Here is a 241,386-nt window from a genome sequence, read left to right as displayed (position 1 = left end):
TTTCCTGGTTATTGAACTTCCCAAGCGTGCTCTGGCATCTGATGTAGCACATCTTTGCCTTCCATCCACTTAACCTAATATCATCATACATTATGTACTGCTCTGACAGTGCCTTGATGGTTCATGTCAGATTGAGAGAGAGGGAAGGAAAAGTAGAATTCTTAGTTGAATGCAGCTCATAGAAAGGTTTCATTCATTTTCCTAGAACAGAGGTCTGTGTTTTTTCCCACATGATTTGTGCATATGTGGGACTACTTTCACTCAGTGCATTTGTTGCACACTAAAAGCCCAAAGGTAAATTGCTCCAGAAGCTGCTAATGGTCTCTCAGTTGTAGTTTCAGTGCACTGATGTGTGGGTGTGGTCCTTTTGTTGATGCCAGTTTGATCTCTGCTTGAACTGAAATGTGCTTCATCCACTTGTGACTCGTTGTTTGAAGTTCAGGGCCTTTTATATTAACAAAGCACCTCCGATCAAAATGCAGACCTGCAGCAGCAGCAGCAGCAGTTTCCTTTTCCTGTCTTATATCTTATATAATGAGTCACTCAATCTGCGGCCGCCTGAGTTTTATGTTTTTGTGTGTTTTTGTGCCACAGGCAGTGTGTGCAGCTGCCTCAGCTACGAGGTGTTTGGGCAGATGGGTGACCAGACCACACCAAAGAAACTGATCTAAAAGAAACTAAGTCCCATGTATAAAAGCCTTGTAGATTATCAGTCTATCCTAATTCTGTTAAGGATTTCTACCAGAGAGGAGTGCTGAGCCACACCCTTGTGTAACAACATTATGGAGCAATCTGAAATGGATGGGCAGGATGTGAGGGGGATTTAGTAGCTTTTTCAGCTCTATAGTGATAAAATGATGGATGGATGTTCTAAAAAGAAGGAGCCTGAAATGGTTTACTGACATACCAATATGTGCAAATATGTTTTAAACTTGTTTTTAAATAATACAATTGATACAATTCAAACTGCATAGTAAAATGAGTTTGAGCTGCGGGATTAGTGAAACTTTAGGGAGAGTTTGGGTTTCGCCCCCTCGCTCTGGCTCAGGGCCTCTCGCGGGCTGGAAAGGCTGACAGGCTGCTGATGAAACAGCTGCCAGAGTCCTGTAAAGAGCAGGGATGGAGAGGCAGAGCTTCGATTTGACTCACACACTCTTCATGAGGCACATTGAGAATGTGAGCGCTGACGAGTCAGTGGTTGATGATTTCTGGTAAACCTTCATTCCTCCCTTCACTCATTTCTTTTTGCCCCAAGGTTTTTCTTTTAAATGTCTCCATTCTTCCTCTCTGAGTTTTCCTTTTTTTGGGGGGAGAAAACAAAAGTTAATGTCAGATGTCTCGACCCATTCACTCTTTCTCTCTCTGTGAGTTGCAATAGTCTTTGTATGTCTTCTCCCTTTTCATTGATTTCTATTGTGGAGCTTGCAGCTGCAGCTCAACATTTAAAAAAAAAGCTCGCAGCTATTGTGGGCTTGTACCATAGGGAAGTGGACACTAATGCAGAAAATGAACATTTTAGAGAAACTTTCTTCATTCTGAAACAATCTGTTTTATTCAGGCAAACCCCGAACTATCTGAATTTTAGGAAACAGAAACCCCTTTGTGTGTGTGTGTGTGTGTGTGTGTGTGTGTGTGTGTGTGTGTGTGTGTGTGTGTGTGTGTGTGTGTGTGTGTGGTGTGTGTGTGTGTGTGTGTGTGTGTGTTTGTGGAGAGAAGAAAGAATATTAGCCTACTCATGCAACCTGGTGTCTCAAATTTCATTTTAAGCACAGAGAGTAAACATGGGGGTGGAAGAAAAGGGGCAAGGAGTGTATGTGGAGAGTGTCAGTGCTCTATTGGAGCTACAGCTCCTGAACTTTTCATGCCTACAACCCCAAATAGAGATTCTTGGGAATCCCTCTTTGATGATATTGCATTTCTCTTCCGGCTAATTTTGTCAGCTGGTACAGATTGAGAGAGAATCACACACGTGACCTATACAGCATGCAACAGCGGAAACACTGAAACCCGGGGGCGGATCTAGAGAAACACCCATTATTATTCATAGGGTAAGACTTTAAGAGGTGGCAGGAATATATGCTAATTTAATCACAAACAATCACACATATTATTATGTGATATTATATTTTTATTCAAAACATTACATTGCACATCAGTAAAGCAGTGATTAGAAATATCTAGAGGTGGCATTAAAAATCAATAAATTAAAAACTGCAGGCATTTTTAAGGGATGGCAGCTGCCACCCCTCTAGATCTACCCCCGCTGAAACCTCACTGCACAGATAAAAAAAAGTCCACAAATTAAAATACTCCTGATCTTGTATGGTCATAGCAGCCAAGCAAAAACAATAAACTTTAACATAGTTACAAAGTAGGTGGAAAAAATAATGCAGCAAATACAAGCAGCCCCCCCCCCCCAAAAAAAACAAAAAAACCAAAACTACACTAACTATAAAACGCAAGGGCAATAAAATAATATTAAAAGTAGATGAAAATATAAAATGGCAAAAGCACATAATGCATAATGCCACACCCACATTTGAGATGTGCTCGTTGTTGAATATGACCGGTAGAACTGCAGGATCACATGCACGCAGACTAGTTAAACTGTTGTACTGTTATGTTGTCTTCTGGAGACTGACACAGAAAAAGGTTAAAGGGTCAAATCAGCTCCGGCTCTGACATTAAAAATGTATATGTTACAAAGTGAGGGGGGGTAGGAGTATGGAAGGAAAGGGCATAGAGGGTCAAACAACCGGATGTCTCTGCCTTTGCTGCTTCAAAGATTTATGTTTTAATTTTCTTTTAAACTTTTTTGTTTATCCCACTGGAATTAATAAACAAGCTACAATAAGCAAATATTATTATTATTATTATTATTATTATTATATAAAAACAATTAAATGAAGGTGCTCCTCTCTCTTTCCTCTCAACCCCTCCTCAGTTTGCGACCCCCCCCCCGACCTTCCTCCTCCTCGCGCCACAGAACAAGAGCTCGAGCTCTGGTTTGAATTTGACGTCACTACTGCTTTGCATAACCACCGGTCTCGCGCGTTTGATTGGACCGCTCGCGGGATTTAATCTGCATTTTCTTTTATGACCACCACGTTTCTCCGTCACTCCCCCCCCGCCCCCCCGCCCGCCCTCGGTCCATCTTTCATGAAGCCTGCCGCCGCCAGCCGCCGCTCAAACGTGGAGGGGAAGGACGCAGAGAGAGACGCTCGCAGCTGACTGCGCGGCTCCATTGTTAAGTGCTGTGAGATTTACGGCTCCGTCGACATATCGAGTTCATTTATTTCTTTTATATTTGACCTCAGTGCTGGACCGCGAGGGAGGACCGTTGGTTTCTCCAGGAGGCTTCCAGAACGGAGTCGGCGGTTGGAAGGTAACGTCTCCAGCGCGAGCGACATTATTTAACTTATGCTGCATCACCTTCTCGTTTCTTTGTATTATTTTTATTACCGTAAAGTACTGAAAAATGCTGCATCACGAAGGGAAGCTCGCCCTCTTTTTTATTTATTTATTTATTTTGTTCGTGTCTTTTTAAAAACGAGCCAAACGTGATTTTGTTTTGAAGCCGTCTGTTTGTGTCTGGATGTGATGATGAAGTGTGAGCGCTAGCATGGTACGAGACGATGGGGCGGTGGTTTTTAACGTTGTGTGTGTTGTTGTTGTTTTTTTTACTCTCACAACGCCGTGTATTTGGGTGTACAGTGCTACGAGACTCAGCTGGCACGGTCTTCGGTTGTATCAGGTTCAATTTATTGACTGGCCTCATGTGTTTCTCTCGGCATGCTGCCCCAGCGTACACCGCTATTGTTCTGTGAGGCTAAAGTGGGCCTTTCGCTAAACCTGGGAGAATTCAGCCTGTTTGTTCCCAGAGACAAATGCTATTATTAAAGCTCCACTTGAGGCTTGAAAAAACACACAGAAACTCCCCAAAACAATGGCTCCAAAAGTGAGGTCCTGGGACCACCTAGGGTCCATTGACAGGGGCCCTGAACAACACGAGGCACAGTGTAATGATATTAAGACACTGGTGGAAGGGGGGAATAAAATACACAAGTGTCTTGATTTGTGTTTGTATGAACTTCTGCTGATCTAATCTGGGTTTTCAGTTCATTTGGGGTCATGAGGATGTGTTGTCTTTTATCATTTGATATTTCTGCAGCATGTCATACATCACTGATATATTGTTGGATAATGAAGAAGCTAGCTTTGCACCTTGAATTATTTACCTCCACACCCACGTCCTTCAATGCCTTCTCAGTTGTTTCTCGCCCTAGATAACCAAGCATCATCTCTGTTTTCATATTTGCATCTCTGCACATGGAGTGATCTCATTCTTGACTTGGCACATCGACATGAGAAAAAGGAGGAGCACAGTGAGCTCAGAGGCAGACTATCGGCCGGCATCGTCTGCAGATCTCAGTGATAGAGGGATGCTGTTTTGGCTCAGAGTCTACATTACATAATCAGTTTGTTTAAGCCGTGTGGGTGTGGTGGGCAGGGTTCGGGCGTGGGAGCAGTGACACTCTCCTTGGCTTCAAAACGGTATTTGACATGCAGACACTCACTGCTGCCAAAGAGTGTGAGCTGTTACTGGGGAGTTTATTGTCACCGGGGTGTGAAACCAAGTGTGAATGACACACTTGCATGGTTGTTCTCTCCCTCACACCTTTCCTGTGCTTTTGGCTGAGCTCCAAGAGCGTATTGCAGGGTCACTGATGATGCAGTCTTGTTTAGCCTGAATTGAATTTGAAGGACTCACCTGTGTGTATTGTGTCCCTCTGTATCCCACAATCCAGCATGCACTTGTCAATAGTCTTAAAGTCTATAACTTGTATTTTTATTTTGTACACATCTAGCCTCTGAACTTTGGGCACAGCCTGTGTTTTGATTCTGCGCAGCCACATCCACTGTCCACACCTCTGTTTCCCTTTCCTCTTCCTGTAGGCCAAAGCAAACCAGAAGAGGAGCTTAAAATGGTTCTCTTGTTTCAGTGCATCCAATAACCTTGGGAGGGCTCAAGGGATTGGTTAAGGTGGAGGAATCTGCAAGCTTTATTCAAAGAAAGTGGTCATACGTATAGTACAGAAAATAAATTCCATGTCACACATCTTAAAGTTGAATATATTTAGTTTAATGTTTAATCAAGAGGTTTAATAATGAGATTGTGTTTACTAAATCAAAAAAATTTATTCATTTTGTTTCATCTGTTGGTGCAGCGTTGCTACAAGTTCAAGTTCATTGTATGTTGCCTCTTTCAGCTTTGGTATGTACTTCAAAATGCCTACTTTTATGACCCAGGCAGGTCTGTGGCGCCTAATGGTGTGGCTGCAGTTGTTGTTGTATATTTTAGGCATGGTGGTCTAAAAGAAATGCGGATGGTTGAAATTGTAACATTTGCAGTAGTGTGACTGTTTAAAATGGATACCACACACTGAGAAACTAATCAGACCTGCTGTGTGACAGAGTGAGTAAAATACCTGTTCTGTGTCTTCACTGAAATACCTTCGATTCCCTGAATACTTTCTGCTCCATTACTCAAAAGCTTCCTTTTTTAAGCTGATCTGTGTCAGATTTCAGCAACCTTAGCCAGCCAAAAGTTTATTTCCATCTGAGGCATGTGAACAAAAGCAAGTCATCTACTGTCTGTAGTGTCAGCTTCTCCCTGTCAAATGGTGTGATATACTGTTGGATTAATGCATCTTAGGGCTGATGATTTGTGCTATTTATTCAGCTTAGCGTTGGCTCATGTGCATCAGTGCAACAGCTGTGAGAGGTTATGATGGTTGTGGATGTCGTGGGTCAAGGGTTCAAATCTTTCTCCCCCACGATCCCACAGTGTGAGAACAGAATGTACGTACCAAATAACTCTCTGCCGTATCGACAGGCATCAGTCTTTTTGGTATTTTTATGGTCATTATAATGCAGATTTTAAAGCTAAACTCACATCTGAGAAGCAATAAAACAAATTTCTTTAAATTGTTTCAGCTCTAGTTTGGTTTTGTGAATCTCTGTCTAGCAGATATAGTGCTGAATTTTTTTATCTACAAGGGCTATCATTTGTACCACAAGGACGTTGGCACTTTTTAGCCTGTCCCTTGTATAAGAACTCGTTCGACAATCTGGACAGCTGACTGGAAAGAACAAGCACTGTACAGGGCAGGGCATTTGCATCTTCTTGGAAGTCAGCTGCTTTTACAGCCTGCAACCAGTGTCAGTCTCAGTCCCACACCCATAGAAATTAAATCCCTGCCTGCTTTCCTGCATCTGTTTAGGATGACATCTGGGGTTAAACTATATTTTATCATTCACCCTTAAAGTTTGTTGTGTATCTCCTGTGTTGCTCTTGGCTGTTCAGCTATGGGATGGTACGACAGTAGTGCTGTAACTCTCATCTCTGTGGTTTGGAGGCTGGCACTCTCCTGCCCATTAGGATAAAGTGGTGGACGCTGGCGCTGCATTTTTTTAGGCACTCAGTCTGTCTAGGACTGTGAAGCTGGGCTCAGTGCACTGTAATTATTGAAAGAGTAATTCAGCACTTTCATAGTCTGTAAGTTCACTTTGGTAGCCTTGAATCCCCTCCCCAAAGACAGATCTTGCTGGGTTGTGCGTGTTTTCAGTGGTAGACGTTGTGCACATTGTAAAAGAATTGCTGCTATATTTGCATTATACCTGTGTATGTAGCTAAACTAGTACATTTGATTAGACATTTGATATTGGATGATTATGATGCTGTCTTCACGTGTCCCTCTTTCCCATGTGTAGCAGCTGCCTCTGCTGAGGTAATGCTGTATATTTTGATCTATTTAGTTATCGATCCAAGGCTGTCTGAGGTGAATCAAAGTGCAGCTGCTATAAGGGTGTGTGTATGTTTGTGTTGAGCAGGCTGGGCATATCCTGTTATCATCCTTTGCTCTGCTTCTTTTTATGTGCATGAGAAAGTCAGTCCTGCGTGCTCTGTAATTGGTTTGTGTGTATGTTTCACACCGTTCAGGGGTGTGGCTGTGGGTTTGGATGGTTGTCAGTGAAGCAGGCAGGGGAGGTGTGGGATCACTGTCCATCTGGCCTCAGCTCACCCTGCCCAGTCAGAGGCCTGTAACTGATCTGGCCCTTGGGCTCTCAGCACTGTATTGACTATCTGCCTGCGTATCGCCGGTTGGCTAGTGTTCAGGAGAGTAGTCGATGGCTGGCTTTAAAATGACAAAACTGATGTCATCTGTCTTCTCTACAGCCAACCATCCTTCATTGAATTGCTTAATCTGTCTCTTTATGTTCAATTCCAATTACTAAAAATAATGAAAAGATGTGAATAAGAGGTAGTGTTTCTATTTTTCTCATGCAGGCACAGTCTTCTCCCGCCCCCTCCTTCCAATTTCACAAGCTATTTGTCAGTGGAAAGCAAGAAGAAATATGGAAAAAGTGGGAGATGACATGGGACAAAGGTCCCTGGGAGGGCACTGGTATTAGTGTTCTACGCCAGTATGCCTGGTCTAAATCTATTTTATAGCCATGGCTTCATTCTTCAACTCCATCCCTGCCTTTGTTTTCCATCCACGTCTAGCAATCCTTCTGCAGCCTTTTTTTTAAATTTATTTTTTTTTAACTAATTTCTCCTCTTATAAGTGATGTTAAACAGTTTTGACATTAATTAACTTTTGTGAACAAAACTATTAGCCATAGCATTGTTGGTATAAATTAAACATTTAACTGCCTTCACTGATCTAAAAGTGAGAGCAAGTGAGCAAAAGCAAGCATGACCTGAATCTGATGAATTATTTTTGTATTTACAGTATGTAATGTATGTAAGGGACTACAGCAGCAGATATAAGAGGAAAGTAAAGATAACCTGTGACAGACCGGCAGTCCTTTTTAAAGAATGTGAATCCAGTGCATCCATATGATATTAAAGGTCTACTGTATGAAAGAGCCATCATCCATTCCCTCTTTCACCCTGCAGCCTATTCAGTATCCCTGGGTACTTTTGGGTGAAGTTACCCATGCCAGCTGCTACTCCGTCCCGTTGCAGTAGTTAATCTACTGACAACCCACCCCCACTCCCTTCGGCATCATGTCTGTGGGGGTTACATGTTGCACAGTGCAGACAATGGGACTTGTCTGCCCACCCTCCCCCCTCATAGGACCCTAATGTTATACTCAGTTGCATGCAAACAATTAAGATGATCATGGTTGTTGTTGTTGTTGTTGTTTTTAACCAGATCTGATTACATGCACACAAATACAGTCTCAACACACTCAAACCTTCCCTTCCCAGTTGATGCTCCCACTCGAACGGACTCACCCCACTGTCTGCCTGTCCCGCTGGCAGCAAGGCCTGACTAGTGTTTTTTCCTTTTTTTTGAAAATCCTGCCAGGTTTTGAGCAGATTGTAACCCATTTCCCTGCAGTTTTTTAGACCTCTTTGCTGCCAGTAGCCGCTAGTCCATCCTGTCTGCCACTCCCTTAAAGGCTAACTGGCTTAGTCCACTTAACTTGCAGCCACGTTTAACCACCTGCTTCTAATGGCCTTATTGAGTAGCTTACAGTCACTTAACACATGTTAGTGTCCCGTATGAAATTGATTAGAATTAGCTTGCATGCTTAACGTCAAGACCAACCCCCTCCGTGATGAAAGTGATTTGTCTCAACAATCTTCTCAACAAAAGCTGCATGTTTAGTAAAACATGTTTAAATGCATTAATGGGGTAAATACTAAGGCTGCACAATATGGTAAAACAATCATATTGGGATTATTTGTGACAGATACTATGCCTGCGATATGATTCATGATTGACATTTTAGCAATCGCGATTTTTTTGGAAGATTTTTAGTGCAGGCAATCTCTGCAGCACTACAGTCATTATAATGCACACATTTTACATTTATCAACAAATTGCAGCTTCTTGCAATTTGGGTATTGCACTTGGCCATACTGAGATTTTGATTATATTGCAATTAATTGTGCAGCCCTAGTAAATATTTTTTTGCTCTCCGAAAAACAAAACGCACATCATCGATGGGATCTTGCAGACATGGACTTTTTTTTGTAGATTGTCAAACTGAAGATAATCAGTGTGACACAATGTTATTTAATGATACACATGCCTGTTTGATAGTGGTTTCTGGGCATATGGCTGTATCATTCATTCATTCATTCATTCATATCATTTTATAATATATAAAACAATATAATTCCTAATGTTGGGCTAGTAGATGGATCAGATCATATTTGTCCTAGGTTTCACTTTGATAAATTACTGCACAATAATGTAGGCGTTCATGACAAAGAGGTACGTTAGAAAGCTATTTGTAGAAAAGTTTATTCAGGACAAGAATTTGTCAATATGAATGCAGTCTTGGATGAAATACGGTGACGTAGGGCTTGTCAACACCTGCACAGTGTTGTTATTTGGACAGATGAAGAGAAGCCAGTCAGTTGGAAAAATCATTGAGGGTTGATAAGGTTCTTTGTCTACAGATAACGAGGTGCATGGAGTGCCATTCATCTTCTTGATAGTTTTCTGCAAGGGGCGAGGAGCCTCTGTAAGTAGACCTTTCACACACAGACACTTTTATATAAGAGCTCCACACACAGACATCAACAGAGACTGGCTGAAGGTGCCAATGAACAGCTTCAGTGGTGGTAAAGACCTGGTGGTGAGGCATTAAAAATGTTTTATAGAAAATTATACTACTAAGCTATAGGATGGTAATATATCAATAGTTTGTTTGTGGCTACACCAGCCATAGCTGCTCAAATTGTTTTATTGTATAATACAATATTGATATTTCTAATATAACATTTATTTTAGTATTTGACAAATGTTTTTGTATGTATAAAAAGCAGCCTTATGGAGTCATAACCCCTCCCCTCCATGAGGTGGTTCATTAGATGGGGGAAGGAAAGTGTTAAGCAGTGCAGTGGCTTGACTGCCATTAATGCGTCATCCACTATACAGGATGTGGACAACAGAAGTCGGAAACTGATAATTCATGTTTGATGCTTCCTTTTCTTTGGCATAATGCAGCCTAAACACATTATTACTGTTCTATCAAAACAAAGGCAAATAATCTGCAACATCAATTGAAAACAGGTGATAGTTGTGTGTTTCAGTAGATGTTTTTATTTTCATAATGCCAAGAGTTTTCTCATTCCTATTGTGTCTAGTATTTTGGCCAGTTGTTGTTCTTTATGGGGCTTTTCACCTTGTTTAATTTTTTTATTCCTTTTAGTTTGACAGATCTGTGTTGAATGGGTCAAACACCATAAAAGATGTATGCTAGGTCACTTGTAATGCAGATGCAAGGTGTAGTAAGCTCTTTTGTGAAATTATTTGAAAATATCATGATTGTTTAAGATGCTCTAAGGAACCAGGGCTTGTAGAAGCCTGCCCCTACCTTACTGTCCCTCCAAGAACATAAGCTTAAATTTGGGAAGAGCTGTTGTGTGAGCTTTACTAGATAAATGGGGTGTGTGCCTAGTCTGTAGTTTTGTTTTAGTGCAACATTGTTTGGGGACTGAGAAATAATTCTAGTTTCTCCTTACTCCCTCCTTCCTGAGTGTCCCACAAGGAATGGTGTTGTCTTGCTTGTGTGAGGTGGAGTAATTTTGAGTAAAAAGTTCTGGACAGCTGAAAACTGCACTGTTATGTTTTAAACACTTGTTGAAAAGAAGAGATTGTCCCTGATGTGGGATACCACACATGTTGGAGATGGTCTGATCACATCACTCCAGAGGCAGTATTCAAAACCAGACCAAGAAATCCATTCTGAATTGATTAATCCTCTTGGATGAGTTATAAAAACATCTTCCTTACCAAGTGGCAGGTTCATTTGCCCTTTGTCTTATTACTTCCAGACAATCTATGACCTGGACCACAGAGAATTTTTATAGATTAAAGGACTTTCCATTTGAATATGTCTGTACTCTTCATAGCCAGTGGGACACTGCCAAAAGTCAATAATCCAATGACTGTCTTGACCAGACATGGCTAGTTGCTGACAAGCTATATCATCCTTCATTGACCTGATATTTATTGGTTGTTTCTAACCTGGTGCAAGCTGTTTGTTGTTGACTAAGTTTGAGAAATGTAAAGAAAAACCAACATTAAGTTGCAGGGCCAGAGAGGGCCATCTGGTCTTGTAGTGAGGAGAGCAGATTTTAATCCCATTTGAGTAAAATCGGTGCAATAAAGTGAATGATTTTTGTAGCGATGCCCACTGAATGTGATGAGTATAGAGCACAAAGAACTGTCTTGTTTTAGTGTTTTCTGCTTTTAAAAATGCAATCCTCCTGTCCTCTAGGCTACTTTGAACTTGCAGGAGTGTGTACCTCCATTGTACAGCACAAGCCTGATTTCATTAATCCTTACTCAGGGTTCGTAGAAAGAAAGTTTGGAAAAGGCTTAATTTTACCTTTTTTATTATGTAACATTATGATTCCTTACTCAGATTGATCATGATTATCTAATGCTCTCGCAGGTGTCAAAACATACAACTAATATTAAAAGCTGGTAAAATGGAGTGACATTGATTGACATTGGTACGAAGGAATTATGTAAGCTGTAACATAATGTGATGATAAAGACTTGAAGAGTCTTCAGTTGTTTGGTTTAGATACCATGAAAATGCTTGAAACAAGTGTTTGAATTTTACTCTTTAAATGAATGCTGCTAACTGGATCTCTGGATCTCTAACTGGTGACTTCCAGTCACCAGTTAGTTTTGTGATACTGATCTAAGCTGGTGAACAAAGTCACTTATTCAAGAGAGGAAGAGGATAGGAACTAGAGGTGGGCGATATATATCGTTTGCGATAATATCGTCATTGTTGTTTTGACGATGTGCAAATTTCCATTATCGAGTATTTAAATTACTTCGACAAAAACAATGAAACGCCCGCGGAAACTCCTCACATCCATTAATACACGGTGCAGCAGCGCTCTCTACAGCATGGCAGGATTCAGTCACACCACTAGTGGGCCTACGTGATCACATGGCGTGATCACGTGACCTCTCGCTAGCATCCTCCTTGCAACAGTTTAGCAGCGCGTTGTGATGGTAGAGAGAAAATGCAAGCACCTCCAGTCCCTGAAGCTACCGGTACTTCAGATGATTTAGTGCCGAGACGTGGGTCCTATGGGCTTCAGCGTTCAGAGCACTAAGCGCCTTCAGCGGTAAAAAGATGTCAGCGGAGACGGGTTTTTTTTAGCGCAGCGCTCAGAGCGCTTCAAGTTGAAATCTGTTCAACTTTTAACACCGCTGGGCGCTCGGAAAATGAGTTTTTGAGCGCTCTCAGCGCTGTAAATGCGTTTGGTGGACACAAGTTCAGCTCAGACAATTCTAATCACATTTTAAAGGATATCGACTGATTATCGTTATCGCCAAAATCCCAAAAAATATTGAGATATTATTTTTTGCCCATATCGCCCACCCCTAATAGGAACATTGACCCTTTTCTTGGCCTTGTTTGACGCATAAACAAACACGGTGAGGAGGGTATTTCACAGAGTGAGAGAGAGCTGCAGTCTCTTGTGTGCAGAGATAGAGGCAACTATTCAGCAAAGTGCTCCGTAGAGCTGTATTTTCACAAACCTTTGGCACCTATGCACTCCGCCTCTCCTGTCAGCATGCTCTGAGACATATTTGTGTGTCCCAACAGCAGATAGAATTTCTCCTCTTTCTCTCTCCCTCTTTTGTAGACACATGCAGAGTGTGTGTGAACTTAACGCTCACTAGGTGATAGAGCAGAAACAGCACTACAACCTTGTATGGTCAGATGGAGCACATCTGAAAACAGCTGCCCATTTCTCTGAGTCAATTCACCTAACTACTTTTTAAGATTGTTTTCAGTTTCATCGGTCATTGAAGAGCAGTTCTGTACATTTTGCAGGTTTTTGTAGTGGTTGTAGTAGTGGGGATTGGAGTGAAAGTGGGCAGTTTTCCCTGCATCTGGTCTGTTCCTTTTTTAGGCCGAAGCTTGAGCTCAGTGTTAGGAAAACCCCCTTCCTTTCCCAAACAGGATTAAACCTCTTGTTTTGCTCGTCATTCCACTGCATACACTGACCACCCTCTTCCTCTTAGCTTTTTCATACTTGTCTCTCGGTAGTATGAACACACATACACAATACTGCCTGTGTTTCTTCCTGTGTACATGCCTGTCCCTCAGACTCACAGAGGAAAGTTAATGAACAAACAGAAGCACAGACTTCATATCTCATTTGTAAACATTGTCTTACTCCACTCTACTTGCACTGTCTGCTGAACACTCCCAGACCTGAAACCAGGGTCAAGTTCACCAGGCCAACTTTAGTTTGTGTTTAAATATCTAAAGGTGTGGTTCTAGGAAGACTATAGAGATGAATCAACTGTGCCTGTGGAATTGAAAGAATGCAGGAAGTGGTGGACTGCTAAATTCCAGCTTTCACTTTTCTTCTCTTTTTTTGTCTGCATGCGTGTAAATTCGTGTAAATTTGTGCAAATTACATTCATACACACTTTCATCCTACACACTTCTTTGCTCACTCACACACAGCTCTATCAGATGCATGTACATACTTCACACACATTCATTGGACACTCTGTGACCCTTTCACTCCCTATTCTGTCTCTCTCTCTCTCTCACACACACACACACACACACACACACACACACACACACACACACACACACACACACACACACACACACACACACACACACACACACACAGCCAGCTGTCACTGTGTAGTCCTGAGGAGTGTTGAGGAAGTCAGCAGAGCTGGAATGTTGATGGGTCGGATGTGCTCTTGATACCACTGCTGCTTTAGGCATTCACTTTCTACCATGAATCATCTTGGAGCAGATGCAGCATTGACATGAATCTTAAAGTAGAAACTCAACATCAGGCTACTGAAGTCACTAGTTTAATATGCTAACTAAGCCTGCAATCTGAGATTAAGTTTATCAGTTAAGTAGAATAAACCCATCAATCATTTGGTTTATTAATGTCACAATTGTTAATTATAAAAAAGTCACTGTCACCATATCTCAGAGCCTTAAGTAATGTCTCCTAATATCTTTTGTCTGACCAACAGTCTGAAACCAAACGATATTCAGTTAACTATATAATTAAGACAAGACAAAGAAAAGCTGTAAATCCAAGACATTTGAGAAGCTAGAAGAACAGATTATTTCTTATCTTGCTTGAATAATGACTAAAAGGACTGATCAATTAGAAAAATAGTTGGTGATCATTTTTCTGCTCTTATACAGATGGCACATGAGGGAAAATTAGACCTTGTGTAAATGTTTGCCTTTACTCACAGATCAGACTCGCAATGAATCAGTTTCACTCCTAATGTGCATTGTCTCTTTGCCATTTTATAATTGCTGGCAGCAGTCTGGGGTAAATCTACAGATGACAATAAGCCCCAGCATCAGTATCAACAGCCCCCCTCCACCACCTCCTCCAGCAGTCTGCACAATGCATTCCAAACCCCTGCCATGCTCTCAACACAGCTAAATCCCTCTCTGCTTGTATTAGACACAGTATTAAAAGTGACCCATTTCGTCAGGCACCACTTCTGATGTCTGCACATGTAGAGTGAGAGACTGTCTTGAGGCAGTTTAATTATATCTGTCGTACCCCATCTCTCAGAGGTCACGAATACGATTTAATGACACGCAAAGCCATATTTCTTTATTAGAAGAAGTGGATAAATACCACTGAGGCCACTGAGTTCTTTCTCTGTCTAGACAGACTCCCTCTCACAATCTTACAAAGTGACGGTTGCATTTACACACACACACACACACACACACACACACACACACACACACACACACACTTCTCCCATTTGGGCTAAACCTGTATTGCTGCAGCCTCTGTCGTGATCATCACAATACTTGCTACACATTGAAATTGTCACCAAAGGTATTGAGCTAGTTGTGATATTTAGAAGGCATCCTGAATGTGGTTTTAGATCTTCAGTGAAGTAGGATTTGTTATGCAAATGTGGAATGGCAGACAATAGAGGTTTTCTTGTACTTCATAAAAATGCATGAGGCTGTTCATCTTGACCTGGCGGACCATTTCAATAATTCTGCTGTTGTGTATATGTATTGTTGTGCAGTCATTTTTCTCAACACAAAATGTGGCGCTATTGACTTAACCACTTGAAGAATGCCCAAACTGTGTATAGCGTATTCTAATACGAAAACAGACACCAGCACTGCAGAGCAGTCGCGCTGTAATTTAGTAAAACATTACTTATCTGTGCTGTGCGTGTGTGGATGGGATTTTAATGATCCATTCGCTTCCTCTCTGTGCTGCGTCACATAGTGTCAGCTGGTTACAGATGATGCCTTTACGTGGCCAGAAGGGGGTTATCACATGAGGAATGTGATTTACTCTGCTATCTGTTAAGCTCCTGGCATTAGTGGCTGGACTGGCAAAACTATGGCAGGGCATGCAGGTCACAGTGCCAGTCCAGCTCCTTGTCTCCACTGCTCTTCTCGTTTGGATCAGCTCCTTCCTGTCTGAGGAGAGCCACCACCTTTTCTCAAAGAGCTAGTTTGACCTGATGTAATTAATACTTTCGTATGCAAACATGCCAACCCATTATTAAACTCAAGATGAATCTGTGAGAAGCCACCTGGCTAACCACTTCTCTAGACATCAGTGGTGTGAGAGAGAGAGAGAGAGAGAGAGAGAAAAAGACAGTTTTGTACTTAATTTTACAATTATAGATTTTTGTTGTATGGTTTGCAATTTGCTAATGGCTTAAAAACCTTGCCTTTCATATAAATGGAGTGGTGATGATGAATTGTATTTGCATATCACTGTCCCAAAGGCTCTAGTCTACACATTGGCTAGTTGAGCCTTACTTTAAGGTGTGATATTTTCCAAAAAGAAGGGACAATCCAAACATTGTATTGGTAGGCAGCTTACGCTCAACTACATGACCTTCCTTTCTGTGTAAGATCTGTAACCACAGAGACCAGAGGAGAACAAGAATGAGTAGAGAACGCAGCAGGAGAGAACTTTTGTAAGGCAACCACTGGGTCCAGCTTGTAACTTTTCCACGGCTGAACCAAAGGGTAGGGCTTAATAATTTTATAGAAGAGATAAGGGGGGTTTCAGTCGCTGTGTATACAGGTGTGGGTGTTAATGTTGTATGAGTCTTGTGTTTGGTGTAGTCAATGGTCAGCCTAAAACTGGAAAAACAAGTTATTCCCTATTGACAGCAAGTGGTTCATTTATTTATGCATTTGTCATTTTGATTGATGAAGCATTGTTGTTGCTCAGCTAACCTACAGTACATTGCTGCCAAAGAGCTAAGACTTAAAGAGACTTAACGTTTTTGATTCTGGCACAAAAAGTGAATGCAGTATCGTGTTACCTCAGATGTTAATGTGTAACTGGCAAGGAAACAAATGTTTCCTGACCTTTGGACAAGAACGAGTGCTGCTTCTCTGAAAGACTTAATTCTGTTGGAAATTTGTCAGTTGGAGTCAAATAGAGATGATTATCCACCCTAAAGGCAAAAGCTTGTAGTACTTGATTATTATTCTGCACTGTAAGGCTATATAAAGCCTCTGTAGTCTCGTGTCTGTGGAAACTTTTGCTCATTGGAACTTTTTTCCTAGATGGTTTTAGTAATCTGGCTTTAATGGTTTGCATATCATAAATCATCTATGACCATGAACACTTTTTTTATTATGTTTTTTTTTTAGGTGGGAGGTGCCAGTTCACCCCCATGGCACTGATATGGTGCCCTTGAAAAGTCCCCACTGTGGGAATAATAAAGTAAATCTTTTTGTTTGCACAGAAAGTGCAGTTTGCTCTTTTCTGAATTGCTAGCATAGTTTGTTCATTAATATTATTACTCCTGCCTTTCTTACCTTGTTCTAAATCTAACCTGTCAACTTATCTTTGTGTACCATTCCTCGTGTTCCTTAAACTCTTTTTTTAAATAAATCTTTTACTCTCCCTTTTGTTTCATTACTTTATCATATTCTTATATAGTTCTTGCTCTTTAGCCATCTCAACTTTTTTTTCATTTCCTCTTCAATCCATCTCTTGCACAGCCTGTTTCGTGGGCCATACAGAGCTTCTACTGGCTTGACCATATGTGTAACAATTTACTGGAAGCAGATCTATTAGCAGTGGCCGGGGGGGTGACCAAGGAGTACAGAAGAACAAGTGGCTGTAGAAAAAGGAGAGGAGTAATTGGGAAGGGGGTGGGGAGAAGCTTCTGTGGTCTGAAGGGGTGATGGGGGGGCGGGGTTGAATAAACCCACAACAGATCCGGGAAGAGCTCTGTCCATCCAGAGCAAGAGACTTGACTGAGTTCAAGACTTATATTAGACTCTATTCACATACATCCTCCACATCTTGCCCTTCTGCTTCTTTTTCTCTAAATTAATATAAAGTGTAAGAAGTTTTCCACTAGTGCTGTCAATAAAGGAATCTCCCAGCACAGAAATCTGTTAAGTGATCATAGAATGACAATTACCATCTGTATCTGCTTAACGGCGAGGAAGACAATGGCCAACAAATGGGCCGTTTGGAGCTTGTTTTCCACCTCCTCCCTCTCCTCCTCCTCTGTGGCCTGTGTGTCATGTCAAGAGATTGTGAAGCCTCTCTTGGCTTTCAGCACTCCAAACCACAGCCTTTTCCTTTTCAGTTTCAAGATGCTGGAAGCCATTTGGGGCATAGTCACAAGTCATTAGTTTTTTATATTTCTGCCCCATAAACTGTGCAGTTAAACCAATCCATGGTTCCTTTTTATTGTGGTATTTTATTACTGATTCCTAGGTTTATTTTGGTGCTGCAGGCCTTATGTTGCATTATCATTGTTAGATGGGCAGTCTGTGGAGGAGAGTAAACAGTTTTGAGAAAAGATTTGTTGGCATCTCCCACTGCTCACTTCCTCTTTTTCAGGCTCCCCCAAATTCCTTGTAGGCCCCTTACCATAAATGGCATTTCCTTTGGCTGACAGTGACATTTGTTTTCCATGACTTTGAGTAGTGCAGCATGTTGCAATCCTGCATCTAAGAGGAGGTGTGCAGTTAAATTATCGACATGCTTGTGACCCTTGTTTTGTTGTGCCTCTGCAGGACATTAAAGTGTGAGAGGAACTGGCCGTTGAAAAAAGTGTGAGCCCCTGAACCTTGAAAGCAACAGCAGTAACGCCAGCGTCCACACCTGAGGAGGAGGGAATGAAACCGGATGGGGTTACCATGGAAACCACGGAGCCCACTGAAGCTGCAGCAGTAGCAGAGCCCTCCTCATCACAGGAAGACACATTGGAGCAGGCCCCGTCGCAACCAGAGGAAGCTGCAAAGGATGCAGCACCCAGAGCTGCTCCTAAGGCCAATAGCAAGCCAGTAGCAGCAGACCCCAAAACCAAACCAAAAGCTACTGCAACTAAAACGCAGCCTACAGCTGCATCTGGAGGAGCCTCTGGATCCAACTCACGGCCAGGTACTGGCTCTCACCGCACGCTGAATGACGTTAAATCCTCTAACAATGCTTCTGCAGCTGCAGTCAAGAAAACGGCAACAACAAAATCAGCAGCGGGGGCCGTACCTAAAAGACCAATGGGTGTAGCAGCAGCAGTTTCTTCCACGGTTAAGAACCAAACTAGAGTGCCTGACAAGAAGCATATTGGAGCGGCCAGGACTACCTCTGTTGCTACTGCCACAGTTACAAATGGTACCAAACCAACAACAGTGAATGGCACTGCTAAGAAAAGACCAGGGGCTGAGACTGTTAATGTAGCTAGACCCAAAACTACAGGTAAGTCTGAATGAGATAAGTAAAACTGAATTGAATTTGAATATTTTCACAACATGGTTTCATTCCTACTTTTTAAAAACTTTTTTTTCTGTGCTGTCTAATTTTCTTCAATTCTTTTTAAGCTACTACCAGCAGACCAACAGCACCCACTGCCCCAAAACCCAGCACTTGGACCACAACAAAAGCTGGTGCTGCTGCCGTTTCAAAGACCACCAGGTATGCTTGCCTATCACAAACGCAGGGGATTAAATAATATAAACAGTCGATGATACTGTGTCCATAGAGCACTCAAACACAGACTTTTGAAGTTCTGGTTGGGAACCCCCTTTTATCTTACTGAAAGAAAAAAAAAAAACACCCTCTTTTTCTCAGTTTTGCATCATCTGTCATTCACACACATGCTCTCCCGCTCTGAGATCTGAACTTTGTAACCACCCTTAAAAACTAGATGAGAGAGTGACTTTGTTTATCTTGATGCCCTGAAAGAGAGCAGTGGAGAACGATGGCCATTGTGGTCTTTGGGTCGTTATTGAGTCAGATTTCACTTGAAGAGTGTGAGTCATGTTAGCAGAAATAACCTGAGACAGAGGGGCCTTAACAGAGGCAGTGATACTGAAGAACTACCGCTTTGTCCCAAACGGACCTCCTGGCAGAAACCAGCCCCACCCCCCGGGGCAGAGAGCTATTGAGTCAGATCATAATCCCTCTCATACTGAGCTGGTGGTTTGGATAGAGAGTGCGCTAGATGACTAAACTTGCTGAAAGAGCTGCTCTCCGATGATCATTTTGGATGTAAAATTTCATAGCTTGACCTGTTATTTACTACCTTTTCACCTGAAAGAAATTCTAAATATACTAGCTTTTATAATCTGGTGACAAACATAATTATCAGCTGGTAGCCATAGCATTAAGCACAAACTTGCTGAATTTGAAGTTGATTAATGTGATAGGCATTTGTATAAATGAAGTGATCTGTCTCTAAAGTTTATAGAGTCGTATCAATACACCAATCCAACATCTTTCCACGGGATGTAGTGCTCTGTTCTTACAGGCCTGTTTAGATCCTCTTTCCACTTGTCTTCCGTCTTAATGATCTCTTATTAAATAAAGAAATAATGCGCTGCGTCATTCTGTGTTAAGAAGCCGCACAAGGTCATTTCATTCTTTCTTTACTATAAGAAAAAAAGCCTATTTGTGAGTAAGCAATGCCTATTTTTATACTTCAACTCTTTCTATCATTGATAGAATTGTCATATTTTACAGGAGACAATGCTAGGACTGAAAAGAATAGATATTCACATTATTGTTTATTTTTGTTAATCTACAAAAAGTCAGGCATTGTACATTTTTTATTTAGGAATTTTCTATCAGGTTTCTTGAATCCAAGTTGACAGAATATATTTTTGAACAACAGGTTTGACAACAGGTTTTTGATGTTCTACAGTATAGTGTGTGACTGTATTTGACTGTACATGGAGAAGCTTGTCCTCTGAATTAATCAGATCTAACATTTCAAGTGTTTGTGTCTGATTTACAGTAGCACATCATCCTTATGTGACTGTCTTGTTCCCTAGAACGTGACATCAGACACTCGTCTCTCAGGCTTGAGACACCGAGAGAACTGCAGCAGGTCTCTGCCCATGTCACAGATAATGCATGTTGCATTTCGTGCCACCTTCGTGTGATGGCAAAGTCAGTGGCATGTCGAATCCTTTGTGTAGCGGTAGTGGTGTGCTTTTCAGTCAGTGTTGGTGTTCGTGCAGGCTCTCTGGCAGAGTCAGACATTAGCACCAAGAGACCTTCTTTCAGCTCAAGCGGTGACTTGCATTATTCATGGCACTGGGAATGATGGCACTAGCAATCTATAGCAACACATCCAACAGAATTTAGTGGTGTTAAAGCTTATGGCAAACTACCCTGTGAGATTATTTAGCTGCAAACAATGGCCGAGTAGTCTCTACCTTGTAATTTTGCAGTCACTTTCCTGTAATTCCAGCCCTGCCATATTGTTTTTTTCATATTACTAAGACAACAGAAGTCATTGTTGTTCACACTGCCACACACAAAAACACAGCAACCCCTTTTTATTTTTTTAAGTAAAGCATCTGCAGGTAAATCTTTCATGTAGACCTTAAACAGCACAGACAATAAGGACACTGTATGCAACATGCCACTGAAAGTGTAGAAGCACACACTGCCAATGGCCAGTAAGACCAGCCCCTCTCATGAAATATTAATGTTGATCGGCCCAAAGGGAAGAATGAAAACATTGGGTTTAAAAAAAAAAAAAAAAGTTTTACTTTTACCGGAGCTTCATGTTTGAAGGGCAAAAAAGATTTGGTGATTGCTTTCAGCGATAAGGTCTCGTAAACAGGATTTGTGCTTAGGGAAGGTGGGAATAAGATTTGATTGAAGGATATGATTGCAAAGGCTGGATCTGATCTGAATATTATTGTTGTCTACAGTAATGTGGTAGGATCTATTCAGCTGCATGTTATTTCTGTGTTATAATATGTAACTAAAACTCATGCGTGAGTAGACCCACAGTCCATCTGAATGACAGGAGGATGTCTCTGTCTCAGTGGTCAATGAGAAGCCTTTATAACTAGAGTATAAGCCAAATGTTTTAAAATCTGGCACCTGCTTTGCTTTGCTGTCCTCCAATGATGGGTTATGGTGTCCTTGCTCTGACTGAGCAATCAGTCTTTGTCCGCCCCACCCCCTCTTTCAATCTCTTCTCTTCCCCCTCGTCCCTTTTTTTTTTTTTTTTTTTTGCCGTCTGTGCATGTACAGTGCTGGGCATTTGGCCAGGATCTCCTAAAGCCCTCCTTACAGACCATCTTCCATCTAGTTGTCCCCATATTTCTAACTCATTCATCATTTAGCTGCATTACAGAGACCGTAAATTTCAGAGAGTAGTTGTGTAACATGAGAGAGACAGTGCTTATGCCTTCATGGTGCTGAACAATCTGTAAGATGATTAATATTCAAAAGGGTCACCGTTGGGACAGAATTGCTGGTGGATAGTACTTTCTCTCTCATTCTCTTTATTCATAAACTGAATGGCCTGTACTGGAAAATGTTATCAAAATTACAGCAAAACCATTGCAACACACTTTATTCTCACTTATCTTTTTTGTCTGTTTCTGTCCATGTCTCTTCTGTGTTGTGCCATTGGAGATAAAACTGTAATTTCTTCCTGACAGTCTTGGCAGGCGGCAGGATTACTGTCCTAACAGAAAAGGCCCATGGCATCTATCACAGTGACAGTGGGTGCCTAGGACCTAAGAGCCAACACTGTCTGTCATGCTATTGCTAGGCTACAACATTTCATCTAAACTCTCCGCTGACCTGATTCAGGCCTCTACTCTATTGTCAAGGAGATAACTGTAGGCCCACACAAACCCTAGGAATGTGTGCTCCTCTCGAGAAGCAGTAAAGCAGCTGGTTTTGGACAGCCTACAAGCCAAACAAGGTATTGTTAGGGTGCTCCATTTCCATTTGTTGTCTTGGAGGGGGGCCCTTGAAGTGATGAGGGGGGAAAAGCACGAGGGCAGAAGAATGTGTACTTGGAATGCATTTTATTTGTAGGATGAACTTGCTGTAACAGGGATAAAGTGTACCTCTGGGCCAAGCCCTCTCCTTTTTTCTTTGGATTGATTAAAACAGAATAATTTAATCCACAGCAGCGAGTATGCCAAGGGAGTCTAGCCTCCCAGTTGTGTTTTTTTAGAAGGGAACAAGAGGGAGTCTTGGATGAATGGATGGAGTGGGTGTGGCTCCAACAAACCCCCCTGGCTCATGTTTACTCTTTGGTTTTTGGCCAAACAGATGTTTCAGCTGCTCAGTATGTTAATACCATGGGTGTGTTTTTTGCATCTGTCATAAACATTTGTGAATATTGACTGTAGAGGAAGCCATAAAGTGTGTCAGTGACTTGTCCCTATTCTGACCTTTGCCGTTAAGACCTCGCGTTTGGTCATTAAAATCCTTTTAGATGGCTGTGGAGTGCCTCTCATCCTCCCTCTGGACTGTGATTTGTATTGATTTCAACCCTCTGTTGGCAGGAAATCTAATCCATACTAACACACCAACAACAGAACCACCAGCCACCACCCACAGACAGTGTGTGGAGTACAGGCATTAGTTGGGTCTATCTGTTCCTCTCTGTGCCGTCCCTCTGGATCAAACCATTAGGAGTTATGACTCATAAAACAACGTAGGGTGCAGTTGGGGGTTGTATTGTGCCTCTGACCTCCCCTTGCCCCTTTTTATTCCCTCTCCTTAACTCTTTTTATTTCTCTCTCTCTAATTTCATCCCTCAGACTCATCATTTTTCCCTTTTTAGAGAAAGTAATTCATTCAATTTTGTCTGCCTTGAGTCTTGCTATAATTGAGTGGACCTGTCAATTCACATTTTGCTTGCATGCAGGATTAGATATGAAAACTGCCTCAATTAATGCATCCATTTCCTACCTTTGCCCCCATTCCACTATTGTTTTTCTGTTTTAAAAGTTCCTGTCCTGTGTATCTGTTTATTCTTCTGTTGTTCATTACCCAACATTGGCTCAGGGCAGATTTCATCTCAGTGTCTGACACACTTTCCAGTTTTTGGGCTGCAATTCACATTGTAACCCAAATCATCTGTCTGATAGCATCCCATTACAATATTCCCTACGAGTTCATGTCTGTGCAGTTGCTGTCTGATCTAGGGGAAACAAATGGTCATTGTAATGGTTATTGTAATGTGGGAGCGGCATCTGTGTGCAGGCATGCTACTATGCTGGAAGCCATCAATGTCGATGCATGTCCACATCATCTACCAACAAAGACACACAAAGTTCAAAAGAATACATAATGGAGGTTGTTGTAATTGGTTGTTGGATCACACAGTTCCTTTAGACAATTACATTTGATTATGCAGCTTTTGTTGTTGTGAAACTTGATCTGTTTTATTAGAAACAGATTTTAAACGCATTATTTACATTGCTGAGGTTTTGCATTGTTTTTGCACACCAGGGTTCAAGTGTTGAAAAGATGGCTAGTACTGTCTGCAACTGACGAGTCGTTCATTTAACCGATTGGACTTTTTGTTTTGTAGGTTAGCCAATATAGAAGTGTAGTGTAGTTGCAGCACAGGCAAATGTATTGTGTGGAGATTTCAGAGCCAAGTATAGCACAGCACAAGCAACATTCAGATTTTTATGTAGGTTACTGCTCCTCATATCCCTGTACTTTCAAGTCTGATGCACAAATATCACTGTACATTTCAGTCACCTCAATGCAAGTCACTTTGACTGATTGTCAAATGTAATCTTATAACAGGGTGTTGGCACATGGATATACTTAATATTTGCCTGCTTTAGTTGAGCTGCTCAGAGCAGGACTGTTTTTAGGAAAAGGCTTGCCTATTTGGCCTTCATGTCTCTCAGTAAGGCCATGAAATGCATAACTAAATATCCCAAATTAATCTTGTAGGGATAGTGCAGACAGAGTTGCTCTGGTGCTTTACTTGCATATTTCCACTCACTATGTGTTTATTCTCTTTTTAGTAAAGCAAAAGGGAGAATGTGGCCACATGATTTTCTTTTTTTTGACATGAAGGTAGGTTCAAATATGCTAAGTGAACCAATGTAATGTGAAGTTTCTGTAGCTGTAGTAGGTTGTAGTCCAGTATGCTTATGCTTAGGGGAGAGCACATGGTGAATCTATTGCTTGTCTAGGAGCGTAGCCTAATGGAAGAGCCTCTTCTCTTATACAGATAGGAGTTTTGGCTTGTTGCAGTTAGAGTGATGGAGTGGATTAGTGAAGTGTCACATAAGAACTCTTCCAGACTGAGAAGTAGACCAGGAGCTTAATACAGGATTGATTTTAAGCCGATGTTTTCTTCCCTCCTCCACTTCCTGTATGTGTTCTTAGCTATTATCTCCCCCTCTCCCTTTCTTCCTCTTTTTAACAATATTATTTCACTGTTACTGTTCATTGCCTCAGTTCCCATCTCCTTTACGTCTGCAATATGTTTTTTTTGTCATTCTTATTCTATTCAAGCTTTCCATTCCCCATCTATATTTTATTTTCTTCTGCCATCCTCCTCATTACACGCGGTTCCCGCCTCTTTGAATTGATTGGAGAATGAAGGAGGCATTACACTGTGGCAATAGATGGATGGATGTTGCTGTGTTAATGGGTTTACATTAGAACAGGGAATTCATTTTTGCATGTAGAGGGGGATTTTTGCCAACAAAGGGAGTGGACCACAAATATTAAGCTACTACAGCTTTTTTTTGTTTTAAATTTTTTTTTATTCTTAGGTATTTGTGTGTCACCTGAACATGTCTTTCTTTTACTGCCTCCAGACCTGCTACAGGTCCCTCAGCGTCTCGACCTGCAGCCACCACATCCAGGCCCACCACAGCTACAACCAAGCCCTCCATCACTGCAACTGCCAAACCTGCTGCTTCTAGAGTTACCACAGCATCCTCTTCTGGCAGGACCACAGCAGCACAGCCTCCCAAAACTGCTGCTGCTAAGAAAGGTTAGAAGTTGACCCTTGTCCTGAGGATGAGGAGATTCTCTTCTGGAGCATAACTGACGGCTTTGGTTTGAGATTTTGAAACTCGGTCTAAAATGTCTATCATGAAATGGCATGAAATTGTTGACTTTTGCCCCAGCAATATCTGTTATGTGTCAAAACATTTGTTTATGAACAATTTCAGATTTTAGCTGTGGCTAAGTTCATTGGAAACGCAAATCAGTATTAAATGTGATGTGATAGAATTATTTTGAATTGACAGTCTAAAATAAAAATGCTCTGCCAACATGGGTTTATCACAATTTATTTTTTTTACTGATAATCGTATTGGGTAAATTGATTGATGTTTTTCTCTTTTCACCAGATGTCAGTCGACCAGCTTCTGCTGCAGTTGCTAAGAAACCTACAACAACTACAACATCCACTGCTTCCAGAAAACCAGAACCCTCTAAACCCACAGCCACCGTAAAGCTCAGCTCTGCCTCCAAATGGTCAACAACAACGAAGGCAGCAGACCCCAAGGTGTCACAGGCAAAAACTCAACCACTTGCGAAATCTACTCCTACAAAGAAACCTCTGGCTGCTGTTCGGTTCCCTGCCCTTAACAAACCACCCCTTGGCCGAACCCCACCTGCCTCTCCAGCCAACAAACATGCAAACAGCGCCACATCTCTGGCAAAACGTGGCACCAAACCCACTCAGGCTGTCTCACCTTTCACTGCAGCAAAGAAGACGGGGGTTACAAATACTACCATACCTGCTTTAGGAGCACAGAGTGCTGCTGGTGCAGCGATAGCAGCGGTAGCAGCAGCGACTGTGCTAGCAGAAAGACAAACGGAAGCTACAGTGTCCTTACCGCAAGAATCATCTGTTGCGGCCTCTGCACCAGAGGAGTTCCCTCCCCCAATCTTGGCCCAGGATACCACTCCGGAGGTGGTACCTCAAACGACTGCTCAAAGCCATGCAGCTGCTTCCCCTCCTCCACAAAGCCCTGTCAGGACAGCCTTAGCACAAACATCTCCATCCCAGGAGCAGTTAGAAAGCAACACTCCCTTACTAACAGCACAGGAGCAGACACCTGCCATAGCTGAGCCTACATTACCAACAGTGGCCTCGACTCCAGACCTCTCTGAGGAGCCTGTTTACCTGTTGACTAACCAAACCCCCTCCACATCTAAAGCCCTCCAGGCATCAGCAAATGGTATTCCTCAGATGATTCCTCCAACCAATCTAAATGACGAGGAGGACGAAGAGGAGAGGGAGGGAAGTCAGCTGGTTTCTGTGTCTGAAATGAGTGGAACCACACAGCCCACGGAGGAGTCTCGTCCTGGATCGGCTGGACCAGTTGGAGGGTCTGCTTGGAGGGCTGGTGGCGCCTTGCTCTCTGAGCTGGACTCCGAGGATGTAAGCGGCAGCCAGCAGGGTGCGTCTGAATTGAGTGCCCCTGGTGTCTTGGAGGGCACAGAGAGCATGGATGATCTAGGAGACGGCAGTCTCAAAGGAGCCATTGATATGGAAGGAGCCTCAGCAGGTTCACCTGACTTTGAGAAGGTTCCTGAGATACCCGTTAATGACTTTGATGAGGATGAAGATGACGACTATGACGATGATCGGGTGTGTGACATGGATGTGGGCTCAGAGCGGGCAGATGAACCGCAGAGACCCAGGCATGACAATGATGTGGATGACGATGAGGAGGATGAAGATGTTGAGATGGCTAGTGAGGGGGTTACAGAGAGCGGACTGGAAAGCTATGGTAATGCAGATGAGGATGATTTTGCTGAGGATGAAAGGCTGGACAACCTGAACAGAGTGGCCCAGCCACCACCTCCCCCTATGTTGCCCTCTGCCCCTGCGGCTCAGTGGGACCAACCAAACCCCTTTGCTGATCCCTGGGAAGAACCTCTTCAGCCACAGCAGGTTCTTGAGCACGTCTCCCAGCCTGAACAGGGGGCAGGAGCAGCTGCTGCAAGCCCTTTGGCAGAGCCCTGGCAAGCAGATTCAGAGACACCAACTCAGACCCCAGCCCAAGCCTGGCTAGAACTAGGCTCTGGTCTTTTTGCTCTTGAAAACCAAGAAGTTCCCCATCATTCCTCTAACAAAGATGAGCCACAAAATCCAGAGGCCCAAATGTACATGAACCAGTCCAGCCCAGCTCCAATGCAGACCCTGGCCCCAGCTCCCCTCTCTGCCCCAGGAATGTCTCTGTCAAGCACCCTGAGCAGTGAGACCAGCACACCTGAGGAACTTGGGGACTACAATAGAGATGGAAAGTTCCAGCCTCAAGATGCGCAGGCGTCTGTGCTTTCCCCACAGCCTGATCTGGATGACCCGGACCTGGGCATCCACTTGGAGAGAGAAGATGGGGAGGGAGAAGAGGAAGCTGAGGCAGAGACCCTGCCTGCTGATGAAGTCTTGGGAGGCCCTGCAACTGCCCCCACTTCAAACCCCTCTTCATGCTCCGGAACAGAAGATGAGGCCAGCGACACAGAGGGAGAAGCTCAGTTGGATGATTCCTTGGAGAGTCCATTGGTCAGCCACATAACCTTTGACAGCCAGCCTCCAGCTCAGCGCTGCCTGTCCACTGTAGAAGAGGGAGAGGAGGCTGAGATGGAGGGTTGTGCAGGTGAAGACACTACCCCACCTTCTGCTACATCATTGGCGTCTTACGGCTTTGATACCATGACCACAGCTTCAAACTCCAATGCCCAGTCCACAGGGGAGAGCTGCGTCAAGAGCCCTGGCATCTTCTCTCTGGAGGAGCTGCCTGAGGAGGCCAAGGAGCTCTGTCTGATCCCACAGCCTCACACCCAGCCGTACCTCGCAGAGCATCAGTACATCGAGTGTGGGAAGCAGGAAGCGGAGTCTGCTGAGCATGTCAGGGGGAAAGTGCCGGGGCCAGAGGAAGCCCTGGATCCTTCATCAACTCCTAGCACTTTGCAGCAACCAGAGGAAAACCCAGATGACATCCAGCCTCCGTACTATTCTGCTATCTGTGAAAAGACTGAGAACTCTTTTACAGGTAATGTATAGTTCATAATCTCCTTAACAGCCCAAGTAATGTCCCCTAACTCCCTCTGGCCCTGTTCCAGCCTATCCACAATATCTCACTGTTGTAGTTCTTGTCGTCAGTGTTTGTCCTGAAATCTCTGGGGGTGGATGTAATCAAAGTTAAACTTTAAAAAAAACAAAACAACAGAGAGCACTAGAAAAAAAGAAAAGAAAAAGAGGACAGCAGTGGCACCTCCCTCTGATATAACTTTTCCATGATGAATATATGGCTTAAATTCCTGTATGTGCAATAGCTACTACTATTTACTGCTAATATGTGTGAGCGTGTCTGGGTTTTGGTTTCTGTTTTATTTAACACAGAATTATGTGGGTACCCTGAACTGGCATGGATTTGACTTGTCTGTTTACAGCTCTTAAAGAGGGAAAACAAGAAAATAAAGCATAACAAAAGAAATGTGGAATGAACTGTTTAACATGTTTTCATGTGTATTTATCCCAATACTTTTTACTGACAATTAGTTTTGATTGTATATTCCTGTTTGATTTTCGCTGTCCTACCTTATGATACAGGCAATCTTTCTTATCCCTGATCACTCCTCATCTGTTCTTGCACTTTAAATTGTAATCCAGCTTTTTTCTTGTGTTTATCCATCTTTTGGAGTAATGAACCTTAAAACTTTAAATAAAGATTAGATTTTTACCATGATGTACTCTCTCACTGTATAGTTTTATTGAAATGGGCTCTTGGGAGTGGAGTGTTAGGCATACTTATCTATGGATTTGTGCGCGAGACAAATCTAACACGTTAATTTCAGGTGTCAAAAGCTTCTTTTTTTTTTTTTACCAGTGGCTCATTATATTGCAGACACTTCCACTCAGTCAACCATGTAGCCTACAGCTTATCATTGCTTTAATCTTGCCATACACTCACACAGACACTCACTTGGCCTTTACTTTGAAAACTGGACACAATAAACTGGAGATTGTGCCCTACCTCAACGACTTCACGGGTCTGAGCAACCACATAACTGGAACAAATCTGCCATGAGTTGATCATCCACACCACCAGGATCCATCCATGGATCAAACTTTGCCATCTGAAGCAGCAGAGAAGTTGGACATCTCATCGTCGAACCTGAAGAACCGTCCGGCTCATTCTGCTGCTACTTTATTTCCCTCCAGTCCACTGTGGGTGTGTTGCTGTTTTAGCTCTTTTCTACTGGCTTTTTTAAGCATTCTTGCTGCACTGTTTTATAGTATTAATGTTAACTTATGCTTATGCATGTCACTGTTGCACAATGACTTGACTTTCATTACTTTACTTTTGGATTGGTGTGTTCAGGGTCAGCCAGATAGCTTGGCTCTAGGACTTGATGTACTTAGGTTGGAATAATGTCTAGCCTTCTAAAGCCAAGCTATTTTAGTTTTCTTGTGATGCTGGATGTCTATAAATGCATGGAGAGCTTTTGCATGTATCATTGGTTGACTAACTTTAAACTTCATTCACGGGTGATGACTGTTTAAGCTCGCAATAGGTTTTTTCTGTGGTTATCACCATAGTTGATAGTGATTGCATATACAGGAAGTTGGCTGCTTTTTTGCACAAAAAACCCTTTCTTTTCTGGGTGTCATTTATTTAAAAAGAAAATGTACAGGAAAAAAAAAAAACCCACGTTGAATATGCACATTTGCTCTCTGCACAAATTGCCCCTACCCTTGCCCCAGCCACCACCCCCAGTCACCTTACTTTGGGTCACTATTCTGGTGTGTCTGTTTTTTTTTTTTTGTTGTTGTTGTTTTTACACAAATGCTGTGTCTCCACCCCTCTGAATACTTAGCAGGCTGTATCTGTCACTGCTGCACTGCTTTCAAACAATGTCCCACTGTCACTTGTTCAAAGTATACAAATACAAATAATTGCTGGTCAGTTAGGCCACTGGCAGACATTTGGGCTTGGCTTCACAATGCTTTTACTATTCCTTCAAGTATGAGCCTCTGAAGGCCGCCCCCTTCCCTCTACACCCTTTTGCTTGTACTCACACTGCACTGCTGTCACTGTCCTGCTGCCTGTGACCTGTTTTATAACACCACGCTACTGTAATCTTCCTTCCCACTTCCTCTCACACACAGGCTTCACTGCACTACCGCACCCTCACCGCCGCGATCACACAGCATACCCCAGAACCTACTGTGACATCGTCAAACCTCACAGCGCCGCGGTCACCTCGCCGAAGCTGACCTGTGCCGACCTCCCACCCAGGAACCTTGGGCAGCAGTCGCTGAGCCCCCAGCTCCGCAGGTTGGAGCAACACCAGAGACAGCTGCTGGAGCTGCAGCAGCGCAGGGAGCAACAGAGCCGACCGCTGGAGGAGGCGGAGCAGGAGCGGAAGAGGAGGGAGGAAGAGGAGCAGAGGAAGAAGAAAGATGAGGCTGAAGAAGAAATAAAGAGGAATAAAGAGGAGGTGGAGAAGAACATGCGAGAGCAGGCGGAGATGACAAAGCAGAAAGAGGAGGAAAAATTGAGGAAAGAGGAGGAGCTCCAGCAGAGGAGAGACCTTGAAGTGCAACTGCAGCAGCAGCAGGAGGAGCTGAAGCAAAGACAGCAAATCATGCAGTGGCAACAAGAGCTGCAACAGTCTAATAAAGGTCAGACGGTCCTGCTGTCACCTTCCTCTGGCCTCTGCACCATCTATGAAGCTCTAGAGAACAGTGATGAAGAGGAGGCTGAAGATGAAGAGGGAATAAAGCAGCACACTACTAAAGAGGAGCCTAGTCCAGAGACGTCAAATGAAGAAATAGACGAGGACTGTGAAAGGGGGACATCCGATGAAGACAAACTTGGAGATTCGTCGCCATCCACAGAGACCCTTCCTCCTCTCCCAGACTCCCCTCAGACACTGAGCAACCCCTCCCAGGATGGAGACAGCTCCTCCCCTTGCCCTCCTGAGTCTCCAGAGCGACCTCCACCCCTGGACCTGGACTGGGGGAAGAAAGTGGACATTGTCCAGCAGCTGATCAATCAGACCCTGCTGCTCAACAGAGATGGCTGCTCCTCCCTTCTGCTGCTGCCAGGGGGTGCAGGAGGCACACTGAGCCCCCTGGAGAGCAGCCTGTGGCCCAGCCTCCTGCCTCCACTCACCCCTCCTTCTGCCACAGTCACCTCTGTTAGCAGTTTCTCCCCAGAGGCCACTGGGAACTCCCCACAGGGAGAGTGGACAGTGGTAGAGCTGGAGACGCATCACTGAAGGTGTGTGTGTGGGTGTGTGTGGGCGTGTGTGTGTGGGGGCGTGTGGGGGTGTGTGTGGGTGTGGATGTGGGTGTGTCACTTAAAATGCAACATCTGCAGTACTGTTAAACACTAACATACAGGGAAGATAACACAAATGCTGTCTACTTACACACACACATACTTATGGGAATTCAAGAATGGGTACACAACAAACAGGGGGATGTACACATGCAGAGCAGCACATACACACAATTAAGCATATTAATATTGACTTCTTGAACAGTATGAACTGTTTGAAGTAAATGCTTGGGCAGGGTGATGTGGGGAAAAAAAATGCAATACCAAGTAGAAATTCTTCAACATTGATCTAAATCACAGTATCTATAAGGAAGATGAACTAAAGTCCATCACATTATACTAAATGGTAAAAAAAAAAAAAAAAGTTATTTTAAACTGTCATTCACAAGTATTTCAGAAGAACAACCTGAGAGAAATTGGTAATTGCTTTGTAGTATTAAATTGACTGTTAGTTCACAACATGTTTAAAAAAAAAACCATGATGGTATCACAGAGATATACAATAAATGATACTGGTATACTGCCCAGCCCTGGAGGTAGACCCATACACAATCAGTGGTTTCCAACTAACAAGGGGTCACCAGATGATTAGCAAGATAGATGAGCATAAAATCCTATTTTTGCTAAACAATATTTTTATTTCTTCAGGATTTACTCTTTGCTTATTTTTCTTTTTTAAAACTACTGAAAAAAATTGCCTATTATGGATTTAAAAAGTATTAAAATGCATCAATCTGAGAGGGAGTAATTGATGTGGTCTGAACTTAGACAGATTCAACCTGTGACAATGAGGCACAAATCTAGAGCTCTGTTTTAAGGGGTCATTAGATGAAAGTTTGGGGACCACTGCATAGATTTACTTAAGAACGACAGGGATCTCTAACTGTACTGTAAAAACGAGCACAACACAGATACACAATGCTTGGCGGTGCTACAGCTCCATTGTTGGCTGTTTCTCAAGCACGCATGCTGTTTATTAACGGATAATGGTAAAAAAGCAAATCTTGCCCTGAATTAAGACTCTCAGGTTGTGCTTACTCCCAGGATGGATACCACCCTAATTAAGATTCGTGCTTACTGTGAAGTTTGTGAAACAAATCGAATTTGTACGTACACTAAGAGCAGGGCTGGGATTTTAGAAGTACTGAGGTTGAAGTTCTCCCCTTGGCCTTTATTCAGTTAACTGTCAAATTTTCTGCAACCACAGTACTTTGAGTACCAAACTAAATATATCAATAGTGGCAAGTCATATTCTTAGGCTTGTTTAATTATTTTTCAATCTGATATTTCCTCATTTAAAACACTTAGGCTCTCGAGGGGGTTTTAACAGATACGTGAGTAGTTTAATGTATTTTGTTAGAAAATGTCAGTATGTTCATGGACCAAGCCCTGGGTTTTAATTTATTTTCTATTAGCTTTAAAGTACTGAAATGGAAGTATACTGAGTGTATAGTAAACACACTGATATCAGCCTGTAAAGTTTTTAATTGTAAAATGTAAACTACCTCCAGGTTGCTTTAACTCCCAAATTCACAAAATCAAATAAGGACACAACCTCTGTGTCCTCAATGGTAGCTGTGACACTGCCTAAGAGTCTCTACTCAGGGCCACAAAGTCTCCGGTGCTGCCAGTGAAGAACCTGGGTCTCATCTCCACCTCAGAAATTCAAGTAGACGAGCGCAACATAACCCCACAGTGAAACTCTGCACCTCTCTCACCTCACACTCGCTATCCTACACCACTGCAAACAAACATCACACTGACGATAATATTACACTTCAATCCTTTAAACTCACACAACCAGCACCATGTGGTTACTGACAGTCAGTAGCAGGGATGCATCATGGGATTCTAATAGGGTTGAACCCGGATATTTTTCTTTATGCCAAATCTGTGCCATGGGTGGCCATGTCCACACACACAAACACACCGACGGTGCCAAATGGCCATTATCAATTTAAATTGACTTTGTGTTCCTCACCTGTAGCCCCTTTAATTGAAGCCATAACTCTGCATACATGTTTACACATACACTGATCAGCCATAACATTATGAGCACTGACAGGTGAAGTGAATAACACTGATTATCTGGTCATCATGGCTCCTGTCAGTGGGTGGGATATATCAGGCAGCAAGTGAACATTTTGTCCTCAAAGCTGACATGTTACAAGCAGGAAGATTGAGCAGCGTGAGGATTTGAGCGACTTTGACAAGGGCCAAATTGTGATGGTTAGATGACTGGGTCAGAGCATCTCCAAACCTGCAGCTCTTGTGGGGTGTTCCCGGTCTGCAGTGGTCAGTACCTATCAAAGTGGTCCAAGGAAGGAAAAGTGGTGAACCAGAGACAGGGTCATGGAAGGCCAAGGCTCATTGATGCACGTGAGGAGTGAAGGCTGGCCCGTGTGGTCCGAGCCGACAGACGAGCTACTGTAGCTCAAACTGCTGAAACAATTCATGCTGGTTCTGATAGAAAGGGGTCAGAACACAGTTTGTTGGGGCTGCGTAGCTGCAGACCTGTCAGGGTGCCCAGGTGGTCATAATGTTATGGCTGATCGGTGTATTTCCTTATTACGTTGTAGTAAAATGAGAACACTGAAGATGTCTTGCTACTGAATAATCCCAGATTTCTGAGATTGCACTTAATCAAAGTCTTAAATTCTTTAATTTTGTAATAATTCTAATATGTTGATTGAGGCCTTGACACTGGCTGGTTAAGTCCTGGGTGTCGTCCTCTTTGGTATAATTTATTTGCAAACTGAGCTCAAAGAGCTCATGTATTGATTTAGAAACGAGGCGGATCATCAAATTTTTTGACAACCTGAGCGTTAGCTCAAGCATCATTACATGATCTCAGTCTGGTCAATACAACAGGTAAACATTTCCTTTAAAACACTGGAGTCAGGGACTAATGAGGTTTTAGTTATGTGCTTATAATTGTGTTGTTAGTGATCAAATGAAATACTGCTGAAGGGCAACATCACTGCTTTGTTACCCCACAGGTATAGTCTTCCTTGTGTTTCATGCTCCCATTTTATTTCACTACAGACAGATGATAGCTGGTTACTATACAAGGCCCTCTACACTGGTCCAGTACACAGATTTAAAAGACGACTAACTGGGTTTTAACCGATACTGCTGTGAAGGTCAGGAGTCACTTTATAGTGTGATAAGAAGAGGAGGATAATGAAAAGGGAGGGATTGCTGGGAGGGTTCAATATCAGGTTATTCTGAGTATTAATGATTATTGTTGAAACTGTGATGAGCTGTGGTACGAAAGTGTGTCTCTCTGGTTGTAAATGTTCATACCTGTGCTGTATGTGTTTGTCAGTCGGTGTTTAAGGCAGTCAGCTTCACTGTACACTAAGTAGTAGACAGTTTCTTCCTTTGTAAATGTAACTGAAGGACACAGAAATGCTAACAGAATTTGACATTCATTTGCACTCTTGTCCATTTGAATACGTTTTGTATTTAGTCAGATTTACTACCCTGCTCGCGTCAAATAGCATAAAGGCTAACTTTAGTTTAATCCAGTCCATCCAGTGCTTTAAAATTAACTGACTTTTACCGTTAATTTCCCTTTACCATCACCGACTAGTTGGTCTGCTCTCTTATCGAAGCCTATGTGTAGCAGCTGAAAAGCAAGAATGTGTTTATGCTTATGTACGGTTGCGTTCTCGTACCTCCAGGCAGGACACGCATTACGCTCACTGCATTTTTGACAAAGCTGGACTTTTTAAAATGTGCCCTCTCAAACGTGTCTGTGTAGTGTTTTTGTAAGCATTTATGTGTATATTGTTCAAAAAGACTGCTCACTGTAACGAAGGGAAACTCCACTTTACTTTTGTACTTTAGAGGTTTAGAAGTATAGTTGCCCTTTAAGAGTCATATTATAGATTTTTATTGAATAGACAATGAAGGATGATGGTTGTAAATGGAGGATTTTATTTTTTGTTTAAGTAAATTGCCGCCTTCTTATGCTTCATGTCCAGTCCTCAGAACCGTTGAGCTGAATGGTTATGAGGTCAAAATGAACACAGATATCTTAATTATAGTTCATTAGACTCAAAGTTGGTAAGTCTCACGTTTTGGGTTAATTTATTAAAAATGAGGTGAGGCCTGTGCGAGCTAATTTAAATGGCTCAATGAACCTGTTGAAATGAAGTAAATGGGCGCTCACACTTGTTGAGCCCAAATCATGGCAGCTTGTCTTAAAATGTTAAGTTTGTTTGGATTTTCTGAAAGACAGAAATCTGTGATTGTGTGTAATTATTTTAATGCTGTTTCATGTAAATAAAATGTGTTTCTTAATAACTCTTCTGGAAGTCTTTTACAACACAACCAAATTCTCTTTTAAAAAAAGTGGAAACCTAAAATATTTACAAACTTTAAAATCTTTTAAAACTTACAACATTAACACACTGAACAGATTAAAGTGATAGAATAATGAGCGTAAAACAGACTGCTCACAGCAGATAACCTGACTGAGGCAATACAACTTTCTGAAACAAACATTGGTCACAGCCTGTAATGAAAACACAAACGTCTTCATCTTTAAATGTGGATTAAAAAAAAGCATCAACTCACTCTGGCTAAAAGCGCCAGATTTTACGGTCGTGCTTGTGATTCCAGCTCGGGCGTTTCTGCTCCGACGTCCGTAAGAAATCAGACGTTCAACCTTTAAAATCTCACGTAAACTCAACACTGAATAACTAGCTGAAGGATTTATCTGCACCATCCTCTGAGAATTGGCTGTTTATCCTTCCAACAGTAAAGAACGGTGTATCCCAGAGACGGATGTCACACACGTACTCGCTCACAGCTCAACGTCGCTCTCTCGCCTGCTGTGACAGCAGCAGCTGCAGCAGGAGGTCTGTAGCGCTGCAGCTCGACGGCTCACTGCTGCCCAGTAACAACAGCCTTTGATAGCTGGCCTGAGGAACCTCGCACATGATCCTGAAACAAACAAGAGCACAAGCAACTGTTGCTCTAATTATCAGTTTGATTTTACACTTTTTAGTCTAACACCCCCACCCCCACCCCCCAAGATACCACACTGAGCATGGGAACATCTCTTTACGTAAAAGTATCTACGGAGGAATGAATGAACAAATGTAAATCAGTATACCAGTCATTGATGTCCTCTGTGTCGGGGTCAGGGTTCACCTGCACCCACTGACCAATGGACCACATCCTCCCAGTGTTACCTTGGGGGCTATCCACGCCGGCCTCTGCATGCGTGTTGGGAACGTCCTCGCAGCACAGGAAGTAACTGAATGGGACGTTGGGATTTTGGTAATAATATATTTATTTCCTGTTTCATTTACTATCAAAACTATAGAAACAGACTCATCACCCAGACTCACTACTCTGTGTTGCCGACTGTTTCTGCCTCCCTCTCCTCACTCTCTCCACCCTGCTCTTCATCCGTCTGCTGCTGCTCGTCTCGGAGTCTGTCCACGTTCCAGCGCATGCGTTTGTGCTGGCCGGTGTCGACCCGGGCCAGGTACGCCGTCGGCTTACAGTAGAGGAACGTGGTCAGCCTCAGTCGACCGAGCTGACTCTGGCCAATGCAGAAGTGAGACACACTGGGGCACGCACACGGGAGAGAGGGAGAGAATAAGAAAATGGATTCACAGGATTCAGCTGGTAAAAATAAGCAGAAAACAATACCAGCATAACAATCTAAAATACCAATATAAATAGTAGAATCCACATTTGTAGGGAGATACATTTACGCTGCCAACAATATCAAGCGATCTGTCAGAGTGGAGAGAAGGGAATGTACCATATTGATTTAATTTATTGTATTTATAATGTGGGAACTGCAAAGCCTCCAAATGATTACAGGCGTGTGCAACTACATTTGGCCTCCAGATGTCTCTTTCAGATATTTCGTAACTTAAAAAAAAGCATTACTGGATATAAAATGTGGCTGTATATATAAAGGGATGAAGGATATCTTTACAAACTATAGAAGACTAAAGCACTTAAATGATCACTAAGTTTAGACAATTTTACTTAAGAGCATGTTGTCCTGTACTGTACTGTACTGTCTCGCCTATGAAGCATGTTTCCTCTTATACAACCTTCCCTGACATAATAAAGGTTTAGTAGAGACTGAAATTAGTAAACACAACTACTTAGAGAACATTCACTTGGCAAAAATCTACACCAACAAACTGGTGTGAAGTTAATCCTCCAGAAAAAGAGCAATGGTTTGTTATTGTTTAAGAAATGAATTCAGTGGAAAAGTTGATCCAAGTTTTGAGAATAAAATGAAAGAAATGAGAAAACATGGATCATTTAAATGAAACCAAATGCAGGAAACCCATCAAAATTAAATTAATGAATGTATATTTGTATGTCTGATTACCTCATGAAGACTTTTTGTTCTGTTTGTGCCAATGTGACATGTTTTTTTCCAGAAAGAAACAAAAAGTAAATACTAAAAGGAATTCAGTATCAGTAGAAATGTGTGTTGTTCTCGTGCGTGTGTGTGTACCTGTTAGGCTCCGTCTCGTCCAAACACAGGAGATTGTAGTTGGCACAGGTCAACACCAGCTGCTCCAACCGGTCACACAGCTGCTGAGAAAAGTCCAGCAGCTGCACGCGCTACACACACACACACAGAGCAGAAGTTTAGACTAAACTTGGAGCCCTTCAGCAACAGATATAATATGCCCACTTTAGCAGACGGTTTGTTCCAACAACTGGAACTACAGCATAGTAACAGTCACAACTAGTATTTCCTGTAGTTTGAGTTCAAGGAAGACAACAAATCCAGATATCTGTCAATCTGAACATTTTCTGTTAACCAAATCCACTTGGCTAATAAAAATACATACAATAATCACAATAAAAGAGCAACATGCAAAATACATCAGGAATACCTGATGACCTAATTTTAAACAGTATTAAAATGTTTTAGGTTGGAATTTCAGATGAAATGGCAATGGTTTCAAATGAACCAAAATCACTTGAATATTATTAGAAATAATAAAAGTTTAAAATCACAACCTGTGAATGATATATTTAAACTCATTCAACATCCTCGTGACACAAAAGCTGCTCACTACGGCGCTCTTTACCCTCGTGTAGATGTCAAAGGGCAGGCCGGAGTGCTGGGTCACGGTGCTCCTAGCTATCGATTCCAGATGGTTAAAGAAAGGCTGACAGGTGTACAGGAAACTGGGCACTGTGGTGGTAAGAGCCTCTCTTTCTACATGCCCTCTGTTAAAAAAAACACACACAAACAGAATCATGAACTACCAGAAATACCCAGGTAGCAGTAGTCCATAATGACCAGCCAGTACCCTACCCGTTGACGAGGTAGTCCTGTAAGTCATCTGCTTTCCTCATGAGGAACTGGAGCAGCAGCTGCATGGACTGGAGGCTGCCCTCCATCCCTCTGACCTCCACATAGCTGCAGGCCTCACAGTCACAGCTGCAGGCCGCATGGTCGCCACAGGGAGGCGCCAGAGCAACATCAGCCAACAGCGTCAGCGGCTCCTCCACCTCTGGAGCACACATTAAATGCCCTTTACAGTAACAGGAAGAATATACACACATATATATATATACACACACACATTCAATTAACTCACTGACAGTGAATGAGTGGTAAAACTGAGAGACATTAAGTTAGACATCCACAGTGTTTAACCTCTTCGTCCGTCGCTCTGCAGCCTCTCCGTGCAGTCGGACTCGGTCTCAGCTCTCTCGTCCCGCCGGTGTCCTGATGGAGAGTCTGTGGAGAGCTGGACTTCAACCTGAACTTCAGTATCATCGGTCATGCTTCCTGCTCGTACATCAAACTGGTATTTCTCAGGAAACCTGCTGAAAATAAGAAACGCTCCGTGAGCAGACTGCGATAACGACTGTTAGCTTTGTTTACCGTTAACCTTTCGTTTGCCACCGTTGATGCTAGCAACACAACGAACTTTTATTAGTAAACAGACGACCAGCGATAACGACTGCATACTGCTCGACTACTTGGGGTTAAATCACAAGATAATGAACGCCGTTTGTTTATTATAACGTTTTAATAACTAATGAGCTCACCTTCGCGTTAGCTACGTAGCTAGCAGTTACGACGACCGTTACCTCGCTCTGTTCCTCCGGTTGAACCTCGCAGGGGTCAAAGGTCAAAGGTCATTAAAAGCTTGTTTATTATTTGTAAGGTTTGCTTGCTTTGCGGTGTACAGTGCAAAAAATATAAAAACTGGAACTGAGTTAAGTAATCAGGATGCGAAAAAAAGGGGTAATCAGATTACAGTTACATTTGGTAAAAAAAATGGGATTATTTAGCAGGATTACATTTTTAAAAATAAACTGAGCAGAGGATACATTTTTCATTTTTTCTGTTTCTATTTTCTTTTTAAAGGTTATATTGTTCTGCTGTCCTGTGAAATCAATACTTCTTACTGACGTTTCCTTTCTCTTGTTTTTACACACATGTTAAGGTAATCCAGAAGTAGGCTAATGGAAAGTAATCAAATTACGTTACTTAACTGTTGTGATACTCGGATTAGGTTACTGACTATACGTTAACATGTAATTAGTAACTGTGTCGGATTACATTTTTAAAGTTACCCTCCCAACCCTGGAGCCATAGCTCAACATCCATAATTAACTCTACTCACATTATTGTACATTGAACATCTTTTGGTTTTGCAGTGTCGGTTTCACTAAACAAACTATTTGGAAATACGCTACCACAAATCAGTTCACTGATGCAAATGCATTTATCTTCTGGTATCCAAGTTAGAGTTTTAGTTATCCATATAAACTAATCTAATATTTGTTTTGTGAAGATCTGTTAAATGAGTTTATTCAACTGCAGGATATCTGATTTTATGTGTTTTTCTTTCAGTTTTGCCAGCCTAACACAATGATAACATGTTAATGTAATCACATGTAGTAAAAATATTAAAGATATGACAGCCTCAGTCATTTGAACATAGCCACTGTGGACCTTTAAATAGCCCTGTGATTTGAATAACATGTATAACAAACCGCATATTACTTTTTAATAACAATACAGACATTTCCTCTTTGACATGTGTGATGTAATACAATTATTATCAACTGTTCAGTCAGCTTGTTTTAAAGTAGGCTAACCAGTAAACACATTCTTTGCAACTTATCTTTAACATCCAGAAAAAAAAACACTGTTCATAAAGTCTTTGCTGAAGTACGCACAAAACAGATGTCTTCTTCCTGTGACTTCCCCTATATCCTCTACACACAGAAAGTTTGTGTAACATGTCTTATCCTTTCCCGTCCATTAACTTTAATTTAAAAACTACATCACAGTCCTACCAGGTCAACAGGACGAACAGGATATTGTTTGAAAATTGGTTCAATTCAGAACTTAGGAATCAGGAATAGGTCACCCTATCATGAATCATTACTACCTTCTCAACACATTTGTGATGTTCTCACAGTGTCATCTTCTTTCCTACTCACAGCAAGTTGAATCATACTAAGTGCTGACAGTGGGTGACTCAGTATTTTCCTTTTTTATTTTTAGTTGTGACAGCGCACATTTTCATGTCACATACATATCAGATATGTGTGTATCCTGGAGCGTTGGGATCACTTTCTGTTCCGGCTTCCTTCCTATCTTTCTGCTGGCTTATTTTCATTATGGAAATCAGTTATGCAAATATGATCCTGTTCAACTTCTCTATCAAATCTACTGAAGACGCCCACTCACACATCACCTAACCCTATTATGAGTTTCTCTCACATACACGCATATGTAATAATACATGATTACCATTTCTGTTGAATGAGATCCACTTTAGCTCTGGAGACAAGAATACCCTGTGCAGCAGACTTGAATATGAGACTTGAGTTAGATTTAACCCTTTCAACACCAATTTCACTTGTTTACTCTCTGCTTTGTACTTGGATTTTATACAATGAGGCAAAACGACCACAGTACAGGAAATATTATATTACATGTTCATATTCAGTTAACTTTGTACAGTAGAAACTGTCTGTGAGAGTAAAGGATCACACCAAGTAAGACGCAATTTGGACTTAACTTCAGGAGACTTGGCTCACTTTAGACTTGACTACAGAAATACTTGATCATACTTAAGACTTGAGAGAAAAACTAGAGACTAGCTGAGACTTGACTTGGTCCTGCGCCATAAAACAGTTCTGATATATCTTTATTGCTTAAAAGCTCATAATAAGAGTACAGTATTCATCTGTGGTTGGAGTTTTGATGTGTATGAAAAACTTTATTTCTAGATAAGGAAAAATCATTAACTGTTGTAATCATGATTGTATCTTTAGTCCCCTTAACACATCTAACTAACAGCTGCAGCACCAAGACCTCTGAAAGTGTCTCTGTGTGTGTATGTCTTAGCTTTTGATTCAGCCTAAAACAGGAAGTAAGATAAGAACAAGAAAAAAGAGCAGATTGATAAGTTGACTTTCTTTTTCCTATAAATGACTGAAACACTAATAGATGCTTCTGGCCAAGAGCAGCCATTTAAGGTTTTAGTGATTTTGTTTCCAGGGTCCCAACTTGTGAAATGTCTCAACAACTACTGGATGAATTGCCATGAAATTGGGCTCAGACATTTATATCCCCTTCAGGATGAATTGTAATAACTTTCCTTAAAGGACCTGTGTGTGGTATTTAGCAGCATCTAGTGGTTAAGTTACAGACTGCAGCCATTTGAATACAGCTCAGCCTTCCAAACGTGTAGGAGACACTACAGTGGCCGCAAAACTCACGGAAAACACAAAACACCCTATCAAGAGTCGCTGTTTGGTTTGTCCGTTCTGGGCTACTGTAGAAACATCTGTATATAAAAACATCTCATTGTAAGGTGAGGAAAACAGAGCGATTCCTATATTCAGGTGATTATACACTAATTAAAACATACCTATGAACATTATATTCCATTTCTGGACCTTTGACTCTGGTTTATGACCAAATATCCTCCAAATTAAGGCCATTCTCATAAACCTCAGCTGTACTGGAGCATGCAAACACACTGAAACTCAGATGATAAACATGATGTGAGAGAATGCTGATGTTAAACAGATTAAGATTCTATATACAAAATAAAAACCAGTAATAATATAAACTAGAATGATATAATACCTATTTTTGATGAGTTTTACTGTACTATTAGATACAGGACTTGAACCTACACATTCAACAGTTGGCTCATAACAAGTTACAGTCGACGACGTTAGCCGGTGCAGGTCACATGGTACATCCGGGCGCGCCCCCGCCGCCCAGCCCCGGACCAATGATCGCCCGGGCGGCACTGCTGGAGCGTCGGGAGCGCGCAGCAAGGTCTGGTGGTACAAGTGGTGCGTGCTCCTCTCCCCTCAGTTACCCGCGGTTTGAATGTGATGAGACGTTGGGCCCCTAGCGACGGACGGTTTGTGTGTCGTTTGCGGGTTTTTTATGACTTCCGCCAGCGGTGAGGGTTTATTTTTTTGTTTATTTTTTTAGTGGGCAGGTTTAGCTTTCTATTGTCCCTCCATTTGGCTGTATGAAGGACTGACAGGCGGCATGTGATAACAGACAAGAGACTGAGGCGTGTTCGTGTTTCACGGATGTTCCCCGGGAAAAGAAGACAGCGGAGAGGGGGCTAGCTTTAATTTTTTGTTTTGTTTTGTTTGTTGTTGTCTGTGGATGTGACTTCATCACCGCCCGGGTTCATGACGGAGGAGGGCTGCTGGGGGATTTTATGGGGAGCTCTTGCTAGCTGTTGAATGGCAAGCACCCAAAGAATAAGATGAACAATGCCTCTGCGGGTTAATAGTTGTGTCTGGATGCTCTTGAGCGAGTGACCGTCTGTTTGCTAAAGGTGCAGACTGTGGTTTTATGTCCGTGAAGTGAGAGCTAAACGCTGGGTTAACACACTGAAGAGGACGGGGAGGCTCAATCCAGGCGCGGCCAGGCAAGCCAACAATGCGGATTACCTCTGGACTGTTTGCCTTTGTGTCAATACAGACTGTATAAAGTTGAGATAAGACAAATAGCCGGTCCTTTTTGCGATTATCATTTAATTTTACTGTCTTGGAGAGGACGTGAGGTTCAGATCCTCACATGTGCACAGGTTGTCTGTGAAAACTGCAAACTGACTGAAAACAGAGCAACAGGGACAACGATGGCGAACGACTCCATACAAGTAAGTTGATGAAGTTGGATGTCCTGCAACCTGCTTGTCTCATTTAAATTGTCTTTATTGACCTGTGACCCCGAGCAGGATCGTAGGTGGTCCTCTAACTATTCCTCCAGTGGTTCCCAACTTTTTTTTATTGACTCCTTTTTTAAATGAATCAGTATCTACTTGTGAACCCTCATCATAGGACAAAGACTTTGTTTCTGTCTCAAATTTGACTTCAAAGATTTTTATAGGCTGCAAAGGTAAAAATATTCAGTATTTTCTAAGCAAAAACAGTGACCCCTCAGATTTATCTTTGGTTCCAACCCCAAAGTTAGAAAAAAAGGTTTGTATATGACTATAAAACTAAATTACGTTAGTATTAGTATTGTGGTCAAGTAACACCAGTAGGGAGATTCAAACAACTTAAGAAAGATAGAGAGAGAGAGAGAGAGAGAGAGAGAGAGAGAGAGACTTTATTAATCCCTGAAGGGAAATTGGGTCATCATAGCAGCCAGGTACATTTAAACACAATAAAATACAATAGAATAAGCTACAACAATAGAATAAAATTCTTAGGTAGAAAGATAAATAGGTAGGTAAGGTGCAAAGAAGTTGTAGTTGCAAAGGGAAGCACCATCATAAGATGCATTAACAGGGCTAATTGTTAATGCATCATGTGGACTAGTGTGTGTGTGTGTGTGTGTGTGTGTGTGTGTGTGTGTGTGTGTGGGTGTGGGGGGAAATATTCCTGATTTTCTGGGGGGCTCCCAAGAGGCGTCTCATGGATCTTTGGCGGTCCCGGGACCCCACTGTTAGGAACCACCAACCACTCAGTTGAATTGGAAATGGATAGTTTGTCTCTTGTTAATAATGTATGCTGGGACACTTTCTGGTTTTGGAGAGGTTTGTGTGCAGTGAGCTCTAGCAGGGCTCTGTCCTTTGGTGTTTTACTGTATTGCTTTTGCCATAATGCCTCTTGGTCTAACTGCCTTTTAAAGTGGTGTGTGTGTGTGTGTGTGTGTGTGTGTGTGTGTGTGTGTGTGTGTGTGTGTGTGTGTGTGTGTGTGTGTGTGTGTGGTGTTGTTGTTTGTAGATACAGAGAGTAAAGGCAGGTGCACGCAGGCACAATACTGGTGTTTGAAACAACACACATTACACACACCACCCCTAGCTCCCATTAGGCATTACTCCCTCAAGACACCATCAGCAAGCAGGAACACTACTTACTTTACAATGTACTGACTATTGCATGTAGGCAAAAGGTTAGCTGATCTTTGGTTTACTTTGCTCCAAAGAAACAGTACAGCTTGTGTCGGGGAATGAGGAGGCAGATGAGCATTGTGAAATTCATACCACTGAACTTGCCGAGCCATTGTTCCAGTAGAGCCTGACACACTTTGACATTTAAGTCTAAAGCTTGGAGCTGTGCACAGTTTAGAAATACAGGTGCTGTCATGCAGGTGATGCAGGTGTGTGTGTATGTGTGTGTGTGTGTGTGTGTGTGTGTGTGTGTTTTACATGTTTGTTCTGCAATCATGAATTCTTGTTTGCACTTCAGGAACTCTGATGTCACTCAACTGAGAATGAAGAGCAGGCAGTGAAACAGGAGACAAGTTAGCCCTATTATTACCCCTATTATAAGAAGTAGCCGAGTGAGGAACAGGTGCACGTGAAAATGCAGTAGTTGAACAATGATGGAATCAATTTTAAGCAGACTTTGAACATGCTAGTTAAAATGATTGCAATGATAGGTGGCTAAAAAAAACTTCACGTTCCTCTTATTGTGTGTGTGCAAGAGTTCCTGACGTCATAAAATGCTGACCAAACACTTAACGGTCCTAGTTTGACCACTTCTCTTCCATCAACCAGTTCATCCATATTTGTCCATTTTCTTTTCATTGCATTATAATTGAGCAGTTGATGTCCATTTCTGTTTTGATACAGCCACACAGGGTGTTTGCCTGGTGTTATAATTTGTAGTCTACCTGTTGCTCAGACTGCTGTCCACTGTTTACTGAGCTGTTCAGTGTGTGCACGTTTCTGATTCTCAAGACCAAAAAAATATTTTTTATTGTTGCTGGAATTCCGTCATCTTATGTGGTTTAAGTGTTTGTCCTCAGGTCCGTTCACAGCTTTAGTTCAGTATCAAATTTTTTCAAGCAAAAATGCCAAACAGTTAGTCAATTACCTATGAAAATAATCAGCAGATTAATCAGTAATTTAAATGCATAAAGGCATCATAACATTTATCTTTGATGTGTCTCTACACACGCACGCACAGTTTAATTTATCTGTTTTTTTTCCCTTCAGGAAGTCGTGAACTCGAGCACGTGTGGGTAGTAAAATGGGCCACAGTCAGTGTTTAATTATGTTGCTTAAGTGAGGCATGTTATCTGACTGCTTTTGAAAGCTTTCAGCTCGGTTAGTTGGCCTCTTCCTCTTCGTTCCTAAACAGATGCAAAAGTGCCTTTACACTCTTTGTGTCACAAATCAACCGGGGTTGGAAAATCTGTGACGAACAGATGCAGCTACATTTGGCCATGCCTGTCAGTTTGCCTGCTCCAATGACTAGCTTGGGAGATACGTCATTGATTGAAAGTTGTTGACCATGTTAATGTGCCTACAGCATGATGTCAGCTGATATTTGCTGCAGCCCAGAATCAGACAAACAGCAGAACCAAGCAGCTTGAAACCATTTCTGACATTTCATTTGATGTGTAAAGTTCCCCTTTAAGTCCACGAGGCCTTGTGAGGCTTATGGACAGTAGAGAAGAAGAGTCAAAGAAAGACGGAAAGATGGAGATGGATGGAGATTATGGTTTCCCTTTGATCTTTGACATAGGGGTGAAAGGAGAAGGGGTGCTTTCAGTGGCTGCTGGGTGGACAACACTGGAATCCGTTATCCCCCTCTTCGTCCACAGAACCTTTCGTACTAGTCCAGAAACAAGAGAAAAGAAATAGTCGTCTCACCACCACCAGGTTTTCATTAGTTATCTTTAAAGCATGAGCCGAAGTTTGCTATACTCTGAGTTAACATGACGCTGTGACACTTATGGGTTCAGTGTTTTCCTCTATGTTTCCTCGCTGTTAAATTTCTGCCGCCACGGTATCAGAAATGGGGCAGACGCACAATGTCGTCAGGGTTGCCTTTTAAATGATCCTGCCGACATAATGCACCCCCGTTGGCTGCCCCTCACATTGCAATTTAACAACAAGTAGAACTATTCAGAGGTTATTGGGGCTGTCCAGTTTAACTCCACATACTGTTGTGTTGATGTAGCTTATTGTCAAACGTTTGCTTTCTTTGAGGTCGACTATTAAACTTTAACAGCTCCACTAAAAACGTCACCGCGGTGGGTCCGTTTTAATTGGACAACGTTCAACTTGTCAGCTCAACGTCCTGATATCAAACATCTGGAAACATTGAAACGGTAAATATATTTGTTTGTGTCGCAGCGAAGTGTCAGTTCTGTTTCATATGTAAAAAGTTTGCGTTGTTCGGACAGGCCTGCCCCCACTGCTAAAAAAAATCCTAGAGGAAACACTGGGGTTGTTTTGTTCCGGCCTGGGAATCAGTTTTAAGGTGTTAAACCTTGCCTTGAGACCCAGTGACATCACTTGAGGCAGTTTATCATATTTCGTGGAGCTCCATCTGCAGCCACAAAAGGCTTATTAGTACGACTTTCTTCACATGTGCTGCAGTACTCCTCAAGACCTGTAAACACACTTTGATGTGTAAAGTTCCCCTTTAAGCTTCCATTATCGTAGAGGCAGGCAGTGGAGCTCGACACTCTTCCCATGGCATGCCATTTGTTTGCCCCCACAGGAAGACGATATTAAACAGCCCCAATAGAAGTCTGAACCCAACTGCGTCACACTTCCTCATAAAGGTTAGAGGGGAGACAAGAATGGAAAAGAAGGGGGGTTGTCACTTTTCTATACAGTATACTGAGGGGTCTGTGGCGGTTTTTGCTTGTGTGGCATGTTTAGCTCAGTGTGTGTTCACTGGAAAAGCCCAGACAAGTGAGACACACTCCAGTGGTTTCACAAAATGTACTTATGCGCAAATGTTCATGTTGGCAAACACATACTCACAAACACACAGATGTAACAACTGACACACACACACATACAAGAGTCAGACACTCCAGGGAATGCATAGGAGTACCTCCCATAAGACTTACCATGACGTAAGGAGACAGCTATGTGCACAAAGTAGGCTTTTCTCAGCGCTGCCCTGTGGCCATGTAGGCAGACAGAATCCACAATAATGCATCAAGGAACAGTAGAGCAACTGGAGAGAGGGCTAATATTCTCACTCATTTTTAGTCATGTCAGTTTAATAAAACAATGTGGTCTAACAGGACTGTGTACTCCCTTCCATGTGATGCAGTCTCTCACATGAATAATGCTATATTTACACTTGTAACACATGATCCTAACCTCATTGGCTGTGCTGACTGAGTGCTTTATGCTGTCTCACCCTGAGGGAAATTATGGCATTTCTAGGACTGTGTATAATGGTTTCCTAAAGCTACTGAACATATAGAGGAACCAAGGAGAATCTTATCTGTACCTGCTACTCGCTAAAGCTATTGAAACAGATTTGAGGCTGAGTAATAGGCATGCTCTCACTTCTGTCTACCATTATTGAAGGCAACATGATTTTTTCTTTCAAAATATGTTCCTCATGTGATGATGACCAAAAAAAGGCTCTGTACATAGCCTCTGCTGTTGGAGCAATCAATGTTACATCTAAGTGTTGGACACAGATAGGCTTCTGTCCTCTGATAGACTCTATTCAGTGTCTCCATATGGTGTCCACATTACAGACGCTCATCTATGTCCCAGTCACACAGTCAGTCAGTCGCCATCTTCCAGTTGCAGTGCTAATATGTAGACCTACTGTGTACAGTGTTGGTGTCATGGATTAGTTTGTTTCAAGTACAAGTTTATATTTTCTTTCAACTCATTTAAAAAAAACTTGAACTGAACTATAGTTTCTTAAAGACTAGGGTGTAAAGATTCTCACAGGGTAACATAATGGGGTTTTTTTGTGTTTGTTTTTCAGAAATCTGTGTACCTGAAGTCACTTTACATGCCCCTATACAAATAGTTGTATTTATTAGGGTTTACTGTCAAACCTGTGGCAAACTGCACCATACATAGTTGGAGATGCACCATATACTTTTAACACCACCCAACTAAACTCAATACTCCAGGATAAAAGGAAGCGAGATGGCTTACTCCTTAGCTATTTCTATCATCAGCTCATGTATTTCATTATTTCTCCCAGTCAAGCGAGTTAGTAGATTTACTAACCTGATGTGGCATATTTCCTGCCCCGGGCGATTGGGCAGTCTACATTGCAGACAAGTGCTGCTGTATCTGTTCACAATGTGACAGAGTGAACGGTGTCACTCAGAATTGACACTGTTCACATTATCACATTGTTTTCACATCTTTTGAGTCATCATCATTGGAATTGTTTTGCCAACCACAAATATTATTTACTTTAGGAGGAAGTATATAATTATGGTTTATCTTTGCTTTCATTCTCTCATTAGTGAAATGCAGTTGTGCAGCCCATTGTTACCTGTTATTTGATTTGTACTGTCTTGATTTTAATCATATCACATACTATGCCCAATCTTTTGCACTGTGACTTTGGCATTTTGAAAAGCAGTGCTGTAGCTGGAGCATTGCTGCCCTGATGAGAGCAGTTCCGATGTGGGTAAGGCTTTGCTTGGGCAAGAGGGTGGAGGGTGGAGGATTCAGGGAAGGGGAGGTCTAAAGGGCATTATGCTGATGATGAGGCTCTACAGCCACAGCAGTACAATAGGTTGTATTGTCTGACACCAGCAGCCCAGATCACATTCAGTTCACTGTGAGTTCATTTTCCTCATCCTGGCTGGAGCATGTTTGTGACCACACCCTCACTAACTAACCAACCCACCCAGCGCCCACCCTCAGGCTGGGTAGTAAAGCCCCATATATCAATCGTGGTTAATGGTGTTTGGATTGGAAACTGAAAGACCATGTGTTTTTTTATTTGGCCCCAGCAGCTGTTCTAAGTTGACGTTTCATGCATTTTGCTCTGTTTCTTTATCTCTCATTCACATCTCGCCTTCCCTCTGTGCAAACAGCCCATAATTCTCATGACCTCATAGCGATGTACCCCTGCATTCCAGCTTCAGATGGACCCCTCCTTCTCCCTAGACACACACACACACACACACACACACACACACACACACACACACACACACACACACACACACACACACACACGCAGGCCAGCTACACTGAGCTCACACACTGTCATGACATCACCTCGGCCAGTGAACCCCACCAGCTTTCTGTGAGCACTGGGAGGGCTGGAAAAAGCAGGAGTGGTCAGGAGGATGTACAGGATCAAGTAGGTCAGGATGGGTCACTCAGCCAAAACGTGAATGTAACAGACGCTTTACTGCTCTGTCTTTTTTCCATCCCATGAGGCCGATAGATTACAGATGCTGAAAGTTGTCCTCATGTCTGCGTCAGTCCAAATTTGGGGCCGCTCCCATATTTTAGTCTTTGAAGTTTTATTATATAACAGCAGTAATTCCTCACTTTCCCTCTCACATGGGCCTATGGCTTGTCAACACCAGCAGCCTTGCGCTCTGACATACCTTGACCCTTGACCCCTGCTCATTATGGCAGGGCCCCTGGGCCACATATATTGATCCCAGCCCCATCGCTCAGCACTGCCGTGTGCTGTTTAAACAGCTACTCAGCTGGAGGATTGTTGCATAAATTGGCAGCTTAAAATCAGTGTTGAAAAATGTAGAAAGAGTGATTTCGAAGTGTAGTTATAGTGTTCCTTTCTTCAACCAGAAAATTAGACAAATAGGATGAGGAGTTTATTAAAGGGATAGCTGCTTCTAACGATAGCTTAAGACTGTGCTGTTGGAAGTTGAGGTTAGTCTAACAAATGTTGTGCTCTACCAGTGAAGCTCCCAACTTGACCAGCAAATAAACAAAATTGTTTAGTCTGCTTCAAAATACTGTGCGTGTTAAACCCAACACACATGCTTTCAGTTCTTGCATTAAAAGGTCAAAGATGTTTTTTTAGTAGAAATAAATCAACAGAGCATATTATGTTGTAATCTCTGGGAGGGGTTTTCACTTTGGGGAAATGTTCTCTTCCCCTAATAGGACAAGATATTTTAGGACATGTAAACTGATGCAACATTAAAGCAATGGTGATGAAGTTTACTGGAGAAATAAAAAGAAAACAGCCTGTTTTAATTTACTATTAAGTATGTACATTTACATCTGTATTTCATTGCTTTGCATTGGTGTTTGCGCAGGGGGGGTAGGGTGGGTCATCTCCCACCCTTCCACCCCTTAAGTGTACAATTTTCTTTTGCACACATTATGGGGATTGAAGCGTGGTGATTTCCCCCACTGCAGGGGGTCAGCTGGTAAACAGTCCATGAACAAAGCAATATCGGCCAACTTAATGGGATAAACTAGGCATGGTTCCCTAGAGCTCACTGCAACGAGAAAGCACCAGTACTGATTTGTAGAAGCCTCATTAGGCAGTCAGACGAATAGTTTAATAGGGAACTTAAAGGTTGGCTCATCCAAATTATTTCATCTAACCACGTTAAGGATAATTTGACCCACAAATTTGACGCCAGTGCACTACTGGTTTATCCTGCACGTGGTTGTTCATCGTAATTACTTACTTACCATCTGAGTTAACTGGTAATAAACCATAATTTCAGGGTTGTTGTATCCTCAAAACACAACTTTACAGCCTTTAGGCCCTGACAGTAAGAGTTGCCTGTGGGGAAAAAGGATTATATTTGAATTTTAATGTTTAAGTTTTTTCCCTTAGAGGGTATGAGGATCGTTGCTAAAATAAGTTTTAAATAATATCTGACCCTACATTCCCAGGTCAAACCAACCTCACTGTTGGGTTTACCACAGAAAGCCCCCGTAGACTGGGCTGTTTTAGCAGGATTTCACATAAACGTGACGGACTGATGGTGGAATTTCCCGATGCCATATTGTGGGCTCCAAAGAATTTTCTGTCAGCTTTAGAAATTTTCGATCCTAACCATGTATTGTGGCTTGTGTTAGGGTGTGGCAACCTTAACTCGTTATGACAGAAAGTGACAACAAATGGACGCAAAAGGTGAAAACGAGCAGCAAAAATGACAATCGAAAAAGAAAGTTAAAACTTGAATATGACAGATAACGAGAGTCGTATGTGTCAGCATTATGTTGCATCACACACAATCCCTAATGAAATAAATACATCAGATAATCGATGTCTCACAATCTGCAGTGTGCTTATGTTAGGCTTGTTAAGCCAGTAAGTATAGAGCGAGGCCAGGTTTGGCAGACTGGTTGCCAGTTTTATGTTTTTAATGTTAAGAATTAATTAATAGTGGTCCCGTGCAATTATACCCAGAATTTTAGTGACCGCGTTAGTCAGTTACGGATATAAACCAAAAATGGACACGAACATGCAAGGGTTTATATTACAGTGGGTGTCTGCATACACAGACTTGGTTACACGTGACAAAATTTAAGCCAGGATAATCGTAGCAGTATCATGGATTTAAAAAGTGTACATTTGTTCTTACATTTAAATGGTGTTTATTGTAATATAACATTAGGAAGTATTTAACAATAACATTTAGCTAATTTTAGCGATTATTACTCTGGCTCTAGTCCACCTGCTTCTCTGCCATGTCACCTTTTTTTTTTTTTTAAGGTTCATCTGTCCTTTTTCATCTCTAAATGGTCATTGAAGTTTTTACATATGTTATCTGGTTTGAATCTATCCGTATGGGCTCTGTCTTGTGGGCAATTTTATGTGATGCAGCTGAATCCTGAAACCTTGCTATTTGCAGCAGACGATTGTAAATCTGTGAGACCGTATCGCTCTCATTCACATTCAAACAGAAGACTTTACACCGGCATACAGGGGAAGGCTATTAACATGAAAAGTGGTTGCCAGTAGGGGCAACCACCAAGGGAGGTGGTTACAATGGTCCAAATGTAGTTACCAGGGGCAACTGGGCAATTTCTCCTGTCAGCTCAGCAGTCCTTGTCCGTTGCTGTTGCCAGATGATTGGCAGTTCTTCGCTGCGTGATCTTTACAGCGCCTTCACAGTGATGATGTGTTGGAAGGAGTACATTTACTCCAACACTTGCTAGATGTTGTAGTGCAGTAGTATATGAGTGTTGTCAGATGCAGCCTCTATATTAAGAACATTTCATGAGTCATATTTCAGTGCAATAGTGTAGTTTTTCTTACGTCCACTGCTGTGTCAGAGACCTCTCTCCATGTTCTGGCCTGTGTAGTGAGTGTACTGAGCCTGACCAAACTCCCTCTGATGAATGATTCTGGACCCCACAACACTCATGAGTGTAAAGTGATCTACCATGTTGCCCTTCTGTTATCTTGCCTCCCCCCTTCTCTCTCTCTTTTACCCTCTCCAACTATCTCTCCCTCCCTCTTGTCCAGGCTACGCACCAGCTGCTCTCCTCCTTCTCCTCCTCCTCCTCCTCCTGCCCTCTCTCTTGTTTTCCTGTTACGGTATGGTCGGACCTCAAGAGCTGTCTTCCACTGGGGATAATTAGAAGGAAAAGACTTTAGCTTTTAAGTGATGCTGCTGTTAACTCGCCTACAGATAGACAACACACTTACAGGCTAAACACAGTTGCCTTTACTAAATAAGTGATTACTGTCTGCATCATGCCATTGGTGTCATGCACAATCATCGTCTGTTCATTGCATATTGCTGGAGACTGTTATGATATATCCGATATATCTTTAAAGAGCTGTAGTCTCCCAACATGTACAAAATGTTTTCTGTTATCATCTACATATATGAACTACAGTAGATTACTCTGCATGTGTGTATTTCATATTTGTTTTGATTGAGTAAACAGGCAAACATAGCCAAATACACAAACATTTGCCAGCATTACATACAGTCTTTGTCAAAACCAATATCTGTGGGGTTTGTGTGTTGTTTTTTTGGTGCGTCATACACAGAGGGTGTGACTTGTAAGATATAAATAGGCTGTGGGAGTTATTAAAGTCTCCCCACAAACAATCCCTCTCATTAGAATGGGTTGGAGATCGAGTTACACTGATAACATTTGGCCCAACGGGAGGTCTCCCGGCTCTGGCTGAAAACTCAGTCCTGGTTGGATGGTTAGGGAGCTGGGTGGAGTCGCAGTCAAAATACTTCAAAATATACAAGATGCTTAATTAGTTACAATTTGTATTGCGTCATTATTAAACTGGATATTTTTAACTTCTCTTACCAGAATGAAGAATGAAGATATGGACCAAGCCAAGAATAAAAGAAAATTAGATCAGTTAAAGAATGGAAATGTATGGCGTCTGTCTGCATCACTCCATCTTTTACTGTTGTAAAAACATTGTTTGAAACTGAGAGTGTACACACACTTATCTGTGACAGGCTACATTTGAATATGGCAGTATATCTACTATATACAGTCCATCAGTCAGACAGAATCACAGATACAGACACAAGATTAGCTTTTCTGAAAACTCTGTAGACCTTTTAAAGGGAAACTTCACTGATTGTACACGTCAGAGTGTGTTTACAGGTCTTTTGGGAGTGCTACTGCATATGTGTAAGAGCTGTGTAAAGCCTTTTGTGACTCTACAGAGAGTTGTGTGAAGACTCAGGGTGTGGAGTTAGAAAGAAGTGAGGTTACCAGACCTCTGCAGCCCACTGCTAATCTCTGCTTGATGTTAGCTGCTCGAGGCTACATTAGTGGCTAGCATAACAAACCCGAATCTCCATCTGAACTGAACTGACCTGAGGCTTCAGGTTTTGCTGAATTGATTGGAAAAAGCTTTACAGTATATAACTCTTTCACATAATAGTATTAGCAATAGTAGTACTCCTAAATACCTGTAAACAAACGTTGATATTTTGTAAGGAAGAAACAGTTAAGTGTCTTGTCAAAGTCAATTCCTATTTGCAGACCTTTTCAGGTTGAGGCCGTTCTGCAAATACAAATTCAGTCAGGCTCCTTTGAACCGTGCCTGTTTGCAGATTCAACAAAGTGCTACATTATGGTTGCCTCGTGCGCACTCCCACTGGCTTGCAGTGTAAATAAATGAATGAGCTGTAGCAAGAACACACAAACTTGAAAGTGACAGCTATTCTTCTGTCTTTGTATTTTGCCTTCTTCTTGAGTTTACCACTGCCTTCAGTTCACGTCTGGTCTGTGAGTTGTCTTTTTTGCAGCCACATCTCCCAGAGCACAGATCACTTCAGTTATTTAACACTCGGTATGACATCTGGCTTTGCCTTCATTCAGCTCCGGCTTATTCAAATGTCAGCAAGCCTGAATGCAGAGGGACTGTGGGACAAATAGATAGCTGAGGGAAAGGAGGAGACAGGTGTTTCCTGGTGTAACCTGGGAGCTCTGCTGTCATAGAAACAGCTGGTAGGAGGATGAAGTCATAGTTTTGCTACCCAGTGATTTAACTGGGTAATTTACCCCCCCCACACACACACACACACAACTGGCCTTTTCAAGCAAGATGATTTATTATTATCTATTTGGAGTCAGTGGGGCATTGGTATTCTTGTTCAAAACGTGAAAAGGGACAGCGACAGAGTGTTCTCCTAACTCCATTTACATATTACCACTTTTTTTTGGGTAGGCTTTAATGAGAGTGGACTCTCGGAGGACAATTAACTAAGCGTAGGCTGTCAAATTATATTTGGCTATGTAATTAGAGATTGGATTGAAATGCTTTTTCCCTTCCCACTTGATTAAACTGTTTCTTACATTAAGCTGTGGTTATTCAATCAGCCCAGACCTTTCCATTATCCCCGAAATACTTTACATAACCTGTTATAAACCCAAACCTCCTCTACTTTCAATTTGGTTAGATGGCTCTACTTCGCGTTATCAGCTAACACACCCATTTTCCACAGAATATGTTTGTTTTATGTTTTCATCACACTGTGTCTAGTAGTGTTGCTCTTATCCACTATAACTCCTATAACTCTGCTTGAGCCTGCTTTTAACAATATTAAACATGGAAATGTTGACAGATTTAACCGATTAAACTAAAATTATGCAACAAGTTAATCTTAAAATGAAAACAGCTGTTTGGTCGTTGTACCCAAAACTGCTCTTGCACAACCCGAGATGACAGATGTTCATTTAAGTTACCTGGTAAATTTGACAGATTAAGGAAAAAGTCTAATTCAGATAATACTGTTCTCATGCCAACTGGGACATTACCAGATCATTTAGTTGGAGGCTATCTGCTTTGCCATTTAAAACCTTATTATAACTAATCAATTTTATTAGCCACATTTATCTGAGGGCTAAAAAATGAGAAATTCTTGCGATGGAAACTCACATTTTCCTTTTTGAATTCTGACTCAGTGTTGGTGGTGTTTTTATATGTACTGTCAGCAGTATCCCTCCAACTGAGACCACATAATCACTGTTGGTGAGCTGAACTTGTTTCTGCTGGTCCTATAAACACACACACACACACACACACACACACACACACACACACACACACACACACACACACACACACACACATAGAGCCATAGACCTGCTGCACTGGTCTCTGCTGCTGCCACACCTGAGCCCAACTGCCATAACCGTTAATGCTGTGACACACACACAGGCAATAAAGCCCCAAGGTGCTGCATTATGCAAGTCCATGCTCCGCCTTTCTTTGTTAGTTTCAGTCTCCCCTGGGTGCTCTCAAAACACAAATATGATGTACTCGTAGCCAGTTTCTGTCTCCCTACCCACATGCTCACACACTTTGTTATACACAGTGGCAAACACACACTGTAACTTGTAACTGTAGCAGGCGTGACTTGTTCGCAGTCGGATGTTAGTCATGGCTCAGCTGAACCAACTAACACACAGACAACCCAGTTTAAACTCACTCTTCTTCACAGCTGTAAAGTCTTTGTTTTTCTAATAATCTTCTATAAATTAAAGAAAATACTTTTTGTTTTCTAGGATGAATCTTTTTGCTTTTAGTCTCCAACTTGTAAAATGGCTACAAGATTTGAAATTTGAGGACTGTTTGCCAGTCATACAGTAATATTTACTGCTGATATTATGTGATACTTCACTGTCCACTGTTTCCATTCAACTATTTTTGATTGAAGATCTGATGAGGTACATTCACAGCCGTTTGCTAAAGTTTCTGTGTGGTGACTGTGTTGTAACGTTAGCTAAGCTAGCGCCTCAGAGAGGCTAATTCTCTGGTGTCTGTGGGGAGTGTCGAGCTACGGCTACGTAGCAGGGGACAGTCAGGAGAGGTTTTATAGGAGCGGGCGGAGAACGGGGTTTGGTTGGTGATGAAAGCTGCCACCAAATATGTCTCCAGATCAGCAAATGGCAAAATTTATTTCAATAAACCTGGTTTCAACCGGTAAAGAAGAATTAAAAAATGTCAAGATTTGGACCTGAATCGAACCCTACTAAAAACCAATATAACCCCTGAAAAAAGTGGTTTAGTTTCCCTTTAAAGATATATCTCAAATCCTGGGCAAATAGTGCTAATTAGCAAATTTTAGCATGCTGACATACTCAACTAACATAGTGAACATGACACATGCTAAACATCATGTTGTCATTGTAAGCAGGTTAGCATTTAGCTCGAAGCACTGCTCTGCATAAGTACACATTCTCACAGATCTGTTAACAGGGCTGAAGATTCTTAACTAATCGATCAAAACCATTGGCTTCCTGCCAGGCCCAGACACTCATCGCTCCACTGATAACATACAGAACATTGTGGACAGTTTAGAAGGAGGAAATCTTACACAGGCAGCATGTGACACCATACAAGAAACCTTCTGCTGCCCACAGGAACTGCTGCAAGCACGAAACCCCCTGCTCCATCCTCTGAAGATATACATCAGATGATGTATATCAGGACAGTTTGTCACATTATTTTGCTTCGCTTACTCAGTGTTTGTTAGCAAGTGGTGTTGGACCCTGTTCGTGTGCGTGTGTGTGTCTCCATCCATCAAACAGCTTAACTTAATTGTGTTGTTTAAACACGTTTGAACAATTTGAACTGCTTAATTTAAAAAAAAAGACAAATATCCACCCAAATTACCAAAATCATTAACATGCATGCCAGAATTTTAGCCAGACATGGGAGTTGCATTCAGTTATTATTTTAGAGATTTTAATCCCTTTATTCATTTCCTGCCTCTGCTGTTGTGCCATTGTAACGTGTGTATACTGGATACACTGAGCTTCAGCTTCACGTCCAGCTAAATATCAAACACAAATGCCTCGTACATACTGCTCTTTCACTGATCTGTGAACCCCTGGCCTCCCTCTTTTCCGCCTCCTTCTTTTCCGCCTCATTCCTCCTCTCAGGCCTTCCTTTCTCGTTCCCTCCATAGCTATCACACTCACTCCTGCTTTTCAGTGTGATTTGCTTTTTTTGCCTTAGAGCTGCAGGATGCCTGGAGGCTTAAGTTAAAAGTGGGTTTTTAAAGAGACTATATTGTGATTGTGATAATTTATTGCATGTTATTCATTCTGAATATGATTCAAGTCTCCAAATGGGCTCAAAAACGTATCGGGGTGCCAGAAAAGAAAATTCCAGCACTTTATGAATCGGAAATTGATTCAGATTTTGGTGAAGTTGATTCAATGTGCAGGATGTATTGTGTGTGTTGGTCTGGTTTACAGCAATACGATTCTGCCAAATATGCTCTCAATGAACTCTTGTGTCTCTCATCCTCCTCCTTCCCCCCCATGTGTCTGATGTCTGTGTGTTTGGCAGTGAGTCTGGCCTCCCAGCATGCTCTCACATGCTCTTTTATCCATCAGCCGCCTCCGGCGCTGTTGGTCGACCACCCTCCCTTTTTCCTCCACCTGCTTCTTTATCACTTTTTGGCTGACCATCTCTCTCTCTCTCTCCCCCCCTCTCTCCCTCCTGCCTCTTGCTCTCTCTCACCTCCTTCAGTCTGTCTCTCTGCTCAGAGGCTTTCTTGGCCTTTGTCTGTCTCGTGGGGAAGGGTGGTGTCTGTCTCTCTTCTCCTTCCCTGCAGTCTCACCCCTCCCTCTGAAAGAAAGAGATGAAAAGGAGGAGGGTCAGCAAGGGAACGGAGGCACCATGAAACTGAATGAGCAAAATCCCCCCCCACACACACAAACACACACACCTCAAAGGCAGTTTTAGTATTGTCAGTGGAAGGAGCACAGAGAGTTCAGTGTAAAGGAACTGAGTTTTGTATTTAGCCTCGTTCTAATATGATCATTCTGCAGTACAGTCGCCTTGACCTAAATTATCCTGACGTGCAATATTATCTCTATACTAATTCAATGCTAAAACTGAGTTAAAACAGTGCAATTCATACAATAATTTAGCGACGTGTAAACGGCAAAAGCGTATAACACTTGTAGGATGAAGTGTTTTTCATTTATATGAATACCTAATTATATCAGTTAGTTTCCCATGCCCTTTATCAGTAAGTCATCAACACATTCATTTGTCTTCTGTTTATTACAGAAAATAAACCATTTCTCACAGAAGATACTATAATTGTGTAATATCATCATCTATCGTTCATGCTGCCCAAAGGACGAATTACAATAACTTTGATCACTTTTTACCATCAGGTTAAATTTTAATTTCTGAGTATTTGTAACTAATGACATTCCCATCAGCCTCAGCTGTACTGTGTTTAGTGCTGATTAGTAAATGCTATCAGGCTAAACTAAGATGGTGAATGTGGTAAATATCACTAAACATCATCATCCTAGCATTATCATTGTGAGCATGTTAGCTCGCTCACATTAGCATTTAGCTGCTGTCAGCTGTATCTTTTTACACTTTCTACACATAGTATATGAATGGATTCTGTCCACAGAAACGCAAGAGAGCTTTTTAATCTCAAACGGATACAGAGGTGTTGAGTTAAAAACATTTTTTATGTCAGTGATATATTCTATAGATATAGACATTGAAGCTGTAGTGAAAGGTGTATGTTGCTGGTATAATGTTGATATGACTCTGAACAGGTCATTTTCACTGTCTGTTTTTGCGGGGAACCGTGTGCGGCTCACAGAAAAAGTAGGCGAGACCTCGACTCTCTAGTGAAGAGTTGCTGCTGCAGCTGCCCATGCGAACAGTATGGCTGCTCAGACCTGTTAACATGGTCGCTGAAAGAAAAAGTGAAGACGTTCCACCACACGCAGACGCAGGCAGTGTGGACTGGGCCTTAGTCTTGAAACTAAAACATGGGAATCTCTGAAGATATTTGGTTTTCACCCGGCCATGCTCCTGTTATAAATAGTTTCAGTCTCATTCATGTGGTATTCCAACATAATACAAATCAGTGGAGATTGATTAGGTGGAGACACGCTGTAGGGAGTGCAGTGAAACAAGTTTTAGCCCAGTGAGTTTAGTGCCTCTCTTCATCTCTACCTTTCCCTTCATATCTCCCTCCCTCCCTCCCTCCCTCCCTCCCTCCCTCCCTCCAACCAGGGTTTCCTGCCAGGTTGGATGTTGTCACCACTCAGGCGTCTCAGGAATGCCTCCAGATGTTTTCTTTATATGACTCAGCGACACACACACACACACACACACACACACACACACACACACACACACACACAGAGTCTCTTGGACACATTTCCTTTCTTGTGCGCATAAGCAGCGTGAAGAAGACATTGTTTTGACTTCAGGTGGAAGTTTGTATCCAACCTTTGCACTCAAATCCCTTTGCAGTGAATAGATCCAGGAACGGCTCATGACTCCATATATTTTCATGCTTCTCATAAGGAGTGCCAAACCCAAACTGACATCAGATCTACCCTTCAGCAAATCAGCCATGCAGACCCATTTCTATCTCTTACTTTAGAGTTAACACAGGAGTAAATTACAGTGCTATCAGTGTCATTCGTGCTGCTCTGCAGGGCTGTCTTTCCATGAAGCTCATGTACGCAGATACCCCAGACCTGTCAGAGCAATTACCCAGACTTCTCTGTTCGGGCTGCTTTCACACACATAGACACTTATCTGGTCTAATAATACACATACAGTGCATGCAAACTTCTCACAGAAACAAGTAGAGCCCCCGAGAGCTTGGTAATCACATGCTGGATTATGCATCTCTAACTTGCGCTTTATCTTTTTCATCTTGACTAACATTTATTGTCTTCATTGGCATCAACATCTGCGTAACATTTTGTCATTGAGCCCAGCCTCTGTTATTGAACCACTAAACCGTAAATGCTGCAAGACTACTGATCATCACTGTCTTTATCTGCACACTGCAGCCTGTATCAGCAGAGGCTGCTGTGGTGCTGGGAACACTGGCAGTTTCAGTTCCTGATCTGTAGATATAAATACACTTCTGTTTTTAATTTAGTTTTAAACTGACATTGTAGGCCAGACTGTTGTAATTGTTCCTGTCATATACCAGAAACATTTGTAACAATTTTTGACTATTTCATTCTCGGAAATGTTCAGAAACTCTAAATGAGACATAACAGAAAGAGTTAACCTGAAAACCAACTCATACCCACTTTGAAGACACTCAAATCGTTCACAATTTTTTTCTATCTGTGAGGTTATTGTATAGTTTAAGACCCTTTAAAAACAATGAACTCTTAATCATTGAGTGCACTTATTGTTATGTTCATAAGTGAAGGTGTGAATTTGGCATGTTTGTTGTCCTTTTTGCTGCTTCCCTGTGTTCATCTGTAACAACGCAGTGTGAAAGCTCGTATTACTAGCTCGTATTACTACTTCAACATAATTTGCTTAGATAACACACGCAGCTTTGTGCACACATACACAAACTAAACTACATAATGAGGATTATCACAGTTTGGCTGCAGTTATGATTGGACAGTGTAATTAAACTATGATTGCAACATAATCTAACTTTAGTTTAGTCTAACTAGTGTTTTCCTGCAACCTGACTAAGGCTGCAACTATTGATTAGGGCTGCATGATATGGTGAAAACATCATATTGCGATTAGTTGGACAGACATTACAATATTAGTGCGTGAATGTTCGTTTTTGCATCACAAATTTAATTTTCACCGAAAAAACGCACTTCATTATAATGCTGTGCTGTTTCGTCACACCGTTTATCAAAACATTGCAGCGTCTTCCATTTTCATATTGTCCATACTGTGATTCCGATAATAGTTTGATTGATTGTGCAGCCGTACTAATGATTGCATTCAACTGCAGATTAGTATTGTTATTATTAGATTACTAATCAATTAATTCGTTTTTATGTTTTGTCTATAATATGTCAAATAAACCAGAATGATTTCCCAAATCTTCTTCAGATGTGTTGTTTTGTCCTACCAACAGTCCAAAAACCAAAGATATTAAGTTCACTATCATATACAACAAAGTAAAACAGCAAACATTAAAAAGAAAGAAATATTGAATCGTTCATCAAAACATTTGCTGGTTAATTTTCGGTCGATCTATTAATTGACTAATTGTTGCAGCTCTAAATTTGTCTGATTAGTTGTTTTCTTTTTTTTAAATGAAAATTAGTGGCTACATTTCTGATAGTATCTAAAACATAATGCAATCTTAAAAAGTGCTAATCTGATGTGATTTGCATATAAATTGTCTTGTTGAGTAAACTCCACACTATCAGTCCAGTGTTAGATGAGAGCACTCGATTGATTTCTCACATTTAAATCTCACGACTGTGTGGGTTTGTAGTTTTAATGATTGCAGATATGAATACCTTCACCTGTTCTTTGTGCTCCTCTGTTTTCACCAAACCTGTTTCATCTTTCTAACACACAACATCAATGTTTGACTCTTCTGTGATGTTCTGGTGTATGTTAAGAACCAGGGTTATTAGAAGCAGGGGGTTTCTGAGAAAGAGCCTGCATACTCACTCAGTCTTCCCTGAATAAATAGATCTTAAAAAATGTAGCTGCTTCATAAATGCTAAATATTCCACTTGAGGCCCAATTGGATTCAGTTCAAACTATCACTGGAAAGGTTGCATTTGTGGTCTCTCTACTCAGCAGAATCAAAGCAGTTTTTGTTAGCTCCTCCCACAGCATGAAGGCCTTTTTATGTGAGTTGGCCTGAGGATGATTGACAGCTGTTGGAAATCCTCAGTGACTCAGCAGGGCAGGGATTGGAGAATGATTGATAGGCGTCTGCTCCACTCACTATACTTGTCTGTAACAGATAGTGATTGACAGATGGCCAGCTGAGCTGAGGGTCCTCCCCCTGCTGGTGTGAATGCCTCCCAGTGTTTATTCTGTAGAGAATAGAGCAGTGGAGAAGCTGTTTGTTCCTTTCCGTTGCTTCCTTTTATCTCTCTGTTCCAGGAAAGGTTCAGTGGTTATGGATATGGAGCCACTTCACCCTGGACAGACTGTTTACATTCCCACCTGGGGATGTTTGTCATTTAAACATCTTCCTCTGTCTACTGCGGTCTCTTTATGATTGATCCAGCCGTTGCTTGTGCTCTCTAAACATTTACAGGCTCCCTGGGTTTAAGCCAGTTTACATTCAGATGACTTCTTACCTGTAGTTGTGTAGAGCTAAAACTAATACTTTTACTATTGATTAAAATGTCTTCTCAGAGGCTTTCAGAGGCAATATATAAATTACAAATGCCCCATGTCCCAGAGCCCATGGTGATCTCTTTAAATGTCTTGTTTTGGCTAACCAGAAGCCCAAAATATATAATATATCACACATTTTTCTTTAAAGAATATCGAAATGATTAACTGATTATGAATATAGTTGTGTTTCAGTCTTCTAATCAACTCACCTACTTGTGTTTCTGTTTCATAGTCTATTTCTGTGTCATATGTATCTGTTACAGAGCCAGGCCAATATAGTGGCCAGTATTTTTGCATCCAGTATTGATATTTATGTTGGTGGGTAAGTACAAAGAAATTGCAGCACAGAAATTAAGCTATGTTTTGAGATAGAGCATGAGTCCACTCTTAAACTTGGAAACACAACTTGAAAACTCAGGAAAAAGCTAGCATGTTTAGTAAGTTGTAAAGTAGACTCTAGTTTGTGCAGGCGTTGGTCAACTGACATAAATTAATAGAGAAGTAATTGTTCCAGTTTGTTAGTAGAGATCCAGTGAATGGGTACTTCTACTCCTTCTAGTTTTAGGGAAACTAAATAGACTGGCTTCTGTCCACCAGACCAGACCAAGGTCCCAGTAGACAGTAGAATAGTATAGATATAGATAGTACAGTGTTTTTAATGGATGCCATCTCATGTTTCCCAACCATAATTTCCACAATAATATCTGATCAGTGTGCATACTTGAAGACGAATCAGCATCTTGGGGCAGCTCATTTGATTGCTGTAGATGAAAAGTTTTTTGTTTTGTTTTACGAGGCCCAGGTGAGTTTGGGATCATTCAAAACTTGTGTGTGCCTGACCTAAGATAATCAGTAACCTAGGATTTTTGTGCTTTAGAGCAGAATGTATAGTCCTGTCCCCCCCTGGTCTGACTGATTGATTGCAGTCAAACTGTCGTCTGAAACACACAGGCAGCAGATTCCAAACTATTTAATCTTATTTTACCAGAACATTTACGCTGATGTTGAAAAAATCCGATAAATATTTCCTCTAAAATATTAATATCTGTAGTGGCTTTGTTTGTGAGTGAGCAATAATCAAAATCAAGAACTCCGCCCAAGATTTGCATAACCAAGCAGCAGCTTCCTGACACATGAGGCTGAAAACATGTCAGGAGAGAGAGGGAAAGAGGTTTTGAAACAAACCCTCCACATTTTCTCTTGAAGCACATCAAACTAAATAAATGATTTGGACACAAGTGTGTGTGTTAACACTTCAGCCCCGTTTTCATTTGTTATAAGAATTCATAAGTGGTGTGTAAGATGGATGTGTTTGGCAATCATGTTTGTCCTGTCACTATAAAGTTGGATGCAGCTCAAAGAGTACAGTTTCCTCCACAACTGCCAAACTGTCAGGTTCATACAGACCTGAACTGAAGAGGTGAAGTGGCCAATAGGTGGGGAAAACAATGGCTGTCCGGTTGAGCCAAGTTTATGTATCAAGATCCAGCTGCCATAACAGAAGAAGGGATATTCTTAAATTCAGTCCAAAAGCACCTCGTGTTTTTCTGTGTAAGGGTGGAGGTGGCGAGGCTAAAGGTTAAAGTTGGAGGTTAATGTGGAAACCGAAAAAAAAGAGATACACTAGTGGTTCTGCTTTAAAACAAGAGGAAGGCGGGGAGAAGGAGGAGGCCAAGACGAGTGGAGAACAACTGGGGATTTTTAGTCGAGATGAAGATGGAGAGTGTTGGATATGAAGGCAAAGGAAGTAGAGAGTGAAGAAAGGAGGACAGAGGGAGAAGGGAGAAGGGAGGAGGGAGGTGATGTAGGAAGGTCTGGAGGTGGTAAACATGGTCCTGCCCTAATTCTCATGACTGTGTTTGTGTATGTGGGTGTGTTTGGGGAGGGTCAGGGCACCTTGTCCCAGTTTTAGCCATCTCTGCCATGTCTTTCTTCTATTGTATCCTTTTATATTTCTGCCTCCTCCTGCTTCTGATAACGTATCCTGTGTAGTGTCGAAACAATTAGATGATTAAATGTCTCCCTGTTCTTCTTCCCTGCCCTTTTTTTGGTGCATTGCCTGTTTTCTTGGTGCGTTACCACCAACAACTGTCACTCACACACAGAATAGGGTGATTTTAGAAAAACTCTGCCTCTTGTTTGTGGTGCTTTATGTGAAAAGCAACAGCTGAAAAGAGACTGGAGAAATACATGAAAATTGCTGTTTATTACTCTAAATGTATAGAAGATTCAGTCAGTAACCACTTTTATTTTGCGCTACACTTGGCTGGCTCAGTTGGTGCACATTGTAGTTGCAGTGTGGTTGCTGATTCATTGTTGTTCTCTGCCCCATTTCTATCTCCTTCCTTCTTTCTCTGCTTATTTGCCTGTTCTGTCTGCTTCAACCCTGTGACCCTCTCGGCTGTGCCTCATCCGTCTCTCTCCTCCCTCTCTTCCTGTCCCCATGCTGCTCTCTCTTTGTTTGCCTCGTCTGTCTTTCCCTCTCTTTCAGCCCCTCGCTAACCACTTCTCTCTGTCTTTTTCGTGAGCGTGACTAGACAAACTGGCCTTTCCTCTTGCCAATGTGTATTTTTTTTCCCACTCGCCGTTGCAGATGGTCCACTGGCTGATGATTGTCCACTTGTATTTGAGTATTATGGTGCTACTAGCAACAGACTTGTACTGTACCCGGAAAAATAATGTGTTCTTGAAAATGTTTTGATTACTTTTCATCTAGGGTCATTGGATTTTCCCAGCGCATAAAGGCCTGTGTTAAACCAACATTTCCTTTGAAGGAAACCGTAAATGTTTGGTTTTATTTCTCTCTTCCTCCTTGTCCACTCTATTCCCGTTCCCTCTACCTGCTTCTCTGCCACACAGTCAGTCAGTTTGACAAGGAAAAGAAAGGGAATTTCCCTGCAGGTTCATCTTTTCAGCAGAATAATACAAAGTGTCCCATGTGGCAGTGGAAGACCCCCTATAGGAAATGATGTGCAAGTTACTGTAAGTCCATTACAGAAACCGTGTGTGTGTGTGTGTGTGTGTGTGTGTGTGTGTGTGTGTGTGTGTGTGTGTGTGTGTGTGTGTGTGTGTGTGTGTGTGTGTGTGTGTGTGTGTGTGTGTGTGTGTGTGTGTGTGTGTGTGTGTGTGTGTGTGTGTGTGTGTGTGTGTGTGTGTGTGTGTGTGTGTGTGTGTGTGTGTGTGTGTGTGAAAACTACATGCAGCTTCTAACATGACATACAGTCAGTGTGTGCATGTGTTTTCCTAAGCACCAATATGGCCTTTTATTGCCTCTGCCAGTGCTGCTAGGAAGGAACTTGTAAAAAAAGATCACACCATATATTTAGTCAGCATGTCGAGCCTATGTGTGTATCTGTTTTTGACTTGCGTATTTTAATGATATGTTGAAGTTAAAGGGGAACTCCACCAATTTTACACATGGAAGTCTGAATACAGGTCTTGGGGAGAACTCCTGCTTATGAGGAAAAAAAATGTAAAGCCTTTTGTGGCTCCAGAGGGAGTGGCTGCGTTAGCCGCTACTAGCATCCAAAGTAACTGTCCTTGGCACCTTTCAGGTAGTGTAGGTTAGGGGAGAATGCATGTAGGTAATTTTAAGTAAGTTATAGCATGTACTGCTGTTACCATATGCTTGGGTCTAAAACAGCAACATAATTCATCATCTCATTTGTTACTGGAAGTAATTCATTTGCATGACTCTTTGCTGTAAAAAGAAATGCTACTAGAAGCATTTTTTTCTTCTTCCTCTATTATTAGCTGTGAGTTTTAACACGGCCAGAGCTCATCTGTCCTTCCTTCTTTCATTGTAGAACAACTACATGCAGTCACAGTTACAATGGCATTTTCACCTAGTGTCATACTCAACAGCACACACCAAAGTTGACTGGACTGACTGTACTGTAGCCATAAGAGTACACAGATCACACCCTCTACAATCACACAGGCTTCAGTCAGAAATGGGCTGAGCTCTGTGGCCTTCCTCCCCGAGAGACATGTCCTCATGTTTCACTGGAAAGTGAGAGGTAGGGGTGTGTGTTCATTAAAAGTGAGTATCTGTCCTCCTATTTTTGTCCATGTCATGTACACTTACACGACCACGCCTCACCATGACCTCTGCGTGGACACTATCTCTGTACTGAGCGGTCATTATCACTCAGTAGGAAAACTCCAGGCATTGTCCTCACAGTGGAGGACATGCTAATGCACACGCACACACACACACACACACACACACACACACACACACACACACACACACACAAAAACTGCACTTTAACCCATGTTCTGTCTTGTCCTTCTTCGTCCAGCCCTAGGCTCCCCTACACTGCTCACACAGTCTGATTGAATTAGCCTCGCTTGGCGCCGTTATCTATTGAATTAACTCGTCGTTACTTCCCTGGACACCGCTGCTGAATGTTCCTCCCTGGGCTAGTTCACTAACAAGCTGCATAGGATGAGTCATTTATGCCCGTTAGCTGTCGCCATCTTTGTAGTGTTACACTGGGTCAACAACTGAGGGATGAAGTTGAACGTTGTGTTGTATCAGCTGTAACTGCTGTGCTCAGTTCATTGACGAGAGTCAAGAAGAAGTGATGCCTGTTTCTTTGTATGACGTGACGATTCATCTGCTGTAGCTAAATGCATATGTGTGTCAGAACACATTCTATCAACATCTGCTGCTGTTAACACTAACACTGTGTCTGAAGTGACAGGAGTTCCCACATGTTCCCACCAACTCAACAAATGACACATCCTGAAGGGTGGTGGACTGAACCGACTGTGACTGGACAACCAGCTGCTTTGTTTGGACCAGAGAGGACCTGATGTTACAGCTTCAGAGTCTGTGTCAGGGATGATTGTAATTACTGATACATTTCTCTGTAAAAGTATGGTTTATCTTAAAAGCTAGGTGGAAGGTTTTGTAGAGGTAATAGTGCATTAAAGTACTGTTGCCACATAGCCCTATCAAAGCTTCAATGGATTTTAAAAAATATATTAAATGTGCTTTTATATCAAGGTTATGACTTAGGAACTGGGTATAATTCAAAAACATAGTGACAGCATCATTGTAACGAACTAAAAGGACTTTTTCTGTCACTGTGTTGAACCTACTGAACTGTACTGTCAATCTGTTTTTCTGTTTAAATTTGCAAAAGACTACATAGTCACAGTGTCCCTGACAATCTGAATATATTCTAACTAGAGGAGAGGAAGGGTATATTCATGGGAATGTAGCATATAGCTTTTAATCAAAGATAGCACCTAAATATTACCACAAGATTAAATGTCTACAGCCGTCTTTGTGGCTCTGAGGCTGTGTGTGAGCAATGCTTCGAGATAAATCCTAATGTCACCATGCTCACAATAACAATGCCAACATGCTGTTGCTAGGCAAGTGTAGTGTTTACCATGTTTGTTGTGTTAGTGTGGAAGCATGCTAACATTTGCTAATGACCAATAAACAGCTCAGGCTGATGAGAATATCATTATGATTTGAGGTTTATGACTAAATACCTGCAGAACTAAAGTAAATAACTAAAATGGAATTTAAATTTTGGTGGCGACAGAAGAATAATCAGGGGATCACCAAAGTCAGGAGGATTAATCCTCTTAAAAACATGAATATCTGCAAAAAATGTCATGGCAAATGAATCCCTTCAATAGTTGTCAGGACATTTCATTCAAAGTAATCGGCCAACAGTCAGACATTGAGAGCCATAATGCTAATAAGTTACCCAAATGATCATAAGCCGCCCAACCTGAGTTTTACCTGCCCAGTCAAATAAATAGTCACACAGTCTGGCAACACTGAACACCTGACATAGCCTGTACATTTAAGAATAGTAAAGAAAGTATCTTATTGGTAAATACTCTTTATCTTGTGGGGCATTACCTTTGGATCTCTGCTTAAAGTCAGAATGGTGATATGGATAAGAGGGTGTCAGTGGAGAGCAAGAACTCAAACAACCTCCTTTTCATTTGTGTTACAAAATCAGTTTACTATCTGACACTCAATCACTTGGCAGCAAGGCTACAGCTCAGCAGACACACAACAATCCACAGTTATACTGAAACACTCCAACCCCTTTTAACCAGCAGCGGTTACTCCCACTGCAAGCGGTGCTGTAAGCGTAAGCAAACATTTCATCAGCGTTTCTTAGAGTGGCAGGCGTGGATCACATGTACACTTTACACAGGGAGGTGGAGATGGTGGATGGAGACAGGGAGGATTAACTGTCGTATTAAAGAGAAATCTTGGTCGCAGTAAGCCTTCTCCTCCTCTTCATCTGGCTGTTGCTCTTGTATATGGATCGAGAGGGGGGTCACAGCCTCCGGGCATCTAAGACCAAAAAACAAGCAGTCAATCACATTGACAACCACCATGAAAGGTTCATCTTTGAGTCTCATACAGACAAGAGACTCTGCTGAAGCTCTTCTTCAAAGATTCTCAAAGATATTGAGGGTTGTGCCTCACAATGATGGCTGAAGGTATAAACTTTGTGAGTATTGTGAGATGTGACGGTACCATTTTTTCCTTCCAGATATCAATTCTGGTAGCTGAACTTTGGTTGATCCTTTTTTTAACAAGCGTATACAACTGTGCCTGTATGATTGCTATCATTGTGATATGGTCTGACTCAGGTTAAAGCCTTTGTCAAGATAGGACGGGTCATTACTTCTCTATCCTAGGGAGAAATATGGGACATTGCTGGGAAGTAGCAGGGTCCTGTTTCGGGGGGTAATACATTATCCTCTGTGGTCTCGGATCGGAGGAATATCGGAACAACTCTAATTGTTATCATTATTTGTTGGTATCCTTTTAGAGTATGTCAGCATTTTGAATATTTTCAGCCAGCAGTAGATCTGTAAAGAAACATTTCGAGGCAATAAGTAATGAGGATGAAGGCCTCAGTTACATACAATATTTGATTAATATTTGGAATTAATTTTGGTTTACAAATTTGATTCTAAATGAAAGTCATGAGTTTAATAAAAATAAAATAAACATAAATATCTTATGTCTTTTATTAATAGAATGAACAATTTGATGATAACACATCATTGTCCAAAGTGACTTTTCCCAACATGCATCATGAGCTCTTCCACCAGAGTCACTACCTCCCCAGGTACCAGCCATACGTCCTAGAAAATTCATAGCACTTTTTCCATATCAGGTTATTTGAAAGGCTAGCAGACTTGTGAGACAGTAAATTGACTGTTTTCAGCTGCAATTTCAATTCAATTGAATTTTATTTGTATAGCGCCAAATCAAAAAAAAGTTATCTCGGGACACTGGTCTAGACCGTACTCCTTAAAATTATTTACTGAGACCCGACAGTTCCCACCAGGAGCAAGCAGTTGAACTACAACACACATGCTAAATTAAATGCATTATGTATCAGGTTTCGTCACAGCTAGTAAAGAATGATTATCCATAATTCGTTGTAAAGCTTTATTATAGAGTAATATCTGCCATAGACTTACAGTATCGGTGCCTGTTTATAGTCAGTAAATTGTGCAAGTCTGCTAACTCTAAATTCACAGAACCTGTTTTCAGATTACAGGAAGTAAAACTCCTCGTCTTTGGCTGGTGTCACCTTCCTTTTCTTATCTAGGTATAACAGATCTACTGAGGAGTGCAAAGAGATGAGTCAGCTTCATGTGGAAAGACTAACAAACCACAAAATGACCACAAAATTAAAATTGTGCACTCAAATTCCCCTGCTATGACAAAAAACCCCATATACGTTACCACTAAACCGGACTATTTTTAAGTGTGCAGATGGTTTGTTTGTGTTGTGATCTGATGATTTTAAGATCTTGTGAGTTCAGCTACCTTGCAAGGTTAGACTATTTTCCCAGAGCTCAAAACCTGTCAGTGGTCACACTGTCAAAACTATTCTGCATCCTTTTCTTTGCAATAACCCAGTTTCCCAGGCATAAAAGTTTGACTGTCAAAGCAATCTTCAGAAATTCAATCCCACCCCTAATAAACACTGTTTAGAAAGTGAAGTTAAAAAATAGACAGCAGCAGATTAATTCATTAATCTCACATACCTTAAAACCCAGATTGCCACCAATATTTGATGTGTGACGTGCAATGCCCCTGTGAGATTACTGTTACTGTGCAGTGTAAAAGCCAAATTCTCCTTTGCTAGTTTAGAGGATATTGTTGGAGGCTAGCTTTAGGGCGCTAACTCCACGCACTGCTGCTTACATGGAGATGTTATCATAATTTCAGATGAGGCTCTGACCTTATCTCGTATTTCTACAGGGGAAGGGGAATCACCAGTAGGGGGTTTGTAGATGTGGAACCCAAAGGAAATAAGAGGTCAAGCAGGCAGCAGAAAAGTGTCCCAATCTTACTCCCTGGCCTTGATCCAATACTTAGAAAACGCATCCTTCCCTGGTTTTCCACCCTCAAGATTAAATCACCGATCCAAGTGAGAGCAAAAACGAAAAAAAAAGCTGTTACGAATTACTTCAAGCCAGATTTGATTAGCACATAAGCAGCTGAGGAAGAGTTGACATCATAAAGGTTTACTGCCACAGATCCAGGAGTGAATTACAAAAACTTTGAGAAGGCGCGTGTGTTCTTGATGTATAGAGTCTCTGTCCCTCTTTTCTCTGTCTCGCTCTCCACTGACAGCAGCAAAATCGCAGAGGAAACAGGAAAGGCCTGAGCAGCTTGGTGTCGGGACGGATATCCTCTTTTGGAGGCGTTCCCCCTCCCTCCCTCACTTAACTCTCCCTCTCTTTATCTCTTTTTATCGTTTATTTTCGCCCCAAACCCATTTTGCTCTCGGTGTGGCATTAACTGTTTGGCTGAGCTCGGGAGTGTACCGAAGATTTCTGTTCCTCGTGTTTCTTTGGGTCATCACATCTGAGCGAACTATGTGTTGGCATGGTGATGAGGAGGATGAGGACAGCTCAGAGGTGAAGCGTTGTTGGCTTGTTTGTTTGATTTGTGTGTTCTTGTGATAGTGGCTGTGATTTCTAGTGATTGACGCTCGCTCTCCTGCTGTGTTCCTGATTGTGTGTTTGGCTTGTTGAGTCTCCAGATCTCACTCTGTTGTAGCTCTGCTAGAAGTGATTTTTGAAAAAGACACAGGAAATGAGTGGAAACTTAAGCAGGAGTGGAGCTCAGTTGTTTACTGGTGTTAAAAAGCGTACTAATGTTTGTGGCATTTCTCACCCAGTAGAGAAGGACGGGTTCATGAGAAAAGGCTGAAAGAGGACAATGGCTAGCACAGGTCATGGGACAGATTTGTAGTTCACTTTGATGTTTGTGTATAGTGTAGATTTTTAGCCAATTTGGCAGGCAGATTATCCTGAAAATGGCATTTCTAATGGAAGTGTAGTAACCCTAAAGCTCTTCTTGTAAGCAGGTTGGACATCGGAGAGTTGTTTTGAAATATTATAAACAATGGCTGAAACAAGATTTTTGTCATTCCTTACTGCTCCCCCTTCATCTCTTTCCCATCCTCCGGCTTCCTTTTCTAGCATTTTCATTTTTACTCAACTTTGCCGTTTTTTTCCCCCTCTACCCACCCACTATCATCTCTCCTTATCTATCTCTTTCCTCCCATTACTGCCTTATCCAGCTCATCATCTCTTCCTCTTCTGTCTACCTCACTCTCAACGCCTCCTCTCTCCAGGCTGACTGTGTTGTAAATTAAGCATTGTATTGTCATGACAAAGATTTTATTTTATTTTATTCACAACCACATTGCCTTACTTGTTTTTGTTTTTTTTCTTTCCGACCCTCCCTCTCCGTTCATCTGTCCAGAGTGACCCAGATGGGCTGTCGGTTCTGGAGCAGCTCGGTCTGGACCAGAACTCGGATTTCTCCGACTCCAGTGTGCAGCAGCTTCTGGACGAGCAGCGTGAAAGGATCCGCAGAGAGATTCGTAAGGAGCTGAAAATCAAGGAGGGAGCTGAGAACCTACGCAGGGCGACGACTGACAAGAGAAACGCTCAGCAGGTAAGCTACCAGTTCTCCTTAGATCCTTTTAAAAGCCTTCATCCACCAAAACTCCTCAGCTGTTTTGCTTGTCATTTTTTATTTTTTGTGGAATAAAACCTTTAATCAGGTTTCCAGCTGGTAAATGATTGGAAAACTTACACTTGTATATGCTGATTATGAGAAAGCATCTTCCATTGATGAGGTCATGGAAGCGCTCTGACTTTTAAGTTGAAAAGTATGAATTTTACTTCGCCACCACCCCAGGAAACCAGTTTAATGACTGCTGTCTGGAACAGTGACTGGTGATTCAGTCACATACCAGTTCACCGGAACTGGGTAGATTTGCTGGTATGTTAAGTTCTTATCCTGCTGGGACTTTCTGAAGGATCTGGCACTTTTTTAAAGCCTCATGTGACCAACGTCTTGACCTTTATTTACTCAGTAGTAGGCTCACTGAGCACACATTTCCACATTGTGAAGCAGGGCAGGAATGCCACACACGCTCACACATTTACTTCCTGGAGCTTCCCAGTACAGCTGCTTGGCACCAGTTGTTGGAAGTGAGCAGCAATACTCGAGTTTATGGTGTACTAGTTTTTGGTGGGATGAATGTTGATTTATTTTCCAGAAAAGGAACATGAGTGACAGCTCACTTTGCAACTCACATTTTTCCTGTTAACATGGGCACAACTGCATCTCTATAAAATGTGTTCAATTTACTTTAATTTTGTAAAGGAATTATTGTCGCTAAGAAGAATTTACTGAACACTTCCTGCAATCTGGAAAGTGAAATTTTAAGATGGAAGCAACAGCTCACTGAACATTGAAGGAGCATGACTAGAGATCATTATATTGGCAGTTCTGTTTTATTTAGTCTGACTGGTATGGTATGAGACTGCTTGCCTGCATTACGTCGGCATCATGTGCATCATCAAGATTAAGGACGGAAGTCCATATCAAAATAGCACACATTATAACTGATTTACTGTTATATAAAGTACAATATTGAGCATTAAATGTTGTGTAGAACTGGTTTAACTTATTCCCATGACATTCTTGTGTGTGTCGATGTCCATATGTTGTCCAAGTTTTATAATTTACTGCTGTTTTCACACAAAACCTACTGTATTTGTTCTTGTTTACAGGTGGACAGCCAGTTGCGGTCTTCTAACCGTAGACTGGACAATCTACATGCTCAGTTGCAAGAACTGGACGCTCACATTGTGGTGAAGGGAGGAGAGGAGAATAAAGGTATGCATGCGAAAAACCATCACCCCTGTTGTTCTACCTTGACCTTTGCTTCCTTTAGCCACGTTTCCATGGGAGCTTTCCCCAGGGACTCGGAACCTTTGGAGGACTAGGGTCTAAATTAAGTTCAGGGTACATTATTTTACCCCCCTGCATCAACATGGATGGACTCATCAACATGGATTTACTCATCAACATGGATTTACAGAAGAAAGCATACAACAGATGGACGTATGACATTGTTTGTTGTTGTATAGTCATGCACAAAAATGACGTGTAATAACAGCTGTCGTTCATAATTCAGCGGACTAATTAGCTGAACCTTCGCGGGTCTTTAGACTGGATGGAAACACAAACAACAAGGAACCTTTTAGCTCCTTGAAAAGTAGTCCCTGATGTAACCAAGAATGGACTTAATTTAACTACTGCAAAGTTTATCATTATATCATATTCTTATTCACAGTGACCGAACAAGCTATTATTTGAAAGCCAGTTTTAGTATGTCAACAACAAATCTCCTGATGCATTGATTTCAACAATGAATGTGTTCAGGTATTTTGGTGTTTTCAGATACAGATTTGTAGATAAATTACACTTACACTCTCTGCTTGAGTATGGAGTTTATATAATGTTTGAAATCATGGCAGATATAAAGCATACACACATTTCACTGTATACATTATAAACTTCCTTTATGGTGAATTTAATTCCTTTCTAACACATTCTTGTTAAATGACGTCTGAGTGGTGGAAAAAATATTTCCTGCTGATTTGTCCTTTCCTGCTGTATCTGAGTGGGACACGGTTTGGGGAAGCCAAAGTCTGTTGCCAGCTGGTAAATGCTGTGGTGGATCTCTAATCATTTGGACAACAGTGTCATCAGAAATGTTCCCATAATCCAGGATATCAACCCCATACATGCTGCTGCAGAAATTCAACAATATTACTTGACATTAAATTTCCCATAGAGTATTTTTACTTTAGGCCACACCATGTGAATCCCCGTCTTGTTCCTTTTTATATCCTCTCCAACCTTTTCCTTCTCTCCACAGATGAGTGTCCTCAGTCTCCTGGGGCAGAGAGTCGGACGTCAGCCCACAAGGAACGTATTGCTGCCCTGGAGAGACAGCTCAACATCGAACTCAAAGTCAAACAGGGAGTTGAAAACATGATCCCTGTCTACTCCAATGGATCCACAAAGGTACAAGACTTTAATCCACACACACACACACACACACACACACACACACACACACACACACACACTCACACTCACACACTCACACTCACACACACACACACACACACACACACTCTCACACACACACACTCACACGGCTCAACAGTACAATGTTGAGTGGTTAGATTGACAGCACACATACATTCAGATAATGTGATCCTCAACTATTCCTGAACACCAACAAAAATTCAGAAGTGTATAAATACAGTCAAACATTCACATAATAAACACAAGGGCGTTGTAGAAAGGATTTTGTAGGGTATGGTACACATTATACCCCTCCCCCAGCTGCTTTATAACTGACAGCGTGTGTCTGTATGCACCTTCATAATCCTTGCAATCTGCTGACTCAGATGATGATCTCCAAATGTGTAGGACCTGAGACACGCATTCCCTTATATACACACACCTCATCACTTGATTACTTTAAACCCCCTCCCCCCTTTTTTATGTTGCAGGTTTCACCTTGCCAGTCGACCTTGCTCTCATACCTCCACTTCCTTCTCTGTTTCATTGCTTAAACATCGTAAAATACAAATCTATCATCAATCAACATAAAGGAAAAAAAGATTAAGGATTCCTCTTTGTTGCTCCACTGGTATTGTGATATGTATCTTCCTGCTTCCTGTGTTGTGATTTGCTCCTTGCCTTGTCTCTGCACCAATCAGGATAAGAAGATGCTGCAGACGGCCCAGCAGATGCTGCAGGACAGTAAGACCAAAATTGACATAATCCGCATGCAAATCCGCAAGGCTGTGCAGGCCACCGAGCACAATGATGACACTCAGGGTAAGTCTGATTGGCTGGCTAATGAGTGAATATAAAGTACTTATGTTATAATGTGGACTCAGCAATGCTACACACTTCATGGTCATCGTGGTTGTGAACAAACAACTTCCATGTTCTAATAGGTTTTTGCTCAGAAATCAAAATGCTTTCCTAACCTTGGTGGCTGGTAAATTTTGGAAATGATAACATTTAAGTGTTTACATTATTTGGTCTAATGTCCAATATTTTGTTGCACTGTGAAAAGTTAGAGCTCTCTAGGTCGCTCTAAAAGTAGTGTCAGATGCAGTTAGCCAAAGTAAACATCTCATAACATAGAAAAAAAGCCCTGTACACTGTCTAAATACTAAATACTATATACACTATATATTGAACATAAAACCATGCAATGGACATAAAATGACATGTATCTACAAAAAATGCACGTTAATAATTTCGACCAACATGCTGTAATTATTCCTAGCTTGAGCATTTTTAGTTCACCTGTCAGAGGAAAGTGCTTCATGACAGTGGTCATCTGGCACTGGCATCTTTTTTCATCTCTCTGTCTTCATGAGATCTGCAGTCTTGCTTTCTATTTCTCTGCATGTTATACAGTCTGCCCCGAGCAGCAGCTGCAGACAGCAGACGCACAGTAGCACAAACAGATCAATAAAAAGCTGGCTCACTGTTTTCACATCTCTCCGCCTTAGTTTTGTGGGGAAGAAGATGAAGAGGACGGAGAGGATTGATACTCAGTGGAGTGTGTGTGTGTGTGTGTGTGTGTGTGTGTGTGTGTGTGTGTGTGTGTGTGTGTGTGTGTGTGTGTGTGTGTGTGTGTGTGTGTGTGTGTGTGTGTGTGTGTGTGTGTGTGTGTGTGTGTGTGTGTGTGTGTGTGTGTGTGTGTGTGTGTGTAATTATTTGTGAGTCTATGATACAAAGCCTATGAAATGGCCCACCTGGCACATTACCACAATCAAATTCACACAGATGCACAAAAAAAAAACCCCTCCAACAAAAGCACCGGCAGATGAAAAGTCTCTTTAACACACACACACACACAACCAATATTAATGTGCTGTGTGTAGAAGCAGAACAAAATCATTGTCTGGGCAGATGATTGCATGTATTAAATGTGCAGTAGTCGGGTAATGCTCTTCAAGATAAAAACGACAAACTTTCTCTTCTTTGTGACGCACACTCACTATTATTATATGTTGTAGCAGAGAGATCAATGCCATTTCAGGGCAGGTGAATGAGTCTCTGTAGGGCGGAGAGTGCTGTGGACCGTTGTTGCTCCTCTGCTGGGAAAACAGCCTGATTGATTACAGTCATGAGAGGTAGATGGTTTGGTAAAATGCAGCAGGGGAGCAGGGAGAGAGCAGTGGGAGGGGGTAGAAGTTAAAAAAACAAAAAACAACCAGATTATGAAGATGGTGTATTCCCTGTGGAGCCATCTATTCCCTTCTGCTTATGTCGGACTGAGGCAGCTGATGGCCATTAAGAAAGTGGGTGTCTTTTAAGGCAAAGAAGTTAATGGCCATTTGGAAGGATTATTTAAGGGCCTTTTAAGGGCTGCACTTACTCTCTCTGTGTCCTCAATATGGAAAACCTACTGGAGTTTTATTGATGTTAAGTTCCTTCCACTGCTGTACTGTGATAAAAATAGTGTTATAGATCTTAATGACCAGCAGCAGTGTTTTTACTTCACATATTTTACCCATCAAAGTGTGCTTACAGGTTGTAGGGAGTCCTACTGCATATGTGAAAAAAAGGTTGTAGTAAGACAGTATCTGATATGCCGATATTTTCCAGCTCATTTTGGCCTATTGCCTTTTTTTTTCAACTTAATTGCAGAGAACATGAAGTCTCTCCTGTGTTGGAACATATTAACATATTATTATGGCTACTCTTATTGTGATGGCCCACAAGCAGATGTGGCAAGCAGCTCTCCCTGAGACAATCCTGACAACAACTGGGGAAGATGTGACCTATTTCACAGGCGGTGGGCTGGGTGGTTGTGGCCATATTATTTGGCTATGTTTAAAGACTGCAGCAGAAGAGGCTGCTGACAGGTTTGCCGTAATGATCTAGATGACAGCTGTTTAAGATGGGCAATTAAATTTGGAGTGCGGAAGGAAAGACCGACGCTGAGCAATCATTGAAAAGAGCAACTTTGCTATCCGTTTCAGAAACTTTAAAAAGACCTCCACACCACAGACATGTTTGCGCCTCTTTTATGCTCACAGACATCATCTTAGCCTCACGCACCCCAAGTCTGGGTGACACAGCATCAGCATTCAGCCTAGTTAACGGTATAATTCAAGCGTCATATTATCAGTCATATTGGAAGAAATTGCTGATTTTTGATTTTTAAGTCTTTATCGGCCGATTACGATGACATACTGCTAAATCTGGAGTTCTCTTTACCTAACTGAACCAGTACACAATATTACCAATATTATGCCTTTCTACACTTTCTAGAAGGTTAATTGCCTGCAATGGTAACCTCAGTATCTTATTAACTTCAACATTGTCTTCTTTTGTCCTGGTGTCCCTCAAAGTCACTGGATCTTTCTTGGTTATTCTGTCTCTCTCCTTTAAAACACACACACACACACACACACACACACACACACACACACACACACACACACACACACACACACACACACACACAACACACACAGGGGTTGTGTGTATAGTGTACACAGACAGTCTCCAGGCACCACACCCGGTGGAGAGGTCATCTAGAAGGGTCTGGGCTCCAGGCAGAACACCTTATTAGGAGATAAAAGCATCCACATCCATTTCCACCCCTAGCTCCCTCTTTTCCTTTCTTTCTCCTCCTGTCTCATGCAGTGTTTAATGACTTATAAGTAATAAAAATCATTTTTAATCACTCCTCTGTGTCCTTTTGTCCTTCCTTTCCTCTAACCTGGCATTTGAAAGTCAAATGCCCCCCCTTTGAATGCTGTTTATCCTATTGTCCTTTTCCTTATCTCACGCCTCCTCTCCTCTTCCATTATCTGTGCGCTCCTTTGTTCATCCTTGTCCTTCATTGCACACTGTGAGAGGCTGCTACTGAGCCATTAAGCTCAGCACTTAGCTGCAATTTTGCTTCACGGGTGCTACTCTGAGGTTGACCCCATGTCTGTTTTTGTAAGTGAACGAACTTGAGTATGTTTTCACCTTTTGACTGATAGCTAGATTAAAGCAGAAAATGAGGTGCAACACTACCGCTAGAAGGTCTTTCCATTTAAGGGGTGAAATAAGCAGTTGTCAGCGTTTTATCAGTGGCATTGGTAGCATTTTGAAGCGGCCTTGACTGGAAACATTAAAGTACACCTAGACGTGAAAGTTATGTCAAATAATAAAATTGTTCAGTTTCAGCTCTTTTTGTTGTCTGTATATGATTTGTCTTAAAGTTGTTCATGCAATTCTTGCACAGACCTCTCCTCCCAAAGCATGTTGTTATGATTTATTATAAGTTTTTCCATTAGCAAGAGGTTCATGTTATAATATTATTATTCCATCATAAATTTTCCATTCCAGTCATCTATCTGATTAGCGGTAGCAACAGGGAATATTGGACAACAAGCTGTTAGTAATATAAAGTCCTATGAAATCTTATTTAAGTATTTGAGATATCACTTGTTTGTTTTCTCTGTAGCTTAACAATCTTGTAACTTAATGCCAGTATAATAAATTTAAATCTTAATAAAACAAATTGATCACAAAACGGAAAACATTGGACAAGAGAGGGTTTTGTTGGCTCTGTTTACTTTTAAAGATGGGAATGAGAAAGCCATTTGGAAATAATGCTGTGTACTGGGGAACACTCAGAGACTGCTTACCACCCTGCAGGCACTGCTGATGTTTTCTTTGTCTGGCTCTTGTGTAATGCATGACATGCATTAAGGCATTAACCTAACTTAGTATGCCCAGGGGAGTTCCCTATAATGCACTGTTGCCAAAACAAAAGACTGAAGTGTCAACTTGTACCTGCCGAGCTCAAACTACAGAATATAACTGAAGTAAAGGGTGCAGGTGTTATTAAAGCAGCATCCTTTGGTATTTCAGCCTCAGTTGCTTTGTGTAAAATGTGATTTGTCCATCCCAATGCTGCAGGTAACCAGGACCTCTGCGGGATGGAGCTACGTATTGAAGAGCTGAGGCATCACTACAGAGTAGAACATGCTGTTGCTGAGGGGGCCAAAAATGTGCTCCGGCTCCTGGGGGCCAGCAAGGTCCAGGACAAGAAAGCTCTTTCTGAGGTTAGAGTGGACACACACATTAACACACAGTTTTTACAGCATCATGACATCATAAGTTGTCTGAATGTGATAAGCTTTCTCTTAATGGATCCTACATACACAGAAGATACAACTGTAAAAATGTAAGGTCACAAAGCAATTTTCTCCCAAGTCAGATCCACAGAGCAGCTTCAATTACTCAACATATCTCGGGTGCTGTTGGGAGGGTTTTTCATCAGTACTAGTGACTCACTGGTTCCTTCATCATGTGTTGAGATTCTTAAACTCACATAACTCTCATATCAACTTTATATAGTTGTGTTTCAGCCATTTTTTAGCAAAATATTCAAAACTGATTCAAATGTAAAGGATTAAAAGCAAATATGCTGTATATTGTGGCCGTTTCTGTTGTTACTGTGAAAATGTGACTCATGTGAGGGATGGATTGTCCACCTAACACCTAACAATAAAAGCTGTCACCCAGTGGATGTGTAAATGTGCGTTCTGTGTCGATGTAGGCGCAGTCTCGTCTGAGCGAGGCGTCTCAGCGGTTGGACCTACTGAGAGACTCTCTGGACCAGCGTCTGGCAGAGCTGCCAGAGGACCATCCCAAGGCCAGCGTCATCAAAGAGGAGCTGGTCCTGGCCTCCTCCCCTGCCTTTAGCTCTCGCCATGGCGCCCCCTACCTCCACAACCAATACAGCACCCTCAACAAACCATCACCTCTCACTGGTATGTAATACCAAACAAAGCAATTCAGGCCAAAGTTAAACCTTTTGCAAGGAGTTTTTAACTGGTTATGAAACCATCTCAGTTTAATACTGGTGCCTCTATATAGTAACATCCAAACTGCACATTGGTAAGATGAATCTACACAACAGACACAATAACATATTTTTCACAAAATGTAAAGCGAGAGTTCCACGGTTTAGATGAGCACAAGAGCTTATAGTAAAACATTTAAGACACTGTGGAAACTACTGTCACTGCACCCTCTAGTTAGTGTCTGTGTGGAGCCATCTGATTAATTGAGGTAGGAGGATGAGGTTTTCTCTCTGGCTGTTTGAAATGAGACCATTTGAATAAACACAGAGACCTTTCCATTAACAAAAGTAAAATTAATTTGTTCTACACAGTGGTTTATTCATACAGTGAGTTTGCATAACATTTCTTTCGTAGCGTTGGTATTGAACACACTGTTAATAAATTGTAGTGACGAACACTGAAGTAGTCAACACATCATTTCAATATATCAAATTTTAAAAATCCTACTATTTTGGGTCTTTATTGTAGCAATGAGGTTTTTCTGTGTTGAAGTGTGTTCTGCACCCACATTTACCCCTTTGATTGATTCTGTTCATCTATTCACACACGTGTGCATGTACAAAGACACTTAATCTTAACTGAGGCCGACACGTTCATGTTGCAGACAGAGGAAGTGAGACCAAGGACTTTTGGAGACCTTTTACAAGTGTTATTCCTGAATATGTGTATATTAAATTAAATATATATAGAATAGGAATTATAATGGCTTTTGGCCAATGATGCTGTTTATGTCCAACCAATTATGGCTGCTTGTGGAAGAGGGCATTAGGCGTTTGCAAGTGAACATAATCTTTGTAAATCAGAAACTGCATATATATTTTTGTGCTCAGTGTTTTTATGTCTTTTAGATTTATTTATCTGGCCTCTCTTCAGGTACCTTGCAGGTGCAGCTCTTTGGCTGCGTGGGGTTGTTGGAGGTGGTCCCAGGTCGCAATAAAGGAACAGCTGTCATGCTGCCCTGCTACAGCCCCGGAGACACCAGGTCCTTCATGAGGGGCAGCAAAGGACTGTACGGACGGAGCGGCTCAGTCAGTGGGAAGACGCCTAGCAAGACCGACGAGCTGTCCTGTAAGTTAAGTGTGAGTGTGTGTGTGGGGGGGTGGTTCTAATGCTTTATAAATAAACAAAAACTTAATATTGTGCTCGTTTATCTGCTTCATTCGGTTTAAGATGATTTATATGTTGTTGTTTTTTCAGTACAAATAGTTTTTGTCACTCATTGTCACTATCAGTGAGCAATATAACAGACCTCTATGAAGTAACTTCCTGTCAGTGTCACTTTAGGTTGGTGTGGTTAGGTACTGTAAGTCAGTGCTCACACACAGTGGCACAGCAACATCAGCACATTTAGCTGAATTGCCTCAAAACCCTGAGTAGGCAGCTCACAACCAGCTTTTTTTTAGGTCTTGCACTTTCGGAAGTGTCTCCAAGGAAATTAATGACAATCATTAATCAATACGTAAATTGTATTATTGTAGCATGAGCGTATAGCAGCTTTCATTTCTGTAGTGGTCAGGGATAAAGTGCCAGGTACTATATAGGAAAGTCACCTATGGAGGACATATAATTTGCTGATGTGTGCATATGTGTGTGTGTGTGTGTGTGTGTGTGTGTGTGTGTGTGTGTGTGTGTGTGTGCAGCTGAGGTGAGTACCGTGCTGAAGCTGGATAACACAGTGGTGGGTCAGACAGCTTGGAGGACTGTGGGAGAACAGGCTTGGGACCAGACCTTCACTGTTGAGCTGGAAAGGGTCAGTACATAAACACACACAAAAACACACCACAGAGCACATTTAAGTATCTTTTTAGGGAAATAAAAATGCTTTTCTCTGTTTGACCACCATTGTGTGTCTGTGTGTCTGTGTGTCTGTGTGTCTGTGTGTCTGTGTGTGTGTGTGTGTGTGTGTGTGTGTGTGTGTGTGTGTGTGTGTGTGTTTTAGTCGAGGGAGATGGAGATTGCTGTTTACTGGAAAGACTACCGCTCGTTGTGCGCTTTGAAGTATGTGAAGCTGGAGGAGTTCCTGGACAACCAGAAACACAGAGTTCAGCTGGAGATGGAGCCTCAGGGCCTGTTGCTGGCGGAGGTACAGACACATACACACAGACACACACACACACACACAAACCTTGATGTAATCTTGACACACGCAGTAACAAAATATGGGAAAAGGGACAGCGACACACAAAGGTTGAATCACAGATGTCACACATGACACCCATCTATACAAGTGCTATAAATACACACAAAGATATTCAAATATGCATGTACACCTGCCCACACACACACACACACACACACACACACACACAAAAACTGTCACTCGCACCTGTGCTGAAAAACACTGCTTTGATATATCATACTTGAAAGGTTCAATCGTCTGAGTGTGATGTCTGAAAATAAAATGTGTGTGTGTAGTTTCATTTGTTATGTGTGTTTTCCAGGTGACCTTCTTCAACCCGGTCATTGAGAGAGTTCCTCGCCTCCAGAGGCAGAAGAAGGTCTTTTCTAAGCAGCAAGGTGAGGAAGAGACAGAGCAGAGAGGAAACACAGAAAAATATGCAGATCTCGGAAATGATAGTTTTTCTACTCTGCAGTCTTAGCAATGTTTACATAGATGACCTTTGTGAAAAGAACGCACAGCAGATGTGCTGAAACTGGCTTTATCTTAATGAGAAAACGAACAAGAAGAAACACTACTGTTTATAATTTAGGCCACAGCACCATCTAGTGGTGAATACATGATCTTGTTTCTTCATGACGATGACAACTTTATTTATGCAGCACTTATCTCAACAAAGAGGGAAAGTACTTTAACAAGATGTAATACAGAGATATTAAACTGGGTAGAGAAGAAGAAATTAGGCCGATGATTATGTAAGTTTTGGAATATAATTTAATTTCAAGAGTGTATTCCAGACAGTGAAGATCAGGAAATGATTTTAACTATAATTTACATGCCTACATTTTTATTGTGTGTTGGGTTTTTTACCATAACAATCTGGAAAAACAGTGAAACACATGAAGGGACACAGATGTTTGTTTAAAGACGGAGTTCTTAATTAGTGGGAAAGTCAGGAATATTTTAAAATCAATGCAGATTTCATGGTGATCTACTCTACGAGACACATTAGAGACTCTAGATGTGTGTGCGTTTGTGTTTTTAAAGGCAAGGCATTCCTTCGCGCTCGTCAGATGAACGTGGATATCGGGACGTGGGTGAGGCTGCTTCGAAACGCCATACCCACCGTCAACAATTCAGGAACCTACAGTCCCAATGCACACAGCCTAACACTCAACTCCGGGTGAGACACACACGCAACATACACACTCAGACACAGCAAGCACAAATAAACAGTGCAGATGCACACACTCAGCATCTACGTGTGGCGTTTGATAGCGGTCATTCAGACTTAGCTATCAAACTCAGCGGCATTCCTTGAACCTTTTTCCTTGTGTTTCCTGGCAAAATGTAAAGCATGTGATGCTTTATCAGCCCCATCAGTCTAACAGCCCTTTTGTGTTTGTCTCTGTTCGTTTGTCTGCCCTGCATCACTGTGTTGGTCTGTTTGTTTGTGTCTGTGTGGATTTTTCAGGGAGGTCTCAGTGGAGAAGTTGAGTCTGGACAGTGACTCTCCAATAAGAGGCGATTACAAGAGAGAAATGGACACACACACCCCGGTGAGACAGACGGAAAGAGAGGAAGCCCGGGAAATGGGGGAGGTGTGTGTGTGGTTTGGTCTACTGTAGTAAATACAGTCTGTTAGCTGTGGGAGGAAGGGAATCACTCTATTTAAACTTACTACAAGGAGTTTTTAACTGGATAGGAAAGAGTTTAAATTTCATACTGATGCCTCTATATGACCTTCAGAAGCAGACTAGACCATCCGAGAGAAGATTGGCTATTTTATAATGTCTACCAACAGGTCGGATTCTGTCTGATTCCCTTTGAAATCAATAAAACGAGGCGGTGGAAACAGTATCGCTTTTGTCCACAGGGGCCGCCAGAATCAACATATTGAAATAATTATATTATTGATTATTTAACATGAAATTAAAACCCCAAGGAAACTGTCAAACAACAATTGACATTTTGTCACTTTGATCAGTGACTCATGTAATAATCCAGAATCCAGGCCGTAATAAATACAATTAAGGTCAAGCTTGGATTATATTTAGAAGCAAGATTTTTGCCAACAAGAGCGAACAAAAAATGAGATGTCATCTGAGAACATTGTAAAAATGAAGAAGAAAGAAATCCTAAGATGTGCTCCAAACAGCTCCTGTATTTGGCTGTTTCATAATGACACGTTCACCAGATGTCAGAGTTATTACCAATTTTCATCCAGTTTTAAATTTTGTTCATGTCAACATCTATGTTGTCTGGGAATTTTCTGAATCCAAAAGCTCACACTGAAAAGGGAGCCTTGATCGATCATTATACAGTACTGTAGATATCATTAATATAGTTATAGATATAGAAAGCAGGTGATTTGTAAACGGATTGTTCTTGAGCACTTCAGTGTCTATATCAGGTTAAGAATCCAGAGCAGGGACAAAATGTGAATTGAAAGGCTGTTTGTGTATCACGTCCAAACTGTTGTCATGAAATTGTGTCTCCTGTCTTCCATCGTGTGTCTCTCTGTGTCTCTTCCTTGTGTCTCTTTCCTGGCATGTCCCCTGTCAGGACCGACTGCCAGTCATCGAGCCCTTCTCCCCCCCAGACCTCACCCCTGAGTGCCCTATCCGAACCCCGTCTGTTAGCAGGTACACACACACGCACAGAAACACTGCATTGTATTTTATTTGATACAACTATCATAACTCTGTCCTTTTAGCTGGGTTTGGGTGCTGGTATCCTTCATTCATGCTGGTTTACGGTCACACTATGTTCACAGGAACAAAGTATTCAGTTTTTCGCCCTTATTTAGAAAAAGACATCACGTAGTTTACATGGCTAATGAAAATCAATATTCCACTAATAGTCCCCTGTACATTAAGCTGTGCATACTCCGATTAAGGTAACTGTTCATGACATACTGTACATCCTTCAGAGGAATTTCCCTCTCTCCTTAAATGACAGTCCTGTTGCTTCCGTGGTAAATGTAGAACAACTGGAGCCGCTTGAGCCACATTGCTTCTTTGCGTCAAAAGATTTTCCAACGGTTTCTACTGGTGGCAAACACAGCCTCACTCTTTCATTTGTTCATTCATATCCAAAATGTCTAGATAATGATAATAAAGTCTTTCGTAATGTTTAAAAGAAGACATGTTTCTCCTTCTGTCCAGACATGTGGGCTTTTCTTTTGTTTCGTAAACGGACAAGAGGTGATTAAAAAACCCCAACTGAGACATTGATGCGCTGCATAGAATGTTCTTGAGTAATATCGGCATATCTCGCGTCTTAATCGGAAAATGGGACATTCTGAATAAACTCAAGAAATATGCTGTTAACATGACCCCTATCAAAATCTGAATATTGTCATATTAGGACTAATAGTGGAAAATTAGTGTGCATGTAAATGTAGTCATTGTCATGGCTTACTGGGACACTTGTGTAGAACAGAGCCATTGTTGATGTTATTAGTAACACCTGTGCTTTACTTACTATGACAAGTCAACATGTCGGCTGTGAAAAAGGAACTACTAATTTGCATGAGAATGTTACTCTACCCACGCTCATTTTAAATGTTCCTGCTGACTGTGTGTTTCCGTCTCTCCAGTAAGCAGAGGAAAGGTCCTCTGTCACTCCAGGACTTCAGGCTGATCGCTGTGTTGGGCAGGGGACACTTTGGAAAGGTAAAGTTTGGCAAATGGTCCGCTTTACTTTCTGTTTTTGAATTTTTAACTTGACATGAAGCTTTCCAATATGCATACGTATTGAGAAAGAGAAACATTGGCAGGAGCTAATAGAAAACCCTTTCATACATATTGACTATGTTCATTCAAAAAAGCACTTACTGAAAAGCTCTAAACAACACTAATGTCAACAAGAAAAGGGAATTCAACTTTCAGGTTTAAATCAGGCTTTTCAGTCCTTTTTGTGATATCTTGAACACTTTCATTTCTCTTCCTCATTAAACTGATAAACATGCATATCTAGAAGGCCTCCGTTCTTCTGTTGTGTGCATTTTTAAGAGTGATACAAACTGAGCTGTTGCTGCATGTGTATGTCTGCAGGTGTTGTTATCAGAATACAGGAAGACAGGCACGATGTACGCCATCAAAGCCCTGAAGAAAGGAGACATCATAGCTCGAGATGAGGTGGAAAGGTGTGTGTTGATGTTTATTACTCTGAGTATTTCTGTGTTTGTGTGATTGGTTGCTGTTTTTTAGTCTGGATCTTTGAGCTCCAATAATATATGCTGTATACAATCTGTGCTGCTGCTGTGCCTTGAATCACCATGATTACAGTTCATCTGTGGGATGATTGTGGGTGTCTCATTGAACAAAAATAAACACTATATAACTGTGTAAATGTCTCTTGTTTTTCCCTCCAATGTTTTTTTTTTCTCCTACCCTCGACCCTCTCCACCTCCTCCTTCACATCCCTACACTTCCTGTTATATATCCACCTTTTTCTCTCCTTCCTCCTGCAGTCTAATGTGCGAGAAGCGCATCTTTGAGGTCGTGAACTTGTCGCACCATCCCTTCTTGGTCAATCTGTTTGCATGCTTCCAGACTCCAGAGCATGTGTGTTTTGTTATGGAGTACACAGCAGGAGGCGACCTGATGATGCACATCCACACAGACGTCTTCACAGAGCCTCGAGCTGTGTACGTAACATTTGTATATGTGTGTGATTGAGAAAGAGAAAATGTATTCTATTATTTGTTTGTGTGATAAGTGAGTCTGTATACACAGAAGGATGTAAGTTGTCGCTCAGGAGCAACAGAGCCGAGAGGAGAGTGAGGGGGATTTCAGTCAGGCTCAGGCTCAACATGCTCACACAGTCCAGATAAGAGGTCTGATCAGCTGTGTGGGTTTACAGTGGGTGTGAATGGCCTTCAGGGATTTAAAGTCTGGCTTTTAAACCTTTTTTTAAAATCTAATTTCCATGAAATCCAGTGCATTCAACAGATTGAATTATTGGTTAATTCATTCATATTTTTGGCTAACAGGACCAAAACCAAAAGCCTACAACTGGCATTAAAGATATATATTCACTATAGTATGGTAGTCGCATTAGTAGTGTGTCCATTTTTGTTCTCATTCATTCAGTTGTGTACTAATTACAAGGTTTATATAATGTCCTTTCATTGCAGGTCACTAATAATGTTTGTTTGGTTTGAATTCAGGTTTTATGCAGCCTGCGTAGTTCTTGGACTTCAGTTCCTCCATGACCATAAGATTGTGTACAGGTGAGTGAAACCAACATAAATCTGATTACTTGATGATGTAAAAAGACATCTATGTGTGTCCTTAAGAAGGAACAGACAACATCTATCCATTCACATCTGTGAAAAGCTTTAACAACTCCACTAAACGCTGATTATCTGAAGAAAATTCCAATTGCACAAAGAAGTCGAAAGAGGTTTCAACACTTTAGGTGAACTCTTTTTTTTTTTAGCCATGCTAGCAGCAGAGCTCTAGAGATGGCAATGTCAGTCTGTAGGTCGACCCACCACTTTAAGATGGATTGCCACGGTCCCCAGAGAATGAGTCTTACTCACTTTGCTGCCTTGACTTTTCCTCAGGCTCACGATGAGGTGGATAATTGTGGTTTGGATTGAAATATCTTGAAAACTGTTGGATGGATCGCCATAAAATTCATACCTTCAAAAGGAAGAAATGTAATAACTTTGGTGATCCCTTAACTTTTCATTAAGTGATTGAGTTTAGTAAATGTTAGCATGCTCACACACTAAACTCATAGAAGAGAATAGCAGAACATAATACTTGCTTGACATCAGCATTTTAGCATTGCAAGGTTATTATAGTTAATTAAAACTGAACTTAGAAACTAAACACTAGATGTGAAAAAAACATTTTAGTTAACTAAAATAGAAATCAAAACTAGACTAGAATAGTTCAAGCTAACTGAAACGATGTTTACTTACAAAACAAACTAAAATAAACAGGAAATGTCTTTTAGTTTAAGTCAATTTGGTCAAATTTGTTTGTTGTTTATTGAGACTGAGATGTCTACATGAATGAGAGTCTGTGTTTTTATTGGATTATCTGTTCTGAACACATGTTTTATTATAATAAAAACACTGACACTAATAAAAGCTAAACTACAACCAAACATTTTGTACAAACCCACTCTGGAAATGAACTGAAAACAAAAATTACGAGCAGAATGAAAACTAATGAAAAATACAAAGCTATAATAACTCTGTAGCATCCTGATGTTAGCACCTCTGTACAGTCTCTCAGAAACACTGTAAAGAGACACTTGTTCTCACCCACACCTTTTTACCCTCCCTTTATTCCAGAGACCTCAAGCTTGACAACCTGCTGCTAGACACAGATGGTTATGTGAAGATCGCTGACTTTGGACTGTGTAAAGAAGGTGGATATTGATACTAACAGATGAGCACATTGTATTATGTGACTCCTGTCTGCTTGCTGCACTCATTTTCCTAAAGAGTTTCAGCCACAATTTCATCTTTCTGCCTTCGTCTGTAGGAATGGGCTTTGGGGACCGGACCAGCACGTTCTGTGGGACTCCAGAGTTTTTGGCCCCAGAGGTCCTAACGGATACATCCTACACCAGGGCAGTAGACTGGTGGGGACTGGGGGTCCTCATCTATGAAATGTTGGTGGGAGAGGTGAGAACTATTATACACTCACATTTAGCTCTTATGCGGTCTATGAAGTATATGTGAACACACATTATAACCTTGTTTGTTTAATATCACGTTTGTCTGATCTGTGCTTTCACAGCAGAGCTTGGTGTAGAGCAGGGATACTCAACTTGGTTTGCCAATTAGGCCAGGAGCCAGTTAATAAATAAAGATGTGTCAGATAAAATGAACAAACCATTAGGATTGTTGATGTGGCAGAATAAGACTACCTCAGAGCTTTTCCTCTCGTACTACCAGGAGGGAACGCTGCACAGAAGCATGTTTTGACTCGTGATGACACCTGATATCAGCAACCTTGCTTACAGCTATTGTCATTTGGCAAATTAAACACTGGTTTAGGACTGATATGAGGGTATGAGTTTCACTGAATTGTCTGTTTTCATTGTCAGCCTTTTGATGTTGGCAAAGATGACTGAGGACAGCAAGGAGACATATACAGTGGCAGCATCCCTGTGCATATGGACGTTCCACAGAAGAAGTGTCACTGCTTCTGTGCACTGCACAAATCACTGATTGGCTAATGTGCAACTTTGCAAGGAACAGACAGAGAGAGACACATTATTGAACATTTACCAGTTGGTATAAACAAACAAAAACCTTCCCAGTGCAAATCAATTTATTTTCATTGTGTATTAGAAAATGGACAGAGGGCCCAGCACCATATTGCATGCCACATTTGGCTATCACTGTCATAGAGGATAAATTTGATCAATTCCAGGTCTTGAAAGGTTTTCTATTTTTCTAAATTAGTAGATTCAACAAGAGGTTAAATTGATAAAGGATGGTTTGACTCTGGGGTCTCAAATGTTACTCTGTACTGTAAACGCTCCATTAACAGATCAAATGACACCATACTCAACACTAGCAAAAGTATATGATTTCATATTGATAAATGGTTATGAAAATGTGACCTTAACATTAAATATATTACAAGTGTGCTGAATTTCTGCAGTCTTTGATACGTTATTTATATTCCTAGAGAGATAATTGGATGTTCAAAATCACAAACATGCTCACTGCGATTACCACATTGATTTGTGGATGTCAAATCTCTGACATTGTATTGAATTAAATGTCTTTTGCCTGTGTGTAGTCTCCATTCCCAGGCGACGATGAAGAGGAGGTGTTTGACAGCATTGTGAATGACGAAGTCCGCTATCCACGCTTCTTGTCCACCGAGGCTATTGGCATCATGAGAAGGGTAAAAAATAGACACACACACACACACACACACACACACACACACACACACACATAAAGACTCAAAGACACTCTTTCTCCTTCTCTGGCTGACTTTAGCACCCATGAACAATATGTGAGAGATGCTGCACATACATATGAAACACTTATTACTCACCAACATAGATGACAAACTGACACTTACTCACAATCTCAGAAGTCACACGTTGATGTTTGACCATCATTTCCTTATTCTCGTGTGTCATTATGAGCAGCTTTTGAGGAGGAACCCGGAGAGAAGACTGGGCTCTGGTGAAAAGGATGCAGAGGAGGTGAAGAAACAGCCATTTTTCAGAGTAAGTACACATGCTGTATTTTTGATGTGGGTGGGAGCAATCACGACTATTCAAACTGATCACTGACCAAATAACACAGAATAAATCCATATTGTAGCAGCAGGAAATTTTCAGTTTGATCAGGATGTCGCTCAGAAGGTGGAGCCTGTCATCCATCCATCCTGTTCACGTGTCCTCGGGCAACACTGAACCTTGTTAAAGTGGAATATCCCGTGGAAACACGATTTTACTTGTCCTTCTTGAAGGAGATATATGTAGAACTAAGAAAGATCGGCAGATTCTGAATTCATCTTTTTAACTATTTCGTGTCTCTTTTTTCTCTGTCTCCCTCCAGAACGTGGACTGGGAGGCGTTGCTGCAAAGGAAGGTGCCCCCTCCATTCATCCCCTCCATCGGCGGCAAGGAAGACGTCAGCAACTTCGACGAGGAGTTCACCACTGAAGCTGCGGCGCTCACGCCTCCACGAGAGCCTCGCGTGCTCTCCCGCAAAGACCAGGACAGCTTCCGGGACTTTGACTACGTCTCTGACCTATGCTAGTGGGCTGGTTAGCTCACAGACCTCGAGGAATGTCCGATTTTTGAAGGCTTCGCGACAGTTTTGTCAGAGCGGACCGACTGTCAGCTGACTGTTTGTCTGCCGTTAATTACACTGTGAATGAATGCGGAGAGACCGGAGGCAGACGGTCTGTGTTTTGTGTGTCTGTAGGGTTTTAAAGATGGAGGACTGAGGGAAAAAAAAGCCAGGACAGTTGGCTCATGGGGTCACATATTTTATCACAAACGAAGGACAAACGAAGCCCCCCCCCCTCTCCAATCATTGTACAACACACCAGTGACTTGTGTATCGTTGCAAACATTAGCCTTTAAAATGCCTCCTCCCATCCTCTTAATGTGTCAGTGTAGTCACCTGTGCAGCTGAGGAGGAGCTTCTCTTCGTACTGTTGACTGTTTGGAGGCGTTGCTTAATGGCCTCTCATACCAATGCCTTACATTTGTACTTGTATTTGATCCACAGAAAAGCATGTAGTTTTTATTTTGTGGCCCTTTGTATACAGCAGTAGGAAGAGAGACCTGATGTACTGCAGAAAAATACTCTCAAGAAAAAAAAAAAAAAGGGGTTTGAGAGTAGAAATAGTGAAGTTCAGAGTGAATTTGTACTCATAGCTTTCCCAGCAGTTGTATAATGGCGACCTTCAGTCATGCTGGCCAATGCTAGGTGAGTAATGAGTTAACTACGGGGTAAAGAACCACTGTCTTACTTTTCTTTGGACTTTTACCAACTACGTTTTAAAATTTGTGCTGCTTGGATTTTAATTTCTGCGACAAATGTTACAAATTAGTCATATTTTATGACATTTTATGACTCCTCAATGCATTCTTAAATACCCAGCACATACTGTGTTTTTTTAATTGGATATTTGGGTATTGATATGAACAGATGTAGCAGACACAGAATCACAACCACCAGCATAAAAGCTACGTGGTAAGCAGGTTATTTCATTTTTTTAAATTGAAAAAAAAAACATAAAAAACACTAAGACTTGATGTGTAAGTAACACAGTGTCCATTATGAGTTTGAGACACATTCATCCAGTTATCTAAATGCTACCAGAGTTTTGTGTACATGAAGTAAGTCATTTCCCACCAAGACAATTATATCTGATTTTAAACACACACTGGCTGTAACAGCTGTTTTAAAGTCTTTTTAAAGAACTTAAGCCAACAGTTTTTAAAGACGTTATGTACTTTATGGTCATTGCAGGGTTTGGTTTCCATCACAGTGATTACATCATACATGTTTTCGTCGAAAACCAGTTGACATCTTAGTGAATTTGGGAAATCTGGATGGCGGCACAAGCACAACAAACCTCATTAGCCACTTTTCCACAGCAGAGCCAATCAGAGCTTTCTGACCCCAGCTAAGAAGTTCTCTTGGCAATATGTTTCTAAATGAACAATATCATTGGAGGGAAACAGAAAGATAAATGTTGGAAATTATGAGCCAGTGGTATAAACTTCTGTAACACTTTAGCATTTCTGAGTACAGGAGAGGTTTGTTGTGAAGTTGTATGTATGATGGTGTGGATCTTATCTTGTGTATGACAATACAAAACAATGTGAGAGTATGAGATGACTTATTTTATAAAGAAAACCTGGAGTAAATAAAAGTGTCTGCGTACTGTTGTCATGGGACTATGCGTTACAGATACCAGGAAGACAAGTTTATATATAATATAAGACAATAATATGTCGGTAAGAAATCCATACACATAGTTGATGAGTATAAGTGTGAACATCAGCTTGATGAATGATCAGGTTTAGGATCTAAATTGGTCACTGACCTGTTTTTGATTTAATCTTTGGTTTTATAATTCAATATCTTTAATCAACTTTCAGTGTAATCGTGTCGTGATTATACAATCATATTGTATCTTCTCTTTACAAACTGACGATTGTGATTATAATAATTTAACAATTATTGGTTGTTTTAAATGTAGATTAGTATGTTGATTATGTTTTAGATCAAGCGATAAATCGTTCAGTCTGTAAAAATGTAAATTATATATATTAATATTGTATAAGGCCCAAACATTATACATTTAAAATGTATCAAAAATAAAAATGATATAAAACAGCAAACAAACATCAAATTCTCAGATTGAAAAGGGTCCAGTGATGACTTCAATGATTCATCAAAATTGTTGCTGATTAATTTTATATTAATTAATCTTTCAGCTCTGTAATAATGTAATACATTACTGTGGAACACATTTATGTTGAAGATCAGCTTGACTAATATGATCATTGATATCATCGGAAAACACAAGAGTGGATCACTACAGTGATCATGTGGGATCAGTACATTGAAACATCTCCAATGTATTGATACTACGTAACACTAACATGCATTATCTTCAGGTTGGGATAAATACAACACAAACCACTGCTTCAGTGATCAGATTTAAGCCACTTAAAGTTATACTTCTATAAATGTTACACATACAAATAATACTTGAAATTAATAAATTCACATCAAAATACAAGATGTGTTTTTATATGTAAAATGCTCAAATATCCATCTATTGTTCAAGTATCATCCAATCAGTGTTTCTGATTAATTTGACTGAGTGAGATAAAAGGATTTTATGTGACGTCTATCTAACCCACTCAGCTACCAGACGCCTTTGATTACAAGTTTTTAATTGGAGTTTAATGAGAGGCTGCAGCTAACAATTATTTGCATTAGGTCTTCATCTATGCATTTTTTAGTTTATAAAATGTTAGAGAATATTTAAAAAAATAACCATCACATGTTCCCAGAGCACATGGTGATGATTTTGTCCGATAATAAATACTAAACCCAAAAAGGCCTTTTTCACAGCAGACATGGTGACTTGTCATAGTAGGAGAAACACTGGTGTTACTTGTTTATTTGTCTTTTTTTATCAAGAAGTTTCACTTCCACAATATCACCAAGAAAAACAATAGAAACCTGAAGGACAAGATAATAGTTATAATAGTAATTTAGACATTAGCCTTTATTAGCATTATATGAACAATGAATAAAACACGTGAAAATAGGAGAAAAATGTCCCCCACAAACCATAAAAGTGTAATTTCAAGTAGCTTGTATTGTCCTACCAACAGTCTGAAATGTATAAGATATTCAGTTTACTATATAAACAGACAGTTCTCACATTTGGGAGCTGGAGTCAGAGAATATTTATTATTAATTTCTTATGAATAAATAGTTGCAGTTTAATTTTACGTCAGTCGACTACAATATTGACTAATCGTCCAGTTTGCTAAGGGCAGTGCAGCCGTGCTTTGGTGTGAAACAATCTCAGTTTAAGGTCTACTTACTCACATCCTCCGGAGCTTTCAACTGTAACACAGAGCTTCGTCAGCAAATAGGTTTCGCTCTATTGTCATTGAGCTGTTTAAACATCCACAGGTCCATTAAAACTGATCCTGGTCCACTACACAACCTATACAAGTGTGAGGTAGAAACTCAAAGCCACCTGTACACAAACACTGACAATTAACTTTATAGTGAAGTGGGAAGAAAACATAAGAAAGGAACAAAGTGTGCATATTAATGAATTATTTAATTAATTACATTAATGAGGTGGAAGGGGTTGATGCCTTTAGATGCTTTTAATCTGGAAATTATACTTTTTTTTGACAAAACAAACAAAAAACAAACATAATCAGACACACATATTTATTCCAAGCAGACTAGAGTTACTGTAGTTTTGTATTGTTTTATTGTTTTTTATTTTTATTATAATTTTTGTTTTCATGTTCAGTTTTAGTTAGTTTACTTTGGGTTTGCTCGTTTCAGTTTTTTATTATTTTTAAAATGTTAAGTTTTAGTTTTTTTTAGTTTATTTTTTTTAATAATAATTTAGGAGGCATTTGTCAGGGGCAAGATTAAGGAAGTTGAGAATAGGTACTGACTCACAGTCATGTACATCCCAGTGTCAGTAAACATATCTCCTCATGCTTGAGGAAAGACTACAACTAAAGACATATTTCTATTTATTTTAGTTCGTTTTGTATATATACAATATCGATTCAGTTATATAAGTCTAGTTTTTATTTCAGTTAACTAAAATAGCTTCACAACTATTAACTATTATATACACAACTATTTTGTTTAGTTAACTATAATAACCTTGATATATGTCCACCTTTAAAGACAGCCTGGCTCCTTAATAACCTCACCTGTATAACCTGGATCAATGACTATGAACCATTATTGACTGTTAATGTATGACTCTGTAATACTGTGTGTGTGTGTGTGTGTGTGTGTGTGTGTGTGTGTGTGTGTGTGTGTGTGTGTGTGTGTGTGTGTGTGTGTGTGTGTGTGTGTGTGTGTGTGTGTGTGTGTGTGTTGGTCCTGCCTGTCTGCCTGCCAGAGAGGGGAGTCGAGAGCTCTGCTGGGAACTACATGGTGCTCAATTTTTCAAGATGTCGTCGCTGGAACAGAGGCTGTCGCGAATCGAGGAGAAACTAAAGCAGGAAAATGAAGAAGCTCGCCGGAGAATCGACCTCAACATCGACATGAGTCCGCAGCGATCACGTCCGAGGCCGAGTGAGTGTCCACCGGGGAGCACCGGGGAGTCGGTAACGGCCAGAATAGCCGGGGGAAAGATCGGAGAGGCGGAGGGGCGGGAGGGAAGGAGCGGGGGTGTTTGTGCTGCTCCTAGCTACTACATGCTAACAGGCTAGCTACATAAACAAACACCGACTCAGCTCGGTCGGTTGATTTTACCGTCAAATCGCTTACTCAACAAGTGGGACGATTTCCACAGTGAGGAAAGCGAAATGTTTTAAAGACTGAAGCGCTGTCATTGAATATCTCGCTGGCAGTCACGTCCCTGAAATCTGCTCTGAGTCCGTCCTGTCAAACAGGCTAGGCTAGCGGGCTAGCTAGTCTGAGTGATAGTCGGTGGCAGGCCCCAGCGTCAACCCCGAAAACATTTCATGTAGTTTCTCAGTCTGACTGTGAGATATAAAGACGGTGCCGTGTGTTCACAGCTAATATGTGGACTTAATTTAACTGTAAAGCGGCGTGTTTTGCGTGTGACTCTTGCGCCAAAGTCAGTTTCCTCCGGCCGTTGTGACCCTTTGACGGAACGGACGTTAACCTGAGCGAAGCTACCAACGGTCGCTAACGCTCCGCAGACGTTAGCGACCGTTGGTTGTGGCGCTGCGAGGTGAACACAACCGAGCTGATACTTGACATTTAAAGGTGAATATTTCAGTGTGCTGCAGACTCAATGAGTGGGAAATGTTGGGCCCTTGAACCCGTCTGGACGGGGGAGGGAGGGCTCTTTAGTATGAGAGTCTGCAACATGTCTGTGCTGACATGTTAACACTGAAATAAACAATGTGCCGGAGGCAGAGAGCTCTTCATTATCTTACCAATGTGCCATATAGTCCGTTTTTGAAACTGGCAGCCAGCAATGGAAGAAACCCTGTTCACTCACTGACAGGATACAAAGATCATTCTTCCCTACAGATCATCACTTCTGGTTCATTAATGTCAGGTTTGAGTGACCACCAAAGCTGCTATTTTCTCCCCTTTTCTGTTCTTTTCAAAATGTTTTGGTTTTTTTTAAAGCTGTGTGTAAGGACGAGAGTGTGAATTAGTTAAAGGAAACGCTGCTGTTTATTCTGTATTTTTCATATTGTCAACAAATGAATGCTAGTAGTATTGACTGTGGGTAAAGCCTGATGTGATTATTCCTCTGTGACATAGACCAAAATCCACTAATGCTACAATCCGATACTGACCTGGTTAAGTTGATCGGCCGTGACATAACCGATCATTTTATACTGGTTCTTTCTCAGTGTTGTTATAAAAGTCAGTGTTCTCCATCATCGTGAAGACACAGCGGGCCACCAAATCAATTTTTAGTTGACCTGTAATCCCTCACTTTTAGTTACCTTATGTAAAATGATCCGCTCAGTGAGTTATAGATATTTTAAATGAGGGAAAAGGTGACCACTGGTATCGGGTTGGTACTCTGTATCAGCAGATACTTTGAGTTGAGGTACTGGAAGAGAAAAAAGTTGGTTCATCTCTATTAAAAACACACAGATGAGCCGCACTATATTACATGTTGCTCCATTACAATGAACTTGGGCACTGTAGTTTACTTTGAGCTGATGTACACCATCTCTCTACCACAAATACTCATTAAAGCACCAAATGAATCTGCAGTTATAAATAGTCTTTAAGAAATATGCACTCCTGTTTGGGTAACGGTTGCTAAAAACCACAGTGCCGACTGAGTTTCCTTTGTAAAAAAAAAACCAAAAATAATATATTTGTTAGCCATTTTTTAAAAGATTTTTACCTTCAGTAGGAACCAATGGGCCACAGACAAGGTGGGGACGTAGGAAAGTATTCAAAGACGGACCAGCACATTGTTGATTTTGGTCTTACTGTAGGATTTATTGTCAATAAGAAAAAGAAAGAATAACGGCAGCCTTGTCCTCTCATATACAACTCTTTAGTGCATGTGTGAAGAGAACAAGTGAATTATAAAAGTCAGAAACTCTGTGTTTTTTTCCCTTGTTTGTTTTTATATATTGTTTGTTGGAACGTGTGTGCGTGTGTGTGTGTGTGTGTGTGTGTGTGTGTGTGTGTGTGCGTGCGTGTGTGTGTGTGACCGTGTCAGTAGAACAGTGCAGTAATGTGTGTGTGTGTGTGTGTGTGTATATTTTCTTTCCTCTGTTTAGTCATCGTGATCCAGCTCAGTCCTGCTCCAGCCCCTTCCCAGCGTGCAGGTATCATTCAATCCATCGCTCTCTCTGCCACTGCACATCTCTTCCCACCCCCAACACCTGTGTCCCCCATTTCACCTCCCAACTCCTCCCACCTTATCTTTATCTTTCTTATTTATTAAACCTATCAGACAGGCAGTTCCCTACATTCTCACGAGTTAAGTTTCCTTTGTTTTGCCTCTGCCAGTATAGCCGCAATATTACTACTTGACTTACTCACGTTTGTCTTTTTAACACTTTTTATGCACGTTTCTTTAATCCAGTTAAATTTAAAGTCTAAAACGGACAGACTGTGGGAAAGGATTTATTATTTACTGTTACATTAACTCCCTCCAGCAAATATAGTGGAAGATATTATGTGTTTCAGCCAGACTGACTAGATTTAAGGAACATATAAGAAGATATGGATTAACCATAACTTTCAACATGCCAGCATATAAACTATAAATCATTTCCTCCCTGCACACGCATACTGTACTTTCTCTCGTATTCGCACAAATCATTTCTTACTCTGTATCTCACACCAGTGCCTGTTAAGTTTTGTTAAACTTTTGCCCCTCTTCTGAGGGGCAAAAGTTTAATCCACCTAATCCAGTTCTGATATTTTAGCCCAGCAGTTATTTACACCTCCCCTCAAATTGCATCCTCTCTCCATCTTTCCATCCCTACTCCTCTCTCTGTCTGTTGTGTGTCAGTGCCAGTGGCAGGGCAGTGTTGGTGTGTGCTGATGTTCACAGTGTATGAATGTATATGTGTGTGTGGACGTGTGTCAGATGATTAACCTTTGTTTTGCTGGAGGCAGAGTATCACGGTGCATGTGGCTTTTTCTGCACGACACAATGTTTTTGGGTTGTGTTTTGTTTGACACGGTCTCTAATCCAGCATCCCCACTGGTCCGTCTGCAGGAGTGCTGTGAACACTCTGGCTTCTCTTTCTCTCTCTGTTTTCTTTGTATGGCGATTGAAGACTTGCCTTCCTGTCTGAGTCTGACTGTCTGACTTCCAGCTTAGTCTGTGCTATGCAGTTTTGGCCGAATTTCTCTCTCTCTCTCTCTCTCTCTCTCTCTCTCTCTCTCTCTCTCTCTCTCTCTCTCTCTCTCTCTCTCTCACATCGGACTGTTTGATGTTGTTTGCTGTTATTCATCGTTTGGCATCCCCTCCCTCCTCCTCCTTCCTTTTGCAGCAGCACTGTGTGAGCAGGAGGCGGTGCAGCAGTGCCTGCGATTATCTGTACGTCTCCCCCTCTCCCCGCTCTGTCTGCACATCTATCCTCTCATCCGTCCATCTGGAGCCAGCCGAACTATGGAGATGCAATCCGTGCCAAAGACTGCCTGAGTTTTCCTTCCTCTCCATACTAACCCCTCCTCCCCTACACTAACTTATTCTCCCCTTGCAGGCCAATCCCTCCACAGGTGACTCATGGATACAAACACCTGCTGGCGCTCTCAGAAGAGCTGCCAGCCTGCTACTACAAAAATAATGAGAATAAAAATAACAGCTGCACGGTCCTCGAAATGTTTTGCAAACTGGTGTTTGAACGCTTTGAAAAATGTCGCTGATGAGAAATTGATAATAAGTCTGAAGCCAAACTTGTCTGACTATTTCATTGCATGTTTGTGAGGCTGTCAATGCTAATACTACTTTAGATTGTTCTCTTGAAATTAGTCTGTGTTTGCTTGCACATACTCTTGATATTACAAGGTCAGCGTTCTCTTAAAACTTCCTTAAATGCATGATTTACACCTATGTTTATATACGGGGCTAGAAGCATGTTGCATCTTCTGTTTGGATTTTGGATTTCAGTGCCAGTCAGTTGTGAACAGAATTCAGGCTGCGTGGCTTTGTGTGGGTAATACTGGCTTTAATGTCAAACTGAGTGTTTATTTTCATTGCCCCGGCCATCAGTTCTGTCAGTTATGACAACATCTCTGAGATCTGGGAACATGTTTACATCGATAAAAAGATGTCCAATGGGGCAACAAATAGAAGTAGTTAAATAATTATACGGGTAGTAAAATGTGCCCAGGGTAGCCAAAATTATCTAGAAGAGAAAACAAAGGTGAACAGTAAAATTATTGTCTATTGTTAATGTCCATTACATGTCCTAGATTGAGTTCCTGGTTCTACTTTGACCTACTATGGCTGCCGTAGTTGTGCACACTGACAGTTTCCCTGTACAATGAGAGATTAATAACAACATGTACATTAGCAACACTCACATTTTTAAAACCTTTATGATGGACTGACTGCTCCTGTTTCCCTGTTGGTCGTATTTTTGTAATGTTGCTGCGTTCTGAGATCTCAGCAGTCACTTTAGTGAGTACAATGATTCCATAACACAGAAAACAAATGGCTGGAGGTAAAAAAAATAAAATCTAATTGTTAATAAACCACATTTTTCCTTTAAAAACGAACTGTGGACTTGCTGTACCTCCCAAGGTGTGGGCTAACCCTGTGCTGTGTCTCCCTGCCTGAGAATGGTTTTGCTTTTGCTCTGAGATAACTGTCCTGTTTATTTTAACATTAGGTAAAACATCAGCGAAACAAAAACAAAGCTGTAACTTTGCCAAAATAAAAACACTGTGTCTAGGTAGTAGGGCTGTCAGAAAGAACTCTTGGACCTCGCCAAGGCCAACTTCTCTCGTTGTCTCATTGGAAATAATTTTCACTTGGTACTACACGTGATATGATAGATCACATTCTTTGATTAAGTCATTATGTAAAGACATCGGCTGTAAACCACTAAAATAATGGAGTCATTGAATGCATGAGTAATCGTAGCCATCTTACACCTCCTGGCATGCTGGCCTCTGGTGCAATACGTACTGTACCATTCGCTCTGTTCTCCTGTCTGTGTCTAATATGTCATGCCCCCCCCACACACTACAGCACTCCAGCTGCCGCTGGCCAACGATGGTGGCAGCCGTTCATCGTCTTCAGAGAGCTCGCCTCAGCACCACCCCTACCCTAGCCGCCCGCGACACATGCTCACCCTGCCCACACCTCCATACGGCCTACAGAAGAGCCTAGAGAAGTATGTGGACACATGCTGATGTTCATCTGAGCAATGATTAATGACAAACTGTATTTAAAGTAATCTAAAAACAGCAAAAGCTTGTCACATGAACATGCACATGAGCACAGCAACACAGACCCACTGGGGGAGAGAGCAGAATGAAGGGGCATTTAAAGAAGAGCAGGTTATGTTACATGTAATGGATCCACACGCAGAGTGTGTGGGTGTGAGAGATGCACAGAAACATGCACAGCATCCATTTGTGAGTCAGAAGTCTCACTCTCATCTCGGTATGGGCTTTTCATACTGAGCACATATTTCATATTGCATTTGCGCTCCCTGACATTGTGTGTTTTGTCCCCACAGTGCAGAGATTGACCAGAAATTGCAGGAGATCATGAAACAGACAGGTTATCTGAAGATCGACGGTCAGGTGAGATATGCACACAGAGACGCACATTGAGTCTGTCTAATCTGGAAATGTTACTCTCCTACATGCCAGAAACCCCATAACTGAAAGCCAGAGTGATATTACGGCAGAAATTAGGTATTTGAAAGCTCCTACTAACACATATTATATTGCAGCCACAGTATGATCTGTTACTCCTCTGTGCCATTGACCTCTGTTGTTCAAAACATTTGCACTATTTACTCCCCTGAGTAACATTTACTACAAATCCTCATCAAAAAGATTTACAGCTTCAGTTTGAACTGAGGGTGTCACATACAGGGAGGAAAATAAGAATGTCTTGAGAGACAGACTTGTTAGCAATAAGAAAATATAAAATAAGCCAGACATCTTAATTTAGTTTCTTAACACTAGCAGATACTTTTAACACCTGTTTGTTCTCCTCAATATTCAGATATCTATTTCACTGCTATGAAAAAGCAGCCAGGTTGGTGTAGTGATTATGGAGACCATTGTTAAACCAGGTGAAGGTTACAGTAAAACCCACTGAAAGCAAACATCCACACACCACTGAAGTGTTCCTTGAGCGGAGCAGACAATCTTTCAAGTAAACAGCAGCCATCTCTCTTTCAGTAAACACATTATTATGATGTGTGTTATTCTTGTTTGCTAAGATAAAATGAGATTGACTATTGACTATGGTTGGCCATGTTGTTTGTTTTATTCCTCCCTCCCTCCTCCAGCCTCCGGGTCTAGTATCATAGTCAGTGCCAGTCAGGGTTTGAAGATGGTTGAGAAAATGATTTGACTCAGTGCCGCACTCCAGATTGTTTTTACTTCCTCTCATTAGCCCACAGGGGTCGTTACATCACGCACGACGAGATGTTACTCACAGCCTCTCAGTCACCAATGATTTAATTTTAACGAAGCATGCAACGTGCCTCTTCCCACTGTGTGCTGATGTTCTCAGACATGGCCAATGGGGGAGCAGCTTAAAACATTTGTTAGTAAATGGTCCAGAGGGATTTACTGCTGCTTTACGATGCAGAAAGTCAGAACCGGCCTCTCTCATCTATTTTCAGCTTGAAGAGTTTACATAGAAACAACATTTAGTCAACATTTTGAGCAGTAAAAATATCTTGAACATGATCTAAAGCCTTTTTCTGTCTGTGTTTGTGCCCAATGTACGCCCACAGCGGTATCCAGCAGAAGTGACGGACCTGATCAGTGAGGGAGAGATCGGCAGCGGGACCTGCGGACAAGTTTTCAAAGTGCGATTCAAGAAGACCGGCCATGTCATCGCTGTCAAAGTAAGACCCTCCTGCACTCAGGTGGTCACTGTCTACACAACACATTTATCAGTACTTCCTTTCCTCAGGAATGTAGCTTGATAAAAGATGCATCCCACTTTTATAACAGTGTTTACAGGACATTTATTTAATTTACCCCTACTTTTTTATGTTTTGTCTTTGTTTGATTCTGCTCATGTCAGTCACTAATGAAAGTCAAACAGAACAAAGTGTCGACCCCTTTTCCGTGAAATCAAAACATTTAACTTTCCTAGGTTTAATAGGACCCAAATGTTTTATTCCCATGCTTGAGTTTATTGTGTATTGTTTGTAGAATCTACATTACCATCACCTATTGCAAATGCTAGTCTTTGGAAAGAAATGTAGACATTTACAGTAAGGAAATAATAACATATGAAATGCATCAAAAATTCAATTCAATTCAATTTTATTTGTATAGCGCCAATTCATAACAGAAGTTATCTCAGGACACTTTTCAAATAGAGCAGGTCTAGACCGAACTCTTTATAACATTATTTACAGAGACCCAACAGTACCACCATGAGAAAGCACTTGGCGATGGCGGCAAGGAAAAACTGCCTGTTAAGATTTAACATGATTAATAATACAGTTAGTTCAAAACAGGACTCAATTGGTACATGACCCAGAAAGACGTAAGAGACCCTAAAGGGCCCCAAATTATTAAAATGCTTTAGACCACATTACCTAAATTATATTTCACTTACAATGTGAAGCTCTCTCTATTAGAAATGTGTTTATGGGGTTGGTAACAGCTTCCAATCAGAAGAGGCTCTGTATAGAGCAGTGTATTTCAGATAACTTGTTTTAGGTTTGGTAAAACATAATAGACACACTTGATTCTAAGCATTCCTTGTAAGCTTCTGTTGTTTGTGGCTGTACATCTGTGCAAGACATAATAAGGTTCACCTAAAACGTTTCCTGATAAACAACAGCACACTAAGACGGAATTTTGTGTTACCCAGGATCATTTTGAATGCAATGTGTCTCCTTAATATGAGTGTTGTGTAGTTATTTATACTCCAAATTGATCATATGTGTGTGATTATGCTGCTAATGCTGTGCTGTTGAATGACTCAGGTACATCTCATCCTTTTTGTCAAGTGAAACCCTTTTAGGGAGCAAATTGCAATGTGTGGGTTGTTGATGTCTTGGCTTGTTAAAATACAACATTTCCCTGCAGGGGCCATGAAGACATTTAGCAAACTCTGAAATATCAGTCAATAGGATCAAAATACAGCTTGATGCTCAGCCCGGCTCAGCTCTATGATTTTCTGTTGTGCTTTAATTTTGACTAGTTAACCAACACTAAGGCAGTAATAACCCCACATAACAACCCTCCTATTTAAGAGATGACTTAATTGTAGCCGTCCGAACTGTTTAACAATTAGGGAGTCAATCAGCTCACCAGCAGAGTCTTTGTTTTGTGATTTCCTAATGGCTTGTTTCTAAACACCCAGCATGGTTTGTGTTTCATACATTCAAATGCAGGCAATAGTCTTAAATATTCTTTTTTTTGTGTGTGTGTCTGTGTTACCAGCAAATGCGTCGTACAGGAAACAAGGATGAGAACAAGAGGATCCTGATGGACCTGGATGTGGTGCTGAAGAGTCACGACTGCCCTTACATCATCCAGTGCTATGGCGCCATAGTTACCAATGTGGGTTTCCCCCTAAATACATTACTGTGTGTATTTTTAACAGGACAGTAGTAATCGGAGCATTTCTACTGCTAAATTCAGTCCATCTGAACACCTCAATAAACTTCCCAAGTTCCCTTTTGTACCTCTTGAACTGATAGCTGGATGTGTATGTTTGTTTGTATACGTACGCAGACGGATGTTTTCATTGCCATGGAGCTGATGGGAACATGTGCTGAGAAGCTGAAGAAGAGAATCCAGGGCCCCATCCCGGAGCGAATCCTTGGAAAGATGACAGTGGCGGTAAGTGGAAGAAACACTCACATGGGAAAGTGTAACACTGCTCTCATGATTTTTTTTGTACGTATAGTCTTACTCTGTGTGTGTGTGTGTGTGTCTGCTCCAGATAGTGAAGGCGTTGCTGTACCTGAAAGAGAAACATGGTGTCATCCACCGGGACGTCAAACCCTCCAACATCCTCCTGGACGATAAAGGTCAGATCAAACTGTGTGACTTCGGCATCAGCGGACGCCTCGTCGACTCCAAGGCAAAGACCCGCAGTGCTGGCTGTGCTGCCTACATGGCGGTGAGTGAAAACCCACACACTCAAAGTTACCACATCCTGTCTGTGAGTCATCTATAGACAAACATTCAGTTTAACATATTTGTGTTTGTAGCTATACAAATATATTTTCATATTCAATCAATACAAGGAATAAATGGATACAAACAGATGCTGTCAGGAATTCCAGTTTCCACATGATACACACACTGTTTCCCTAAACAGAGCGTTGCCTTGTTTTTGTTTCTTGCAGCCTGAGAGAATAGACCCTCCAGATCCCACCAAACCTGACTATGACATCCGAGCAGATGTGTGGAGCCTTGGCATCTCTCTGGTAAACCTGCTTTCATTTTATTACCATAAAAGCAGTGCACTTGCTCTTGTTCTCAAAGTGGGTGCTGGGTCACAAGATCAGGACTGGTAAAGGGTGCCATGGCTTAAAAAAACTCTGGTAACTACTGTTTTCATTTCCATCAGTATCATGTGGATGTTTGCTATAAGACTATAGTACTATAAGATAAAGAAGGAGCAGCTGAGCATTTGGTGTGTGATATTTGTAAGTAAGTTGTTATATGTTATAAGTCTTGTGGGCATAAGCACAGTGTAAACAGTCTCAGTGTCAGCTCTGATGCACTGGAGGAGACAACCGGAGCTTGCTCTCTAATGTGGGGCCAGGGATGTTTTACCTTATCTGAATTTCCTGCTGTAGCTTCATCCATTGTTCTACAGCTGTGAACACAAACATGAGTGGTAACCTGACCTGTAGAGCCTCAGGAAGTAGAATAGGAACTAAACTACCTGTTTCCACCACATCTGAAGAACAGTGAACATTAGTCAAATAGTCCAATAAGTTTACTGACAAAACCCTGCATACATCCAGTTGTTTTGTGTTCTTTATTGTGACGTGTTTGTTGTTGATGACAGTGGATGTTAACGGGTCCTTGTGTCTTCTAGGTGGAGCTGGCCACGGGACAGTTTCCCTACAAGAACTGCAAGACAGACTTTGAAGTTCTGACCAAAGTGCTGCAGGAAGATCCTCCTCTGCTGCCTCTCAGCATGGGCTTCTCCCTCGACTTCCAGTCCTTCGTCAAAGACTGGTGAGTACAGATTTCTGAAAAACTGTTTTTTAAATGAATATAAAATAAGATTCAGACCTTCTGAAGGGGGTTTTAGCTGACTTCTGGCATGACGCCAGCGCTGCTCTCTGTCGGCATTCCCTCCCAAACATCCTCCTCCCAGCTGTCCAAAGGTCCTGTCTGTGCTACCAGTGTAAACGCCAATGCTCCTTGGTGCTGTGAGCATAGGCTGAAGCAGCAAGGCTAAGCTAACCAGCTAACAGCAGCTTACATTTTGCAAGTTACTTTACTGTCAATCAGGAAACTCTAAAAGTCACAGAAAGTTGAGGCGGAGAAGCCAGAGGACATCAGAGGGAGAGAAAACGTTTCCCCCACAAAATATGATCCAGTTTCACCAAAATCAGTCATTACTGGCGTAAAGCACACTTGTCCCGACCCGGAGGCAAAAATAATATAGTGCGAGAACATGCGTACGGGGCACAGAGTGGGAATGACAGCGGCACCATTCACCCAATTACAACTCAGTGTACTAAAATGATTTTGAAGCTGTTATTTTAAGGTAGAGAAGTTACACAATGTGGCTTTAAAATGTATCTTTTAAAATTCACTCAGTTGCAGCTTCACTTAATGTGTGTGTCCTTCCACAGCCTCACAAAGGATCACAGAAAAAGGCCGAAATACCACACACTGCTGGTAAGACACCAGTTGTAATATAAAAATATATATATATTTTGTTGTGATTTACCAGAATTACCCAACAGTCAAAGGTAACTAAACTGTCTCACTCTTGGTGCCTCTTTGTCTCCCTCGTCCAGGAGCATAGTTTCATACTGCGTTACGAGGTGCTGGAGGTGGACGTGGCCGGTTGGTTCCAGACGGTGATGGATCGCACCGAGTCACCTCGCAGCAGCCAGTGTTACAGCCATCAGCACCAGCTCCACTCCCTCTTCAGTAGGTAGCCTAGCCCAGCCCGGCGTTAGCTTAGCCAGACGCTAGTCTAGCCTAGCTTTAGCTTTGCCAACCCCAGACTTAGTCTGTCCTAGTCTAGCCCAGCGTTAGCAGTTAAGCCTAGCGTTAGACCCAGCCCGCCTGTCCATCTGTTCACCGGAGCACCTGAAGAGCCCACAGAGGAGGAGGACGACTCTGGATGGACTGATGGATGGAGAGATGGACTGATAGATGGATGGATGACACAGGTGGTTCTGTTTATTAGTGTGTTGAATCTGGACAGGCAGACGTGGGAAGGAGGGAAGAGAAAAAGGTGCACACTGTAGTTAGCTTTCTTTGTTTACACACTGTCCTTTCTCATCACACTATCATATCATGTCACATCACAGTGTGTATAACAGCCACACACAAACACACATACAAACTGTGTGCGTGTCTCGTATGTGTTTCTGTATTTCCTCCACTTTTCATTAGTTTTTCACCTACATGTCTGTCTCCAGCATTGATCCAAGCCATTGGATTAGTCAACAGAGTAGTCACTACACACTGGAACAAAGCATCTGCTACATTAGCAAACCTGAATCTCTCTTGTACATAAACGTTATGGAGGACATAACAATGTCCGGTGCAATTATGATTCTTCAGGTGTTTCTACTATCACACATTCTCAGGCTGTATCTGTGTGTGTGTTTGTGTGTGTATCTATCTGTGTGTATCTGTGTGTGTGTGTGTGTGTGTTTGTGTGTGTATCTGTGTGTGTGCGTGTGTGTGTGTGTGCGAGCGCGTGTATGGATCAATATCAAGACACAGTCACTGTTCTTTTTTTTAAAGTGAGATTATATTTCCTAGTCATTTAATCACCTTCGCACTACAGCTGTAACACACAGAGAAGAATGAATTAATTTGTTGGCTGTGCTTCATTTTTAACATAAGGATAGTCATTCTTATTAACTTTGATATAAAATATGTTTAGAGCACCCATCGTTGTATTTAGCAGCTACATAATTGGAAAAAAACACAAAAAGAATTACAAAAAAATTAGCGTTGCATTCTAGCTTTGTAGAAGAGAAGACATTTATGGTTTTTGTGTATTCAGAATGACTTTTAGGTGAACTAAAGGAGCGTTACAAGAGATGGAGGGATGTTAAAAGATTAGTTTGAAAGGAGGAGTGTCCGACTTTGTAGATGTGTGTGAGAGAAAAGCAAAGAAAGTAGAAGAAGAGGGGAGCTGATGATCATTTGGAAGATTGAATAGCTGTTACTAGTGTGAGAAACGAGAGAGTTTGGAGGTTTTTTTCATTGAGAAGGCAAAGAACAGGAGTTTATCGTGTACAAAGAATATAAATGGGGTAGATCTTATTACCTGTGGAGCATTTCTTTACTCCTCCTTTACTCTCTGTTTTTCTACCTCTTCCTCTCTGTCCACCTCTCTATCTGCCTCTGCTGTTTAGTGTGATGTAGTGCTCCACAGTGTTACCAGACCAAAGGCTGCGCATATTTTAAAGTAAATATTTATTCTTTCAATATTCACATTATTGATCAATCCCCTAATTATTTTCAATTAATTATCAAATGTAAAATTTCCAGACTGCAAAGGTTAGGGATATAATTGATTTTGTTCTGGACACACAGTCCAAAGCCTAATGATTCTCTATTTAATATCAAAACTCAGATTAATTAGGTAAAAATCTGGAAGGACAAAGCTGCCATTCTCTAGAAATACAATCTGAAACAACGTTTTGTTTCTTTTTAAAGTGTTTATGTGGCCCCACTGGGGAGAAAACAACCTGTCCAATGGCCCCAGGTAGCCTGACTTTGAGACCCCCTGAATTAGAGGATTGTTGAGATAAAACTCAGTGTGTCAGTCCGGCCAATGTGTTTAAAATTGACATGTATAGATGTACTTAATGAGCGCAGGTCTACAGAGACTGACTGTCTAGAGTCCCACTGCCTCCCCTCATGCAGGGCCACAGCCACAGCCTGCTAGATGTGCAGACTCCCACGCCCCGTCACGCACCAAACCAAATCACTGCTAGACACAGAGAACCGAGGACTGGCAACGATAGAGAGGAAACCGTTAAGTGTCAGAGAGACAGAGATGTGTAGGAATGTTTTCAAGATGGCAGGAGAGATGAGTGAAAATGAAACGACAGGAAAACGATAGAGCGGAGGATGGAGTGAGGTGAGAAGGAAGACAGGGAGTGTTGAGAAAGTGGGATGGGAAGTTGAAGAAAAGTCAGAGACAAACTGGATGACAGGAAGTAATTGTGGAGAATAAAGGAGAAAAGAAACAGAAAGGAAACAGGACTGCCGAGCTCTGAGGCTAGCTGGTTATTGTAAAAAGCTTTCAAGGTGTTACACCAACCTACCAATTATGATTTTAGCGAGTGACTTAGCATGTTGTGTTTATGATGTTTACTGTTCTGTTCAAACAATGTTATTTATTTACATTGCTACTGCTGCTACTTTGTTTTTTTTATTGCTTTAGATGCTGCTGTCACTTCTTTTCCCCAAAGGACAAATACTTTATTCTTTTTCTTTTAAGCCAAATAAGTGAAATAATGCAATTTCAACACGTTACCAAATACAGATGAGCAAGTCTGATGAGGGCAAAAGCAAGTGAGAGAGGGTGAGATGGATTAGGAGAGCGAGTGCAGGGAGAGATCGGCTTCACAAAAAGTACTAACTCACACAAAATAAACACACCTCACCTCAAATGTAGCTCTATGGAAGTAGTTCATCATTTATATCCCGTCACACTAAACTCTGTACAGTGTAGATATGATTAGAGGTAATGTCTGTCTGTCCAGATGCTTTTTGTCACATCCATCCTTTACTCTGTCCATCCGTCCCCTCCATCTGTCCACAGGTCACCTGCAAGCTTGACAACCTTGACAGTTCACACCAAAGGTGTCCACAACTCAACAAAAAATACAAAAGAGCGTTGTTATTGTTATGACTATTGTTATTGACATTATAATTGATTACTCTCAGCTATGATATATATGAAATCTCTCTATAGGTAGTGGGGGGAGGGGGCGCTGTAGTATAGCAGTGCTGTGTGTGTGTGTCATATACTTTACAGGGGGAGACTGTTAAACTAACACAAGGCGAGGGCCGAGCAATAAAACCAGCCGACTCATGCTCGTACTCAGTGAATCAATTCTCTGTGGGCCTGTATCAAGAAGTAAATCCAACTTAGTCCGGCTCTCTGTGGGCTGTCTGGCTTTCGCTGAGCCACTGGACAATAGCGATCCTGGAAAACTGGTATCACACAGCTGGTTATCAACCGGCTTCCAATCCAGCTACAAGTGTGTTCACATAAAAGAGTTCTTAATCACAAGCCAATGAAATGTTGGCTGTTGTAATGTACATTTTTAATTAAAAATACATTTCCCATCATTGGCTGATCATGTTTCAGCCCCGATAATTATAGTGAATCCCGAACTGTAATGTCTTATTACTTATCAGCCAGCACATACATATATTGGTCTAGCTCCACTATATCCCCCATGAAAATAATAAACATAGATCATTAGAGCTATTTTTTTTTTCAAACTGAGGGAAGCTCCCTCCAGTACCACAGAAGACTGTTTTTAATTGTAATTGTAGGAGTGTTACTCCTCCTCGTGATGAGTAAACTAAACTCTGATTCTGATTGGTCAGTAGGTGGCCTGTTGGTTCAGATCAGATCCTCTGAAGGTAACCTGCTCCGTTAGCCCTGCACCATTGGTTACCATGGTGATCTGCCCCGGTTAAAAGTGCGCCAGTTTTGTGATACCAGAAGACCTGAGTGAAGCCCAAAAATCGTCATGACTCCCAGTGATACAGGCCCCCCGGGCAGATGTGATGGTGAGCCAGCACAACTCCGTTAGTTAGTTCAGCCTTTTGTCGGGTTTTAATCTGGGGACCAGGGTGTGACCTGGAACTGATTTAGCTTCCAACAGCAAACAGGGACTCTTGACAGGATTTGGGGCTGATCATGACAGACCTGCTCAGTGTCCCTGTTGTATATAGACCTGAATCTGGTGCTTAGTATCCATCCGCTGTACTGCACTGCCAGCCCAGCCTGAGGTGCACTTATTGGTGCAGTGCAAAAACACTCACTACAACGTTCACTGTTCAAACTGTTTGTGTAACTCGTGTCCAAAAAACGCCAAGCTGGACCCAGTCTCCCACTGTCGAGCTTCTCTGTCATTAAGCTGATGTGTATTTTACACACCCACACACTCGCTCGTCCGTGCTCTTTGCATGCATTTTCATCCAGACACCTGATTGGGTGACAGCGCCACGCTACACCTTCTGTGAAACCAATCAGATCATGACTGTCGAGTATGATTACTAATCCACGCACACACCCCCAAATGTATAAAGTTAACTCATTCTACACAGCAATGCTTGCTACTGCCAATAGTGGCTTCATGTGTATATATAAGCTTGTCAGGTGCGAGGCCAGGGGTGTATAAAAACAGCTAGTTCATAGCGTGTATACCTGCGCTGTGCCTTGACACCGAGGGGGAGTGAGTGTGAGTGTGTGGGTGTGTCTGAGTGTGTGGGTGTATGTGTGTGTCGTAAACCCATCTGTAAGTAAACCAAATATCATTTTCACTATGCAGTCATTCAAACCATGTCAGCTTGCTTCAATGGGAAAAAAAAGCCTCCTGTACATACACAGATTTATGGATAAACTGGAGTTAGCGACAGTGTGTGTTTTTTCTTTTTCATGCCCCCCCCCCCCGTGTGATTAATGTCACCGCCTTCAGCTAGTTCACAGAGAACAGAGAGAGCAAGAGATATGTTTTGAATGAGCTGACAAATATTTAAGGATTGTACTGGGGTTGGGGAGGGACGGGGGTTAGACTTGGGGTTTGTAGTTTATGGGGAGATCAATGCTGTAAAGTATATCAATTGCATGTTATTGTCACCGTTGTAAACTGCCATTGTTTTGTTTTTTGTTTGTTTTTTTCTTCCAAGACAACGGTTGGTTGGGGCGGGGATGCACAAAACTTTATCCTTATTTATGATTTTTACACATGTAGTCTGTATTTTGTTTTTGCAAAAATGTTGAATTATTGTGTACTTAGGAAAAGACACACTTCTTTTGCCTTTTTTTTTTTTTGTTTTGTTTTTTTTCTCTGTCAACTTTTGCAATATACTTTCTCACTCTGGACCCGTCACTAGTCGTCGAGGAGGAGGAGCTGTATCTTTATTAGCAGACAGTATTTGTTAGAGAAAAAAACGTCTCAACGTCCTGTTTTCCCCTCATTCACGTGCTGTGTGTGTCTTTCTTTTCAGTTAGCTGTGCGAGCGGAGAGTGTGTGTGATGTTTATTTGTCTACCAAAAGTCTTTATTGATGGTGATTATTATTAGCTTTTATTTTTGTCTATTGTTTTTTTTTATTATGATTACTATGATTACTGTTTTTATTATTATTATTATTATTATTATTATTATTATCATTCAGGGCAAAGATGACACCAAATTGAACAAAGAAATAAATGGGTGATCCCAGACAGCGCTGAGAGCTGGACAGTGTTGTCCGTCTTTCTAAAGGTTTCTTTTACTGGCGAGGTGGAGCAATCGTTTGTTTGTTTTCCTCACCGTTACGCTGTAGTGTCTGTCCACCTTATTTAAAGCGCCACATAAAGACAACCTCTGAACCGAGAGTTTAATAGTATTTTTTATATTATTATTATCTGTTGTTTTCCTTTGATCAGATATCATGATCGATTTATTTCTTGTTACCCCAGTTTGGGTCATAAAGTGTGTGCTGTTATTTAATTTTTTCCCCCTCATCCCTGCCCACTGCTTTTGGATTTATTTTTTATTCAGTTTTATTTTATGATTTTTTTTATTATTCTTTCTGGTTTGTCTGATGCTGTAGTAGTGAGCTGATTGGTCAAATACCAGAGCTTTTCTTTTCTTTTTCTAATGCTGAGACTGTCGTGACTGATGTTGCACTTGTGATGGGTTTTATTTTGTTTTTGTTTTGTTTTGTGTTGCAGATTGTTGTGCAGAGAGGAGAATATTGGGTGTTTTCCTTATTTTCTTTTAAGTCACAGCTGTTATTTTATCAATCATAGATCTGTGACACAGAGCAAGAAAAATGATTCTACAGTGTATTTTTTTCACTGATATTTATTTATTGGTCATTTGTATGTTTTTCTTGGTTTGTTCTTATTTGTATTGCTTTTTTGCGGAGGGCAAACAGGACTCAAGGTAGAGGAGTAGTCTCTCATTGGCATTTTACATTTGTGTACAGAAAGCAAAATATTATATTCAACCATCACACTAACGTACAGTCTATAAAGTAACTAGTTACAGTTAAAAATAGAAACCTACAGCACAGTAAGGTGCAATGTTTCTGGCTTTACTGTGACTGTCCGACTTACTGACATCCATTATTTTGTTTACTGTTTACCCTCTCAGAAGGCCCCAACAAACAAACTGCTCATGGGTTAAAGCTGAGTAGCCACAGCATGGTGTATTTGAACTCTAGTGCTTTGCTAATAACTCACAGTTAAAGCTTGTATTGTTTGAAACTTGGATGGTTTTTATCAGTAAGTACTGAATGTCAGCTACAAAGCAGACTAGATGTTTTTGTTTTTAAGGTTTAGGTATTTCAACTGATGATAACTACTATGATAGTGGACTGATTGGCTTGTTATTAACCTGCACTCCCTGTTAGCGAGGTGGGACACGCCTGCTTTGAAATATCATTGAGGTTTGTTGCTTGGTTTTTCAGAATCCAGTTCTAAGTCTAGATTGCATGACTTATCTAGTTTGCCGGGTGGGGGGAGGATTGACTTCAGTCACTGCTGTTGCAGTTCAGAGGCTTCCTGTATGTACGACGCCATGGATTTATTGTCTTGACAGTTGTATCAATCGACACAGCTTTACTGCCTGTTTCTTTATTTTATTTTTTGTGTTTGTTTGTTTTTGTTTTGTTTTTGGCTGTATTTTATCCCCCCCTCCCCCCTCCCCCTCCCCCGAGTCTCATTTCAAACAGAATAAATGCCATTATATTGTGAATACCTCAGGATTTTTTTGGAGAAAAAAAATAATAAAACACTTAAAAATCAAATAAATAAATAAATAAAAACTCATTAAAAAAAGGAAGCGTCATGGTGGCATGTTTTCTTTTCCAGCAGTGTGTTGGGTTTAAAAAAAACAAAGATTTCAAATAGCTGACACTCATTCACACACACACACACACACACACACACACACACACACACACAGCCAGTTGACCTCCATGACAAATTTAACCTCCTCCACTTCTTTTAAACACACCTCCAAGTGTTTAATTCAGGCTCTGAAACCCAAACAGATATTTGAGGAGCTCAACCAGAGCCTCAGAAGACAACTACAGGCCCAGTTGTACTCCTCTGAGCTTCATGTGCCCCTCATTTCAAACTATATTCACTTTTCTCAAGTTTAATTTCATATTTTTGTTTTCCACACATACAAATGGTTGGCGGACATGTTCTGAATGTGCACACGCTTCAGCTAGTAATTGCCAGGTTTGTCCACAGCGGGGTGCACTCTTCATCAGTGTAAGCCGAGGGTTGAACCACACGAGGAAGCAGAGTGTGTGAGAAATGACAAATCCCTCCATAACAACCCGTTTTAAATCTGACATTTCCAAACTTCTGTTTAAAATAATCCTGGAGGTATTTGAGCGGGGCAGCAGGTGATCGGTGGAGTTAGTGAGTGAGGTTGTGTTTGAGTGTAATTCACTGACCTTCTGCCTCTCTCATTTATCTAAAATATCTCTTAATGACACTGTTGTTAAATCTGTCCTCGTTCCACCAAACACGGGCAGGCTTATGTGCTCAAACATGTCAGAATAAACTTCCATGCAGACCTCCTCTGACAACAGTCCCAGTTGCACTTTCCCCCACAGTGAAATTCACCACAATTACCTGCATGACATGACATGACTGGACATGACTCTGCTTTTGCTCTTTACTTGAAATCTTACACAACAACAGATGATGCATATTTTAATCCTGTTAACTAACTTGAAACACTTCTTTTCTGGTTTGGGGAGTGTCATTGTATCTACATTGTTGGCATGTGTATTATGCAGAAAAAAATAAATGTATAATTATGATCATCGTACACGGAGGCCATTATGAGGTGTGTGTGAGACAGTTTCCCTGTCCTGAAGCGAGCGGCAGGAAGCTGAGTTATATGTGCAGTGGTGTAACAACAGACTGTGCCCTGTGGCTGTAAAAATGAGCTAACCGTATGACAGCTGGGTAAAAAAAAACACAATCGGACACTCCACCACCCTCGAAGGCAAAATTTGTTTTCACAGTATGCACATTAAAACACCACAATACAAAACACACACAGGTTACAGCTGAAATATAAACAATAATGTGTAAAATAGCTGGTATAGTATAAATAGTCTTCTGAGTTGACTGTTCAGCTGAGGTTAATTTAGTATCATTTTTATAGAATCAAAGAGGCAGATAAACTGTCATATTCAGTATATTGTATGTGTACTGGTACTTATGCAAAGATAAAGGAGAGATAGTTGTACCAAACGTGGTTGAACAGAAGCCAAGTTAAGCTTTATAGAGATTTTGTATGTAAAGCAGGATGGACGGAGGCTGAAAAATGAACTGTTAACAGAAAGCTTCACATTTTTATCTATAACTCACATGCTCATATGTACATTGAACAGTTGACACATTGACAGTGTACAGAGGGACAGAAAGATCTCTCTATAAAGCAGTTTCAGTGAGTGATGCGATGTGATGAGTCCTCATTCTGTTCAGTGTTTCCTTATTAAGTATCTTTGTGGCAGAGGAACAGAAACACAAAGTGGGAATTTAATACTAAATAGACTGTAACTTTGGAAAATACCTGCTTGATTTGTCTTAACTTTTCACATTATTTTTTAATGTCTTTAACGAGGGAACGTCTTGCAGCAAGTTCATACAGTAAGAACAGTTAAAGTGACTGAGATGCTTTCAACGTGAAGCTATTCTTTGAGGGTTGTGTCTAATAAGCTTGTTTGTTACCAACATGTCACCTGATCTGATACCTTTGATACAATAAAACCACATCAGAACAAGGATTCAATAAATCTAAAGTATTGTGTATTATAGCTTTATGTGTATTGCCTGCAGTGTACATCAGTCATACAACAAAGTGTATGTACACAGTTTATAATCCTCACAGTGTGTGTGTCCTCGCTCTCTTTCATTCATGCTGTGACATGCTGCCCCTACGTTTCTATCAGCTCATCTTTGATGTGTGACAGATTTGAAAACAACAGGAGGACCTGGGCTCGGGGTAATGACCGGGTTTTTGAAAAGAAACTTTACACCGCAGCAAAAAAACCATACACCACGCCTCCTCCCTCCACCTCTCTTCTCTGAGGCCTTCTCTTTTTCTGGAAATCTTTGTCTTTCTCTGTCTCCTCTCTCTGACCATATATGGTAGGAAATTAAACCAAAAGCTCATTGGTGGATGGGAGACAAAGTGCAGGTAGACACTTCCTCTTGTTTGGGATGTGTTGTGGTTGATACACTAAGACTGTTTCTCTTTTTTAAAAATTCATTTAAAGTTTTTGTTGTTAAGTAAAGAGTTAGATAAGTTAGACTTTAAGACATCATGTGGGAGACAATTACTGCACTCTATTTACACACACACACATTAATCTGTTACTAAACCCATTAACTAATCAATATATGAACACACTGTAGGACTGTGTGGGAGTCACACATATTGGTTTATATTACTTTAATCTCTCCACAGACAGTTATGTGTTTTGTGTCATATTTCCACCTTGGACACATCAGCAGTGCCACACCCCTGCTCCTGTTGCAGGTACCAACTAGGCTCTGCATTCCTACACACACACACACACACACACACACACACACACACACACACACATACATTATCTGACTATGCTCCTCTAATACAACACTTTACTCCCTCTGTATATGAGTCATTGTAAGTGAAGGTGAAGTTTGTCCTCTTGAGCTGATAAATTCTGATTAATCAATAATAGACCAGTTGTTTCACTTTTAATAATTCATGTAATTTGTTATACTATGTATTATTATTATTGACAGTCTGTATGTTGCTTTAATTGGCTTCCTCACCATCACTGTTAAGGTAATGTAATATTAAGCCTGGTCTTGGCTACATAATGACCCCTGCTGCCTTCAGTACACAACAAGATACATCTGATAAAGAGATGAGATTATTTCCTGTTTAATACTCAAAATGTCAACAGTTTCTCTATTGCAGAAATGAATCTTAATCCACATAAATTAATAGAAACACTTATCACAAATGTTGTTATGCTCTGTCTTGTGACCATTTGACTTTTACAGGAGCGTGTGAGCTTATAAAACAACTACTGGTGTCTTAAGGGACTTATGTTTGATTCAGGTACGCCTCCAGGGACAGGGACTGTTTTTTACGTGGAGCTCTTGAACGCAGCATCGAGCGCGGGGGAGGGGAGGGGAGGGGCGGGGCGTTTGACTTACCTGCGAAAACTAAAACTGGGCGGATTAAAGGTGCAGACCGTCCATCCCCGCAGAGCCACGCAGCTGGCCCGCATGACAGAGCAGAGAGACGAGGCTGAAGATCCGAGACGAGGCTTTTTTTTTTATTTCCTCTTCCTCAGCAGGTTGTGAACGAAGTGCCGTCGAGCAGGACCTCGCTGCTGTACACCGACACGAGAAGACGAACCGAGCTCACCTACAGTGCCTGCAGCTGAAAACCAGGTGTGTTTCTCATTTGTTTTTATACAGGTAGAGTTAGAGCTGAGTGGTTGTTAACTGTGTCTACGGCAGGTGGGAGAGGAAAAAAGAGTTGAGTGAGGAGAAAAGACAGTTTTAAGTTGAGTAGAAATCAATGTGAGTTGCTCAAGATCAGCACCTGGCCAGGTGTTCTTGTCAGAGGAGCCCTTTAAACCCGCGCATGCTCATTTATCGCCGGATTGTCTCTGAATATTGATTTATTTGAGTGGATTAAAGGATTTTTGCTGAGTAAAGATTGACCGATGATTATGACAGCTTAGCCCACTAAGTCACTTCTCTTTGTGGTGACGAACAACTCCCAGTATAACCAGTGACACCGAGCGACCAGTATAACATGGATATAAAGAATAAAGATTACTTTAAACAGGTGGGTAATAAATGTAGCACTTTTGCTGTGCTTGTAACTAAATGCTGTACAGAGGAAACAATAAAAACCAAGCAAGGTGGATAAATGAAAAGATAAATTTGAGTTGAGTTTACCTGTATGGACGGGTTGCATGTTTGTTTTATTTACCACAAAATGATAATAATGCACAGTGACAACAACAGCAGAACAGAGCAAGAAAAACGGGCCCCTCCTGTGGTATGATCCATGTTTCACGGTTTAGACTTTAGTTTGTGTCTATTATATTTACTTAGTTTGCATCCTGCAGTGTGATTTGTCCTGTTGTTTGTCAGGTGGTTTGCATGAGATGATCTCTCTCTCTCTTTCTTTCATAATTCTAACTGCACACACCCTGCTGCTGGTGTGTGTGTGTGTGTGTGTGTGTGTGTGTGTGTGTGTGTGTGTGTGTGTGTGTGTGTGTGTGTGTGTGTGTGTGTGTGTGTGTCTACCCTCAGGATATAAAATTGACATGCAGTCACAAAAGAGGATTTTGCTTTGTGACAATGAATGAGTAGTTATTATGTCTGACATGAATCTTGTTGATTGTTTCAGCTTTGTTTCCTCTCATGACTTGTGAAATAGTTTGCTGATCAGAATCTAGTCTTCCTCTTTTTGTTCAACCCGGAAATGAAACATTTCTGCCGCATGCTGGGGAACCTCCCATCACCACTTTATGCATGAAGTGAAGTACAAACATCTTTTTTTATGCCTTTGTTTCAACCTGTAACATCTACAGAGAAGCTACGTACCCATCCTGCTCCACGCCAACCGCTGAGCAAGAAATTAAACATCTTCTCATTCACTGAACTCATACTTTGACTAATCCCCAACGTCAGTGCCACAACGCTGTCCATCTCTTATCAGTCCCTCTCCCCGTCAGCCTCACCTCAGCAGCCTGGGTTGCAGGTGGCAGGGCTCGTGCCCTCTGTGTTAGGTAAAGGATAAAGCAGGGGATTGACTGGCAGCCAAGAACAGGAGATGCTGTTGGGAAAAAAAGTTCATGATAAGACGGAAGAAGAACACAGGAGACACGGATTGAACAGGTCCATGCAGACAATAGGAATTCATCTGCAAATCCCTCAAACTTTGTGAGGTTAACAAAGGGGAGGGGCTTTACATACTGCTTTCCAAACTTTACATGCTGGTTCTTCACCCTGACCTCAGCAGAGGTTTTGGGATGTGTTGATTTGGATTCTAATGACGAGAAACGGTACAGCAGAGAGAGATGTGAAGATTGAAGTAGTTAATCTGCTCCTTTTGAACCACAGAGTGTCAAAATGAGCAGAGGCCGAGTTTTTGCAACTTCCTGAGGAAGTTAGCCCAGGGATGGCTTTAACAGTGAAGCCACACATGTGAATGTCACACTTTTTTTTTTTCAGTGTAGGCTTCTTGTTTAATGTTTCTGTGGTTTGAGTATTCATGATGCATTCACGTCCTTCTATCTACTTACTGTAAATACGCGATGCTCTCAGTGGTCTCTGACCTCTGGGAATGCTGCAGTTTGCAGGATTTTCGCACTACATGATCAAACCAGAAGTAATGTCACTGCGTTCCTCTTCCTCCCCCACTGATCTTCAAGAGTCTGAGCACTTAATGAACTTAAGAGGGACACAGATGACACCTTGTGCACTGATCCCTTTATCCCTCACTCTGTAAACACACACAACACAACACTATCTGTCTTTGTCTCCACACACACACACACACACACACACACACACACACACACACACACACACTGATCCTCGTCCTGAACTTCTGCTGTACAAACATTTATATGAGTTATGTGAATTCTCAGGTCTTCTCTTAATCATTTCCTGGGGTTCTTCCCTGTTGTTGTTCTTTGTACCGACTATAAAACTCAACAATATAACTCGTATATGAATCCACTAAGGTGTTGGCATTATTGCTCCTATTTGGATTATGCAGAAATATTTATCCTGATAAGTTCTCTTACCTGTTGCTTGTAATATTACGAGGCTCCAGATCTTTAAATGCCATATTATTTTACTTTCATTCTCTTTAATTATCTATTTTACTGCATCAGTTTTTTTCGGCCATATACACCCAGTGGGTTTTTAATAAGTCACTCAGTTGTTCCCAAACTGGGTGTGGCAGGATAGATTATATTTATCCTACTAACCTATGACCTTTCTCTAATCTCGGTTTCTTTATTGTCAAACACTGCATAGCCAATCAATCGTTACTCATCTCAGTTTATTTTATTAGTTTATTGAGTCAACTGCTGTGCTAGAACCACTGTCTAATTCTCGATAGAGATTGGTGAAGAAGTTTCTATTGAATGGAATAACTTACTGTCGCATATTAAATACCATAAACAGACCTTGCAAAAAAATGACAAATCAAGCTGCTCATGCAGTTAATATTTACTTTAATATTCATGTCATATTTTTCATGTTTCTGTGCATGATTTCGATTAAACACAATTACTTTTAGGAATCTTGAAAACAAGATGACACTTCTGAAGGGAAGTTTCCTACAAACGGTGAATTAGTTCAAAATAGTGTTGGGGGCAGAATCCACATGATGAATTTGATCTTTTTTGAAGTTATTCTCTCTTTTTTTCTTTTCTTTTTTTTTCTGATGAAGCTTTGAGTCTTTCTCCTGGGTGTGGTCGGGGAATAATGACATTTCTCTCTCTGCCCAGACTTGCTCCCGACATTCCTTCCTGCCTCTCTGCCTGCAAAGCATCCCTGCACCAACCAGCACTTTAACATAACTCTAGAGGCTTTAAATGCACAAAGCCAGTCTCACTGTCCCGAAGCACAATGATATGTAATAGCTGCACATGAATTACCTGTGGCGGAAATTGCGACTTTAAAGAGAGCTGTGGATAATGAAGAGTGGGAGAAAGAGTCGGGAATTTGTAGAATTCTGTGTAATGAGCTGGTGAAGAAGGAATGTGAGTCAGACAGGGAATATAGGATGGAGCCGCACTGTAGAGCTCAGAGGAAAAGTGACTAATGGTTTGTCTGAATGTGTTGAGCCCGAGGTCATGAATACTCTTGACAAGGGGTAAAATGAAACAAATGACGCTGTGGGATTTTTCCTCTGATCATAAAGTGACATGTGGATTGTTAACGCTCCAGTTTTTACCTGTTCTCTCACCTTTTCTCCACATTGAAGAGCACAGTTTATAGGTCATAGAGTAAAGAGGTGAAATATGAAAACGACAGCTGTTGTGGTCGTAATGTCGAACTTGTGCCGTATCTTCTGTTAACATCTGACTGTGCATTCAATTTCACCACCTCGACGAGATCGCTCACCCCTCAGTTCATTATTTGTGTGAAAAGTTTCAGCCACATGTCGAAGCTACAAACTTATTCTACAAACTCAACACACACTTAATATTGCACCTGATGAGTCACAGTTTTAGTCGCATGACAAGCAGTAATAACAGAGACTGTAGTCACATTTCAGGACACGCAGACTTTACTAATTGTGTCTTATATTGAAAGGTGTTCTGTATGTAAATGGAGGGTCCAATGCAACACCAGCACATCTTAATTGAGGGCAGAAATAACTGCAGATATGTTTGCCTTCATTCGACTGCAAGAGTCGAGAAATGACAGGAAATGAAGAAAGAGAGGACGTATGACATGGCAACAAAGCCGGACTCAAAGCGTTGCAGCGTCAGTGTCGAGTTTTATCTGTGGCTTTATTTTCGTGGGTGTTTGTTTCCTGCGTTTTGGTAATCAGTGTTGGTTGATTGTAACTTCCATGTTTTATGGATTATGTACAAAAAAAATGCAGAATGGTAGAAAATGTTATTAGAACTGTTATGACTGTGGTACAGTGTAAAGGAGATGTTTCTGTTCTCTGTGTATAATTTTTAATGTGGGATCTGAAGCCAGGTACACTGTGAAATATCAATTATAATATTATTTTTGATTTGTTGCCTCCAATGGACTCGGACTAGTCAAAATTGGTTCATAATTGGTTAAAATTCTGTCTTGCTCTCTTTCTAAAGCTACCATGACGGACGCAGACATGTTCCTTTATGGGGACCGCAGCGGGGTGAACAACCCTCTGGCCCAGGCCGACTGGGCCACCAAGAAGCTGGTGTGGGTCCCCTCTGAGAAGCTGGGCTTCGAGGCCGGCTCTGTGAAGGAGGAGCATGGAGACGAGTGTGTGGTGGAGCTGACAGACTCTGGCAAGAAGGTGAAAGTCAAGAATGTGTTTTTAACAGGCAACTAAATAAAATGTTTCCAATATCTGCGTCTTGTTCTGGAAGCTCGTCTGACAGGTGTGTTTCTGTAAATCTCAGGTGAAGGTAAACAAGGATGACATTCAGAAGATGAACCCACCCAAGTTCAACAAGGTGGAGGACATGGCAGAGCTCACCTGCCTGAACGAGGCCTCTGTGCTGCACAACCTCAAGGAGAGATACTACTCCGGACTCATCTATGTGAGTTTGATACAGATTTCGCTTCATGTTTTTATTTAAATTTATTGTGTGCACTCTTAATATGCATTAAAACACCTCTCTGTAACTGTCCTCTGTCTTACTCAGACGTACTCTGGTCTCTTCTGTGTGGTGGTCAACCCATACAAGTATCTGCCCATCTACACTGAGGACATAGTGAACATGTACAAGGGCAAGAAGAGACATGAGATGCCCCCTCACATCTACGCCATCACAGATACGGCCTACAGGAGCATGATGCAGGGTACCACAGTTTTATATCTGTACAGTGTGTTCAGGGCTGCTACTAATAATAATCAATTCATAAATGAATAATTTTAACCAAAACATATCACAAATTACATTGTGATATAACGTGATATGTAGTTGGCGATTCATTTTCAGGTCATTTCAGACCTCCACAGCTTACACACACACACACACACACACACACGCACACACACACACACACACAGTTAAACAGTCACATGTCGTATTATTCTCACTTTTCGCCGCCTGTGTTTTTCTGTTGTGTCAACTTGTTGGTTTTTTTTCCTGATCAACATTTTTCCTCTTTCTCTTCCCCTCAGATCGCGAGGACCAGGCCATCCTCTGCACGTACGTAACCCTGCTCTCTCTACTAACTTGTAGGTTTAGAACAGTGTGCAGTTTTTAGTGGTTAGTCTTTTTCTATCGGTTGTAGGATCAAGCTTAAACATTGTTGTCCCTTCTGGAAAAGAACAATTGAGCGACATTTTTATTGACAGTCAGTCTCACCTGCAGCTTTATTTAGTTTCTGTTCTGGAGCTTTTGATCACATCACATGATCTCTGTCAGCAGATAGTTTGCCAGGTTGTCTTGGAATCCAGTGTTTTTTGAGCTCTTGCAGATTTCCATCCATCCATGTTTGGTAAAGAAATGAAGTTCAAAGTTCGTTCTTGAATTTGGAAACTTTTTTTCTTGTTTTATATTTCTGCAGGCAATGGAAAAAAAAGGCAAACTAAATGTTTTGTTGTTGCTTTTAATGGCCCTACCAGTATTTGCCCCTATCATGTTGTTCAGCAACTGTAATGTTTGTACGTACTGTGTCTTTTTCTTCAGTGGCGAATCAGGAGCCGGGAAAACCGAGAATACCAAGAAAGTCATCCAATATCTTGCTCATGTCGCCTCGTCTTTCAAGTCCAAGAAGGATCAGGTCAGTAAAAACATTATTGTTTTGGTTTTTTTGGTCCTTTTTTATGTCATGTCCTTTCCTCTTTTTCTCCTGATGGTTCGTCTGAAGATTTGTAAAGACCTCGCTGGAAACCCCCCTTTGTATCACCACTGTTTTTTAAAATTTTAATTAATCTGTATAATGTAGTCTAGCTGAACGAGTGGTGCGACTGCTGCACATTCCTCTTTCAGGCCCCGACGTGCCTGCCTCACCTCTCCACGCTGACTTAAAGTGAAGCAGAACACAGATGTGTGTGTACTCGTATTCTGTGTAGATTGTCTCACAAGACTTTACATGAAATGCTTAACAAAAAATTTCTTCATTCATCATCAGGTGACACCTGATTTCCTCTGCAGTTGTAATTTGTGTACGGAAGTTTGTATCGAATGTGTTTCAACTCTGTCCTTTTTCACCTTCTGTCCAGGGCAGTGCAGTTTTATCACATGTGAGTTGATCTCTCCGACTCCATACGCATGGTGTCTGTTTATTTACTGTTCTACTAACAAATGTTTCATTGTCTGGGCTTTCAAGGGAATGCAATAAACATTTAGCTATTTAAGTATAACCTGTGGCTTCTTAAGGAATAGTTCTGGGAAATATGTTTATTAATTTTCTTGCAGAGAGTTGGACAAGAAGATTGATATCATCCATATGTCTGCATCTTAAATATGAAGCTGGTTAACATAGCATAAAGACTGGAAATGGGAAAACAGTCTGGCTCTGTCTAAACTAAATCTACCTAACATATTATGTCTCATTTGTTTTAATCTCTACATAGACAAAAAAAGTGTAAGAAACAGACACATTTTTACACAGAACCACAGATATTATGCTTCGCTAACTGGCTTTAGCTTCATGTTTAGCATACACACGTGAAAGTGGCATCAGGCTCATCAAACCCTCAGCAAGAAAGCAAGTTGGCGGATTTCCAAAAATATCAAACTATCTTTTAAAAATAAGAAACTAAGCAAGAAGCTTCAAAAGATTTACTCCTCATAAGTTTGAATAGTTTAAAATCCAAAAACAAGTTTTTCTATTTAAAATAAAGAGTCTGGTATTTGTTCTGAGGATAAAGAAATATGCCAACAATTATTTCCCATGAGTGACACAGCAGAGCGGTTGAGTGGTAACCTTATCTGAGACTGCTGAAACACACCTTGGTTTTTGTGCCTATAGTTTTAAAGCTGTATCAGATGACCGTATCACAGTCCACCTAGCAGCTATTTTTTCCCCCCAATCTGGTCAGTCTTGATTTTGTCATTGTTATGTGTAGTATGTAGCTTGTTTGGGGTGTCACAGTACACTCCTGCATTTCCGTCGGGGGATCTTGGCTAACTGGCCTGTGTGCTTTTGTGTTCTCTTGTTTGTGCCGGCATGGACAGGAATGGTTTTACAGGGTTTATGTGCTTGACTGCGCCTGCTGTGCTCTGGGAGTGTGTGTGTGTGTCTGTGTGTGTCTGTGTGTGTCTGTGTGTGTCTGTGTGTGTCTGTGTGTGTCTGTGTGTATGTGTGTCTGTGTGTCTGTCTCTGTCTGTCTGTCTGTGTAGGTTTTAGTATTTGTGTGTGGTTGATTGGGCAATGATAACGTGCCCTGAGGTAATTCTTTGAATATCCAGCTTTTTGTACATAAGATGAACAAGTTATTGCACATAGCTTATGTTTGTGTTCACTAATAAAAGATCTGCAGCGCTGCAAGAAAATGCATGTTTCACTGACTTGACTAATATCCAGCTTAGAGTCATGAGTTATCGGAGTCTATAGTTTGCTCTGAAACTGTCCTCTCTCTCCCAGGGGGAACTGGAGAAACAGCTGCTGCAAGCAAACCCCATCCTGGAGGCCTTCGGCAATGCAAAGACTGTCAAGAATGACAACTCCTCGAGATTTGTAAGAATTACTTGAAGCGCCTAACATTCATGTCTAATAAGAACAAATTAAAATAAATGTGAAATGCACATCTCAAAGTATGAGTTAAACACCCTTCGAACCAGTAAGAAGAGCACAGAAAAAACAGAAATCATCTTTCAATCATCTTTTAATATGAAAAATTCTAACTTTATGTAAAACATAAGTTTTAATGCTCCATTAAATTATTTGATTTGTTTTCTCTTGTAGGGAAAATTCATCAGGATCAACTTTGACGTCAACGGATACATCGTCGGAGCCAACATTGAAACTTGCATCCTTTTTTAAAAATATGATACTTGCTTATGTAAAAAAGTGTTAAAGGCTGGATTAACCTGCCAGGTTGTCCCGGGTCACAAATCGGCTTCCCCGAAACAATTCTGGCAAAAGTGACACAAACCAATCAGAATTGGCATGCTGTAATGCTCCGCTGCCTCAGGTTTGCTGTCAGTTAGTTTGTGATAATTTGACTCAACAAACTTGTTTAGAGATAAGTACAATATTAACTGAGTAAAGTATTAAAACGGTCTATAAGACAGAGCTAGAAGGTTGGGTAAAAATGCATGTGTATGTGCAACCTTGGGCTCATGTTTCAGTGTTTAGTTGTCCTGTAGTGGTACAATTAATCACACAAACCCCTGAGGGCCTTCTGGTTATCCAGCCTTGCTTCTGTACTACTTTCTAAAGATGCTGTTGCGTCGCTGCATTTGCTTTTGCATTTGTTTGTCCTTGACTGAAATGTTACCAGATCTGCTGGAGAAGTCTCGGGCTGTCCGACAAGCTAAAGACGAGAGGAGCTTCCATGTCTTCTACTACATGCTGTCAGGAGCAGGGGACAAGCTGCACTGTGAGACATTTTATTACTACACTGTGTGAATGAAAGTAAAAAAATAAATAGGGAGGATATTTATAAAGTAACATGTGAAGTAGCAACAAGTAGAACCCTCTCAGCTCAACGTGTCTGTGAATTGGTCAGTTCTCCATAAATAACCTTGTCCTCTTTTTCACCATCTAGCTGAGTTGTGTCTGGAGGATTACAGCAAGTACCGTTTCATGTCCAATGGAAACGTGACGATTCCTGGCCAGCAGGACAAGGACTTGTTCACTGAGACCATGGAAGCCTTTCAGATCATGGGCATCCCAGAAGATGAAAGAATTGGTACCTATCATCTTACTTTTTGATTTACTTATAGAGCTGTGACAAATAAGTTATTTTAAGTAACAATTACAGGTTCCTGGGGCCTCATGTACTAACGTTACGTACGCACAAAATTCGTGCATACGCCATTTTTCACGTTCATGTTCGGATGTGCTAAAAGTGAAATGAACGTTAGAATGTGTGGTCCTCCACGGCAGCTTCATTGCTGGTGTACGTACATATTTTTTGCTTGTGTCTGTTGTCATTGTCATTGGCGACACTCACAGGCGATGCATTGAAATTGCATAGCCGAAATTAACAATTACTCTCGGGACAGTTGCACTGCATGCGAAAGTCATTATTATTTACAATCAATCAAGCAATTTTAAATAATTTGCAGATTATTTGTGTTAAGGGGTTATTTACTGCAGCGCACAGTCCTCTACTGTGTATGGAGGAAGTAGAACACACTCGAATTATCTTTAGCCTCTTGGTATATTTATTTAACAGTTAACAATAAAGTGCGGACCGATGTGCCGCCGTCTCATCAGCATGGCTCACACACAACAACAACTAGCGCTCACTGGGAGTGTGGTGACGTCACGTCTTGTACGTACCGTAACCCTTTCACAATACAGCAGTACAGTATATCAGTCTACCGTAATACAGGGACTCCACCACCTGTGGCCTGAAGGCTCTGGCGATGGGCAGATATGTCTTCATATCTGACCACTTCTTTTTCAACTCCGCTGCGGTGCGGTTCTTGAATATGTTAGCATATTCAAATCGGTGTATTTGAGGGAGGGGACAGGGTGGAGCGTTGTGCTTGTGCATATGCGCTCAATTTCACGTTTATTGCGATGTACAAAGACAATGTGCGTGGGATTCTGCGTACGCACGTTTTGATACATCTGAATTTTTTTGTGCGTACAGAACTTTCACTCTTTCAGTGTACGCCACATTCTAGTAGGAAATCCATGCAAGTCTTAGTACATGAGGCCCCTTGAGTTTCTGACCTCTAGTAGCACTTTGGGGCTGTCTTTAAAATAAAGCATATTCCCTTTACAATCATGACTAAGAAAAGCGTCAAATCCTCACGTTTAGGAAGATGGAATTAGCAAATGAAAACATCAAAAAATTTCCATCATGGACTGATTGATTAATCAACTAATTTTTGCAAACCACTTGAGTGATATTCCTGAATGTAAAACAGCATGAGAGGCTGTCCTTCACCTTTTATTATGGAGCTTAGGAATATCTTTATTATACACAATTAGTTTTAACAGAGTAAGATTATCAAAAGTAAAATATGGTGGCACATATTTATAAAGCATGGGATCATTTCCTCTGCAGCACACAGTGACCTCTTCTGTTTGTCTGTCAGGTCTGTTGAAGGTGGTGTCGGCTGTGCTGCAGTTGGGGAACATGAGCTTCAAGAAGGAGCGTCACTCTGACCAGGCCTCCATGCCTGATGACACAGGTACACACATTTACACATAATCATCATCTTCACCACTCCGTTTGCTCAAAGCTTCCCAATTTATCCAAAATCCACCTTTACAACCTCCAACATGATCCTCATATTTCACCCCCAGCTGCCCAGAAAGTGTGTCACCTGCTGAGCATCAATGTGACCGACTTCACACGAGCCATCCTGTCTCCCAGAATAAAGGTCTGCATCACAATCAATACATGAAAGCTCATTGACATTCAATTATATTAAATTACATAGTTTATAATGTAAATGTTACTCAGAAATGTCTCTGTGTCCACACACCAGCTCCCTTTTCCCACTTTGGTTTGGACCTGGTGTTTTTTTAATCCCAAATAAATTGACATTTGAGTATTTCTTTTTGCAGGTTGGCAGGGACTATGTCCAGAAGGCCCAGACCCAGGAGCAGGCTGAGTTTGCTGTTGAGGCTCTGGCCAAAGCCTCTTATGAGAGGATGTTCCGCTGGCTGGTGTTGAGGATCAATAAGGCCCTGGACAAGACCAAGAGACAGGGAGCCTCCTTCATTGGCATCCTTGATATCGCTGGATTTGAGATCTTTGAGGTGAGGTGTTCTGGGCTCGACAGATTTACGGTTATGCATTGTAATTCTAGTTCTGTGATCAGATGGAGCGCTACGATTGGTCTCTGTTGGGTCTCTGTTGTCTCAGGCGGTCTGTGTGTCTGTGTCAACAACACAGGAGTCGTTTGATGCTGCATCTTATAGAGAGGTGTCAGTCCATTCAGATTAAAAGAGGCAGGTTTGAATCACAGAAAACTCAGTGGGGCCGCATCTGAAGAGCAGGTCCAGTAATGCAATAATAACAATAAGTTAAAAAGCCCAGTGTATACTGTGCTGGTAGGGTCTTTAACAGTGTCCCTGTACTGTAAGACTCTGGAGGAACACAGCAGGTAAAACCTGATTAACAGGCAGGGTGTCGACCATGACGCCCAAGTCTGCAGTCCCATCGCCCTCCAGACGTGGAAGGGGCGTTTCAGGAAAACTTGCTGTTGCTGGTCATGGTTCTCTTATTGAGAGGATCATTAAAAGTGTAGTGACAGCAATTTGCTGATATGAACTGTTTCTATAGTTTTACAACAGGGAGGGGATGTGAGGGAGTATCCATTAGAAAAACATGAACAAAACAAAACATGATTATCAGTGCACAGACACAGAAAAACCTTGGCAATCAGAAACTTTGTCGATGGTTCAAACAGAAAGCAATGACACGTAATTTGCGCAAATTTGACTGTTTGTGCTTATTTGCCCCAAACAGTCAAGCTGTATGCTAGCTAGCAGTGGACCATGTCTGTGTGTCTTTGTACATCACTCACTCTGGTTCTTACTGTAATTTTCCTCCACATGTTCTCTTGTTTCTGTATGTTAATATTAAAATGTAATGAGCAGAAACAAGTACATTATTGTAATAAAAAAATGATTAAACATTTACTCAAATATATTTTAAAGATGTATTGATTTTCTGGCAGTTGAGTAATTGTTTCTTTTCATTCTCTCCTACAGCTGAACTCGTTTGAGCAGCTGTGTATCAACTACACCAACGAGAAGCTGCAGCAGCTCTTCAACCACACCATGTTCATCCTGGAGCAGGAGGAGTACCAGAGGGAGGGAATCGAGTGGAGCTTCATCGATTTCGGCCTTGACCTGCAGCCCTGCATCGACCTCATTGAGAAACCTGTAAGTTGTGTCCCAGCTATTATTCCTCCTCAAGAACAGGATCTGTCTCAGCCACGTTACGAGCTTCCTGCAGAAGTCACTGCCTCTAACTGCAGATGGATAGATTAGTCCGGATTCCTTTGAACTTGACTGATGTGTGTTTGTCCTGTTTGTTTTTCCCACTGTTCATTACAGGCCGGTCCACCAGGTATCTTGGCTCTGCTGGATGAAGAGTGCTGGTTCCCAAAAGCCACAGACAAGAGCTTTGTGGAGAAGGTGGTTCAGGAGCAAGGAACTCACCCCAAGTTCCAGAAACCAAAGAAACTCAAGGACGACGTTGATTTCTGCATTATGCACTATGCTGGAAAGGTCACTGACGCTAACTTTGTTTGTGTTGTTGAATGAATTTTTAATAATGTATTTATTTGGATTTGAGCCTATTGAACATGTGTATTTGGACAGCATTTCTCTGCTCATTTAGAGGCTTTGTATAGATTTTTTCCTTGGGCAAAGTCCTAATTTTTCATCTTGACAATATAAGTCAGTTAATATAGAAGTTCCTGATGTTCCTGAGTGAACTTGTTGTCCTGGCCTGCAGACATCTAAAGTCAATGAATGATGAATGATTACAACAGTGGTAAAATAAGTACAATTATTATACCAGGTATTATCATCAAAGTTTACTTTAAAGTATCTAAAGTACCTCCTAAAGCAGAATGCACTTGAGAGTGAGTGTTAAAGTGGATTATAACATGCGTACTATGGGTTTTTACAGTTCGGTACTTTGTTCTGTTAGAATCTGATTTTATTAATTGATCATATACTTTTATTCAAACAATCTTTATTTGCAATTTCACTTGTAATTATATGTCATATTAATGTACTGGTGTAAAAATTATCCTTTTAAATTTAGTGTAGAAGAGGCATTTTTAGCATAAAACAGAACTACTCAAGTACAAGTAGCTGAAAATTGTACTTAATTACTAGATGGCTGCAAGGTAACAACATAGTCCTCAAACACAAACTTCTTTACCAATTACTCAGCTTATACTCGTGATTTGAAACTGTCCTCTGGTGCAGGTTGACTACAAAGCAGACGCGTGGCTGATGAAAAACATGGATCCTCTGAACGAGTGTGTGGCCACTTTGCTCAACCAGTCTACAGACAAATTTACTGCTGACCTGTGGAGAGACAGTAAGTCCTGCAACTGATTCCAAAATATCAACTTGCATTTGCATCTATGCACTTGTCTACCAAGTGTTTGTTTACATTTGTCACCTTAAAATAACCCTCAATTAATACTAGTAAACTGTTGATACAGAAATATACGAATAGTAGAAAAAATTTGGAAGCACAAGACCTCCCGGTGTTTGTCAAAAGAGCTGCAGTCAGCTGAAGCAGGATTATTTGAATTTGTTATACAAACATGTTATGAGAAACAATGATAGATTTAATTTCCGTATCATAAAACACACTTTTATTGTTTCACAGTGGACCGTATTGTTGGCCTGGATAAGGTGGCAGGGATGTCGGACTCCATGCACGGTGCGTTCAAAACCCGTAAGGGCATGTTCCGCACTGTGGGTCAGCTGTACAAGGAGCAGCTGGGTAACCTCATGGCCACACTCAGGAACACCAACCCGAACTTCGTCCGCTGCATCATCCCCAACCACGAGAAGAAGGTACAGGACGACTCTGTTGCTTATTGCATGAGTGTTGTGTCGTGGTGCAAGTGAAGGAACATTAAATATACTGAACTACTAATGTGCACTGACACAAATGTAACTAAAACCAAGAAGACAAGAATGAGAGATCTGAGACATGGAAATAAAAGTGCTTCACTTGACGTGTGGGGATGCACCAGTAAAAGAACCACTACTCATTTGAGTCCTGACACATGTATTAGACAAGTTTATTGCACATCCTGGTGTCACAAATGTGTGATTCAACTCAACAAAAAAACATGAACACACAAACAGCTCTTTGATGGTGCTTTATGTATCTTTCTTCTTCAGGCAGGTAAACTCGAGTCTCACTTGGTTCTGGACCAGCTGAGGTGTAATGGAGTCCTAGAGGGGATTCGCATATGCAGACAGGGCTTCCCCAACCGCATCGTCTTCCAGGAGTTCAGACAGAGGTAACGAACAATAATACTTAAATACATAAAGACCAATAACCCATTAGTCATTTTCCCCTTTCTAAAGTAATAATCCTCCCACCTTAGCATTTTCAGACAAAACACAACTGACACACATTTATATTTTAGTCCTAAAAAGAAAGATAATTCACAGAAAGACTGCAGATGTAAGACATCTACAGCAGTGAATGTGCCCATAAGTCATAAAGTAAAACAATGAACATGTTTTAATTCTAAAGAGTCCAACTACTTGAATAATTTGCTTGTCTGTCTCTCAGGTATGAAATCCTCACTCCAAATGCCATCCCAAAGGGCTTTATGGACGGCAAACAAGCCTGTGTGCTCATGGTAAGAACAATAGATCAGTTTCATCAGAAGAAGGCTCATTATTCTCATTTTCAAGCTTCAGGACTTGCCACTGAGTCACTTCTGTCTTCCTCATGTCAGATCAAAGCCCTGGAGCTGGACCCGAACCTGTACCGCATCGGACAAAGTAAAGTGTTCTTCAGAGCCGGAGTCCTGGCCCACCTGGAGGAGGAGAGAGACATGAAGATCACTGATGTGATCATCAGCTTCCAGGCCTGGTGCAGAGGATATGTGGCCCGCAAGTATGAAGGATTAACTCAATCCATAACATCAGAAACAAGAATATACTTCTAGACAAAATGGCAAATATGTTATTTATGTTTTGAACTCTAGAGCCTTTGCTAAGAGACAGCAGCAGCTGACAGCCATGAAAGTTATCCAGAGGAACTGTGCCGCTTACCTCAAACTCAGGAACTGGCAGTGGTGGAGGCTTTTCACCAAGGTAAGAGACTAATGAAGGCTGTTACAGTTGCTTTTATCAGTCGACCCAGTAATAGTACAGCAGTAGTTAAACCATGCTAGTGTCATGGTTACTATCAGAATATAATAATATGACGATATGATTGGTGTTGAACAAGTTCAACAAGAAGAAAGATAACTGTTATGAATCACTTGCTCAGCAGACTTTAAATCAAGTTATGAATTATTTTTGCAATATTTACAGTCAGAGATGAAGCTGAGCAATGATTTCTGTCAGTAATCAAACCCCAGACTACCTGTGTGGCAGCTAAATTGTGCTGCCTGTCTGATGTACAATAAACAAGCAAAGCACGTTGACACAAACATTCTTATATTTATAAGATTTTATTTATATTATATTCTTATATTTCATAAAGAATAAAAATAAATCTCCTTTTAAAAACTAAAAGAACAGGACACTAATAAGCTACTCATTTATGTATATAGGGTAATATTTTAAATTAACTAATTTCTACCATCTGAATTTGGAGTTTTCTCCATTTTATTCTGGTGCCAGCAGGAGTGTGTGTGTGTGTGTGTGTGTGTGTGTGTGTGTGTGTGTGTGTGTGTGTGTGTGTGTGTGTGTGTGTGTGTGTGTGTGTGTGTGTGTGTGTGTGTGTGTGTGTGTGTGTGTGTGTGTGTGTGTGTGTGTGTGTGTGTGTGTGTGTGTGTGTGTGTGTGTGTGTGTGTGTGTGTGTGTGTGTGTGTGTGTGTGTGTGTGTGTGTGTGTGTGTGTGTGTGTACTTTTTTAAAGTCTTCTTTCCTGATTCCATTTAAAAGTACAACATCAGCATGTGTTACTAATAACGTTGTTTTTTCTTTTTTTTCTTCTAGGTGAAGCCTCTGCTGCAAGTGACTCGGCAGGAGGAGGAGATGCTAGCCAAAGAAGATGAGCTGGTCAAGGTGAAGGAGAGACAAATGCAGGCTGAGGAGGAGCTCAAAGAATATGAGTCCAAGCAGCAACAGGTAGGAGTCTCCATAACACTGCAGTAAACTATGGGTCAGTCTTGCTTTAAATCTCTGTATTTGTAGATCTGCTACAGGTTTCCTGTAAAAGCATGTAGAATTGATTCATTAAAACATTACTAATTAGGTCAAGTCTTCTAACTTCTGAATGGTGCCACTCTCACTGTGACTTTGACTCCCCTCTGCTAGCTGAATGCTGAGAAGTTGGCTCTTCAAGAGCAGCTGCAGGCAGAGACGGAGCTGTGTGCGGAAGCTGAGGAGATGAGATCTCGTCTGGCCACCAGGAAGCAGGAACTGGAGGAGATCCTGCATGACCTAGAGTCTCGCCTGGAGGAGGAGGAGGAGAGGGTTACCCAGATGCATACAGAGAGAAAAAAGATGCAGCAGAACATCACGGTCAGTACAGTGCAGGGTAATACAGAATGTGACGTGATGAAAAACTGTAATTAAAAATGCATTGCGAATTGTTTGTGTTCATCCAGGACCTGGAGCAGCAGCTGGATGAGGAGGAAGCAGCCAGACAGAAGCTGCAGATGGAGAAGGTCACCACAGACGCCAAGCTGAAGAAGCTGGAGGAGGACGTCATGGTGCTGGACGACCAGAACAACAAGCTCAACAAGGTCTCATACAACATGCTTATTTAACTTTTATAGTACAGGTTAATAAACAGTCCAACCAATATTCCAGTGAAGTTGTATGGAAGGAAAGTGCACAGTAAATAAAACGGCAATTACATCTGGGACAACGAGTCATTTTATGTCTTGTTTTTAAACCCCAGGAGAAGAAACAGCTGGAGGAGAGGATCTCCGAGTTCACCACCAACTTGACCGAAGAGGAAGAGAAGTCCAAAAGTTTGCAGAAACTCAAGAATAAACACGAAGCCATGATCACAGATTTGGAGGGCAAGTTATATTTTTTGTTTGCATTCCACGCCAAAAAACAATATTAAATTAAGAGCACAAATGAAGTCATTCATGTGCACGAATTAGTTCTTCAAATTTGGGTTTCTTCTCACATGTAGATCGCCTAAGAAAAGAGGAGAAAGTGCGTCAGGAGCTGGAAAAGAACCGTCGTAAACTTGAGGGAGACTCCACTGAGCTCCATGACCAGATTGCAGACCTGCAGGCCCAGATCGCTGAACTCCGAGCTCAGTTGGCTAAGAAGGAGGAGGAACTCCACGCTGCACTGGCCAGGTTAAAAAAGAAATTTTAATTGAAAATATTAAAAATTTTAAGTAATTTGATTTAATTGGTCGTCTCATCTTTCCTCTTCATCTTACCTCCAGGATCGAGGAGGAAGCTGCTGCCAAGAACTCGGCCCAGAAGAAGATCAGGGAGCTGGAGGCTCAGATCTCCGAACTGCAGGAGGATCTGGAGCTGGAGAGGCAGGCACGCTCCAAGGCTGAGAAACACCGCAGGGACCTGGGAGAGGAGCTGGAGGCCCTCAAAACTGAGCTAGAGGACACTTTGGACTCCACTGCAGCACAGCAGGAGCTGAGGTAGTCAAGCTTATGTAATTTTCCTGCCAGAAGCGTGGGTTGTTTTTTTTGAAATTTTAAATCTCAGATGTTTTACTTACCGGATCAGAGGACTATAAATGTCTGTAGCAAAGGATGGTAATCCATTCAATAGTTGTTGAGATACTCACACCAAAGTGTTAAATGGACAGATTGACCCAAGTCTTCATGTGGAAGACTCTGAGGGCAACACGATTGTGGAAACATAACAAAAACTACATATTTCTCTTCAAACATTTCGTTCTTTGTACTTCCTCTTTCTGTCTTTCCAGGACCAAGCGTGAGACGGAGGTCACCCAGCTGAAGAAGACCCTGGAGGAGGAGGCCAAGATCCATGAGCAGCAGATGGCCGACATGAGACAAAAACACAATCAGGCCTTCGAGGAGCTCAATGAACAGCTGGAACAGGCCAAAAGGGTAACAAATGGGGTGGTCATAAGAGAAAGATGCCAATGCTTAACAAACATTTGAATAACACCAGTAACATGTGTGGCACTCTTGCAGAACAAGGTGTCCGTGGAGAAAGCAAAGCAGGCCCTGGACAGCGAGTGGAACGAGCTGCAGATCGAGATGAAGACTCTGACACAAGGGAAGAGCGAGTCCGAACACCGTCGCAAGAAGGCCGAAACACAGCTTCAAGAACTACAGGTCAAATTTGGAGAAAGTGAACGACAGAGGCAGGAGGCGGCTGAAAAGATTACCAAGATGCAGGTAAAGTGCGGAATGGTCTCTTCACAGGGAAAGGAGGAACGTTTGTGATGGTGTTTCTGTGAGGATGGATGGATGGAGTGGCTGATGCAGATTTCATGATGATGATGATTAATTTTCTTTCTCTCTGGTGTCTAGTCGGAGCTAGAAAACGTAAACAACCTCCTGAGTCAAGCAGAGGGCAAGAACATCAAATCGAGCAAAGACCTTTCTTCTATAGAGTCTCAGTTGCAGGACACACAGGTACAAACACAAATGCATACATGATTTTTACTACTATTGCTACTTGTCTGTCTTCTGTGTAAAGGATAATGCCTGACAAGGTGTCCATTATCAGGAATAAAGGTTCTGGCTGAAACAAGTATTAAATTAATCAGTTGTTTTGATAATTAATTGTAATTTTTTTAAAACAAATATGACGGTGTCAGGATTTGGTGCTTTTCTCTATTTTCTAACACTGTAAATAGAAAATAATATAAAAGATATTCAGACATTTTATCGACCAAATGATTAATTGAGAAAGCAATCTGCGACTCAATAAAGAAAACCTCTTTTTGCCTCCCCCATCTCTGCATCTATGTACTCTTCGATGCTTTTTTTAATTGATAAAGGACATATAGAACATATAGTAGATGCAGTGTGACTCACATAATATTCCGGTGTTTTGCTTAATTATGATCACTTTTGAACCTTTTCTTCACAATTAATACTCAATCCAGTGACACTGCAAACAGGAACGGCCAATCGCTAACTCTTTTCGTTTTAATGGTGCAAATGTATTAAATCACTAACAAATACAGTCAAAATAGAAACAATAAATAGAGAGAAAACTGAGCAAAAAAGCTGAGAAAGGGTTTAAAGAATGTTTTTTCTCAAGAAGTTTTTTTCCGTTTTCCTAACTCCAGGAGTTGCTCCAAGAAGAGACTCGTCAGAAGCTTTCAATCTCAACCCGCCTGAGGCAGATGGAAGACGAGCAGAACAGCCTGCGGGAGATGCTGGAGGAAGAGGAAGAGAGCAAGAAGAATGTGGAGAAGCAGGTCTCCACTCTGCAGGCCCAGGTCGGTCCACAGTGTCACGCTCTCTCTGTGCACAGATTGCACACATCAGCTGTTCTCAGATCTGTACGATTCAAGAGAGTTGATTTTAGAAGGTTCTTAGATCAGTAATAATAACTTTGTGTTGTATTTATAGCCATGCTAGTGATATGACTCTATGTATGCCAGTGTCAGTCAGTAGGTCTGTCCACCATTTTGGTCCAGACTGAAATATCTGGACAACTATTGCCACAAAATATTTCTACAGATAAAAAGATCCCCAGAGGTTCAATTCTAATGACTTTCACTTATTCTGTGAACTATCTCAACATTTACATATGTTTCCAGACTATGAAACCCACTGACTTTGGTGATCTCCTCACCTTTACATCTAGTGCCATCATGAGGTTGCCCTTTTTTTGTTTTTTCTTGAAATGTCTCAAAAACTATTAGATGGAAATTTGGTTCAGACATTCAAGCACCTCTCAGAATAAATTGGAATAATTTTGTCGATCCTTTGAGTTTTCATCTAATGTCATCATCAGGTCAAAACTAGAATTTGTCCAAATACCTGCAAAACTAATGACCTCTCTGTCAGCCTCAGCTGTAACTAATTAGCCACTGGGCCTGCTTATATTTTTCCTTTCATGTCTTCAGCTGGCAGACATGAAGAAGAAGCTGGAACAGGAGGCCTTGTCCCTGGAGGGGGCAGAGGAGGGCCGGAAGCGATACCAGCGGGAGTTGGACAGCATGACGCAGCAACTGGAGGAGAAGACCTCAGCCTACGACAAACTAGACAAAACAAAAACCCGTTTACAGCAGGAGCTGGATGACCTCGTAGTGGACCAGGACCACCTGAGGCAGATTGTCTACAACCTGGAGAAGAAGCAGAAGAAGTTTGACCAGGTATCAAAGACACAGGGCAAAGACAAACCGTGTACTAAAGGGCTAAATGGACAACTGTCTAGGATGTGTCAAATAAAAAGGTGCAAAGAAGGAAAAGAGAGAAAATCACAAATAAGACTCAATCTTTATATTTCATATTTGATTAATATTTAAAAATGACTATTTATTAACCTCTCAAACATTCTTGCGCTGTTTCTGTGATGTCACTTTCATTCAGCTGTATTCAGTTTGAGTTAGTTTTTAACTGCCTTTCGTCTTCTCTCTGTTCCCTAGATGCTGGCTGAGGAGAAAACTATTTCTACTCAGTATGCAGAGGAGCGCGACAAGGCTGAGGCTGAGGCCAGGGACAAGGAAACGCGAGCACTGACACTGGCTCGTGAGCTGGAGACCATGACAGACATGAAAGATGAGTTGGACCGGGCCAATAAGCTGCTCAAAGCTGAGATGGAAGACTTGGTCTCCTCCAAGGATGATGTCGGCAAGAGTGTAAGGGAAAACTCAACAAACTACAATTAGATGAACTGGATTAGATTGATTTTGCTCCACCCTGTCCACCCTGAAACCTTTTTGTTATGTTATATTGATAAAATAAAGGTTGCATCATTGCTCTCGGCAAAAGTTAAATTAGAGTACATTGTTGGCATCTTTGGCCCAAAAATACTAAATGTGTAACAATGCCACCTCCTCGTGCACAGGTTCATGAACTGGAGAGGTCGAAACGTGCCATGGAGCAACAGATGGAGGAGATGAGAGTTCAGCTGGAGGAGCTGGAGGATGAGCTGCAGGCCACGGAGGACGCCAAACTGCGTCTGGAGGTCAACATGCAGGCCATGAAGGCCCAATTTGACCGAGACCTGCAAGCCAGAGACGAGCAGGGAGAGGAGAAGAGGAAACAGCTGGTTAAACAGGTACCATTCACAAACCACTGTATGGCTATAGAGAAAATAAAACGTTCACGTACCATTGCTGAAGAAAATGCTGAATCGTGGTTTGACTGACTAAATATCCTTTTTACTCTCAGGTGCGTGAGATGGAGGTCGAGCTGGAGGATGAACGCAGGCAGCGTACTCAGGCCCTCTCATCCAAGAAGAAACTGGAGATGGACCTGGTTGAGCTCGAACTCCAGATCGATACTGCCAACAAGGGCCGTGATGAAGCCCTCAAACAGTTGAAAAAACTCCAGGTAAAATAGACACAAGTGCACACAAGCAAAAAGTATTGCCCAAGTGGTCCACAATGTTGGGTGTCTAACTTCAGCACTGCTGCCTGCATGTGTACTCTCCAGGCCCAAATGAAAGATCTGATGAGAGAGCTGGATGACCTGCGTTTGTCCAGAGACGAAGCCGTCAATGCAGCCAAGGAGACAGAGAAGAAGCTCAAGGCCATGGAGGCAGATGCCCTGCACTTCCAGGAGGTATGAAAGTAATAATGAAAATAAGAACTTAAAACTACGAAACAGGACTGGATGTGGGGAAAGTTCTTACAGTTATAGACTCAACTAGATATTATAGAAGAGGAGTATTACATGGGATATTAAAGGATGGCAATTATGCATTAATATCTAACAAAAAACCTCTGTACAATCATCAAGCAGTTCATAATTTGAATGTTTTTAGCCATGTGACCTAATTGGATGAAACTATATATTGTGTAATATAATGTTTACATTGGAAAACTTGATTAACTCAAATTACCACATTGTTTACAGGTAACCATAAAAAAGGCCATCTCCTGTGCCTGATCATTCTGTGCATGTGAACTGTCCCAGCAACCAAGTCTTGACATACCCATTTCTTCTGATTTCTCCAGGATCTGGCCAATGCAGAGAGACTCAAGAGACAGGTTCAGACCGAGAGAGATGAGCTCCAGGATGAGCTTAACAGCAACAACACCAAGAAGTATGAAACGAACAACGACATACTTTTTAAGATCGTATTTTAGTAAATAAACTTAAGATGCACCGACAAACGTATCTAAATATGTCCCTCATACTGTAGTTCCACAAGATAAAGAGGACAGCAGCGTATAGAGTGTGTACTTGTTTCCCAGCTTATGCATTTAGAGACAAACTTGTAGGTTTCATTCATTCATCTATTAATTGTCACTCCTCTTCCTCACTTGTTGTTGCCAGTTCTCTGCTGACAGATGAGAAGAGGAGGCTGGAGGCTCGTATCACCCAGCTGGAGGAGGAGCTGGAGGAAGAGCAGCTGAACACTGAGATGGTCAACGATCGTCTGAAGAGAACCACACTGCAGGTAAGGACACAGTGTCTCAGATATGTTTCAGACACACTATAAATCATAGCAGCTGATCATTTTGTTTGCAAGTAGGTGAAAACATTTTGTGATCAGTGGAATGGAGGGAACATGTTTACACTTCTGGCATCAGTAATAAAACTTTATTTGGAATAAACAGAAGAACACTGTAGTTACAGAAAACAAAAAAAAAAAAACATTTTATCAGGATAAAATCCTCAGAAAGGACTTGAATTATTCTCAGGGGAAAAAACAACACATCACTAAGTACCAAAGCTCCTAGGATGACAGAGATTACTACATTACTTTAACTCAATGCCTCTCTGTTGTGTTTCTTACTTTAGACTGAGCAGTTGACCACAGAGTTGTCTGCAGAGCGGAGCTCCTCCCAGCGGCTGGAGGGGACTCGCTCCCAGCTGGATCGCCAGAACAAGGAGCTGAAATTGAAGCTGCAGGAGCTCGAGGGAACCATCAAGTCCAAGTATAAATTCTCAATCACCACCATGGAGGCCAAGATCGCTCAGCTGGAAGAGCAGCTCGATATCGAGTCAAAGTGAGTTCCAGTGCAATGGACACTTTGATAACTATTGTGGTCTGCTGGTAAACTAGTCAGAACTAATTCAGATGGTGAAAACTAGTCATGACCTCCATCTTCTTTGATAGGAGCTGCAGCTCTAAATCCTAAGTTTCAGTAATTTGTCTGTGTACACCTGATTTAGTAAAGAACGATGGATACTGAGTTGATCAATAAAGAAAACTTGATATATATTTTTAAATAATCATACATTTTCTTCTATTTATACTTTTCTATACTTTTGGAGTCTAGAGATGGTGTATTAATTCCTCATTGCCTTTCTACTCTTTTCAGGGAGCGTCAGCAGGCCTCCAGGCTGGCCAGGCGGACAGAGAAGAAGCTGAAAGAGGTGATGTTACAAGTCGATGACGAGAGGCGCAACACAGAGCAATACAAAGACCAGGTAAGCTTCATCGCCAATCTCCTTCTACTTTTAACTTCCACATTATTAAAGTAAAAAAAGAGGCGTCTCGTTGTGTAGTTTGATGCTGAATATTGTAGTTTTTGGGACCTGTTCTGGTGCTCTCCACACTAAGCAAACCCTCTCTCTGCAGGTGGAGAAGACAAACAGCCGAATGCGTCAGCTGAAGCGTCAGCTTGAGGAGGCAGAAGAGGAGGTGACACGAGCCAACGCCTACCGCAGGAAGCTGCAGAGGGAGCTGGACGATGCCACTGAGTCAGCAGACATTATGAACCGTGAAGTCAGCACCCTGAAGAGCAAGCTCAGGTAGAGGCTTCTAACGCTCATTTATACTTCCTCTTAATGCATAATGGTTTTCATCTCACTTGAGAGTGAAGCATTTAACACTTTAAAGGATAACTAAATACATTTTACATTATTATTCAGCCTGTGGCTCTTGAGGAGCTCTGTGAGTGTAGTGCTCACAAGTTGTTAAATGGGAAGTGTAGGATCCGTGGAGTTTGAACTGTTCCACGGAATAAATGTCAGGATATCTTGATTAATGCTGTTTTGACCCCCCAGCTAGTGTTTTTTTTATTTTTTTATTTGACTATACACTCAATTCTAGTCTTTAAAATATTCGCTTTATGGCTAATTTTTTCTGCTTGTGTTCAGTATTTGTGCAGCACCTGACTGTGCTTGAACCATTAATTGTTTGTTTTTTGTTTAAAGGCGTGACTTGCCCTTCAATCTGCGGCGTAACACGAATCGCTCTGGTCTGGACAGCGACGAGGACGTGGACGTGCAAACCGAAGTGTCTGAGCCTGCAGCTGAGTGAACGGAGGAGAGCCAGGAGGGAAATAATATAACGGCCACAGTCAAAATGCAGATATAGTTTAAAACGTTAGCCATGCAAGCTATTAAGTAAGGCTCCGTCTGAGAGGATCTAGCTTCGTATTCCCCTTGACAAACATCTTATAGCCTTACTGTTACTTTCCATTTAATGCATTTATATTTGGCCAAATAATCATATTCATGTCAGTGAATGGTGTTTTTCTACAAAAGCTTTACACATACTTTTCTTGGTCTATTTTTCTACTTAATGGGTATATTTTATCATAAAATATTCCTCTAACAAGCAGTTTCATTTTATTTGTGCTTGAGGTTCATGTGCTGTTACTGTACCTGTTTAGGGGAAAATACTGTACATTTTAATGCTTGTTTTGCACACAAATGTGGGTCTTTTTGGGAGATGTGATGCAGTTTCCAGACTGTGGTTCACATTTGCTAGTATCAGTATGACTCTGTGTGTCTCTACTGTATGCTTTTCCTCTCACTGTGTTATCCTTCTATATTATTACCTGAACCAATTTTGCACAATGCCAACACAAATGAAACAGACACGAGAGTGGAAACTGTCCAGTTCATCAGTGACAGTCAATGTTGGTGAAAGTGTTGATACAGATTTTGTACCATCATCTATGATAACTTGGTTGACGTATGTATTCTCACTGGTTTTACACTGTATTAACTGTCGGTGGTGGGTCATTATGTAGTAGCTCTCACTGGTCTATGTATTGTGCTTTGCTTTGCACAGCAGAGCAGGTTTCTATTGGCACATTAGCCTCTGAATGTTTTGAGTTCAAACCTGCATGTTTTAGATTGAATATGATACCCTAACTCTGTATTATCAAAGTAATTACACGTTATGTTGATGCCAATATGTAAAGGCCTTAATGCCTTAATGCATTAAATTGACAAACTATCAAATGCTTCTGACTTCATCTCTTTTGAATTAACTCATTTGGGTAAGTTGTTAAAGGGTTTATATTGTCGACCATAGTTATCATTCCTCCTGTTCATATGGCTCTGAAAATAACCCTTAAAGCACTGTTTAATGCAATCCTGCACAACATGAACCTTTCAGTCTACATCTGAGGCTGCACATTCAACTGCTGCCATTCGTTTGAGTCTAAAGCTCTCCAAAGGTGTTTGTGAATGAAACTTAGATCTATGTACACTGGTGGACTTGAAGCAAGAGGGGGATCCCTAGAAGGGCATCCACCTCCTTTTGGATGCAGAAAATTCAATTCAATTTTATTTGTATAGCGCCAATTCATAACAGAAGTTATCTCAGGACACTTTTCAAATAGAGCAGGTCTAGACCGAACTCTTTAAAACATTAATTACAGAGACCCAACAGTACCACCATGAGCAAGCACTTCGGCGACAAGGGCAAGGAAAATGTGATGCAGTGTCATACAGGCTGCCCTGCATGCTAGAAAATTAGTTTGAGTTTATCTAAATGGTTAATAGCTAGTTTAACAACTTTTGGGTATCATCCTTTGAGGATTTTAGTGGTTTCACTTAAACCTTATTAAAAAGTCCAGTGTGTAACATTTAGGAGTATCTATTGGCAGAACCTGAATATAATATTCATAGATAATGTTTTTGTTAGTGCATAGTCACCTAAATATAGGTATTGTGTTTCCATTACCTTGAATGAGTCATTTTTATAACCTGAAAATAAGAATAGTTTGTTACCTTATAATGAGCGGTTTATATCTACAGATGGAGCAGATCTCGCTCTAAAGAGTCCGCCATGTTTATACAGGAGCCCAAAATGGACAAACTAAACACTGGCTCTATATAGGGCCTTTCACGTTCTCATGGCCGCGTTTCTCTAAATGATTGCAATCTGCAGCTCTGCCGCTAGATGCCACTAAATCCTACACACCGCTCCTTTACGCTGACTCAAACTCAAAAAAGGAAGAAACAGAAATTAAATCACTTTCTCCAACATGAGCTGTCAGGATTTAGATATATTAAGATTATATCAATAAAAATAAAACTGAGCACATTTAGTCTTCCTGGTTTTTGAGGTCAAGTATCATAAACTATAATATAATCAATACTATATAAAATAATAGAGTGATGAGAGGAAGAGGGTCTTTAGTCTGCAGTGAGGTGGCTCTTAAAAGAGCCGTTGTGTTTTGTGGAGCAGCAGCAGACAGTTTAAGCTCTCTCTCCGCGGATACGACGGGCCAGCTGGATGTCTTTGGGCATGATGGTGACCCTCTTGGCGTGGATGGCGCACAGGTTGGTGTCCTCAAACAGGCCGACCAGGTAAGCCTCACTGGCCTCCTGCAGAGCCATGACAGCGGAGCTCTGGAAGCGCAGGTCGGTCTTGAAGTCCTGAGCGATTTCTCGGACCAGGCGCTGGAAGGGCAGCTTGCGGATCAGCAGCTCGGTGGATTTCTGGTACCGACGGATCTCTCTCAGAGCCACGGTACCGGGCCTGTAACGGTGAGGCTTCTTCACGCCGCCGGTGGCCGGGGCGCTCTTACGGGCAGCCTTGGTAGCCAGCTGCTTCCTGGGGGCTTTGCCTCCGGTGGATTTACGAGCGGTCTGCTTGGTTCTCGCCATCGTTTCTTCTTGTGGTTGTTGTTGTTGTTGAGTAGATATTTGTTTAGTTACAGTCTTACTGTCTATAATAGTCTGGTATATGATCATAGCAGATGTTGTTTTCCACAGTTTAAAACAAGCGATGCTCATTATAAGCTGTAATAGTTCAATGTGGTCAGATGGTTTATTGTTTCTGTTAATGGTTACAAACATCACAGACTTCCAACAGGGATCATAGTTTAGTCCAAACTCCTTCAATCTGTGGCTGACTTCCTGAGCTCTGTAACAATCCTTTAAAAGATGCTGTTGTGTCTCATCATCATTGTAGTTCATCATTGGACATTTCTTTGTTGTTACATAACAACTCCAAGACACAACAGCTCTAATATTTTGTTTCATACAATCACTATACAAGAAAAATCCTCAAATATAAAAGAGTGAAAAATATAAATTAGCTGACTGGCTCTCCTCAGATATTTGTTTTCTATAATACATTATGATACATTTTACCTTTTATATGTCTTCATCAGTGTTGACAGACAGCCTCAAATCAGGTTACATTGTAACAATAGAAAACCTCCTAACATCTGGAGATAATAACAACAGTAACAATAATAACCAGGACCTTGCTCTTTAAGGTGAGTGTTGGTGGCTCTTAAAAGAGCCTTTAGTCGGACACAATCAGACTGCTGACAGCTCACTTCTTCTTGGGTGCTGCCTTCTTGGCTTTGGGCTTTGCAGCCTTCTTTGCGGGGGCTTTCTTGGCTGCAGGAGCTTTCTTCACCACCTTCTTGGGGCTCTTGGTGGCCTTCTTGGGGCTCTTGGCCACGGCTTTCTTGGCTGCCGCCGCCGCCGCGGGTTTCTTGGCCTTCTTCGGGGACTTCTTAGCGGCTGCGGGCTTCTTGGCGGCCGCTGCTTTGGGCTTTTTGGCCGCTGCTGCTTTGCCTTTCTTGGCTCCTGCTCCTGCTGCTGCTGCGGGCTTCTTGGCTTTAGGAGCGGAGGCTTTCTTGACTACTGCTGCTGCTGCCGGCTTCTTCTTCTTGGCTGCGGGCTCGGCCGTCTTCTTGCTCATCTTGAAGGATCCGGAGGCCCCGGTCCCCTTGGTCTGGACCAGAGTCCCTTTGGCCACCAGGCCCTTGATGGCGGTCTTGACGCGGGCCTTGTTCTTCTCCACATCGTAGCCTCCGGCAGCCAGAGCCTTCTTGAGGGCGGCCGCAGACACGCCGCTGCGCTCCTTGGATGCGGCCACAGTTTTCAGGATGAGCTCGCTGACGCTGGGGCCGGCCTTCTTCGGTTTGGAAACCTTCTTCTTGGCTGCTTTAGCCGGGGCGGCGGCGGCGGCGGGAGCTGGAGCTACTTCTGCCATTGTCAACTTAATGTTGTCTTCCTGCTCGGCGCGATACGACAGTGACACTGAGTGTTGGAGAGTCCGGAGCAGGAGGCTGCCCTTAAACACACCATGAGGACCGTGGAGACTCAACCCGGCCCCTGCCTCCTGATGCCGGCTCACTTGTGTTTTCTCCTCATCGATAAAACGCTCCAAACTCAATGTGGGACAAGTGCTGGAGGCTGACGGTGAAGGGAGCCGATAGCGGACTTGTGTCTCTTCATATTCAGCTCTTGTAGAGCTCTGATGCTCTCTGCATTTTCTTTGGGGAGCCTCCAAACCTCACATATTCACCGTCCTGAGCGGCGCTGCTCGGCGGCTTTTAACACTCATTTCTCTCCGGAAATCATTTCAAATGCATCGCAGCTCCGTCAAAACACGTTTTCCAGTCGCTCCACATGTTTGTTCACACACTCAAAGTAAAAACAATCGTCTGCTGATGATCACTTTGGGATAAAATCAACTTATTCTGCTCGCAGCAAACACACACTGATGATGGCTGAGACTCACGGTCACACACTTCACATCAGAGCTGATCATCGTGGCTGAGTTTCACTGATCAATATATTACTGTTAAATATGACAAAACACTATCACACACAGGGGCGTAGCAAGCTTTTCAAAAGTGCGGGGATGGATGTGGTTTGTTCATTAACAATAAAAACGATGAATACCATGACAGAAGGGTACAAAAAGTATAAAATACAAGATATTAAAAGCTTCCCATTTAAATGAGTGATACTAGAAAAGTATCACTAGATACTAGTATAAACTAGAAAAAACACACTCGGTATAAAATGATAAACACATCTGCAAACTAACAGGAAATAAAAATGGGCTTAAAAAAATTGGAACAAACATGACTAATAAAATAAAAATTGTATCTGAAAATGAATTCCTAGTTGGGTTTGAACAACTTTCTCAATTATTTCACATAGATATTTAACACAGCTTGTTGATTTAATTAAATATTGTCTTATATTTTATTATCATCATTGACAACTTCGGGCTTCCATATGTCCAAATGTGACTGACAGTAATGGAAAATAAGTCAAAACCCTGTTGTGAAAATACACAACAGTAGACTTGCTAAAGAATCAGAATCAGAAATACTTTAATAATCCCAGGGGGAAATTATTTTTGTTACAAACTCCAGATACACAAACAACATATATTAAGAACAATATATATGTGTATATATATATATATATATATATGTGTGTGTGTGTGCAACCAACAACAACAACAACAACCAACTGATCAATGAACATATGATCAACTACCTCTCATTTAAAAGAACCAAAAGTGCTCTTTCTCCCCTCCTTACAGGAGACAAACTGTTCAGCAAGCTTTTTTCTGTTTACCTTGTCCAGCTTGTCTTTATGTACATGGCACACAGCAACACTGTTGAGGCGGGTTTGGGTCATGGTGCTGCGTAGCCATGTTTTCAGCCTCCGGAGGCTGCTGATGACACAGGCTCAACTAGGAGGAGTCGGGCAACTGTTTCGACTTGGTCAAAGAGACCACGAACCTCTGGGGTCATCCCTTGAAGAACAGCAATAATTTCAGTACTAGACTGGAAGCTGTAGTTAATTCTGAACAATGCAAGCTCAACTTTGAGGATGTCTGGGTTGATTTCTGGGTACTGTTGGACAACACCTTGTATCATTCCAGTTAAGAGAACGAGTTCCAGGTGCCTTAATATTTGCATTCCCTCCTGCTCAAATCTTTCTCTAAACTGCATGTCAACAACATCCAGACCTTTGTAGAATTCAGTCCTGTAGTAGTCAGAAGGGGACACGTACATGTGCAGGAGCACTACCTGTGAAGCACTGAGGTGGGATACGGACACGAGGAGAGGCAATAGGAGTGAGATGGAGTGTCTCACACATCCTTGTTGCTTTCGTGTAAAGAGCCTGAAAACTTTCTGTGTTTCTCTTTTTGCTGAAACTTTCCTTAACACAGTCAACAGCTGAAAGCATACTATCCAGGGTCTGTGTTCTGCTCTGGAGGGACATAATCAAAACCTCCAACTCCCCTGTGACCTCCAAAGCACACACAAGACCAAGGACAACAATTCCCTGCTGAAATGTCTCATACAGCCCTTGTGCCTTACTAGCCGCATCAGACTGACTCACTGCCATCTCAGCCAAAGCCTTGATTATGCACTGGTACTGGTTTAGCACAGTGCGGGTGGCACTCGTGCGGACCGTCCACCTTGTTGGACACAAAGGTCTTATAGTTTGACATGGACCCTCACCCTCTTCAGACCTTGCAATTCCCTTAAATATGTCCTTCAGTTTCCCTGACTGCCCAAACAACACTCCTAACTCATTGACCCAATCCAGAGAATTCCGGATAAATATTGAGGCAGTACAGGACCTCTGTGTAATTAGGTTAACACAGTGGGCAACACAATGAACACAGGGAGCCATAGGTTGTGTTTTTCTTACAATGGCCTGTGCTCCATTGTATTTGCCAGCCATATTTGCGGCCCCATCATGTGCTTGGCCACGCAACCCAGTGATAGGCAAGTTTAGGTGCTACAAAACATCCATGACTACTTTTGCTAGGTTTTCTCCTGTTGTCAAAGAAACCTCATGAAGACCAATAAATTCTTCACGAGGGACTAAATCCTTGTCAACATATCTCAAACACACTGCCTCTTGCTCTTTTCCAGACACGTCTCGTGTCCCTTCCATCATCACAGAGTACTGCAGGTGTGGAAGTGATCTGATGTTTTTAACTATTTCACGTAAGATCACGCTGCTGAATAAAGTCAGGATTTCATTTTGAACCATAGCTGAAGTATATACATCCTTTCTACCACCTGTCAACCACTTGGTTAGAGAGGGGTCATCCTCTGATTTGTACGTCAGAACCTGTTCAAAATTTCCCTCACCACATTCATGGCCCCTAAAAGGTAAGCCCTGCCTAGCCAACATCTGCACAGCACCAGTGATTTTGAGAAGACATCCCCTTCCTCTTGCTGTTTCACACTCACACTAGATAGCTGAACCTGTACTGATCGATCTTCATAGATGTGCGTTGTCATGGCTGTCTTATGACTATCAGATCTCTCATGCACAGTAAATCGCTCAAGGGCTTTTTTCCAATTTTTAAACCCAGATGAAATTAATGCTGAATCAGCATTCTTGGCAAGAGGTGATGTCTCAGAGTTAAAGGCTTTGGAGCAGTAAAAGCACAATTCACCCTCAACACCAGGACTCACATGGAGCCATGGGAATTTCTGGTACCACTGAGTTAGAAAACTCAGAGTATATTTGGACAAGGACTGTTTAGCAATTAATTTTGGATCTGGTTGATTGGGCTTATTGAACTGATGGTGAGTAACGGCCACGTCTGAGTTCTCTGCTCCTCTCTCTACCATTTCATCTTCATCCTTATCCTCTCTGACCTCTCCCTCGCTCTGTTCTTCTGGTCTGCCTGCTCCGTGTCAGCCTGCTTGTCTGCTTCGTGTCTGTGAACTACTACTGATGTTCCACCAGTCTGAAGTGGCCAGTGTCCTCTTCTTTGCTGTTGTTTGTTGGGGAGGAGGCATCGGGACAAGGGGTGCCGAGCTGAGCAAGCTGGTGAGGAAGGCCAGCTGAGTGGTTGGGATGTAGCTGGACAGTGTGGAGGCAGTGACTGAGAGAAGGATGAGAGGGAAGCTGAAAGCCATCATGGACAGCCCCTCTCATCCTCTCTACACTGAGCTGAGGCAGGAGCACTTTCAGCCACAGACTGACTGACAGACTTTAATTTTAGTCAAGCTGCTCATATATTTGCACACCATTCCTACTTGAATATTGCATTGTGTATATAGTTTCATTTACAGTCTTATTTTTTCTATTATAGTTTGTAATTGTATTTTGTGATATCTTCCACTTTTTTACTCTCTTTTGCACTACATTGCCCTATGCTGCTGTGTCAATCTTGAATTTCTCCTAAGGAGGATTAATAAAGGAACATCTTATCTTATCTTATCTTTCCCTGTGTCTGAGCTCCTCCCAGCATGCGAGGTTAGGACATTAGTTAGGCTACTTATAACATACTGCACAGCTGGATCACCTGTCAAACTGATACAAATGTCGACAGAACCTCATACTGAATAACAATTTCAAACCTTACTGTGTTCATTAGCAGTATTATTACTGTTGTGGATCATTGAGTATTCATTTTAAATTGGGGTATGTGTACAGATCTGTGTTTTTTGTTATGATTACTTCCATTATTTTTATCTGCACAATGATACACCACAGAGCAGCATAAGAGAAAAAAATTAATAAAAAACAAACAGTTTCTTTGTGTAATGCCCCAACACTTTGAGATTAAATTATGCAGTAAATTGTATTTATCACACACAATGTGACGGCGCATTATATCTCACCATGTATCTGTCTTCTATTATATGATGTGTAGATCCCCATACAGACACTACAGAGTAAATGCTGTGAGAATGACATTTTGTTTTAAATATTATCAATTAGGTTTTCAACCTAAGGAATTGGAAGATCCTTCATGATGTCGGAGGGGAAACAATTTCCAGGTCACAGGAACAGCACTCAATGAGCGTGCACAGGTAGGAAGGTAGACGGGCTGAATGAAATGATTGGCTGAGCTTATTACCTGCAACAGTCCCAGATACCAGACTTCTGTTTCAAAGGCTTTAATTTAATGATTGTTGTTGGGATGCAAACAAAAATGCTTCTGAAACACATTGCCTACTCTAGCTTTCACACACAGCATATAAATGAGTAATCACACATTTAATTTAATAAGTCATGAACAATAAAGTTTGATATCTGTGAGTCAGTTGAGTCTGTTGATCACTCTGGTTTTGATTTCATACACAACACTAATGTAAATGTTTTCCCCAATTCATTTCAATTACAAGATGAAGATAGATAAAAAAAAATACTATGGGGAGAAAACAAAGACACAAAGAAACGAGTATGACCAAAATCTACATTAATGTCTACTAATTTATCTGCAGTCACATCAGGATTTTTCTTGAAACTGTACTTTAGTACAATTTTAAAGGTACTTTGGCTTTTGCAGAGTTCTTAGGGTGCCCAGACTTTTCATGACAAAATTATTTTTGTTCAGTGTATGAAAGAAAATGTAACTATGTATGAATGTGTGCCCTGAGAGGCTGTGGTGTTTACATCAGAATCAGAATCACTTTATTGGCCAGATTTCTGCACATATACAAGTAATTTGACTCCGGTTTTACGTTGCTCTCAATGTACAAACGCAGAATAAACATAAATAAACAGAACAACAAGTTCAACAAAATAAACATAGACTTATATGTACAAATATAAACAAACAAAAAACAATTACATTTGTATACAATAGTGCAAAGGATTCTGAAATAAATATTTTATGTGCAGGTTTCTTTAAGTACATGAGGTATGTGGGCATGGCAGAATATACAGTACAAAAATGGAAAAATAAATAATAAATAGTTTCCAGATTCAGTGGATATTAGAGTCCTAGGGTTATTATACAGGGTTATTAACTGTTGGTCAGTGTGATGTCATGTAGGTCGAAACTGTTCCTGTGTCTGTTTGTTTTGATGTACAGCGCTCTGTAGCGCCTACCAGAGGGGAGGAGTTGGAACAGTACTTTGATATCCTTCAACCTCCAATTAATCCTCTGGACAAGTTCAGGATCTGGTACAGAGTTTAAAGTTTGCTTAAATACAGTTCAGATCCCAAACTTAAAATCTCTTTGGGTCCCTACAGCGGCCATATAATCTACACTGGCCACAAGTTCTTCATATGCCAGGCTGTAGAGATCAGGTAATTGAAGTGCTGGCCCTGTGGAAACCTGGGCCACAAAGCCAAATACTGTGAGGGTGAGAGTGAGCGATCCCTTTGTGGTCAGAAAGGCCACACTTAGTGTCCATTATCTTTATCCAACAAGTCCAACAAGGTTAATCCTCCCATGATCCAGTCAGACACAGTTCAGGTTCACCCTCCTGTAACCTGTCACCATGGTCCTGCTCCTCTTCCTGCCCCTGCTCAGTATACAAATAAAATTAAATTTAATTAAAATCCGATTGGGGGAATTACTGAAAAGCTAAATTAAAGATTTCTTCAGATTTAAATGTTTAGAAATTAAATCAGATGAAAGATAAAAGAATAAAATTATATAATTATTTATTATTATTAGTAGTAGTAGTAATTATATACCTATACATACATTTCTATTCTGTATATTGTGTTAAATATTGTAATATAAGTATTATCTCTATTCTTTTCTATATGTGAGTACAATAATAATAATAATAATAACTGTAACAAAATTTCCGCCCTGGGATCAATAAAGTTCTGATTCTAATTCTGAAATTATTATCATCATTATAAGTTATTATTCTTCCTCATTATTAAGGCTGTAATAATAATAATTATTATTATTATTATTAGGACATTGCTGAAAGAGAATTTCTGTACAAAAGCAAACAATATAGTGGTTTTGTCTCTATAGAGCGTGGTGATTATCTGAAAAAAACAAAACACAAATCAATCTACAGCCATCAGCAGAAATACTCTCTGGGTAGGAAACCTTTTAATGTGGAGGAAAAGAGGCAAAACAACACATAGCCCTTACTACATATAAAAAAAACTTCCCTCTCACCCTCTTGGGGTGGTATCTGTGTCATCCTCAAGCTCGGGTCCTCTACCAGAGGCCTGGGAGTTTGAGGGTTCTCCGCAGTATCTTAGCTGTTCCTCGGACTGCGTTCTTCTGGACTGAGGCTTCTGATGTTGTTCCTGGGATCTGTTGGAGCCACTCCCCCAGTTTGGGGGTCACTGCCCCCAGTGCTCCTACTACCACGGGGATCACGCTCGCCTTGACCTTCCACATCTGCTCCAGCTGTTCTTTCAACCCTTGGTACTTTTCAACCTTTTCGTGTTCCTTCTTTCTGATGTTGGCGTCTGCTGGTATGGCCACATCTATCACCACCGCTTTCTTCTGCTCCTTGTCTACCACCACTATGTCTGGTTGGTTAGCCAGGACCTGTTTGTCTGTCTGGAAGATGAAGTCCCACAGCACCTTGGCCCTGTTGTTCTCAGCCACCTTCTGTGGTGCGGCCCATTGGGATTTGGGTACTTCTATTCCATACTGGGTACAGATGTTCCTGTACACTATTCCAGCCACTTGGTTGTGTCTCTCAATGTACGCTGAACCGGCTAGCATCTTACACCCTGCTATGATGTGCTGGACTGTCTCAGGGGCATCTTTTGCATAGTCTGCACCTTGGGTCAGATCTACTCTTGTAGACTCTTGTATCTAGGGCCTGTTCTTGTGCTGCCATGATCAGTGCCTCTGTGCTGTCCACGAGTCCAGCCTTTTCCAGCCATTGGTAGGTCTTCTCGATATCAGCCACTTCTTCAATTTGGCGGTGGTACATGCCATGTAGGGGCATGTCTCTCCAGGTTGTCTGCTCCTCTTCCTCTGCACTCTTATCGGGTTTCTGTTGCCTGAGACATTCACTTAGCAGTTCATCCTTGGTGGCCATTTTACTGATGTACTCTTGGATTTTTGATGTTTCATCCTGGATAGTGGCCTTGATGCTCACTAGTCCTCGGCCTCCCTCTTTCCACTTAGCTTTAGTAAGCAGACATTTCCACTAACAACCAAACAAACAGTGTGTAAACTGTGTTTGGGGAACAACCAGAGAAGTAACAAAAAGAGTTTTACAAGAGTAAAGAATTTGGGGGGTTAGGGGTTGTAGATCTAAGTATCCGTTTAACAATTGTTTTTTGTTAAAAATGTCCCTGCCGCCATTTCCAGAGGAGCTCCCTGGGTTGCAGACCTCTCTGAGTGGGAAAAGAGACGAGAGCAAGATAAGGCCTTTATTATACATTTTGTGTCAGAACAGAAGCATCTCCAAATAAATTGGTGTCATCTTACTAGTAAAAGTATATTTAAAAATAACAATTTTGTTGGAGGGTTTATTGAATATAGCTGATGGAGAAGGTACAGAGGTTACAAACAAAAACAGAGAGGTCCGTTGTCTTATCTCTGTTAGCAGACGTCCTGTGAGAGCTGTAGTCTCATGGAGCTGCTTTATTAAAACTAATAAATGTCCCATGATTCATTGTAGTGAAGATGAGACACAGCAGCTCCTCCTGATGGAGACAGGAAGCTTCTCCCACATCTCCTCACTACAATATTTTAGGTCTCGATTTAAACATTTAAAAAAAGGTTTTGACTCTATTTCCAGAGAGTATCTCTGGACTCACACAACAGCTGTTTATCTATAACATGTGGATAGCATAACAGCGTTCACAGTCCTGATAGGCATTGTGGCCTTCAGTGCATTTCACAAATGGAGACTCACAGATGAAAAAACATTGATGTTGAATTTAAACATGGTCCCTTTGTGCACAATGCCTCTTACCTAAACGAACTCCTCTACATAGTCCTGCTGATGTTAAAAAATGTCTCTGACTGGACATCAATATTTATAACATCATGAATTATGTTTAATCAGGAGTTTTATACTTTTTTCTGCCCTTCAGGAATCAAATCACCACTTATAGAGAATAAATTCATTAGTAAACAATCACAGTCTACCATAGTTTCTCCTACATGCTTGAAGGCAAATATAATTCAGATAGTAAACCAACACTGTTAGTTCAGCATGAGGCCAGAGGACAAAGTTTTATGCCTGCAGTAAAAATACAATGCAGTTTGTTTTTGAATGTCTGTGTAACTTTAATAATAATAATAATAATAATAATCACATGAATAATGCTGCTGGAGATATTTTGATTAAGTACAAGTATTTTAATCTGAACTGATGTTACTATGAGATTATTGAACAAAGTCCAAATCCTCAATTTCAACATCAGCAGTCAACAAATGTGTGATAATAGTGTTTTAACAATAATATATTGATCAGTGAAACTCAGCCACGATGATCAGCTCTGATGTGAAGTGTGTGACCGTGAGTCTCAGCCATCATCAGTGTGTGTTTGCTGCGAGCAGAATAAGTTGATTTTATCCCAAAGTGATCATCAGCAGACGATTGTTTTTACTTTGAGTGTGTGAACAAACATGTGGAGCGACTGGAAAACGTGTTTTGACGGAGCTGCGATGCATTTGAAATGATTTCCGGAGAGAAATGAGTGTTAAAAGCCGCCGAGCAGCGCCGCTCAGGACGGTGAATATGTGAGGTTTGGAGGCTCCCCAAAGAAAATGCAGAGAGCATCAGAGCTCTACAAGAGCTGAATATGAAGAGACACAAGTCCGCTATCGGCTCCCTTCACCGTCAGCCTCCAGCACTTGTCCCACATTGAGTTTGGAGCGTTTTATCGATGAGGAGAAAACACAAGTGAGCCGGCATCAGGAGGCAGGGGCCGGGTTGAGTCTCCACGGTCCTCATGGTGTGTTTAAGGGCAGCCTCCTGCTCCGGACTCTCCAACACTCAGTGTCACTGTCGTATCGCGCCGAGCAGGAAGACAACATTAAGTTGACAATGGCAGAAGTAGCTCCAGCTCCCGCCGCCGCCGCCGCCGCCCCGGCTAAAGCAGCCAAGAAGAAGGTTTCCAAACCGAAGAAGGCCGGCCCCAGCGTCAGCGAGCTCATCCTGAAAACTGTGGCCGCATCCAAGGAGCGCAGCGGCGTGTCTGCGGCCGCCCTCAAGAAGGCTCTGGCTGCCGGAGGCTACGATGTGGAGAAGAACAAGGCCCGCGTCAAGACCGCCATCAAGGGCCTGGTGGCCAAAGGGACTCTGGTCCAGACCAAGGGGACCGGGGCCTCCGGATCCTTCAAGATGAGCAAGAAGACGGCCGAGCCCGCAGCCAAGAAGAAGAAGCCGGCAGCAGCAGCAGTAGTCAAGAAAGCCTCCGCTCCTAAAGCCAAGAAGCCCGCAGCAGCAGCAGGAGCAGGAGCCAAGAAAGGCAAAGCAGCAGCGGCCAAAAAGCCCAAAGCAGCGGCCGCCAAGAAGCCCGCAGCCGCTAAGAAGTCCCCGAAGAAGGCCAAGAAACCCGCGGCGGCGGCGGCAGCCAAGAAAGCCGTGGCCAAGAGCCCCAAGAAGGCCACCAAGAGCCCCAAGAAGGTGGTGAAGAAAGCTCCTGCAGCCAAGAAAGCCCCCGCAAAGAAGGCTGCAAAGCCCAAAGCCAAGAAGGCAGCACCCAAGAAGAAGTGAGCTGTCAGCAGTCTGATTGTGTCCGACTAAAGGCTCTTTTAAGAGCCACCCACACTCCCCTTAAAGAGCAAGGTCCTGGTTATTATTGTTACTGTTGTTATTATCTCCAGATGTTAGGAGGTTTTCTATTATTGTTACAATGTAACCTGATCTGAGGCTGTCTGTCAACACTGATGAAGACATATAAAAGGTAAAATGTATCGTAATGTATTATAGAAAACAAATATCTGAGGAGAGCCAGTCAGCTAATTTATATTTTTCACTCTTTTATATTTGAGGATTTTTCTTGTATAGTGATTGTATGAAACAAAATATTAGAGCTGTTGTGTCTTGGAGTTGTTATGTAACAACAAAGAAATGTCCAATGATGAACTACAATGATGATGAGACACAACAGCATCTTTTAAAGGATTGTTACAGAGCTCAGGAAGTCAGCCACAGATTGAAAGAGTTTGGACTAAACTATGATCCCTGTTGGAAGTCTGTGATGTTTGTAACCATTAACAGAAACAAAAACCATCTGACCACATTGAACTATTACAGCTTATAATGAGCATTGCTTGTTTTAAACTGTGGAAAACAACATCTGCTATGATCATATACCAGACTATTATAGACAGTAAGACTGTAACTAAACAAATATCTACTCAACTCTGGAGAAGGAAACCCCTGGACAAAAGTCAGAGCCTCCCATGGAACAATCTGGATTTATAATACAGAACTTTATAGACATTAAAACTCCCTCAGACTCTCTGAATGTACGCACTTTATAAATGTTCACTGATGCATTTTAGGGTTAAAATGTTTATGTAGCCTAATATGTGTAATGAGTCAAATTTAATAAAGTTGATAAACAAGAAAATATTAGAATGTATTTGTTTTATATAGGTTATTATTTTAACACATCTGATGTTTAACTTTGTTACATTGAAACAGAAGTTTTCTATTGTTGTTACACTGTAACCTGATCTGGATATTTCTGGCCTAATATTATATTATACAGGTCATCTGTCAACACTGGATAGTAAAGACTAATGTCAGAACAAGTAAATAAAATATAGGGGAAAAAATAAATATCTAACATGACTCAATTAAATAGTTTTGTTGTTTTATGAGGATTTATTGTATATTGATTGTTGTAGGAAACAATATCGGAATATAAAAGAAAACAAATCTTCACTTTCTCTCTTCACAAGAGTCTAAAAAAATAAATCAACTAGTTAATTAATGAGTGTAATCAGAGCCATTAGAAACGTTGCTGTTTGAGGAGAGTTTGTGGCTCTTAAAAGAGCCTTTATGTGTGTTTTCCAGCGGGCAGCAGGTTCACTTGGACTTGGCGGGCTTCTCGGTCTTCTTGGGCAGCAGAACAGCCTGGATGTTGGGCAGCACGCCGCCCTGAGCGATGGTCACTCCGCCCAGGAGCTTGTTGAGCTCCTCGTCGTTGCGGACAGCCAGCTGCAGGTGACGGGGGATGATCCGGGTCTTCTTGTTGTCGCGGGCAGCGTTTCCAGCCAACTCCAGGATCTCGGCGGTCAGGTACTCCAGCACAGCCGCCAGGTAGACGGGGGCGCCGGCTCCCACACGCTCCGCATAGTTGCCTTTGCGCAGCAGCCTGTGAACACGGCCGACCGGGAACTGGAGCCCGGCCCGGGAGGAGCGGGTCTTTGCCTTAGCTCGGGCTTTTCCGCCGGTTTTGCCTCGTCCGCTCATTTTCGATGCTTTTACAGTCGACGCTCAAAACAAAGTGTGACTCCGACAAATAAAACCCTCCTTTATATGTCCGCGGAGCGTGCGGGGGGCTTCCCGAGAGACCAACCAGAAAACAGGCTGCCGTCGGAGGGCGGCCGCTCCGGGTTTTGGCGGACATTTTGAACGCCTTTCTCCGCCAATGAGCGGCCGAGGTTGGGGCGGGGGCCGCTCCTCCGGGCGGCGCTGAGCTCCAAGAGGAGCCCCTAACCAATCCGGAGCCGGAGCTGTGGAGCAGCGTCACCGTCTGACAGCCGGTCCCACAGTTTAAGAGCAGCGGGTCTCCTCTCTTTACTACACTTTGGTCTCGTTCACAGGAACAACAACAACAACCACAAGAAGAAACGATGGCGAGAACCAAGCAGACCGCTCGTAAATCCACCGGAGGCAAAGCCCCCAGGAAGCAGCTGGCTACCAAGGCTGCCCGTAAGAGCGCCCCGGCCACCGGCGGCGTGAAGAAGCCTCACCGTTACAGGCCCGGTACCGTGGCTCTGAGAGAGATCCGTCGGTACCAGAAATCCACCGAGCTGCTGATCCGCAAGCTGCCCTTCCAGCGCCTGGTCCGAGAAATCGCTCAGGACTTCAAGACCGACCTGCGCTTCCAGAGCTCCGCTGTCATGGCTCTGCAGGAGGCCAGTGAGGCTTACCTGGTCGGCCTGTTTGAGGACACCAACCTGTGCGCCATCCACGCCAAGAGGGTCACCATCATGCCCAAAGACATCCAGCTGGCCCGTCGTATCCGCGGAGAGAGAGCTTAAACTGTCTGCTGCTGCTCCACAAAACACAACGGCTCTTTTAAGAGCCACCTCACTGCAGACTAAAGACCCTCTTCCTCTCATCACACTTTATTATTATTATTATTATTATTATTATTATTATTATTATTATTATACTTATTATTATTATACTTGACCTCAAAAACTAGGAAGACTAAATGTGCTCAGTTTTATTTTAATTGTCTAAGATAAAATGTAGGCAGAAGTGGGTGAAATAATGTAATATTTCTAATTATTATCTTATTTGACTAAATGATACAATAGTCTAACTACTGCAGTACCTCCTTTATCCAGGACAACCTGATGATTTCTTAAATACTTTTGCTACTTTGATAAGTCACAATGTGACTTTTTGTCAAAACTCAATCTATTACCCTGTTTATCTATTTAAGCACATGTATCACTGATTTAATTTCTGTTCAGGAGAAACTATGTTGGCCATGAAACCAACAACATCTAAGGCCCCATTTAGAGCCGATGTTTAGTTCTTCAATACAAACTACAGAGTGTCTGCCTCTGATCACCTTCAATTATTTATTATAGTATTGATTGTTACATATTTCCATCCTGTGATGACTGAAATCACCTTTATTTTAACCCTCCTCACTGAATGAGTGGATACAAATGTTTGAATTGACATTGTCATTAATATGAATATTTGAATACATAATGTTCTTATATGATCTTACTGCAGTTTTATAAATTATTCTGCACACTTAAAAATCTGTTGTATGTTAGTGTTAAACACTTTTCGGGTTACTTGGATCAATCCCAAAATATCGACACTTAGATACATTTTAGTTTTTGAAGACTGATTCCAGCATCGATATGATTGATACCAATAAATGATCAGTTTCTCTCTTACATGTTGTTCCCATTTGTGTTTCATCAAAGAGTAGAAATGTGTCTCTGCTGTTGTCTTGTCAGTGAATAAACATACTGTGAACTATAATGTGTGTAAGGAGGCTGTTAATGATGAGGACACAACAATGGCCCGACAGTCTTTAGTTACAATAAAGAGATAGATAATAATATTTGTGTTTTATTAACAGTATGAAAATGTCTTCATTCATTTGTGGAGCACTTTTTAGGGACTGTGATTATTGTCTGGTTCTTCTCATCCTGACCTACAGACTGAAACTTAAATCCTAATCCTGAGGGCGAGACTGAGAGAAGATGGACCAACGAGTCAAAGCTGAACTACAGACCTGCTCCGTGTTTTTGAGGCCACAGCCACAGACCGACGGGCTCACTGACACTGTAACATCTTACATTAGTTATTGGGACTTTCTGCACAAACAACAACCACAAACCAGTTTACAGCAGAACTCAGGCAGCTTTGTCAGACCATGGAGGAGGTTTACAGGGGGGACAGAGTCCTGTACAACCAGACCAGAAACACCCTGACAAAGGAGGTCAAAGCTACAGGAGCCCACCGCCCCCCCCTACACTGTGGAGAACCATCAACTGGCTGAAGACCTGAATGTGTTTTACTGTAGATTTGAAAGGCTCACATTCACACTCCTCCAACATCAGCTACCTACACCCCCTGCCACCCTGTCCCGGTCCCTCAAAAACCTCCATCACAGACTAAATGACTACAGGCCTGTCGCCCTCACTACTACAGATAGTAGTCATGAAGTCCTTTGAAAGACTGGTGTTAGTCCACCTGAAGGACATTACAGGCCCCTTTCTGGACCCCCTGCAGTCACTGACAGGAGGCAGCTGGTGAGTTTGGGGAGCAACACATCCAGCACCCAGACAATTAGCACTGGCGTCCCCCAGGGCTGTGTGCTCGCCCCACTGCTCTTCTCCCTTTATACCAATGACTGCACCTCCAGAGACCCGTCTGTCAGTCATCGGCCTCCTCCAGCACGGTGATGAGTCTGCATATAGACGGGAGGTTGAACAGCTGATCCTCTGATGTGGTCATAACAACCTGGAGCTTAATACGATCAAACCTGTGGATCATTGGCGCCAACCTGCCCTCCATTCAGGACCTGTACCTGTCCAGAGTCAGGAAACATCACTGCAGATCCATCTCACCTGGACACAACCTGTTCCAATCCTTGTACAATAACCCTCCGACTCTAACATCTATAAAACTATTTATTATTTATATTTCCATTGTTGAAATTCAGTTTCTTTAAAAAAATACACATATATAAATAAATAAATAAATAAATAAATAAATAAACATTGGACTCTGCACTATTGTATACTGTCTACTAATATTATTGCTTTTGTTTGTTTATATATTTATATGTATAAATGTACATAGTAGCTTATGTCTTTTTTGTTGAGCTTGTTGTTCTGTTTAATTGTTTATTCTGTGTTTGTACATTGAGAGCAACGTAAAACCTGAGTTTTGTATGTGAGCAGAAACCTGGACAATAAAGTGATTCTGATTTACTCCATAAACTCATTTACCTGAAAGTAAATCAGGCGCTTTTTATTAAAAATATCAATATCAGCGATTACAGTTCATTATTATCAATATGTAATATTGGTGTATAACCTACCTGTGGCCCTTTCTACAGATTTTACTGATTTTTTTCCTTTATTAACTGAATTAATCCGTTACAGTTTTTTCCAATTGCTAAAACACAATTTTGCAAACTAGGCTGGTTTTATCAAAATACTTAACACAATTCACAAAACCACACACCCAAACTGCAAAATACCTCATATATCCTGCAAAATGAAGCACTGCAACCAAAACTACATATAACATTATCAAAATCATATTTTTGCACCAAATGGCACACACTTCATTCATATTACCAGATTTTTGTCTAACCAACTACACACTGTTGGGCATAATGAAAAGCACTCTCATCTTTAGTGTGCTTTGCCATAATACTAAAATAGTTCAAATTGTAGAAAATTCTTCAGATTGTTCACATGCACAGAAATATTGTAGATACACACACACATGCTGTTGACATTTTTTTATTTATCACCAAACAAGTCAGTGCAACATATGCACAGCAGATATATTTACATTGGAGTGAACAAAAATATGCTCACAAAAAACAGTAAACTGAAAAAGAAAATTGGAGAAAAAATGTGCAGAAAAAATATATAGGAAAAAAGAGGCAAGAAAAATATTTCGGCACAACTTGCTGCACAGCTGGGTCTGGCCACAACGCCTCGTCCACATCACAGGCAATATCTTCCCTTGCCAGACATCAAGGGAAGAAGCGCCTTGAGTGCCTTATCCATCCCTGAATTGCACCCACATCAATTTCATCACATGAAACGTCTCTCAGTCCTTTAGAAGAACAAAAAAACAAAAATATAGGGCTTGGACAATACAGCCTCAAGATACAGTAGAGTAAATTGTACAGGAAACTTGTACAGTTACTGTATGACATCAGCCATTCATGAAGTAAACAGGTGTCACCCAACTGATACACTATGACATGGGGTGTACAACATAGTGTGAAAGAAATTTTGGTTACATATCTGTACTCCAGTCTAAATGTCCGGATGACAGAGGCAACAGTAAAACAGCTCAAGTTGGGCTGCACGCTCTGTCCAGCCTCTCGCATTGTCAGCCCATGGTTATGACATGATCATCTAAGGTTGCTGATTTCATTGAAAGTTGTTGTCTTCTTTGGCCATGAACTCCTCTACCAGCTCTACCCCTACCTCTCACTCTTCCTCCCACTCTCTTTCTCATTCTCTCTCACCCTCCCTCTTTCTCTTCATACTTCCTGTAGTGTCATTTTGAATGGCAGTGTTTTGAAATGGCAAACATGTGACTTTATGTCAGATTGTTGTGTCTTATGCAGAGAACTATGTTCAGTGCATTTAAAAAGTGCCATTATGAATTTCAAAACATGTGTAAAGCAGAAAATGTGTTTAGAATTTTGGAGACTTGAGAAGAGGTTTTGCTCTCTGTGTGTCAGTTTAAATAATTGTGCTATGCATGTCATTTTAGTGTGTTAGCAATTGAAAAAAAACTGTAATAGATGCTGTTGGAAGATGTTAGCTGATCTGTGGATGTAAAACAATACTGGTGGCACAAGTTTCTCTGGTTGTTTAGTCTGGTGCTCCTTCCTATAAATATTTATTCTAACATTGTCCAAAGATTATTAATCTGCAGCATTTATTAGAAATGATCAGGTCACTGACTGTAACCTTCTTGTACACATTTACATTTATTTTACATTAAATAAAGTAAAATGATCTAATATTTTAACAGTTTAACAAGTTATGTCTCTAATACTCTGGAAGATTTTTTTATTTTATATACATTCATCACATTTTTGTTTTTATTATCAGTTAACTTTTTATTTTCAATCACCATAATTACTGACTGTGTGGGGCGGAGCTTCGTGACGACAACAACACTGTAGCCAATCGTGTGCGAGCAACCGCGCAGTGACATTAGCATCAGGCTCATGGATATAAACCTCTCCGACAGTCACAAAGTCACCGCGGTCGATAAACCGAGTCAGAGCAACAATGCCCGAGACAGTGAAAGCGCCCAAGAAAGGCTCAAAGAAAGCCGTTTCCAAAGGCGTCACCAAGACCGGCAAGAAGAAGAGAAAGACCAGGAAGGAGAGCTACGCCATCTACGTGTACAAGGTGCTGAAGCAGGTCCACCCTGATACCGGCATTTCCTCCAAGGCTATGGGCATCATGAACTCCTTTGTGAGCGACATCTTTGAGCGCATCGCCGGTGAGTCCTCCCGTCTGGCTCACTACAACAAGCGCTCCACCATCACCTCCAGGGAGATCCAGACCGCCGTCCGCCTGCTGCTGCCCAGTGAGCTGGCCAAGCACGCTGTGTCTGAGGGAACAAAGGCTGTGACCAAGTACACCAGCTCCAAGTAAACCTGCTGTTACAACCAACAACACAAAGGTCCTTTTCAGGGCCACACACTGCTTCTACTGAGAGCTAATGTCCTTCATTATACATTAATGTGACTCATTTAATACTTCAAATACTGTAATATGAAAACACCTATTATAAACAATTGATGTGATCAGACTATTACTGAGGCTTTTCCTGTTCTCAGCCATTTATTACAATGGTGATGTTTATATATTTGAGTTCTTCTCCTTTAACAAGAGTTTTATATTTTCTTCAAGTACATTGCTGCCATCCTGTGGTGACTAGTTTCATTATTACCCTCTTTGTGATAAATGGATGCATTTATACATATTACTTCACGTTTACATACCATTTGATACACCTGCGTGTAAGATGGTATAGTGTAAAAGAAACTTTATCAACAGAGAAATGATTCACGACCTTAAATCAGGATAAAACTATCAAAACTTCATTAAGTTACATCCATAAAAAACCCAGATAGTGATGCTGTGCTCCATGAAAAGAGACATTATTCAACAACTGAGCTCTAAATAATGCAAATAAATAAACATTTAACTTATTGATGAGTTAAAAGGAGGAACCACCACCACAAGTTTTGATCAGTTATATATTGATTAAGTTTAACCTCCTCACCTCCATTCTGCGTCATCTCCCACTGTCAAAACATTAATTGGTTCACAACAAATTATTTATTTAATAAATGATTTAATTGAAAATGATTAAAAGACAAAAACTTAAATGATAGTAATATAAAATAATTCCCACTAAACACCTTTTTTGAAGGTTTTATTTATATTCTGCCTTTGTATCCTCAGTCAGTCACATGAGTCTTGGAACTGACAGCAGCATATTTTATTATTGTTATTATTATTACTATTAAAAACTGAACAATTAACACTGACATTTATTAGTAATTAGTTACACTACTAGTTATGGGAAAAGTAATATTACTAGTAATGAGTTTCTGCCCAACACTGTTTAAAAATCAATAAAAAAATAGAAGGCAATGAAAATAAAATTGCACTGTTTGGGTAACTGAAAGGGTAAATGACAAGTTTGAGTGGCACATGTCTGCATAGTCAGCATCTGCACAACTAGAAATAAAGAAGTGAGTTTGGTGATGTATGACGCACCGTTCTGTGCAGAAAACTACAATATTGTTATTTGAAACGTGTGCCATGAATCAATTCATTTCCTAAAACAATTAACGTTAACAATGTCCATTCCCAGCAAGTCGACACTTATTCCCCAAATCCACTTTGTTTGAACCAATCAAGTTGCAGGAAAGAAGAACAAACTTTACGTTAAAAATAATCTAGTTTCATTCCCTCTGTTGTTAAGATGGCTTTAGATTTGGTTTAGAGCACATTATGACTTGTTTAGGACTTTGGACTTGCTTGTGACTTGCAAACCAATGACTTGGTCCCACCTCTACATATTGCTTCATAATAGCTAGGAGCTGAACTGCATGAGGGCAGTGGAGTTACAAGAGATTCAAACGAGGGGCAAGAAGCAATGAAAAGAGTTGAAATAGCATTTACAGTTAAAAACTGATTTTCTATGTTGAACAGTGAATTAGACCCTGCATTCACACCATTAAAATATAATAAATAAAGAGAAACTGAAATTCATCCAGTTATGTTTTATTCTCAGACAGCCAACCAGTCAGCAGACGGAGGAAACAGGGTTGATCTGATTTCCCACCCAAACAAACTGTTATCATGTGACCACAATCTCATACCTAAATAGGATGATAACAACTAAATCCTCATCTGCTGACGAAGGCAAGATGTGCAAGAGGTGGTTAAAAGCTTCAGAAACAAGTTGGACCTTGCACTGAGGTTTGTGGTTCAAAAACAACGGCAGCTGTGGTCTTGTATTTCAGACAGGTGATGAAGAGTTGTCAGAAACCCCCAGTTCAACTTTTAAGTACATCATATATTTTTTCACCATTTACTGTTATAACCTAAGATGTTGAAACATTTTGCAACATTTTTATATCATATTGCAATAATGCAGTTTATTGCTTTTACTGTTTGTAGATATCATACAACTTATTATTGGTAATGAAATATTCAAGCTGTGTACATTTAGTCTCTGAGTCATTGTTCGTTTTGTCTTGTTTCCAAAAAGAACATCTTCACACCATCTCAAGTTAAAATAATGATGACAGTCACACCACTGACCTTTACTTGATATTTTCATCTTACTGCAGTGACAAACTGTTTGTTTGTGGTCAGATCTCTTCCCTTGTCATATAGAGTCATGTAGCTCCTGTTGTAGAGGCAAATATATTCTCTGAATCACCTTAAATACTCTTAAAGCCATTTTTATGTTGTTGGTGGTTTGTTTAGTTTCTAACAATAACAATGGACTTTGAGTCTTATTCAATATCCAGCCAGGGTTTATCACCATACACAACTCTATTATAATTAATTTTCTTCTATTGTATTTTACATATTGTGTTGTATTTATTCATGTATTTTAACTGTTGTGCTGTTTTATATATCTTGGATTATCATTTGTTTACTGGTGTGATTTTATTTTCATACGTTTTGTACGAGCATTGTTGGAGGGAGCCTAAGAATAAAGCATTGTAATTATTAATTATTGTGCATATGACAAATTAAAAACTTAGACTTTCATCAAATCTGCTTCAATAAAATGGATTAGTCAGACTACATGAGATTAAGGGCTGTCAGCAGTGTATTACAATAGTGTGGAAACATTTAACCAGTAGAAGTCAGAGCAACAACAATTATCCAAGTCATGTGAATGAGTTCTGTGAGAAATAATAACAAGCTTTATTATACCATGTGCATTTAATTCCTCCATCAGAGACAATGCGTAAACACAGAATATTCTTCATGCATATGAAGAAAGAGAGGTAATTAATGATGATTTTTACATTTCAAAATGTTGGTGGTCTCAAACCATTAACCATTTTTATTATAATGGCTGTAAAACTTGACTTTCCTGATATAATACAAACCACATTGTTCTTTATGAGTATAGGGCATATCAGACAAACAACTGACCTTTTTCTAATTTCCTCATTAAATACAAGACTGCAAAGAAAATTTAAGGAAGTTCTATTTGTGCGTGAACAAATGGCACAAAGCCAACAGTGAGGGCAAAAGTATGATCGGTGAGAAAGAAGCAGAGGGAACTGTATACAAAAGGACACATTATCAAAGAGGAAAAAACAATAGATTAAACAATTACACCATTCATTTGGAGGTTTTACTTTTGAGATTACTTTTCTTTGAGTTTTATTCCCTCTCAAATTCTTATTTTAGTTCGATATTTCTGTAGTTTTGTTTGTTCATACTGACACAATGTGTCAATCATTTCAGACTCGCCCCAACTCTTGAGAGTAAAACATGTAATTTGTCTCCAGCTACGTGCTCAACTAAAATATAAATTAGTGATAATGATCTGATTACTGAAAGGCAAGAAAGGGAAGTGAGTTGCTGTGGTAAGCAGATTAATATCAGAAACAGAAAAGAAGAAGCAGTTTATACAAGCCATCAGTGCAGTTCTCACACTTACACACTTTAGTCAAACTTCAGTGGTAAAAATATTTTGAGTTTGTCTTTAAAGAGGAGTCTGAGATGACTTTGGACGATGAGAACCAACCTGATGCTTCATCCAGGGGTAAGTAACTTTAAGGTTGTGTATCTTTTTCTGTTTGGGTGCACAGCAAGAGTTTCATTTTTGTAATTATCAGATTCATAAAGTTCTATAATTAAACAACTACATGTGAAGTTCATCCAGAATAATAACAATTCTTCACGTGTGTGTTTGATTTCTGCACACAGAAAAAAAACTCTACCGACTGGTTGTTGTGAGTTTTGGACTCCTGTGTGTCCTACAAGCTGCTCTCAATATTTCCCTGCGTCTCGCTCTCTGTGAGTTGTTTTTAATTGTTTTTCCTTTGATTTCTATCTGATTATTGTTATTTTAAATGATAACCCCAACAGCTCAACACACTGCAAATAAAGTAAACACATCCAAATAGGCAAAACACAAGCAAATGGAGAAAAAAATAATTTCAGTTGTTAGTGTTTTTTCCATCAATAATTATTAAGCTCATAGTTTATTTACAAATCAGCACATAGTTATGAATAATACTCACAAATCATGATAGTATAACAGTAACATAATAATAATAGTAACACTATGCTGATGACTGTAGATAATTCTGAAAGTAAGACAACAGGTATTGAGGCAGGATGCAAAAACCTGACTGAAGAAAGGGATGAGTTGAAGAAGAATCTGACTGACTTTGGTTAGTATGAGGATGAAACTACACCAATAACACTTGTATCCAAAGTCGAATAAGTGCAATACTAGACAAACGCTACATATCAAATGAAAGCTGACACTTCATTCTGTATGAGGGATTTGCATATGCATAACAATATTAAACAAACTACATCACCTGTTATCAATTAATTAAAACATCCATTCATCCATTTTCTATACCCACTTATCCCACATGGGGCTGGAGCAGATCCCAGCTGACATTGGGCAAAAGGTGAAGTGCACTGTGGAAAGATCGCCAGTTCATCACCGGCACACAGTCACATAGAGACAAACATTCACTCTCACATTCACACCTGTACAGGTAATCAGTGCAGTGTAATTGAGGAATCACTAGTGGTGACACTACTATTATACTGTAAAAGAGAATATGACATTCCAGTAAATTAACTCCGTGTTACAATTTTAAACCTGTAAACTTTCTCATATTCCAGTATATAAAAAGCCACAGATCTCTGGTTTGTTGCTGGAGGGGGGTTTGTACTGAAAAATAATAAACTATATCTGTGTTAATGAATTACTGTAATAAAATTAATTCTGCAAATTATTTTAACATCTCTACTCAAAATTACAGCTTTACAGCTGAATTCCCTGACTGGAGAGAGAGACGAGCTGAAGAGGGAACTGAATGTTTGTGGTAAGTATGAGGATAAATCTATTAATACCAGTAATCAGGGAACCAAAAGGTATGACTGCAATATTTGTAAAAATCTGATCCTGTCAAAGTGCCCTTGGGCAAAACACTGAACCTCAAATTAGATACAGCGAGAGGCAAATTGTTTGTCGACATCCGCTGCATGTCGAAGTATCCTTGCGCAAGATACTTAAAACCCCAAATTGCTCCCAATGCTGCGTCATCGGTGTGTGAATGAACGAGTCTGTTTCTGTTCGATGGGCTTTTCCATCACTGTGTGAATGTGTGTGAAAGGGCGAATGTGGCGTGTAGTGTAAAAGTGCTTTGAGTGGTTGTCGTCTATTTACCATTCAATTATTTCTCTTTTCAACAGTTCACTATTACCAACAAGAATGGGTGGATTTCAATGATAGTGTCTATTACATTTCTTCAATCAAGAAAACCTGGAATGCCAGTAGAGATGACTGTCTGAAAAAAGGTGCTGACCTGATGATTATCAACAGCGAAGAAGAGCAGGTGTGTGTTGTAATGCATCTATTAATCTATGTGTAAGACAGAAACATTCTTGTATTCAGTCAACAAAAGATTAATGAATGAAAGTTGACTGAGGTAGAAGCTGAATTCACATTTGTTTAATTGTTTCTCTCTGTTAAAAGAATTTCACAAGACAATTGAAGGATAACATGTGGATTGGACTGACTGACAGTGAGACAGAGGGGACGTGGAAATGGGTTGATGGGACTCCACTGACCACAAGGTTCACACATTTTACAATCTCTTGTGCTAAAAGAAAGAAGCTTTACAATTATTGTAATTTTAATATCTAACTACCTTTTTGGAAAAACTAAATCCTGAATGTTTCAGCTTTACAAATAACATATTGTTTGGTTTGGGGTTTCAGCTACTGGATGGATGGTGAGCCTTACAACTATGACCTTAAAGAAGAAGACTGTGTAGAAGTAAAACAACATGAAAAGAAAAACAGCTGGAATGATAAACCATGTGATCTTCCAAACTTCTGGATCTGTGAAAAGAAAGTGTCTCTGTAACTCAGCATCCAAACTCACCAGATGTCTGTACATCTTTTTCTTTTTGCTTTGGCGCTGCATCCACACAAAGTCATTACAATGAAAAAATAATGAATACCTGCTCAGGTTGCAACTGCCTCGCTTCCCCCTCCACTTCCAAGTGTAAAAAAAGCGAACGCTGCTATCTAGAGCCAGTGTTTGGTTTGTCCGTTCTGGTCCATCGTAGAAACATGGTGGTTCAACATGGCGGACTCTATAGAAGGCGACCAGCGGCTATATTCAGGTGAAACTAATGAAAACATACCTATGAATATTACATGCCATTTTTGACATTAGATGTTTCTAAATGTTAAACAACCTTTAAAGGACAGATTTAATATACCATACTTATACAGCAATGTTCTCATGAAAATAATGAGAATATTTATTTTTTGGTGAATTTCAAACTGAGAAATGGTGCATCTCTCGACTTTATTGATTTTACTATATTACAGTACTATAATGGCAATTTAAATCAAACTATTTGTGCTTCCAAATCTGCCTGCAAATGTGTGTGCGTGTTACACCATGTTCTTACCGTCTAAAGCGTCAACTTCTGTGTGAACTCACTTCTTTGTCGAGTTGGTATCTATAGCTTAGTTTCAAACCCCGACCACATACAGTAACGAGCAGAGGCAGGGAAGGAAATATTCACAGACAATGCAAAAAATGATCATCAAAGTTTGAACTGCATTTAGATTGAAGATTTAAGAGACATTGTTGTGAATATGATAAACATACTTCTTTTATTAAATTAAATAGTTTCATAATTTTTTTGTCAATCACATTCAGAAATTCCAGTTTTACTCTTAAGATGTAATCAAACTTTACATGGTATAGGAAGCATAAGTGTATTTTGGTACCTCAACTGTGTCAATAGTGACCACATATTCTCACTTCTGAAGGAAATGCTTTTAATGTCAACTGTACTTACAGTTCTGTACTTGCAGCCAAGATTATTTTAAACAAATATGTATGTCTTAATAAAGTCACATTTTAAGGTGACAAGCCTACGTGTAGTACACAGAACCTAAACCAGATCTTAAAATCAAGTAGTACACTCTCTTTAATCCGGCTGAATGTAATAGATTACATTACAGTCCCAGCACATACGGTAATGATTGGCATTCACAGAACAGCACTGTCTCCAGTATAGAGTCCACTATAAAATGTTTTCATTTGAGCTGGTGTAATAAAAACACATCACATTCATCCAGCAGAGTTTTCTCCACATGAGAGAGGTCGTTGTTGCCACTGGGTAGTGCATACAGATATAACTTAAACTGTGAATAAGTTATTTTGAAATTAAACTCATACAGACTGGCTTGCATGTGAGTCTGATGTTTTGTGGCGTTTTTTGCAGTCACGCTCGTGGTGGGTTGTTTAAAGATTAGAGCTCAAGAGAATCTTATCTTTTTCTCTGAACCACAGCAGTGGGTCCACAGCTCTTGTGTGTCTGTATGTATCTGCATGTGTGCACAGATAAATTCTCCATCTCTACTAGCACAGTCTCCTGTATTTAAAGATGCAGAGCAGATTGAACCTCACTTTTTGAGCCTGGTTCGTCTTCCTCCTCTTTTACACATTAGCCTCCAGCAGTCAATAAAGTATGCATATGTTTTATCAGCATAACCCAGCACACTTCCTGTGAGATGATGTTTGAAAAAATTTGTAAAGTGTGTAAAGGCCTTTATGAAAAATTGTTTGAATCAAGGAAGGAAAATCGCTCACTTTAAAATAAGGAAGAACAAGAGAAGCTGGCTGTGTAAGCAACAAAAGAAGAAGCAGTTCATAGATTGTCACCAGTCTGAGAAGAAACCACCTTTAAAACTTTGATCACGCTCCGCAGATAAAATATGTTTGTCTATAAAGAGGAATCAGAGATCACTATTGAATTTGGAAACATCCCTGATGCTTCAGCCAGGAGAGTTGCTTTGAAGAGTTACTCTGGTGAAGGTGGTGAATTCTTACATTGTTGTTTTAACAATAAAAGTAAAACAAATAAAAACATTTATCTTCCATTAAACTGCAATATGGTCATTTAAAAGATTCAATGTGTTTGTTAGCTTTGTAATTGTTAAAGTGTAATTAGTTTGTTATGTTTGGAAATTATTTATTTTCAAATGTCCTCAGACAGAAGAGGAGTTGGATAACAATTTTTTAAACGACCTGATTCCACTTCTTCGATAATGTCCTTGGTGAGTTTGAATATATGGGCTGATTTTGAAACTGTGCTGACTTTGTCATGTTGTCTGTGGCCTCGGCTGTTTCATACTCTTTCTCTAACGCCGGTCTTTTAAGTAGCATAATGTGATCTGCTGCTGATGTGTTTTGACTCGTGAGCTGTTGTTTTATGTCAAGTTTGCCTTTTCCCACCCAGGTCATCGCCTACTGTTTCTATGGGCTTACACAGTGACGGCTGGTGGTGATTTTGGGTGGGTGGGCTAACAAATGCATTACACTCATCAATACGCCACACAGCAGCAACAGTAGCAACAGTAGCAACAGTAGCATCACATCAAGTTACAGCAACAACATTGTATACTTTGTTATAGCAAGGGCTCTACGGCAACACTGGGGAGACATCATACCCAAAAGAATGACCTGATGCCAAAAAAAATCTCTCTGTATCTGTTTTCTCTCTCTCTCTCTCTCTCTCTCTCTCTCTCTCTCTCTCTCTCTCTCTCTCTCTCTCTCTCTCTCTCTCTCAAATTCAAAATGGGCTTTATTGGCATGAAAGTTTTTTTAAAAAACAATATTGCCAAAGCAAAGTATTCGAATACAATACAATAAATCAAAGATATATACATTATTATTATATGAACATTATATTAGTTATATACAGTGTGTGTGTGTGTCTGTGTGTGTCTGTGCATGTGTGTGCCTCGATCACTCACTGTCCCTCAAGTTGTGGCATGTTAATATATACTGGGCAGCAAGGTGTGCCCGCTCTCCTTCTTCGAGGAGTATTTTTAATTTGGAGAGGTCGTTCAGCTCTTTGAAATCTGGTACCAAAGAGCTGAACTTGTTCAAATAAATGTTTCTAGTATTATTTAATTCTGTACATTGTAGGAGAAAGTGCATCTCTGTCTCAACCTCACCTGTCGAACAGTGACCACATTTTCTGTTTTCTTTTGGTTGCCATGATTTTTTGTGTCTTCCTGTTTGGATTGCCAGTTTGCGGTCACTGAGCCTGTACTTGGTTAGGATCTGTCTCTGCTTTCTATCTCTGACAGTAGAGAGATATTCTGCTCATTCATAATCTCTTTTAAGGGCAAGATAACATTCCAATCTACTTTGGCTTTTAGTTGTTTCTTCCTAATGGTCCAGATAGCTTTCTTTACATTGTGCTATAATTTGAATTACTCTGATTACTGTTTGTAGAGCAGTGTTGTTGTGAGGCTGGTCAGAGTGTGTCTGAGAGGGGGCAGTAAGCCTCAGTACCAACTGACATAGGGGACTCTTTTCTGGGCTCAGCTCTTGGGTCTCCGACAGTCAGAAAGTCACCGCGGTCGATAAACCGAGTCAGAGCAACAATGCCCGATACAGTGAAAGCGCCCAAGAAAGGCTCAAAGAAAGCCGTGTCTAAGGTCACCAAGACCGGCAAGAAGAAGAGAAAGACCAGGAAGGAGAGCTACGCCATCTACGTGTACAAGGTGCTGAAGCAGGTCCACCCTGATACCGGCATTTCCTCCAAGGCTATGGGCATCATGAACTCCTTTGTGAGCGACATCTTTGAGCGCATCGCCGGTGAGTCCTCCCGTCTGGCTCACTACAACAAGCGCTCCACCATCACCTCCAGGGAGATCCAGACCGCCGTCCGCCTGCTGCTGCCCGGTGAGCTGGCCAAGCACGCTGTGTCTGAGGGAACAAAGGCTGTGACCAAGTACACCAGCTCCAAGTAAACCTGCTGTTACAACCAACAACACAAAGGTCCTTTTCAGGGCCACACACTGCTTCTACTGAGAGCTAATGTCCTACATTATACATTAATGTGATTCATTTAATATACTTAATTGCACAATACTGACTGAGCTTAACCTTTGTTTACTCAGTGTTAACACATCTGACTTCTACATTGCAAACTGAAGTACACCTTATTACGGAGGCTGGTTCCTGTTCTCAGGTTTGTTTATTCTTTCATTAGTTGAGGCCTCCAGTCTGTTACCATTATAACTGTAAACGTCTGATAAACGCTGCATCAACTCATTTTAAGAGTGACTGAATTCAGATTCATCAGAAATGTTGGTGAACTGATGTCAGACTCTCACAGTGCGCCTCTAAGAAAATATGTGGATGGAAAATACCGAGGTTGGTCGAGTCTCTCGGATGTTTCCTCTCTGCTCTATTATGAGTGATATGAAAGAAAGTCCATATAATGTTGCCAATAGCTAGCAGACACTTGAACTGCCTTAAAATAATTACAGAAGGGTCTAAAGGGGCGACGGGAGGGATTACTGCATCCTGCGTGCTTCTCTCCTGCTGGGTCACTCAGTAGAGGAGGTTGTACCACCGTCTGGTAACTAACAGACAAATAACTGAATGTTAATTAATAATCTCTCAAACAATTAGATCTATTAACATGACCAGGGTCATCAGGAGAACCCACAGCACAGTCTCTTCACACTCCTGCTGTGAGGGAGGACCTACAGGAGTGTGAAAGCAAGTTTCTCCCCTCAGGCCATCAGATCTTTAACAATACAGCCCCCGCCGTCCTCCCCCACACTCATCACTCCCCCACTGTGACACAGAGCACCTTATTTAACTCAGGTTGCTTTTTTTCTTTTATTTAAAATTTAAAATAAACCTTGATTCTTTAAGGGTGTCTGTGCATATTGTGGTTACTAGCACGTTATTTGCATAAAGTGAATTAAACAGTCTGTTTCACATGTATTTACAGGACCTCAGTAGTAGATCTTTCTGTGTCCATCAGAAGGTTGTTTAGGTCAGAGTCTTTGTGGTCATTTACAGTTCTCTAATCAGACATGTTAACACAAAGTGTAAAGATACTCATTATCCTCCAGGAGATCTCAGACAATGCTCCTTTAATTTACATGTGTTGGTTTCCTTTGTGTTTATTTATACTGTTGATGTTGTGCTGTCTTTGTTCAGGTCTCCAGGGTTGATTGTGTGGATAATTTTAATTAGGAGCCTTTTAATATCATCGAGCCATATTCTTCACATTAAAACTCTAGACACCTTTAATTCAGTCCTCAAATCATTATTCTGGTGTATGATATTAAACATTATTGGTGAACCCAACCAGGACTGTGTCTCTTTGAGAGAGTGTGTGCGGCCCTTAAAAGGACCTTTGGTTCAGTGGATCAATAACAGGTTTAACCTCCGAAGCCGTACAGAGTGCGTCCCTGCCTCTTCAGAGCATAAACCACATCCATGGCGGTCACGGTCTTTCTCTTGGCGTGCTCGGTGTAGGTGACGGCATCACGGATCACATTCTCCAGGAAGACCTTCAACACACCGCGGGTCTCCTCGTAGATCAGACCGGAGATACGCTTCACTCCACCGCGGCGAGCCAGACGGCGGATAGCGGGCTTGGTGATTCCCTGGATGTTATCACGTAGGACTTTACGGTGCCGCTTAGCGCCTCCTTTACCGAGTCCTTTACCTCCCTTTCCTCTTCCGCTCATTTTAACGTATCAAGTGTTTGATATGAATATTTCTCTCTCTCCGCTGTCCCACTACTTAACTCCTGACTGAGGACGTGAGTGAATACAGCCACTGTCTTCTTCTCTGGCTTTTAATGAGGTTGATGATGAACTCTTTGGTGCTTTAGCGCCACCTACTGAACAACTACAGGAACCACAGACAACAGGTCTCCTGTTACTCTTTTTTATTAGTCGCTATACTTTATTGTTAATGATTTATTCAATCAAATCTGATTAGTTACCTCATTATTATTCTGTATTTTAAAGTTTAATGAAAGAGATTAAATTGTCTGTCACAGAGGAGCAGAAGCAGAAAAAAATCTGCATTTAAGAAGCTGAAATCAGAGAATATTTGGGCATATTTTCTTTCAAAGTTAGTCAAAATTATTAATCATTAATCCTTGCAGCTCTAATTTGGAGACATTAAATACTGACTGTTCCCTCTTCCTCTTCCTGTAAGTGGCGCTGTGCTGTAAACAGGCGAACTCCTTCTGCAGTGCAGCAGTGTCTCAGCTCTCCCATCAATCCAGCCGTTTTACTTTATAGATTACAGAACTGGGTTGGCATTTCCGGTACAGCTTTAAACTGGTTTCATTCCTATTTGACGAACAGATACTTTAATGTCTCCATTAATAATCATGTGTCCTCCTCTGCTCCCCTCCTGTGTGGTGTCCCTCAGGGGTCGATTCTTGATCCAGGTCTGTTCTCCCTGCACTTCCTCTGGGTCACTTGTTCAGCAGTTTCGCTTTTTAATCAACTTTATTATAGTTTACATATAATAGATTAGATAGACAAGGAAATTGCTTCAATTAAATCTTTGTAAAGTGCAAAACATTTCTAAAGTGCATTTAGCTCATAAAGTTCATGTAGAGAGTTTTTTCAAATTTGATTTATTTATTTTTTGGTGCTGATTTATATATTTAAAGTGTTCAGCAGCTTCCAAGATGTGTCATACCCATTGACAGTATATATAACCGGGTCCTCCTTCGGCGGCTGGCAAACTACAACATCAGCCTGGTCCATCCAAGTTGCCCCCCTCAGCGGAGCTACTGATATCCACACCTCTGCCTGATCTCTCCCCTTCCCCTTCAGGTCAGCGGGTCAGTAGCTCCCCTCTCCCTCTCCCTCTCCCTCTCCCTCCGCTCTCTGAAGCAGTCTCTGATCCATCTGAAGGTAGCTCAGGATCTTTCTCCCCAACACCAGAGTTCCCTGATCCTACCATACTCAAATTAACCTCCTTTTAATCTAGTCAGTAAGAAGAGAAGAGGTAAGTTCTCCTCTAGTAAACAAGGAAAACGCCTAGATGATAAACCATCTCCATAAAACCAACATCCTCCTGTTTATTATGAGCTTCCTAAAAATTGCCACCTGGAACGCTCGCGGTATTCAGTCGAGTGCTTTCAGACATCAGAAAATGAATTATTTATTGAATACTGACTCTGATGTTCCGTGCACTCAAGAGCTGAGACTGAAAACAAAGGAGGATGTCGGTGAAGTAATAAATCTGTGGCATAAAGGTAAAAGTGTTGCTGACGGTGTTGGTATTTTCTTTAAAACTCATGATGTTGAAATAATTCATTATTGTAGGTAGACTGCTGATGTCAGATTGTTTTTATCAGGGTGAAAAATATCGTATTATTAATGTTTACACTGCTCCAGAAAGAACTAAGAAATGTCAATTGTTCAGAAAACTTAACTAATACTTAACTAAATATAATAGTTTGAAGCAGATGAAACAAATATCTATTATAGATGAAGAAACTATTACAAACTTAAAAACACAAATAGACAGCATTAATAATGAATTATTATATAATATATATAAAAAATAAAATCAAAAGCAAGTTCATTAAATCCATAAAGAACAAAGATGGTGACATTGTATTCAGTGAAAATAGGAAAAGAGAAACAATAAGAGATTTGTGCTACATTTTATCAGAAAATAGCTTTTTAAAGAAGATTCCTTCATACAGCCCATCAACCTTTAATTCACTCATTGGTGAAATAAAAAGGGACGAAGTGCTGCAGGCCATCAAACAGCTTAACGTTGGGAAAAGTCCAGGTCCTGATGGTCTGCCCACTGAGTTTTATCAGCTGTACATTGAGGAAGTCTTAAACCTGCTTACTTCAATGTTTAATGAAAGTCTGCACAGAGGATGTATGGGGGGTTGTTTTTATCAGGGTGTTCTTAATTTATTGTATAAAAAAGGTGATGAAACAAATATTGATAACTACAGACATCTTACCTTAATGAATACACACTATAAAATATTTGCTAAAATAATAATGAATAGACTTAATGATATACTAGATGAAATTATAGATAAAGAACAAACATGTGCCATTAAAGGCCGTGTGATGTGGGACAACCTGAGTATTTTAAGAGAAGTTCTGCACAAACCCGAAGATACAAAAGGTTTTTAATATTATTGGTCTGGATCAGAAAAAAGCTTTTGATTACATCTCCAGAGATTATCTCTGGGCGGTGATGGAAGCATATGGCTTTCCAACTGTTTTTATTCACATGTGTAAATGTAAATTTAATGTGGAGAGACGAGTGAAACAGGGCTGTCCTTCGAGCGCAGCTCTTTATGTTTTAGCAATCAGTCCCCTAATCAAACACATCAATAATGACAGTCTTTTATCTGGAACATATATCGGTCAGGATCATAAAGTCACTGCTGTGGCTTATGCCGATGATATCACTGTAATTATAAAGAATCAGACTGAAATGGATGTTTTAACTAATCATTTAATCTCATACGAAAACGCATCTGGTGCTAAATTAAATCACGACAAAAGTGAAGGAGTTTGGATTGGAGAGGAGAGAGACAGACAAAACATTAATATTGACATCAAACAGGAAATCCAAATACAAGGTCTGAAAATCTGCAACAAAGACAGTAGTAACAGAAACTACGAAAATAAACTGTGTGAAATCAAAGAAGAAGTAAAGAAATGGGAAAATAAAAATAAAAATTATAAATCAAGAATAAACATTGTCAAAACCTTTATCCTATCCAAACTCCTTTTCCTAGCTAATATTTCCTCCTAACACGAAACAATAATCTATCTTAACAAACAATGAACCTTGTCTGGGGAACAACTCGAGAGGTCACAATAAGAGATTTGTTATTTAAAAGTAAAGAATATGGAGGGTTAGGGGCAATAGAGCTTGGGGATAAACTAAAAATCTCTTCTGTTAAGAATGTATTTTTAGCTTTTAGCAGGAATGCTGTTTGGTTAGGGGAATTTTTAATGTGGAGGAAAACAAAAAGGAAAAACAAAGATTGGTCCATATTATAAATCAATTTTAAATATGGAGGTTTATTACATATAAGAATTTAACAGTGGCCTATTGTGGCCAGCCTAAGGCACACCTGTGCATTACCCATGCTGTCTGATCAGCATCTTGATATGCCACACCTGTGAGGTGGATGGATTATCTCGGCAAAGGAGAAGTGCTCACTAACACAGATTTTGACAGATTTGTGAACAATATTTGAGAGAAATAGGCCTTTTGTGTACATAGAGAAAGTCTTAGATCTTTGAATTCAGCTCATGATGAATGGGGGCAAAAACAAACGTGTTGCGTTTATAATTTTGTTCAGTGTAGAAAGACCACCTACTCAACTGAGGTCCTGTAAATAATCATGAAACACGCTGTTAATTTAATTCACTTTATGCAAATAACGTGCTAGTAACCACAATATGCACAGACATCCTTAAAGAATCAAGATTCAAGAGGTTTATTGTTTTAAATTTTATATTTTAAATAAAAGAAAAAAATCAACTGAAGTTAAATAAGGTGCTCTGTGTCTCACAGTTACAGTTAAGTGACATTAACATCACACACATCACATCACTTTCAACTAATGGAAGAATAAACACCAATTGATTGTTAAAGAGAAATAAGGTTTAAAGGTGTTTATAACGTTCAACATTTGAGCAGCACTCTGAAAACTAAAAACAAACAACAAACTTTTTAAACCTTTCATCTGACACACATTCTGTAACATTTACACACATCAACTTAAATTACTCATTGAGCAGCTCACTGATCCAAGTATTGATACTACAAAGGTTTTATTGGAGCAAAACAACTGAGCTCCTGTTACGTAGTAACTCAGTCTCTTACCAAGGGTGTGATATCTGAATACTCAGGGAAACATTACAGCTGTGTGTGTAAATGTTGATACATAATCTCATCGTATTAATGAGTGAATTTGTGAGATGAGTGAAAATCTCACTAGGTCAGTGGTTCCCAATATGAGGGTCGGGACCCCAAGTAGAGGTCACTGAAGATTCACAGACATTAGGCCTTCTTGATTGCAAAGGGTCTCAGTAAACTTTAATATATATATATATATATATGCCTGCCTACTGTGTATATTATATTATATATTACTGGTTTTAAATAAACGTCCTTCTGTCCCTTAGTTCACTATTTGTGTTAATTGTACAGTTTTTAAAGTATGCTACTGTCGGTTCCTGGACTCAGCTGACTGACTGAGGATACAAAGGAGGAATATAAAGAAATATCTAAATAAAACCTTCAAAAAGTGTTTAGTGGAAATTATTTTAAAAGTGTTTTTGTATTTTATTGTTGAAAACCAATTCATGTTTTTCCAGTGCGAGAGAGAGCGAGGAACACATGAGCAGGTTTAAGACGTAATCAATATATAACTGATCAAACCATCTGGAGCTTCAATCAACACTGAGTTGTTGGGTGGCCTTTCCTCCTTTTAACTCATCAATAAGTTAAATGTTTATTTATTTGCATTATTTAGAGCTCAGTTGTTGAATAATGTCTCTTTTCATGGTTTCTTATGGATGTAACTTAATAAGGTTTTGTAGGTTTTTGTTTTTATCCTGATTTAAGGTCATAAATCAGTTTCCTGTTGATAGATGTATAAAAGTTATTTAAATTAGTTTCTTTTACAGTATTGATGATCAATATGAACTGAATATAATTTATTGAAGTGAAGATGAGACAAGTCTCCTGATGCATCGTTGTACAGCTCAGGACTGTTTAAAAAGGACTGTTTTAATCTCAACAGCTATTTAAAAGATGAACTAAAATCCAGATGCAGTTTGATTATAAATAAAGTTATTGACAGCTTCACTCTTGGTCCACCAGAAGGAAGTGAATCACCCTTGTTAACACCTGAGAGATCAGAGGAAGAGATGATGCTCTGATTGGTATGTAAACAGGAAGTATAATAAAAATGTATAGAGGCATCCATTTATCACCAAGAGGTTAAAACCAGTAACCACATGATGGCAGCAATTCACTTCAAGAACAGATATTCTGGAATTAAATAATTGAGTGTAAAGGAGGATACAAAAAATATATATATATATATATTTCAATGAAAGCTGAGAACAGGAACCAGCCTCCGTAATAAGAGGAAGGTGTACTTCATAGTGATGGGTCGGTCGCGAACGAGTCGGCTCTAAGAGCCGGCTCTTTGAAGTGAACGATCGACGGGAGCCAGCTCGCAATCTAGAGCGATTTTTAATTTTTTTTTTTAATTGCCTTTTAAAGCCGCACGTGATTGGTCAAGATGTGTGGTAGAGTCTGTGTGTCTACACTGAGCAAGAGGGGGGAGGGGAGGGGTTACAGACACACAAGCAGCACAGTGAGCACACGAACAGGAGGGAGGGAGACGAGAGAGAGCCAGAGGAGAGAGAGGATTTTGCGATTTTTTCCGAGACTACAAACGAAGATGAGTGACAGGAAACGGAGTAAAGTTTGGACACATTTTAACATGTTAGACTCATCAAAGGCAGAGTGTACACTTTGCAAAGTGAAAATTTCATATCGAGCAGGGTCCACAAACAACCTGCACAGGCATATGAGAACCGTTCATCCAACAGTGCAATTAGAGGAGAAGAGACAAGTAAGGGAACCTGCTATAAATGAATGTGTCTACTGCAACTGTTTCTGCTCCTACAACATCTACAGCATCAGCCAGTATTCCACCACAACCACCTAGACCTACATCCCAGAGCTCTATGAGCCAGTTTTTGCAAAAGGCTATAACCCCAGCAAAACAAAACTCAGTTGATGAGGAACTGGCTAAAATGATTGCACGAGATTTTCAGCCATTTTCAATCGTGGAAGACAAAGGATTTAGAAGCTACACTCGTGCTCTCAATCCAATGTATGCACTTCCAAGCAGGAAAACACTTTCTCAAAAAATCTTCCCAGGCCTATATGACAAAGAACGTGCTTTACTCCTAGAAAGGGTCAAAAAAGCCACAGGTGTTTGTTTAACAACTGACTGCTGGACATCCCGAACCACCACATCCTACATGTCAGTTACATGCCACTTTATTGAAAGGTACAAAATGGTGTCATGTCTACTGGATTGTTTTGAGTTTAGTGACAGACACACGTCTGAGAACCTAGCAGAGCAGCTGCTCAAAGTGGCAAAAGAGTGGGATGTGGAAAACAAAGTTGTGTGCTGTGTTAGTGACAATGCTGCTAACATAACAAAAGCAATTAAAACCCTAAAATGGACCCATCACCCATGTCTTGCACACACAATTAATTTGATTGTAAGAGATGCTCTGAAGGTGATGAAGCCCACTGTGGACAAAGTTAAGGCAATAGTGGAATTCTTGCACAGGAGTGCAACAGCCACAGAGAAGCTCAAATCAACCCAAGGACAGATGGGCATGCCTGAGCTGAAGCTGAAACAGGAGTGTGTTACAAGGTGGAACTCCACCTTCCATATGCTAAAACGGATTCTGGACTCCAAAGATGCAGTAATCTCCACCCTGGCTGTTATCAATGCACATGTTGATCCTCTGTGCCAAGAGGAATGGGAGGAACTGCAGGAGGCCTGCACTGTTCTGGAGCCATTTGAGCAGGTCACTGTAGAGATCGGTGCAGACAGGTACAGTGTACAAATGTTATGTTATTATTTATATTATTACTTTTCATTTATCATGTTTATTAGATGTTGCATTATTAGTATGAAAAGCAGATGAGACATGACGGGATATATAATACATACTGCTTAATAATACAAAGTATAATTCATTTATTTTTATTACTCTTTTTCAGCTATGTTACAGCCTCTAAAATGTTGATCCTGTGCAAGGGTCTGCAGAGTGTGACAGCTGATCACCAGACCAGAATAACCATGGGGAAAGTGAAGGTGTTAGTGGATGCGCTGTGCATCCATGGAAAGAAAATTCCACAGAATGGAATACAACACTGTTCTGTCAGAAACCGCCATTCTTGACCCAAGATTCAAGAAGCTGGCCTTCACTGAAAATAGTGCGGTGGATGAAGCTCTTCAGAGAATTAGTGCAGCAGCAGCAGCAAGATCCAGCCAGTCAAGTCCACTGCCAAGGGGCCAAGAGGGAGAAGAGGCAGCAGAACCAGAACAGGAACCACAAGCATCTGCTGTTTGGAGATTCTTTGAGGAACGAGCAACTGGGGAAAGTACAAGGAATCCAATAGCAGATGCAATGTTGGAAGTGAGATCATATCTCGAGGAGCCCCTTTTCCAGAGAACTGCAGACCCACTGAGCTGGTGGGAGACCAAGTGTTCAGTCTACCCACGTCTTACACGTGTGATGGTACGTAGACTGTATCGTAGCAACATCTGTCCCCTCAGAGAGAATCTTGTCCAAAACCGGGCAGATCATTACAGAAAGGAGAAACAGGATCAACCCCTCAAAGCTGAGGCCATTGGTTTTTTTGAATGCCAATCTTTGCTGAAGACTTAGACACCTGGATGCTGCTTTTTCCTTTTACACATTTTAGATTATATTTTGTTGAGTGATTGGTTGATGTTGTGTTTTTTCACTGTACATAGTTGCACATTTACAAATAATTGGACCTTTGTCTAATTAAAACAGGTCTTTATTTTTAAATTATGTTCCATGTTAAGTTTATTAATAAAGCCATATGGATAATATACATATGATATATTGAATGTTTTTCTTTTACATTAGTAATTCATTTTACACAATTTGGTAATACATTAATTCAAACAAAAAAAAAAAAAAAAAACAAATCTGGAGGAGCCACTTGGGAGCCGAAATTCCCATCACTTGTACTTCAGTTTGCAATGTAGATATCAGATGTGTTAACGCCGAGTAAACAAAGGTTAAACTGAGTCAGCATTGTACAATAAAGTATTAAATGTATAATGTAGGACATTAGCTCTCAGTAGAAGCAGTGTGTGGCCCTGAAAAGGACCTTTGTGTTGTTGGTTGTAACAGCAGGTTTACTTGGAGCTGGTGTACTTGGTCACAGCCTTTGTTCCCTCAGACACAGCGTGCTTGGCCAGCTCACCGGGCAGCAGCAGGCGGACGGCGGTCTGGATCTCCCTGGAGGTGATGGTGGAGCGCTTGTTGTAGTGAGCCAGACGGGAGGACTCACCGGCGATGCGCTCAAAGATGTCGCTCACAAAGGAGTTCATGATGCCCATAGCCTTGGAGGAAATGCCGGTATCAGGGTGGACCTGCTTCAGCACCTTGTACACGTAGATGGCGTAGCTCTCCTTCCTGGTCTTTCTCTTCTTCTTGCCGGTCTTGGTGACCTTAGACACGGCTTTCTTGGAGCCTTTCTTGGGCGCTTTCACTGTATCGGGCATTGTTGCTCTGACTCGGTTTATCGACCGCGGTGAACTTCTGACTGTCGGAGAGGTTTATATGCATGAGCCTGATGCTAATGTCACTGCGCTGTTGCTCGCACACGATTGGCTACAGTGTTGTTGTCGTCACGAAGCTCCGCCCCACACAGTCAGTAATTATGGTGATTGAAAATAAAAAGTTAACTGATAATAAAAACACAAATGTGATGAATGTATATAAAATAAACAAATCTTCCAGAGTATTAGAGACATAACTTGTTAAACTGTTAAAATATTAGATCATTTTACTTTATTTCATGTAAAATAAATGTAAATGTGTACAATAAGTTTACAGTCAGTGGCCTGATCATTTCTAATAAATGCTGCAGATTAATAATCTTTGGACAATGTTAGAATAAATATTTATAGGAAGGAGCACCAGACTAAACAACCAGAGAAACTTGTGCCACCAGTATTGTTTTACATCCACAGATCAGCTATACAGAGCGTCTGTCATCCAACAGCATCTATTAAAAGATGAATTCAGTTAAAAAAGGAATAAATCAGTAAAATCAGTGGAAAGGGACACACCAACATTAGATATTAATAATAATGAGCTGTAATCACTGATATTGATATTCTTTCAATCAACAGTTTCAGTGGGTAACAATTCACTTTCAGGTAAATGAGTTTATGGAGTAAATCAGAATCACTTTTATTGTCCAGGTTTCTGCTCATACAAGGAATTTGTTTTACATTGCTACCTACAGTTATACATATACATATATATAAACAAACAAAAACAATAATATTAGTAGACAATAGTGCAAAGGATGCTGAAATAAATATTTATGTGCAGGTTTCTTTATTGACACGAGGTAGAGGTGGATATGACAGTACATACAGTATGCACAGAAAAGGTAGATGTATTAGAGTCATAGTATTTATGTTTTATGTTTTTATAAAATAAATTGAATTTCAACAAATACATAATAAATAGTTTACAGGTGCAGTAATTACTAGAGTCCCAGTGTCATTGTACAGGGATTGTTCCTGACACTGTGTGTCTGTAGTTCACTGTTCATCAGAGTGATGGCTTGTGGGTAGAAACTGTTTCTGGGTCTGTTTGTGTTGGCGTACAGCGCTCTGTAGATTCCTGAGTGCAGGAAGTACAACCTGCAGTAAGAACAACAACCTCTGCTGGGCCTTCTTGATGATGGTGTCTGTGTTGGACTCCCACTTGAGGTCCTGGGAGATTGTGGATCCCAAAAACCTGAAGGTTTCCACAGCAGACACAGGGCTGTTGGGCGTGGTGATGGGGGGCAGAGTTGAGGGGCTCCTCTTAAAGTTCACTGTCATCTCCACAGGTTTGATCGTGTTAGGGTCCAGGTTGTTTTGACCACACCAGAGGGTCAGCTGTTCAACCTCCCGTCTGTATGCAGACTCATCACCGTCCTGGAGGAGGCCGATGACTGTTGAGTTTGACAGACTGGTCTCTGTAGCATCACCTTGGATTGTAGCTGTGGGCACGCTCTGTGTGGCTGAGACGGTTGGCGTTGGAATAGGAGGAGCGGAGGTAACCAAAGAAGATGGGACGGGAAGGTAGAAATGAGAGAAAAAGACAGGATGCTGTGATGGAGGGATGCATGTGCTCAGGTTGTTTGTGAATTCTGGTGTAAAGAAGACGATGGATAAGAAGCAGAAAGGGCAGGTACTGGGTTTGATACGACCTCTGAGAGGGAGGGTGGTACTTTGCTGGAAGTCTTTGAAAAGTTAGAAAAGTTTTGCTTTGTTGTTGGTTTGTTTTCTGTATTTCTTGTCTGACGCAGATCGTGTGGAAACTGAGTCAATGAGGGAGTGAACAGATAAGGCGAGTGCAATGTGTGGTCTTTGTTCCTGAACCTAGTTATAAAATATAATTTAGCTTAGCACAACTTCTCCTGCAAAGTGTTGAATGTTACTGAACTGAAGAGACTACAAGGATGAGAATGTGAACACAGAATAACAAGGAGGCATTACTTTGCTACAACTAATAAAAACAATATCATTCATCTTAAAATTAGTAAATCTGTAGTGGCAGCCAGTACTACTTTAACGTTTTAAAATCACCAGATGCCACTGATGCTGAAGTATATTCATTTACTTTCTTTCAAACAGTTATTTTGCAGACTAACAAGATTTTACTGGGAGTTTCCATGTGATATGATACATTTATATTTGTTGTGTTGGGCTTACACCTCATTTGGATCTGATTAATGATTTTTGTTTCATCATACTTACCAGAATTATTCAGCTGCTTCTTAAGCTAGTCTCTCTCTGCAGTCAGGTGTTTATAACTCGCCTCAATACCTAGTTGAGGATAGTTATCACAATGATTATGTTCACAACTAAAGAGACAGTTTACTTTGAAACAGGATTCCCTCATGTAATTGATCCGTTCTCTCACAGAGCTGAAACTAGAAATGTGAACTAATAATGTCATCTAGTAAACTGTGACTTAATGTAGACAGGACTTTTATGAAGGTTTTTAAGGCTGAAAAAATTTACTTGGCATCAATTTAATCAATAACTCAAATCTGAAGCACAAATTCATACCTGGAGATGTACTACCTAATGAACCAATATTTACTCTTTCAGTCATCTTGTGGCTGAATTGGAGCAAATCTCCTCAGCCAGGGTCCAAAGTTTTGTGGAAAGTGAGATATACAAAAGTAACCAGATGTAAGTCCACACAATGTATGTGTACTTTGTCCAGGTGTCCACACACCAAGTGTAACTCCATGTTCTGTTTCAGTGTATGCATTTACACATATTTGGCACCAATCACCCAAACTGGTCTCTCTGCCCCCCCATCTTTTACAGTAAAGATGAAAAACTATTACTAAAAACCTTCGAACATATTGTTTTGAATTTTGGTACAACCTAGAGCAGCAACAGCACCAAAAAGTGACAGAAAAAACCCAGGATATATCTTGGGTTTTTTCCTGTGAATGGGCTAAATGTATGTAGCCCAAGCACAGTAGCATAAGCTTCCATTCACTTTTGATTGACAGGTGTCGTGACACACCCCCTTCATATGCTGCCCATTTGGGCTAAATTCATTCAGCCCAAAGGCTGACCTTCGACCAATCACAGTGCAGTAGCTACAGTACAGTGAGGCTAGTTCGTAGTATGGCGGGTGTTAGCATGATCATGAACCATGAGGTGGATTATTTATTTTCTAATCAATTCTCTATAAAGTCTTTGGAGGAAAAATCAGAAGTACTGGGCGCCTGGTTAGCTCAGTTGGTAGAGCTGGCAACCCATGTACTGAGGCTGAGTCCTTGCTGCAGCAGCCCAGGGTTCGAATCCAACCTGCAGCCCTCTGCTGCGTGTCATCCCCTTTCCTGTCTATCTCCAGCTGTCACTATCATAAAGGCAATAAAAGCCCCCAAAAATACTTTTAAAAAAAGTACAGAGATCGGGAACACATCAACCAAACAATGTTCAAATAACACAAAAGGACAAACGACAAAATCGTAACGTTAGTTTTGTGTTACGTGGTTTCAGCGAGCGGACTGGCTAACAGCACGTGTAGCTAGGAATTCACTTTTCTGTTTCCCATTTTTGTTTTTTGGAGGAGATACGACGAGGAATTGTGGATTTAAAATATTTATCCAACAAAATTAGGAAACATGAATGCCGCTGCTACAACGAGCCACATTGGAAATAGCATTAAGCTGTCATTGCTGGGTAAAGTGAACATCGACTGTCAGCTTAATGAGGGCCACCGCACCGTGTACAGAGACACAACGAGCTGGTAAAGAAAAACAGGCATTCACACATTCACACACAGTATGGGGGACACAAGCGTGCCCTGCGGGGGTCCGATTAATCTCCCACTTCACTCCAGCGGGGACCAGTTCTCTTTTTTGGACAGTCACTTTGCCGATCACCTGTCAAACACACAGGTTGCAAAGTACACGTCTAAGACCACAGATTCTCTCAAAAGGAGACAGGCCCTGGAGAATTTTTCGTGCTTCATATCTGATCTGCTGACCACAGATGACAATCAGCCACATCCAGATGCGGACACAGCTGCAGCCGCTGTAACACCGCACAGGATGCGGTACTCTGATAATGTGTCAGAAGCCGCACAGTGTGCTTTGAGAAAGCCAGGCACTTGTTGTCTTTGCATGTGCACATTACCCAATGATCTGCATGGAGAAACTGAAAGGTGAGCTGATGGTGATGTACAGCAGGGTGGAGTTTGACATGGTGATTAACCTGTTTGTGTCACGGAAAGGAGGTCAATGTGAGCTGTGTTTTAAATAAGGTATGCCCAAGCTCTGAAACAACTCTCTCTTCTACAGATATTTATTTTTGCTTTGGTTTTATAGAATTATTTTTGGTACATGGTGTTGGGTGTTGCAAATTGTTGCTGGTACTTTTCTATCATGTAGTAGCGCAATTGGCATGTGCTGATGTGTACAGAGGAGAGAGAGAGAGAGAGAGAGAGAGAGAGAAGAGAAGATTTTTTTTTCTTCAGAAGAGAACGCTCAACTTTTTTTAAAAAAAAAATCATGGCAACCAAAAGAAAACAGAAAATGTGGTCACTGTTCGACAGGTGAGGTTGACACAGAGATGCGCTTTCTCCTACAATGTACAGAATTAAATAATACTAGAAACATTTATTTGAACAAGTTCAGCTCTTTGGTACCAGATTTCAAAGAGCTGAACGACCTCTCCAAATTAAAAATACTCCTCGAAGAAGGAGAGCGGGCACACCTTGCTGCCCAGTATATATTAACATGCCACAACTTGAGGGACAGTGAGTGATCGAGGCACACACATGCACAGACACACACAGACACACACACACACACACACACACACACACACACACACACACACTGTATATAACTAATATAATGTTCATATAATAATAATGTATATATCTTTGATTTATTGTATTGTATTCGAATACTTTGCTTTGGCAATATTGTTTTTTAAAAAAACTTTCATGCCAATAAAGCCCATTTTGAATTTGATAGAGAGAGAGAGAGAGAGAGAGAGAGAGAGAGAGAGAGAAAACAGATACAGAGAGATTTTTTTTGGCATCAGGTCATTCTTTTGGGTATGATGTCTCCCCAGTGTTGCCGTAGAGCCCTTGCTATAACAAAGTATACAATGTTGTTGCTGTAACTTGATGTGATGCTACTGTTGCTACTGTTGCTACTGTTGCTGCTGTGTGGCGTATTGATGAGTGTAATGCATTTGTTAGCCCACCCACCCAAAATCACCACCAGCCGTCACTGTGTAAGCCCATAGAAACAGTAGGCGGTGACCTGGGTGGGAAAGGGCAGACTTGACATAAAACAACAGCTCAAGAGTCAAAACAAAACAGCGGCAGATCACATTATGCTACTTAAAAGACCAGCGTGAGAGAAAGAGTATGAAACAGCCGAGGCCACAGACAACATGACAAAGTCAGCACAGTTTCAAAATCGGCCCATATATTCAAACTCACCAAGGACATTATCGAAGAAGTGGAATCAGGTCGTTTAAAAAAATAGTTATTAAAACAACAATGTAAGAATTCACCACCTTCACCTGAGTAACTCTTTAAAGCAACTCTCCTGGCTGAAGCATCAGGGATGTTTCCAAATTCAATAGTGATCTCTGATTCCTCTTTATAGACAAACATATTTTATCTGCGGGAGCGTGATCAAAGTTTTAAAGGTGGTTTCTCCTCAGACTGGTGACAATCTATGAACTGCTTCTTCTTTTGTTGCTTACACAGCAAGCTGCTCTTGTTCTTCCTCATTTTAAAGTGAATGATTCTCAGTCCTTGATTCAAACTATTTTTCATAAAGGCCTTTACACACTTTACAAATTTTTTCAAACATCATCTCACAGGAAGTGTGCTGCTAAAAAACACAGCATACTTTATTGACTGCTGGAGGCTAATGTGTAAAAGAGGAGGAAGGCGAACCAGGCTCAAAAAGTGAGGTTCAATCTGCTCTGCATCTTTAAATACAGGAGACTGTGCTAGTAGAGATGGAGAATTTATCTGTATATCTAGTGCACACATGCAGATACATACAGACACACAAGAGCTGTGGACCCAATGCTGTGGTTCAGAGAAAAAGATAAGATTCTCTTGAGCTCTAATCTTTAAACAACCCACCACGAGCGTGACTGCAAAAAACGCCACAAAACATCAGACTCACATGCAAGTCAGTCTGTATGAGTTTAATTTCAAAATAACTTATTCACAGTTTAAGTTATATCTGTATGCACTATCCAGTGGCAAACAACGACCTCTCTCATGTGGAGAAAACTCTGCTGGATGAATGTGATGTGTTTTTATTACACCAGCTCAAATGAAAACATTTTAAAGTGGACTCTATACTGGAGACAGTGCTGTTCTGTGAATGCCAATCATTACCGTATGTGCTGGGACTGTAATGTAATCTATTACATTCAGCCGGATTAAAGAGAGTGTGAATCCGACCTGCGGCCCTTTGCTGTGTGTCATCCCCTCTCTCTCTCTGCCCCCCCTGTCTGTCGTCAGCTGTCCTATCAAATAAAAGCCAAAAAAAAACCTTAAAAAAAAAAAAAAAAAAGAGTTGCAGCTGCGATGGGTTAACGTTAGTCACCGACACACATATTTTATTTGCACTTTTTTATTATGTCATTGTAGCTCGAGCAATCAAGCACCTTGTTTCTCTTTAAGTTAAACTTGAATGTAATGTAAATTTTTTCTGTCATTGTCATTTGAAGCTATTTTATTTATTTATTTTATTTAAATTTATGTGTGTGTACTTCTTACATGTTTGGTAGGTAAAATAAATATGTTGTAAATTCAAATCAGAGCGTCTTCCATGTCTGGAATTTAATGTATTCTTGAGTCTATAAGGTAACAATAATATAATAATAAGATAACCTTGTTTGACTTGTGAAATGGGTGACTTAAAGAACATTTTGGTTTTGTCTATACTATACTATGTACATGTACTATATTAACTGGGTTAAATAGAGTTGTAAAATGGACTAAAGTACAATTTTCATTGACTAAAACTAGATGAAAATAGTCATGGATAATTCTGACTAAAATAAAACTAAAATGCTCAGACTTTTAGTCAACTGAAACTTGAGTAGACTAAAAAGAGTATAAACGTGACTAAAACTAATAAAAACTAAAATGACAGTTTGACACAAAGACTAAAACTAAAATTAAAACAGGCCGCCAAAAACAACACTAGGATGAAGGCAAGTTAATGAAAGGTGGGAAAGCGAATATATGTTTGTGCTTCAAGGAGAAAAAACAGTGTGTCTTTTTTGTTATGAGGCAGTGTCGGTGGTGAAGGAGTACAATTTACCTAAACACGGAGATAAGTATGCTAAATTTAGCCTCCAAGAAAAACAACAAATCGCCCAAGAATTAAAAGGCAGACTGCAATCGCAGCAGGAAATGTTCACAAAAGCTACAGGCAAAAATGATGCAGCAGTGAAAGCTAGCTTTATTGTGGCTGAAGAAATCACCCGAGCTTCGCAGTGTTTTTCAGAGGGTGTATTTTTGAAGCGGTGCATGCTGAAGATGTGTGAACAGGTGTGCCCCGAACAGATACAGACTTTTAAAAATGTCAGTTTGTCAAGAATTGCAGACCGAGTTAAGGAACTTGTAGGAAATCTGACAAAACAGCTGGCCGAAGAGAAACGCACTTATCAGGCTTTTTCATTAGCTGTTGATAAATGAATGAATTGATGAATATTAGTCCTGTTTGGCTAGCAACTTAGACTTTAAATATTGGCCCCTTGTGATTGAGTTTGACACCCCTGCTGTAGATGGTGAAAGCATGCTGTAAAACACACACACATTTGCAGGCAGATTTTGATGCACAAATAGTTTGATTTAAATTGCCATTATAGTACTGTAATATAGTAAAATCAATAAAGTTGAGAGTTACACCATTTCTCTGTTTGAAATTCACCAAAAAATAAATATTCTCATTCTTTTCAATTAACAAAAAATGGAATATAATATTCATAGGTATGTTTTCATTAGTTTCACCTGAATATAGCCGCTGGTCGCCTTCTATAGTGTCCACCATGTTGAACCATCATGTTTCTACGATGGACCAGAACAGACAAACCAAACACTGGCTCTAGATAGCAGTGTTCGCTTTTTTGTTTTTGCACTTGGTAGTGGAGGGGGAAGCAAGGCAGTTGCAATCTGCAATACATTGCTACTAAAGCCACTAAATCCTACAAATTGGACCTTTAAAACAAAGCTATGTAATCTTAGTTTTGTAAAATTGTATGGTTTTTTTTTGTTGTTGTTTTTTTACAAAAAACTGCAAAACTTTTTTAAAGAAGAAACAGACAAACTATGTGAAGATTGCAACAAATGTTTATTGTAACATTTAGCATTGAGCAATACAAAGCACTCTTTTTATTATGTTGCAACCAAAGCAGTGGAGCTAGTTGTATCTTTTTTTTCTGTGTATTATAACAGATAAACAAATGTGTTTTAGACTAGATCTGCACTAAGGCAGCAAATCTGAAAACTCTGTTTACGCCTAGAAATAATGTGTGTCCACGTTAACATATTTAGGTTTATTTTGAGAAGGTCTACGCTGAAATGCCAAAACAGAAAAATGGCTGAATATCTTCTATCATTTTGTCTTTGCTGAGTCTCAGCTGTTTCTGTCCCTTCGTGCTCTCCACAATCACCAGTACTTTGTTTTAATACAAAAAAAAAGGGACAGGGAATGAATACCTGAGCAGGTATTCATTATTTTTTCATTGAAATGACTTTGTGTGGATGCAGCACCAAAGCAGACAGAAAAAACATTTACAGACATCTGGTGAGTTTGGATGCTGAGTTACAGAGACACTTTCTTTTCACAGATCCAGAAGTTTGGAAGATCACATTGGAAATCATTCCAGCTGTTTTTCTTTTCATGTTCGTTTTACTTCGACACAGTCTTCTTTAAGGTCAGAGTTGTTAGGCTCACCATCCATCCAGTAGCTGAAACCCCAAACCAAACAATATGTTATTTGTAAAGTTGAAACATTCAGGATTTAGTTTTTCCAAAAAGGTAGTCAGATATTATTATTACAATAATTGTAAAGCTTCTTTCTTTTAGCACAACAGATTGTAAAATGTGTGAACCTTGTGGTCAGTGGAGTCCCATCAACCCATTTCCACGTCCCCTCTGTCTCACTGTCAGTCAGTCCAATCCACATGTTATTCTTCAATTGTCTTGTGAAATCCTTTTAACAGAGAGAAACAATTAAACAAATGAGTGAATCCAGCTTCTACCTCAGTCAACTTTCATTCATTAATCTTTTGTTGACTGAATACAAGAATGTTTCTGTCTTACACATAGATTAATAGATGCATTACAACACACACCTGCTCTTCTTCGCTGTTGATAATCATCAGGTCAGTACCTTTTTGCCGACAGTCATCTCTACTGGCTTTCCAGGTTTTCTTGATTGAAGAAATATAATAGACATTACCATTGAAATACCTCCATCCTTGTTTGGAATAGTGAACTGTTGAAAAGAGAAATAATTGAATGGTAAATAGACCTGTATTTGTATAGCACCTTTCTAGTCTTCCAACCACTCAAAGCACTTTTACACTACATGCCACATTCGCCCTTTCACACACATTCACACAGTGATGGAAAAGCCCATCGAACAGAAACGGACTCGTTCATTCACACACCGATGACGCAGCATTGGGAGCAATTTGGGGTTTTTTAAGTATCTTGCGCAAGGATACTTCGACATGCAGCGGATGTTGACAAACAATTTGCCTCTCGCTGTATCTGATTTGAGGTTCTGCCCAAGGGCACTTTGACAGGATCAGATTTTTACAAATATTGCAGTTACACCCTTTTGGTTCCCTGATTACTGGTATTAATAGATTTATCCTCATACTTACCCCAAACATTCAGTTCCCTCTTCAGCTCGTCTCTCTCTCCAGTCAGGGAATTCAGCTGTAAAGCTGTAATTTTGAGTAGAGATGTTAAAATAATTTGCAGAATTAATTTTATTACAGTAATTCATTCACATAGATATAGTTTGTTTAATATTTGTCAGTACAAACCCCCCTCCAGCAACAAACCAGAGATCTGTGGCTTTTTATATACTGGAATATGAGAAAGTTTACAGGTTTAAAATTGTAACATGGAGTTAGTTTTACTTAAATAACATAAAATCAAAACTGGAATGTTATATTTACTTTTACAGTATAATATTAGTGTCACCACTAGTGATTCTGCAATCACAATCTTTTTGTTTGCTTCTGTATCTTGTTAGCGTAGCACAAATTCTCAGCAAAGTGTTTAAAGTTACTGAACTGAAGAGACTACAAGGATGTGAATGTGAACACAGAATAACAAGGAGGCATTACTTTGTTACAAATAATAAAAACAATATCATTCAATTTGAACATCCTTCATCTTAAAATCAGTAAATCTGTAGTGGCAGCCAGTACTACTTTAACGTTTTAAAATCACCAGATGCCACTGATGCTGAAGTATATTCATTTACTTTCTTTCAAACAGTTATTTTGCAGATTAACAAGATTTTACTGGGAGTTTCCATGTGATATGATACATTTATATTTGCTGTGTTGGGCTTACACCTCATTTGGATCTGATTAATGATTTTTGTTTCATCATACTTACCAGAATTATTCAGCTCCCTGTGCAGCTCGTCTCTCTCTGCAGTCAGGGAATTCAGCTGTAAAGCTGTAGTTTTGAGTAGAAACGTTAAGATAATTTGCAACAGAATCAGAGCATGCCAGACAGACAGAATTTCTATATTTTATTACAGTAATTCATTAACACAGATATAGTTTGTTTAATATTTCTCAGTACAAACCACCCTCCAGCAACAAACCAGAGATCTGTGGCTTATATACTGGAATATAAGATAAAAATATGATGCAAAATAAAAAATTGTAACATGGAGTTAATAATGTCATATTCTCTTTTCAGAATTGGATTTATTGCCAAGTAGGTTTTTACACATATGAAGAATTTGTCTTGGTGCACTGGTGCATAAAATATACAAATCACACAAAAATATACAAATCACACAAAAATCACACAAGAATAAAAAAATATAAATAAATAAAGATAAGAAAGATAAGAAAAGATAAAACACTGCACTGATTGCCCGTACAGGTGTGAATGTGAGCATGAATGTTTGTCTCTATGTGACTGTGTGCCGGTGATGAACTGGTGACCTTTCCACAGTACACTCCACCTTTTGCCCAATGTCAGCTGGGATCTGCTCCAGCCCCATGTGGGTTAAGTGGGTATAGAAAATGGATGGATGGATGGATGTTTTAATTTATTGATAACAGGTGAGGTAGTTTGTTTAATATTGTAACTATCATGATTTGTGATTGTTTCTGATTCTAAACATCCATAAACTATAATGCAATTTCTGCAACACCAAACAAGATCATTTGTATTTGAGTATTTGTAACTATAATACACTGATTTGGATAGAAATCAGAGGAAACACAGATTGAACGTACAAAAACAATTCAAAACAACTCACTGAGAGCATGACGCAGAAAAATATTGAGAGCAGCTTGTAGGACACACAGGAGTCCAAAACTCACAGCAACCAGTCGGTAGAGTTTTTTTTCTGTGTGCAGAAATCAAACACACACGTGAAGAATTGTTATTATTCTGGATGAACTTCACATGTAGTTGTTTAATTATAGAACTTTATGAATCTGATAATTTACAAAAATATAACTCTTGCTGTGCACCCAAACAGAACAAGATACACAACCTTAAAGTTACTTACCCCTGGATGAAGCATCAGGTTGGTTCTCATCGTCCAAAGTCATCTCAGACTCCTCTTTAAAGACAAACTCAAAATATTTTTACCACCTAAGATTTACTAAAGTGTGTAAGTGTGAGAACTGCACTGATGGCTTGTGTAAACTGCTTCTTCTTTTCTGTTATGATATTAATCTGCTTACCAGAGCAACTCACTTCCCTTTCTTGCCTTTCAGTAATCAGATCATTATCACTCATTTCTATTTTAGTTGAGCACGTAGGAAGAGATAAATGTCTGTAGAGAAAAGAAACTTTTACAAAATTAGCAACATTTAATTTCTTACAGTCAGAACATGAGGAATATTTGATGAAAATAAAACATGTTTTCAAAGCCACTGTTAAAGCCGTAGTGGTATTTTTAGGTACTGATGACGCAACTCTGTATCAGCAAGTACCCGTAAAGAAGTACTTGTACTTGTATTTGGTCTGAAAAAAAAAAAACAAAAACGGTATCAGTGCATCTTTAATTATCACCCACCCTTTTTCATTTTGACTTTGCTCTCAGTTTTCTTCCATGGATGCAAATTAAAGGACAATATGTAGGATTTCGGGCATCTTGCGGTAAGTTTGCAGATTGCCACCAACTGAATACTGCTTGCCTTGTGTGTGTAGCAGAAACCATGTGAAAGGCCCTATCTAGAGCAAGTGTTTGGTTTGTCCATTCTGGGCTCCTGTAGAAACATGGAGGTTCAACTTGGTGGACCCACGTCTTTTGTAGCTAAATGGCTCATCAAGGTAATGTAAACATTGTTCAAGTCATTACACACTAATGAAAACATACCTATGAATAATATATTTCATTTCTGCCAATAGATCCTCCTAAAGTTTACACATTGGACCTTTAAGTGAAAAAAGCAATATGATGTTTTCAACCATGTCAGGAAAGCCAAGCTGGACATATACTCTCAAGAGTTGGAGCGAGTCTGAAATGATTGACACATTGTGTCAGTATAAACAAACAAAACTACAGAAATATCAAACTAAAATAAGAATTTGAGAGGGAATAAAACTCAAAGAAAAGCAATCCCAAAAGTAAAACCTCCAAACAAATGAATGGTGTAATTGTTTAATCTATTGGTTTTATCCTCTTTGATTATTTCCTTTTGTATACAGTTCCCTCTGCTTCTTTCTCACTGATCAGACTTTTACCCTCACTGTTGGCTTTGTGCCATTTGTTCACGCACAAATAGGACTTTCTTAAGTATTTAATGAGGAGATTAGAAAAAGGTCAGTTGTTGGCTGATATACCGTATACTCAAAAATAACCGTGTGGTTTGTATTATATCAGGAAAGCCAAGTTTTACAACCATTATAACAAAAATAGTTGATGGTTTGAGACCACCAACATTTTGAAATGTAAAAATCATTAACTTTTTGACAGTGACCTTTCTTTCTTCATATGCATGAAGAATATTCTGTGTTTACGCATTGTCTCTGATGGAGGAATTAAATGCACATGGTATAATAAAGCTTGTTATTATTTCTCACAGAACTCATTCACATGACTTGGATAATTGTTGTTGCTCTGACCTCTACTGGTTAAATGTTTCCACACTATTGTAATACACTGCTGACAGCCCTTAATCTCATGTAGTCTGACTAATCCATTTTATCACATTGAAGCAGATTTGATGAAAGTCTAATATTTACTTTTAGTTCTTTATTTGTTATATGTACAATAATTAATAATTACAATTCTTTATTCTTAGACTCCCTCCAACAATGCTCGTACAAAACGTATGAAAATAAAATCACACCAGTAAAAAAATGATAATCCAAGATATATAAAACAGCACAAAAGTTAAAATACATGAATGAATACAACACAATATATAAAATACAATAGAAGAAAATTAATTATAATAGAGTTGTGTATGGTGATAAACCCTGGCTGGATATTGAATAAGACTCAAAGTCCATTGGTATTGTTAGAAACTAAACCAACCACCAACTACATAAAAATGGCTTTAAGAGTATTTAAGGTGATTCAGAGAATATATTTGCCTCTACAACAGGAGCTACATGACTCTATATGACAAGGGAAGAGATCTGACCACAAACAAACTGTTTGTCACTGCAGTAAGATGAAAATATCAAGTAAAGGTCAGTGGTGTGACTGTCATCATTATTTTAACTTGAGATGGTGTGAAGATGTTCTCTTTGGAAACAAAACAAAACAAACAATGACTCAGAGACTAAATATACACAACTTGAATATTTCATTACCAATAATAAGTTGTACGATATCTACAAACAGTAAAAGCAATAAACTGCATTATTGCAATATGATATAAAAATGTTGCTAAATGTTTCAACATGTTAGGTTATAACAGTAAATGGTGAAAAAATATATGATGTACTTAAAAGTTGAACTGGGGGTTTCTGACAACTCTTCATCACCTGTCTGAAATACAAGACCACAGCTGCCGTTGTTTTTGAACCATAAACCTCAGTGCAAGGTCCAACTTGTTTCTGAAGCTTTTAACCACCTCTTGCACATCTTGCCTTCGTCAGCAGATGAGGATTTAGTTGTTATCATCCTATTTAGGTATGAGATTGTGGTCACATGATAACAGTTAGTTTGGGTGGGAAATCAGATCTCCCCTGTTTCTGTTTAAAGATGGCGTGTGCTGTTGGAAGTGACTGTCCTCCTCCTCCTCCTCTTCCTCCTCCTCTTCTGTCTGCTGACTGGTTGGCTGTCTGAGAATAAAACATAACTGGATGAATTTCAGTTTCTCTTTATTTATTATATTTTATTGGTGTGAATGCAGGGTCTAATTCACTGTTCAACATAGAAAATCAGTTTTTAACTGTAAATGCTATTTCAACTCTTTTCATTGCTTCTTGCCCCTCGTTTGAATCTCTTGTAACTCCACTGTCCTCATGCAGTTCAGCTCCTAGCTATTATGAAGCAATATGTAGAGGTGGGACCAAGTCATTGGTTTGCAAGTCACAAGCAAGTCCAAAGTCCTAAACAAGTCATAATGTGCTCTAAACCAAATCTAAAGCCATCTTAACAACAGAGGGAATGAAACTAGATTATTTTTAACGTAAAGTTTGTTCTTCTTTCCTGCAACTTGATTGGTTCAAACAAAGTGGATTTGGGGAATAAGTGTGGACTTGCTGGGAATGGACATTGTTAACGTTAATTGTTTTAGGAAATGAATTGATTCATGGCACACGTTTCAAATAACAATATTGTAGTTTTCTGCACAGAACGGTGCGTCATACATCACCAAACTCACTTCTTTATTTCTAGTTGTGCAGATGCTGACTATGCAGACATGTGCCACTCAAACTTGTCATTTACCCTTTCAGTTACCCAAACAGTGCAATTTTATTTTCATTGCCTTCTATTTTTTTAATGAATTATAAACAGTGTTGGGCAGAAACTCATTACTAGTAATATTACTTTTCCCATAACTAGTAGTGTAACTAATTACTAATAAATGTCAGTGTTAATTGTTCAGTTTTTAATAGTAATAATAATAAAATATGCTGCTGTCAGTTCCAAGACTCATGTGACTGACTGAGGATACAAAGGCAGAATATAAATAAAACCTTCAAAAAAGGTGTTTAGTGGGAATTATTTTTATTACTATTATTTAAGTGTTATTGTCTTTTAATCATTTTCAATTAAATCATTTATTAAATAAATAATTAGTTGTGAACCAATTAATGTTTTTCCAGTGGGAGATGACGCAGAATGGAGGTGAGGAGGTTAAACTTAATCAATATATAACTGATCAAAACTTGTGGTGGTGGTTCCTCCTTTTAACTCATCAATAAGTTAAATGTTTATTTATTTGCATTATTTAGAGCTCAGTTGTTGAATAATGTCTCTTTTCATGGAGCACAGCATAACTATCTTGGTTTTTTAATGGATGTAACTTAATGAGGTTTTGATAGTTTTATCCTGATTTAAGGTCATGAATCATTTCTCTGTTGATAAATGTATAAAAGTTATTTAAACGTGAGTTTCTTTTACACTATACCATCTTACACGCGGGTGTATCAAATGGTATGTAAACGTGAAGTAATGTGTATAAATGCATCCAGCCTCAGTAATAGTCTGATCACATCAATTGTTTATAGTGGAGGTGTTTTCATATTACAGTATTTGAAGTATTAAATGAGTCACATTAATGTATAATGAAGGACATTAGCTCTCAGTAGAAGCAGTGTGTGGCCCTGAAAAGGACCTTTGTGTTGTTGGTTGTAACAGCAGGTTTACTTGGAGCTGGTGTACTTGGTCACAGCCTTTGTTCCCTCAGACACAGCGTGCTTGGCCAGCTCACCGGGCAGCAGCAGGCGGACGGCGGTCTGGATCTCCCTGGAGGTGATGGTGGAGCGCTTGTTGTAGTGAGCCAGACGGGAGGACTCACCGGCGATGCGCTCAAAGATGTCGCTCACAAAGGAGTTCATGATGCCCATAGCCTTGGAGGAAATGCCGGTATCAGGGTGGACCTGCTTCAGCACCTTGTACACGTAGATGGCGTAGCTCTCCTTCCTGGTCTTTCTCTTCTTCTTGCCGGTCTTGGTGACGCCTTTGGAAACGGCTTTCTTTGAGCCTTTCTTGGGCGCTTTCACTGTATCGGGCATTGTTGCTCTGACTCGGTTTATCGACCGCGGTGACTTTCTGACTGTCGGAGAGGTTTATATCCATGAGCCTGATGCTAATGTCACTGCGCTGTTGCTCGCACACGATTGGCTACAGTGTTGTTGTCGTCACGAAGCTCCGCCCCACACAGTCAGTAATTATGGTGATTGAAAATAAAAAGTGATGAATGTATATAAAATAAAAAAGTCTTCCAGAGTATGAGAGACATAACTTGTTAAACTGTTAAAATATTAGATCATTTTACTTTATTTCATGTAAAATAAATGTAAATGTGTACAAGAAGTTTACAGTCAGTGACCTGATCATTTCTAATAAATGCTGCAGATTAATAATCTTTGGACAATGTTAGAATAAATATTTATAGGAAGGAGCACCAGACTAAACAACCAGAGAAACTTGTGCCACCAGTATTGTTTTACATCCACAGATCAGCTATACAGAGCGTCTGTCATCCAACAGCATCTATTAAAAGATGAATTCAGTTAAAAAAGGAATAAATCAGTAAAATCAGTGGAAAGGGACACACCAACATTAGATATTAATAATAATGAGCTGTAATCACTGATATTGATATTCTTTCAATCAACAGTTTCAGTGGGTAACAATTCACTTTCAGGTAAATGAGTTTATGGAGTAAATCAGAATCACTTTTATTGTCCAGGTTTCTGCTCATACAAGGAATTTGTTTTACATTGCTACATACAGTTATACATATACATATATCTAAACAAACAAAAACAATAATATTAGTAGACAATAGTGCAAAGGATGCTGAAATAAATATTTATGTGCAGGTTTCTTTATTGACACGAGGTAGAAGTGGATATGACAGTACATACAGTATGCACAGAAAAGGTAGATGTATTAGAGTCATAGTATTTAAGTTTTATGTTTTTATAAAATAAACTGAATTTCAACAATTAAATAAATAATAAATAGTTTACAGGTGCAGTAATTACTAGAGTCCCAGTGTCACTGTACAGGGATTGTTCCTGACACTGTGTGTCTGTAGTTCACTGTTCATCAGAGTGATGGCTTGTGGGTAGAAACTGTTCCTGGGTCTGTTTGTGTTGGCGTACAGCGCTCTGTAGATTCCTGAGTGCAGGAAGTACAACCTGCAGTAAGAACAACAGCCTCTGCTGGGCCTTCTTGATGATGGTGTCTGTGTTGGACTCCCACTTGAGGTCCTGGGAGATTGTGGATCCCAAAAACCTGAAGGTTTCCACAGCAGACACAGGGCTGTTGGGCGTGGTGATGGGGGGCAGAGTTGAAGGGCTCCTCTTAAAGTTCACTGTCATCTCCACAGGTTTGATCGTGTTAGGCTCCAGGTTGTTCTGACCACACCAGAGGGTCAGCTGTTCAACCTCCCGTCTGTATGCAGACTCATCACCGTCCTGGAGGAGGCCGATGACTGTTGAGTTTGACAGACTGGTCTCTGTAGCATCACCTTGGATTGTAGCTGTGGGCACGCTCTGTGTGGCTGAGACGGTTGGCGTTGGAATAGGAGGAGCGGAGGTAACCAAAGAAGATGGGACGGGAAGGTACAAATGAGAGAAAAAGACAGGATGCTGTGGTGGAGGGATGCATGTGCTCAGGTTGTTTGTGAATTCTGGGGTAAAGAAGACGATGGATAAGAAGCAGAAAGGGCAGGTAATGGGTTTGATACGACCTCTGAGAGGGAGGGTGGTACTTTGCTGGAAGTCTTTGAAAAGTTAGAAAAGTTTTGCTTTGTTGTTGGTTTGTTTTCTGTATTTCTTGTCTGACGCAGATCGTGTGGAAACTGAGTCAATGAGGGAGTGAAAAGATAAGGTGTGCTTAAGTACGTTTTGAGCATAAATAAGACGAGTGCAATGCGTGGTCTTTGTTCCTGAACCTAGTTATAAAATATAATTTAGCTTAGCACAACTTCTCCTGCAAAGTGTTGAATGTTACTGAATTGAAGAGACTACAAGGATGAGAATGTGAACACAGAATAACAAGGAGGCATTACTTTGTTACAAATAATAAAAACAATATCATTCAATTTGAACATCCTTCATTTTTAAAATCAGTAAATCTGTAGTGGCAGCCAGTACTACTTTAACGTTTTAAAATCACCAGATGCCACTGATGCTGAAGTATATTCATTTACTTTCTTTCAAACTGTTATTTTGCAGACTAACAAGATTTTACTGGGAGTTTCCATGTGATATGATACATTTATATTTGCTGTGTTGGGCTTACACCTCATTTGGATCTGATTAATGATTTTTGTTTCATCATACTTACCAGAATTATTCAGCTCCCTGTTCAGCTCATCTCTCTCTGCAGTCAGGTGTTTATAACTCGTCTCAATACCTAGTTGAGGATAGTTATCACAATGATTATGTTCACAACTAAAGAGACAGTTTACTTTGAAACAGGATTCCCTCATGTAATTGATCTGTTCTCTCACAGAGCTGAAACTAGAAATGTGAACTAATAATGTCATCTAGTAAACTGTGACTTAATGTAGACAGGACTTTTATGAAGGTTTTTAAGGCTGAAAAAATTGACTTGGCATCAATTTAATCAATAACTCAAATGTTAAGCACAAATTCATACATGGAAATGTACTACCTAATGAACCAATATTTACTCTTTCAGTCAATCTTGTGGCTGAATTGGAGCAAATTTCCTCAGCCAGGTTCCAAAGTTTTATAGAAAGTGAGATATACAAAAGTAACCAGATGTAAGTCCACACAATGTATGTGTACTTTGTCCAGGTGTCCACACACCAAGACCATCAAATAATGAAACATCATATCAGTCCTTCTGGCACTAACAAGATCTATCAGTGATATTTAGCATCCCGTTAACAGCCGTGAGTTGGTGTACAAGACAGGGTGTGGTAAATGTGCTAAATGTACTGTATTAAGTGCTGTTGTTTTGTCGCAGTGTCCATATGTGTTATTCTCTGTTCTTCGTATCTATGTATGCATGTACAGACTACGGTGACAAATTTCCTGTGAAGGACAATAAAGTATATATTAGTATTTCATATAACACTGACTATATATTAGCACATTGTTAGACTTACATCCCATTTAATCCTGGTTATTGGAGAAGTTTTATCATGACACCCAAGTTGATCTTCTTCATATTGTCTCTCTCCTTTTTTACAGCTGGCATCAGTACCTGGTGGAGAGAATGACACAATTTGTAAAACAATCTTGCAGTGTCTTAAGTGACTATTTAAAGAAGACTAATATTAATAGTTTATTAATGTATTTATGGAACTAAATGAGACCAATGCTGGTTTTGTATGTTTATTTTAGAACCACACACATCCCTGACCTTTAGCTGACCAACAAATTATAGTAAAGGTTGATTTTGACTCAACTCTCCGTGCCCTCTGTCAGTCCCTGTCCTTCAAGGAGCTATTAAGCCAGCAACCCAGTGTTAACAACTCCATCACACTACAAAGTGTGATTAAAGATGTGCTCTGTGGTTGACCCTGTTTATCCTGGAATCAGAAGGAGGCCAGGGAGGTGCAAGTGCATCCCGACCTAATGGGCTGGTCGGTTCTGAAAAGGAGAACAAAGACCTCTGATCCTCCAAATCATCTGCACTACCTTTGAGTGCCAGGAGGGGGCTTCCAGTGAGACAGTGTGTCTGCAACCTCTTTAATCCTCTTAAACAGTGAGAAACAAACACAACCAATAAGGTGTTACATGTATCAGAGAGTGCACCATCAGGGATATGTAAATGTAGGCCCATAGGAACAGTAGGCGATGACGATGGAAAAGGCAAACTTGACATAAAACAACAGCTCACGAGTCAAAACACATCAGCAGCAGATCACATATGCTACTTAAAAGACCGGCGTGAGAGAAAGAGTATGAAACAGCCGAGGCCACAGATCACATGACAAAGTCAGCACAGTTTCAAAATCAGCCCATATATTCAAACTCACCAAGGACATTATCGAAGAAGTGGAATCAGGTTGTTTAAAAAAATTGTTATTGAACTCCTCTTCTGTCTGAGGACATCTGGAAACAAATAATTTCCAAACATAACAAACTAATTACACTTTAACAATTACAAAGCTAACAAACACATTGAATCTTTTAAATGACCATATTGCAGTTTAACGGAAGATAAATGTTTTAATTTGTGTTACTTTTATTGTTGCTCAAACAACAAGCTGCTCATTTTAAAGTGAACGACTTTCAGTCCTTGATTAAAACCATTTGTCATAAAGGCCTTTACACACTTTACACATTTCTTTTCAAACATCATCTCACAGGAAGTGTGCTGGGTTATGCTGCTAAAAAACATGCATACTTTATTGACTGCTGGAGGCTAATGTGTAAAAGAGGAGGAAGACGAACCAGGCTCAAAAAGTGAGGTTCAATCTGCTCTGCATCTTTAAATACAGGAGACTGTGCTAGTAGAGATGGAGTATTTATCTGTGCACACATGCAGACACACAAGAGCTGTGGACCCACTGCTGTGGTTCAGAGAAAAAAATAAGATTCTCTTGAGCTCTAATCTTTAAACAACCCACCACGAGCGTGACTGCAAAAAACGCCACAAAACATCAGACTCACATGCAAGTCAGTCTGTATGAGTTTAATTTCAAAATAACTTATTCACAGTTTAAGTTATATCTGTATGCACTATCCAGTGGCAAACAACGACCTCTCTCATGTGGAGAAAACTCTGCTGGATGAATGTGATATGTTTTTATTACACCAGCTCAAATGAAAACATTTTATAGTGGACTCTATACTGGAGACAGTGCTGTTCTGTGAATGCCAATCATTACCGTATGTGCTGGGACTGTAATGTAATCTATTACATTCAGCCGGATTAAAGAGAGTGTACTACTTGATTTTAAGATCTGGTTTAGGTTCTGTGTACTACACGTAGGCTTGTCACCTTAAAATGTGACTTTATTAAGACATACATATTTGTTTAAAATAATCTTGGCTGCAAGTACAGAACTGTAAGTACAGTTGACAATAAAAGCATTTCCTTCAGAAGTGAGAATATGTGGTCACTATTGACACAGTTGAGGTACCAAAATACACTTATGCTTCCTATACCATGTAAAGTTTGATTACATCTTAAGAGTAAAACTGGAATTTCTGAATGTGATTAACAAAAAATTATGAAACTATTTAATTTAATAAAAGAAGTATGTTTATCATATTCACAACAATGTCTCTTAAATCTTCAATCTAAATGCAGTTCAAACTTTGATGATCATTTTTTGCATTGTCTGTGAATATTTCCTTCCCTGCCTCTGCTCGTTACTGTATGTGGTCGGGGTTTGAAACTAAGCTATAGATACCAACTCGACAAAGAAGTGAGTTCACACAGAAGTTGACGCTTTAGACGGTAAGAACATGGTGTAACACGCACACACATTTGCAGGCAGATTTGGATGCACAAATAGTTTGATTTAAATTGCCATTATAGTACTGTAATATAGTAAAATCAATAAAGTCGAGAGATGCACCATTTCTCAGTTTGAAATTCACCAAAAAATAAATATTCTCATTATTTTCATGAGAACATTGCTGTATAAGTATGGTATATTAAATCTGTCCTTTAAAGGTTGTTTAACATTTAGAAACATCTATTGTCAAAAATGGCATGTAATATTCATAGGTATGTTTTCATTAGTTTCACCTGAATATAGCCGCTGGTCGCCTTCTATAGAGTCCGCCATGTTGAACCACCATGTTTCTACAATGGACCAGAACGGACAAACCAAACACTGGCTCTAGATAGCAGCGTTCACTTTTTTTACACTTGGAAGTGGAGGGGGAAGCGAGGCAGTTGCAATACAAAAAAAAAGACAGGGAATGAATACCTGAGCAGGTATTCATTATTTTTTCATTGTAATGACTTTGTGTGGATGCAGCGCCAAAGCAAAAAGAAAAAACATTTACAGACATCTGGTGAGTTTGGGTGCTGAGTTACAGAGACACTTTCTTTTCACAGATCCAGAAGTTTGGAAGATCACATTGGAAATCATTCCAGCTGTTTTTCTTTTCATGTTGTTTTACTTCTACACAGTCTTCTTTAAGGTCATAGTTGTTAGGCTCACCATCCATCCAGTAGCTGAAACCCCAAACCAAACAATATGTTATTTGTAAAGCTGAAACATTCAGGATTTAGTTTTTCCAAAAAGGTAGTCAGATATTATTATTACAATAATTGTAAAGCTTCTTTCTTTTAGCACAAGAGATTGTAAAATGTGTGAACCTTGTGGTCAGTGGAGTCCCATCAACCCATTTCCACGTCCCCTCTGTCTCACTGTCAGTCAGTCCAATCCACATGTTATTCTTCAATTGTCTTGTGAAATCCTTTTAACAGAGAGAAACAATTAAACAAATGAGTGAATCCAGCTTCTACCTCAGTCAACTTTCATTCATTAATCTTTTGTTGACTGAATACAAGAATGTTTCTGTCTTACACATAGATTAATAGATGCATTACAACACACACCTGCTCTTCTTCGCTGTTGATAATCATCAGGTCAGTACCTTTTTGCCGACAGTCATCTCTACTGGCATTCCAGGTTTTCTTGATTGAAGAAATATAACAGACACTACCACTGAAATACCTCCATCCTTGTTTGGAATAGTGAACTGTTGAAAAGAGAAATAATTGAATGGTAAATAGACCTGTATTTGTATAGCACCTTTCTAGTCTTCCAACCACTCAAAGCACTTTTACACTACATGCCACATTCGCCCTTTCACACACATTCACACAGTGATGGAAAAGCCCATCGAACAGAAACGGACTCGTTCATTCACACACCGATGACGCAGCATTGGGAGCAATTTGGGGTTTTTAGTATTTTGCGCAAGGATACTTCGACATGCAGCGGATGTTGACAAACACTTTGCCTCTCGCTGTATCTGATTTGAGGTTCAGTGTTTTGCGCAAGGGCACTTTGGCAGGATCAGATTTTTACAAATATTGCAGTCACACCTTTTGGTTCCCTGATTACTGGTTTTAATAGATTTACCCTCATACTTACCCCAAAAATTCAGTTCCCTCTTCAGCTCGTCTCTCTCTCCAATCAGAGAATTCAGCTGTAAAGCTGTAATTTTGAGTAGAGATGTTAAAATAATTTGCAGAATTAATTTTATTACAGTAATTCATCAACACAGATATAGTTTGTTTAATATTTGTCAGTACAAACCCCCCTCCAGCAACAAACCAGAGATCTGTGGCTTTTTATATACTGGAATATGAGAAAGTTTACAGGTTTAAAATTGTACCATGGAGTTAATTTTACTTAAATAACATAAAATCAAAACTGGAATGTTATATTTACTTTTACAGTATAATATTAGTGTCACCACTAGTGATTCAGCAATCACAATCTTTTTGTTTGCTTCTGTATCTTGTTAGCGTAGCACAAATTCTCCTGCAAAGTGTTTAAAGTTACTGAATTGAAGAGACTACAAGGATGTGAATGTGAACACAGAATAACAAGGAGGCATTACTTTATTACAAATAATAAAAACAATATCATTCAATTTGAACATCCTTCATCTTAAAATCAGTAAATCTGTAGTGGCAGCCAGTACTACTTTAACGTTTTAAAATCACCAGATGCCACTGATGCTGAAGTATATTCATTTACTTTCTTTCAAACAGTTATTTTGCAGACTAACAAGATTTTACTGGGAGTTTCCATGTGATATGATACATTTATATTTGCTGTGTTGGGCTTACACCTCATTTGGATCTGATCAATGATTTTTGTTTCATCATACTTACCAGAATTATTCAGCTCCCTGTTCAGCTCGTCTCTCTCTGCAGTCAGGGAATTCAGCTGTAAAGCTGTAATTTTGAGTAGAAACGTTAAGATAATTTGCAACAGAATCAGAGCATGCCAGACAGACAGAATTTCTATATTTTATTACAGTAATTCATTAACACAGATATAGTTTGTTTAATATTTCTCAGTACAAACCACCCTCCAGCAACAAACCAGAGATCTGTGGCTTATATACTGGAATATAAGATAAAAATATGATGCAAAATAAAAAATTGTAACATGGAGTTAATAATGTCATATTCTCTTTTCAGAATTGGATTTATTGCCAAGTAGGTTTTTACACATATGAAGAATTTGTCTTGGTGCACTGGTGCATAAAATATACAAATCACACAAAAATATACAAATCACACAAAAATCACACAAGAATAAAAAAATAAATAAATAAAGATAAGAAAGATAAGAAAAGATAAAACACTGCACTGATTGCCCGTACAGGTGTGAATGTGAGCATGAATATTTGTCTCTATGTGACTGTGTGCCGGTGATGAACTGGTGACCTTTCCACAGTACACTCCACCTTTTGCCCAATGTCAGCTGGGATCTGCTCCAGCCCCATGTGGGATAAGTGGGTATAGAAAATGGATGGATGGATGTTTTAATTTATTGATAACAGGTGAGGTAGTTTGTTTAATATTGTTATGCATATGCAAATCCCTCATACAGAGTGAAGTGTCAGCTTTCATTTGATATGTAGCGTTTGTCTAGTATTGCGCTTATTCGACTTTGGATACAAGTGTTATTGGTGTAGTTTCATCCTCATACTAACCAAAGTCAGTCAGATTCTTCTTCAACTCGTCCCTTTCTTCAGTCAGGTTTTTGCATCCGGCCTCAATACCTGTTGTCTTACTTTCAGAATTATCTGAAAAAGCAGTCATCAGCATAGTGTTACTATTATTATTATGTTACTGTTATACTATCATGATTTGCAAATATTATTCATAACTATGTGCTGATTTGTAAATAAACTATGAGCTTAATACTTATTGATGGAAAAAACACTAACAACTGAAATTATTTTTTCTCTATTTGCTTGTGTTTTGCCTATTTGGATGTGTTTACTTTATTTGCAGTGTGTTGAGCTGTTGGGGTTATCATTAAAAATAACAATAATCAGATAGAAATCAGAGGAAAAACAATTCAAAACAACTCACAGAGAGCGAGACGCAGGGAAATATTGAGAGCAGCTTGTAGGACACACAGGAGTCCAAAGCTCACAGCAACCAGTCGGTAGAGTTTTTTTTCTGTGTGCAGAAATCAAACACACACGTGAAGAATTGTTATTATTCTGGATGAACTTTACATGTAGTTGTTTAATTATAGAACTTTATGAATCTGATAATTTACAAAAATGAAACTCTTGCTGTGCACCCAAACAGAAAAAGATACACAACCTTAAAGTTACTTACCCCTGGATGAAGCATCAGGTTGGTTCTCATCGTCCAAAGTCATCTCAGACTCCTCTTTAAAGACAAACTCAAAATATTTTTACCACCTAAGTTCTACTAAAGTGTGTAAGTGTGAGAACTGCACTGATGGCTTGTGTAAACTCCTTCTTTTCTGTTATATTAATCTGCTTACCACAGCAACTCACTTCCCTTTCTTGCCTTTCAGTAATCAGATCATTATCATTCATTTTAGTTGAGCACGTAGGAAGAGATAAATTACATGTTTTACTCTCAAAAGTTGGGGCGAGTCTCAAATGATTGACACATTGTGTCAGTATGAACAAACAAAACTACAGAAACTCAAAGAAAAGTAATCTCAAAAGTAAAACCTCCAAACAAATGAATGTTGGAATTGTTTTTCCTCTTTGATAATATGTTCTTTTGTATACAGTTCCCTCTGTTTCTTTCTCACTGATCACTGTTGCTTTGTGCCATTTGTTCAACGCACAAATAGGACTTTCTTAAATTTTCTTTGTAGTCTTGTTTTTAATGAGGAGATTAGAAAAGGTCAGTTGTTGGCTGATATACCGTATACTCAAAAAGACAAACAAACCAACAACATAAAAATGGCTTTAAGAGTATTTAAGGTGATTCAGAGAATATATTTGCCTCTACAACAGGAGCTACATGACTCTATATGACAAGGGAAGAGATCTGACCACAAACAAACAGTTTGCCACTGCAGTAAGATGACAATATCAAGTAAAGGTCAGTGGTGTCATCATTATTTTAACTTGAGATGGTGTGAAGATGTTCTCTTTGGAAACAAGACAAAACAAACAATGACACAGAGACTAAATATACACAACTTGAATATTTCATTACCAATAATAAGTTGTATGATATCTACAAACAGTAAAAGCAATAAACTGCATTATTGCAATATGATATAAAAATGTTGCTAAATGTTTCAACATGTTAGGTTATAACAGTAAATGGTGAAAAAATATATGATGTACTTAAAAGTTGAACTGGGGGTTTCTGACAACTCTTCATCACCTGTCTGAAATACAAGACCACAGCTGCCGTTGTTTTTGAACCACAAACCTCAGTGCAAGGTCCGACTTGTTTCTGAAGCTTTTAACCACCTCTTGCACATCTTGCCTTCATCAGCAGATGAGGATTTAGTTGTCATCTTATTTAGGTATGAGATTGTGGTCACATGATAAGTTAGTTTGGGAAATCATTACACACTAATAGGCGTCTTGATTGGTATGTAAACAGGAAGTCAAGTGTATCGTTGCATTAATTTCTCACCAAGAGTGTTAAAATAAAACCATCAGCCTCAGGATGGCAGCAATAATGTACCTTAAGAAAATATGAACTAATCAGAAAGAAGTATAACAGATACACTTCACCATTTTAATAAATGAGAACAGGAAAAACCTCAATAGTTAAAGGTCATCAATGGTTTATAATAATGGGAGTGTTTTCATAACACCAGAATAAGTGTATTTATATTAACCCTTGTGTGGTGTTCGGGTTTGTGGGACCCGTTTTCATTTATTAAAAGAAAAATTATGCAATTAATTAATTTTTCAAACTGACTTCGGCTCATTTTCTGTGAAGAAAATATATCAGAATACATATTTAATGACCACACCCCCCCTACACATTTCTATTACATGTAAGATGTCCGGGTCCACTGGACCCGGGGCTAATAGAAGTGTGGAAATTGATGTTCTGTGTCACACACACGGGAGGAGAAGGACAGAGTGTAGGTACACAGAACATCGGAGGGTCAAATGTGCGAGAAAATGAGAGCAGACAGTGTTGACAAACATTGTTGCAATGTGACCTAATAAAGGTAAAGGGCAAATATTAACCATATATTGTTTATACTGCTGGTACTTGGGATAAGGTAAACATCTGTTCAGTATTTTAACAAAAGTGTTTGATTGTGAGGCATTAAAAGCCACAAAATGCAACGGGTCCATCAGACCCACAAACACTGGCTGAGTAACAACAATATGAACATTACACAAGGGTTAAATGAATCACGTTAATGTACAATGTAGGACATTAGCTCTCAGTAGAAGCAGTGTGTGGCCCTGAAAAGGACCTTTGTGTTGTTGGTTGTAACAGCAGGTTTACTTGGAGCTGGTGTACTTGGTCACAGCCTTTGTTCCCTCAGACACAGCGTGCTTGGCCAGCTCACCGGGCAGCAGCAGGCGGACGGCGGTCTGGATCTCCCTGGAGGTGATGGTGGAGCGCTTGTTGTAGTGAGCCAGACGGGAGGACTCACCGGCGATGCGCTCAAAGATGTCGCTCACAAAGGAGTTCATGATGCCCATAGCCTTGGAGGAAATGCCGGTATCAGGGTGGACCTGCTTCAGCACCTTGTACACGTAGATGGCGTAGCTCTCCTTCCTGGTCTTTCTCTTCTTCTTGCCGGTCTTGGTGACCTTAGACACGGCTTTCTTGGAGCCTTTCTTGGGCGCTTTCACTGTATCGGGCATTGTTGCTCTGACTCGGTTTATCGACCGCGGTGAACTTCTGACTGTCGGAGAGGTTTATATCCATGAGCCTGATGCTAATGTCACTGCGCTGTTGCTCGCACACGATTGGCTACAGTGTTGTTGTCGTCACGAAGCTCCGCCCCACACAGTCAGTAATTATGGTGATTGAAAATAAAAAGTTAACTGATAATAAAAACACAAATTCACATACAAAACTCAGGTTTTACGTTGCTCTCAATGTACAAACACAGAATAAACAATTAAACAGAACAACAAGCTCAACAAAAAAGACATAAACTACTATGTACAGTTATACATATAAATATATAAACAAACAAAAACAATAATATTAGTAGACAGTAAACAATAGTGCAGAGTCCAATGTTTATTTATTTATTTATTTATTTATTTTTTAAAGAAACTGAATTTCAACAATGGAAATATAAATAATAAATAGTTTTATAGATGTTAGAGTCGGAGGGTTATTGTACAAGGATTGGAACAGGTTGTGTCCAGGTGAGATGGATCTGCAGTGATGTTTCCTGACTCTGGACAGGTACAGGTCCTGAATGGAGGGCAGGTTGGCGCCAATGATCCACAGGTTTGATCGTATTAAGCTCCAGGTTGTTCTGACCACACCAGAGGATCAGCTGTTCAACCTCCCGTCTATATGCAGACTCATCACCGTCCTGGAGGAGGCCGATGACTGACAGACGGGTCTCTGGAGGTGCAGTCATTGGTATAAAGGGAGAAGAGCAGTGGGGCGAGCACACAGCCCTGGGGGACGCCAGTGCTAATTGTCTGCGTGCTGGATGTGTTGTTTCCCAACCTCACCAGCTGCCTCCTGTCAGTGACTGCAGGGGGTCCAGAAAGGGGCCCTGTAATGTCCTTCAGGTGGACTAACACCAGGTTTGTTATTTTTTTTTGTGGGGGGGGTTTTTTGGGGGGGGGGGGGGGGGGGGGGGGGGGGGGGTGGGTGGTTTTGGGGGGGGGGGGGGGGGGGCTTTTTTTTTTTATAAAAAATTTTGGGGGGGGGGTCCTGTAGCTTTGACCTCCTTTGTCAGGGTGTTTCTGGTCTGGTTGTACAGGACTCTGTCCCCCCTGTAAACCTCCTCCATGGTCTGACAAAGCTGCCTGAGTTCTGCTGTAAACTGGTTTGTGGTTGTTTGTGCAGAAAGTCCCAATAACTAATGTAAGATGTTACAGTGTCAGTGAGCCCGTCGGTCTGTGGCTGTAGCCTCAAAAACACGGAGCAGGTCTGTAGTTCAGCTTTGACTCGTTGGTCCATCTTCTCTCAGTCTCCACCCCAGGATTTAGGATTTAAGTTTCAGTCTGTAGGTCAGGATGAGAAGAACCAGACAATAATCACAGTCCATAAAAAGTGCTCCACAAATGAATGAAGACATTTTCATACTGTTAATAAAACACAAATATTATTATCTCTCTTTATTGTAACTAAAGACTGTCGGGCCATTGTTGTGTCCTCATCATTAACAGCCTCCTTACACACATTATAGTTCACAGTATGTTTATTCACTGACAAGACAACAGCAGAGACACATTACAGACATTTCTACTCTTTGATGAAACACAAATGGAAACAACATGTAAGAGAGAAACTGATCATTTATTGGTATCAATCATATCGAAGCTGGAATCGGTCTTCAAAAACTAAAATGTATCTAAGTGTCGATATTTTGGGATTGATCCAAGTAACCCGAAAAGTGTTTAACACTAACATACAACAGATTTTTAAGTGTGCAGAATAATTTATAAAACTGCAGTAAGATCATATAAGAACATTATGTATTCAAATATTCATATTAATGACAATGTCAAAGTCAATTCAAACATTTGTATCCACTCATTCAGTGAGGAGGGTTAAAATAAAGGTGATTTCAGTCATCACAGGATGGAAATAATGCTGACAGACTTTAAGAACAATATTATTCACAGATTTACAGCTGACCACAATGAACAGTTTATATCTTAAAACTATTCCCATTGAATCAATATAGAAAATATATTGAGATTATGTTTATGTATTTCCTGTAAAGAGTAGCTCCATTATATAAAAATATACTATGTAACAATCAATACTATAATAAATAATTGAAGGTGATCAGAGGCAGACACTCTGTAGTTTGTATTGAAGAACTAAACATCGGCTCTAAATGGGGCCTTACATGTTGTTGGTTTCATGGCCAACGTAGTTTCTCCTGAACAGAAATTAAATCAGTGATACATGTGCTTAAATAGATAAACAGGGTAATAGATTGAGTTTTAACAAAAAGTCACATTGTGACTTATCAAAGTAGGAAAAGTATTTAAGAAATCATCAGGTTGTCCTGGATAAAGGAGGTACTGCAGTAGTTAGACTATTGTATCATTTAGTCAAATAAGATATTAATAATTAGAAATATTACATTTTTTCACCCACTTCTGCCTACATTTTATCTTATAGACATAATTAAAATAAAACTGAGCACATTTAGTCATCCTGGTTTTTGAGGTCAAGTATCAAACTATAATAATAATCAATAATAATAATAATAATAATAATAATAAAAAAAGGGATGAGAGGAAGAGGGTCTTTAGTCTGCAGTGAGGTGGCTCTTAAAAGAGCCGTTGTGTTTTGTGGAGCAGCAGCAGACAGTTTAAGCTCTCTCTCCGCGGATACGACGGGCCAGCTGGATGTCTTTGGGCATGATGGTGACCCTCTTGGCGTGGATGGCGCACAGGTTGGTGTCCTCAAACAGGCCGACCAGGTAAGCCTCACTGGCCTCCTGCAGAGCCATGACAGCGGAGCTCTGGAAGCGCAGGTCGGTCTTGAAGTCCTGAGCGATTTCTCGGACCAGGCGCTGGAAGGGCAGCTTGCGGATCAGCAGCTCGGTGGATTTCTGGTACCGACGGATCTCTCTCAGAGCCACGGTACCGGGCCTGTAACGGTGAGGCTTCTTCACGCCGCCGGTGGCCGGGGCGCTCTTACGGGCAGCCTTGGTAGCCAGCTGCTTCCTGGGGGCTTTGCCTCCGGTGGATTTACGAGCGGTCTGCTTGGTTCTCGCCATCGTTTCTTCTTGTGGTTGTTGTTGTTCCTGTGAACGGGACCAAAGTGAAGTAAAGAGAGGAGACCCGCTGCTCTTAAACTGTGGGACCGGCTGTCAGACGGTGACGCTGCTCCACAGCTCCGGCTCCGGATTGGTTAGGGGCTCCTCTTGGAGCTCAGCGCCGCCCGGAGGAGCGGCCCCCGCCCCAACCTCGGCCGCTCATTGGCGGAGAAAGGCGTTCAAAATGTCCGCCAAAACCCGGAGCGGCCGCCCTCCGACGGCAGCCTGTTTTCTGGTTGGTCTCTCGGGAAGCCCCCGCACGCTCCGCGGACATATAAAGGAGGGTTTTATGTGTCGGAGTCACACTTTGTTTTGAGCGTCGACTGTAAAAGCATCGAAAATGAGCGGACGAGGCAAAACCGGCGGAAAAGCCCGAGCTAAGGCAAAGACCCGCTCCTCCCGGGCCGGGCTCCAGTTCCCGGTCGGCCGTGTTCACAGGCTGCTGCGCAAAGGCAACTATGCGGAGCGTGTGGGTGCCGGCGCCCCCGTCTACCTGGCGGCTGTGCTGGAGTACCTGACCGCTGAGATCCTGGAGTTGGCTGGAAACGCTGCCCGCGACAACAAGAAGACCCGGATCATCCCCCGTCACCTGCAGCTGGCTGTCCGCAACGACGAGGAGCTCAACAAGCTCCTGGGCGGAGTGACCATCGCTCAGGGCGGCGTGCTGCCCAACATCCAGGCTGTTCTGCTGCCCAAGAAGACCGAGAAGCCCGCCAAGTCCAAGTGAACCTGCTGCCCGCTGGAAAACACACATAAAGGCTCTTTTAAGAGCCACAAACTCTCCTCAAACAGCAACGTTTCTAATGGCTCTGATTACACTCATTAATTAACTAGTTTATTTATTTTATTAGACTCTTGTGAAGAGAGAAAGTGAAGATTTGTTTTCTCCTTTATATTCTGATATTGTTGTCCTACAACAATCAATATACAATAAATCCTCATAAAACAACAAAACTATTTAATTGAGTCATGTTAGATATTTATTTTTTCCCCTATATTTTATTTACTTGTTCTGACATTAGTCTTTACTATCCAGTGTTGACAGATGACCTGTATAATATAATATTAGGCCAGAAATATCCAGATCAGGTTACAGTGTAACAACAAAAAAAAACTTCTGTTTCAATGTAACAAAGTTAAACATCAGATGTGTTAAAATAATAACCTATATAAAACAAATACATTCTAATATTTTCTTGTTTATCAACTTTATTAAATTTGACTCATTACACATATTAGGCTACATAAACATTTTAACCCTAAAATGCATCAGTGAACATTTATAAAGTGCGTACATTCAGAGAGTCTGAGGGAGTTTTAATGTCTATAAAGTTCTGTATTATAAATCCAGATTGTTCCATGGGAGGCTCTGACTTTTGTCCAGGGGTTTCCTTCTCCAGAGTTGAGTAGATATTTGTTTAGTTACAGTCTTACTGTCTATAATAGTCTGGTATATGATCATAGCAGATCTTGTTTTCCACAGTTTAAAACAAGCGATGCTCATTATAAGCTGTAATAGTTCAATGTGGTCAGATGGTTTGTTTCTGTTAATGGTTACAAACATCACAGACTTCCAACAGGGATCATAGTTTAGTCCAAACTCTTTCAATCTGTGGCTGACTTCCTGAGCTCTGTAACAATCCTTTAAAAGATGCTGTTGTATCTCATCATCATTGGACATTTCTTTGTTGTTACATAACAACTCCAAGACACAACAGCTCTAATATTTTCATACAATCACTATACAAGAAAAATCCTCAAATATAAAAGTGAAAAATATAAATTAGCTGACTGGCTCTCCTCAGATATTTGTTTTCTATAATACATTACGATACATTTTACCTTTTATATGTCTTAATCAGTGTTGACAGACAGCCTCAGATCAGGTTACATTGTAACAATAATAGAAAACCTCCTAACATCTGGAGATAATAACAACAACAGTAACAATAATAACCAGGACCTTGCTCTTTAAGGTGAGTGTGGGTGGCTCTTAAAAGAGCCTTTAGTCGGACACAATCAGACTGCTGACAGCTCACTTCTTCTTGGGTGCTGCCTTCTTGGCTTTGGGCTTTGCAGCCTTCTTTGCGGGGGCTTTCTTGGCTGCAGGAGCTTTCTTCACCACCTTCTTGGGGCTCTTGGTGGGCTCTTGGTGGCCTTCTTGGGGCTCTTGGTGGCCTTCTTGGGGCTCTTGGCCACGGCTTTCTTGGCTGCCGCCGCCGCCGCCGCGGGTTTCTTGGCCTTCTTCGGGGACTTCTTAGCGGCTGCGGGCTTCTTGGCGGCCGCTGCTTTGGGCTTTTTGGCCGCTGCTGCTTTGCCTTTCTTGGCTCCTGCTCCTGCTGCTGCTGCTGCTGCTGCGGGCTTCTTGGCTTTAGGAGCGGAGGCTTTCTTGACTGCTGCTGCCGGCTTCTTCTTCTTGGCTGCGGGCTCGGCCGTCTTCTTGCTCATCTTGAAGGATCCGGAGGCCCCGGTCCCCTTGGTCTGGACCAGAGTCCCTTTGGCCACCAGGCCCTTGATGGCGGTCTTGACGCGGGCCTTGTTCTTCTCCACATCGTAGCCTCCGGCAGCCAGAGCCTTCTTGAGGGCGGCCGCAGACACGCCGCTGCGCTCCTTGGATGCGGCCACAGTTTTCAGGATGAGCTCGCTGACGCTGGGGCCGGCCTTCTTCGGTTTGGAAACCTTCTTCTTGGCTGCTTTAGCCGGGGCGGCGGCGGCGGCGGCGGCGGCGGGAGCTGGAGCTACTTCTGCCATTGTCAACTTAATGTTGTCTTCCTGCTCGGCGCGATACGACAGTGACACTGAGTGTTGGAGAGTCCGGAGCAGGAGGCTGCCCTTAAACACACCATGAGGACCGTGGAGACTCAACCCGGCCCCTGCCTCCTGATGCCGGCTCACTTGTGTTTTCTCCTCATCGATAAAACGCTCCAAACTCAATGTGGGACAAGTGCTGGAGGCTGACGGTGAAGGGAGCCGATAGCGGACTTGTGTCTCTTCATATTCAGCTCTTGTAGAGCTCTGATGCTCTCTGCATTTTCTTTGGGGAGCCTCCAAACCTCACATATTCACCGTCCTGAGCGGCGCTGCTCACTCATTTCTCTCCGGAAATCATTTCAAATGCATCGCAGCTCCGTCAAAACACGTTTTCCAGTCGCTCCACATGTTTGTTCACACACTCAAAGTAAAAACAATCCTCTGCTGATGATCACTTTGGGATAAAATCAACTTATTCTGCTCGCAGCAAACACACACTGATGATGGCTGAGACTCACGGTCACACACTTCACATCAGAGCTGATCATCGTTAACATTTCTGCTGCTGAGGACTTTGATTAGAAATAAACTGTTAGTATAGTAATGCTCCTTACTTCTAACTGTGTCAGATGTTTTCGTTACTGGGAGCAGCAGAGTAAAATAATAATCATTTACATTTAAAAACAGAACATGGTTGAGTGGATTTTAAGAGGCACTGAGAGGAAAATGTATACTTTCCATTATTTTGTAAAAAAACATCTTCCCTTTGTTACACTGACCTGCAACAGAAGATAAATAATAAAAGTGTGTATATATCAATAAATATGTTTATGGTAGCAGGAATGTGACCTCAGTGCACACAAACACTGGACAGCTCTTAATGACTACAAACTGCTGGAGGCATCACAGCTTCATGTCAGCGGAGACAGACAAGAAGGAAAAACAAATATTTTGTGGTGGTGGAAACAGAAACTGGATCAGACATCTTGTGCCTCACTTTAGTTAATATAAGATGATCAGATGTTCCTTTATTGATTCCCCTGTAGGGGAAAGACAGATTTGTTACAGCAGAACAGGAGAATGTTGTGCAAAGTAGAGAAAGAATTTGCAATATGGTTAGCAAAAGTATTTTAAACTGTGTATAACTGTACATGTGCAATGTTTCAAGGTATTTGTGCAAAAAACAGTCTCAATCATTGATAGTGTATATATAATAAGTGGAGGTCGGAGGTACTGGGTGCTAGATCAGTCTGATGGCTGAACGTGCTCCTGAGCGTCCTCAGCTCATCTTAGAAATGACGAGAGCGGTTGTCCATTGTCTTTCATCCTCCTTTCATCTTCCACAGGGTCCAGATCCATCTCCACCGCCCAGCTGATGCCTCCTCAGCTCACAGTAAAGAAGAACATCTGTAGTTCAGTGAGCACGGTGAAGGACCTGAGCCTCCTCAGGAAGAACAGCCTGCTCTTTCTCCTGTAGACAGCCTCAGTGTCCGTCCAGTCCAGTTTATTGTTTATTAGGAACTTGTCCACCGTCTCTCCCCTCAGAGTGACCGGGGGAGGGAGACCTCTGGTTGTGCTGGAAGTCGACCACCAGCTGCTTGTTTCTTGTTTTTGTTGAGCTGTAGCTGGTTTCTGTCGCACAGAGCTCGTTTTCTCACAGCAGCAGAATTAATGTTTCACACCTTCATCACATAATTAAAATATATTAAACGATCAGTGATTGACTGAGGTATCCTCTGAGACCAAGAACAGGTCACTCTGCTGTTTAAATTATAATCTGAGACACAAAGAGCAGAGGGAGGTTTCATAAAGGCTCATTAAAGCAGCGTTCACTGTTGTCAATCAGCCACAAAACAAACTGAACCAGGTTTATGAAGCTGGTTTGGATCCAATGTGAGAGGAATAAGTCTTTAAAAGACAGAGCTGAAATATAAAGTGCTGATCACATCAAAAGAAATAGACACATGAATTTGTTTAATTTGAACCAGACTATTAAAGATGTGCGAACTGCCTACTTTTCTGACCAGATTGTTAGCAATAAACATAACCCAATATTTTTGTTTAGTCCTATCTTCTCCTACTATTCATTCCTCCTCTCCTGCTGACTGAACAATTCCTGTCTTTTTTTATTGGCAAGATCAATGGTCTGTGACACAGTTCAGCCAATTCTTGAAAAAACACTCTCAATCCAGACCAGTTAGAAAGCTATAGACCTATCTCCAAACTTCCCTTTCTCTCTAAAATCCTTGAAAAGATTGTTGCAAACCAGCTCATGAAGCTGGTAGAGGGTCATTGAATCTTTGACAAATTCCAATCTGGTTTTGCCAAAAACATAGCACCGAGACAGCATTACTGAGAGTGTCTAATGACATCCTTATGCATGCTGACAAAGGTAAAAGCTCCATCCTTATTCTTCTCATTATCTGACTGCAGCCTTTGATACCATCGATCATACCATTTTACTTGATAGATTACAGAACTGGGTTGGCATTTCTGGTACAGCCTTAAACTGGTTTAATTCCTTTTTGACTAATAGAGTCTTTAAAGTCTGCATAAAGAATGATGTGTCCACCTTTGCTCCCCTGCTATGTGGTGTCCCTCAGGGGTTGATTCTTGGTCCAGTTCTGTTCTCCCTGTACATGCTTCCTCTGGGTCATTTGTTCAGCCGCTTCGTAGACATGTCATACCACGGTTGTGCCGATGATCTACTTCTCTGCGAAACCCAATAACCTGAATCCTTTCTCTACGAGTGCTTAGCTGCTACCAAAGACTGGATCTTGTATTGTGAAGAATTAGCTCTGTAACAGGACATATACGATTAAACAACTTTGACGCATCATTTTTTTCATACAAGTCAATAAAATCATTAAACCAAAGTTCTCAGTTGGATCGTGTTACTTTGTTTATTAGCATCCATTTGGTGAAATAAATGTTTAAATAACGTCAAATTTGCTATCTGCAACTTAATGTATTGTTAATAAATAGCTGGACCCGAAAGCACGTTAACTGAAGAATGTTACTGATATGTAGAATTAACATAATGTGACCTGCAACTGAGTCATACAAATTTTGTAGCATCCAGTTGAGATTATACATAAATGATACAGATTAATACTTTAGTTAGCTCTCGTGGATTAGACACCTTGTAGGTTCACTTCCCTCATTATAATTTATGTGCATTTAACACTTGATTATCTGTGTTTTAACTAAAATTAGTGGATTACTCACAAGAATGCAGCCTTTATAATAGACACCCATCAGATGCAACAACCACTTTGAAACATAGTAAACCAAAGTTTTCTCACTATAAATCAGGACTGTGTCTCTTTGAGAGAGTGTGTGCGGCCCTTAAAAGGACCTTTGGTTCAGTGGATCAATAACAGGTTTAACCTCCGAAGCCGTACAGAGTGCGTCCCTGCCTCTTCAGAGCATAAACCACATCCATGGCGGTCACGGTCTTTCTCTTGGCGTGCTCGGTGTAGGTGACGGCATCACGGATCACATTCTCCAGGAAGACCTTCAACACACCGCGGGTCTCCTCGTAGATCAGACCGGAGATACGCTTCACTCCACCGCGGCGAGCCAGACGGCGGATAGCGGGCTTGGTGATTCCCTGGATGTTATCACGGAGGACTTTACGGTGCCGCTTAGCGCCTCCTTTACCGAGTCCTTTACCTCCCTTTCCTCTTCCGCTCATTTTAACGTATCAAGTGTTTGATATGAATGTTTCTCTCTCTCCGCTGTCCCACTACTTAACTCCTGACTGAGGACGTGAGTGAACACAGCCACGTTCTTCTTCTCTGGCTTTTAATGAGGTTGATGATGAACTCTTTGGTGCTTTAGCGCCACCTACTGAACAACTACAGGAACCACAGACAACAGGTCTCCTGTTACTCTTCTTAGAAAAGTGGAAACTTTTATTCTCAGTAAAAGAAAATTGTACTTCAGTACATCATGATGTCACTATATGCAGATAGTTCAGTAGAGATTTATGTTGGTTGCTCTTGGTTGTACTTTCTGTCTTTATTTATATTATCAATTAATTAATTTAGATTTATTGATCTTGTAATTAATCATAAAGTAGGGAAATACTGATGTGATTTCATATTAAACAAAATATATGAAACCAAAACAAGTGATCAGCAGACTTTACTGAGTCACTATTTCATATTAGTCTCTAGACTTTATTGTTAATGATGTATTAAATCAGATGTTATTAGTTAACTCATTATTATTATTATGTTTTATAAAAGAGACTAAACTGTCTGTAGGTGGCGCTCTACTGTAAACAGTCCTCTTATTCTTCCTGTCAGAGGTGTTGAACTGACACCAACAGAGCAGGTAGCTGCTGTCTCTGTCCAGGGTGCTGAACCAGCTGCTGAGCTCTGTGGAGCAGTCGTCTAACTATGGTTGGATACCTTTAGTGTGCATCCAATGAGCCAAATTGTATTCATGTGTGATGATGTTCTTAGCAGCCATTTTATTAAGGTGAGAGCATTTTTTAAGATTTGACCTCACTGTATAAATTGTGACCTATTGTGACCTCTAGGATAATCACAGCCTCATGAGACCGAGGGCACTCAGAGAACGGATGAGTTTCCTCACTATACTGACACCACTGAATCATATAGTGTATATAGTAGTATATAGTTGTACACAGACGGTGGGCTGAAAGGAAGTTGACATGAAAAAGTTCACTAATGTATTATATCATCCAAAGCTGGGGGGCATTCAGCTTACCTCAAAACTAATTCTGGCACCACTGATTTTTCTAAATACTACATTACCCATAAGCCTCAGCCACTAAAACCCATGACCTAGCACATTATTCCACACACTTGTACATATGCTTATACATGCTTAAGTAACCTTTTTGAGTTAATTGTTGCAGTAGTTTTAATGAAGCAGACTTGGGAAAAGTCAGTAGTTTTTTATATGCATTTACTATTGCTTTTAATATATTTATCAAGATTGAAGGTTCTTGATCACAAAACAATCTCAGGTTCGATCCTGATACATCCAAATGTTACAGAACATCTGACTTCCCTGCGTTCACATTATTCTTCCAGAGTCTGCAGGAGGAGGCTGTGTCTTTAGACTTATTGTATTTGTTTTCAGGGGTTGAAATGGTTTAATTCTACTTAAAATAGGTTTCCAATCTTTAAATTTACATTAATTTCGTGAATGTAAGTTTTGCTGACTAATTTGTACAACTATAATTGAATCAAAGCAGCATAAATAATAAAGATGTATGGTTGCACAAACACTGTAATACTGGTCCTACTTTCACACATCGGACAACAGCGACACCCTGAGGCCACTACTGGACATGCACTGACATTACATCGTACACTTAACGCGGCTTGTTAAGAAGAAATTAAGACTTAAAAACAGCAGAATATGACCTCTATATCGCAGATATGTTTGTGCTCTAAGATGCAGATGTCTCACACTGACCAGTTTCCCCGTCAGACCCACCCACCCGGTGCACGCTGGGAGGTGTTGCGCTCAGTCCTGTGACTCTGAGCTGATGTGTGTCGACGCTGCGCTGCAGGTGAACTTTGCTATCCTGATGCTAACCTGATGCTAACAGTCGCAGCAGCACAGCAAGTGTCGATAACGTCGGTCAGTGGTTTTTTTTGTTTAGGACTCTTGTCACTGCAGCTCCAGCTTTCTCTCTGCTAAAAGAAAACAGAGATCACACCAGGACGTCCACGTCGTTGTGTGTTTGTGTGTAGAAGAGAGACACAACTTTAGTGAGCTCGATGTTTCCAGAAAGTTCCGTATTCAGACCGACACACGAGGGTTGACTGAGTCTCTGAAACTCACGCAGACTATCACAATAAATACAGAACATGGCGCTCCTGGAGCTGGTGAGTGTGACCATCACCTCTGTAAGTCCTCAACAGAGCCCACAGTCCGGTACGACGAGCTAACATGCTAGGTTAGCTAGCGACTGGAGCTAGTCCAGTAAAACAAACTGGCGGCCATAGCTCGTGTTTTAAACAGTTTGTCATTGTTTACTATTTGTTGTAACCTCGCATGTCTTGTTATATAGTGTCATCCTGTCCTCTCTCAGGCGGGTGTCAACGTTACGTTCACCGGAGGACTCTGGTAGCTAACGAAGCTAACGTAGCTAACGTAGCTAACCGGCGTCCATGTGACGGTTGGCTAACGGCTCTGTTGATCTTGAAATGTGACTCATGGCTGTCGTCTCATTTCCTCCACATTTAGTAACGATTGCTTCAACACGGCCGCACCAGGACAGAAACTGGACTCATCCGGATCCGGATCCAGGTCAAAGATGGAGTTATCAGCGGTGAGTGAGTCTGCTGTCACTGTTGATGTTCATCATCACACAGCCAGAGAGAGCTGGGTCTGTCTGTCTGTCTGTCTGTTGGTGTGTGTGTGGGGCAGTCAACCTACATGTTAGTAGCGTTTATTCACCAGTACAAATAAAACAAGTCCTAACTGGATTTAAACCCGCGCTTTATTATGAATTACATACCTTTTACCTTAAACTTGAGCATTGTTATTACTGTAAAGTTAATCTACTTATTGATTTGCAACATTTCGCACAATGGCCTAATACACCCAGATATATTTAAACAGACAATATGTCTGCAGCTAGGGGGGTCTCTCACATCAAAGCAGTAACAGAAGATGAAGTTTGATGATGTAGAGTAAGGTGGGATTCATGGTTGTCACTGCAGTCAGCTTCTCTACAATCACAACAATGGGGATATGACACCATATACAGGTGAAACACAGCGTTACCTGAACAAAAGTACAGATTTTTATGGGTTTAATCGTTGTTGGAAACATTTGAGATAATGTAAATACACAACTCACCAAAAGATATAAAATAGGTCTAGTGATTATAGACATTTTAATGTGGAAATGTTACATATTATAGCTTTAAGGGAAAGCTACCATGGTATAAACAGTGTGGCCAAATTGTTAAGTCATTTATATTGTCTCACTGTATTGCCCAGTGCCCTCCTCTAGTTAAACCCCAACAACAAAATCATCTGCCTTTCAGCTGGTTGCCAACAACATTTGAGATTTGCCTTGCTTAGTTACTGACTATGTATCTGAATATTAGAGACTGATCTCCTGTTCATGGTAATGTGAATGCTGTGCGCCTTATTTTGAAATTCAAAAATATTCTGTGGTTTTAGAAGTGTCTAAAACCAAATGATAAACTTGGTTTGTGATGGTTGATCTTTACGAAAGGTTCAACAGAGCTGATGTGGAGGCCATTATTTAAACATGGCATTGATTTTTCTTTAGGACACCATATTGTCATTGTGGGGACATTTGAGGAAGTTTTTTTTGCCACCTCACAGGGATACATGACTGCAAGCAGATCTGTAGATGGCTATTTAATAACTTAAACCCAACACACACACATAAACATACACACAAACGCACACACGCGCAGCCACTTCATGACTCATACCATTTGACAAAGATGCAGTTTAGCAGTGAGCTTTTGGGGGGGGGATACAGATGTGTGAGTGTGTCTCTGAAAGATAAAGATAGAACCCCATAGAAAAACGCAGGCTGGATTAAGCTTCTGCTTTGGCTGTGAAACGGGGGGAGGGAGGACGAGAGGCAGGAGAAAGCCATTGTGGGTCGGCGAGAGAGAGAGAGAGAGAGGGAGAGGGGGTTTATGTGAGGGATGGAGGTTTATTTTATAATATGTTATTTGAAATAGCAGCATCACAGAGAGAGGGAAGTGAAAGAGGGGAAAATGCAGGAAAAACAGGATTCTCAGAGCCGAGCCTCGGGCAGCCTGGGGAAGGTAGGAGTGTGTGTGTGTGTGTGTGTGTGTGTGTGTGTGTGTGTGTGTGTGTGTGTGTGTGTGTGTGTGTGTGTGTGTGTGTGTGTGTGTGTGTGTGTGTGTGTAGTGTGTGCATTAAGTGCCACATGTGTGTAGAAGATACATATAGTGTGTATTGAAGCGGACAGCTTATGTACGGAGTGTTTATTTTATGTTCTTTGTTGTTGATGTAATTATTTGTACATTTTCTTTTCGTATACATGTTTTTTTTTCAAATGCAGCTAAATTAATGTCTGTCTGTCTGTGTGTGTATAATGCTGCCTGTTTGTCCATGAGGCATGTAAGCACAGATAATGTTGAGTCTCAGTTTAATTCTACCCAAGTGTGTGTGTGTGTGTGTGTGTGTGTGTGTGGCGTGTGCGTGTGCGTGGACTGTCTCCTCATATCTCCATCATCTCCACTGTGAGGGAACCTGGCCTCTGCTCTGTGCTACAGGCTTGTGTGTTTAGTAATGTAAATGTCATACGAGCATATTTTAAAATTAAAGTCTCTTCATGTAGCTGTTTGGATGAGGTTTCTCTGCTGTTTCCAGAAGGTCTGTGGCATTCAACAAGAGGTGACCATTGCTGAGAAAGATGTTGAATGGCACCTTTACACTGTGGCTAATCCTTTATTTTTTATCTTTGCCTTTCTCTCTATCCTCCAACACCTCCCCTTTCTGTCCACAACTCTGATTTCTCGCTACATAAACCCCCCCTTCCCCTCTCTGCACTCTCTGTCCGCCATTTCTTTCTCCTGTCACTTCTCTCCCTTCTGTCCTCTCTTTCTTTCCACCTCTCTGTCTCTTTCCTCCTTTGGCCCTCTTTCTGTCTGTCTCTCTGTCTGTCTCTCTCTCCGTCATTGTCCTCAGGCTCACCCGGCTCTCAAAGCCTTTATGTGTGGCTCTCTCAGCGGTACCTGCTCTACGCTGCTCTTCCAGCCTTTGGATCTGGTCAAGACACGGCTGCAGACCCTGCAGAACAACGCCAAGCCGGGGTGTGTGTGCGCACATGTATAACACACACATACATCTCATGTGTATGAACATGACAAACACACAATGTTTCTCCTGTGTGCCACCACATGCATGTACATTAGCATGCCCCTGGTGCTATGTTTTTTTCTATCTCCAGGCACAAAATGACACACACACACACCATTGCAGGACGTTTGCAGGCAGTGCCAGCCTGAATCTGCTGTTATGAGTCGACCCATAAAGGGCAATTAGTCACAACCGCACCATCTAATCATAGCCAAGCTGCTAGGTTGCAATTACTTCCACTGACGATGGGAACAGCATATGTTAAAAGCTAAAAGTGGATTTTTATTTCAAATAATGTTCCATAGGTGGGGGCCAATGCCTGAGTGCTAATTTTCTAGTTTCTGTTCTGTATGTTTTGTCTGTAACCTCAATTTCATCCTGCAGTGCACCGAAGGTGGGGATGTTTTCCGTTTTCATTAACGTTATTAGGACAGAGAATTTCTTCAGCCTGTGGAAAGGAGTTTCACCAGTGAGTAACTGACCTTGTTTATTAGTGTCAACAACAGTTCTTGCAGTTAAAAATCCTGTTACTACATGTATGTATGTATGAATGTCGTCAGTAGTCTGTGAGGGTGTTTGTTCTCCAGCTCAAATCCACGTACACTGTTTTTTGTCTTTCAGCTTACATTAGCATCACCTCTTGCTCTACGAACCAGACAGACACTCAGCTAAACAAAGTCTGCTTTCACAACAAAAATCTGAATATTGCTGTCAAACTATAATATATTTGCACTCCTGTTTGGCTTTTCTTTTTTTTTTTTTTAGCTAAAGACACCTTTAACACATGTTCAACACACTGTTTCCTTTCCTGGCAGTCATTTGTGCGCTGCATCCCCGGCGTGGGCATCTACTTCAGCACTTTCTACTCCCTGAAGCAGCACTACTTTCTGGACCGCGCACCCAACGCTGGCGAGGCTGTTCTTCTTGGAGCGGGTGCCAGAGCTGTGGCTGGCGTCTGCATGCTGCCATTCACGGTCATCAAGACACGCTTTGAGGTGAGGGAACGGTCCTTTACACACTGAGACCTCAACTCACCTGAGATGTGATTTCTTATCTCCTCACAGTCAAGTTTTACTTCCTGTCGTTAACTTGTTAACTGAGCTGTTTACAATTTGTTAGTTAACAGTTGTTAATGAATGATTGCTTTTAGTCAGTGGTGCAGTTTTAGGCAATGGTTTATGATTTGTCATCTATTTATGAACCTGCTTCCTTATTCCTGTTTTGTTATGAGCCACTTTTGTCTGGTGAGACTTTATCCTGGAAAAATAGACCTTGGCACATGTTTAAAATGGGTAACAATAAATCTAAATGAATTGATCCAGCAAAAGCATTTTATGAGCACTCAAGCCACAATGAAAGAAGCTAGTTTTTGTAGGACTGTTGGCTCATCAATATGTTGGAGGAGTCTTATTTCACGCCTTTAGGCACTCCTCATAAACTCATGTTTTTGTCTTAATAAGTAGGTTTTTTCTGTATGAAGCCTTGTTTTAGTAAAAATAAAGCTGAGGAAGACCTCCCTGTTCTTAATCTCGCCCATAAAGCTCTGATTGATCGGTTGTTTCCAACTAGGGAAACACAGCACAACAACCAGACATGAAAAAATGTCTGGAAGCATGCAGAGCTACTTTGTGCTGTGTTGTATATACATGACACACACACACACACACACACACACACACACACACATTATTAACAAAGAGTGAGAATGTGCTTATATGTCCAACCTGTTCATTATTATAGACAGCTTATTCATTAATCAGGAGTTCTGATTAGTTATAGCATTAGTCATTGGCTGACATCACACTGCATAGCTGAGGATAATCAAGATGGTGACCAATAAATAAACCATGAAGTATCTGTGAGTAAGAGACATTGTACCCAATGAATGACCATAAATAATAATAATAAAAACTGATAATGACCACAATCTACAGCAGCAGTCTGTAACACTGTAAAAAAAACAACTGTATCCAGCTCATTGTTTTTTACTCCCACTGTCAAAACTGTAAAAGCAACAGTGTAAATAAACGTGTTTCATATTTATAATGTTCATTTGTTGTTTCAGAGTGGCTGTTACAACTATGTGAGTGTGGCAGGGGCTCTGAGGAGTGTGTATGAGACGGAGGGAGTCAGGGCTCTGTTCTCAGGGCTGACTGCCACACTGCTGCGAGACGCTCCCTTCTCCGGCATCTACGTCATGTTCTACAGCCAGGCCAAGAAGGGACTGCCTCAAGGTGAGACCTGCACTGCATCAGCAAATCAAAATGGAGGTCATTAAAATGTGAAGCACTAATGGCTATAGATCTGATGAGCAAAGGATGGCTCAAGTGTTGTCCTTGTACAACCGTGTAGTGAATGGTTAAGTGCTTTTGAATCTTTGGCCTCCAAAAGGGGGCTTGTAGTGCTTGTATGTCTTAAACCTTAAAGTGTGCTCAGTGGCCAGCAACACAAAGTGCGTTTCCATCCACATGTTTTTATGTTAATTTCCAATTAATAAATCAAAAATGCTGGAAATGCGCATTAATTCATATTTTCCTTTGCAGTTTTTTGTCTGGAAATTCTGTGAATATTTGCACTAGATTTGGATATAAACTTGATTCAATGTTTATATTCATTTCAGTGACTAGAACTCCACTCTGTCTGGATGTGAGATCAATATGAGATTGTTCTTTCTACAGAAGCTTTTTCCTGTCTATCTTTTTGCAGTAGAGCCCAATAAATATATTGGCCAGGCCGATATATAGCGTGTAGAGAAAGTGGCCCCTCTCCCAGCTGCATTTCAGCGGCAGGTAGTAGTAATCAGGTCCCCTTTTATTTGGAAATGTTTTATTTTGCTTAGTGTTTTAGTTTGAAATGTTCAATTTCAGCTCAGTGAAGCAGTTTAAACACTTTATTTTTCTTTTTATATATAATTTTGCTTCAAATAAAGACAAGCATTTCTCTACACCTTATTCTTGTTTAAAAATCATTCACATTATATGAAAGTTATGGAGAGCGATAAAAAGGTGACCTTATGGTGTTAAAGGCGACGCAATGAAAAATTTGGGTGCACCTAAATTTTGTACTGGTGCACCAAAAAAAAAAGTTAGGCGCACCAGTGCAACCAATGCAAAAAGTTAGTCTGGAGCCCTGCATTCCTTTTAACTCTTAAATATTGGTATCAGCCTCAAATATGCAGCACTGGTCAGGCTGTAATTAGCAGCAAATTGCGCCTCACAGTAGACCTGTAGTGTCCGACCTTTTTCCTTAAGGGACCCATTTTCTATCATTTAATAAACTGACGACTCCTGACTGAAGGGACATATTTTATGGATTTATATAATTATTACATTCAAAACTGTACAATGAACTCAAATAGTCAACACAACAACTGCAAGAAGTTTGTGTAAAACAAGTTATTTGGATGATGTTTTTCCTATTTAGGGAACTTTTTATACAATTCTCTGTCTGTAAGATGTTTTTAATCATACAGACTAATTTAATCAACAATCATACACACACATACAATTGACAAATTTAGTGTTTTCCTGGCACTCGGTCATTGTTAGATTAGACAATTTCCTTAACAAATTACTTTACATTTACATTTTTTCACATAAGTGAACCAAATGCTGAGATATAGGCTCTATAAGGTTTTTTACAGGTTGGGAACCACTGCAATAGACGATATACTCTTCTATTTTCTCTTGATACCTGACTTCTCTTCTCTCAGAGGTGGCTTCGTCAGCCTACGCCCCGCTGGCGAACTTCAGCTGTGGGGTGGTGGCAGGCATCATGGCGTCGCTGGCCACACAGCCTGCTGATGTGGTGAAGACCCACATTCAGATCAGCCCATCCCAGTGGAGGACGTCAGATGCTGTTCGCTTCATCTATATGGTGCGTGTTTGCTTTTCTCTTAATGCATGTGTAGGTCACTTTCAGGGAGAAGAGGTGCTAGCAACGCTCATTCTTGTGGGCGAAAAGCGTAACATTAACAGCGCCGTATCATACTGAACGTTCTTGCTCTGTACTCTCCCTCAGGAACATGGCATGAAGGGTTTTTTCCGCGGGGCGGTACCCAGGTCCCTGCGACGCACTCTGATGGCTGCTATGGCTTGGACTGTCTATGAGCAGCTGATGGCTCGAATGGGCCTCAAATCCTGAAGAGCGACCGTGTTGAGCCACAATAAAACAGGATGATACACGAAGGGTTAATGATACACAGTATGTTTCTCACTGAAAGAAGAAAAGGGATTCGAGGAGCGCGTAGAGACCGTGAACCAGCACTACCAAGATTTTGAAAAGAGGAAGAGGGAGGATAAATGTCTGGGGGAAAAAGCGAGAATGCTATGTGTGTTTCTTTGTGGATATTTAAATGTTTGTGAAAATGTGCCTGTTTGTGTCTGTAGGTGTGTGAGTTTGACATTGTGATGTTACAACTGACACATTCTTATGTCAATCTTGGACTGAAGTGACACTCCCTGCTGTGAAGTGAAGTGAACTTGTTCCTCCTCTCACTACTTACGTTTTGGCACCACTGAGGTGCGGCTGCCACAGAAAAATAAGAAACACTGCCCCCCGACAGAGGGCCCGTTACTGTTCAGCTTAGATGCCTTTGACAAGGTATTTTAAAATGCTGGCAAGACAAATGGGAAACTCAGCAAGCTGGTGTACTGTACATCTGCTGAGGTAACCAAAAACAAAGCACTGCAGCAAGAGGAGCTCTGGCTTCTGCCGTATTTATGAAACTTGCGTAAGCTTGGGCAATGTCTCTTACTTGCCAATTAACAACCAGACTTTGATATTTAATTTGTTTCAGGCTCAGACAATCACAAGCACTCACACAGCTGCATTATGGGAAGAAATTCACAATAAGCCTTTGTTGTCATACTGCTCAAAACTATGCTAATTTAAAGTTTATATACAACTGTGGTGCATTTACTCAGCATCGTGGAACCAGACAAACTTTTTTTAAAAGAGGTCATGTTAGTCACATCTGTGCTTAAAGAAACACAGCTGAAAATAACCTGTGATGGCTTCTGAGTCAGATCAGGATTTTGTGGGGTTTTATGAGTTTTATAATTTAAATGCTTTTTTTTTTAATTTTATTTTTTTGGTCTCCTGCGCCTTTTATTATTTGGGTTATTTTTCTACACATTTAGGTAAATATTTTAATGACAGGGTGAAATTGAAATCTTACAAATATGTCACATTTTGTTCCTGTGATTGAATGAGGAGCCTGTGAGCATATTTTTTGAACATTAAGCTTGCAAGGGAAGCATTGCTTAATCATTGTGCTACTAAAATGTTTATAAATGTTATACAGTATCCATGTCATTGTGCGACAGCTGTGGACACTTTCCAGCCTCTTCCTGGCTTTGTAAATATTCAACACTGGCCGATCCACACCCGCTCAGTGACGTGAACTTTCTAGACTACTTTCTAGGCCAGAAGGCGGATCTCAATACAGAACTGTTGGCTGTAACTAATTGAGGCCATATTTTTATGTTGCTTGTACAGTGTGCCCTTTGCTATAAATAGTATTTATTATTGTTGATATAAAAAAGAGGTGATATATTGAGAACAGTTGTTATATATAACTGTTTAAAGGAATAATGCCAAACGGAAGATCTCGTTGGTTGGGGAGATTGAAATACTTGGATCATTCTGCATTCAGAGTGTAAACGCACTGAACCTTTTGGTAACGTAACAGAATATATAACAGGAAGGTTGTGTAGCAAAAACAGAAAATTAATGACATGAGTTGATTTCTAAAGGCCTCAGTGTTTGCTGTGTAACACAAACTGTGTCTGACTAAATGTGCCGTAATCCACACCTGGAAGTTTTTACCTCGTCCATTATCTTCATCACCACACAACTCCTGTAGTCTCTGTTGATCCTGTGTTGACTATATTTTATATGGTCATTGTTATTGTAGATATTTGGTCTGTGCATGCGTTTGCTCAGACAGATGCTGTGCCTGCCTGGTTTTTAACTTCAATAAATTTCTCTGTTTTTTTTTTAAAAAAGGTCATTTTGACTTTTTTTATTTTGGAAATTAAGAAGAGTGATTTGTTGTAAATTTTCCTTTATTTCTTTATACCAGCTGTACATATACAATCAACCATGTTATCAACAAACTCATTAAACATATGGTGCTACTATTGTCAGAGAGCCACTAGATATGACCATTATAAGCACAATATATTAAACATAATTTATGGAATAAAGCAACAGTTTTCAACATTTAATGAGGTCTAAAAAGGTCTTCTACACCAGTGGTTGCCAACCCAGTCCTCAAGTTCAGGTAGACCTGTTTCTGCTGCTCAACCCGTCAGCAATAAAAAACGTCATTAGAGAAAGCGTGATAAAGTAGAGCTGCAAGTTCTGCTGTCCTGCATGTTAAGGACTGGGTTGGGAACCGCTGTTGTATACACTGTAGGAAGGTTGTAATTAGAGAAACAGATTTAATGTTAAATTTTAATAAGCTTTCTATCTATTTTTTCAACATTTGATTAAATATGTTATAAATGAACATAAAGTTAACTTAAAGCTAAAATCAAAACACTCTCTTTACTTTGTCATGATAGTACAAATGGCACTAATAATTAGAAATATTTGAACAAAACTGATATTTTAAAGCAGCCTGTGAAACGAAGTAATTAACATTTGGAATGAGCGAAACGTAACATTATACCTTTCCAGCAAGAAGAGTAGATGTTGATTAAAATAACAATGAGATTTAATAGCAGATGAAGTGGAGGCTGTCCTCACAGTCCCAGTTCTCCCACTGTCCCCCTTTGGTTAAAGCTCCACAGCGTTTCATTATTGGACATTGGTAGTCCTCTTCTCCTCCTTCTGCCCAGTTCTCATACACCAGAGGGTCTCTGTCCACCCACAGCCAGCGGTCCCCCAGGAAACGCAGCCCGATCCACACCCGCTGAGTGATGTCGTTGTGCTGGATCTTTCTCAGCGCCTGAAGGTTCTCGGTCTCAGAGACCAGGCTTGTGAGTGTAGTGTGTTCCTGACTGCAGTGTAACAGTGCATGCTCCCAGGTCTTCTTTTCTTCCACCAGGATCAGGTTGAAGCATAAAAAAGGCAGACTCACAGATGACTTTATGTTATACCACCCAGGCACCCAATTCTGCCCATTCCAATTGCAGTTTTGCCAACAAACGGCAGCAACAGATTGGTACCCTTCCCCATCTGGTTCATTCGAAGCCCACAGTACATATTTTGAATTTCCTCCTCCTGACCACTTCCACTGTGTTCCATCTAGGTAGAGACCAACCCAGACCCATTGACCGATGTTCCCTGCTGCGTCTTTCAGCCTCTCTTCATCCCACCATGAAGAAACAGAGGAAAGATCAGTGTAGTGTTCTCTGCAGTGCTGCTGAGCCAAATCCCATGTTAACCGTTGTTGCACTAATACATGCTTTCCTAACTGCGCTGAAACACTCAAAAGTATTACGAGTATTTTCAAAACCACAAACTCCATGGTGGTGAAGTTTACAGATGATTGTTAGGATGAATATAAAACAAACGGTCTGTTCAAGGTGAAGCCTGTGTTTCAGTGTGGTCCCTCCTCTATTGTCTCTTCACAGTCAACAAAACACTGACGAAGGGTTTGTAGCCATCGGGCAGGTCATCAGTTTTGCCTTGGAAATTTACTTGAAATGTATTTGACCATGTATGTGTGTGTGTGTGTGTGTGTGTGTGTGTGTGTGTGTGGAATGTGTGGTATTGCGCTTTTACATTGCCTTGTGCCAAAAGTAAACATATGTCAAGAGAAACAAGATAGGTGATGTTTGTTACACTTAATATCTTAATTCTTCTTCATTTCCTCAGTACAACAAAAGTTGCAGCCAAGTAAAATAATCCAGTTTTGAGGCAACTGAGGCAAGCATTTCAGTGTGTATGGCACTGCTGTAGTTGATTATAAAATCCATTGACTGCCTCTTATTGAATTAGATCATCAGACTTCAACGCACCTGGCATTTAGGCAAGGAGCATGAGTTCCAGTTACACCTCACCGTTTCCACACAAATCCTCAATTATTAAAATGGATTATTGACCATAAAAAGCTGGCAACTTTCCCCGGGGATCACAAGCCACTGTGGTCCCAAAGGCTCCAGATGCATTGTGTGTCAGAAGTTTTTCAAAGTAACACAGTGGCCCAGATTGATATGAAAATGTAGTTTTCTTACTCCCCCATGCCAATAACCAGAAGAGGCCAGTGGTTCATTCTAGCTTCATTTCAGAAGTATAATAAACCATAACATTGTTTTTACTACATTTGCAAGGGATTTATCTGAAGTCAGTGAAGCCTCCATAAATTTCCCTAAACAAAGTTTGCCTGTAGGAAGTTTATTTCCATTTGACCTTAAGAAACAATAGGCGAAAACAAGTCCTGTTTGAATCATATCCTGACTGCCTTTTCACTTTAAAACAACTTCCAGAACTTCAGTGAATTGCATTGTGTAGTCTTTTGGCAAAATAGAGAAGTATTGTGTCCAAATCTGTTACCTACTGGATTATGTGATGCAAGAGGACCAACAGAGGATAAAAAGCCTGATGGATTTATGAGTCAGGTGTAAGGCCCCTACAGATAGACCTATAGGCCTATTGGCCACCAGTTTCTCCATGGCATAATTTGTGGTAACAGCAGTTCAAATATGGTTGAGTGACAATTAAATTCCTAATCTCTTTACAGAATCCGATGGGTCCCCAGAAACCAGGGATTCAACATGACTCAGAGTCTATAGCCATGCTAGCAGCTGTACTGAGGCACAGCAGTGTTTTCAGCTAAATGCTAAAATGCTCAAAATGACAATGCTTAACAGGGTGATTTTTAGCAGGTCAATGGTTAATCATGTTCATCTTAGTTTAGTTTGTTAGCATGCTAACATTTCCTAATTAGCACTAAACACAAACAGCTGAGGCTGATGGGAACATATTGCAAGAAAAAGTACAGTTTTTTGACCTAATGGAGGAAAAACCTAAAAACAACACTGTAAACAAGGATCAAGAAATTATTGTAAACTAAAATAAAAATGAAAACTAGACTGTGTGAAAATAAAACTGAAATACAGCTTCATGTCTAGATTGAAAAAAAACAACCTATAAATACATGAAAAGTAATTTAAATGCAGTGTAGAAAAGGCCCAGAAGGTGTATAATGGGGTGGGCACAGATTGAAAAGTAAATACATATTAGGAAAATAAAACTGTAAAAGAATAACTTAGATATTGCTGAAAGAATTGTGATCTTGTGTTAAATGAGATTTTCTATGGTCTTTCCATTAATGTACATATATTTTTAATCCAGTGTAAATGAAGTGAAAAAACTGGACACAACAATATTATTTACTGTTGACATGAAACCCACACTGTAGCTCTGCTTTCCATACATTCATTATTACTGTACAACTTATCATTACTTACACTCTCACATTCAGATACAGATGAAGTTGAGTTAATCCTCACAGTCCCAGTTCTCCCACCTTCCCTCTTTGGTTAAAGCTCCACAGCGTTTCTATACTGGTGGTCCTGTTCTTCTCCTTCTGGCCAGGCTGGTGCACCAGAGGGTCACTGGTCACCCTCAGCCAGCTGTGCTCCAGGTAACGTAGGCCGATCCACAATGATGTCAACTTTCTGAATCACCTTCTGGGCCAGAAGGTTCTCGGTCCCAGAAAGCAGGCTGGTGAGGTTCATGTGGTTCTCTCTGCAATGCTCCAGAGCCTCCTCCCAGGACTTCTTTACCTCCATCACGATGAGGTTTAAGCAGAATAAGTGCCCTTTCACTGCTGCTACTACACCACTTATCACTGGACCAGAAGACATAATCCTCATAAGCACTGATTTAAAAGTTTTTAGGTTGGCGTATTCTCCTCCTGACCACCTCCAGAGCAGTCGTCGGCATCCCTGTAGAGACCGATACATCCTGAATCGCCATCACTCACAGACCTTCTGAACGCCTGAGGCTCTAACTCATTGGTGATGGGTGACAGAATCAATGTTTGCATACGTATAAAACAGGGATGACTTTAACTAATTCAAATAATGTATCTACAAAGCGAATTTTCTTAATAGGGGATGTAAAGGTTATTTTAAAAGACGTGTTGCTGTGTAAAGACCTCAGTGCAAACACAACACATGACCAGACAGACAACAAACAAAAAGTAAACAACGTGCATAGAAGTGCAATTTCAAATGTTTGAAATGCTGGTTTCAAAAACAATATTTAAAATGCCACCAGTGGGGTTAGGTGTACTTGTACTATGTCCATAAATAAATAATAAGTAGGGTGAAGATCCCAAAGCAGCTCAGGCATTAATGAGTCTGATATAACTGAATGACTGACTGTTTTGTGGACCTCAAGTTTCCTCAGAAAGAAGTGGCATTGCTGATATTTGGAGAAGATGATTTCAGTGTTTGAATTTTGAATGAGTTTGTGGTCAATTGTGGTGCCGAGGTATTTGTACACCTCTACTCTTTCTATAGCCTGGCCATTGACCTCCAGTTTAGGTTTGGTGAACTGTCCACGACAGAAATCAGTAACCAGCTCCTTGGTCTTAGAGGCATTGAGGTCAAGGTAATTCTCCCTACACCACTACCATCTCAGCCTGGAGCTTCCCTTTGGAGTTACTGGTATCCACAATGACTGTGTTGTCGGAGCATGTAATGTATTTTACTTCTGGGTCAGAGCTTCTGCAGTTATCGGCGTATAGAAAGAAGAACACAGGGTTACTGATCCCTGTGGGGCTCCAGTGGAGATGGTTCGAGTGGCCATTAATTCTGCCCACTTGTCAGAAGTCAAGTCAAAAATGAAAGAACCCAGAGAATCAGATGTGATTTAATGTCCATTTGTAGCATTTTCCCAGATGAAATGCTTTTTGGTGAGTGTGACTTTCAAGGCTTTTGTGATCCAGGGCTTGTTGTTAGAGAAAACCTTGACAGATTTTGTGGGGACTATAATTTCCTCACAAAAGGTGATGTAGTGCATGACGACATCAGAAGCCTCTTCTAAGCTTCTAAGCCAGCACATCCTGTGTCACATACTTTCACCAGTTTCTTATGTGTTTCTTGTATACATTCTGAACATTTCAAAAGCAGATGTTAATTGTTTTATTGCCCCTGGTGGTGCATGTCTTGTACTGCTGATAAATCAGGAGTTTTTTGTTCAATATTTACAGTATTGAAAGAAAGACTATATTCATATAGTCTCTGACTATGTGTGACGTTGCCAGATGGAGGGATGTAAACAAGCACTAGGGCAAGCTGACCAAACTCTTGGGGAAGATACTTTGGTCTAACAGTCACAGCTAACAGCTCTCTATCAGGTGTACAGCAGGACTTCTTCACATTAGCGGTCCTACTCACTGTGTCTTTTCTTGCTGCTCACAGTTTCCAGTAGCAGTAGATTCTCCCGAGTGTACCGCAGTGTTCGACCTCCAAGAGCCCTTGTTCCCACGGGTGCTGCCAGTAGCGTCTCGGTTGTCCAAAACAGGAACAACAGCAGTAGAGAAATCCATGTCCTCATGATTGACACATTGATACAAATCTAATGTAGTCCAGTTCAGAAGGATGTCGTGCAGGACTCTTGTACAAAATTACCAGTTGCCACTCGACAAACAAAAGCAAATGCAAAACAAGTCTAGTGCAAAACGATCATTCAAATTAATTTAATTTGGCTCCTTCTTGTTTGGGTAAATGGTATTGTCAGCTTCTGTGTTTGTGTGGCCTGTCCTCCATCCAGGTATCCATGGTTGAGAGGAGGTGGTGTGTGTCAGGTCCTCCATAATCCGTCCTCTTTGCTCATGATTTACAATTTTGTCATCATAACTGTAGGTTTGTATTTTTTTGTTAATCTGTACAGACGACATCCATTCTATGGCAACATCATTCGCCACCATGGTCTCAACTTGTTGTTATGCCGACAACATCCAGCCTTACATCTCCACCAAATCCATCACCTCCGCCACACACTCCACTCTCCCCAACTGCCTCACTGACATTAAATCCTGGATGCCCACCAACTTCCTCAAACTTAACTGCGACAAAACAGACATGATCATCATCTGCCCCAAATCCATCACTAAAACCATTCACAGTAACTGCCTCACCGTCGACACCTCCACCCTGTCTCCATCCCCTCACAGTCACAACCTCTGAGTCATCTTTGACAATAACCTCTCCTTTAAACACCACATAAACCAAATCACCAGAATTACCTTTTTTCACCTTAAAAACATAGCCCGACCCCGCCCATCACTCTCCTTCTCTGCTGCAGAAACCCTCATCCACGCCTTCATCACCTCCAGAATCGATTACTGCAGCAGCATCCTCTATGGCACACCATCCAAAACTTTAAATAAACTCCAGTACATCCAGAACTCTGCTGCTCGTCTGCTCACCCACACCCGAACCCGTGACCACATTACCCCTGTCCTCCAGAACCTTCACTGGCTCCCAGTCCCACAACGTATTCAGTTCAAAATCCTCCTCCTCACACACGAAGCCCTCCATAACCAGGCCCCTTCCTACCTCACTGACCTGCTCCACCGCCACAATCCATCCCATAGCCTCCGCTCATCTGATGCAAACCTCCTGACTCCACCACCCAGGACCAAGCACCCAACCTGGGGCGACAGAGCCTTCTCTGTAGCTGCCCCCTCCCTCTGGAACTCTCTCCCCAAACACATCCGTGACTGCACCGACCTTCCAGCGTTCAAATCTCTGACAAAAACTCACCTTTTTAAAATTGCTGTTAATGTTTAGCTTAGTCTGATGTGTTTTTATTGTTTCACTATTTGATGTTGTTTTGCTTCTTCTATGTTTTTATGTAAAGTGTCTTTGAGTATTTAGAAAAGCGCTTATAAATAAAATGTATTTTATATATATACACACACATATATGTTTGTCCTGGGAGAGAGAGCTTTGATTTCACAAAAACTGAAACAGATATTTTTTATTTTTTTATCCATAGAAACATCTGGCACTTTGGGCAGCTCTGCTTTAGAGCATGTTTTATACGTTTCATTACAACATACTATATTATATATCTGCTGTGTGTATTGATGGTCCGATGGTACCTGACAGGCTCAACACTGGGTCTGAATGAGCCCTGACATATCCGGAAGTAAAGCTCACTATAAATGTGACCT

General features: G+C 40.8%; 25 protein-coding genes across 31 annotated transcripts; 12 read left to right on the top strand and 13 right to left on the bottom strand.

The window, feature by feature from the left end:
* The first annotated feature begins 3,140 nt into the window (after positions 1-3,140).
* Positions 3,141-35,952, top strand: prr36a (proline rich 36a). 2 transcript variants are annotated; one of them, XM_051384191.1, is made up of 6 exons: positions 3,141-3,385; positions 18,109-18,790; positions 18,913-19,006; positions 25,147-25,325; positions 25,687-28,344; positions 30,465-35,952. In XM_051384191.1, exons 2-6 carry the CDS (start codon positions 18,211-18,213, stop codon positions 31,577-31,579), a joined length of 4,626 nt encoding a protein of 1,541 aa, XP_051240151.1. In that variant the 5' UTR covers positions 3,141-3,385; positions 18,109-18,210; the 3' UTR covers positions 31,580-35,952. The 2 variants fall into 2 exon arrangements, with proteins under 2 accessions (XP_051240151.1, XP_051240152.1); XM_051384192.1 differs by lacking the exon at positions 3,141-3,385 and adding an exon at positions 15,988-16,086.
* cunh19orf67 (chromosome unknown C19orf67 homolog) lies at positions 35,710-39,768 on the bottom strand. Its single transcript, XM_051384231.1, has 8 exons — positions 39,703-39,768; positions 39,305-39,477; positions 38,960-39,158; positions 38,730-38,871; positions 38,144-38,253; positions 37,005-37,226; positions 36,767-36,910; positions 35,710-36,594 (listed from the first exon to the last, which is right to left on the bottom strand). Exons 2-8 carry the CDS (start codon positions 39,432-39,434, stop codon positions 36,462-36,464), a joined length of 1,080 nt encoding a protein of 359 aa, XP_051240191.1. The 5' UTR covers positions 39,435-39,477; positions 39,703-39,768; the 3' UTR covers positions 35,710-36,461.
* A 3,184-nt stretch (positions 39,769-42,952) lies between these two features.
* Positions 42,953-94,230, top strand: pkn1a (protein kinase N1a). Of its 3 annotated transcripts, none has more exons than XM_051384383.1 (23): positions 42,953-43,811; positions 73,211-73,405; positions 74,533-74,638; positions 75,687-75,835; positions 76,543-76,663; positions 80,771-80,916; positions 81,414-81,627; positions 82,594-82,788; positions 83,361-83,470; positions 83,660-83,803; positions 84,162-84,237; positions 84,887-85,022; positions 85,314-85,440; positions 86,405-86,484; positions 87,441-87,516; positions 87,898-87,989; positions 88,317-88,493; positions 89,016-89,078; positions 90,156-90,232; positions 90,349-90,491; positions 91,621-91,728; positions 91,982-92,062; positions 92,397-94,230. In XM_051384383.1, the coding sequence occupies exons 1-23, from the start codon at positions 43,791-43,793 to the stop codon at positions 92,598-92,600; spliced, it is 2,841 nt and encodes a 946-aa protein (XP_051240343.1). In that variant the 5' UTR covers positions 42,953-43,790; the 3' UTR covers positions 92,601-94,230. The 3 variants fall into 3 exon arrangements, with proteins under 3 accessions (XP_051240343.1, XP_051240344.1, XP_051240341.1); XM_051384384.1 differs by lacking the exon at positions 42,953-43,811 and adding an exon at positions 72,216-72,357 and having other exon boundaries at positions 85,314-85,398; XM_051384381.1 differs by lacking the exon at positions 42,953-43,811 and adding an exon at positions 72,216-72,357.
* A 2,737-nt stretch (positions 94,231-96,967) lies between these two features.
* map2k7 (mitogen-activated protein kinase kinase 7) lies at positions 96,968-115,458 on the top strand. 2 transcript variants are annotated; one of them, XM_051384374.1, is made up of 12 exons: positions 96,968-97,160; positions 99,317-99,364; positions 102,250-102,394; positions 102,743-102,809; positions 103,982-104,095; positions 105,654-105,773; positions 105,948-106,055; positions 106,159-106,338; positions 106,568-106,648; positions 107,269-107,411; positions 108,038-108,083; positions 108,206-115,458. In XM_051384374.1, the coding sequence occupies exons 1-12, from the start codon at positions 97,037-97,039 to the stop codon at positions 108,347-108,349; spliced, it is 1,320 nt and encodes a 439-aa protein (XP_051240334.1). In that variant the 5' UTR covers positions 96,968-97,036; the 3' UTR covers positions 108,350-115,458. The 2 variants fall into 2 exon arrangements, with proteins under 2 accessions (XP_051240334.1, XP_051240335.1); XM_051384375.1 differs by lacking the exon at positions 99,317-99,364 and having other exon boundaries at positions 96,970-97,160.
* A 3,426-nt stretch (positions 115,459-118,884) lies between these two features.
* On the top strand, positions 118,885-144,452 carry LOC127355165 (myosin-9). Its single transcript, XM_051385679.1, has 43 exons — positions 118,885-119,096; positions 123,509-123,699; positions 123,806-123,946; positions 124,052-124,208; positions 124,534-124,561; positions 125,045-125,138; positions 125,581-125,601; positions 126,948-127,040; positions 127,269-127,329; positions 127,804-127,905; positions 128,074-128,217; positions 129,581-129,676; positions 129,792-129,868; positions 130,056-130,250; positions 131,208-131,381; positions 131,556-131,729; positions 132,441-132,555; positions 132,853-133,043; positions 133,377-133,498; positions 133,777-133,846; positions 133,946-134,106; positions 134,198-134,306; positions 135,158-135,289; positions 135,479-135,685; positions 135,772-135,909; positions 136,068-136,191; positions 136,311-136,482; positions 136,575-136,787; positions 137,078-137,222; positions 137,310-137,516; positions 137,652-137,756; positions 138,419-138,571; positions 139,205-139,453; positions 139,727-139,939; positions 140,149-140,361; positions 140,475-140,636; positions 140,739-140,867; positions 141,263-141,351; positions 141,585-141,708; positions 142,053-142,261; positions 142,577-142,685; positions 142,837-143,009; positions 143,415-144,452. Exons 2-43 carry the CDS (start codon positions 123,514-123,516, stop codon positions 143,518-143,520), a joined length of 5,883 nt encoding a protein of 1,960 aa, XP_051241639.1. The 5' UTR covers positions 118,885-119,096; positions 123,509-123,513; the 3' UTR covers positions 143,521-144,452.
* A 1,017-nt stretch (positions 144,453-145,469) lies between these two features.
* LOC127355169 (histone H3-like) lies at positions 145,470-146,486 on the bottom strand. Its single transcript, XM_051385683.1, has one exon. It carries the CDS (start codon positions 146,484-146,486, stop codon positions 145,698-145,700), a length of 789 nt encoding a protein of 262 aa, XP_051241643.1. The 3' UTR covers positions 145,470-145,697.
* On the bottom strand, positions 146,253-147,499 carry LOC127355173 (histone H1-like). Its single transcript, XM_051385688.1, has one exon. It carries the CDS (start codon positions 147,451-147,453, stop codon positions 146,785-146,787), a length of 669 nt encoding a protein of 222 aa, XP_051241648.1. The 5' UTR covers positions 147,454-147,499; the 3' UTR covers positions 146,253-146,784.
* On the bottom strand, positions 146,253-219,416 carry LOC127355170 (histone H1-like). Its single transcript, XM_051385684.1, is given in 3 exon segments — positions 146,253-146,725; positions 218,601-218,776; positions 218,779-219,416. Coding segments are annotated over 2 exon segments (714 nt in total). The 5' UTR covers positions 219,376-219,416; the 3' UTR covers positions 146,253-146,725; positions 218,601-218,659.
* Positions 156,926-158,501, top strand: LOC127355172 (histone H1-like). The gene has a single exon (XM_051385687.1). The coding sequence runs from the start codon at positions 156,968-156,970 to the stop codon at positions 157,637-157,639; it is 672 nt and encodes a 223-aa protein (XP_051241647.1). The 5' UTR covers positions 156,926-156,967; the 3' UTR covers positions 157,640-158,501.
* Positions 158,739-159,398, bottom strand: LOC127355177 (histone H2A). The gene has a single exon (XM_051385695.1). The coding sequence runs from the start codon at positions 159,347-159,349 to the stop codon at positions 158,963-158,965; it is 387 nt and encodes a 128-aa protein (XP_051241655.1). The 5' UTR covers positions 159,350-159,398; the 3' UTR covers positions 158,739-158,962.
* Positions 159,687-161,025, top strand: LOC127355185 (histone H3). The gene has a single exon (XM_051385704.1). The coding sequence runs from the start codon at positions 159,733-159,735 to the stop codon at positions 160,141-160,143; it is 411 nt and encodes a 136-aa protein (XP_051241664.1). The 5' UTR covers positions 159,687-159,732; the 3' UTR covers positions 160,144-161,025.
* On the top strand, positions 164,625-165,136 carry LOC127355179 (histone H2B 1/2-like). The gene has a single exon (XM_051385697.1). It carries the CDS (start codon positions 164,635-164,637, stop codon positions 165,004-165,006), a length of 372 nt encoding a protein of 123 aa, XP_051241657.1. The 5' UTR covers positions 164,625-164,634; the 3' UTR covers positions 165,007-165,136.
* LOC127355171 (CD209 antigen-like protein C) lies at positions 168,468-173,060 on the top strand. The gene is made up of 7 exons (XM_051385686.1): positions 168,468-168,664; positions 168,829-168,918; positions 169,206-169,298; positions 169,908-169,970; positions 170,341-170,483; positions 170,624-170,724; positions 170,869-173,060. Exons 1-7 carry the CDS (start codon positions 168,622-168,624, stop codon positions 171,014-171,016), a joined length of 681 nt encoding a protein of 226 aa, XP_051241646.1. The 5' UTR covers positions 168,468-168,621; the 3' UTR covers positions 171,017-173,060.
* On the top strand, positions 174,537-175,028 carry LOC127355182 (histone H2B 3-like). Its single transcript, XM_051385700.1, has one exon. It carries the CDS (start codon positions 174,571-174,573, stop codon positions 174,937-174,939), a length of 369 nt encoding a protein of 122 aa, XP_051241660.1. The 5' UTR covers positions 174,537-174,570; the 3' UTR covers positions 174,940-175,028.
* On the bottom strand, positions 175,836-176,728 carry LOC127355184 (histone H4). Its single transcript, XM_051385703.1, has one exon. The coding sequence runs from the start codon at positions 176,680-176,682 to the stop codon at positions 176,371-176,373; it is 312 nt and encodes a 103-aa protein (XP_051241663.1). The 5' UTR covers positions 176,683-176,728; the 3' UTR covers positions 175,836-176,370.
* Positions 182,351-184,177, top strand: LOC127355107 (E3 SUMO-protein ligase ZBED1-like). Its single transcript, XM_051385599.1, has 3 exons — positions 182,351-183,605; positions 183,776-183,869; positions 183,941-184,177. The coding sequence occupies exons 1-3, from the start codon at positions 182,623-182,625 to the stop codon at positions 184,175-184,177; spliced, it is 1,314 nt and encodes a 437-aa protein (XP_051241559.1). The 5' UTR covers positions 182,351-182,622.
* On the bottom strand, positions 183,690-185,339 carry LOC127355180 (histone H2B 3-like). Its single transcript, XM_051385698.1, has one exon. It carries the CDS (start codon positions 185,316-185,318, stop codon positions 184,950-184,952), a length of 369 nt encoding a protein of 122 aa, XP_051241658.1. The 5' UTR covers positions 185,319-185,339; the 3' UTR covers positions 183,690-184,949.
* Positions 186,313-212,170, bottom strand: LOC127355166 (uncharacterized). Its single transcript, XM_051385680.1, has 12 exons — positions 211,020-212,170; positions 210,765-210,854; positions 210,380-210,472; positions 209,550-209,612; positions 208,801-208,863; positions 208,260-208,402; positions 208,017-208,117; positions 207,859-207,872; positions 204,838-204,935; positions 204,048-204,108; positions 202,998-203,388; positions 186,313-186,576 (listed from the first exon to the last, which is right to left on the bottom strand). Exons 1-12 carry the CDS (start codon positions 211,060-211,062, stop codon positions 186,372-186,374), a joined length of 1,365 nt encoding a protein of 454 aa, XP_051241640.1. The 5' UTR covers positions 211,063-212,170; the 3' UTR covers positions 186,313-186,371.
* LOC127355174 (hepatic lectin-like) lies at positions 193,675-197,268 on the bottom strand. Of its 2 annotated transcripts, XM_051385689.1 has the most exons (7): positions 197,124-197,268; positions 196,869-196,958; positions 195,986-196,048; positions 195,238-195,300; positions 194,701-194,843; positions 194,458-194,558; positions 193,675-194,313 (listed from the first exon to the last, which is right to left on the bottom strand). In XM_051385689.1, the coding sequence occupies exons 1-7, from the start codon at positions 197,164-197,166 to the stop codon at positions 194,244-194,246; spliced, it is 573 nt and encodes a 190-aa protein (XP_051241649.1). In that variant the 5' UTR covers positions 197,167-197,268; the 3' UTR covers positions 193,675-194,243. The 2 variants fall into 2 exon arrangements, with proteins under 2 accessions (XP_051241649.1, XP_051241651.1); XM_051385691.1 differs by lacking the exon at positions 195,986-196,048.
* Positions 201,224-201,781, bottom strand: LOC127355178 (histone H2B 1/2-like). Its single transcript, XM_051385696.1, has one exon. It carries the CDS (start codon positions 201,758-201,760, stop codon positions 201,389-201,391), a length of 372 nt encoding a protein of 123 aa, XP_051241656.1. The 5' UTR covers positions 201,761-201,781; the 3' UTR covers positions 201,224-201,388.
* Positions 212,941-213,535, bottom strand: LOC127355181 (histone H2B 3-like). The gene has a single exon (XM_051385699.1). The coding sequence runs from the start codon at positions 213,515-213,517 to the stop codon at positions 213,149-213,151; it is 369 nt and encodes a 122-aa protein (XP_051241659.1). The 5' UTR covers positions 213,518-213,535; the 3' UTR covers positions 212,941-213,148.
* LOC127355175 (histone H3) lies at positions 216,099-216,760 on the bottom strand. The gene has a single exon (XM_051385692.1). The coding sequence runs from the start codon at positions 216,583-216,585 to the stop codon at positions 216,175-216,177; it is 411 nt and encodes a 136-aa protein (XP_051241652.1). The 5' UTR covers positions 216,586-216,760; the 3' UTR covers positions 216,099-216,174.
* LOC127355176 (histone H2A) lies at positions 216,902-217,798 on the top strand. The gene has a single exon (XM_051385694.1). The coding sequence runs from the start codon at positions 216,965-216,967 to the stop codon at positions 217,349-217,351; it is 387 nt and encodes a 128-aa protein (XP_051241654.1). The 5' UTR covers positions 216,902-216,964; the 3' UTR covers positions 217,352-217,798.
* A 2,836-nt stretch (positions 219,417-222,252) lies between the features above and the next one.
* LOC127355183 (histone H4) lies at positions 222,253-223,153 on the bottom strand. Its single transcript, XM_051385702.1, has one exon. The coding sequence runs from the start codon at positions 223,070-223,072 to the stop codon at positions 222,761-222,763; it is 312 nt and encodes a 103-aa protein (XP_051241662.1). The 5' UTR covers positions 223,073-223,153; the 3' UTR covers positions 222,253-222,760.
* A 1,724-nt stretch (positions 223,154-224,877) lies between these two features.
* Positions 224,878-234,387, top strand: slc25a38b (solute carrier family 25 member 38b). Of its 2 annotated transcripts, none has more exons than XM_051385682.1 (8): positions 224,878-225,000; positions 225,610-225,694; positions 228,072-228,196; positions 228,627-228,711; positions 229,058-229,237; positions 230,308-230,476; positions 231,955-232,118; positions 232,263-234,387. In XM_051385682.1, the coding sequence occupies exons 2-8, from the start codon at positions 225,680-225,682 to the stop codon at positions 232,383-232,385; spliced, it is 861 nt and encodes a 286-aa protein (XP_051241642.1). In that variant the 5' UTR covers positions 224,878-225,000; positions 225,610-225,679; the 3' UTR covers positions 232,386-234,387. The 2 variants fall into 2 exon arrangements, with proteins under 2 accessions (XP_051241642.1, XP_051241641.1); XM_051385681.1 differs by having other exon boundaries at positions 224,879-225,248.
* The last annotated feature ends 6,999 nt before the right edge of the window (positions 234,388-241,386 follow it).

Source organism: Dicentrarchus labrax, unplaced genomic scaffold, assembly GCF_905237075.1.
Source record: "Dicentrarchus labrax unplaced genomic scaffold, dlabrax2021, whole genome shotgun sequence".
Lineage (NCBI taxonomy): Eukaryota > Metazoa > Chordata > Actinopteri > Moronidae > Dicentrarchus > Dicentrarchus labrax.
The sequence above is the reverse complement of the archived record's forward strand: the minus strand, read 5'-3'. Positions and strand labels throughout refer to the sequence as shown.

Bases quoted from the DNA above. Each gene is read 5' to 3' on its own strand.
- LOC127355183 (XM_051385702.1), bottom strand. From the start codon at position 223,072: ATGAGCGGAAGAGGAAAGGGAGGTAAAGGACTCGGTAAAGGAGGCGCT.
- LOC127355173 (XM_051385688.1), bottom strand. From the start codon at position 147,453: ATGGCAGAAGTAGCTCCAGCTCCCGCCGCCGCCGCCGCCCCGGCTAAA.
- LOC127355182 (XM_051385700.1), top strand. From the start codon at position 174,571: ATGCCCGATACAGTGAAAGCGCCCAAGAAAGGCTCAAAGAAAGCCGTG.
- LOC127355180 (XM_051385698.1), bottom strand. From the start codon at position 185,318: ATGCCCGATACAGTGAAAGCGCCCAAGAAAGGCTCCAAGAAAGCCGTG.
- map2k7 (XM_051384374.1), top strand. From the start codon at position 97,037: ATGTCGTCGCTGGAACAGAGGCTGTCGCGAATCGAGGAGAAACTAAAG. The intron at 105,774-105,947 runs GTGGGTTTCCCC...ATACGTACGCAG, and splicing joins ATGGCGCCATAGTTACCAAT to ACGGATGTTTTCATTGCCAT. The intron at 106,056-106,158 runs GTAAGTGGAAGA...TGTCTGCTCCAG, and splicing joins TTGGAAAGATGACAGTGGCG to ATAGTGAAGGCGTTGCTGTA.
- prr36a (XM_051384191.1), top strand. From the start codon at position 18,211: ATGAAACCGGATGGGGTTACCATGGAAACCACGGAGCCCACTGAAGCT. The intron at 25,326-25,686 runs GTTAGAAGTTGA...TCTTTTCACCAG, and splicing joins AACTGCTGCTGCTAAGAAAG to ATGTCAGTCGACCAGCTTCT. The intron at 28,345-30,464 runs GTAATGTATAGT...TCTCACACACAG, and splicing joins GACTGAGAACTCTTTTACAG to GCTTCACTGCACTACCGCAC.
- LOC127355179 (XM_051385697.1), top strand. From the start codon at position 164,635: ATGCCCGAGACAGTGAAAGCGCCCAAGAAAGGCTCAAAGAAAGCCGTT.
- LOC127355169 (XM_051385683.1), bottom strand. From the start codon at position 146,486: ATGAAACAAAATATTAGAGCTGTTGTGTCTTGGAGTTGTTATGTAACA.
- cunh19orf67 (XM_051384231.1), bottom strand. From the start codon at position 39,434: ATGACCGATGATACTGAAGTTCAGGTTGAAGTCCAGCTCTCCACAGAC. The intron at 39,159-39,304 runs GTTAAACACTGT...TGTGTGCTCCAG, and splicing joins GCAGAGCGACGGACGAAGAG to AGGTGGAGGAGCCGCTGACG. The intron at 37,227-38,143 runs GTACACACACAC...TGCGTGCCCCAG, and splicing joins GACGAGACGGAGCCTAACAG to TGTGTCTCACTTCTGCATTG.
- LOC127355165 (XM_051385679.1), top strand. From the start codon at position 123,514: ATGACGGACGCAGACATGTTCCTTTATGGGGACCGCAGCGGGGTGAAC. The intron at 131,382-131,555 runs GTAAGTTGTGTC...TGTTCATTACAG, and splicing joins TCGACCTCATTGAGAAACCT to GCCGGTCCACCAGGTATCTT. The intron at 143,010-143,414 runs GTAGAGGCTTCT...TTTTGTTTAAAG, and splicing joins ACCCTGAAGAGCAAGCTCAG to GCGTGACTTGCCCTTCAATC.
- LOC127355166 (XM_051385680.1), bottom strand. From the start codon at position 211,062: ATGACTTTGGACGATGAGAACCAACCTGATGCTTCATCCAGGG. The intron at 210,855-211,019 runs GTAAGTAACTTT...TTCTGCACACAG, and splicing joins ACCTGATGCTTCATCCAGGG to AAAAAAAACTCTACCGACTG. The intron at 209,613-210,379 runs GTTAGTATGAGG...TCAAAATTACAG, and splicing joins GAAGAATCTGACTGACTTTG to CTTTACAGCTGAATTCCCTG.
- pkn1a (XM_051384381.1), top strand. From the start codon at position 72,316: ATGTGTTGGCATGGTGATGAGGAGGATGAGGACAGCTCAGAG. The intron at 84,238-84,886 runs GTGAGGAAGAGA...GTGTTTTTAAAG, and splicing joins GGTCTTTTCTAAGCAGCAAG to GCAAGGCATTCCTTCGCGCT. The intron at 87,517-87,897 runs GTAAAGTTTGGC...GTATGTCTGCAG, and splicing joins GCAGGGGACACTTTGGAAAG to GTGTTGTTATCAGAATACAG.
- slc25a38b (XM_051385682.1), top strand. The intron at 229,238-230,307 runs GTGAGGGAACGG...TTGTTGTTTCAG, and splicing joins TCATCAAGACACGCTTTGAG to AGTGGCTGTTACAACTATGT. The intron at 230,477-231,954 runs GTGAGACCTGCA...CTCTTCTCTCAG, and splicing joins CAAGAAGGGACTGCCTCAAG to AGGTGGCTTCGTCAGCCTAC.
- LOC127355107 (XM_051385599.1), top strand. From the start codon at position 182,623: ATGAATGTGTCTACTGCAACTGTTTCTGCTCCTACAACATCTACAGCA. The intron at 183,606-183,775 runs GTACAGTGTACA...ACTCTTTTTCAG, and splicing joins GTAGAGATCGGTGCAGACAG to CTATGTTACAGCCTCTAAAA. The intron at 183,870-183,940 runs GTGTTAGTGGAT...CTGTTCTGTCAG, and splicing joins TAACCATGGGGAAAGTGAAG to AAACCGCCATTCTTGACCCA.
- LOC127355185 (XM_051385704.1), top strand. From the start codon at position 159,733: ATGGCGAGAACCAAGCAGACCGCTCGTAAATCCACCGGAGGCAAAGCC.
- LOC127355175 (XM_051385692.1), bottom strand. From the start codon at position 216,585: ATGGCGAGAACCAAGCAGACCGCTCGTAAATCCACCGGAGGCAAAGCC.
- LOC127355178 (XM_051385696.1), bottom strand. From the start codon at position 201,760: ATGCCCGATACAGTGAAAGCGCCCAAGAAAGGCTCAAAGAAAGCCGTT.
- LOC127355171 (XM_051385686.1), top strand. From the start codon at position 168,622: ATGACTTTGGACGATGAGAACCAACCTGATGCTTCATCCAGGG. The intron at 169,971-170,340 runs GTAAGTATGAGG...TCTTTTCAACAG, and splicing joins GAGGGAACTGAATGTTTGTG to TTCACTATTACCAACAAGAA. The intron at 170,725-170,868 runs GTTCACACATTT...TTGGGGTTTCAG, and splicing joins GGGACTCCACTGACCACAAG to CTACTGGATGGATGGTGAGC.
- LOC127355172 (XM_051385687.1), top strand. From the start codon at position 156,968: ATGGCAGAAGTAGCTCCAGCTCCCGCCGCCGCCGCCGCCGCCCCGGCT.
- LOC127355174 (XM_051385689.1), bottom strand. From the start codon at position 197,166: ATGACTTTGGACGATGAGAACCAACCTGATGCTTCATCCAGGG. The intron at 196,049-196,868 runs GTGAGTTGTTTT...TCAAAACTACAG, and splicing joins TTTTCTGCGTCATGCTCTCA to CTTTACAGCTGAATTCCCTG. The intron at 194,844-195,237 runs GTAAGTATGAGG...TCTTTTCAACAG, and splicing joins GAGGGAACTGAATGTTTGGG to TTCACTATTCCAAACAAGGA.
- LOC127355181 (XM_051385699.1), bottom strand. From the start codon at position 213,517: ATGCCCGATACAGTGAAAGCGCCCAAGAAAGGCTCCAAGAAAGCCGTG.
- LOC127355184 (XM_051385703.1), bottom strand. From the start codon at position 176,682: ATGAGCGGAAGAGGAAAGGGAGGTAAAGGACTCGGTAAAGGAGGCGCT.
- LOC127355177 (XM_051385695.1), bottom strand. From the start codon at position 159,349: ATGAGCGGACGAGGCAAAACCGGCGGAAAAGCCCGAGCTAAGGCAAAG.
- LOC127355176 (XM_051385694.1), top strand. From the start codon at position 216,965: ATGAGCGGACGAGGCAAAACCGGCGGAAAAGCCCGAGCTAAGGCAAAG.